The sequence below is a fragment of the Camponotus floridanus genome, unplaced genomic scaffold, assembly GCF_003227725.1.
Source record: "Camponotus floridanus strain SB8 unplaced genomic scaffold, Cflo_v7.5 scaffold56, whole genome shotgun sequence".
Classification (NCBI taxonomy): Eukaryota; Metazoa; Arthropoda; class Insecta; order Hymenoptera; family Formicidae; genus Camponotus; species Camponotus floridanus.
The window spans coordinates 806,741-1,043,134 of NW_020229725.1; the positions used below are offsets into that span (position 1 = coordinate 806,741).

General features: G+C 32.2%; 24 protein-coding genes and 1 long non-coding RNA gene across 54 annotated transcripts; 11 read left to right on the forward strand and 14 right to left on the reverse strand.

Moving 5' to 3' along the window:
• Window positions 1-1,145: 1,145 nt before the first annotated feature.
• LOC105251884 lies at window positions 1,146-10,044 on the forward strand. The gene is made up of 4 exons (XM_011258977.3): window positions 1,146-2,738; window positions 6,163-6,259; window positions 6,838-7,153; window positions 7,398-10,044. The coding sequence occupies exons 1-4, from the start codon at window positions 2,590-2,592 to the stop codon at window positions 7,850-7,852; spliced, it is 1,017 nt and encodes a 338-aa protein (XP_011257279.1). The 5' UTR covers window positions 1,146-2,589; the 3' UTR covers window positions 7,853-10,044.
• Window positions 10,045-20,718: 10,674 nt separating this feature from the next.
• LOC105251883 (integrator complex subunit 13) lies at window positions 20,719-25,125 on the reverse strand. Of its 2 annotated transcripts, XM_011258976.3 has the most exons (10): window positions 25,032-25,125; window positions 24,611-24,932; window positions 24,463-24,537; window positions 24,029-24,315; window positions 23,857-23,947; window positions 23,350-23,557; window positions 22,905-23,284; window positions 22,498-22,659; window positions 21,851-22,182; window positions 20,856-21,138 (listed from the first exon to the last, which is right to left on the reverse strand). In XM_011258976.3, exons 2-10 carry the CDS (start codon window positions 24,824-24,826, stop codon window positions 20,856-20,858), a joined length of 2,034 nt encoding a protein of 677 aa, XP_011257278.2. In that variant the 5' UTR covers window positions 24,827-24,932; window positions 25,032-25,125. The 2 variants fall into 2 exon arrangements, with proteins under 2 accessions (XP_011257277.2, XP_011257278.2); XM_011258975.3 differs by lacking the exon at window positions 25,032-25,125 and having other exon boundaries at window positions 20,719-21,138; window positions 24,611-24,826.
• A 176-nt stretch (window positions 25,126-25,301) lies between these two features.
• LOC105251882 (40S ribosomal protein SA) lies at window positions 25,302-27,877 on the forward strand. The gene is made up of 6 exons (XM_011258974.3): window positions 25,302-25,385; window positions 26,124-26,286; window positions 26,371-26,582; window positions 26,787-27,074; window positions 27,274-27,501; window positions 27,696-27,877. The coding sequence occupies exons 2-6, from the start codon at window positions 26,154-26,156 to the stop codon at window positions 27,771-27,773; spliced, it is 939 nt and encodes a 312-aa protein (XP_011257276.1). The 5' UTR covers window positions 25,302-25,385; window positions 26,124-26,153; the 3' UTR covers window positions 27,774-27,877.
• A 2,033-nt stretch (window positions 27,878-29,910) lies between these two features.
• LOC105251881 (piwi-like protein Siwi) lies at window positions 29,911-38,681 on the reverse strand. 2 transcript variants are annotated; one of them, XM_020027736.2, is made up of 12 exons: window positions 38,610-38,681; window positions 37,491-37,572; window positions 35,641-35,796; window positions 34,723-34,822; window positions 34,205-34,336; window positions 33,620-33,828; window positions 33,325-33,510; window positions 33,075-33,245; window positions 32,590-32,869; window positions 32,028-32,380; window positions 30,947-31,355; window positions 29,912-30,638 (listed from the first exon to the last, which is right to left on the reverse strand). In XM_020027736.2, the coding sequence occupies exons 3-12, from the start codon at window positions 35,788-35,790 to the stop codon at window positions 29,995-29,997; spliced, it is 2,634 nt and encodes an 877-aa protein (XP_019883295.1). In that variant the 5' UTR covers window positions 35,791-35,796; window positions 37,491-37,572; window positions 38,610-38,681; the 3' UTR covers window positions 29,912-29,994. The 2 variants fall into 2 exon arrangements, with proteins under 2 accessions (XP_025268522.1, XP_019883295.1); XM_025412737.1 differs by lacking the exons at window positions 37,491-37,572; window positions 38,610-38,681 and adding an exon at window positions 36,277-36,520 and having other exon boundaries at window positions 29,911-30,638.
• On the forward strand, window positions 38,649-42,314 carry LOC105251880 (ankyrin repeat and LEM domain-containing protein 2). Of its 2 annotated transcripts, none has more exons than XM_011258972.3 (11): window positions 38,649-38,840; window positions 39,050-39,187; window positions 39,354-39,679; window positions 39,870-40,184; window positions 40,265-40,417; window positions 40,498-40,712; window positions 41,002-41,152; window positions 41,235-41,385; window positions 41,516-41,621; window positions 41,703-41,831; window positions 41,941-42,314. In XM_011258972.3, the coding sequence occupies exons 2-11, from the start codon at window positions 39,067-39,069 to the stop codon at window positions 41,987-41,989; spliced, it is 1,716 nt and encodes a 571-aa protein (XP_011257274.1). In that variant the 5' UTR covers window positions 38,649-38,840; window positions 39,050-39,066; the 3' UTR covers window positions 41,990-42,314. The 2 variants fall into 2 exon arrangements, with proteins under 2 accessions (XP_011257274.1, XP_019883299.1); XM_020027740.2 differs by having other exon boundaries at window positions 38,656-38,840; window positions 39,053-39,187.
• A 195-nt stretch (window positions 42,315-42,509) lies between these two features.
• On the reverse strand, window positions 42,510-45,341 carry LOC105251879 (clathrin light chain). 4 transcript variants are annotated; one of them, XM_011258968.3, is made up of 7 exons: window positions 45,142-45,341; window positions 44,473-44,632; window positions 44,209-44,331; window positions 44,039-44,128; window positions 43,828-43,939; window positions 43,479-43,490; window positions 42,510-42,839 (listed from the first exon to the last, which is right to left on the reverse strand). In XM_011258968.3, exons 2-7 carry the CDS (start codon window positions 44,627-44,629, stop codon window positions 42,659-42,661), a joined length of 675 nt encoding a protein of 224 aa, XP_011257270.1. In that variant the 5' UTR covers window positions 44,630-44,632; window positions 45,142-45,341; the 3' UTR covers window positions 42,510-42,658. The 4 variants fall into 4 exon arrangements, with proteins under 4 accessions (XP_011257270.1, XP_011257271.1, XP_011257269.1 ...); XM_011258969.3 differs by having other exon boundaries at window positions 45,136-45,335; XM_011258967.3 differs by having other exon boundaries at window positions 42,511-42,839; window positions 45,091-45,331.
• A 641-nt stretch (window positions 45,342-45,982) lies between these two features.
• On the forward strand, window positions 45,983-53,565 carry LOC105251877 (N-acetylglucosamine-6-phosphate deacetylase). Of its 3 annotated transcripts, none has more exons than XM_011258956.2 (8): window positions 45,983-46,487; window positions 46,801-47,075; window positions 47,189-47,318; window positions 47,489-47,577; window positions 47,661-47,805; window positions 47,885-48,061; window positions 48,162-48,369; window positions 53,229-53,565. In XM_011258956.2, the coding sequence occupies exons 1-7, from the start codon at window positions 46,292-46,294 to the stop codon at window positions 48,365-48,367; spliced, it is 1,218 nt and encodes a 405-aa protein (XP_011257258.1). In that variant the 5' UTR covers window positions 45,983-46,291; the 3' UTR covers window positions 48,368-48,369; window positions 53,229-53,565. The 3 variants fall into 3 exon arrangements, with proteins under 3 accessions (XP_011257258.1, XP_011257257.1, XP_011257256.1); XM_011258955.3 differs by lacking the exon at window positions 53,229-53,565 and adding an exon at window positions 49,547-49,661; XM_011258954.3 differs by lacking the exon at window positions 53,229-53,565 and having other exon boundaries at window positions 48,162-48,378.
• On the reverse strand, window positions 49,335-61,837 carry LOC105251878 (nucleoporin NSP1). 9 transcript variants are annotated; one of them, XM_011258960.3, is made up of 26 exons: window positions 61,605-61,835; window positions 58,279-58,406; window positions 57,637-57,694; window positions 57,312-57,382; window positions 56,350-56,526; window positions 55,833-55,937; window positions 54,626-54,733; window positions 54,092-54,190; window positions 53,920-54,018; window positions 53,765-53,863; window positions 53,444-53,542; window positions 53,265-53,363; window positions 53,094-53,192; window positions 52,925-53,023; window positions 52,756-52,854; window positions 52,587-52,685; window positions 52,421-52,519; window positions 52,205-52,303; window positions 52,035-52,133; window positions 51,799-51,900; window positions 51,565-51,666; window positions 51,364-51,465; window positions 50,803-50,901; window positions 50,550-50,654; window positions 49,906-50,165; window positions 49,336-49,592 (listed from the first exon to the last, which is right to left on the reverse strand). In XM_011258960.3, exons 2-26 carry the CDS (start codon window positions 58,385-58,387, stop codon window positions 49,509-49,511), a joined length of 2,670 nt encoding a protein of 889 aa, XP_011257262.1. In that variant the 5' UTR covers window positions 58,388-58,406; window positions 61,605-61,835; the 3' UTR covers window positions 49,336-49,508. The 9 variants fall into 9 exon arrangements, with proteins under 9 accessions (XP_019883289.1, XP_011257262.1, XP_011257263.1 ...); XM_011258961.3 differs by having other exon boundaries at window positions 54,626-54,724; window positions 58,279-58,409; XM_011258958.3 differs by having other exon boundaries at window positions 58,279-58,409.
• Window positions 61,838-63,261: 1,424 nt separating this feature from the next.
• On the forward strand, window positions 63,262-68,405 carry LOC105251876 (transient receptor potential cation channel subfamily A member 1). Its single transcript, XM_011258953.3, has 3 exons — window positions 63,262-63,467; window positions 65,254-66,360; window positions 66,502-68,405. Exons 2-3 carry the CDS (start codon window positions 65,268-65,270, stop codon window positions 68,094-68,096), a joined length of 2,688 nt encoding a protein of 895 aa, XP_011257255.1. The 5' UTR covers window positions 63,262-63,467; window positions 65,254-65,267; the 3' UTR covers window positions 68,097-68,405.
• Window positions 68,406-68,473: 68 nt separating this feature from the next.
• On the reverse strand, window positions 68,474-74,929 carry LOC105251875 (gamma-tubulin complex component 2). 2 transcript variants are annotated; one of them, XM_011258951.3, is made up of 17 exons: window positions 74,782-74,834; window positions 74,469-74,633; window positions 74,244-74,385; window positions 73,922-74,093; window positions 73,697-73,840; window positions 73,455-73,609; window positions 73,226-73,354; window positions 72,912-73,091; window positions 72,663-72,837; window positions 72,334-72,527; window positions 72,008-72,218; window positions 71,755-71,923; window positions 71,506-71,680; window positions 71,266-71,409; window positions 70,781-70,858; window positions 69,407-69,567; window positions 68,474-68,793 (listed from the first exon to the last, which is right to left on the reverse strand). In XM_011258951.3, exons 1-17 carry the CDS (start codon window positions 74,832-74,834, stop codon window positions 68,709-68,711), a joined length of 2,532 nt encoding a protein of 843 aa, XP_011257253.1. In that variant the 3' UTR covers window positions 68,474-68,708. The 2 variants fall into 2 exon arrangements, with proteins under 2 accessions (XP_011257253.1, XP_011257254.1); XM_011258952.3 differs by lacking the exon at window positions 70,781-70,858 and having other exon boundaries at window positions 74,782-74,929.
• A 398-nt stretch (window positions 74,930-75,327) lies between these two features.
• Window positions 75,328-76,425, reverse strand: LOC112639299. The gene is made up of 4 exons (XM_025412734.1): window positions 76,168-76,425; window positions 75,947-76,085; window positions 75,586-75,867; window positions 75,328-75,496 (listed from the first exon to the last, which is right to left on the reverse strand). The coding sequence occupies exons 1-4, from the start codon at window positions 76,325-76,327 to the stop codon at window positions 75,328-75,330; spliced, it is 750 nt and encodes a 249-aa protein (XP_025268519.1). The 5' UTR covers window positions 76,328-76,425.
• Window positions 76,426-76,927: 502 nt separating this feature from the next.
• Window positions 76,928-81,731, forward strand: LOC105251874 (lon protease homolog, mitochondrial). Of its 3 annotated transcripts, none has more exons than XM_011258947.3 (10): window positions 76,928-77,347; window positions 77,651-77,878; window positions 78,013-78,185; window positions 78,367-78,668; window positions 78,943-79,134; window positions 79,207-79,511; window positions 79,640-79,779; window positions 79,851-80,133; window positions 80,284-81,187; window positions 81,406-81,731. In XM_011258947.3, the coding sequence occupies exons 1-10, from the start codon at window positions 77,085-77,087 to the stop codon at window positions 81,625-81,627; spliced, it is 3,012 nt and encodes a 1,003-aa protein (XP_011257249.1). In that variant the 5' UTR covers window positions 76,928-77,084; the 3' UTR covers window positions 81,628-81,731. The 3 variants fall into 3 exon arrangements, with proteins under 3 accessions (XP_011257249.1, XP_011257250.1, XP_011257251.1); XM_011258948.3 differs by having other exon boundaries at window positions 76,929-77,323; window positions 81,406-81,728; XM_011258949.3 differs by having other exon boundaries at window positions 76,931-77,347; window positions 78,418-78,668; window positions 81,406-81,725.
• Window positions 81,732-82,511: 780 nt separating this feature from the next.
• Window positions 82,512-83,339, reverse strand: LOC105251873 (gonadal protein gdl). The gene has a single exon (XM_011258946.3). It carries the CDS (start codon window positions 83,092-83,094, stop codon window positions 82,567-82,569), a length of 528 nt encoding a protein of 175 aa, XP_011257248.1. The 5' UTR covers window positions 83,095-83,339; the 3' UTR covers window positions 82,512-82,566.
• A 469-nt stretch (window positions 83,340-83,808) lies between these two features.
• On the forward strand, window positions 83,809-84,543 carry LOC105251872. Its single transcript, XR_889239.2, has 2 exons — window positions 83,809-84,005; window positions 84,299-84,543. It is a non-coding gene; the product is annotated as an uncharacterized LOC105251872 (long non-coding RNA).
• A 7,380-nt stretch (window positions 84,544-91,923) lies between these two features.
• On the reverse strand, window positions 91,924-134,855 carry LOC105251871 (ubiquitin-like protein 3). The gene is made up of 4 exons (XM_011258945.3): window positions 134,098-134,855; window positions 97,815-97,923; window positions 96,869-97,033; window positions 91,924-93,443 (listed from the first exon to the last, which is right to left on the reverse strand). The coding sequence occupies exons 1-4, from the start codon at window positions 134,128-134,130 to the stop codon at window positions 93,379-93,381; spliced, it is 372 nt and encodes a 123-aa protein (XP_011257247.1). The 5' UTR covers window positions 134,131-134,855; the 3' UTR covers window positions 91,924-93,378.
• Window positions 134,856-134,902: 47 nt separating this feature from the next.
• Window positions 134,903-153,066, forward strand: LOC105251870 (putative protein FAM10A4). 2 transcript variants are annotated; one of them, XM_011258944.3, is made up of 5 exons: window positions 134,903-135,075; window positions 135,741-136,004; window positions 136,093-136,505; window positions 151,778-151,990; window positions 152,231-153,066. In XM_011258944.3, exons 2-5 carry the CDS (start codon window positions 135,746-135,748, stop codon window positions 152,438-152,440), a joined length of 1,095 nt encoding a protein of 364 aa, XP_011257246.1. In that variant the 5' UTR covers window positions 134,903-135,075; window positions 135,741-135,745; the 3' UTR covers window positions 152,441-153,066. The 2 variants fall into 2 exon arrangements, with proteins under 2 accessions (XP_011257246.1, XP_011257245.1); XM_011258943.3 differs by lacking the exon at window positions 134,903-135,075 and adding an exon at window positions 135,299-135,473.
• Window positions 138,695-148,780, reverse strand: LOC105251868 (sarcalumenin). 2 transcript variants are annotated; one of them, XM_011258940.3, is made up of 11 exons: window positions 148,437-148,780; window positions 144,138-144,227; window positions 143,993-144,072; window positions 143,487-143,709; window positions 142,339-143,385; window positions 141,928-142,182; window positions 141,322-141,438; window positions 140,949-141,121; window positions 140,207-140,398; window positions 139,814-140,077; window positions 138,695-139,636 (listed from the first exon to the last, which is right to left on the reverse strand). In XM_011258940.3, the coding sequence occupies exons 1-11, from the start codon at window positions 148,507-148,509 to the stop codon at window positions 139,253-139,255; spliced, it is 2,898 nt and encodes a 965-aa protein (XP_011257242.1). In that variant the 5' UTR covers window positions 148,510-148,780; the 3' UTR covers window positions 138,695-139,252. The 2 variants fall into 2 exon arrangements, with proteins under 2 accessions (XP_011257242.1, XP_011257243.1); XM_011258941.3 differs by having other exon boundaries at window positions 139,253-139,636; window positions 142,339-143,370; window positions 148,437-148,776.
• Window positions 153,067-155,264: 2,198 nt separating the features above from the next.
• On the reverse strand, window positions 155,265-175,080 carry LOC105251866 (proton channel OtopLc). Its single transcript, XM_011258937.3, has 9 exons — window positions 173,883-175,080; window positions 160,105-160,333; window positions 159,331-159,445; window positions 158,144-158,369; window positions 157,509-157,666; window positions 156,995-157,211; window positions 156,762-156,924; window positions 155,713-156,576; window positions 155,265-155,455 (listed from the first exon to the last, which is right to left on the reverse strand). Exons 1-8 carry the CDS (start codon window positions 174,904-174,906, stop codon window positions 155,745-155,747), a joined length of 2,964 nt encoding a protein of 987 aa, XP_011257239.1. The 5' UTR covers window positions 174,907-175,080; the 3' UTR covers window positions 155,265-155,455; window positions 155,713-155,744.
• Window positions 175,081-177,698: 2,618 nt separating this feature from the next.
• Window positions 177,699-179,064, forward strand: LOC105251867. 2 transcript variants are annotated; one of them, XM_011258938.3, is made up of 2 exons: window positions 177,699-177,996; window positions 178,466-179,064. In XM_011258938.3, exons 1-2 carry the CDS (start codon window positions 177,926-177,928, stop codon window positions 178,920-178,922), a joined length of 528 nt encoding a protein of 175 aa, XP_011257240.1. In that variant the 5' UTR covers window positions 177,699-177,925; the 3' UTR covers window positions 178,923-179,064. The 2 variants fall into 2 exon arrangements, with proteins under 2 accessions (XP_011257240.1, XP_011257241.1); XM_011258939.3 differs by having other exon boundaries at window positions 177,707-177,996; window positions 178,496-179,064.
• Window positions 179,065-183,426: 4,362 nt separating this feature from the next.
• LOC105251865 (zinc finger matrin-type protein 2) lies at window positions 183,427-185,621 on the reverse strand. 3 transcript variants are annotated; one of them, XR_889237.3, is made up of 6 exons: window positions 185,452-185,621; window positions 184,898-185,118; window positions 184,651-184,724; window positions 184,421-184,566; window positions 184,130-184,345; window positions 183,427-184,017 (listed from the first exon to the last, which is right to left on the reverse strand). XR_889237.3 is itself a non-coding variant. In XM_011258936.3 (6 exons), exons 1-5 carry the CDS (start codon window positions 185,458-185,460, stop codon window positions 184,202-184,204), a joined length of 594 nt encoding a protein of 197 aa, XP_011257238.1. In that variant the 5' UTR covers window positions 185,461-185,621; the 3' UTR covers window positions 183,427-184,017; window positions 184,161-184,201. The 3 variants fall into 3 exon arrangements, 2 of the variants coding, with proteins under 2 accessions (XP_011257238.1, XP_011257237.1); XM_011258936.3 differs by having other exon boundaries at window positions 184,161-184,345; XM_011258935.3 differs by having other exon boundaries at window positions 183,427-184,345.
• Window positions 185,622-187,133: 1,512 nt separating this feature from the next.
• LOC105251863 (UDP-N-acetylglucosamine transporter) lies at window positions 187,134-190,350 on the forward strand. Of its 4 annotated transcripts, none has more exons than XM_011258930.3 (5): window positions 187,134-187,151; window positions 188,458-188,540; window positions 188,618-188,737; window positions 188,844-189,058; window positions 189,145-190,350. In XM_011258930.3, exons 2-5 carry the CDS (start codon window positions 188,522-188,524, stop codon window positions 189,790-189,792), a joined length of 1,002 nt encoding a protein of 333 aa, XP_011257232.1. In that variant the 5' UTR covers window positions 187,134-187,151; window positions 188,458-188,521; the 3' UTR covers window positions 189,793-190,350. The 4 variants fall into 4 exon arrangements, with proteins under 4 accessions (XP_011257232.1, XP_011257230.1, XP_011257231.1 ...); XM_011258928.3 differs by lacking the exon at window positions 187,134-187,151 and adding an exon at window positions 187,698-187,997; XM_011258929.3 differs by lacking the exon at window positions 187,134-187,151 and adding an exon at window positions 187,698-187,923.
• A 580-nt stretch (window positions 190,351-190,930) lies between these two features.
• On the forward strand, window positions 190,931-194,036 carry LOC105251864 (transaldolase). Of its 2 annotated transcripts, none has more exons than XM_011258932.3 (6): window positions 190,931-191,131; window positions 192,345-192,468; window positions 192,698-192,937; window positions 193,023-193,148; window positions 193,223-193,359; window positions 193,578-194,035. In XM_011258932.3, exons 1-6 carry the CDS (start codon window positions 191,035-191,037, stop codon window positions 193,850-193,852), a joined length of 999 nt encoding a protein of 332 aa, XP_011257234.1. In that variant the 5' UTR covers window positions 190,931-191,034; the 3' UTR covers window positions 193,853-194,035. The 2 variants fall into 2 exon arrangements, with proteins under 2 accessions (XP_011257234.1, XP_011257235.1); XM_011258933.3 differs by lacking the exon at window positions 190,931-191,131 and adding an exon at window positions 192,228-192,245 and having other exon boundaries at window positions 192,325-192,468; window positions 193,578-194,036.
• Window positions 194,037-196,508: 2,472 nt separating this feature from the next.
• On the reverse strand, window positions 196,509-197,832 carry LOC105251860 (PBAN-type neuropeptides-like). The gene is made up of 3 exons (XM_011258924.3): window positions 197,702-197,832; window positions 197,365-197,619; window positions 196,509-196,846 (listed from the first exon to the last, which is right to left on the reverse strand). Exons 1-3 carry the CDS (start codon window positions 197,775-197,777, stop codon window positions 196,644-196,646), a joined length of 534 nt encoding a protein of 177 aa, XP_011257226.1. The 5' UTR covers window positions 197,778-197,832; the 3' UTR covers window positions 196,509-196,643.
• A 5,952-nt stretch (window positions 197,833-203,784) lies between these two features.
• On the reverse strand, window positions 203,785-207,956 carry LOC105251861 (heart- and neural crest derivatives-expressed protein 1). The gene is made up of 3 exons (XM_011258925.3): window positions 207,620-207,956; window positions 205,535-206,202; window positions 203,785-204,327 (listed from the first exon to the last, which is right to left on the reverse strand). Exons 1-3 carry the CDS (start codon window positions 207,699-207,701, stop codon window positions 204,193-204,195), a joined length of 885 nt encoding a protein of 294 aa, XP_011257227.1. The 5' UTR covers window positions 207,702-207,956; the 3' UTR covers window positions 203,785-204,192.
• A 14,440-nt stretch (window positions 207,957-222,396) lies between these two features.
• On the reverse strand, window positions 222,397-233,787 carry LOC105251903 (nose resistant to fluoxetine protein 6-like). 2 transcript variants are annotated; one of them, XM_025412771.1, is made up of 13 exons: window positions 233,472-233,787; window positions 233,027-233,266; window positions 228,669-228,883; window positions 227,439-227,659; window positions 227,270-227,361; window positions 226,307-226,488; window positions 225,936-226,102; window positions 225,405-225,573; window positions 224,895-225,091; window positions 224,370-224,499; window positions 223,822-224,011; window positions 223,550-223,692; window positions 222,397-223,029 (listed from the first exon to the last, which is right to left on the reverse strand). In XM_025412771.1, exons 2-13 carry the CDS (start codon window positions 233,238-233,240, stop codon window positions 222,619-222,621), a joined length of 2,331 nt encoding a protein of 776 aa, XP_025268556.1. In that variant the 5' UTR covers window positions 233,241-233,266; window positions 233,472-233,787; the 3' UTR covers window positions 222,397-222,618. The 2 variants fall into 2 exon arrangements, with proteins under 2 accessions (XP_025268556.1, XP_025268557.1); XM_025412772.1 differs by having other exon boundaries at window positions 233,027-233,277.
• Between the last annotated feature and the right edge of the window lie 2,607 nt (window positions 233,788-236,394).

Genomic DNA, 236,394 nt, shown 5'->3' on the forward strand with positions numbered 1-236,394 from the left:
CAATAAAAAAAGAACCTACTATAAAGCTTGTGTGTATATGAATATATTCTATATATTTATATACTCGAAAACTTTACACGTACATATACATAATCTTTAAAAATAAACTCCCCAACGTCTTCCCTCTCCGTTCACGAATAACCACTTGGCTCGTTTACAATCTTACATCTTATAATATATCGCGTATTCGAACTTTGTCGAGTTAATTACGCCAATATTGTCGCAAATGAATGAATTAAAACGTATTAAATTCGTGTGTATTATCGGAGGGAAAGAGGGGCGTAAGGTCAATATCGTCAGAAAATTCCATGCGCTTTTTCATAAGCACAACAGCGGAACAACTCGGAGTTATTTTATCCATCCCTGGGCGCCGCGTCTCCACCGACGAGGCGCCGAGGAGGGGACGCAATGCGCAGCTGACGGTAGACGTGATGTCCGGACGCGCGCGGACGGCAAGGGGAGAATGCTCGTCCGCTCGCGCTCTCTCGCTCGCTCGCTCGTCGGGTGCGGGTCACCGGGAGTCGGGGGACTGGCGGGGTGCCAGCTGCGGCGAGCGAAGGCGCTGCCCTCGCGCGGCCGGCTACCGTACCACGATTACGCATACACTTTCGCGACCGGGCCAGCGATTGGCTGGCCGGTTGGCTACGTGCGTTCCTCCGTTCTCGTTTCCCAAGAGAAGGAGGGAGACGGTGGGAGGGGGAGAAGGAGCAGGGATGCCCTCGCGTGTGCGTGGATTTCTATACACACACGCGTTGCGTTATTACACGCGTGTTACACGCAGCTGAGCGTCTTTCCGCAACGCATAGAAGAGATACGCTCGCAAATGTATCGCGGATTCCCGGCCGCGATATTCCCGCGTAGAAAAAAGGAATATCGACTCGATAAACACGATCGCGAAACGGCATCGTGGGGGGAGTGGCGGGGAGGGTGAGCGAGAGAGACGGAGAGAGAGAGAGAGAAAGAGCGCCGCGCTCGACCAATCGCCGTGTCCCGTGGCTCCGTCGTCGATGAGACGGTCGAAGCGCGACGTAACCTCAGTCGCTTACGTGGAAACACGCCTGCCAGGCGACGCGAGTAAATCGAACGAGCGAAAATTGTAAGACGAAAAACGGACAGTTAAAATACATATATATACAATATATATATATATATATCTATATATTCATCTATCTATATATATCTATATATTCACGTTGCGTTAGAAACGCGCGATTTAAATTTACCATCGGGTGCGTACGTACTTTTGTATCGGTATCGTTTTTCAACGCGAAATCACGCTATACGCGCGAATATTCGCGACGGAGTCACGTTGATACGCTTATTGCCGAGCGAAGAGACAGGGAACGAGTGTTCCGTCGTGCGTGAGAACGAGAGAGAGGAGACGCGCCGCAACGCTTCGTAGAGAAAGGAGCCTCTCCGTGGAATCTCCTCACGCTCCCCTCCGACACACTCCGACACACTGCACAAGGTGTCGAAGGCACGTCGCCGCGTATTCGACCGAATTTCGCGACCCATAAGCGTGAGAGAGACAGACGCGATAGACAGACAGAGGGAGAGAGAGAGAGTAAGGGAAAGAGAGAGAGAGAAAAAGAAAGTGCGTATACGTGTGTTGTGCGAGAGAAAAAAAGGGAAGTAGACGCGATCAAAGGCAATAGAGAAGGACAAACGTGGAAGAGAGAGACGGAAGAAGCGATCGAGTGGGAGAGATACGGCTTCCTAAAGCGTGGGATAGAGCGAGAGGAGCGAGGAATCGGGTGGAGCGAGAGAAACGGATAGAGGGACTCGACGGAGAAAGCGTGACGGACGTATTCCGTGGCGAGATCGAGTGGTGAGAAGGGACAGAGAGAAAGAGAGAGTCGAGCACTCGGGGACGAGCGCGAGCGAGAGAGAGGGCGCGAGAGGAGAGGCACAGTCAAGTGGAGGGGGTAGAGGCGCAACCCGAGCGGTGCTGCCGCCTATTGGCAACGTCGCGTCGGCTCCCCACCCGGGCCAGTGTCGAGCGAGGTCCGATGGAGAGTGCTTTACAGTAGTGTGATTATCCCTCGAGACGTCGTCGTGGTGTCGAGAACGTTCGCTTGTACTCTACGCTCGCCGAGCGATATAGACGGGCGCCTGGCAACCGTAACTCTCCTAGTGCGCGCATTTTTCCTATTTATTCCCACTTTGATATATACATAATTCCGCTCGCGTATATACGTACATATACGCGTAACGCACATCTCGTAACGTCCTCTCGGATCTCTCTGTTGGCGAGAGTCGAGAGAGTCCGTAACGTCGCTCGGTACTCTCGTACTCTCCCACCACCGTGATCGATTTCCCACGCGACGCGCTTACTCGCGCCGCACTGGTGAGGGAGTCCGCGAGGGTGAAGTAGGATTCCTCGGCGAGGAGCAGACGAGACGCGACGCGGCAACGCCGCCCGTGGCAGCGACGGTGGCGGTGTTAGCGGCAGCGATAGAGGCGGCAGCGGCGACAGAGATAGAGGCAGCAGCAACGGGGACGGCGGACCTCGCGTTTTACGGAGCAACGGCAGCAGGCGGCGTTGGTGCTGCGCCCCGACGGCCGTCGATCGAAGCCCGCGTTATCGCAATGGCTTCCGTGAAAGACACCGCGACTTTCTTTGCGGAGGGCACCGCGACACAGTTCGAACACGTTTTCAAACTTTACCCACAGGCGTTGCGCCTCAAGGCCGATCACAAATCGAAAAAGCCCGAGGAGCTGATCAAGCTAGACAACTGGTAAGTTATTACATGTATCTCTGCCGCGACGGCGACGCTGTCATTGCTTTGTGTGTGTTGCGTGCGCGCACGCGGAGAAAGGGAATAAACGAGCGAGCGAGAGAAAGAAAGAAGGGGAAAGAGAGGTAGGTAGATAGATAAGAGGTAGACAGATGGGAAGAAGAAAGGAGACAACGGCGATGTATGGGGAATGAGTGAGTGAGAGAGAGAGAGAGAGAGAGAGAGAGGGGGAGCGAAGCGAGCTGCCGCCGCTGACGGGGCCGACATTGCGGCGCGGCCCAAGGGAGGAAACGGCGCTCTACCACGGGGCGCACGCGGGACAATGAACCCGCTTCGTGCTGTTCTCCGCGAGCGAACGAAGCGGGAGCGGCAACGTCGCGTGTGCGCGCCCGTATGTCACCCTCGCGACACTGTCGCGTTTCGTCGAGACATCGTCGAGATCACCCCCGTGGAATTATTAAATGCGACTCGCCAAAGATCCACGTCACGTCATGGATTTCCCCGAGTAACGAGTTTTAGGGGAGACGAAGGCGCGTGAAAACACAAGTGATAATGATATGAATACTGTCAAGATTTTTCTCCTTTGACATAAGTATTGCTCCGATATGACGAGATCGATATAGAGCGCGTCTTTTAGCTGTTAGTATTTTTTTTAACAAACTAGAAAGTCTAGAAGAGATGACAAAGAAAGAGGACAAATTTTATATATAATTCTATATAAATATAAAATACTCGTACATTTGTATATGTATTAATTAAAAGAACATTTTTTTTTATAAATATGTGTTTTATTGTTTTATATTTATAAAAGAAAAAAATTCAATTGTTATTTATACAAATTATTATTTATATATTACTATATGTATTATTTTTGTATAAAGTCATGATAGAGTAAAATGTAGATAGTTCCTCATTTTCTTTTTAATATGATTATGTATACTTTCTAATAAAAAATTTATATATGACAGTAATTACATTCGTGAAGGTTTCCAAAAAGTTTAATTGAAAAATTGCGTAATTTGAAGGTATTGGACAATATATTTAGATTAATATAGAGTTTTTTTAAGTTATTGCCTAATAAAAAAAAATTAAGATAAAATATTTGATCCAAACTTAAGATTTTTTGATCATGTATCTAAAATAATAATCTATTTGATTGTTTGAATATAATCATGCACTATTTCAAAGAAGGAATATATCAAAGATGCGAATCTGAAAATATAGATCTCAGAATTTTATGCTTAGAAGTTTTACGAAATTATAAATAAATAGTTATAGATTACATACAATTTCTAAAATAATCAAATATTAAATCTTACTATTTTCTTACATAATAATATTCTTAGATCACGGGACATTTAAAATTGTGGACCCTTTGGATCTAAGATTCGAAGATTTTCTAGGATATTTAATATATATAATATATATTTAAATTAACAGATTTGAGAATAAAATTATATCTCCAAGATATCGAAAATAATTTTAAATTAGATAATTAAATTAAATAAAATTTTGTAAATTTTACTCGTAGTTTAAGTACTTTATTACAACATAAAAAATAATTATTATTCTTAATTTCTATTTGAAAGAGAATTATTTCAATATTGTGACAAATATATATGAGTTAATTACGAAAAATTTATATATAATATCTCTGCAAAATCTAAACTTTTTAATCATGATTTAAAGTAATTTCTTTCGAGAATAGTAAAAATACATAATGGTTTGATAAAATACTAAAAGACACAGAATATTAACAATTATCTTAATAAACTATTTTTTAAAATTAAATAAAATTATAGCTAATTAATAAAATTATTAGAAACAATAGATAAAGCTGAGAGCATGTAAGAAACAAAAAGTTTTTTTTACTAACGTAAAATCTATATATATATATATATATTTCCCAATTTATCATTGATTCTCACGCGACTGATAAACTCGCATTGTTTGTCTCTATACGCACGCGATATAGATTGTTTTTATCGATTGTGACGTATATACATGCCTGCTGAGATGGGACAGAAAAAGATGGACAGGAATAGTGACAGAACGAACACGAACGTGTAAAAGGGTGTTGGGGGGGAAGGGGGAAGGGAAGGGAGAACAGACTTTACGCGCCAGTTTCTTCCGTGTTGCAGAAGCGAGGGTGAGGGCGACGAGGGGTCAGGGGAAGTGGAGTACCGTTGTTTTCATTCCCATTGAGGCCAGTTTGTGTCAAGGCTGCTTTTCCACGGTGCCAAGCCGTGTGCGGATATGCGGTATTACGAGGTGCAGCGCGCGTTTCAGCTTCGTGAAACATAACTATCGGCTCGAAAAGTCTTTCTAATGAGTGACACGTGGGAATTTATCGAGAAATAAAATTGCGAGACGCGTGAAAATGAAAAAAATTACTGTAAAAATGCCTCAAACGCGGAGAAAATGGAACAATTATTACATTTCTAAAACAGAGTCTTTATCTTGTATAAATTTAGCGACTTTTATATTTGTTTAACGTGTAAAAGAAATTTTATTTTAAATATTTAATACATTTTTTTAGATAATATTAAATAAATTATTAATACAATTTATCTTTTTAAACAATCTATTATATCTTGCGTCATGTATAATAACTAGCATTTAATTATGATTTTAATATATACATATTTATAAATATTTATATATGTATACAAAAATTATTAAGTCTAATTTATAATTTATTAAATCATAATAAATGCTGAACAGATTTCAAGGTTAAACAAATTATCAAAATTACAAATTTAATAGTATTCTCGTAACCATTTCATATGTAATATATTAAGTTATATAGTCTCGCTTATTTATATGTAAAAATTCGATTTAATATTTTATGATTTGTCTTAAAATAATTCGATTCATTGTAATAATTTATTAGCACAAAAGTAATTATTAAAAGCATCATTATGATCGTATAATCTCTCAGATTTCATATCAGGATTTTTAGACTCTTCGATTCTTTAATTCGGTCAATCAATTTTTTAATTTTTAATTCATTCGTTAAAAACTTTTATTATATTTAAAATTTCTTTGGTTTTTTAAATAGTCTTGAATTAATTTGCATTTTGCGAATGTAATGAATGTCAATAAAGACTCACAAAAAGTCACACCGCCGCATGGATCCACGTGTGATCCACGTGCGCGATAAAGATGGATATCCTCCAATCGTTGACGAGGGGCGTGTCGGGCTTCTTGCGGTAGCGTTTGTATTTTTAATCGAGCCTTTAACGAATTCCTGTATTCTACAGCAGTAACAGCGGCGGCGACGGCGCGATTACGTCACGCCCGCTCATGCGTACGCATACGCGTGCGGCTACATGCATGCGTGCGCGCGCGCGCGCGCACTCTGCATTTTCTGATGACGCTAGATCGATCTTGATCGCCCGGATCTTGTTGTTTGTATCGGCAGGTATCAGAATGAGCTTCCTAAGAAGATCAAATCACGCGGCAAGGACGCGCACCTCAATCACGAGGAGCTGGTGCAGACGATGAAATGGAAGCAAATAGTAAGTGGCTTTTTCCTCATTGGAATAACAGAAATAATCAGATTCTGTCAAATCCAAATAAAGTTGTTTATCTCCAACCAAATATTAAGTTAAAGTAAACGAATTTTAATAATTTATTTTATTTTATTTAACGAAATGTACGGGAGAGGATAAATGTTATTAGCAGTAAAATATGAATAGTATTTTTTAAGTATATATAGCTAAAAAAGTTATAGAAGTATATATATTATAGTTTATGAGACTTATAAATTATACATAATTATAATTTTTATGAAAAAAAATTGCGTTAATAGAAATCAAAAAAGCAATATTATTCCTGCAAATCATTTTTGAGAAAAAATATCATTTCCTATTTCATATTTCAAATCATTGGTTTTACTGTACAATATATTATATAAAATTTTATCGACTTGGAATTAGACAAAGTCTGATTTTTAAGTTACAATTTTTTCGTTCGTTTTTAAGTTACATATTCTTCGCGATGTAATTAACAAGTGTAAATCGAAAGATTTTTGCGAAAACAAGTAACTGACAAACCAAGCGATGTTTCACGAGACTGCCTGCCATTTTGTTTTCAGCGCGGCAAGTTTTATCCACAGCTGTCCTACCTGGTGAAGGTGAACACACCGCGCGCCGTGATGGCGGAAACGAAGAAAGCATTCAAAAAGCTTCCGAATCTCGAACAGGCGATTACGGCGTTATCGAATCTGAAGGGCGTCGGTACCACGATGGCGTCCGCCCTGCTTGCTGCAGCGTCGCCGGAAAACGCGCCCTTCATGGCTGACGAGTGCCTGATGGCGATACCGGAAATCGAGGGCATTGATTACACCACTAAGGAATACCTAAACTTCGTCCAGCACATTCAAAACACTGTCGAGAGGCTGAATAAGCAGAGTAAGCGATTATGAATCATTTTTGCGTGTATGCATTGGTCATATCCGAGTTGCGCATATTACTATATCGAGTTCTTGAAAACGGGATTCTTTGATTACGCGACTCTTAAATTTTTTTTTATGTTTCTACACATACATATATGTAGAGTTTTTAATTTTAAAATATTTAAAATACTCGGGGTTGCAACGAAAGATATAAAATATAACATCTTTGAATATTATGAAAGATTTTCTTTGTTTTTTAGCGTCAAATGGTAAGACATGGAGCCCACATCGAGTGGAACTGGCGCTGTGGACACACTACGTGGCATCCGAGCTGAAGCCAGAGTTGCTCGATGGCATCCCGGGCTCGACGGAGAATGGCAACTCGCACGGTGCCAGCAATGGTGAGGCAACGGAGCCATCGGATGATAGCAATCAGGAGACGGTAGCGAATGGCAAGGACACAGCACCGCTCGATCCGGCAGCGATCGACGAGAACAGCACGACAACATCTTTCACCGAAGATTCGATGGACAAGCCGGCGACACCGATCACTGCCGGCGATCATGCCGTCGTAGGCGCCAGCGAAGACACAAATGATTCCATCATTACCAACGACAGCAGCAACAACGCGACGCCACGACCTACCGACAGCGAGGACACCGAAGAGGACTCGCAAGATGCGCAGGAGCCGCCCACCAAGAAGAGCAAGAAGTGACCCGATCGGCTCGGTGACGCGACAAGCAACAACGTCAGCACTTTCGTGCCCGCCAGAAGTCTGTCGATCATTGCGGCACCGCGTCGTCGATTCTGAGTCATCAATCCGGATGATGGACCGACGGACGGACGTACGACGGATGGACAGACGAACGGATAGGTAGAATAGAAGATGGATGCACGGACAGACGGACGGACGCGGATGGATGGATGAATTATTCTATTTGCGCGATTGCTTGGACGGAGCATAGCCGCTCGCTTCATCCTCGGCTCTTATTGCGGCAGGGGGAGCGAGAAAAAAAAAGGGAAAGGATTCGTGGGATTCCAGAATATTGTGGAATTAATGTATTTTGAAATCCTCGAATCTTTTATCTCACTCTTTCTCTCCCTCTTCTGGTCTTTTCCGCATCTCGTCCATGATTATGTCTCGTTTTCTTACGGCTCCTCCTGTTCTGGTAAAGATTTTTACCGAGTGACCGACGAATATGCACTCTCGTTGATGCTAAATGTCAGCTGGTGATACAGCTAAATTCTCGTTGTTGTTCGGACAATCTCGTGCATTCGTGTAAATGTCAACAAGAGTTTTGCACCGTCTTTTGATTATGGATCTCCTGTACAAAGTATGTTGGAGCGGACAAGGAAACGTGAAAGTACATATACTCAATGTTGCTTAGAAATAAAAAATTTTCGCGAATATATACCTATAAGAGATAAGCCTTTATATCTCTATTAACGATATTTTGTTGATCTTTTGTAATATTAATTTCTTTGAGATTAATATATACATATCTCGAACTCCCTTGAAATGTCTTATATAATGTAGTTTAAGATCTTTAAATTTCTTTGGAGATTTACTGTGAAACTTTCCAAGTATCTTACGTTTGTTCAAATGCTAAAAAATGAAATGTGAAAATGTGAAAATTAACACAATTAAGATATGCTTAAATTTTCTCTTGCTGATATATGTTTCGAATCATTTACGTTGTTGGATCTTTAAATCCGCCCGAATGCCCTTTTCTTCCACGACTCCTTGATCGCCGCTCTTCAACGCAAACACAACTGCCGTTCTACAAACAAGAAGATGATGCAAAACTATCTTGAAATATACATTTCTCGTCCATTTTCTAATCCACCTTTTCACAGTGTCATGTCCTATAAATAACGAGACTCCTTCGTTCTATTTATTTTCAATCGTCGCAATATTTGAAATTTCCAATCGTGGAACTTATTTGTTGTATATTTTTTTCTTCCTTTTCTTCAAGATAATTCGAATAAATGATTAATTTAAAAAAAAATATAAAGCAGTGTTGCATCTTTACGTGCAAATAATCATAGATTTTACGAATAGAACCTGTAAATTTTGACTTCAATTATGAAATATGCACTTATAATACATATGAGAGTTGAATATAAGAGAAAAAATATAATGAGAATGAATAAAAACTAGATGCAATTTTTTATTTTTTGTCTATTATGAGAACCATCTAAAGCGAGATTCAAGAACGTAAATACAGCTCTACATGAGCGTAAATATCCATTCTAGTAACATAAAACTTTACAAGTCTCCCAATTGAAAAACTAGTTCTTGAATTAAAAAAGATAAAGATTCTTTGAAATAGTTTGCCACAAAGATTGTTTTAAAAATATTAAAACATTCAATTAAATATTTTTGCATCCTTAAAGTGTTCAATATTTCGATTTTTGAAAAGGATCTTCATAGAATCATAGATACTCTTTTCAAGACATAAATCGTTTCTAGTTATTTGATAATCAATGAAGTTTTAGTTTTGCGCGACTTTTGCGATTGAATTAACGTGCGGTGGAGTTCTCGAATTATTCCTTAGGAAGAGATGATCATTGTTACAAAAAAACGAGAGAAGAAAAAAGAAAGAGTGAGAGAAGGAGAGATGTATGTGAATGGAGAGAAGGGGAGAAGAGAGCAAACCACTCCGTGAGCAGTAAAAAAAAAACAAAAGCGAAAATACTGGACATAATGATAATATTAATATTAATAATAATGATAAATAATTATTATAATTATAATTATTATAATACCGAATCATTACCATAATTTATATACCTAATGAGAAAACTGCATGTCAGAGTGATGCATGGAGCAAACCAAATACCTTGTAAGTAAAAAAAAAAAAAAACTTTAGAAGGAAATAAAAGTAATGCTTTCAGTCCAAAAAACAACATCGAGCTCAGTAAAATAGCGTCCGGCCTGCAACACACATATAATTTTATGCGCGTTCTTAGTTTTAAGTATTTTTAAGTATACATAGAATGTATCTACTCGAGAGTTCTTTTGAAGAATATTAATTACTATTACTGAAGAACTTTCGTCTATAATCTTAGATTTCTAAATTTTGTTGTTATGAATTCTTTAATGAACGTTTTAAACTTCCTAAAAATTTCTCTAGCTCTTTAATTCTTAAAGTTTAACTTTTATATCAATAGATCTCTCCTTGCTGCCTTTTTCCTTCATTCCATATGTTGATGATTTATTTGGTAAACTTAAGTCTTTTGAAAATCCTTTTCATTTTACTTTTTCCAAATTTTTATAGAAATCGATTCCTTGAAGCAAGATAACTATAACTTTATTAATCATGTAAAGAAAAATAAAATCTGAATTATCTTCATATTTATGTTTTTGTGATAAAAGAATTTCTTTGTTAGAATTTCGATTCTTTTTTAATTTGCATTTGTAATAGCTTCCAATTAAAAAAACTTTATATATATATTATTTCTCTCATTTTTATAAGAAAATATGAATCATTTTCATAATGATTGTCGGGAAGAAAGTGTCGATCCCTCCTCAAAAGTAATAAGTATGAAAAACGTTACAGGTGAAAAGTTCTGTGACATGGAACTTTTCGAAACGTTGATTTGTCATTCTTTAGCTTCGAGGGAGCGTGACATGGTGGCATTGCGGATACATGCGAGAAGTGAAAGTAAAACATCTCTCGCATCTTTCCTACTTTCTCTCGATGTAGCGTCGTTTTAACTTCTCGCCGTTGTCGTCGTCGTTCGTTGGGAGCGAAGTGAAACCAAAGTTGCGACCGCAAAACCACGTCCGTTTTCGATCGCTACAAGGATGTGTCTTTATTCTTTCCCTTGTAATATTTTACATTTTATATCTTAATTTTTATTATAAATATTGATCATTTAATATTGACAATTATTTTCGACAATAACTTCATGCATAAAAATAACCTTGTGAAGAAGATTAATAATTTCTGTTCTTATGGATCGCGCAGAAATTTTTAAAACAGGATTTTATGCATGCAAAATATAAAATAGTAAAAGTGTGTGTACGTGAAAAAATATTAAAATTTGAGAGATGATTTCTGTTTTTTAAATCTATAACAATTCCAATATATCGCTTGAGAAAAATGAATCTTATAATCGTGATCATTTTTAATATATCGCTTGAAAAAAATGGATCTTACAATCGTGATAATTTTTAATAATGACGGGCACATATATAATCATTTGTTTTCCAATTCGTTAAATAATACATCTTTGATAAAGTAGAAATTTATCATTGATTGAAAATACTACTAAAAATTTATAGATTTTCAGAGTTTTATATTTACTCTTTTTTTTGAAATCTCAAAGTTTTCTTTTTAGATTTAGTCTCTAAAAATATTTTCTCTCAAAACTGTTCTTTTTCATGCTGATATGAGCATTTCTTTAAATCGGTCCTTTAAATCTACTGTTTATTTATAATAAGCTATATTTAAAGAACATAGAAAAATTGAACCAAGTTATACATAAAATTCAAAAAAGTTAGAAAACAAAATATAATAAAAGAGAATTAAAATGAATCAATAGAAATGACAAACTAAACAAACGTCGTAAAGTTATATATATCATTGACCTTCGTCAAAGTAATAATGACACTTGTTGACTCATATCGATACGGCAATTTTGTTTAGTCACTTGTGGTCGCATGTATACCATTAAATAAGAGAGATACTTTCTCTTTAGGATAAAAGTCATTATTGCTTGCCCACGCAGTCCTCTCTCTACACTAGCTGGTATAAAACACTCTAATACACGTTCGCGTGGTAGAATCAGACTTAAAGCAGAAAGAACAAGAGAAATATAATTTAATCTTAGATTTCTTTGTTAACCAGTATAGTTTGTATCGGATTAAGACTGACTCAGTGTGAAAGCAGATAGTTATGAATCTTGATAAATATTTGCAATCATACACGAAGAGTTCAGATCAAGAGTGAAAATAAATTTTTGCAAGATAAAGAATAAAATTTCCAATAGACTTAATTTCCTTTTTATAAAAGTAATTTTGTATTCTTTATAAAATAAAATAATGAAAAAAAAAACAATTATGAAATCCGAATTATAAGATTGAAATTATATTAATTTAAATTATCCAAACTCTTCATAAAATATTCCAGATTATACTTTATCCATCCTTAAACTTATAGATTGTATTTATTGTATTAATCAATTTGTCTTTTAGACTCGCATTTATTAAGTGTCTAAAACAAATATTCTGAATAATCGCATTTAGATAGATATGATCAAACGGGAAAATATATGCAATATTTAAATATTTATATTTCACAAAGGTTCTGTTTTGGACGCAAAATTGAGACCCTGATCGAATAGAGAAACAGAAGATAAGAACATTTATTAAGTTCATTATTTATGGTCCATTGTTAATTCTGACTATACGCGTTTTGAGACTATGCGATTTACATGCGCGCGTTCCTCCAGGGTCCGGTTTTTCAGCCGGTGCTGAAATCGTTGAAACCGGTTTGCAACGAAGCGCGAACGAAGAGCAAAGCGAGAACTCTGTAAGAACTCGCGCTGGACTCTTGACGGTACCCTTGTCGAAGAAAAAAACTCATTCCGATTTCGCAACGACGTCATCCAGCTTCTTAACGCGATTTGCAAAATTCGTTTCTGCTGATTAAAAAATTCCAAGATTAATACAAAGATTCGCGAACATATAATATACTGAATCAGCCAAGAATTTAACAATAAGAATTTGAAAAGCATGCAAGGAAGTCCGGAGACAGTGAAATTCAAGAGTAGAAATATAGGTGCGTTTCATATAACTCGTAACTTTAACTTTAATGAGAGACTCTCACATGTTTGCACTTACTTTTTTCCTTGGAGAAGTATTAATAGGAATTATGAATTGTAGAAAAGAATTTTTTACAAATCAAAACTCAAAAATATGAATAGAAAAAAGATCAAATTATGAAAATTTTTTAATAAAATTATAATTTCTAATTTAATTATTATATAAAGATATATAATGTATTGAAAATAGTAGTTTAATTGCAATTGATCTTGTTTAAGAGTAGAGCTAAGAAAATACTTAGAGAATCTTTTATTAAATTTATATATATATAGGACTGCGAATTGGTCAAAAAATCTATCATTAAACGATAACGCGATAAAAACGGAGCGCCTTATATAAACTTCTATACTGACCTATCTTAAGCAATACGGAGAATCTTGGACAAAAAAAAGATACGCTCACAGATATAAAATTCGAGGCGAATTAACTTTTGATAAAAATCACGTGATATCACAATATAAACATCCTATGCAGAAAAGACAAAAAACAGAGAGAGAAATTTCTCTCACATTTCCTTATCTATATACGTTCAATCCGCTCCTTCTGACCTCAGTCACAGATTCTAAACGAAGGTACAGCACCATCGAAGAAAGGACACCGGGAGAACCAGGCCAGGAGAGAGACAGAGTGCGGGTAGGGGGAGGAGGGGGCCGAGAGAGCGGGTGCAATGCATCGCGGTCACTCCAGTGACCTAGTAATGTCCGCCGCGACCTTAGTTGCGACGTGTTCACCCGTTTAAACCACCCTTCGTCCCCCTCTTTTCCTCGGCCTCTGTTTCCCCTCGCCATCATCATCCTCCTACTCCCCCTCTCGCTCCCTTTCTCCTATCCGCACCACACGTGACACCAGTGCGGCGCGAGGGGGCAAAGGGGGTCAGGCGAGGGATATTCTCGCAAGGTGCGGAAAGGGGGAACCAAGAGAGAGAGAAAGAGAATGAGAGAACAAGGAGGGCGAGCAGGGAGAGGATGATATATACAAAACACAAGGTCGCAAGAGAAGTGCGATTGTGTGGACAACCGTCGGTGAAGACGCGATGACGTAATACTCGGCGACGATGCGAACACGTGATTCGCACGGTGATAGCGTTATCATGGTGTTGACCATATGATACTGCCTCTATATTCATCGGCGTCTTTCATCATATCTCTGTATCGTTTAAGTTTAAAATCTGTGAAAAAAATCAGAAATCAGATGAATGAAATAGAACTTGTACAAATCGGTCGATTGACCGAGATAGATTTATGATGATACTCTAAATTAGGTGGCATTTATTTAGGAGAAAAGAAAACACATATTTATATCGTAGAAATAGAGAAAACAAAGTTTCATAAGATGTAGAATGTGTGATCATAATGCCAAGAATTTTGCCAAACTCCCAGGGATATAATAATTTATATATAATTTATACATGACAATTATTGTATATAAATTATTTATATAATTTATATATAAATTGTCAGATATGATAATTTATATATATGATATTAAAATGTATTACATATATTTAAATATAAAAAAATCAGAAATCTATATCGGTTTATAAATCGGTATATAAATAGGTTCAACTTGAAATTATTCATATTTATTTGTATACATTTCCGGAAAAAATTTAGATTTTTTGTGAATTGATATTTTACTCGAGAAATGTGAAAATTCGTCACATTTTAAACCATGTACAGAATTTCATATATACATATATCAATGTTGAAAATGTTGTCAAATTCTATAAAACGATGTTTTAAAAATTAGTGCTACGTAATAAATTCGTAATAATTTTGAAGCTGTATTTGATATTTGAGAAATTTCGAAACACCCGGTGCAAAGTAGAAATCTAATCGTTCCGACGTCGAGCGGATACTCTCTTACCTGGCGATATGCCATGCTCGGAAAATCCCTGAAGGTGAAAACGGAGCAGAGATAGAAGAGCTGGGGACTAAGGACGGAAAAGGGATGGAGCACGGAACATAATCTCCCAGCGGTATTCCCGGACCCTCGACCGGGCGAAAGCTCATTAGAAGTCGCCCTTTGAAAATCGTCCTGCTACAAAGCAGCTGCCCTACGGTGCAGTAACGGACGTTTTATGGCCCTATTTTTCAAGATATTCGATTCCGGCGATTCTATGTAGAAAATCAGGAGTTTTTTTTTTAACATTTCTTCTATAGTTCCTGATCGCAGTATATTTGAAGTCATATTTTACAAAGTTTGTAAAGTTCAAAAGATGTTACAAATCTGAAAGTTGTATAAAGATGTTATAAAGAAATAGAAAAGTTGTCAAAAAAGAGAGGTCTTTCATGTCAAAAAAGAGAGAAGAAAAAAATCTCGAAACATTTTTGCGCATCTATATATATATTTAAATTATCATTTAGATCATTTTTAACTTTTCCTAAATCCATTTTTCTATCAGAAAAATGTAAAGCATTTTCTGAATTGATTATTAAAAAATAGAAAAATATGTTTTCGAAAAATAAAGTGATTAACAAAACTTTGTTTAACTTTAAATTTTGATTTTATTAGATTTCTATTGGTTTAAAACTTAATTTAATAAATTAATTATAAAGTTTGAATTTTTAAAAAGTTTCAAGGAAATATTAATCAAAACTTTTAGTAACGTAGACCAAAGGAAATTTGCATTTTATTTTTATTTCCACGCGCAAGATTTTTCTTTTTACATATTAATTATAATTCTCTGAATTTTCTTGAATTTTACCTCTTTTGATAAAAAATTATCTTTGATTGCTTGGTACGTATATGTAATATTTTCACTTTTTATAGATATATAAAATTCTACATTTTTATTGAATTAAATATTTTAAATTATTTTTTTTGTTACCTTATATTCTTTATCATACAAATATATTGCTTTTATATTGGCATGAAATTTGTGTATATTTATTACAGCATGTCTTCTTAATGACTTTTTTTTTCGTATTGTTAATTTTGTACTTTAATGCAGTTCTCCTGGCGTTTGAAAAAACCTTAGGTACATATTGTATATTTCTCCATACAATACGTCCCTGTGCTTCGCTTTAGTGCTTCGTACATCCTGCAGGGACGTCGCTCAAAGGGACGACAAAGAGCCAGTCCGACCGTAAGCCTTGAAGGGCGGCAGCCCTACGAAGGGGAAACGGGTTCCATGCTGCCGCCAAGTCTTCAATGGGACTCTATGGAATACCCTGAAAAATTCAAGCCTGAGCTTCTACTTCCGTCGTCGAGTGTATATCGGATACAAAAGTTCGAACTAAAATTGCAAATTATATATATATATATATATATATATATATATATATATAATCGAAAAATAACTTTACATTTAAACATATTTTTGAATCTGAAACAAATAAGAATTAATATTTTGAGAAATATATTATCTATTCAGCAGCTTCATGTATAAAACAGATAAATTTTATATATAAAATAAAAATCAATATTTTAAGAAGTATATTAAATTATTAATATAACAACATTTTGTGCCTTTTTAAAATAAAATAAAATAAAATTACATATAAAAGGCATGTTTAAAGGGTAAGCTATTATTGATATTTTAATTTGCATTTAAATAATTAATTAATCTTATATCTGAAAGATATATGTATATGAAAATTATAAAAATCTTAATATTTTGAAATGTAGCAAATAAATATACATAACAGCTAAGACTAGAAAATAAAAAGTATGATAATAAATAATTAATACAAAATAAGTTAAATTAATAAGTATAAAAATTAATATATATTACAATATAAAATATTAAATAACTTAGCGTCACTTTTCAAAGCTAATTAATTTTTAGCTCAAACAATTTACGTTAATCTGCGTAATAATCTCACTTAATTAACTCTGAATTTACAATTTATCATTTCTGTCGAATATAGATATCGATAGATAGATAGATAGTATAATTGAATGAATAAAAAATAAGTGAATTCATAAAAATAGAAAAAATAGTTATGCATACAAAGTATATCTAGATCAGCGATAGTATGCGAAAAATTTTTTGTGCATTTTATAAATTTAATTCAATCGAAATTGTTTAATTGATAAATTCATCTTGTTGTCATAATCGACATTCATTGAGACTCTCGTCTTTAAAATTCCCGTCTATAATTATTTATTGGCGCAAAAGGACGCCGCTCTGCTCGCGCTGTACCCGGTTCGTTCCCTCGTTTCGTTCAGTGACCCTCGGAGGCCGCGATCGATATGTACCAGCTATACTCGCGAGTTTCAATTATATAAACGCTGCACACTCCCGTATCTCGTCGTGGCGTGATACAGTAGCTCTGCTATCAGAGCAACACAATTAATACATCTATTTAACATATTCAATATCGCCGCCGTTATGTACCACATGTAACATTTACGACATAAAATATTGACGACGCTATAAATAATTATCCGTATAGAAGCGCATATCATCGCACTTCATTGATATTGATTCGTTGTATATATACTTCGTGTAGCTCCCCCCTCCTCACTTTGCATAATATATGAATGTTCGATTATATAACAACGATCATTGATTCGGGCGAGGAGTTAAAACTAGAATTTCAGATTTCCACCGCAATTTTAGCAATATATTTGTGTCTGTCAAATATTTTTGTCTTATATCAGTGACAAGATAGATTATATGTAATCAATACTATCATCTCTCTAATGTTATTAATTATACAGCGATTATAATCACTATATTTGTTCTAGATAAAAATATGGATATCTCGAGACTTATATTTTTTTCAATAAAATCTGTTAGAGAGAGAGGAAGAAAGTTTCTCATATAATATGTACTAATGTCATTACACATGAAATACTAATATAATACTAATGTAATCATGAAAGATTATTATTGTTATTATTACAATTATTTGTATTATATTTTTTAATGTTTGTACATTTCTTTGACATATAATTAATAAAAAGCGTTTGTTATAATTAATAAAAAGCGTATATTACAAAATGCTATTTTGTAATATAAATAAAGAAAAAAACAAGATATGTTTCATGTTAAAGATGTATAAAACATATAAATGATCTTGTAAAGATATGCTAACTATTCTATATAAATATACGAAAATGTTTAAAAATATTATTTGAGAAACTCTCAGTAAGTTAATATATCTCTAAAACCTTTTGTATTTAATAGCGAAGTTTGAAATTGCACATATAATGAAGAATAATTGTGATACTCACGATAATTAATAGTTGTTACATATATGTCAATAAAAATTATTGCCAATTAAATTTGCAATTTACATATATGTCAATAAAAATTATTGCCAATTAAATTTGCAATTTTGCGTATTCAACCGTATTCCTTGTAAAAAATATTAACATTTTTATGATAAAATTCAAATTTTGCTGAAATCATTGAAACCGACCCCAACTTGTTTTGAATAAGATATCGAAATTATATACATATACAAAATATTTAAAAAGTAAAAATATATATAACATTACTTATTATATATAACATTTAATTATACTTCATAATATAGCAATATATAATGTAATTGAATTAGATATAAATTCATCGCGACAAGCATAAGACATTTAACTGAAACATGTGGAGAGATTTGATGATAGAAGAACGTATTTGCTGAATTGCAAAATTAAGAAATACAATAAACTCCCTAAATTGGGAAGAATACAAAAGTTGGAGAAACAAAAAACCCAAATGGACATTCTATCACGTGTTGCTTCACATCTCCGCACGCACGCATGCACGTGGTGCGTACGTCCGGGGAAAAAAAAAGAAATGAACAGCGCGACGGACATGTGCATGCTGCATACTCATACTTACGTACGTCATACGTGTGCGCGCGTTTACATGCATAAGTATACCATTGACCGGGATATCCTCTATCGCCTGTCTCGGGATGAATGAACCGTTACGTCATGCACTTGTACTCACTGGTCCCCTTCCGCAACCCTCCTCTTCTTCCTCGTCCTCTTCCTCCTCCTCCTCCTCTTTCTCGTCCTCCTCGTAATCCTCTCGCCTCCCTTGCCACCATCCCGTCTCTCTGTCTCTCTTTTAGCAGTTTGCATTATATAAGGTGCAGCATAAGTAATGGCCTCGCTCGAAATAGATCGATTTGATTGTCACATAATTTTCTTCTTCTAATTTTATACTTCTCCCTTTAGAGGAGCAAATTATGAATAAATTTAAATGGATCTTTAAAGAGTCTAGGACAATTGACTTTGTCGAGCAGTTAAACTTTAAAGAAGTTATCTCGGATCTTCAATTCGTAGTACCCAAGATTTTTCTTATCATTTAAAACTTTCACCTTTTTATTTCTCAATGTTTATTCCTTTGATGTCTTGTTCTGCTTCAAGTTCTTTAATCTTGAGTTTAGATGCTTCTATTGTTCTGTAAACTTGCAAATCCTCGAATAAATCGTTATATCTTTCCCCTACTCGGACAAGGGTTGCATCGAGTAGAACCATATATCTACAACTAGTCAGTTTAGTTTCAATACCTTCTCAATGGTCACCCTATACTACGGGCTTTCTTCCGTCTATGCGTCTATGTATATTTGTCTCTCCCTCTTATTGTCTACCTCTCTCAAATTGAGAGAGAGAGAGAAAGAGAACGCTGTGTTACACGCAATACACGCGATCGAGTTCTTCTCCTTGCTTCTCTCTCGTTTTGATGTTCTCCCACATTCATCGATTAGAACGGTGGGAGCCGCATGTCGAAGTGAACTATAGATTCGACAGAGGTCGATGTATCGCTTAGACGGCTCAGACACTCGGCAGACGTGTCGACTATAAAACAGTCGGAGAGGTAGAGGGATGCGGTCGGAAGAGCGGCGGAGGAAAAGGTGGGAGCTGGAATCGTGTTGTACCACTGATACACTTTTACTTGTCCCGCGTACTCTTGTAGGTAGATGAATCTTCACATGTGTCGAGCTACCCGATGGCAATTTCGGATAATTGTATCCTTGTATTCTAGTTTTGTCTCGTCGTTATACTTCCCGCATCTCAGCTGCATTCTTGAATTTTTCTTAGCTTATTACATATAGACGTTGTATTATAATGTCGCATATAAGACATTGTATTACAATGTTCTTTCGTAATTTGAGTCTATTCTTATAGTCACAGAGTTCCAGTTTGTAATAAATCCTATTTTTTTAAAATTCTTGTTATATATTTTTAACTGTGATTATCTGTCAATTCTTGCACGAATTTTAATTCCTGAATTTTCAATTTGTGATTCCATTTGTGATAGATAAAATCCTTGGCTGCAAATTTTAGAATTCTTGATTTTTAGATTTTTTTTTGTATTTCAAGTACATTTCTCCATTCTAACTTTTTAGGATTTTTTAACATCCTGCTCTATGAACTTCTAGAGAGTCTTTCGTTCTCACTTGCATAAACACTTCGTTTTTATAAAATTTACAAATTTTAAGAGATTAATTGTTTAATTTACAAAAATGTCAGTTTTAAATGGCTACATAATTTTATAGAATCAATTTGAAATATTTATATCTTTTATCACAATTATTATATATCTAAAAAAAATTGCTTTCCAATATTTCTATATCAACTCATAAAATTATAAATTTAAAGATAGAGAAAGAAATATATTTCAAAATTCTTTCTCTATCATATAATATATAATAAACCAACAAAATTAAAACCATGTACTATATATATATACTTGCTTTTAATGTAAGAAATATATAATTGCTTTTAATATTCTAACATGATCATAATATTTCTTCATACACGTGATCATAATATTTCTTCATAATTCCAGCTTATCAAATTTATTTTATCACGAATAATATTGTTCCATAAAATATATATTTAATACATTGGTTAAATTTACGTTATATATACAGCATCTTTGCAGGATGCACTCTGCTTTCTCTCCAAATCTTCCTTTACATTACCCCTCTAGAATGGTCTCTCTGGGTTCTCTTCCCGTATCTTTCAAATTTGGATATAATTTCGCTTTAAGACCATCACTGTTGATTCTACCATGAAAGTCTGGTTTTCTATCTTTTGGAGCACTGCGCTGTAGCCAAATATCCAGGAGACTCTTCGAGCCAACATTGGCTTTGTGTAATTGCTTGTTTAGAGGCATTGACACGTTCGCCGGCGGCGACATCGGCGAATCTGTCGTCGCTCTAATTACGCTAACTCGAGCAGTTCCATCTTCCTTACCAAAACTATGAAAAAATCAATCTTTAGACTTTTAGATCTTTAGAGATTCGTCAATCTTTAAATTTTTAGATTTCTTATAGGATTATCAAAGTATTTTTAAATACTTGTAGACTCTCCAATTACCCTTTTCTAACTAATCTCTAGATATTTGACCTTTAAATTTCTACTTTTTTTGCAAATGTCATTTGTTTTGCTATTTTATATCTAAATATCTTCTCATTTATTCATATATTATTCAATTCATTCATTTATTCAAGAACAATAAACCAAAATTTTCAAATTTTAATATAATAATATCATAGTAATAAATTAATATTTTTTTTCAAATTATTACTAATCTTTCTTAAACAGATAAAATTTAATTTTATAAATATGATAATTACAAATAAAAATATGTAATAAAAGTTAATTATTTATGATAAATATGATAATTAGAAATTAAGGGAATAACATCGATTATGATGTATTACATATGTGAAATTTAGTATCACAGAATATTTCTTCTTTTTAAAATAAATAAAATAATAATAAAATAATTGCAGTAAAATTGATATTCATATTATAATAATCATTAAATAAGAATAGAAAAATAAACACGTCAAGAATATAAAAAATATAAAAATAAAAAGCATTTTGTGATAAAAAGAAATTTATATCTTAAAATATTAATTTATAAGTCGCGTTTCTCTTATTTAATTTTCTCAATTATTCAATTACCTGTCTAATTCGCGTAGAGCTTGATCAAGCTCTACTTTGTCCTTGTCATCTTTATTTCTGATTTCCAATAGACAAGTCAGCACTTCGGTATGCGCAGCCGAGTTATTCGCGTGATGCTTGAGAAATGTTTCCATCTCATCCCATAATAAACGATAATGTTCTTCTCTACGTACTCCTCCCTTGCCGCCACGACCTCCACCAATATTCGGCAGCGGCAACGTTTCATGCTTTGCTTCCAATCCGAGTACACTGAAGATTACTTGTTTGCACTGTAATACTTCATCCGTGGTTAATTCCTCCTTCACCATTAGTTCTGCGAGCGGATCTATCACCTATGCAAATAGTTTAAGGATATTTAGTATTAAAAGTTTTTTAAAACTTAAGATTTTTCAGTATCCGAAATCTATATTTTCAAAATATTTTAATATCATAACATTCTAAAAATAATTTTCTATATTTATAAAGACAAATTAAAAATTATTGGAGGATATTTTAAGATTACATTGGAATGTATCAAAATCTGTTAATTTTGATAATTAATTTATTATCTAATAATTATATTATTAGGTAGTACTTATTAGATATGAAAATAAAAATTGTCTCTAATTCTCCTTGAAAATATGATTCATAATTTTTTTTATACAAACCTGTTTTAAGTTAAACATGAGAGTACTAGAAATAGTCATGGGCCAATATTTAGTATGACGTTCCAATCTTGATCTCATTTTTTCTATTGTACCATCATCATTAGAATTGGAAGTACGTTTAAGTGGTACTAGTATGTTATTTCGCATCAAGAAACCAAAATCCTGTAAAATATTCCCAAAAATATTTTCCAGTTAATAATACTTATTATTGTAAATTAAAAATGTTACATGTGATTTATAAAAAGGAAAAATTATTAGTTTCTTTCTATTGAAAACAAAAATAATTGACATTATTCTTGAAACAGAATATTTTATATAACATTGAATTAACTGATAATGTATGTCTTTATACAAAATTTTTAATAAAAGACAATTAAAAATAATTAATAATTATAAAAATACCCTACAGTTATTCTGTAATCCGTAACTCGTCCGCCACAGCCTTCGCTAATTGATGGTGGATCCTCAAGTACACTTCGAGCAGTGGATAGAGTATGAATAAAAATCTCTCCACCATGTGCTGCTAACAGATGAGAAATGGTCTTTCCGCCAGTTTTTCTGGCCATCTCCAACATCACCGATCGTCCGTTTAATAAGAAGTTGATCAAACAAGAGGACGGCCTACTGTTGACATCAACCGGCGTGATACGATGCATCGCCGTACAATATTGCATTTCCGATGCACTGCAACCACGCGGTGTACACCACTTCAGAGTAACTGTTTCATACTCCGATCCTTCTTCGAAACGTCTGAAGGTTTTTATTAATGCTGAATCTTGTGGATTTGCTACAAGAAAAATTCCATTATTTCTGAATTTGAAGATTACTTTTAAAGAAAAATGATTAAGATACCTTTTAAAATTGCAGTATGTGCAGCAGAAGAATGAAATATCTCCACATCATAATTAGCAGAAGAACTGGCATTTTGCTCCTCTTTCATTGGTATACCTGTCACTGTGGTACTGGCTAGATCATAATGAGACAAAATCAAATGCGATAATTTGGAGTGAAGTGCTGAGGCCTTGATTGAATGCACTTCTACTGTTAATAAAGGTGATATCTATAAAAAAAAATTAATTTAGACATTATTTTTCACATTATGTATAATAATACAGATTAAATAGCATTCAAACTGATAATACAGGAAATATTTTAAATTGTTTAAAACTAAAATTATACATAAAAGTATTTTTGTTTTTTATGAGTTTTTATATTTTTTAAAAAGTTATATATATACATATATATATATATATATATATATATATATATATATACATATATATATATATATATATATATACATATATATATATATATAAAATAAAAATGTAAAAATTTTATAAATTATTAAAAACATACCTCTCGTGGGCCTTGACTAGTGACTTGAGACTCTATATTATTGGGATATATATTCAATATAACCAGGTGACAATAATCAATGGGTATCAAGCTGCATAAACAAAAATATGACTGTTTAAAATATTGTTGTATAATGATTTAATGGAATATTAAAAAAAAAAAAATTACTAACTGATCTGAGGCTAGCGCAGTCTTGTTTTCCTGTGCTAATTCATTCAGAAATATATTCTCTAAACTCTTCATATTGCTGTTGTCACGTGCACTTGTGATACATATTACTCTACCCCTGTTTACCAACTTAGTAGTATTCTCATTCAGAGAAGTTCTTTTTTCATGCTGTATCTCAGAGCACTCATTTAGAGTTTCAATTGCCACACGTAGACCATGTATCACTGAATAATCTTCACCAGGATCTGGTGTCTTTGGTGGGACTCCCAAAATAGCTGTGCCATTCATTATCTGTAAATAAGTTACGTGTTTTTATTATTAAAAATATATATATTAATAAAGACACTTATGTTAGTAATTATATATAAAAGACAATACTATTATTCAATAAATATATAAATATAAAAATAATAAATGTATAAATTTGTAAGAACTTACATGATTCAAATTCTGTTGCAGAGGACTCCATGAATTCAATACATAAGCAGCACGATCAGTGACCACGAATCTAATCTAAAAAGAAGCGACATATGATAATAATATATTGTAACATATTTTGTAACAGATTCATTATTAAAAAGTATACCAATTTGCCTGTGGGAAAGAGGTCCCACACAATACGACAGTACTCCAGTGAGGCTTCAACACTGGTGGTCCACAAGGACTTACAGACCGGTGCTAGCGGAATCAGATTCTGTCCCCTACTCTTCAGAAAGTCAAACTCTAATGGACATTCGGTGGAGATGCCAAAGTACGGAGTGTGATCCAGGACGAATATAGTTTTGTGATTCGCGGGATACATTTTCTCGCATTTCTCGCTTACAAACTGTACACAATAAATTACGTTCTCTCACAGAGCGGATCTTCTCCTTCCTGACAGTCCACTTTTCAACATTTTGAGGTTAAATCTAATACGAAAATTGCGATATTTACAAAACCAACTTATTAAATTTATCCGATATTTCATCAGATTATTTACATATTCTAGATAGAATTATCTTTCTTACGTAAAAAAATGTTAGAAAAATATATAAATTGTACATAATGCATACGATACTCGCCGTACAATGATAACTCGTAAACTACTACGAACGTAAATACGCGTTTTGAATCTCGCACGCAATTTACATACAACGTGGCGCTGAAATCCAACGTAAGTATTATTTTCATATTCTGTCGTCTAAAAATTATTTCGTTTAAAATTAAATTTTTATAACTAATTTTTTTTAATAGTTTCTCTATTCATATTCATTCATCTCGTTTAAAAGTACAGCTATTTTGATCATGCAGTCGTTCGAATGTAAACGTATGGCGTATCTAACTTCCTTTCCAATTGTGGTCTCCTAGTGGCATCCTATAACGTAAGGATTGGTACATTTTTATCTAATTTTTTTACATTTTCCAGGTAGAAAGTTAGGCAAAATGGATTCGTTATAAATACGAGAATTTCTAAAAATTTATTTCAAATAAAATTTTGTTTAGGATGACTATTTTTAGCAACCGGTTTGTAAAATGTATGCTGGACTGCACGTGGCACGTTTCATAATTTTAAATTATGTTACATGTAATTCTATGGTTCATATTTTAAGCATATGTTTTCAAACAAGAGAAAGCAATTAATTATCAAACAATTTTTATATAAATATTTCTATAATTAAAATATAATGGATAATAATATATCGCTTGATTTTGAGGTTATGTACGCCATCTTCGGCGCATTTTCCAGATATAATAATCTTATTGTATTAACTTATATTGAATTTTATTTTTTTCGCATATAAAATTATAACATTACGAGTTTTAAAATTATTTTTTAATAGAAATTATTTTGTAAATTATTATAGACTTTTATATAGGTTTTTTTTAGATTAGAATATAAGAGAGTCGAGTTATTTCACTTATAAAAATTGTACTTAAACTTTTCAATAATTTTTTTTTTTTTTTCAAAATAAAAATAGTTTGATGTTAAAAATGTATGTCAATATATATAAAATATCAAAAATTTATGGCTTGAATGAATAGAAGAAGTTGCATAAACTTTTTTAGTTACTTTATATATTGATATATTATTATAAATTAAAAACAAATCTTTATTTCAGGTTGACTCGTAATTCAACCACAACGTTAAAATGTCAGGAGGTTTAGACGTATTAGCCCTCAAAGAGGACGATGTTACCAAGATGTTGGCTGCTGGTACCCACCTGGGTGCTGAAAATGTCAACTTCCAGATGGAACAGTACGTCTATAAGAAGAGAGTTGATGGTGAGTTATTCATGTATTTCAAACATTACTAAATTAAATTAATTTAAACACCTTATAATTATTAAATTATATATTTTTACATAGGTGCTGGTGTAAATGTTATCAATCTGCGCCACACCTGGGAGAAGCTGCTGCTTGCGGCTCGTGCCATCGTCGCCATCGAGCATCCTAGTGAAGTTTTCGTCATCAGTTGTCGTCATTCGGGCCAAAGAGCCGTGCTGAAGTTTGCAGCCCATACCGGTGCAACCCCTATCGCTGGACGGTTCACTCCTGGTGCATTTACCAATCAGATTCAGGTGAAGAAATGTAGCGGATGAGCGAAAATTTCATTTAATTTTACATTGCGTTAAAAGTAAATCAACAATGATGAAACATACTTTTCCAGAATCGACACTTGTTGGCTTTTTTTTGGCTTAATCTTTTCTGATTTTCTTTCAATGTCATCAGATATTTCAAACAGAAAAGTCAGTCGAATGTACAATGATCCGACTTTTTTTTAGGCTGCCTTCCGTGAACCGCGTCTGCTGATTGTTACGGATCCGTCTACCGATCATCAACCTATTACTGAAGCCAGCTATGTGAATATTCCTGTTATCGCTTTTTGCAACACCGATTCGCCGCTGCGTTTCGTGGATATCGCGATCCCGTGTAATACTAAGAGCTTGCATACCGTTGGTCTGATGTGGTGGTTGCTCGCTAGAGAAGTGCTTCGATTGAGAGGATCTATCCCGCGCGAGACCAAGTGGGATGTAGTTGTCGATCTCTTCTTCTATAGAGATCCCGAAGAGGTTCGTACAATTTTGCTACTGCTTCTTCTCTTATTTTTGAAATTTATTATAGTGATGATAGAAAATAAAAGATCCAGAAGCAAGTCTCTGTTGGTTTTTTGTGGCTTAATCTTTTCTGAGAGAAAGTAAAAAGAAAAAAAAATTTCTCGCTGTATTTATCGGATTACTAATCAAATGTGCGAAATTATCTTTTTTCCAGGCGGAGAAGGAGGAACAAGCTGCAAAAGAGATCGCGCCAGTGAAAGAATTCACGGGTCCGGTGGAGACTGCCCCTGCTGCGGAACCCGGCTGGGTGAACGAAGTCGAGTCGACCACCGTGGCCACCGAGAATTGGGCTGATGATGTAGCACCTCCAGCAGCTGCTGCTATTCCCGCGGCAGCTGGTGCGGCACAGCCATTCCAACCAAGCGGCGATTGGGCTGCACAGGTAAGATATATCTATTCCTCTTCGGCTATTATTCTGATTTATTCGAGTTATGCTCTCTTATAACATTTTTGCAATTTGTGATAAAATCGACATTTCTCTTGATATATATATTCTATAATTTCATTAGGTTTTATGTATATTTATAATAAATGTGTGACGTAATAATGATTATCAATTGATGTTTACTTGTTTAGCCTCCAGAGGAGTGGTCGACACCTGTGGCAGCACCCGCTACTCAAAGTTGGGGAGGTGCGACCAGCGAAAAATGGTAATTTTGCGCTTGCTAACATCTTGAGAACAATGCGAACTTTATACAATGTCTGTAACAGGACTCATTGAAACAAAATTATATATATATATATATATAATTATATATATCTTTTTTTCCATATTTAATCCTAAACCTGCATCCTGTATTTCTCCATTCGCAATTCTTATGAATACAAGATCATTGCAATTGTCTACGTTTCATTCTAAAATAACTGAAAGAATTTTATTTTATTAGAACTTAAAAATGAAATATTTTTAAAAATGTTTTAAGATTAAAATTTATTTAAGAAAGTATTATAAAAAGTTAATTACAAAAAAAGAGTGCGTATTATATTTCTTATAAATTTTAAACATGCATTGTACAGATATGTATATCATTTTTTTGAGTTATACATATTTTTAAAATTATACATATACATGTGAAATTATATATCAAATGTTAAAAAATTTAACTATTATAAATTGCAAATATCTTGATAGTATATCTAAATATGAAACATATTTTTTAATAATGAAGTTTTTTACGTCATAAATTAATACATGAACTGATTTGATCATTATGAGAAAGTTTATAACATTATAACAATTCAAAATAAGCATATAATTAAGGGATGACCTGTTGGCACCAATGAAAATTAAGATAAATTTTTCGAGATTGTTTTTCTGTAAAAAGTAGAATTACGAGAGCGAGAGAGAGAGAGAGAGAGAGAGAGAGCGAGCAAGGAGAGAAAATCTATAAATTATATCCAAATTAATGTATACACGATAACTTTTTCTTTTGAACAATATATTTTGTATATTTGATTTTACAATATTTTTTATCCAAACATATAATTAGATTTTTCATTGACGTCATCAAAAATATTTTTTATTAATATATTAGAAAATAAAAATATATATTTTAATTATCAAATTACTTTGCAATCAGAAGTGTATTTTATAAACATAATTTTGCAAGTATAATAAAGTATATAACTTGCATGTAAGCAAAATAATTATAAATATATATTTATTTTTAAAATTGATGATTACAGTAGTACTTAAGAAATAAGAAATAACATTCTTGGAAATAGTATTATTATCACATTAAGTTTCAAAAGTCTTATCAATGACTGACAAATATTAAAATCTTAAAGTGTAATTCTTAATTCCTTACTAAATTTTGTAAAATTTCTTTTTTTCAAATATTTCTATTATTCGTTTTCGATAGTACAATCAAGGTAAAATGTCTCAAATATTATTGTATATTATATGATATATAATATTGTATATCATATAATAAAATAAATTATACTATATTGTATATTATATAATACAATATTGTATTGTTGTAATACAATATTGTATGTTGTAGTACAATATTGTATATTATATTGTATAATACAATATTTGTTAATTGTATATTATATAATACATTATATTATATAATATAATACATTGTATATTATATAATATAATACAAAATTGTATGTTATATAGTATAATATTGTATATTACATAATATACAATATTATACTGTATATTATATAATATACAATATAATATTATTTAATACAACTATTTTACTTTCATCCATTTTACTTTCAACTTATTTTACTTTCATTATATTAAATATTTCGTTTTCAGATTTATGTATTAATGATTTAACAAAATTAAGATTAGGAATGTAAGGTAAAGACACACATGTTTTTTATAAGATAAAAAAAAAGTTCAATATTAACAAATATTTTACATGTGTAATTTTACTAATTTATACTATCGCTATGTGAAGATTAATTGAATTTCTTATTCAAAGGAATTAGGAAAGTCTAGGATCATTTGAAAAATTAGGATAGCAGTGCTAATCGAAAATGATAAGTTGTCTATATATTATATGTGTATATTTATTTATCTTTTCTTCTTTTTCTAATTATTATTTTTTTATAAATCTTCATTTATAATGTAAAAAAATTTTTATAAACGTAATTGATATCTGAATTCTCTTTTTCTGGTGTCTTTTGAGATAACTTAAAATTTTTTTTCTGCTGTTTTTTGAAGTTATAAGATAATCATAAATTTAAAAAATACTGATATTTGTAATTTGTGAGAAACAATAAAAAAAAAAGATAGTATCTATAATATAGGTACTTATAAAATTAAAAAAAAAATGAAATATGATAGTGATAGTAATAGAAATAATAATAATAATAATAATAAGAATAATGTTGGAATATAAGAGAGCTATTACAAAAAGTATAAAGTATTTTGCAATTGCGAATCTGGCGCTCGGTGAATGAATCTACTTACAAGAAACGCCAATTTGTGAGCATAATGACAGGGCGCTGGTACTCTAACAGTATTCGAACAATTGAAATACATATGGGTCAATTTGTATGACATACGTTGTATCTTGTCCGCGTCTAAATTGAGATTGTCAAAGATTACGCTATACGAGGTGGGTGTTATTGTGCCTTGTCGCACCTTTTGCGACACGATGAAGAAATCATATTTAATGGGACTCGTGATGACATCGTCGACCACCGTCCCTGCAGGTGGATTGTCGTTACGATGGAAAAATCGCGTGTTCAATCGCTTCGTCACGATTATAAACGCCATTTTGTATTTATCTGGGGCTCCATACAACGTATCCAGAGACTTTCTTATCTGCACAACTTCACGTTCCATCACCTGTGGTATTTGACCCTCGCCAACACCGTCACGATAGATCACAATGGACGACGGCAAAACTCTGTTTGTCATATAGTATGCCTGTGCAGCTTTACAAATATTTTGAGAAAGATCATTTGATAATTCGTCACCGTTTCCATGTGCATTCACCGCACTGAAATATCTCGTCATACGTTTGTCAAGGCTCGCTACCATAGCACCTGTAATGACAAAAATCAATGTTTAGAGAGATCAGCAAATTCAATATACATACTATATACTAAGATTGCCTTCACATTTTTCCACACCATTAAGAAATCGAAAAATTATATGTGGCAAAGTACCTAAACATGACATATGCAAAATTTCAACAAGGTAATTTTTGCAAAATTAATTAAGAATTTAATTTAAGCTAAGAAATCGTAACAAATAGCGAATAAATAAATCAAGATTTAATTTTGAAAATTAAGTACTGTTGTAATTTGCAATCTTCTACGAAAAATTCTAAAGCTCGAGAATTCTCACTTACCAAAATCTTTGGTTTTAACAGTTGTATCATGACAAACATCGAATCCAACTATCATCAACCCATCCAGTGGAATATCTACGCTCCATGGTGCTCCGCCTAATTTACAGTTCATCTGTATTGCTATTTTTGTAGCAATAGACATGACATTCTTATGTGTCATAGTTTTAAACAAGCAAACTTGCGATGGCACAGGTCGATCTACACAACACTTCTTTTTAATTGCTGAGTAGCGATCACTGCGATTGTTCGACACCACACAAAATACCAATTGCGGTATATTTTTGCTTAAAATGCGCTCTAACGTTTCACTATATGTGCCTGGTCTATCGTCGCGAATAGTTTGTACTTTCGGGGGTTCCACTCGAAACGATACTCCTTTAGATACTTTTATTAATGTATCTATAAATTTCTGAAACAAAATATTAAGACAAGGATTCGATTTTTATTATATTATGTTATGTTGTTATGTTAATGTAATATGTTTTAATCTAAATTCGCAATATTGTACTTAATATTCAGTTGTGCTTGTTTGGAAGACATCAATAATTTTTTGAAGTTTTTTGTTTTAAATTACATATAAGCAGCAATAATAATGGTGATAATAATATTAGTAATAATAATAATTTATACTATGAGAAAGAAATAAAGAAAGAATAGAGATAATAAATATATTAAAAAATAGATAGGATAATTAGATAAGATAGATATAGGATAGATGTACAAGTGTGTGATAGGGAGTGAATGAAGAAAAGAAGTATGCAGGAAAGCTTAAGGAAACAATGTAAACCAAGTGCCGCTTCTTGACTGTATGTTGAAGTGAATAAAGTTTATATGTAATATACTAAAAAATAAAAACAATAAATTTATAATGATTTCAAATAAATGAAAGGATGAGGAAATATTAATATAAGAACAAATAATTTTGTGGTTATTTTTCAAAAATGAAGATAATTATACATGCGCACGTACACGTACACGCACACGCACACATATAAATTAACGAAAAGTAGAGGGATACAGCATAACATAATATAATACACGTTAATGTAAACATATATTGCAAATAAATATATAGAATTACCTGAAGAGCATGTTGATCTCTTTCTGTAATTATTAAAACCCATTCCCGCAATTGCTGAGCAATTAAACATCTTTTATTTTGCATTTCTCTCGTCCAGTCGCCATTTACACTTTTGATATATGCTTCTCCACCAAATCGAAGTTGTTCAGGGACTAGCACACGAGCGGGTATAGTAAGTAATTCCTTATCTAATTCTAAGTTCCACTCGGAAAATTCTTGTACAATCTTTGGTGTATTGAGAAGTCTTTTATTAAAGCTTATTAACTTCCCAATACGCGAACTTGGATTGAGACGGGTGTGTGTAGCCAAGCTTGACATAAGCTTATAATTATCTCTCATGGAATCAGTCAAACCTGCAAGTTATAATACAAAAGAATTTAAAAAAAATTATATACAAATCGACAAATATATATAAACAGATTTTCATAAACATTTATAATAAAAAGCCATCATCTTCGAACTTAATATCATTGATTTTAAGTTCCAAGATGCAATGGCAACGAATAATATAAATAAACTTTGGAAAAGTTGTCTGTAATAAGTAATTGTAGTAATAACATACCTGTCGCCCGACATAGTTCGGGTACCAAATAAACTCGTTCCGCTTCCGCAGCTTGTCGATCTCTTGTTTTAGATTTAGTTACAAGCATGGGTTGTTTTGGATTTTTTATTACTATAGCATATTTTTTTTTATAATATTCTAGATAAGTTATTTTATCGCCGTTTCTTAAGGCAAATGAACTGGAAGGAGTCGTAGAAAAGTCTACATCTTCGATACGGTATGTATTATTGTTATAATGAGTAAGAACTACTGTACCAATTACAGTGTTGGCGAAATTTTCCTACACACATACATAAATAAATTTATTTTTGCTATAAAATAAAAAAATATAAAAACACACTTATGCACACAATTTAAATAAAATTAAAAGCAACAATAAAAAATATAATTTTAACAAATACTTAAATATAATTTTTTACTAAACCTTCCTTAAAAATAAAAGAAAAAATATAATTTATTCTGTATCATTTATAAGCCTAACTTACTCTGTATCTTTCTCTATCTTCTTGATAACAAGCGTTCAGGATATCTACTAAGGTATCTAATCGCATAACTTTGTTTGTTATCTCAGCACACATTAATACATCGTGTTCGTGTTGACGAATAGATGTCACATATCCTGGCCATAATTCCAGTTTATGTTCCGGCAAGAGAATCTGCATTTAAGCCATTATTATTATAAATATTGAATATTTCTAAGCATAAAATATTAATTGCATCTGAAATTATACTCACTTTATTTGCAGGATCAAAATAATTGCGACCGATCAATTTTAATTCCAGAAATTCGTAACATTTTCTCATAATAATATTAAAAAATTGGATATAATGGATATCTCCCACCAGCATATCACCAACGAGACGAACAGTAATCGTTATATGTTGTTCATCCGATTGTCGAGTTGATGTAAATGTCATTTGCTGAATAATGTAGCAATTATTATTATGTACTTGAAAAAATGTTGAAGAGAAATCCAACTCAAAAGTTCCAAAAGATGCATACTAAGCATACATATATGTATACACTTACATCAGGCAATCGACGACTCGTATACATTACAGTGCCATCAAAGATATATGCGCCAATATTTTTATGATGCAGTTTGAGTAAACCTTTACGCACAGCTGTGCGATCTTCTTCAGGCGCGAAATCGACACGATACTGATGAATAGCCCAATCGGTTGACTTAAGTAACTTAAAATAATTGGTTTGCAACTCTATTCTATTACCGGAATTTCCTAAAAATTGCATTGAAATAAAAAAAAAATAACAATAAGAAAATAATTTTTGAGACAAAAAAAATAATATTAATATCAAGTGTAGAATACTACAAAAAATTGATGTACTTGAAAAAAACATAATGTTGAAAAATTTACTCATGAAAATTTATAAGAAAATTAATGTATTATAATATAATAAAAAATGAGAAAAAAAAATACACACACATAAAAAGAATTTTAAAAAATTAATTTTCTAGAGAAAAAAAAGGAAGATTGTATATATAAATATTAAATTTAAGAATAGCAAGAAAGAAATGCAAAGAATCACAAAGTACATATTTTACTTTGTATTTTTATAAATTAAGTTAATTTATTAGTAGTTATTATTGCTCACCCTTCTTGTTTTCTATATGGCTCGGTTTTGTAACAAAAATATCCGCAGGCAAAATTCTTTTGCCACGAGTTGCCCCTCTTCCGCTTAGTGTAACAGGTGGACCTCCCACTGCACCAGCATCTCCACTGCAACCTATAAAGATATTAATTTCGATATCATTTAATATCGAAAAAGATGAATGTTTAAATATAAATCTTCAAATAACAACACAAACTTTTAGAACATTTTGATCATACTTATAAAATATCTGAAGCTGTAAATTTAAAAAAAATAATGTACGGAAAGCCATATATGTGTACTTTTTGTATTTGTCAAAATGTACATATCAATTTTATACTTATGCAATTCTTACACATGATAATATATTTGTCGTCCAAAAAGAATCATGTTAGAATATCTGAGAATTTATTATACGATTAATGCAAATTGTACTATTTGTTATATTATTAATGCAATTATATATCACACACATTTATATATCATTTATAAATCTGAAACAATAATATAATAAAACGAACCAGGTTGAATGCCCATTTTTTCCAGGCCTCTGCCTATCTGTCCAACTGCACTGTCGCCTTTCTCGCCAACGCGTTGAATTTGGCCGCGTCCACCAGTGACCTGCCATAAGATTTACTTCCATTACCAATTGCAATAAATAGAATGTCATTCCTAGTCAATAAATCAGCATATTAATGTTTGTTAAGTAGAATACCAAATTTGAAGACAAGTTTACAGTAAAGTACTGTCAAAATTTTAATTAAAATAATAATTAGTAAAGTACTAATATGAGCGATATATTTTTAAAAGCAAATGATATAAATAATTTTCAACAAAAAGCATAGTTGACCGCAAATGAATTTTATACCACTACTAACCTTGATCAAACCATTTTAAATGTCCTGCTTTATAAAAAGAGCAAAAAGAAGAAAAAACAATACATTAAATATTACAGAACATAATTCTTTCTAAATTAATTGTATTAATATTTTTATATTAGCAAATGTATGGATCAAATCTATAAAATAAAATAATATTACCAATTATAACAATTATTACAAATAAAAAGAAATAGAATGAAAATATAAGACAAATAAAATATATCAATGAAAGGAAAATATATACAAAGATACATAAAGGTTTTATATTAATTATAAATAGCCAAATATTTCTATTATTATTACATATTTGAACCATCAACAGCACTTTATACAAGAACTGAATATGAAACAATTATTTATGTATAATTATTTATGCACAATTTACTCATACAATTTATACATAACATATTCCTACAATCTTAGGAGTTGTATCATAATTTGACAAAAGAAAAATATATATTGCATATCTTCAATATAAATCTCTTCATTGTTATAACTTAATAAAAAAATTTATTCTTGTACAAATGTAATTAAACAGTAGCATATATTACTACTTACTGCAGAAGCTTGCGCAGCAGAATGTCCTGGTCTACGAATAGCTCCACCACTTGTCGATGGTTGAGCATGCGGAAGCTGTTGTTCCTGCGAAGTTCCTGCACGCTGCTGCTGTATGGCTCGCCCACGGCTCGCTCTTCCCCTTTGAGACATTTTTGTCTAAACATAAAACATATTGAAATATTAATAAGTAATATCAACAAAACAAAAGATATGTAATAAACTTATCAAAGAAAAATTGTGTTTATATAATTACATACTATAGATAAATATATAAAAAAATATATATATTTATATATTTATTATATATATATAATAATTATAATAATGATAATATTTATTTTAACAATACACATGTCCAAAAGACGTCCATAGAATATCTAGAGAACAGCCAAAGGATATTTTATGTCCTCTGGACATCTTTTGGACATGTATGAGTTAGGGTATAAATCAATAAAAAAGACCTATTAAATATTTAACATATTGCAGTCTCTTTTGTAAAGTCAACTTGTAATGTACATTTAACATTCATTTCACAGAAATGATATAAAATTCTCTTTCTTTCTCTAAATACACATTACATATTATTATTACGAAATACACATTACATATTATTATTATGATACGCTAAATTCTTACCGAATATATGTATTTATTTTTAATTCTGTCATTATAACGCAATTGAGGTTACAATAAAAAAGAACGTGTTCAGACTCGTTCGAACTCGGAAACAAATCGCGGTAAAGAGTAGTAGGATAAAGGAGGAAAGAAAAGAAAGGAAAAAAATGGCAGAAAGGAAATCTCGTTATGTGACGAGAAAAATCGTCGCATACAAAGGGACAAAGTTTCAAAGCGTTGAATACTTAAAATGGAGGGGCAATCATAAAAAAATACATTGCATCTGGAAGATATTGTACCCAAGGAAAACTGTTTACGACTTTCAGCAAGTTTACTACCTGCGTCTTGGAGTATCTTTTTTTTTATTTTTTACCTCAGAATTGAATAGCCACACGACAAAATATAAACAAGAAATCGACGATGTCGTTTCAAAAACACCCGAAAATTTAATAAAAAAAGTAAAGATTTGGAGTTAAAAACGTGAGATCTTTATCTTATAGTTTCTTTACAATTCCGATTGTTTTCGGGGAATGTTAGGTTTGAATATATCCATAAAACAAGATAATAGTTCTTTATCCAAATAGTATCGTAATATCTTTCAATTTTATTGTTTATATTTTATTTTTGTTTTAAAAAAAATTAAAAATTCAGATAATAGTTGCAAAGAATATATTTTTCCTCGATGCTTCTTTCAATTATTGGATATATAATTGTTCTATTTTTCATGAAAAAAAATTCAGAAATGGTAAAAACTATATCTATGTATATCGAAATTCGATCAATAAATTTGTAATAATTAATTAATAATTAATTTAGTATAAGGTTATTTCCAAAGAATACCTCTTCTCTAGAGATTATTATTCTTTCTTTTCCATTAGTCGTGCTCTTTCAAATACAGTTTATTCTCTCGGAAGTAATATGATCCGTTTATATCTGCATCTCATTCAAAGATCCTTCCAGATGCTAACACTAAAGCGCTGATCTCAGATTTTCTGGCAAGCTTGCACAGCATTTCATTGTTATTCATCACTTAAATTAATTAAAGAATAATGCTACCAACTGAAGAATTGTGAAATACATGTACTTACATTGTTTTAACATCATATCTCATATTTGTTTACTTAGGAAACATACTCCGCATCGTTAGAAATTAAATACTAAATTATATATAATAAGTGTACACGAATAGTTTTGTGACAAAAAAAAGAAAACACAAAGAATAGAATATATCTTACCTTTTTTTAATCCTTCTGATATTCTTCTTTTCGTACACACACTCCTTTGTCTCTGCCGAATCTTCTTACGATCTGCAACAAACTAATCCGTCTCTACAATTTAACCGGCAAGCATCAGCTAGTCTCTAGGGTAGGGATACGTTTTGATAAGGACTTCGCTCTGATTGGTCGAGCCTTTGCAGTCACATGACCAACAGCTAATGAGATACGCAACGCTGGATAACACGTGGTTCTTCAAATGCACGGGCTCAGCCACGATAATTATTGAAAACGTAATGTCGGGCTGATTTTTCTCAAAATACGGGACACGATAATCATAAAATAATAAATATGAATCGATCGAATATAATATGCGATAAGAAAAGAATATGAAAGACGATAGGAACGCAATATTTAATAAAGCGTAGTATCTCAAGCGACCAATAAGAGCGTTCGGCTCGAATTACATTGACACGTGAAACGATACTCTTTTTTTTTTCTTTTTTTTTTTTACTAGCTATTAGAGCGCTAACACGTGGCACATTAAGAGAGGAGTTTTATTGCCTTTTTATATGTATCTTTTCTTTTTGTCACGTTTTTATTAAATTCTCATGTGCTACTAACTTTAGTAAACAACATCGTGTATAAATCGATTGATACTTGGTAAATATTCGTAAATATATAAAATAAATTCGATGTACCATGCTTATACTTCTAATATATCGGGTAAGCTAAACATGAAAATTATCGTCCATCCAGAAGCAGAATTGAATTGAAAATAGTCAAGCATTTAAAAAATTCAAGCATTTAAAAATTTTTTTTAATGTCAAGTTTAATATTTAAATCAATTCTTTCTCTAAACTTTTAAAAATAATAAAAGAGGCAAAAAAATTTGCTTTGCTTGGACTATGTAATTTTTCCCTAGCAAAACATCACACGTGATCGCTGCTCTGATTGGTAAATCAGCTCGAAGTTCGTAAGCCAAGTGAAATGTGGGTCAGTTAGGTTAATTGATACTCGTCTTATTGTTATTTATTATCTATGGCGTAAAATGATGCGCGTTATTGTCATTTACGGTTATAATGTAATTCTGCATGTATTTCTCACATTTGATTTTGTATATAGAGCAATATTATTTACCTCGTAGTATCTCTTTTCCTATAAATTGCGGAAATTATTATCTTGAAAGATTGTCCCTGGGATATTCTCAAGCTTCGTGAAGTAATCACGAAAAACTCAAACTTCGTGAAGTAATCACGAAAATTCGTCGAATTGATACGAGATGAAAAACGATCGCAGACTGCGCCGGTTGACACTTTGTTTTGCGACAACTGTCATTCTCCGATAAACATACGCAAGGAAACATCAAAGGTGGTATCTAATTTATATCAGATATAAACAGCATTTGTTTACTCGTCGTTACATCAAAGAAAATTCTTGCGGATTAAAACACGAATAATTTATATATAGATATAATTTCTAATTTTTATATAGATATATATAGATATAGATTTTATATAGATATGTAAATATATATAGTATTATTTAAGGTATAATTTATATAAACGAGAATTTTATAGAAGACAAGATATCCGCGATGAACGAGAACGAAAATATGGAGAAGCAACCTAGATGTAATACACGTTCCAATCTTTCAAATGAGATGTTATTCTATGCTGTATATATACCACCGGAATATAGAGAGTCAGATGAGGAAGGTAATTGATACAGCATTGGTCTACTAATTATAATTTTATAGAGCAAAACTTTTTTTGTGTGAATCTAGATATTAATTTTTTCAAAAAACAATGTTAATTTGCATTATACAATTTTAATAATTATTATTATTATATTGTTAAATGTTATTCTTTCTCTCCTTTGCAGAAGTCTTTCATATTTATTTAGATATACAGACTGCTTTAAAAGTGATACAAAATAACAAGAAGGGCCGTTTGAAAATTTTCAAAAATCATTCTGATGCTGTGGCATATGTAAGGGCTGGACACGAACAACTTTCTAGCAATTATTCCACAGTTATACCCACTGTTGTGACACAAGAAAAATCTAGTAATTTTAAAGCACCAGAAGTACAGGAGCTTCAAGCTTTTAAAAGATTAATTGAAAATGGAGATTTGGAATGTGTTAAGAAAACTGTATGGAAAAATCCCAGATATCTAATTAGTAGTGCGGATACACCTGCAATTTTACAAGCAAGTATATTTTGCAATGTTTAAATATTGTATAATCAAATATGTATGTTGAAGTCAATTTATAATTATAAAATAACTAAAAATTTATAATTATGTAATTTTACATTAAAATTATTACTTAGTAATTATTACTTAGTTATTTGTAAATCTTATATATTGTCTTATAGAAAACAACTTTGTTATATTTTAGATGGGTTCCCGCTATAATGCTTTGCATATTGCAGCAAACAAGAATAAGCCAGAAATGTGTGAATTTATATTAAATACTGTTGGAGATCCTAAGTTTATGCAATGGCATTATGGGGAAGAAGAGTGTAAAAAAATGTATTTTAACCCTGCACAGATTATGCAGGATTTATACTTAAATACACCTGACAAAGGACTCAATGAGACTCCGCTACATTTTGCTGTTAAATATGGTCATAAAGATGTAGTCCGGGTTCTCGTCTCTTATTCTCAATGTATTAAAACTTTGCCAAACAAGTATAACCAGCTGCCTGTGGATGTATGTTTTTAATTTATTTTTTTATTATTTTTTACTTTTATATATATATATATATATATGCAGTAATAATTTAATTTTAGATAATATGTAGCAGGAAGCAAAATGAAGATGAAAATCTGAAGCGTGAGATATGTATGCTAATAGAAGATCAATTTTATGTACCTGTATTAAGAGCAGAAGGCAATGCATGTCCACCTATCATTGGAGAACCATTTTCACCAACTAGTCCACTTGTAAAAATTTTGTATTAGTAAAAATTTCATATTAAAAAAAAAGAAAATAAATTTTTTACCATCTTTTTTATTATTTTCAGAATTTGAATATAGATCCTATTAGTCCACGAGTAGAAGTAAGGGCATTTGCAGGTCCAATGACTAAATCACAGGCAGTAGAATTTCGGAAAAAATGGAAAACACCACCACGCGTTACTCCTAAGAAAGGACAAGGTGATGCATTCAATATTAGAAACAGTCCTAATTTAGTTTTGAGACTGCAAGATACAGAAAAAGGATTAGAACGTGTTGGAAGGTATATGTATAAATAAACTTAAATTATTAATTGTTACTATATTTGTTTTTAATATTGATATTACTTGCAATGTATGTATCTGTGAAAAATATCTTTTAAAAAACTTCACACATTATACTTAGAATTTATAATTATTTTAATTAATGTAATTTTTTTCATCATTTAATGATATTATATGCATTTGAATAGAATCTGTTTTTTTTTCTGAATCTTATTTATTTTAATAGATAAATTGTTTGTCTAATATTTTTAGTATTTCTATATATCTAATGTATCTTTTTTTGTTTAGAGATCTTGCTGAGGAATGTCAAGTGCCTTGGAAGGAATACTGGCCGTTCTTGAAGGATTTCGTCGATTTCCGGAGTGACGAAGGATTGGTAAAACTCGAAAAGTTTTTGGAGCAGAGATTTAAGAATACGGACCCAACATTTTCTTCTATGGTATAAAAAAAATATCAAATAACTTTTGTTTATATTTTAAATGCTTATAAAATTAATTTTTTTAACATTTTTGTTTCTTCAGAATAATCAGACTAATAATATGAATACACATGTGCCAGCAAATTGCCAACAAATGCCAGAAAAAACAATTGTTAATGAAGTAGAAAATTTATGTGATAAATTACGCTTATGCTCATTAGTTACTAAAATTAATGAAATTAAAGATGATACAGGTATTGTTTATTTCATAATTTTTGTGGTGTATATATGAAATATTATACTACATGGAATATTTCATCTTATTAATCATGATTTTATTATATAATAAAGATTAATACTGACCATGTATTTTCCATTTCATAGATAGCTTAGAATTTTTCACACCTCCATCTTCGCCAGAACCCATCAAGGATGATTCTGATGATGATATGCAGACTGCTGAAGAAGGTTCTGTGATATTTATTGAAGGGTAAACAACTATTTTTTTCATTCTTAATGCAAAAATATATTTCACTTAAATATTTTTTGCATGATTAATAATATTTTTTAGATCTTCACCAACAAAATTAGATCATGCTGTCTATAATGCGCTTTTGTCTACGATTTATCCTGATAAATATCCTTATATTTATCGTTGGCGGCACGATATGCAGCTAGCTATGAAACGTGATCCATATAGGTATATTAGACATCTTTAAATTTTAATTGCATTATTTTAATTTTAAATTTATTAATAATAATGATAAAATAGCGCGCATTTTAATTTTTAATTCTCTTTTAACTTACAGATTTAGTAATATAAAATCGCTCAGGAAAAAATTGTTTGTAAACAATTAAACAAAAAAAAAAAAAAGGAATTACATTGACAATCTGGATTGCTGAACTTTGAATTAGCAGCATTGGCTTCTTCTTAGATTACAATCCTGCATAATATAAGAAAACAAAATTAATTTACCTCGAGTTAGAGTTAATTAATGTAATTGACTATAGAAACTCTTAATTATGTTAAGGACGCTCATAAAGCTTTTTTTATATATATTTAATGTTGTTGCAACAAACTCTACATTGTAGATAAAATAAGAGAAAATGGATATATATTTTGAGATGTTTTTACAGAAGACTTGTAACTTGAAAACTTTCGCGATAAAATTTTTAAAACTCTTAACGTATACTTTTAATAATATTGTTCTTCGTAGTTAATAAATATTCATTATACTGATAAGTATATTTACTGATTTCCATATCAATTTCTCCCTTTGTTATATCTTACCAGAAATATATTGTTCATATTTTTCATTATTACTTGTATTTGTTATCAATAATCTTTATTATACATAATATAATATTACATACTTTATTTTTAACAGAACATTAATCAATTTTCCTTTTCGTTATAATATCGCACCGTGATCACACGATGCATTTATTATTTCATTTTTTTAATCATATTTTTTTATTTATCATATCAATTCATATCTTTAATGTCTAATAGCTTCTTCAATTTAATTAAGCATTAATAGGAGTGGGCGGTGTCTGCTTTAATTGCAAAATAATCGAGCGCATCCGAGAGACGTCTTTGGAAGTGCGAGATGATTTTGGGTTAAATTCACAAAGCTTGGCAATGCGTTCCCACTCGGTGCCTGGTTCAACTTCATCTGCCTCTGCAACGAATTGCTTCTCCGCATTCCTATTCGTGAAAGAATGTGCATCAAATCAATGCCAAATCATGTATTACATCAGTTAGTAATATAATGAAACGAAAAATTAAGTGATATGTTTTATTTATATATCTCGATTTATTTGGAAACAAAGGGGGAAAATAAATATTTTATATTGTACTTGAGCAATGTACTTAAATAATGTGGTAAATGTAATATATATTTAGATACTGGATCAATCCAAATTATTTATCACAATTCTTTTATAATATTCCTAATGGTCCATTGACTCAATTATTCATTTTTTTCTTGTTCAGTTTATATGAAAATATAGTTCTTAGTGATTGTGAGATGATTGACAAACATTCAAGGATTAACAAGTACATTTAGATGTATATCAATATATGCATATTCAAGTATTGTAAAGCAAAGATATTCTTGAGAATAATTTCATCAAGCAATGTTGTTTAGTGCAATTTTATAACAATGTATTAAGAAGCGATATTGTGACAATTGAAAAGGAAAAAATGAGAGATAATTGTGCTTTTATGTTCACATTCTGAACAATCAGTGTTGGAGTTTTCAAAGTTGTGAAAGCAAATTGTGTTACAATGCATAAATCATGATGCAATGCATGTTTTCATGCGAATAAAGATATTTTAACTTACTTGGCTGACTCCCTAAGAAGCGAAATGAAAATAATACAATTATATATATATTCAAAAAACTTTAAAAATTATTTATAAATATTGAATTATTTATATTAATTGCATTGATTATCATAATATTTACTATTCTTTTTGTTAATAAAACATTACATTTTTATTGCTTTCTATGTTTTTTAATAAAAATATTATTATAGAGATTTTCCTACTATATAGTTTGTTGATAAGCACTAACAAATACCAATAATTAACAACCACATTTGATGTTCAGTTTAGTTTGTCAATTTTTTGAAGATAGATGTATATATACAAGGAAATAGAAGACAAAATAATAGAAAATTAGTAAAATTACCTGTTAGTAGTTTTCGTTTTATTAATAGCTTCTGCATGATGTTTATACCATTCTTCTAACTCTTTCTTTGCAGCTTCTCTCCATTCTTCTTTTTTCTTCTCCTCTTCCGCATCTGAAAAATTTCCATGCGATATTATTCATCATCCTCATAAAATAATCATAACATAATTATTTTAAGATATTATTTAAGATTATATTTTGATTTTAATACCTTTCTCCTCAAGACGTGCTTTCTGTTCTTCCCTCCATTTTTTGATTTTTTCGGGTTCTTCTTTGACTGGTGCAATTACAGGTGCTGATTCTATATATATATGAAAATACAACTTGTTAATTAATTCTTATTAAGGTGCAATTAAAACAAGATTTAAAAATATTTTATACCTGTCATTGTCAGTGGTGTTTGTGCTTCCGTTGACTGACCAATAGTATCTACAATTTCAAAACTGCCTTCAGCATCTCCACCTGGGCCAACTTTCAAATTCCCAAATTTCCCAGACAGATCATCTATAAGATATTATTTATAATATACAAAAAACAATATGTTCTGACATATTTAATCAAATTTTGTATATACATATTTTCTATTTATAAATGGATAAAACAAATTTCTTGCCCAGCATTCTTTGTATATCAAATCCTATTTACCATCACTTTGACCTGCTGCTGCTGCTGCAGCCAAAGTCACAGCCATCGGTGTAATCTCATCCTCTAACCCAGCCAATTGATCCTGCTCTCTTGCTAGAAACTCTGCCGCTGGATCTACTTCCGGCTCAATGACAAAATTGTCGCCAAACGCATCCATTACCTGATAGAGATCAAACAAGATTGATTGTTATTTAAATAGAAATTTGAAAATATTTTTATCAATATATTAAGGATATAGATAGATACCAATATATTAAGGATATAGATAGACCTCATGATTTCTTAGCAGAGGTGCTGTAGTATTACATGTTATTTCTTTCTTTTCATAAATTATATATATTTTGTATCGTGAATGAATAAACATTCTATATGACAGATGTATGTCTAATATAAGTTACATTTTACAGATTTCTTAGAATTGTTAGGAATGATTAATATTTATAATAATAAGTAATATATATATATATATATATATATATATATATATAATATAAATGTAATATTATATATAGAGAGATGAAATATATATCATGTATCTCAGAAAGTCAAACGTCAGCGGCAGTTTGACGTTTGAGGTTAACTGAATCTTGCGTTAATGTTTAACCAAGTTTAATGTACCGTTTATTCGTCTGAAAAAGCGTGTTCTACTTGCAGGACACTCACTCGCACCTCGTAAAAGAGTTCGAGTCTCGTCTAGAAGATACTAATGGAATGTATCTACGACTCGTTATCAAGTGAAGGGAATGAGACACCTCCTCCGATTTACTTCAGCTTTTCTCTCTTTCTCTCTCGCTCTCGCTCTTTCTGGTAAATGTCAATCGTAGATCATACACAAGTCAATAATGGTATCGATAAGCGTATGACGTACGCACACGTATGTTATGTATGTGACACATTTAACAGAGAGGTCGCTACGAATGCGTGACCAACTTCATGGTAGATTGAAGAATGAGTGATTTGTCAAGTAAGAAAGATATTTTTATACATTTTTTTATATATTTTATTTTATTTTTATATCATTTCTTTGTATAGTTAAATTTTTTTACTCCATATATATATATATTTCTTTATTCTTAAATACATGTATAATTCGAGGTATTTTAATACACAAAATTTTAATTTAAGACAGAGCTTTTCTTATAATAGATTATATAGTTTTTAAATCAGACATGATAATAATTGCATTATAAAAATATTATATCACAGAATAATGACAAATCATTCTGAAAATAAACAAGATATCTCTTCTTTAAATAAGATATCCGGATCTTCTTTATTTTTGAAAGAGAAAAGAATGAAATAAATATGAATAAATCTAGAATATATATCATAATTATAGAGGAGAAAGATATATATTTATTAAGGGAATTTCCCTTTTTTGTGAAGGGAATTAAAGACAATGCGAATAAAGATAAATTTGGCTCATTTGCATATGGCGCCAATGTTCTAATCTCGAATTAGATCACGATGACATTCTATTCTGTCGGTTTCGTATCTAGGTTAATCATAGTCGAAGATATAGATCATATCTCGCAGGCCGGCATTTATGTTTACACAGTACAGCTGATCGAGCCTTCTATTATTTATCCGTTAATCTTCCATTCATTTATCGGGATGAATTTGTTGTTAAAGACGTGGCAAGTCATCGCGATCTCGTTTCCACCAATCGCCATTTTAATCGGCTCCAATGTTAGATAGCAACCGCAACGTTGACAGTTGACACGCCTAATTGATAATGTACGCACGCAGATAAGGACCTTATTTATAAGATTACGTTGATTCGCGAATTCATTGTCACACGAATATTCTGCGACGCGACATGGGAGTCCTCAAGCAATTCTGCAATTGCAGAATCCTGCGCGATAGCAGGATCCAGACGGAGGATTTATGGGTTCGCGATGGAAGGATTATCAATCCGGAGAGGATTTTCTACGATGAGAAAATCAAGCCAGATGTTAAGATAGACTGCGGCGGCGCCCTGATTTCACCGGGATACATAGATGTGCAGATCAATGGTATTTAATTCTTATGTCATTTTTTCTTGTCAAATAAAAAATAACAAATTTATCACACATAAATTAGACTTTTAAAATAAAATAAATTTTATAAATTAGGCTTGTAAAATTTTTTTATCTACAAAATGTAAATTATGAATCACAGAAACAGAAAACAATTGTGAATGAAAAACAATAAATTTCATGAATTGATACAAAAATAGAAAATTTGTCTTTTCCCTTTTATTATTAAAATTAGCACACTAAATCTATTATCTAATGAAAATTCCTTTTATGTTAAATATCTTTATAAATAAATTAATATTTATGTTAGGAGGATTTGGCATAGATTTCTCATTCAATGTCAACAATGTAGAAGAGGGTATTGATAGAGTAGCGAAAGGATTGCTAACACATGGAGTAACATCATTTTGTCCTACTTTGGTAACATCCCCCAGTGAAATATATCACAAAATATTACCAAGAATAAAAAAACGAAATGGTGGTAGTCATGGTGCTTGTGTACTGGGTGTTCATACAGAAGGACCATTTATTAGTCCAAATAAGAAAGGCGCTCATCCAGAACATTATATTAAAAAATTTGATCAGGTAATAGAAAGATAATAATCAAATCTGTTCCACTTTATATTCAGACTACATCTGTAAAATATTATTCAATGTGTTAATTCACATATTTTTTAAATAACTATATTGCATTTCAGGGATTTAAATCAGTTATTGATATGTATGGAGATCTGGACAATATATGTATGTTCACGTTAGCACCTGAAATTCCAAATGCTATATCTGTTATTGAAGAATTATGTAAAAGAAATATCAAAGTATCTCTTGGTAAGATATCTCTAATATCTCAGCAATAAATAAAAGTACTTATCGTATATTGTATTTAAATATATAAAATATCTTACAGAGATATATTCAATATAAAAGTTATAAAAAATTATGAAAGTTGAGAGACTTTTGCAAAGTTTCCTCTTATCACAGTTTATCACATATTCTAGGACATTCCATAGCGAATTTAAATGAAGGAGAAGAGGCAGTTAAACATGGAGCATCATTTATTACTCATTTGTTCAATGCTATGTTACCTGTAAGCTGTAAAATATGAAGTTTTATATAATTGACTTTTTTATTTTAAAAGTATCTTACACATAGAATTTTTTAAATTTTCAGTTTCATCATAGAGATCCAGGATTAGTTGGTCTTTTAACATCTGATAAAATTCCATTTGGAAGAATTGTTCATTTTGGCATAATCTCTGATGGGATTCATACTCATCCAGCGGCATTGCGAATCGCTCATAGAACGCATCCTGAAGGTTCATATTATATATGTATATGCATACTTGCCTTATAATACAGTTTTCATAACATTAAAGTCAAACTGTTTTTCTAAAGGTTTAGTACTTGTAACAGACGCAATATCAGCGTTGGGTTTGGAAGAAGGAATCCATCAATTAGGACAATTCAAAATAGAGAAACGTAAAGGATGCGCCTACATCGCTGGAACGGATACTTTGTGTGGTAGCATAACTGAAATGTCCAAGTGTGTAAGATATTTTAAAGATGCTACAGGTAAATTAAAGACATTATAACAATCAAATAATAATAAAACAGATATATTAATAATGCAGTGCGCACGGTGTGTACTCGATGATATAATTGTTTCATATAGGTTGCACAGTAGTCGAAGCTTTGGAAGCGGCGACTTTGCATCCAGCGAGGAGCCTCGGTATTGATTCTTACAAAGGTATTCTTAATTTTGGAGCCGATGCCGATTTTATATTACTGGATGAGAAGTTAGAGCTTCTGTCGACATGGATTTCGGGAGAATGCGTTTATGAGAAGATTCCTGGCAGCACAAAACAACTGGAAGTGTAAACGTAAGTAAATCCAGATATAAATCAGAAATCAGTTGTGCGAAACAACTGATCCTATTATGCGATCTATTCATAAATTGACAGTGACAAGCCTATAATAATATTACAATGAAAAAGCCTTAAACTTAGCACAGATAATAACTTTTTTACATTGCACTGTGAGATTTTATACATTTATACTTATAGTTTTATGCTTGAGAATAGATTATTTTATATATAAAAAAATAAAATATATATTACGTAATATATATAATTTGGAAATTTAATTTCTTTGATCTTTCATAGTATTGCTTCATATGAAATCTATAAAGATTATATCATAATTATGAGTGTGAATGTACTTTGCTAAATGAAAGATATTAGAAAAATGTACAGTATTTTCATTTTTTTTCTATTAAGATGTAAATATGTAACAATAAATATATTGTTTATTAATTTGGAAACTTATACAGAGCTTCTATGCTCTTTTTCATTTGTATTTTTGACAAAATTTTCTTTAATCATATTTATCTTTAATCATAGGTTTTATTTTGTTTTGCTTATGCTCTATAAAGCATAAAGATGTCAAATAATATTTAATGGTTTAATTTGCGAAAATTTTTTTTATGCAACTAAAGAAAGATTAGGTAATGTTGGGCTATATTAAATTATTCTTACAATCTCATTATGTGTACTTACAAATTTTATATTAATATACATAAGGCTTCTTTTATACGAGTTGAAATACGATAAAATAAACGTTACTTAAAAAGAAAGAAAAATATTAGAGTGTCTGAATAATATTGAAATTTTCACATTTGTATATATATATATATATATATATATATATATATATATATATATTTATATATATATTTACATGCTACATTGCATTTAATATTTGCTTACAATAATTTTAATTTTGTGTTTAAACTGTATCAGTATACTGGATTTTTTGAAATATAATAACTTTTAATTTTATTCTCTGCTGATATTTTTAATATATAGAATTAGTAATAGCTAATAAAATAATCAAATAGAAACATAAAAGAAGAACAGAACAGGACCTGACTAAATACTGTAAGGCAATTAAAAAAAAAGCAAGAGAGCATGTCTTAGTCAATAAATCATTATGCATGTATAGTTGTCACTCATTGATGAAATTAATAAACTGCATCCTTTAAATTACAAATATATGCAGAGTGTCTGATGCCAAATGTGTGCGCAGGGGGAATGTCAAGAAGCACCTAGAACAATGATTAATTATGTTAATCGCCATTACATTCCACATATTACATTTTATCGTTATATTTATGTAACATATATATAATTGTTTGATATTAGATATATAATTTCTATATTTTTTATATATTTCTTATAGATGCTATGTTTTTTTACATGTATTCTGTTTCATATATATATATATGACATATACATATAATTATATAACACACTTTATATAAAATTAAATATATTTACATTATATTAATATAATATATATTAAATATATATTAAATAATATTTATATAAATATAATGTGCGTTTTAACTACGGTGATACCTTTTCCGGGCAATGTGCTCCAGGTCCTGGGATCTGTGAATGATCATCGGGCAACTGAAAACGAGCGCTCATACTGTATGCCGGACTTTTCACTCTAATCGCGTCCGGTTTGACGGCCTCGTACGCACCCGGTCCGGGTACGAAAACGCGATCATCCGTAAAGACTTTTTGCCTACCGGATATCGAATAGGCGGGCGCTGCTTTCTTGTTACCTTCCTTGGTTCCGCCGAGGGTGGAGGGGATGTTATATATATTAGGCGCTGAAATATTCAATTAATCTATTTCTTTAGAAATTCCGTGCTCGCGCGGATAATTACATTATTTCTCATAAACCGTTTCATCCACCATTTACGCCGTATTTCTTTTTTTGTATTTTTTTTTATACAACCGTAACATATTGATATTTTCCCATAAAATTGTCTGATAATTGCATCTCATCAAGTGACATATGAAGTCAGGAAGCAATAAAAAAAGATCAAACTAAAGCTAATTACAGTGATAAACTAATACAGTGTATAACATTCCATGCACGTTAATATATATACGAATATGAAATTGCTACGATGTGACATGCTGCTATATAACATGCATCATCGGCACCTGCATCTTTCGGGCTGAAATTAATACATTGATTGATTATTTACCTGGAACGCCGTCTGGCCTGCTCATGGGTGGTCTGAGGCCGAAAGTAAATCGCAATGCTTTCTCTAACAAAAGCATTGCTTTTTCCGGGCTGTATTCGCCGGGACCTAGAATGTTTTACGAAAAATGAATTATTAAAAGATAAATTAAAAATTGTAAATTAGATTTTTGCAGATCAATGAGATAAAAATAAGATACAGAAAATATTGATTAAAAAGATTATTCAAAGAACAATGATAAAATAACAAAATGCACCTGGTATAGCGTCCTTTTCATGGATCTCAGTTTTAACGCCAAAACTATATTGCGGCGATTTAGATATGTTTACTTTCTCGGGACTGTACGTACCGGGAGCTGCAAATGAGTTATAAAATGTCTTTGTATTCTTGAAAGATTATATTTACCATGTTTTTACACCGTGTACTAGTACTAAAACACATATTTGCAGAGAACATGGCACACACATAATTACACATGTTTTATCACAATAATATCTCATAGGAATCGTAGGAATTAAGATATTAGAAGTACATAGAATTTTACACACAAGGCTCAAAATTCTAAAAATCCACAATTTATTTCAATATTTCTCATTTTTTTTCTCGTCTTTTCACACATAGGTATACATATATTATTAGTATTGATATTATTATATACAATTGTTTTTTTCGTAGACGATTAGTAGGGATAAAGCATTTAATCTATGACATGCCTACTTTAGACTCGCACATAGATAAACAATAGAGTATAGATAAACAATAAAGTGTCAGCAAGACAATAGACAATATTAATATTCTTTCAATTCACACCGTTTACCTGGTGTATCGCTAGACTTATGCAAAGGCTTTCTATTACCGAAACTGAAATAAGGTTTATGTTCCAAATGTTGAGCTTTTTCTGGATTGTAACTACCAGGGCCTACCGAAGCAATCAGATTAAATTAATATTGTTCATTCTCATTTAAATGATTAGAAAAAACGATCTAACGATTTTCTTCGTTAGATTTTGCACCATTACCTGGTGTATCGCGAGTCTTATGGAGGGGTTTTCTATTACTAAAACTGAAATAGTGTTTATGTTCCAGATTTAGAGCTTTCTCCGGAGTATAATCGGCAGGGCCTACCAAAAGCAATCAAAAAGTGGTGACTTATTATTCGATTATCTTTTTTTCTACTATCATATATCGTATATCGCGTTAGAAAACGATTGCTAAAGACGAAATGTTAATGTCGGATTAATTCACACCGTTACCTGGTGTATCTCTAGGTTTATCCAAAGGTTTTCTAATACCAAAACTGTAATAAGGTTTATGTTCCAGATTTAGAGCTTTCTCTGGTTTGTAATCAGCGGGGCCTATAGAGGCGGGGTAATCAAAAAATTAATGTTGTCCTATTTACTATTCATATTAATTAAATTCTCTCTTCGCGTGTTAACAGTATATCCAAGTATGCGTCTCGGAAAAAGAGATTTATCCAGATGACTCTCACCTGGGTTGTCGCTCAATTTTTCCGGTGTTCCTCTCCCGGTCAAACTGTATTGCGGTCCCTTGTCCAAGTTTACTTTCTCGGGACTGTACGTACCAGGCGCTGCAACAATACATATCAAAAATTAGTAATTATCAAATATATCGCAATCGCGAGAAAAGATCAAAATGTACCGGGAACGTCGTTAGGCTTCGGTGTGAATCCTTTGCCAGTCAAACTGTATTGCGGCCCTTTATCCAAATTTACCTTCTCTGGACTATAAGCACCAGGCGCTGCATGAAAAACATACACATAGTAAGCTCATAAAATGATTTAAAAAAATAATGTGATCTTAATATTAAATTTTGCTATATGAATTAAGTGCAACGTGTATGTGTATTTAATAATACCTGGCGTATCGCTGGGTTTATCGAGAGACGTTCTAAGTCCAAAACTGTATTTTGGCGTGATATCCAATTTCACTTTTTCAGGTGAATACGCGCCAGGCGCTGAAAATTTCATTTTGTTACGCTCATCATCTAAGAAATTACATATTTTACATGCATTTTTACACACCTGGTGTATCGGCAGGTTTCTCAACAAATCGTTTCCCGGTTAAGCTGTATTGCGGTCCTTTATCCAAATTCACTTTTTCTGGGCTGTAAGTTCCAGGTGCTGCACAAAAAAAAATTAAGTATATAATAATAGCTGAACTCGTGATGAAGTAAAACATATTTTAAAATACCTGGCGTATCACTAGACTTGTCCAAGAGGGGTCTCAGACCAAAACTGTATTGCGGCGTATTATCCAATCTTACTTTCTCGGGCGAGTACGTACCAGGTGCTATAAAAATCGCATTGTTGTATTACTTGCTAAAAAAAATACGCGATTTGATGCGTGTTCTTATAGATACCTGGTGTATCTGCGAGTTTTTCGGCGGGTCCCTTGCCAGTTAAACTGTATTGTGGACCTTTATCTAAATTTACCTTCTCTGGACTATAAGTACCAGGCGCTACAAAATAAAAGCGAGATGAGGATATGCGATAGGGTCTTATATTAAATGCAATATATTACTTAAATACCTGGTGTATCGCTGGTTTTCTCTGGGGCGTGTCTAATCCCGAAACTGTATCGCGGTGTATTATCCAATCTGACTTTTTCTGGGGAATATGCGCCAGGCGCTAAAAATCACGGTGTTATATAATTTATATTTACAGATCACATATCTCTTCACACGCACGATTTTTATATACCTGGTGTATCCGCGGGCTTCTCGGCGGATCCCTTGCCAGTCAAACTGTACTGTGGCCCTTTATCCAAATTTACCTTCTCTGGACTGTAAGTACCTGGTGCTGCGAGATAAAAACAAACGCATGCAATAATTAGTATGAAATAGTGATACAATTGTGTTTAACAATAATATATTATTTACCCGGAGTATCACTGGATTTCTCCAGAGGTGGCCTAATTCCGAAACTGTATTGCGGTGTGCTATCCAATTTAACTTTCTCAGGACTATATGTTCCAGGCGCTGAAAATTGCATTATCAAATTATATTACATTTCATTATACGCGATTCATATTCTTAAATTTATTTAACTAAATGTAATTGTGTGTGTGTGTGTGTTATCTTTATATTTATTTCATTCTCTATATTTAACAATTACATTTCCCCAACAATCTATATATACTAAAAAATATTATATAAATTATAATTTGCAAATATTGATTTATGATCATAATTTTATCATACCTGGTGTATCGGTGGGTTTCTCGGTAGATCCCTTACCGCTTAAGCTGTACTGAGGTCCTTTATTTAGATTCACCTTTTCGGGACTATAAGTACCAGGCGCTAAAATAGAGAAAAAAATACAATATTGCTCAGTATTCTGATAACAAGATACGTACCTGGTGTATCATTCTGTTTCTCCACAGCGGGTCTTAATCCGAAACTGAACTGTGGTGATGGGTCCAGCCTCACCTTTTCGGGACAATACGTGCCTGGCGCTATTCAATAGAAAAAATTATGTTATTTTATTATAATTTTTTTTGCAAAATATATACGACTATTTCAGTGTACCTGGTGTTCCATTACATTTTTCAACCCGAGCTTTGCCGGTCAAACTATACTGCGGACCTTTTTCCAGGTTTACTTTCTCTGGGCTGTACGTCCCAGGTGCTACAGCGAAATGACAAAAAATATGTTGTTAAACGATAAAACAATAAATGCAAAACACATAAAATAAACAAAAGTAAATCCACTAATGATGAAAATAGAAAATAAAACATCTAGATAAGTAGTTCTCTCTTAGACTTAAGAAATATGAGAAGAGATATATCATAGATCTCCAATTATTTGTAATTAATATTTTTTAATCTTATAATTTTATAAAATGCTTTATTTTCGAAAGAAATTTTTCTTGATAATTATCTATTGATACATATTTTTGCTAATGATACATATTTTTATAAAATAGAATAAAGAAAATTTATATACTTGTATAACATCGGATAAAATTAAATTTATTGAGCAATTTCAGAAAATATGCACGTTTTTTTATTTACAGTGATTTTAATTTACAATTTTAAGTCTCTACTCTCTCTTTCATATTACCTGGTGTGTCGCTCGGTTTATCGAGCGATGTTCTAAGTCCGAACGTGAACTGCGGTGTACTGTCCAGTCTCGTTTTCTCGGGATGATAAGTACCTGGAGCTAGACACACTTGCCGATAAATTTTACAAGTTTTCAATTTCCGCGAGCAGCAATTTTCTACTTGCATTTACCATCAAGTCTCTCTAGATTAATAAACTCGGAGAGGAATAAAGGTATATAAAGGGAGACATTCAACACATCGCGACACATGCAGCAACAATTTACTTTACGGCGATAAGCGACACTACTCTGTCAATATTTTACGTATGCAGCTAGCAATTTTAATTACGCTCTATCGATTTAATTGCATTTAATTGCATTTCTAAATATCGAATACTATGAGAGAATAACGTTTTGTTACCTACTTTTTTATGTTTATCACTATATTAATCAATCCTATACTATATATTAATTACAATTATTCTACATCAGATATCACACGTGCACAATTAATTACTGTGAAGAGGGAGTAGAAGACTCGAAGATTATTGCTACTAATTTTATGAGAGATTTACGGTGTGCCTTGATAAGTTTATTACGCGTTCAAATCGCTAAATTACGTGAGTATCCTAATATTTATACATTAAAAGAAACCACTAGTCTATACCTAAGCAGCGATTCTTCGGTGATAATAGTTTCGTTTATCGATTTATGAGGTGATACTCCTCAAACGAAGTCCCATGGCTAACCGCGATTAGTTGCGGTGTGGCATCGATTATCCTAAACACTACACATACACACATGGTGTCCATATAATAATGTAATGTAGCAAACATAATTTTTTATGCTTTATATCTATCTTTCTTTCACACAGAGTTTGTTATTAATAATTTTTATAATATATTATTGGATAATTTTGTAAAACTTTCACTAATGAGAATAAATCACTTTTTGTGGAATAAAAATAAGAAAGTTATTTTAAATAGATGAAATTAAATAACATTCAGTAATTATTGCAATATTAATACATTATTTTAAATAATGTGACTTTATGTGATTTTTATTGTTATAATACATTGATGAATTTCATTAATGTACGGAGTTTCAATCAACATGCTAAATTTAACGTTGCATTTAGTGTTTTATCATATTCTTTTACGAACTTATGCATTTTTTTAGTATTGAAGATTAGCTACAAAAATCACGATTATTTAAGTTGCATAATTACCGGGAATATCACTTGGTCTTTTCAATGCAGCTTTTACGCCAAAAGTGAACGCTGCTGCTGCTTTATAGTAGAGATTCACGATTTCAGCGCGATAGTCGCTCGGTGCTACGATCGAGATGCAATATTTCATGTTTCGATATTGTTGTAGTGTGATACGACGTAAGTGGTGTCTCGATTATATGTGTACTCATAACAAATTTCTTAATTATAAAAAGTGAAATATTTTTATTGATAACATTTATTGCAGTAAATGTGATATATATATATATATATATATATATATATATATATATATATATATGAAATTATATATTTTGAATATATAAAAAAAACAACATAAGTACTTTTTAATAAATTGACTTGTGTAAATTCTATATTTAATAAAATAGATATGATTGAATGAAAATGAATATATTTTTCGCGAACTTTTACAATCTCACGTCAAACGAATTTCAGAGTTTTTCACAATTCTGTTGGAAAATTTTTGAAATTTCATATTATTTAAATTTTGACTTACCGGGTGTACAACTGATTTTCTCGAGTTGCGTTTTAACACCAAAGGAATATTTAGGCGAGCTATCTAGAATTACTTTTTGCGCTTTTTGTGGATTGTAATCGCCTGGTGCCGGTGTAATTTCCGGTTTCGTCGATTTCGTTCGGCCGTGCAGCGACAAGGCGGGTGCAGCATCCTTTCCTAAAAAGTTTTGAAGCCACCATGTATTATGTTATTTATAATTTGTATATATTTAAAATATATAATTAATAGTAGTTAGATTAATTAGATTTTTATTAAGATTTTTACTACAAATATTGCAATTTTTAAAAATATTTTTTATATTTATTTTTTATACTATTTTTAATAATTTTTTTGTATGCAAAAAAGAAAGCGCTCAAGATATCTCAATATAAAATATCCCAATCATCAATTTCAAAACTTAGAAATTTTTTATACAAATATAATAATACAAAACTTACGTAGACATACGAATTAAAAATTAATGTAATGAATTGAAATATTTATTATATCTAAATCAGGTCAATCTTTTAAAGTTGTATGCATATCGATCGCGTGTGCTTGTTCTATTCAAGCATAAAGTGAAGGAATTTCGTGAACGTTAGCTATTAAAATGTATCATTCTTGTGGAATATTGAGTTTGGAGTTTGGTCGATACTTTGGCCGACGCATAGCGGAACTTGCAAGTTTGCGAAGCAATGGCGCATTTAAACACGTATTATAATTTATCTCGCTCAACATCTTAATATTATTATCGTATTCTGTTTCGTATTTTATTATAATAAAATAATAGCAGTCGTTCAAATATCACTTATTTTAAGTTAAAATATTTTGGTTAAATGTTTTAATTGAATCTATTCTATGATTTTTTGTCTACTTGCAATTTTTATATCTAATTGCTCATGTTTTAAATGTTATTAAAATTTTGTAAACATGCAAATGTTTTATTTATGTGACATATTTACCTTTTGCACTAAGTCCGGAAACATTGTATTGTCCAGGGCCTGGTCCAGGGCTATTATTCTTCATCGTATGTCTGAAAAATTGTTAGTCATATTAATAACTTGTACGTAAAATTACGATAGATTTGCTTATAAAATTTGAACGCGGAAGAATCGCATTCATTAAATAATAATAATGATTTTAGATTTGCAATATAAAATATGACAAACAGTTTTATTCTTTCAAATATAATACATTATAATAATTTATAAAATCTGTACAAAAAATTACATATAAAAAATAATTAAAAAATCTGTCAAAAGATTAAACTGAAATTATCAGCTCTACCTGCTACCAAAGGAAAATGCTGGTGCTCTTTCTCGTTTAGAATCTGGAACTGTTTTTCCTGCAAACACGTTACATATATTTTCATATTGTATAACCAAGTACCATGATGATCTACATATTATCGAAGAATGTGAAAAAATACTTGCGTAACTAATTTAAACGAGAGAGACATTGCAAGGCAATATTATTATTATAGGGAAACACGGCTGTCTCTTTAATTATAAAGTTCCGCATACAGTTCGTATATCATAAATATGTAATAATCGAAATACAAGTGTGTGAATCATGGCTATATGATAAGTTAATAAATATGTAAGTTCTTCTTGCGCGACCGCGAAAGTTGACAAATCAATTCCCATGAATGATTAGATCTCTATTATCCATTGCGTTAACAAACGAGGCTTAATGAATTGCCATCGAAAATTACTTGCAAAGATAATGAACGTAATTATCGGATTTTAATATCCTTATGATATAGCGATGCTCTATTTTCTTTTGGGAAATTAATTCTAATGAATTAATTTTAATGAATAAAATTACAAGAGAAATGTAAAGAATTATTAAACTAATATAAAATAATTATTAAAATAATTCTTAATGATGATCATTATTTATTGATGTAAATTTTTGTGTAATTCTTACCGATTAACGGTGGTAGAGTTACACAGGCTGGCCCTGGGCTGCTATATTCGGCGGCAATCGGGCCTCGTCTTTTCGTGGGTGTCCAAGGTTTCTGTGTCATTCCAACCATGTCGCTCAAAGGGTGTTGCCTGCTTTTTACAAAATTTATAATATAATGACAGGCATTTGTTCTACTATATATTGTAAATTTGTAAATCTTATAAAATATAATTTTTTGTATTAATATATAATAATGTAATTATATAATTACATGTAGTACATTATAAAATATATTAATTTTATAGAAATCTCTATAGAATTGCACTCGGCCCTTTAGAACTAAGTCACATATTTAAATCATATATAAGTTTACAAAGGAATATATTCGAATAATTTAAATGTTTATGCTCAATTTCTTCAAAAAACCATTCTTGAAAAATGCATAACTTGTAGAGTTTCACAGTGCAGAATATTTAAATTATTCAGATATATCCCAATGTTAAAACGCGCATTTCTATGGTTTTCTCGTGAAACTTCGCGGACAATTACGAGATTCTTTCTAGTAAACAACGAAACGCGTGTTAAATGCGACGTCCATGAATTATGCAATGGAGGTCGACCTCGGGGGCACGATACAGAAACGATTCATGGCGAACCATATAAGAGCATGTCCATGATGGGCATACGCAGCGATCGCCCACTGTCCGAGTTCAGGCCCATCTCAACGATTTTCAAAAGTGCTCAAATGCACGGTAGTCGATGATGATGATGATGGTGATGATAATGATGACTCATGACCCACTTGCCATGCGGAGCAGCGCATTATGCGTTGATCACCCATGCATAAAGTACACTGTTTTCTAGAATCCGGGATGTTCCGGACTATTTACAATTTTACGATAATTTCTCTCAAAGTTTCTAAAATTTGCAATAACTTTCTCCTTATTTTCAGATATATGCCTCTTCTTTACTTTTTTTGTCTGCACCTTGATGTAATTTTTCATGCAATTTAGGTTTAAGTGATTTAGATCCTGTATTTTCTGAGAACTTTAGAATTCTTTTTCTGTATAGAAAATTATTACTTATTAATATTACTTATTTTAAAATAAAAAAATGATTTTTTATTTTGCGAAAAATAATATATCGAATGTTTAAAACAAAAAAAAAAATATTATTTTCAGATGTACTGTAATAACAGCGTTATTATTAGTATTAGATCATATTCCGGTTTTACGCACATGAAAAAATCCGAGAAACACGGAATTTAATAAACGGCACCCACACGATGTATAAAATGTTTTATAATGACTGATTTCCAATGATTACCGTGTATGGCAGAGATGATCAAATGTATTACTCACTTATGCCAAATTTCTTACATCATCGTTCATTACGGTATTCTGATAAAATGAAAAAGAACGTAGAGAGCGAAAAAGAACCCGGACATAAACACGTAAAATGTGAAACAGAAAAAATACTGAAAAATTAATGAAATATTTATATTAATTACAAATTAATTTACTATATTTTTTCTACAAAATTCGTCGAGATCACTCGTTTTGAAAAATCTTTAAAAATGTGAATTTTTTTAGCAATAATTGCTATCATTAATCATTAATCGAAATGTTGACACGTGATGACGCAGAAATATTTATAGGTAGTATTAATATTATTGTGAGCGACATTATTCGCCTGTCTTTCATTCGCGCATCATACACTATATATATCTAAATGACATCACGTTGTATGGACATACTTACGGCAAAAAATGCGCCTGTGTATCGAATACGTTTGCCGTATATCCATATTAAGGTGACACGCGATATATGTATATCGATACACACGCAGCATTTCATTAGCCAAATACGGGAATGAAAGTGGAGTGGCAAATCGGATACATAAGAGTACACGAGAATACAGACAGTACTGTGACGTCGCCAAAATTGGAGGGAGAGATTGAGAAACACCCGCGACAAAAAATACGAATCTCTTACAAAATAAGCGACTCTTTTAAAGAAGAAACTTATTTTTCTTATCGTGTAATTTTTTTGAAGAAAGAAAGTATTTTTTTTAACAAACTTTCTTTCATTTTAATAGTAAATTTTATGTCAAAAATTTATTATGAATTGATGTATTTAAGAAACAGTTTATAATTCATATAGTCAACAGATCAGTGTTTTCATAGACATTGTCTGTTGTTTACATTAATATATGTACATTCATGTTGACATTAATATATATTCATGAAATTTCAAGGATACTTTATTACGTTTTACTAAAAAGAAATTTTACTATTCAAAATATTATGTCAAGTGACAGAAAGATGTGCGAGACAAGTAATAAATATAAAATAATGGATAATACATTATAATATAAATCAAGATTCTCTCTAAATTATTTCAATTATAATGAATAAGATTTATCAATATTGTTTTTTGTAAAAAAGAATGTAAAAATCTATTTACATCTCGATATATTTGTCGAAATAATGTACGGGAAAGATTAGCATTGCAAATTGATGTTATTATCCTCATTATAATTCTCATATTCCTATTGCTCCAGAAAAGTGAAAATAGTAATAATGCATTGCTACATATTTATTACTTGTATTACATTATATCACATTACATCAATAATGACATGTAATAAAAATGATATATTTTTATTATCTTTCTCCCTTTCTCAGTAACATAGTAAAATATCCTTCAGATTTCCTAAATATTATGTTATGTCAATATCACGGAGCAATATCAAGAAGAACATGTATTATCTATAAATTCTATAGATAATTTTTTTTCTATTTTTTAAAAAATATGTAAATTCTTGAAATTCATTAAAAATTAATACAATATATGTATTCTATAAATTATGTGGCACTAACGATATATTAACGATTATCATTCTGATATGGTTTAAAAGGTTTATTATCGAAGTGAAAAATTTCTGGAATGTGTGGCTTTATAAAAATCTATGATTTTCAAATATCTTGATCAATAAATAATCAGCGTTTAAATAGTAATTAAAAAATTCACTGAAACAACGAATGCTTCTATAATGATATTCTTACAAGTCTAAAACACCATTTCCTAATACTCTTAATATAAGACGTTAATTAACAATTACAAATAATGTCATTATTATTTTTACTTATTCGAAGTATATATGTACGATATCTGATTTTGCATTCCGATATCTTTTATCAACGATGTTATCGATCATGCCTTAACATTAATCTCTCGCAATCTTCGCAAGATATATTTGTGTCATTCCGCGAGCTTATGCATAAAATTGTAATGTATATTCATTCATTATTACCTTCAATCATTACAAGAAGTGAATTTACTTACTCAATATCAATAAAAAGTCCGTAAATAAGATGGGATATGTCAGTCGAGAACAGAGATTATCTTATCAGCGAGATGATTTTGCTGGCTCGATCGCCGCCGATTGGATGAGACCTGTCTTTGACACCTGAGTAAAACACGTGGATGTATACCTGCGACGCGTCGATTTGCGACTGAGTAAGTAAACGTCAAGGTATCGCAACATGTTTCCCGGAATTCGCATTCCCCACCTTTCGCGATCCGCAGACTGGGAGAATCTGAAACGCAAGCGCCTGAGAATAGCTTGCCTCACATGCAGAGATGAAGCATATCATTCGCGTAGAATTCGGTGCACGAAAGAGATGAAATTGAATTATTCATGTAATAAAAATTTGTAATAAATATTAATAAAGAATGTTTGCGCTTTTTTTAAATATTATAAATTTAATTCGAATTTAATGCCAAACTTTTTTCTATACTTTTAATATTTTCAGATAATCATGAATGAAATAACATAGTAACTTCATATTATGTATCATCGAAGCATAAATCAAATTTAAAGTAATGAAAACTTTCAATTTTGATTCATTTTGATTCGCTGTCACTTCAGTTTATCCTAATTAAATTTAAAATTTATTTTTTTTTCTCTCAATCGATTAAAATTAAAATTTCCCAGAAATTCTATAGATATAAATTTTATTAATAATTTTTTTATCACCAAGAAGTAATTACTCTTATCTTTGATATAAGAATGTAATTTTCTTAAGGAACAAAGTTTCAACTAATTTTCTTTTTGTTACTTATATCATTTATCATCATGGTCCAGTCAGCATATACTCGTCAGAAAAAAAATAGCTGATCAGCAGTCAGCAGATAGCAAAGAATGAGCAATTTATCTTATCGTAATTTATGTCTATATAACTTACGGAATTTTAACTGTATTGTGTTCGTTATGGCGTGAGTTCCTAATTTTAGCTGATCTTTTTTTTCCCGATGGCTAGGATATGGTAAGGTTGATAGAGCCGAAGATGGAAATCGAGAATATCAGGGAGTACGTGGGTTGTGAAATCCGTGTATGGCCGGTAATGGAAGTAAGAGGACAATATCATCACATATTTAAACAGCCAAATCTGACGTCATGTGCCATTACTCTGTAAATGATAAATAAAAGCTAAATTTCGAGTTATTCTCTTCAGCACAAATCAGAATACGAAATATCTTTTGTTTATAAAAGAATTCAAAACGAGCTATTTTCTTCATTTTGCAACAATAAAATAATGTTTAAAATATTAAGAAAATAAAGTTAAAAAATTGTCATTCGTTATTCAATTTTTATTCACTTGTAATTGAATAATTATCATTGTTTCAAGGTGAAGAAAATATCGATTATTGATCAAATAAACTGTTATTAAATTTAAAATACGAAATTCTGAGACATAATTATTTCAGTATAAGTCGCATAATTATTTCAGTATTTTTCAGTATACTAACCGAACATGGAAAAAATTATAAATTAGCTAAATGTATTTCTCATTGACAGTCTATAATGATAATGATATTTGTCATGATTATGCGAAATTTTCATTTTCCATCACGGTTCGCAGTTGCGTTTTAATGACATTTTTTTTCGATATATGATCCACAAGACCGAAGGATATTCCATTCCTAAGAAAACCGGTTGAACCATTATACTTGTGTGCCGGCGTGAAAAGAGACACTGTTGCAAGCTATGAGAGCGTGTTGGACATTTGATCGCTCTTCTCCCTCTTCCTCCTCGTCGTCGACGTCGCGAAGCGAGCGGGTCTGGTCAGTAGAGTCGGAGCTCGACGGGTCTGGCTAGATGTTGAAGCACGAAGGATGTCCATTTATACGCATTATTAATCGCAGGTGCGTCAGTTTATTAATCCATTACGTGTGTGATGTGTTTGCGTTGATATGTTGCGAGGTATAAGCTCATGCGATGCAGCCGCGAGTGTAGGGTGTTCTCTTCCCGAGAGGATCCAAAAATCTCCTTCTTGTGGGAGGAGAATGCCAGATTGTTCTCTTTCATCTTGATCGTGCAGCCTCCCGATGTGCGACGTTTGAGTACGCTTTTTCTGCATTAAATATGTATATAACGAATCGAGAGGAAGAGAAAGCTTTAAAAAAAGATTCGTGGAGTCATTTGTGCAAAATAATGGATACTGCATAAATTATTCTGATCGATCAATTTTTAATCGACCCACACAAATATCGTTCGAAGTTACATATTAATAATATTACAAAAAATATCTCGTATGGAAATTAAAGGTAAATTCTATAGAAGTATGCCAAAGATATCAGTCCATTAGTCATCGATCTTACTAATCACTTTCCACCTGTTGCATTCCTAAACTTTACAGCAGTTGTTCAATTAAAATGAGATTTAATAAATTATATTTACAAAGAGAAAAATACTTTAAATATTAACTTTAAATATTTTATGATATTGACAAATAAATACGTAGATGAATAAAAATATTTGAACAATTCTGAAGTTAATCTCTCTCCGGGTATCTTATAAATAAAGTTTGTTTGCATTTTTCTGAATTGTTTCTCTGCTGTTTTTTTTTTTCAAACATTGACCGAGTAAAGCGAAAATTATTCTATTGACGATTCTACGCGCATATTTCAAATCTAAATTAATTCTAAATGACAGGAAGTGCTCATCCGGACAGTACCTTTATCGCGAGGCTAAACAAGCGATCAATTAATGAAAACTTGATCGAGTCCATTATTAACCGATAAATAAAAATCTTGGTGGAACAAGAACTTTTGTGTTCTTGCTATTGAAATAATACGCGTGAAACGCTTAATTGGCACTCTAATAAAGGCTGATGGTGAGATCATGATCGGGGCCATCATACAACGGCAGTCCTACGCATGAAACTAGACTACACATTGCAAGTGTAATGCAACACACACGCACACATATCACACACATGTGCATACAGACGACAATGCGTCATTTTTTGTCCTTATCCATCTGATGTTTTATACACATGCTTCCACGAGAAGCTTCTCACGCACAAACGAAAAGCGGAAGCTCATCGAACGAAAAAGGCAATGATATATATCCATATTTTTCGAATAGACCAACGTTATCAAATAAATAATTATAACAATTATTTTCTTATTTCACTTACACTTAGTTAATTGGAATTTAATATAATTATACGAATTTCGCATAAATAATTTTTTAAAAATATTTCTTCGTTTGTGCTAATAATTAAAAAAATATGCATTGATTTCAAATTAACAAAACTTTAATGTAGTTCCTAAAAAATGATTAACTGAAAAAATGCAATTTAGTTCTAATTATTTCTTATAGAAATTATTCGAAATGAGTTACATTTTATACTAGATATTCTTGATTTTAAAGATTTTTATCTGAAAATGCTTGCTATTATATTATTATAAATTTCTCTTTCTTATTTTCAAATTGTTAAAATTAAAGAAAAAACCTATTTTTTAATTATAAATAAGTTATAAATATGTATAAATATAATGAACACCATTCAATGTTAAATCTGTACAATATCTCTTTTTAAGAAAAAATAATTAATTTTCCGATTTATTCATAAAAAATTATTTTTCATTTCTTTCATAAAATAATCATATCAACAGCAATATTATAAGTTAATTATATCACCAGATACCTTCAGTAAAATGGATTTGGAAGAGGATTCACAGCAGGAGCATCTGCTGAACATCTATGATTCTTCTCCGACCAATACTCAAATTCTTTACAAGCTTCTGCTGGACGCTTTACGATCCAAGGATTTTCGTTCCTTCAGAAATACTGTGGAACATAGTTTGAAAAAACAGCCGCCTGCTTTAAACGTCAACTATATCTATCCTAATCATTCAGAAGAGACATGCCTTGACATAGCCAGTACAAATGGCTTAACGGAGTTTGTAGAGTTTTTATTACATAAAGGAGCGAATCCTAACAGAGTGAATGAGGCGCACAATCGCGCTCCTATTCATTTCGCCACAGAAGGCGGACATGTGGATACGTTAGCAGCTCTATTAGCAGAGCCGACGATAAATCCAAATCTCGAGGCAGGACAACAGACCGCTCTACACATTGCGGTAAGAAAGAAGGATCTCAAATGTGCTGATCTACTGCTAGAAAGAGGCGCCAGCGCCAGCATTCCTAATAGCAAAGGTCTAACAGCCCTCCACTTGGCAGCGATGAAAGGACAACGCGATATGGCAGAGTTGATACTAAGCAAGTGTCGACAATGTCCGGATATAGATAGTTACAAGGACTACAACCGTCAGACGACGCGAGAGGTGATTCATCAGAAATTGCCGGGATTGTTATTACCACCTAGGTCCGAAAATCGAGAGACAAATGTGCATGATCTCAAGTATTACCTGATTGCCAATGACGAGATGAATTTTCTGAAGAGTTTGGAGCTCGTCAAAGTGGAGGTTCTTCACAATGTAGTCGAGGACTTACTAGAAATGGCCGCCCAACGTAATTTTTACGAGGTCGTGGTGGGAATTCTGGAAAAACTCAAGGGAAGTCTCTTCAGCGTAAAGAAAGCCGCGCACGTGGCTGTTGAGCGAGGTAATCACGTTATTCTTCAAGAATTGCTGAACGTGGAGCCTGAAGTAGCCAACGATCTGATTCTGAATGCCTGCCTGGAATTGGGAATGCCAGGAAAACAAGGAGTCAACAATATGTCCGATCGGTTGCAGTGTCTGAAATTAATCCTGGAACAAGAAAACGTAGATGTTCGCTGTACTGACAGTGAGTATATTACAATGATACCATATAAATAGCATTTTCTAGATGTAATACAGATAACTTGAATATTTTTAAGCAATATTTCATGACTTTTTGAAAATCTTATATAAATAAATTCTCATTATAAATTTTTCTTACTTACAGATAAAGGCAATACACCGCTACATTACGCGGCTAGAGCAGGTTGCCGCGAAGCGGTGACTCTGCTTCTCGAACAAGGCAGTTACATTGGTCACATGAATAATTTTAACGTACCGCCTCTTGCCGATATTCCAATATGTACGTTGTCGCGTTACTTGGATGACTGTCTACAAACACGAAAAGAGCGGACAAACGAATACACTATCGAATTCAATTATCGCTGCCTAATGCCGCACGACAATCTCGCAAAACACGACAAGAATCATCGAACAACTTCTGAAATGGATGTGTTTAGATACATCGCTTGTAATGGCGCTCTCAAACACTTACTAAAGCACCCGTTGCTCTCGTCCTTCCTTTTTCTCAAATGGCATAAAATACGGCGTATTTTATACGCGAATTTTGCCTTCTATGTGATCTTCTACTTCTTGCTGAACGCTTATATTCTGGGCATGACTTATGATAATTCCACGAGTAAAAATGAAAAGCAGATGGTCAACAACAACTCGAATAATACGACTCTGGAAAGTACCTTGCAAATTGCCTGGTATCAAAACAATCTCTTATGGGCTTTCACTACCGTACTGTTGTTGCTTTTTATCTTCCGGGAAATCCTTCAGTTCATCTCCTGCCCTTGGCGTTATTTAGAAAACTTAGGCAATTGGCTAGAAATTGCGTTGATCGTGCTGTCTTTCGCCGTACTATGCGGTGCAGGACCTCAGGTTGGCGCTATAGTGATCCTCTTGTCCGCGTGGAAATTGGTGATCCTAATCAGCCAGCATCCACGTATGACTACCGGCATCGAGATGTTCCGAACAGTATCCTTTAATTTCGCGCGCTTCCTCTTCCCGTACGCATTCCTCATTCTCGCATTCGCTCTGGCTTTTTACACGCTCTTTAAGGATGGCGACGACACAAGCTTTTCCGATCCTGGTCATTCGTTTTTCAAGACTGTCATCATGCTTACCGGCGAGTTCGACGCCAATGATATCCCATTCGTCTCGCATCCTGTTTGGAGTCACATTGTTTTTGTATTGTTCGTCTTCCTCATCGCCATCGTGTTGTTCAATCTGCTCAATGGTTTGGCGGTCAGTGATACTGCCGAGATCCTGTGCAAGGCTGAACTGGTCGGACTCATTTCACGGATTCATTTGATTTCGTACATCGAGGATGTGGCAATCGGTAAATCATGCAGGCGTTCTTTGTGCTGCGAAAATTTATGCTCGCCATGGAATCCATTCGATTCTTTTGCCAGAAGAATTCTTTTGTTTCCACATTATCTGAGAAACGGTACAATCAGGATCAAGCCAGACGACTACCTAGACGTATGCAACAACGATACGTATTGTGAGAAATATGTTCGCAGCGAATCCGTGAATCGCGACAAACATTGGGTCTCTTTGAAGATGGATCCTAATATAATCAAACAGACTAAACAAATTATCTACAAGAAAAATCAATTATCGGACAATGAGAAGATAATATTCGCGTTGAATAAATTGCAGGAGAAACTGACAGGGATGGAACTCGTTTTAAATACCGTCAAGCTCGCCGTTGAGAATAATAATGTCGATAATACGGTAAAATCTCAGGGATAGTTACAATAAGCGAATGTGTATGAATCTATTCTTCTTTAAGTTTTGTATCCTCTAAAAAAGAAAAAAGAAAACTTAATTTATAAAATAACACTCGCTCTGAGTGGTTTATTTTATTTTATATACCAACGTTAAATACACTGTTAAATATATGTTAAATTTTATTATTAAATTTTAATAGACATTGACTTACCCTAAGTTGCGTGTAAATGTGCCATTAATATAATCGTAATCGAGCGCTTATACGCTAAATATTACACAATGCGCAAATATATAAATATATTGTTGCATGTTTTATAACAAACGTTTATCAATAAATTAGAATTGTTCCAAGAGATGAATATTTTTTTACAATTTATATTCTTGTAAACAAATTTTTAGCAATATTTATAAGATGATTATCATTTTATCATTTTTAAATATAACTCTGATAAAAAGATACATTGTAGCTTTCTGTGAAAATTTATATCATCCATTCTGTGCACGTGTGGGCGCATATATATGTGTAAATAAGCACGTTGGAAAATAAACAAAATTTTTTTCAAAATTTAATATTAAATTATTGTCGTAGATCTTTACGTGTTTTCGAATAAATCGTGGACGAAATTATGTTTATTAACCGGATACATCCTGCTGTGCGACAGTTTTCTCTCTTCTCCGACGTACCAGGATGTCGGTATAAAACATGTTGAAGTCAAGCCTAATATAAACATCCTTATTAAAAGATGAAGATATATAAAAATTACATATGTTTAGTAAAAATATTTTATGAAATAAGAATGCTTTAATAAAAAATATTTATGTATAAATATAATATCTGGATGTGTCAAAAACATGTCAAAAATAATGAAAAGTGATAAAAGGCCAATATGACAAGTTAATTACCTACATACAATATTGTCGATTTTTTTTCTATTCTAGGAATCTCAATATTAGATCTTTTTATATTTTGAATCAATATTTTTCTCTAAATTAGATTTCTTCTCGTTCACATAAATTATATTCAAATCGTTTTTAAATTATATTAATTATAATTTCAAATTTTTTAAAACAGAATTTTCTCGTTTCACGTGACGAAATTCTTATTAATTTATATTAGACACGGCAGAAATTTTTATTAAGTTATATTAGTTGAATTAAAAGAATCTTTACTATTTGAATTTTAAGCAATGTCTTATATAAAAATGATTTCAGTTTTTATAGTACGTGCAATGTGCTATAAAAATTTGTATCCTTGCTAAAAATAAATAAAATTCTTCCTGATTTATTCTAAAGGAATGATTTTTAATTAAAACTTATAATAGAAGACTTACCGACATAACACATTATGTAGTTTTTCATTGTTGTTTTCACAACCCAAATCGCAGATTCGGTCTAAAAGGCATGTCAATACTTTAGTGAATCTTTCATCTAGTGATGCAATTGTTTCCTCAAAACTCCCTGTTCCATCTTTCGCAGTAGAAACATTCTCGATCTGGTACAAAGAATGTAATTCATTAGTACACTATAAATATGAACATGTACATATTGCATAAACAAAATTAAGAAGCAATTTCTGAAATATAACAAAAATATATGACATATATTTTTACTTATAATTAATGATAATATGATAAGTAATAATATGCTAATAAAGACTATCAACTGGTCGTGCTTTTTATGAAAAATATTATAAAAATATAATTATATTTTTACCAATTTTTCCTTATAAAAAAATAAATATAAAATATAAATTATTAGGGAACAAACTTTAACTACTTACTAAATTTCAAAAATTGTATATGTCAAAATCATAAGTAAAAATACACATAAATAAAATTTGAGATTTCTACATAATTTATATATATATATATATATATATATATATATATATATATATATATGTGTACACTTTTTCTATTCCCTCTACATTTCTAAATACTCTAAAAAAGATCCAAAGTATAAAGAAATTATCATATCCATAAAATTGAGAAAGAACAGAATTATTATTAATTTATTTTGCCAAATTATATTCTTACTAGAAAAAAATAATAAATATATTTATATGTAGGTTCATTAAATATCAATTCTCTTTTTATATCTACAAGAGTCTACAAAAACACTTCTTAACACAGTCTTTAAGATACCAATTCAGTTTATTAAGTCAAAATAGTAAATATATGTAAATATATAATGCATAGCATATATATAATAACACTGCTCTACATATTCTCTTTTTATACTTACTTCATCTTCTTCAAATATCTTTCCAGGATGCATATATAATTTATTAGCAAAGATTTTCTTTTATAATTTATCTTTTCTTGACTAGTGAGGATTTTAAAAATATGATGTTGTTACATAACATTTAATATACTTTAGCTTTATATAGAAATGTATAAAAATGTTTTAATTTTTTGTATATGTATTTTTCATTTCATTTTACACGCAAAATAATGCAAAGTAAAAAGAATGCTCGCTAGACATTATTCATCAAAACATCTCTATATATTTCGGAGATATGTATTCATATTAGAATATTAATCATATTTCATGCAAATTAAGGGAAATGTACGACAGTCGCATGTTCTTAACAATATAATAAATATATAATGATCTCTAAAAGATGCCTTATTTGCAAAGAAATGCTTCATGATTCTAGGGCTACAGAGATGCATGAGAACGAGCTTAAAGCTTTGAAAGTATACCTCATATTCATAGGCATCTTCCTGACAGGCACCAATCATGGATGTCAATTCAGCATCAATGTAGTAGCGGCTCATACGCTTAACATTAGCAAAATATAATTTAATAGATCAAAGTCTCTTTTATATATCATTATTTTCTTTCCCGTTACGTTTTCTATCGTCATTTCATCTCACTGAATGTTAATTTGATTTTTAAGGGTAATTTTGTAAAACAAGTATCATGATTTAAAGATTTAGTAAAAAATTTCTGATTGAAAAAATATATATTAATCACTATAACATATATTTCGACACGAGGGAAAGAACATGAGACCTATCTTTATTAGTGTATGGAATATAAATATATTATATGTAATACAAAATAAAATGCTATAACAGATTTAACTGAAATAATGATTGCAACTTAGAGGAAGAGATCATTAAATGTAAATTTGTACATGCGAATTGTTAGAGAGGAACGCACAAATTCGCGATAGTAGACTTACCTGCATAAAATTGCAGAATTCTACGCAGATTGCACAAATACCGGTGATGCAACCGAGAAGATCGGGATCCGTTAACATACATTCCTTCAGATAACTGTCTTGTAAATCCTGATGTACATTCAATACGTCGTCGACATTACTGACCTAGTTTTAATTATTTAACAAATTATATAAAGACATTTAACAATATTAATATATATACATATATTTTTTAGATAATAATAAAGTAAAAATCAATACCTTGTTCATCTTATTTATAAATTTCAACCAGTTTGGTTCTACGACTTCCACCATCATGTAATACTCTAAGTGCTGAATACAATCAAGCATTCTTTGCCGTAATGAAAATGCCTGTCTGTAAGCTATGGCCACCTCGTGCGTGAAAGTCTTTGCTATTTTATTGCTAATCCATACTCTATAAGATAATAAATTGTTAAATTTTGCTACACAAATATAAAATCCACATACTATAATTAAAGTAAAAGTTACCTGCACAATAGTCTTTCAACATATTTACAATAAAATAGATGTCTAAACAACATTTGATAACAAGCTATGGCCTTCCTATTAATAATCAGGGAAACTGGCCATTTAACATCATAATTGAAAACGAACGCTTCCAAACCAGTCAAAATTTTACCTGCTTGAAAACAATATTCTACAAAAAAATTAATTCAGTGTTACTCATTTTCAGCCCATTTTTAATTTTATAATTAAATGACCAAGATTTTTAATAAATTACCTTTCTCATCTCTGGTTTGAATGGAGAGTATTCTAAACATTTGATACTGTAGATCATATGGAAGTAATTCCGGTTTCAAATCGTCTTTATAAGGATCTGAATCTGCAGTTGACATTCGCAAAGCAACCTCGAGAAGAGATGCTAAACGATGCAGAACGATATCATACATACTTTTGTTTAATTCAGTTTCACACAAGTTCATAAATTGAACCTATAATATAAAATTTCATAAATATTTTTGTACATATAAAAATATATAGAAATAATAAAAGCTATTCAAATAAATTCAAATTTATATTCATTTGATATTTAAAAGCTAAACTCACCACAAAATCTCCTTGAGCAAGAAGAAAGTAACTTTTCACACTGCGTAGCCTACCCATTAAATCGTTCTCTTTCATGAGTACTTCTAATAATTTCCTGGCAGCTTCTGAATATGCCCTATCAATGGCAGCTATATATTTCTGCCCTTGATATTGATAGCTTAAGGGTTCTTGTTTTCCCCATTGTACTGTTTTACCTGTATAAATACATCTTTTTATTAGTTTATAGGATAATTGCTTAAAAATAATTAATTCTTATTATATAAAGCTTTATTATTTTATTTAACATAAAATAAATATATTTAAATAAGAAACATTATTAAGAAACATACCACATTGCCTGATCACATTAAAATATTTTCCAGTTCTAAGTATGGTTTGTGCATGTTCACTTAGAAATACAGGTATCCTTTCTGGTCGCATGGTATATCTTTTCTCCCAGTAATCCGCAGAATAATCCACGGGAAGCTCTTCCTTATGAACCAAGTCATTATCCTCTACAAAAAACTGAAAAAGACAATATTATAAATTTTCAACTTACAATACATAATATGACATAAGAATAAATTTATAATACTAACTTCTTGATATGGATCACATATCACTCCTTTGTAAACCCACTTTTCTAATATTTGCATATATGGCATGCTCGCTGCTTGCATCAAGTATAAACATAGTTCTTTAGACTTTGCTTCACCACTGATACTGTTTAATGTTTGTTCATGAAGAAGGCTCAATACTTTTCCTCCTCTGGCATTTGCCTAGAATCAACATTATATGTCATAATCTTTAATATTCCAACTATAAAAAAAATAATATATATTCTTCATGCATATATTTAAAGAATCAAGTATAATCAAAATTATTTAATTAATATTCTAATATTATTACTAACCTTACATATTGTTGATGTAATCTGAGAAAGTATAGACATCGTAAGCATAGTAGGTTGAATGTAAAACCATAGTTTTTGCAAGCTTAATTTACCATGAATGTGTTCTGTCTCAAGTTGCACAACAAAAAGCTAAAATAAAGTACGAAATATATATTAAATTAAAGAAATATAAATGTATTATATTAGACATATATTTATTTCATCTGTAAAAGTAATCTAATTTGGTTACCAAATAATCTTTTAACAAAGATCGAATAGCTCCTCTCAAAGCATGATTGACTTGTCCGTCATCTGGTGAGACTTTCTCTTCAACAAATCTCACTGTCATGGAGTAATAGGATGCTAAAGGTAATATCTGTTGTGCTAACTGCTTAAACGATATACCTGAAAATAAAATATAAATTTTTTTTATTATATATTTAATTTTCTCTAATTAAAGCTTGAGATTAACATTTTTAATGTACTCCTTACCAACATCGGGTGATATACTAAAAGTTTTGACACCATAAGGACTTGTTAAAGGTTCTGAAATTATGTATGATCCATCTATTCCTTTCAAGCAATATAAAATATCCCATAGAAGTATAGACTCCTGAGATATAATTGGTACAACCTCTGTAATTATTTATTTCAGACATATATATTTATTATCTCTTATAACCTTTTGTATTTTGTAAAAGAAAATAATTTACATACTTTGATAAAGTGTTACAGCAGCATCACTATGAAAATCCCATGTGATACGTGGACGTTCTGCCACCCAATTATATTTTGCTACAACACTGTCATTTTTCCAATTGACTGTACATACTTGCTGGTTTAATTTCTTTCCTCCTTCCACAGCAGCTTTGATTACAGTTTTGCAAATCTATCAAATATTTAAATTATATTTACTATATAGCATATATTATGTAGAGAAAAATATAACAAACTTTAGCATATTTAATTAAAATCTATTAAAATATAATTTTAATCATCTCACACATATATTAAAAATATAGCATTAATATATCATTACCTTTGGCAAATCTTCTTGTGTAATGGTTGGATCTTTTAAGGAAGCTGTTGATCTTGGTGCAGATTTTGATAGATATCTTTTCAATTCTTCATCTTGAGATATTAACTCCAAAGTCTGTACAAACAGGCCTAACAGATCTACTCTGAAAAGATATATCTTTCATTATCTTTCTGCACCTAAATGAAAAAATCTATGTGACAACTTGATTTTATATTATCCACTAACTTTTTGGACTTTAGCTCGTCATATTTTTGTACAAATAACTCTGGTTGGAGTGAAATTTTTGTTAGATGCTGAATGCAACTGTGAGGAGCAACAGTGTTTAATGCATTTGCTGTTATGCATTCTTTCTGTAGCTTTTCTAAATGTTCCTCAGGAGCAGACTCCGAGCTAGAAAGAATAATATTTACACGTAAAAATATTTGTACACCATTATTCTCTATGCAAAAATATGTACATTTAAATCTATTTCTAAATCTATGAGTAATGTTACAAATTGATTTTACAAATTATAAAACATTCATCTTTTATCACTTACCCTAATAAATCAATCAGTTGCACGATCAAATGATGTAATTTAAATTCACTCATTGTTTCTTAGAATACATAATTTTTATCTGTATTTTGGAAAAGCGAGGGCCAGTTTTAGCGCCGCTTGTCCTTGAGATGGCATGAATTAAAATCAGTCACGTGACAAAGAACGGAAACGTTATATTAAAACTATGCGCACGCGTATGCCCTCTGGCCCACATTTAGCAGAAGATATAGCGGGATATTTGAATATGTATATTTAACCGTATATTAAAAATTACATCACAAAATTTTAATTAAATTATATTAATACAGTATACATACTAAATTATAATTAAACAGAGAATTATAACCAGATATTTAATTCTGTAAACATAATTTCTTTTACAATATCTTATTTTTATCAGATAAAATCAGAACTTTGATATATCAAACAACATATAACTTATGTACATAATAAATGTTAAAATTATTTAACAAAATTAATTTTAATGTAATTTTAAAATTTTGTTATAATAAATTATCAATAAACGTTATAAACTATGATAATAAGTTATTTATCTGTTTGGGGTGGTGTCAAGAAGTAGAACATGTCACAATCAAGGAATTGTTTGATTTCTGTTTCAATAATTTCAGTTTGTGTAACAATCTCTGTATTTCTGGGAATCAATTGAGCATTTTTCTGTGAAATTATGTGGAGAAGCGATTGATTTGTATCATTTCTGAAAATAATGATCAACTATAATCGCAAACATAATTTACTGCAGTTATTCATTAACATATATATTTGTGCAATATATTTAAACCATACCTATTGAAATCTGTATTAATATTACTCAATGTAATAACTGAAGCAGTTTCTGGAGTGCTAGTTATTATCGAACATTTAGAATTGCTAATGGAAGCAACATTTTCAGGCTGTTGTAGAAGTTCAGACTTTTGTGAAGTTGTATGTAAATCTTTGCTCTCATTCACAGACTCTTTAAACCGCTTTATTAAATTCTGATCTTCATCACTAAATACACATTTCTTTTTCTTTGATAAATATGATTTGCTTTGCAAATTTCTTACACTATGATTTTCTTTGTTTTGCCTATTTGTAACAAGATATTAATATATATTTGAATAAAATACAAAGTATAATAATACTTATATATATTAATTAGTTTTACATTTTATAATTCTTGTCAATAATTTTTTTCATATTTGAAATGAACTGTTCATCATCATCTTCTGCATCCTCCACAAGCATAACATTAGGCTGCTTCTGTGTTAAATTATCTCTATGTATACAGGATGAACTTAGTTCTCCTGCATATAACATTCAAATATTAAAAAATATTAATATAATCAATGCATATAAAAAATGATGTTGTGATAATCTAATGCATACCTGTTAAAGTAAGAGAAATATTTCTATAATCAATAATATTATCTTCATTACTTTTTGTTGTAGATTGAAGCGTTTCATATTGTGAATGGTCATTATTTGTTAGGAGTTTTGGAATCAATAGTTTTTTATTTAGTGCTTTGTTGTAGATTCTTTTATCCATTATTGAACTAATTATACTTAGAAATTAATTAATAACTTCTTGTTTTTGCATACACTTCTTTTGTATTTAGAAGCTTAATCTTCTTTTGCATTTAGAAGCTTAATTCTTCTTTTATATTAAAATTAACATACAATATTATGCAACATATAAAATTAATATTTTTGTGTATTTTTATATAGAAAAAAAATTATTTTATCAATCGTTAAATTTAAAGTTTTTATATGATGTACATATATGTTTTATACTATAAATATTTATACTATATTATACTATATTTATACAATATTTATATTATTTTATACTCTAAATATTTATTTTATATTGCATATAAAATTATTCAATTTAAAAAATTTCAAATATAATTACTGTAAAAACTGTAGAGTTGGAACTGGGAATAACATTTATTTATTCCAAGACAATAGGAAAAACTTATGCTTAAGGCAGAGTTATTTCAATATCAGCGTATTACATTAAGATAACTTTAATTTTAAAAAAAGAGAAACTGAGGAAAATTAAGTAAAGCACGTGAAATAATCATCGAGGAACATGATCTCACAAGTGTAGCCAAATGTAACCAAAAGTGCAGCTAAAAAGAACAAATATTTCAGTATGTTTTAGCATTCTCAGCTCATGTTAGGTCACGAATCATACGAAATCGTGTGTATGATTTCGTAAGATTACGTTATAACCTCTATTTACTTTTTTATTTTAACGTCAAACAAAATCGAATAGGATTTATGAGAATCTGCGGAGAATCATGCGACTCGTGACAGCGGTGAATGTAAAATTGCTGCCGATTCTACGACAGAACAACACGATTGCGCGCACTTTTTGCAAAAACCGCTCCTCCTCGGATCACCGCCTACCTTTGCCGGCCTGTGTCAGGCCGCAATTAGTACGAACGGAATATTTAGGTGGAAGATTATTGAGGAATACACGCGGACACTCGCGGATTCATCCTGCCGTGGTGTCTGTGAGATTTTTCGCCACGAAAAGGTACTCTGATCGAGTTCCTCCGAGGTAAAATAATTTTGTTCATTTTTAATAATTTCCTTCCTATCCTATTTTTCCACTGTACTTAATCTTCCTTAATCTGAGTAATTTTATTTTAAATCGATTTCCCTTTTTTTAATTTCTTTGATTCAGTAACGATTATTTCCTTATCTTTTATTAATTTTTTCCTTTTTAATATTATATATTATATATTGAAATTTTCATTATATTTCTATATCATTGTAAGTATATATTGTGTAACACAATATGCTAAAATAGTTACATTTGTATATTAGTTTTATTAAACTTTATTTTATATATGTTGTTCAGCGATGGTAATGGAGAACAACCAGGAGATTATGCTGCTTCTTTGCCTGCAACTGTGGTGGTACCTGAAGTATGGCCTTATGTACCAGTCATCGCTATCAACAGAAACCCAGTGTTTCCTAGGTTTATCAAGCTAATCGAGATTAGTAATCCAATTTTGATAGATTTAATACGGAGAAAAATAAAGCTCAATCAACCTTATGTAGGAGTTTTCTTAAAGAAGAATGAAGAGTAAGTTCTTTCAAATGTATTTTTGATTTATTTTATGAGTTTAAAGTGGAATAACATAATAAAGCAATAATAATACATAAATGCCATAAAAGAATTAGTAATGTATCTTTTTAATTTTATATTTGTATATACAGAAATGAAGCTGAAATTGTTCAAAACTTAGATGACATTTATCCAATTGGAACATTTGCACAAGTACATGAAATCCAAGATTTAGGAAATCGATTAAGATTAGTGATTATGGCACATAGAAGAATCAAGATTGTTAATCAGATTTTTGATGATCCAAATCCAAAGTCAGAACATAGTAAGAGAATTATTTAAATAATGTACTTTTTTTATAGTTACAGTGGAAAAGGTCATATTTTATAGAAATTTATGTCTATTATTAATATATTGATAAAAACGAGTCTCTTTGTGACTGGTGGTATGGTCATACTTTGCCTTTTGATAATCTGTTAAAATATTGCCATACCTACTTTATACAGAGATGAAACTGACGTTCCCACTATTAAATACTACAATTACCGTCCCTGTAGACGACACAGTAAATAGCAGCAAGATAAGTCGGAGATCGTTGCGCAAGAAGGCAGAGAATAAAGTTTTAGAGAAGATAGAAAAACTCGATGAAGTGGACTCTACAGAAGTAAAACCGCCGGTAGATTCTTCCTCTGAAAAAACAGAAAAACCATCAAATTCGTCAGCACCTCAATCTGGTAGTCAACCTATATTAATGGTGGAAGTTGTGAATGTCACACATGAAAAATTTAAACAAACTGAAGAAATTAAGGTAACATAAATATTGAAAACATTGAAAGTAATAATTCTCGAATTTTTTTGTTTTTTTTTGTTTATCTTTTGTTTATCTTTTGTTTATCTTTTGTTTATCCTTGCACCAATAAATTTTTTTTGTTTATCTTTTGTTTATCCACCATTGTTTATGCACCAATAAATCTAAGTTTAGTTGCATTATTTTGAAATCAGTCGCGCGATATTAAGTGTACTTTATTTGATGATATTACATCCGTATACACATGTCAGAAATAAAAATATTTTTTAAATAGGCTTTGACACAAGAACTCATTAAGACAATTCGCGATATAATTAGTATGAATCCTTTGTATCGTGAAGCATTACAACAAATGCTGCATCAAGGGCAAAAAGTTGTGGACAATCCAGTTTACCTCAGTGATTTGGGTGCTGCCTTAACAGGAGCAGATGCACAAGAATTGCAGCAAGTCTTGGAAGAAATGGATGTAAGCATTGCTGCTATTATTATATGGTGTGTGAGACTTTGATGGAATGTATTGAAATATTTTTATTCATAGATTTTAAAAAGATTGAGACTATCTCTTGCACTTCTGAAAAAAGAATATGAATTAAGTAAGCTACAGCAAAAAATCGGCAGAGAGGTCGAGGAGAAAGTAAAACAGCAACACAGAAAATATATTCTTCATGAACAATTAAAAGTTATCAAGAAAGAATTGGGGCTCGAAAAGGATGACAAAGATGCAATAGAAGAGAAGTACAGGGAAAGAATAAGACAAAAGACAGTTCCTAAACCAGTGATGGACGTATTGGAAGAAGAATTGAATAAATTATCTTTCTTAGAAAGTCATAGTAGTGAATTCAAGTATGTATTAAAAATCAGTATTTTTATTATAGAATAAAATAGTGTAATATACATACACACATATATATATATATATATATATATATATATATATATATATATATATATATAATTTTTATATCTTTTAGCGTTACGAGAAATTATCTAGACTGGCTTACATCCATGCCATGGGGTGTAACAAGTACAGAAAATTTAAATCTTCAGGATGCCATCAAAATTTTGGATGAAGACCATTATGGAATGGAAGATATAAAAAAAAGAATTCTTGGTATAAAAATACTAATATAAAAATAGATTTTAACAATCTTACACACTACAAATACCATGCTTTCATTGCAGAATTTATTGCTGTTAGTCAACTAAAAGGCAGTACACAAGGAAAGATATTATGTTTCTATGGGCCTCCTGGAGTAGGCAAAACCTCTATTGCTAAATCGATCTCTCGCGCTTTGAACAGAGAGTACTTTAGATTTAGCGTCGGCGGAATGACAGATGTAGCGGAGATCAAAGGTCACAGGAGAACATATGTAGGAGCAATGCCAGGCAAAGTCATTCAGTGCTTGAAAAAGACTAAGACTGAAAATCCATTAATTTTAATAGATGAAGTCGACAAGATTGGCAAGTATGTAATTTATATGTAATCTAGATTTATATACACATATATAAAATATATTTAATATATAACAAAATGTGAAAAAATGTTTAGAAAGTAAAAACATTTTGTGGTATCTTTGTATATTTTTAAAATTTTTATCATCACGATATTTCTTAGGGGACATCAAGGAGATCCAGCATCTGCGCTTCTCGAGATGCTCGATCCTGAGCAAAATGCGAATTTCTTGGACCATTATTTAGACGTTCCAGTAGATTTATCAAAAGTCCTATTCATCTGCACGGCAAACGTAATAGATACCATTCCGGAACCTCTGAGAGATCGTATGGAGATGATAGATATGTCGGGTTACGTTGCCGAAGAGAAACTCGCCATCGCGAAACAGTACTTAGTTCCACAGGCTAGAACCGAATGTGGTCTCACGAATGATCAAATCAATATACAGGACAATGCACTTACAACGCTAATTAAATCTTATTGTCGAGAATCGGGAGTAAGAAACCTGCAGAAACACATAGAAAAAGTACACAGGAAAGTGGCGTTTAAGGTCGTCAGAAAAGAGGCCAATAAAATTGACGTCTCTGCGAACAATCTGCAAGAATTTGTCGGAAAACCTGTATTCACGCACGACAGGATGTATGAAGTCACGCCTCCTGGAGTTGTAATGGGATTAGCGTGGACTGCCATGGGCGGATCCACTCTGTTCATTGAGACTACTGTCAGAAAACCGACAGGCGGTAAAAAGTCTGAGGGTACTTTCGAGGTCACCGGTCATCTCGGTGATGTAATGAAAGAATCTATACATATCGCGATGACTGTGGCGAGGAATCATCTGAAACATGAGGAGCCTTCTAATACGTTTCTCTACGATTCCCATTTACATATACATGTACCTGAGGGTGCTACTCCTAAGGATGGACCTAGTGCGGGTGTAACGATCGCTACGGCATTGCTTTCTCTCGCTAAAAATCAAGCTATCAGGCAGGACGTGGCCATGACGGGTGAAGTGAGTCTCATGGGCAAGGTACTTCCTGTTGGTGGCATCAAGGAAAAAACTATTGCAGTAAGTAAAAATATAACTTTCCATTTATTTCAACCAATTCTTATTCGATTTAATTATTCTTATTCGATTTAATTTCAAACCATTATTTTATAAAGATATTAATTTAGTACATCATTATATAATTTTCTTGATTCTATATGTGTATCATTTTACTATCATACTATATATATCATACTATAATTTAGGGTACAAAACTAATAAAATACACTTTTATTTAGGCAAAACGCGTCAATGTCAAATGTATAATTTTACCTGAAGAGAACAAGAAAGATTTCAATGATTTGCCTAAGTATATCACAGATGGTTTAGAAGTGCATTTTGCTTCAACGTTCAACGATGTTTATCGTATATGTTTTGCACAAACGGATGAAACCAACTCTTTTCAATCTGCAAAACCAATTAGTACTCACATTTCATCCACACAATCAATATTCAATTAAATCTAAATAGCATATTCCAGAATATACTGCTGACAAAATTTCGACTTTATATTTTATTTTTTATATAATACATTGCAGAAAAAATAATTCATATATTATCTAAAGAAAAGAAAGGAATAGATCACCTACATGAAAAGTATAATCTTTTGAATTAATTGAATATATTTCATAAAAATGTAAAAAAATATTTTATTATTAATAATTCTTTTATAGGAGTATGGATATGATTAGATACATTTTCAAAGTGTTTTCTATTTGTAAATAACACAAATGCTATTCTTTGAATAAGAAGCAATTATTTTAGAGATATAATTACTTATATTTCTTTAATATATGTGTATATAATTAATTATATAATATAAATTAATATTAATAATAATTTAAAAAAATTTAATATATCTGAAAAATTTTTTTTATTACATTACTTTTGTAAAAATCTTATAAACTTATTTTTAATATTATTTATTATAATAATTTAATACACATATGAATAAAGAAAATATAAGAATATTATATCTTTTCAGCATACAACTTGTGTTTTCATTAAAAATTTATTTTTCCTTATTATATATATATAATATCTATAATTATTAGGAATAATCTTTTATTCTAAAAAAAAGTATTGTATCATAAGTGATTCATTATATTAAGTTGATGGCTATAAATTTTAATATATTAATATATTAATATATTAATACTTATTAACTTATAACAAAATATATAGAACACTGCATACAGAAAAGATTGATTTAAACAAAATACCATAAAGTTTTTATTTAAGTTTTTTTTTTATGTATTATAAAATAAATCTTTTAGAATTTAATATCAAATAATGATCAGTATAAGTAATGATAAAAAAAATAATGATAAGTGCTTACCATGGGATAAATGATAAATAAGCAGATGTTATATAAAAAGAAAAGTGATTTTATATTCATATTAAGTGGGTATATCCATCTTGCTGAGTCTAATTATAAAGTCGCACAATCTCATTTGCACTTGAATCTCCATTGGATTATTAGTCACATAGAATCCAGGTACTCCAGCCTTTTCCAATATGCTCTGCTGGTCCACCACCTTTTGATCTAATTGCAACACTAATTTCATATCCAATTGCTTCAACTCTTCCTTGTGTTTCTTGTGCAGAGCTGCTTTTATCGCCATTAACTCTTCTTCTGTTGTTGGTGCGGACAACAATGTCTCTTGAGACTCGATTTTCTGTTGATTCAGAAGCTGAAGCCGTTGTTGGAAGAGATGCTTCTCAGTGACATGTTGTATTTCCATCAGTCCCTTCACTATCTCAAAAATGGTGTCGTTTAACAAAGAGTTTGCCAAACCAGATAGCAATTCGTATGGCAGACGCATCTGATACTTTGGTGGAAGCTCTCCAGCCATGTGCTGCAACTGTTCCACCAAGAAATAAAGTTTCCTCTGTAGATCTTGAGGAGTAGGACTAACAGCATCCATTTTTCAATTTAAATAAGATATGATATAAGCTATATCTTATGACACAAGTTTCTGTTATAATAATTATTAAATTCTCTTGATAATTTTTATTTTTTTTTGACAGATTTTTTATTGATCTAAATATTAAGTTCCAAGCTTTCTTAAATATCAATATACAGTTGATTTAATCAGGTTCTCACACGTATTTTTCACGTAATTGTAATTAATCTCCGATTCTTCAATGATACTTAAATTAAGTTTTATAATTAAATTATATTAATTTTCATTTCTTTTTTTTCACAGTGATAAATATATAATGAATTTATAATAAAACTGAGTATTGAGTATTGCTTTTTAAAAACATGCACACCACATGTTTGGACAAGTTGAATTGTCAAACTACGTCAATTCGAATATTCGTTTCAAGGTTGCGTTCGGAAATCTACTCGTCGGAGTAGCATTGAGTCGACCAATCAGAATAAAGGAATCTTTTCTTCCTCTGTCCAATCAAACGCTACTTTAACGAGTAGATTTGGGAGCGTCCCGTTTGACCACGTTGCGATTGACCACAGCCAATTATATCGACCTGTGCCTAGGGTAACCAGCAACGATTAACCAATCAGAGAGTCCTATTTTGAATTGGCCAATTGACGACGTGGTCAATCGGGTGCCACCCGTAGATTTTTAAACGTAACGTTGCAAACTCGCTTGAAACTTCAACGACATATCAATGACATATCTTGAGAATCCATATTCCTAGATGTTTCGACCATTCTTGTGATATAGCCCGGAAAGTTTAGCGAGCAACGAAAGTAAAGATGTTCGCGATTCGCAGCAGCTTAACAAACACGTCCCGCTTGTCGGGCGTTGTTGCCAGGTCGTATCACAGTTTAATTCTTAGCACGCCGCCAAGGGTGAAAATTTCTAACGCTGTGAGTATAGTTTCTCTCGTAGATGAAATTACATAAGAGGAAGGGAGATGCGCTGTTAATCTGCTTTGTAAAAGGATGATATTTTTATGTGTTAATACAAGAACATTTCTGCGACCAATCCTTATAGAAAAATGTACAATATGCGCAAGCAATATAAAATTTTACATAATAGCTTATATATCTTGTAATATAAAATTTTTTATTTATATACATGTAAAGATCATTGTCACATATATTGAATTAGATGAATTTTCAAACAAATTCTATATTAACGATGATGATTTATGTTGCAGGAAAAGCTAGTTTCATTCTTGTGTCTCGCTGGATCAGTACTAATATCACCCATGTATTTTGTGCCTAATTTTAAGAACTATTATGCCAAGAAAAGTTCTTAAGGAGATTAGATCGAAGTTTCAAATGTCATCTTAGCTTGAAAATTAATGGTATCAAAGTTATTATTTATGACCCTACAATGACACATATTTATGGATCCATTGGAGGTACAGCTAGATTGTTAATAAATACATAAAAATAAAAATTTGTGCTATTTGTCATCCCAAGATAGATCATCATTTATACAATTTTTCTATAATAACAAATCTTTAATGATATTAATTTGAAAATATTGATTAATAAAATAATACGTACTTGAAATAAAAAATATTTTATTTTTTTGAAGCTTAATTAAATTGATAATTATTCAAAACATTAAACGATTTTCATTGAGGAAAAATAGATCAAATTTATAAGAAAAAAATCTAATTTCATGTGATAAAGAGAAAAACTATATATGTATATTTTAAATCTAAATATCTTCGATATAACTTCTTGAAATAAATGACAATATATGAAGCAATTTTCTAGATTAATTTGTTATTATAGAAGGTAATCATCTGAATAGGTTTTTACATACCTTCTTTTGTAAGAAATTGGATAGTTGCAGCTTCATAGCTGCTTCTTTTTGCTGAAAATAGTATACTTGTATCAATTTATTTCTAATTAAAATTTAATCTGGGGAATTGTGCAATTTTTATATCTCCATTTACAAGTATCAAATGCTTTATGAAAAAAGCTAATGATTCTATACTGAATAATTAGCTTCATTTATCTACATCTTTTAATTATCAATTACTTTTTGACAATGACAGAATTCGATAAATATAGACACATTAATACAATAACTAAACTTGTAAAAGAAAAAATATCGTATTTTCTGATAAAAATTAATAAATATCACAATTTTGATAATATAAAACTATACAACGCTGCTTTTCATTAAAAATATTCGATAAGAAATTACATTTTTCAGATATTTTTTTCATAGTTATAGAATATTAAGTTTTTATCTTGTCCCATATTTTCGTTGATTGCGTGTAAGATTTTTATTTGATATATTCCGTGTCGCACATTATCATAAATAATTACTGTCTGCAAAAAATATCTAAATGTCACACATGTTGAACCTATTTTATTTCTCAATCTTGTGAGATCATCTTGCAAGAATAAAAAAAGAAGGCATGACTATGTCAGGTGAATATTTCGATGTCCATGAAAAGTAGTACAGGAATATAAATCATACATACTCGTTTTTTTTTTATAATACTACATAGCTTTATACATTTCTTTCAATCTTCGTATGTGAACATTGAGTAGGGACATATTGCGTGAATTCTGGCTGGTGTTTACGTTTACATTACAATTACACAAAGAATGTCGATTACATTCCTGACGCGGCGCGTATCGCAGTATATAAATTTCTTATTATTTCTTTTTTTTTTCTTTTTCTTTCTCTCTTTCAAATCAAACGGTCACTCTGTTACCTTTGTACCTCGCGTTCCTTAATCATAAGGTATACAAACTACCAGTAAGAAGAAAAAAATAAAGCGGATCCGTTTTTTTATAGGCGAAAGGTAGTATTCAAAATAGTAATTGTGTGAGATTTTTTTTATCGTAGAGTTCCTTCCTATATGTATATATATAAATGTGGATTAGTAAACGGCTTTCGTTATATAACGGTATAATCGTTACGATATTACATGAACCGCGTATAAGCTGCAATTTTCTGCTCGTTGATATATCACGAATATGACGTGGCTTATGCGTCCTTATTATAGCCAACGAGTAGCGAAATATTTAAATATGCACAACATTCGACAATTAGATATTTATAATGAGAGCTATTTCTTGTTGAAGACTCAAACGGTCATTCCTTAATAAAACTAATGAGATTACATTATAAAGCAATATATAATAATATAATAATATCTGAATAGTTAGCAAGAAAGGATATGTAATATGAATAAAATTTTCAATTAATTTTTAGATGAATTTTAAAATTTATCGTGCCTAGAAATATTTAAAGGAAGAATCTCACATCTGTTTCTCACAAGAAATATCGTTCTGTTTTCATTAAATACGTCTATCATCGAATGTTTCGCGTATTATTCATAATATAGCATTATGCTGCGTTTATGCTCCATATTTGATATAATCTGCTTGTATTTGCAAGCAAAATTTGATATTCCTCAAGTCCTTAAATATCGAAATAAATCCTCTCTTTCTCTTCGTCGATATCGAGCGAAAAGTAACAAATTGATCCAATAATCTCGCGTGAGACACGATAAAGAATATCTGCGAGCGATAACTGGATTATACGAATATCGAAATTCCTGTTTATAATTTTAGACACGCAACAATTATCAAATTGAGAAATTGCGATATTCTCGAAAGTTAAACAGTGAAAAAAGTTGATGTATTTTTCAGTATATGTACAGGTATTTTTACCTGCTCGCGTAAATCAAATTTTGAATCGCTATATATTTAATTCAATATATGATTTTATCTTCGGTGAATATGTAATTTCCTTATTTTACTGTTTACATGGGAATTTTGCCAATTTGATGAACAATCCTGAAATGCGATTGAGAACTATGAAAAGAAATGGATTCACATGATATCATTATTGGTCTGCGATACTCTTTCGATTTTACAACAATGAGGAGATTTGTTTATTGAGAAGAAAACGCGGAATCAGTAGAGTTAAATTTTTGCTCGCAATTCCATGCTTAATGAATTCTTATAGGCTAAAATTTTGATATGATGTACATAGAAGTATAATTCTTTGCAGATTATGCACGCGATATTATATCATTTTTTATTATTTGTAGACTTTCTATATCTCTCGTTTGAACAACAGAGAGAGAGACTCGGCTGTATATTCTATATATGCCACAGCAGAGCATGTATTATGAAATGATCTCCATATTTATCATTTATCACGGCACGGCGAGTCAATTGATCGTCCGTTTAAATTATTAACTGCAAAAGAGAGAGTATAACATAATTATTGGCTATTTGAGATCATATATATATATATATTTGTAAGATATATCTCTCTACGGAACGTATTAGTAATTTAATACGAGGCTAACAATACGTATATATATATATATGTTTTTCAAATCAACGACCACATGATGTATTTGTATTTTAACTCACTTTTATATGTATTTTAACGCTCTTACACGAGAAACATCGCCAATCTTCATCATTACGCGTGTTTCTCACACCTTTATCCGGACTCTCTCAAGGAAATAATCTTAATTTCGAGTAGTTCTTTATATTTAAAAAGAAAGTTTTTAATCTCGTGGTTGATGATGGGGTCTTTTCAGAAACTATATTTGCGATCTTCTCTTTATGTTCAATATGTGAAAGTGACATTGCAGTGAAAAGAGTTACAAGATAAATTTATTACAGAGCCTTCTTTTATGTTTGTAACAATAATTCAAAATCAAGTTCAGTAAAATGGATGGTAAACGCGAAAGTCCACAAATTCCGGGGGAAAAAAGTGGTCTTTCCTTTTCCTTTTTCTCTTTCGATCTCCTTACAGAGACGCTCATTTTCATCTTGTGTGTGAATTCGACACGCAACACTATTTTACGATCTCGGACGCGTCTTAATTGCACGTGAAATGAATACAATGCAACTGATCTTTAAGAATACTTTTTAACTCTTCATTACATCTTTTTTTTTTTTAATAGTACATTCACGATAGGACTAATAGAGTCTTCTTCATATTCTCCGCACATCCCTCCCACAAGCTCACAACATACCGGATGTAATGTGCAGCTTTTGCTCTCTTTTTTTTTTCTCTCGCTCTCGCTTTCACTCTCTCTCTTTCACTCTCCCTTTCGCAAATCTTAAAATCTAAACAATTTGTTTCCCTATATAAACAGCATTTTATAGATAATCTACAACTTACAATCTTACAATAAAAAATATGAATCATGGGGAGCGGGGCGGGAGCAAAAAAAAAATGACTTTTTTTTTTCCTTTTAAGATATTCGCTTATTAAGATAACGCTTTATATATGCGGATCCTTTCTCTAAAAAAAACAACCGATGATATTACTAGAAGACGAAGTAAAGAACAATGAGTAAGTTAATGAGTGCATCGTGCGAGCCATTCCCATAAACCTACAGTATATACAATGTACTCGTCGTTAGACTTTCACCGTACAGGATCGCTTCGATAGGAGTAGATAGGAATAACATTATTCTCTGCCGCGGTACGCGTATACTTTGATATTTTCATTTCGCTTTGAAATAGGACGCGAAGAAACGTTCATATTGTATAGAAGTAGTGGCCAAATTAAAGAGAGCTTCCCGAGGAGAATCTTTACAGAAATATAGCTTAATCATAGCACGACATAACTGTTCTTTTCTTTCATTTCTTTTTATATTTTTTATTTAGTTTATTTGATTTTACGATTTCTATGTCTCTTAAAAGAATTATAGCTATTTATCAAAATGCATAGACTATCGTCTTCGAGAGAACATGGAACAAATATGGTTGTGGAGAGATTTGGCCACCATTACTTCTGATATAATTTTTAAAATTGTAAAATGTGTATGTGTTCAAATTCGGAAAGGTAAAAACATCTTCGCAGCTATTCTGTCTACAATATCGTTGTCCTTACTTTATCTTTTTCATTCGGATGGTTAATAAATCTTATCGCAAACAAAAACATTGATAATTCGCATTATAATTTAATGATTGTAAAAAAGAATCAATCGTTGCAAAAAAGGTTTATATCTTAAAACAAGGAAATTATTCAAAGTAACAGGAAACTATTATTCTTTCGCGTTTGCAATTATATTTCTTGTAAAATAAATGGTAAGATGTCATTCTCGCGAATATTTATGACCATTGCATATTTTTAAATTTGATAAAGTAGTTTTACTATATCAAAAAAATCTTCAATCTTTTTCATTATAATCGCACAAATTTGACGAAAATTTTTCCAGTTTTTTTCGTTTGTATAAAAGATCGATTCACGCTCTTTCTGCAGCGGTTGATTCATTCGGCCTGATTGATTCTACCTCAGTGACAATTTATCAACAATGTTAAGCTCGATTGCGGCGACATCGACGTCAGCACTAATCCCGGTCACGATTAAATTTTCCCTCTGCGTTCAAATTATAGATAGAACTTCAATCCGTATAGAAAGGGACAGCCCAAAGGGTAGACTGAGATTAGTTAAATTTTCATTTAGACTGCTGTCGACGCAATTTGACCTTAATATTGACATGTTCCGATTGACAGAACATTTTCCTTCTCATTTACACCATGCCATCGCTGAATTTTAATCGTTTAATCGTCTTTCGCACAATCTCGTTCCATGAGAAAAAAAATACAAGCAAAAATACTTTGCGCGTTAAAAGCCGATCGCAGCAGGGAAGAAGTATCGTGGCAGAAAAGGAGGAGGAGGAGGAGGAGGAGGAGGAAAGAGTGAGAAGTAGAGGATAAAAGAATTGCGGTATGGCACAGGTTTATGAGTCAGGCAGGTACTAATAACGATTTCGAAATATACAAACATGGTCGCTTCGCGTTTCACTTCGCGAATATATATATAATGTGTACGTGTGTGTATGTACGTGTATACAAGAGAAATAAATTAAACATAGCTCGCGCTGTTGATCGCACAAATTTCTGGCTTTTCCCCTTCTTCTCTTCTCGCAAATTTAACTACAGTAAGAACATTGCATTATATATATATACACAGGGTTATGCATTTCGTAAGAATTACAGTACGATTACTGATAGTATGTTTAGAGAGAGTATGTTAGATAGTATGTTAGAGAGAGTTACTCTTTACGCGTGTGTATGTGTGTGTGTGTGTGTGTATGTATGTGTGTATTAATATGTAGAGAATCGCCTACAACGTATTCGTCGTAACGGTTTGATTGGATCTAACTACGATTGATACTCGAAATGGGCACGTAAATTCATAGCGTGGAATTACTTCTCTGGGTCTAACGAGAGCGACGTTCTAGGCCCGACAGATTCGCATGGACGGGTAACACGAAGAGGGTGGAGGAACGGGGAGGGGAGGGGAGACAAGAGAAGATGGAATAATAGAGAGAGGATCAAGGGGGATTGGCGGGGACGAGGGGGAATTATATATAACAGGAAATATATTTGAGTTTTCATTTAATCATAACTACTCATTATAGAGATCCAATGTTTTCTCTCGCTCTCGCTCTCGCTCTTTTTTTCTCTTTCTCTCTCTCTCTCTCTCTTTCTTCCGATAATTTTTTTTTATATTCCGGAATACTAAACTCTCAAAGTGGCGTCATATAATATTACTTCCTCTTTAAATTCATAATAATAAAAGTCCTCTATTCGTATGAGAGCGTCAACGTGTCTCATACCGTCGCGCGTACACACTAAAATGCACACACGACTTCGATAATAATACGTATATACGAGTTGTCAAGAGAAGAGGATGCAAAACTACGCCAACGAACGTTTTTCGTTCGACTTAAAAATGATTTTTTTTTAAATATCATGACGTGATTCATCTTTGACGAACGAACTTTGAACGCCAAGTAAAGTTCTGCCGCAAAATAGATTGATAAGAAGGATACAAGTAGATATATTAAACTCATGATAACAATCTATTTGAGATCACTTCATTTATATCTTTATCGAAAAATATATTATAATAAGTAGTTTTCATAATTTTTTCCCCCAAAATTTATATAAAATTAAAGTATTATATGTTTTATTATATTTTGCAATATTATATTTTACTTATACATGTACACACATATATGTATTGTACATATATATATATATAATTTCAATACAATTTATATGCACGCTTAAATTCAAGTAAATTCAAATTGTGTGATGGCTTGATAGCCATCGATAACCAGAATTGTCAAGACATGAAAGACAACAACTAGAAAAAAGACGTTATAAAAAAAAATTTCCAAAAAATAGAATATTTGCATTCTCTTCTTTCAACATTCTATATACGCAGAGAATCTCTGGCCAACCGCAGTTTCTGTTGGAGACGAAAAACACCGCGTAAATAGTTAATACGGAATGAGTCTAAGAAAATATATGATCGTAAATCCGTATCAGTCTTCGCATATTTATCGTCCTCTTACCGTGACTAATAAAACTTACTGTAAAGTGACTTATCCTTTTCTCGCATCGAAAACGGCCAAACTTTCTCACGCAAAAATTCTCTTCAACTATTAACGCAGTACCTCTCTACCATCGGCAGAAAGCGCGATTAGCTAGGAACACTCTGTATATACATATATATATATATATATATAATATATATATATTCGCTACCTGCATATCACAACATAAATTTTATTCTTTCTTCGATCTTTCTCTCGTCTCTTTCGCTCTCTTACTCACTCACTCCATCTCTTTCTTCCTCATTTGGACGCGATACACTCATATTTACGCAAGCACGCATACAATCCCGTCTCTACGTAATTATTATAACGCTGCAGAGTACTGTGATAGTGGTTGAGTTTCTAAGCATTGTAGCGCCATTCCAGGGTGTGTCTCGAATGTATCGTTCAGAACCGTTGTAGCTCTTTTGCTACTCGACTTCTCCCCCTGGAAAATCTATTCGTCTTATCGTGCACGCAGTTTCCTATATCTGGGCGAATAAAAATGATATCACGTCCACGCAATTGTGCGCCTTTCCGTTGTCCCCTTTTCTTGATCTTCGAGGCCGGTTGTACCGACACCGAATGGTGTTAAGTGTAAAGTATATGATTAACTTGAATGATATTTATAAAATATTCAAGTGACGCTTCATCTTAAAATCTAATTTTGCTTCTTTAAAAAAAAATATGTATAGAGATGAAGAAAGAAATTAATTAAATTAATTTAGGTCAAGAGGACGTGCAATCGAAACTAAAGTTAACTGTATGTGTGACAGAGAGAGAAAGTGTGCTAATTAAAAGCTTATGATTAATAAAACCATTTTTTTTCTCTCTGTCTCCTTTTCGCTATATTATAACTGCAAGCATAATCTAAGAAAAAGGATCGATCGTTCGCCAAAAAAATCTAGATAAGTCTATTAACTAAATTTTTTCGTTTTGTCAATATTACAGCTACTGCTATAATCTATATAGAAAAGAACAATAACATAATCCCTAACCAAAATTTAATCAATATTGCTAACTACATTTACGATTATTTCATCTACATTATAGCAATGTAAATTAGCAATGTAATGCATGAAGAAATATCATCATGCAAAATTAGTTAACCAGCGCGGTTAAATTAAATTTATTTAGTTAATCAAAATTCAGTTAAGTCAATTAGCTAACTTTACGAGAATAACAATTATATATACCTTCTCTCTCTTTCTCTGTCTCTTCCGATGTTACAATCATCGCAAGCTAGACACTAGGGAGAGGGGGAGGAGGGAAAAAAGTCAATCGAAACTTAATTTAAGCCGTTAACAAAATCGATTGTCGTTAATCAAATCCTTTTCACGTCCGTCTGTATATCACAACAAGAGCCATAACGTCCAAAGTGACGTCGTTAGCCGAAGTTAGTAAACCGTCTACCATCGCTATCGGCGCAACTCGGCGACCCGGAGACCTCATCTCGGCAAACTCTAACTCGTCGTGCCAGCAACGATCCGTTCGCTCGGCAACGCTACCCTATTCGCCCTTCTTTCTCTTCTTTCCGAGCGGAGTTTTCCCCGCGAGCGGGTATCGATCGAGCACGCATTATCGCCTACTAAACGAACCGAAATCCCCGACGATGACATGCCATCCGCGCCGTTGGGGAACCGCACCGTTGCTGCCCGCATCGTTTGCTCCTCATCATCGCTCCGTTCAACGGGTACCGGAGCGACATAATCTTTCTTTCCCTCTTTCTCTCGTGCTACACTGCTCACGAGCTCAGCCACTAACGATTATACATCAGCATGAAATCTTAGAAACCATGGCTCAGCGCTCGGGTGAGCCCGCGCTCGTCTGTGCCGCGCGCCCATCCGCGCGAAATCCACCACCGGGTCCACGTCGGCGACGACCACCGGGGCGATCTAGAGTATACAGCAGGAAGCCGAGCAGCAACTACTTCCGCCGCCTTTACTTTTTTGTCTCTGATCTGGAACAGAAGCACACGTACGTGTCAGTCGTTATGTCCTCGCGTCTCCTGTTGATTCAGCACCGCGAAAAAAAACATGTCGAAGAATGTGCACATGTAATATTATACAGATAAAAAATAAAATCTAAATATCTGAAGAGTAAATATAAATATTATATATATATATATATATATATATATATATATATATATATAAAATATTATATTAAATGTTTTCGCAAAATAACGATTGATTAAAAAGTGAGGAATATATTTACGGGCTTTTGATGGGATCTTGAGAAATCGCGCGTATCATTTTTTCCGAGGAAATTTAATAATATTTACATGTATATATACATATTTTTTTTGATGAAATAAAATTGGCAATAAAATCAGTAGCATTCCTCGATATTTTTTCATTTTAGTTATTTTTTTATTTCCTTTTAGATTTAAACTTTTATATTTTGTTTTTTTTTTTTTTAATTTTTCGATGCAAAACACGCGATATTATATTTTATATCTAAATTGATTTAATTATATTAGAGAAATACCATAAAGAAAACATCTGTTTTCTACTTTTTTCTGTAATATAATTATAGCGTATAATATGATTAAGTGTAAGATATCGCGAAATCTTTTGCGGGAAAAGAATACCGTAGATCCGTTTGGATCCCACTTAATCATAAATGATACCTTTCTGTCGGATCCCACTTAGCTGTCATGTCATGCGATGTTATTAAATCATTTTTCCGAGCGATAGGGTGTACGCTATTTTTCTCATTATATTTATTCACTGTTATGGAAACGTATGTAATAGGTTGGAACTTGCGGGAGTAAGCGGTAAGGATTAGGAAGACTCACACGTTGGATTAAGGATTAGAACGGTATCATATGGTTGAAGTCATAGTTTTCAGGATCATCGGACAGGATATACATAAACTCACCGTTAGGCAGAATACCTAAAAAAAGAGATTAAACAAGAATAAAAATCATCGATACTTGATTATTAATCGATGTAATTAAATATGCATTTAATAAGTACCGATATCTTAAATCGAGAATAATCAACATCAAAATATAAATATAATAAAATTTAGATTTAAAAGAATGTTCAGATATAAGATAATTGGAAATACACAATCGTTAAATTGAAGATAATAAATTCGATATTAATAGAAAACAACGAGTTATCTTAATCAATATATGTGTATAAATACAAATATATATTATAATATATATTATAACGTACATAAATATAAATATTATTTAAAATATTTGTTAAATTATTATATTTCGATGTTATTTAATCAAGTAATAACAACTTAATTAATCGACAAATATTTGAGAAAAAAATTTAATTTTTTACTCGTCCTCTTAATCATTTTTTTGTTTACAACAGAAATGCGGATATAAACATGCATTTTTTTTCAAATTTTACAATTTATATTGCTGATGCACAAGTGAAAAAGTCAATTTAGAAAGGAGGAAACCTTCGTGTTGCGAAGTAGCAACGTGTTGTTGGGAAGTTGCACAATGCGTCGCTCCTCAACGATTATCTTCTCCGTCGATCAAAGCTGATTATTAACTACCTGCCCGTGTTTTATCCGTCGCACTTAGCGTCACATCGATTAATAATTATTAGTAAGCGAGTCGCATGCGATAAAGTTGATATCGCGACATAAAAAAGGACAGAAAGAAAAAACAAACTGTTGGGCATATCTATCAATTTAATTGCCATTATTAAATTGATCGTCACTAAATTAGATTCCCCGGGAAGGCTCGCGAAAACGGAAGTGCGTGTGCAACGGAAATGACAGAGAAGCTGCAAAGGGGAACGCAAAGAGTTGCGAAATGTGCATTTTGCGCAAGATTATATAGAATGCACGAATGATAATGACAATGTTGCGCAATGGCAAATTGTGTGACGATCATTTTAACGCGACGAATGATTCTGCGAGTAGAATCTGAACTTTCACTGATAACCGATTGCACAGTGACCTGTGCAAAATCGATAACGATGCATACGCGAACCGTGTCGCCTAACTTATCAGTGCATTTGGGCCAAATAAATAACAAAATGCCTCAGAACGCGTGAATGATATTTGGAGATAAATTTCATTGAAGTAAATTTTATTTTAGCGAAAATATCAAAAGTCACGTTTTAATTAAAAATCTTTTAATTATAAATCGAGAAACCTTTTCCAAATTAAGTTGTAGAAATGCGAAAATATTTATATATATAATATGGAATTAACTATTTAATACAATTTTTATAAAAAATAAATTTAAAATTTATATTAATGTAATTTTTTTTTATTTTAAGATATAGAATTTTCTCCAATTTACTTTTTAATTCTGTTTTAACATAATATTTGAAACGCTTTTATATTGTAATTTGTGTCATTTTTAACTAAAACCTTGAAATTTGCAAAATTGAAAAAAAAATAATGATATATCTTTCAATATTTCTGCTAAAAAAAGATTTCTATTCAAAAACTCTTACGTTCTTAAAATATTCGTGCGTTCTTCAGTGTCTTGCATAAACTATTGTCAAATAGCAGCTAAATACAGCTAATCGATATAATTCCGTTATAATGAATACCGATGGAACGCGACATTTTCGTTGTAACGAAGTGTGATTGAATCTCCGCATCTAATACGCGGCTTGATATAACGAACTTTCGGTATAACAAATTCAATTTCGAGATCCACGGCGGCAGCTCGTTGTAACGAGATTTTACCGTAATAATTACGCAAGCGCATCACGTACCGATATGTGATAGATTCAGTTTAGACCGACGAGTAAACAAATTTAAAGAACGATAACGAGTACAGATTTGACATGATATTAATAAAAGTATGGTAAAGTGTGCCCAATGTATTTTTATATAAGTTGCAAGGAATTAACCCTTGGCCAGGGGTAAATTCTTTTTCTTTAGAAAAGATATATTAAAAATATGTATATATTTTTTTCACACACACACACACACACACATATATATATATATATATATATATATATATATATATACACTTTTTATATAATAAAAAATATAATAATTAAAAAAAGATGTATGAAGACATGAATTTATTTTAAGAAACAATGTGTTAATTACTTTCTTCGCACTAGTTTTTTTATTGATCCAATTTAAAAAAATAATTTCTTTATCAAATAATCAAACTTTATAAGTGATTTAATAAACATTCAAATTGCAGGCATAAAAATTAATAACATATATAAAAAAAAGATTTTTGTGAGTCAGATGATAGTTTTGTAATTAATTTAGTGATTATGATTTTGCGATAAAGTTTATTGCGAGGAGCTAAAAAAAGAAAACGATGTACATATGTTTTTGCGACGAGATCTTTGAGGAGAAGCGCGGGGGAGAAAAAAGCTCGCGATATAAAAAGTTTTGCAACAGTCTTTATGCATCTCGCGAACTCACCTTGAGAATTAGGCTCCGGAAGATTTTCCCGCGGCACCAGATGCATCACCGTGGTTTTTCCGAAGGGAAGCCCAAGAGCACCGAGCGTGACATTGCTGTGCAGAAAACGACCCTGGTAGATTAACCGCAGGATCTCCGCCTTAGCGACCGCTTCCTCTGCCCAGTCTGCAACACGAAGATAACATTTGCAGGATGTTGAGAGCTCTCTCTTCTGCTCGATTCAACTGTTCGCGAAAAGTTTTCGAGTATCCGAAACTCCCGAACCTTCAAAAAGTAACGTAACAGACGTATTTTGATGTCGGTATAAAATACGAGACAAATATTTCTATTGAAAATCGAGCGAAATTTTCTACTTACTCTGTTTGTGTTCATAACTTTATAATTCCATAAATTTGTAATTTTTATGTATCAATTTATTAAAATGAAAAACTACTCTCTACATATTACGCAAATTTTTAGTATTTTAACGGAGATAAAATATTTTTAAAAAGTTTTTACATATATATTATATATAGTTATACATATATATTATATATACATAAACTTGTTTCGATATTTTCAATACTCTTAATAAAATTCCGGGATGCAATTTTATTAAGAATAATGAAAATATCGAAACAAGTTTCTTAATTTTTCGCTTATTAATTACATTAATAATATTTTTAATGTTCAACACGTTAAATTTTCTGAATTTTTTATTTTTCTTCTGAGATATCTAAATTCTCTCATTCAAAAATTCTTGAATCTAGAAAAATTCTAATGGATTTCTTGAATACGTTTCATAAATAATTGTGCAACTATATTCTCATAACATAATGGCATCTCGGTAATTAATGATAATAATTGCGAGTAGATCACGGGAGATCCCGTTACTATAGCAATTATAACAATGATAATGAAATGGATTGGCGCAAGCAAAGTTTCGAAACGATATTGACTAACTCACCATCCGGCCAATTTTCAAACACATGGTGCGCTATATCGCCCGCAGAATCGCTCGGACTGAATAGGAACTCTTTTGTCTTGCCACTGACGAGGATGAGGCGTAAATTTATCTGTAATGCATACAAACATCTTGATTAAAAAGATATCAATTATGTGTAAATAAAAATCATTGTTTTCTTTACAAATTAAAAAGAATTAAAAAAAATCTCAAATTAAGATTGATCATGTAAATTTTTTATAAAAATTAATTTGCATGTGCTAATTAAATCATTCTACATATATAAGTCTTATTAAAGCATCAGAAGCATTTGTAAATTATATATGGCAATGCAAATATATTTCTCATCTGTTCAGAAAAAAAATAATTATCAGCAATATTTATGATTTATATTATTTTCTCGCATTATTTTATTATTATAGACTATATTATTTATATATTTTTGTTATCACATTAATTACTTTTAATATATATTATATTTTTTATTACAATATAATTTATTTATAATTTATTTAAATTTATATTTATTTATAATTTATTTTTATTACAATATAATTTATTTATATAATAATGTACATGTGATGTATCCTTTCTTTTGCCATTATGTAAGCATTACTCTTCTTCTTTGAAAATATATCGCAAATTGCAGTAAATTTGAGGATCATTACGGTGAACAGCAGGAGCTCAAACGAGCGTTCATCGACAGTACAATCAGCGTGCACCTCGTGCATCGGGAAATTACCGGGGACAGTCGACCCCTCCCACGGACGAACGCGAATTCAATTAACGTAGGGTGCGAAGATCGGGCAACATAAATAATTAGCAGCTTGGTGGCGACGACTACGACGTAGCTGGACCGGAGGGCCCCGAGCGACCGACCGCTCGTGACCCTTTGCGGTCTTCGCGGTCGCGACAATCTGCTGTTAAAGCGTTAAATCATCGTCCCCGCGCGACTCGCATTATCGCCTGGTGTACCACACTCCCCCTTGGCATTGCGGGAATTTTCGCGCCACGAGAGGAGGAGAGAAGCCGGAGGGCACGTTTTGTAAAGTGTACGACGCGGGAATAATAGTGGATGAGCGCGATATAATTAAGGTATAACGAGCATACTACGAGGAATCGCAAGACATATTCCCGTTGTCTAAATTAATAAACAATTTTTCCGTAGGCACTTTATAGATTTGCGAACAACGGGCAAAAGTTGATCGTAGGTTTCGACAAGAATAGAATTACGACACGGTGATACGTTTTATTTTATTTTTCGTCGCGTTCTGCAATAGAGATCGAACGAAGTTGTGGATGGAAATTTGAGAAATTTCGATTTTTTTTTTTCTGAGAAGGTATCCTTCAATAAAACTCCTGCGGTTTGAACGAATTCTCTTTCTCGAATATAAGTTCTTAGTTTTTTTTACCTGAAATATATCTGCGACAACATTATTATTACAAAGTTTTTCATGATTCTTTGATCATCGAAGTTTGCCTCGTTTGTGGTTTGTTTTAGATCACGTTTTAATAAACATGATCTCTCACTTTTCTCTCTCGTTCAAGAAATTATTTTTTGGAAAATTATCTCATGCCTGTGAATAGAGAATGACTCGACATAAAAAAGCTGTAAAGTCTACACTTTCAGAGGATTATTCTTTGTTGAAAGAGTTCTACATGCCAAGGGCAACACCGTTGTAAAATTCTACACGTGTCATTTATGAGAACGTTTACGAGATACATGCTAAAAACGTAAGAAATATTTTTTCCATGTCCATTTTTGTCAAATAAATTATTGTTTATAATAGTAAAATAATAGTAAAATATAATAGTAAAATAAATATACAGGGTATTTCTTAATAAGTGCGAAAAATTTTAGATGATTCTTTGTCGAAAATTAAGGGGGGTTTTTCATATAAACATATATTCCTACATCCCTTCCTGTGGAATTACACTCCTTCAAAAATGGGAATAAAAATTAGGTTTTTATTTTTTTCTTAAATTTGAAACAAGTTAAAAAAATAAAATTAGGTGGATATTTCCTACTAGTAAAAAGGTTACTTATTAATATTTTTTTTCAGTGTATCCTCCTGTGTATTGTTATAAGAGAATGAAACTAGCAACTTCTATTCAATTTTTTTATCAGAATTTTTCAATATTTATATGAAAAACTCCCCTTAATTTTCGACAAAAAATCATCTCCTAAAATTTTTCGCACTTATTAAGAAATACCCTGTATCCTGCTATATATTTTTCAAATGAATCGTAGATTATTAAAAAACAATTAAATAGAAATAAAAGTGACAAGCGAAAAAAGCAAGGCGCGTACAATATTCTTTATAATGCACGCCTCAAAACTTAATCTCGCCCCGTCATCTTATAATATGTCGATAACGAGATATCGGTTTTCTGGAGCAACGGCGACTGAGGTGACTAGTTCTGAGCTCCATTCAAGTGCAAATTGCCGCAAGTTTATTCGCACGCGAAATCACGCTTTCTATCGATGGATCGATCGAAAGGGCGCGACCGACCTGACAATTCGTTCATTAGTGTCCGAAGAAAGGAAAAGAGAGCGAGAGAAAGAGAGAGGGGTGTGTTTTAATCTTGCTCTGTGCTTGATTTAGAATTTTAGGCTCACAGAGCAAGCACAGCAAGCACAGAGGGGAAGAGGTTCTCTCACTGATGCGTATAACAAGCTCCAAATCCCTCAAATTCACGTGTGTGAATTCACGAAAGTCGCGAAAGCAGTTTCCATCGATATACGTTTGAACTTTAAAACAACTTATTCATGTAGTGGTACCAGCCAATTATTTAATTCATATTTTTAGATCCATTCTTTTTTTGATCCTTTGTCCAAAGCTTCGTTTCTTTTGACTTATATCATGTTTTGTCCCATATCATGTTTTGTTTCATCGGCTTTTCCGTGCGATATAAATATATCGCGAGGATATTTATTTTTCATTATTAGCTCCATTCGTTTGCTTTGAAATATGATTTTTTCAAAAAAAACATCAAACTAGGTAGATATGAAAGTTAATGAATAATTAATTACGAGTAAAAGTCTCGTAGAGGACAGAGGATGATTCTGAAATATCATGAAAGTAAAGTCGTAGTTAAATATATTCTTAATGGGTCACTCTGAATAACGGTTTCTAGCTCATCCATCGTGCAGGTACCATCACCTGAATATCTAGCGATGTGGATCTAACGATGTCATCACTCTGCCCATGTCGAATATTTCGTTTTATTCGTCACGCGCGGCCTGATCGAACTTTCGCTGCTTTCACCGCGGAAAAAGCGCAACGGGCAGATCTCATTTGTAAAAAAAAAAAGAAAGGAAGACCACAAGTTGTCCCTACTTTGTGCAAATAGTCTGACATAGGTGTTGCTTGAAAAAGTGCTGGTATTTTAATTAAAAGATCGAGGGAAACGTTGTTCGTTTCACACGTAACTGTGTACATTAAAATTTTACAATAATTAATATATGAATTAATTAAGATACATCTTGTCGCTTTCTGTTTCATTTTAACATAATACGTTTTACAAATCATATAATATTAATGAAAAACGATTCCATTCTAAATATATATATATATATATATATATATATATATATATATATATATATATATGTGTATTCAACATTTTCGAAAAGTTTCATACTTGTAACGTGAAAAATTAATGAACAATCAACGAGTTAATTAATTGTCAATCAACGAAGAATAGCGAATTCTTGATTATTGTTAGCGTTTGCATGAATATTCGTAGAGATTATTCCTGATATTATTATTATTATTATTCAATGTTTTCGAAAAGTTTCATACTTATAACTACAAAAATTAATGAACAATCAATGAGTTAATTGTCAATCAATGAAGAATAGCGTTCTTGATTACTGTTAGCGTTTGTATGTGAATATTTGTAGAGATTATTTTCCCGACATTATTATTATTATTATTATTATTATTATTATTATGTTTTGATGTTATTATATTATTTTTTTCTATATTATGAATTAGAATAATTATGAATTACGAATTTTTATAGATAGTAAATGAATCGAACTTTACTCAAGTCTACGAGATAAGAAACGAGAAGAGTCAAGTGTGTTTACCATAAAAAAAAAAAAAGGCGGGATAAATCTTTGAACTAATGTCGGTTAGCGGATAATTGTTTTAAGATCTACGCGTTTTAAAAGTCTAACATGCAACTTTGCGCGATGAGTTTCATTAACTTATAATCTTAAAAGAGTGGAATCGCTTTAAATTAACCCGGATAATAGACGAAGCTCTATCGGCCACCAAGTTGCACGTGGACTTGGAAAGTATAATGAACGTCTCACTGCCTTTCTAATGAAACGGATAAATGGATTAAAGAGCTAACGCGATTTAAAACAGAATGGTAGGCCTCGACGCGATCTTTTTTTCGCCGTTTAAGTCGCAAATTGGTTCCCAGCCTTGAAATTAAATAACACCTTACAGGAATTTCTTGTTTTTAAAATTTTATATATATATATATAATATGACATAAATTAAAATTCGTTTTAAAAAAATAATATATACCTACAAATTTTTAAAATTCCTTTTAAAAATAATATACACATATATATATATATATATATATATATATATATATATATATATATATATATTTAAATAAACTTTCATTCTTTATTTCTTCTAAAGTTCGATCCTCAATAAGAGGGGATTTTTTATAATAATTGAGCGATCGTTGGCCATAATTTCCGTCGAAAAGGGATGAAATTTGTCAAAGATACATTCGCGGAGTTTGACGACTCATCGTGCAACATCATTCGGCATTATACGTATACAATTTTCGCAGGCTTGATAACGCGTTAATGGAGACGAGGCTCGGTAAACGTCGAGTAATACGATACCGCTGCGGAAGCTTTATGGGCATTATGGGACGTATAATGAAAAGGGAAGACAGCGCGAGGGCGGAGAGAAAGGGAGGGAGAGGGGAGGGGAGGGAGGAGAAGAAAAAGAGCGGAATTGGGCTAATCGCGAATGTGTGTTCGTGCGATGGGTTTACCTTGATTTTGCGAGCGCAAACGCGAGCGCTCCGAGGCTCGCGTCACGAGGCGAGGTCATGCCGAAACCGGATAACCAGGTCATTGGGGCATTCGGATACCGAGGACCGCGACTGGAACTATGCGCATACGTATGTAGAGTGACCCACATCTCTACGCGCCCGCGTCCTTCGCCCGCAGCACGTATCGAAGGACTTTAAGTTTTGACGCAAACACGTAATAACGAGAGCGTGCACGCGGGCGCGCGCGCAGATCTTGATCCAGATACAGCAGGGTGCACGAGCCATTTTTTCTCCTCAAGGTCCCTTCCGCGAAGAAACACTTCGTCGTTTATCGGGAGCCGAATTTACACAGAGAAAAATGTATACTACATTCGAGTAAATAATTATCGATTTCAAGTATATCATAAGTTTATCACATTAAATTTGATTGGATATATTCTGAATTTTAGCAAGTGCAGTATTTTAGTCAAGAATATGAAAATATAGGAGAAATATGAAAATATACAAGATTAAGAAAAATTTCGTTTGCTTACTACAAGAGTTGACGTAAAGTAAGTTTGATTTTTCTTCGACACGACTTTACAATATTCTTGAGGAGAAAATAAATTCTTTTGAGTACATGATAATGAGATTTTCTAACACTTGTGATGTCTATATTTTAAGATTGTTATCAAGAATATATTCTTTGTTGAAGAAAACTATTACTTAAAAAAAGAAAAATAAATTGAGTAATCGCTTTTCCTGTGGCAGTAGAATGATATTTTTCTCTGTGTATCAAGTTAGATTTAAAGGCGGCCCAATCTTTTTACGGCCCAAGAATTTTACATGAAAAAGGAAATATTTTAGTTTTAAATGAATATATAACTTTGTAACACATTTCTCCGTCCTTTAAATTATTTCCAATGAATGAGATATGTAGATTGTTCTCTTCCCTTTACTTGAAATTTATTTTAAATGAATATCTGGCCATAAGATGATAATATGTGTAACATATTAAAATTAAAGGATGATAATTTAATAAAATAAAAATACCTAAGAATATGTCTAATTAATTAATTAAGATAATGTATAATATTAAATTAATTAAATTTTTTTTTCTATAACGTTATCTGAAAGATTAAATAAACCTTCTTATATTGATAAAAACAAAGTGTTTATTTCTGAAAAGGATAAGATACCGAGACAGAGAACCGCGTTCGATCTGCATTGTATTTTTCTCCCTCGGAAAAGGAGAGGAAAGAGATGAAGGGAGGAGGAGTAACGTCTGGCTCCGACCTCGCATTTCTCATCGCGTGGAGGCGCCGTGTCGACGAAGCTACCCACCATTTTATCTGTATTCATATACGAGGTATCATGCTGTTATCACCATTCTTGGTGGCGACAAATCGCCTCCATGAACTTTGGATGCTTTTCCTCAACGAAAACTCGATGGGAGGCATTATATAATTACAGAGTCGTTTGATTTGTCTATTATTGTTAGCAATAATAAGTTGTTTCCAATGAAGAAACGTCGAAGGATTTTGGCGAATTGTCTGCGATAAGTTCCATTCGATATTTTGTGATTCTGCGTGAGTGAGAGAAAAAACAGAGAGAGAAATGTCATTGAAATACCATTGGAAAACCAATATATGATTATGTATCGAAGTACGCAACTTTTGGGTAAAATTCCGTGTTTTTTGCGGTCTAGACACTGCACGTTTCACGTGCGCGCATGCGAGAGTCACTTCATACATATTTTTCGAGATAGGTCAACGAGATACCGGAAATTATTCAGACGAAGCATAGGTCGTATACCTATACGCGAAGATATCTCCTCTTTCCGTCCCGACATCACTCGATAAATATCTCTTCGTTTATTTTTCGTTACGTTCATGACGGGTTTTCTTTGTCGGGAGAACGAAAAACAGAGTATCTTAATCACAAAAAATATCGGGTATGACACAGTTCCGAGTCCATTTCCAGCGATTTCAAATTCCGACAACAGTCTTGACGAGTCACATCTTTTCGATTTCGTCAAAAATAAAATCGTCGATATGTTAATAATATTAATTTGATCGTTAACTAACGAAGGAGGAAACTGGGACAAAAGGAACGAAGATAATGCATATATTTTTAACGATAATGGACTGATTAACACGTCCGACGTCTCGTTATTTAATATTACAATTATCGCAAATGACAGACAATCACGCAACCGTAATATTACATACTATAAAATTCACAGCTCGCGGGTTGATTCGAAATCAATATGGATAAGGATAAGGAATAGACAAAACGCCGATATGTATTGATGCGTAAATAATTCCTTTATTCGCACACAATTAAATTATCGGACCGTACTATATTTTTTAAAGTGAATTGCAAATTTTATTCTAAAAAAAGTAGTTTTTTTTAATCTGTTCTCTTTTTATACTCCGTTCCCTTTAATCGATCAATACTGTGCGACAAAATTTGGAAAATCTGAGAGAGGTAAAAGTATTCTCCATACGATGCAGCTCTGTACACAGAGAAAAATATATACTGTATTCAAGTAAATATTATTTATTTTAAGTATAGTCATAAGTTTGTATATTTGCAAATATATCATAGATTTACCACAAGCATTAAATTTAATTGAATATATTCTGAATTTTAGTAAGTGCAGTATTTTAGTCAAGAAATTAAATTAAATATTAAATTAAAACAAATTAAATTAAAACAAAAATTTCGTTTGCTTACTACAAAAGTTGACGTAAAGTAAGTTTGATTTTTCTTTGATACAGCTTTACAATATGCTTGAAGAGAAAATAAATTCTTCTTTTGAGTACATGATAATGAGATCTTCTAACACTTGTGATATTTGAAGATTATTATCAAGAATATATTCATTGTTGAAGAAAACTATTACTTAAAAAAAGAAAAATAAACCGAGTAATCGCTTTTCTTGGCAATAGAATGATATTTTTCTCTGTGTAGCTCACAATAACCGTGCATCCTGCTGCATCCCATATCGCGTGTCGAGAGGAAGCCTTGGAAACGTGCACTAACCCCGTGCACCGAAGTGCGGTATCTTTCGATCGCCTTTCTCTCAATCTGCCGGCGTGTTGCATCTACGTTTCCTAGGTTAAACAGCAACGATGACAATCTCTGTCTGGAACGAGATCCTTGTGCTCGACAAGCCGTGTTATCCGCTCTCTGCGCAACGCGACTTCTTCCACTTTTAATTATATAACACGGCAAATTATGTAATTATATTATAATATAATAAATGTATGACGAGTTTCATAAATCATAATCAACGCGCGCGCATTAATAAGAAATAATTAAGTGACTTACGTACATCATACGTTAAATATACTGGTCAACCCTCAAATTTTTTCCTGACATTTAACATGTATTATAAGTTATATCTAGGGCACTGATTACGAAAAAAATACTAGTTTAGTTGTATCAGCTCTACTTTTTTTATTTATAAGATATTAATTCTGAAATAGATTTTCGATATTTTTGAAAGATGTATTCGCCACAAATATAACAAAAACTATCTGGATTATGTAAACAACGTCTCTGAGTCGAAGACATATCGAAAGTTAAAAAAATAATAATTTTGAGTCGAGTAAAACTAAAAAAAACTGCACGTGATGTCTAAAGGGAGTAGTCTAAAAATATTAAAAAACAAGAGCTGTTAAAAAAAAACTACTGTCGTACTCGAAATCAGCACACTTAAATAAGCCCAAAACTGCAAAATTATAAGAGGAAAAAGTTAAAATTATTTTTTTTGTTGACCAGTGTAATGTATTGAATCAGAGTTGCGCGGTAACACATAATTTTATCGTGATATTCTAGTCGATTGTTCCACAGGCGCGGCGTATGTCGCAATTGTACGGTATATGGGAACTTCCTAGATTATTTATTAATAATCTCGCACAATCGGGTCGCCCTCGAGGCACGTACGCTTGTAGAGAGTCATTTTCACAGTCTTCGCGGAATACCTCGAGCCGGCAATTACGTCAATTACAGGGTGACTTTAGGTTAATAAATACTAATGCCTCGCAATGCGGTGCGAACGTGTAATGGAGCGTCGGAGTCGAATCGTTCTTAATAGCTTGACTAATACATAAAATTAACGAGCTCATCGGGAAATACGCTCGCAAATGCTCAGTAATTAGAACACGTAAAAATAATGAAAAACGTATTTCTGCATAATTTCCTTCTTTTTCATAGCTTTTTATTTTATTTTGTTTTATTAATTACTTTGCTAATATAATATAATTAATATAATGTATTAATATATTACATTAATTATATTATATTAGCAAAATATAATATATTAATTATTATATGTATTATTATTATATATTTATTATATATATTTATTATTATAATATATATAATTATTATTATAATATATTAATTATTTTATTAATATAATATTTTATGCTTCATTAATTTATTTTATCAATATAAAATTTTATGTACTAATATAAAATTATATCTCTTGGATCTTATTATATGATTTTTTTCTCTTATCAGCATTTATATATCTTTAAGAAGATACACGGTTTTAAGTATTTAATGATCGAGTAGAAATTCTTATTGTATATAATCTTGAAGCTATTTTACATCGCATCAAAGAAGACAAGAAAGTTTGTTCAAGATGTAGCTTTATCGGGAATGCGCTCAGGGTATTCTCGATCTTGAGAAACGCACGATAGATTCAAGACGTTGAATGATACTTGTAAAGTGGCTTATCATACCGGGAAAAAATAAGAGTAGCGTAAAGTTCGTCGTGGTAGAAAAGAAAAGAGAGAGAAAGAGATATCGCATTAACTTTACCGTCAAGTTTTCTGATGTATGATATTTATTATCGGCAAAATAAACATAATTCTATTTCTTATCGCAATAATCATCGCAAATGCCAGCTTGGGCGGGCATTATTGTGTTTGCTGATATTGTCAATGTCGGCACCATTGCCATTTTATTGAGGTTAATTGAATTAAGAACTCATTTCGCTTCAAACACTGCGGCATTTATAAGCGTTATGCATACAGGGTATTAATAAATGATATTTATTAATTTTATTTATGAATGCTTTTAGATTGATTCAAAGTTGATTTTTTCGTACACATATTATACCAAATTATCGAATCGATCAAATATTTAAATAGCTTCTTTCAATTAATTTCAAAGAAATATTTTATTGTAACAGTTCGTTAAATTAAGATATAATCATCTCAACGCCAAAAAAAGTTATAAACTTTTGACAAAATAATTCCTACAAATATAATGAAAAATATAATAAAAAATATAATAAAAATTTTATCTAAAAAGATACTTATTAATTTATATAATTTTAATTAATTAATATATAGCTATAATTATACGCTATAAAATTATTTCTTAATAATAATTAAATTATTTCTTAATAATAATTAAAATTATTTCTTAATAATAATTTTTTCAAAACATATGTCAGATCTTTGCTCGAGCAGTTCCATTTTTCTCACGCTCATCGTACACATGGCATTATTTCCTCTACAACTGACAATTGTTCGAATAGCGTCGATATGGTGATGCTCGCTTAGACCGAATTCAGTCGGTCGATGAACGATGCACTCTGCTCGCATGCGAGTGCAAGCGCATACGGGCCAACGAGAAGTCTCGCCAATAAAGCAAGCGCAATGACAAAAACGCCATCGGGATCAATCGGGGTTAACGAACGTAATTCCTCGGTATTCCGTGGTGGCTCGTGACGAGCCCGTAAAAAGGTAGAGTCATACAAAGCCGGGTGAGGGGAGGAGTCGGTGATAGTTCCGAAACCGTAGAAACTCGCCTGTGAATCGCATTAACGGGTCGAGCAGCCGAGAGATCGCTTTAAATGGATTGGCCGATATACACAAGACCGGGTTAAAATACTATGTTTTAACACGCAGCGTTTCATGCGATGATAAATCACGCATTCGGCCCTAGACATTTCTCTTTCTCTATATATATATATATAGACATGAGTAGAATATACAGGGTGTTTCTTAATAAGTGGGAAAAATTTTAGATGATTCTTTGTCGAAAATTAAGGGGAGTTTTTCATATAAACATTAAAAATTCTAATAAAAAATTGAGTAGAGATTGCTAATTTCATCCCCTTATAACAATACAGGAGACTGAACAAAATATTAATAAATTACCTTTTTACTGGTAGAAAATATCCATCTAATTTCATTTCTTTAACTTGTTGCAAATTTGAGAAAAAAATAAAATTTAATTTTTACCCCCATGTTTGGAGTGCAACTTCACAAGGAGAGATGTAGTATATGTTTATATGAATTAATTTTCGACAAAAGAATCATCTCTTAACATTTTTCGCACTTATTAAGAAACACCCTGTATATAAGCATAATCAATATTATATATTATTAATGATTATTTATCATTTTTCTCATATTTTGATATTTAATTATTTGGCTAAAATAGTGACTTAATTTAATTATAGCTAAATTTGTCATTAAAGTTATAAATTTGTTATTAAAGTACAAAGCATAAATTGTTGAGAATATTTTTTTGTTGGAGGCTCGAATATTTCAGAGATAAACTTTGTATGCGCAATTTTCATATTGCACTGTTCTAACAAAAGTTTGCCAGGAGATGTAAAAAATTCAAGCGTTAAATCTCGACACTTTTGACTCGCTAGTGATCCATTTTCTCTATTGTGGTGCAAACTTAATCCTAAATGTAACCGTGTCTTACGATAAGTCCATTGTCCAAAATATGATGAATTTCAGTTCGAGCATAGATACGAACCGATGCGGATTATCGATTTTAACAGGTTTGTTGAAACTCGAAAGGCAAACTAGGGCAACTAGACCGAGAGTCGTCAAGGAAAAAAAAGGAATTTTTTACCATTATCCATTATAGAGAATAAAAGAGAAAGGAAAAGACTTCAAGAGGAAAATAAACTTATTACCGTAAAGAAAAAACCTCTCCCCTGATGTCTTTTACTCCTCTTTTCTGTATACACAACTTATGTAACGATATGACCAAAAGTATGAAAAGCACAAACTTCATTTTACTTAGATTACATTCTTACATAAAAGTTACGTCATTATTGCATTAACGTATAATGGTTACATTTCCATCAGTTTGGAATTATTTTCTCTATCAACAAGAATATCAAAACAGGTGTTTATTTACTACCGCAATTTCTCACACACATTCTTTTTTAATATCACATTTTCAAATAAATAAAATTAAAGTTAAAATTCTTTTAAAATATGAAATATTGATTAAAGTATGTATACGCACTGAGAAAAAAATATGATTACATTAAGAAATCTGATTATTCAATCTGATAATTCAATCAGTATGTTTGCTGGGAAATGGACGAGAATTCCTTTAGGAATTACCAAATAAGTATGATTAATTTCTTCTTGTTAAATTTACCAAATTCTCTTGATAATAATACTAAATTTACGAAATAATGACATCATTCTGTCAATGTTTAGTTAATATAACAAGAAGTTATAGATCCAACTAGAAAATACTAATCAAATCCTTGTAGTAAAGTCTATTAAACGTTCTTTATAAAAAATCGAGTCTTATTATGATAATTAAAAATTTTGCTTGGTTTAACCAAAATGTTTTTTTATCAGATATCTTGTTGATACAATCAAACGATTTTTCTCGATCGTTTATATTCATTCACGAAGCGTCGATAGCATGTCAACCGAGGAATTTGGGCACGCCCCCATATATACGCGTGACAATGCATCATTTATTAGTAAATCAAATAACCGGATAATAATGGCGTGGCGAAACATCTCGGTTATCTCGGCTTATGTCGCTTTCGGAATAAACGAGTCGAACAACTATGTCGGCCGCAAAGTGTCGTCGCAGCCTGCACTTGCAAATTTATCGATCGACGTGGGGCGTCGTCGTGGCATTTCGTTAACGCGCGTTGAAACCCGTTCGCGGGGGAGGAGGCGAACCCAGCGGTACGCGACCTAGACCCGACCTTCCCCAAGGTGTGCGCGCGAGGCGAGCGGGGTGGAAGAAGAGAGAAACGGGGGGGGGGAACGAGGCTGGGGTGTTCTTGGGACGGGGCGGGGGTGGAAGAAGAGAGTGTCTTCGGAGGAGAGGGAATTTCGTGAGTCTGGGATGCGCGGTTCGAACAGCATCGAATAATAAGTGCGAAGGAGTTCTACAAGTTCCGGAGATATTAGAAAGAAGGAGAGGGGAAAGGAGATTGAGAGAATAAGATGAATGTGTTTCATAGTAGAACTTTTGTACCGAGAAATTCATTTTTGTTGAATTTAATTGCAAATCGTTTAAACGCGTTCAAATACTTTATCACGTGAATGTTTTGTACGATATAATATTGTATAATAAATTTTTTGTAATATTTTTTTCATTTTCTGCCAAGTGATCATTTTTATACATACAATTATGTATACAGAAATCATGCAGATATTAATTTGTGATGCACTTGAAAATGCATTAGAATGATTTTGTATGCTTTTATAATTTTTCTTATCGCAGAGACATAAATTTTTCGGGAAATTAATTTATTTATGCCATCGTAATTAATAGTTACTTGAAATTTTATTTAACACGCCCAAATTTTTACTTTTTCGATATGAAAAATAGGTATATCTTTATCTTAAAGTATGAAAATTTTTAAACATTTGAAGAACATCAGCTGTAAAGGTATATGCAATAGCAATTAATTTCTAATATTATCTATATTAATATATTTCTCTCTGTCTCTAATATGTTTCTCTTTTAGGAAAATTGGAGCGGATTCTCGCGAAGTTAATCCTTAGATAATTTCTCCTAGATAGACTAAGATATACGTTCGTATCAGGCAAACTGACAGATCATGTCGAGCGCAATAGTTATGTCGGCCTACGCAAACAATTAGCGTGTTCGTGCATTTTGAAACCTGTTCACGACTAACCGTTGTTATTCGCAAGATGAGTGACAGCAAAATTCTACACCAAGACAAAGCAGAAAATCGCAGCGAGAAAAAAACAAGGAGGACAAAACGCAGAGTACAAAAATATTAGAATTAAAATAAAAGAATAAAATTTATTGTTACTCTGCATTGTATTTTCTAAATTTAAAATCACAAATTAACTTAATAACTAATAATGTAATAATAATAACAAGCTTTAAAACTACGCAAAAATAATGAAATCGCGACAATTATTACAGAATCAAAGGCGGAATTAAAAATAAAATAGAAGAGAAGAAAAAAGAAAGTGATTAAAGAATAATATTTAAAATATTTAACACGATCGAAGAATGTGCTACATAACAAGTATAAAACAAATGACAAAAAAATAAAAATAGAAAAATTGCAGATATCGAGAACATCGAACAAAGAAAGAATTCGAAGGGGTGTCGATGTAAGAGCGCGGAGAGAGAGACGAGCCCTTCTCCCTCTCTTTTTATCTACACGAGAATTTCGCCAGTGGTTTAGTAAAAGACCGATCGATCGCCGCGTTCGCTCATCCTCGGGACTCGCCCCCCCCCCTCTCGCCCTCCGATCAGTCACTCTCTGCACCACCACGTCTCTCACCTTCGCATTCTTTCTTTCTCGCTCGCTCTGCGACAAATGTCGATCTTGCCCGCTCATTAAAGCTACATCACGTCACGTATTGGGAGACTGATCGTGAGAGATGCGTCGCGATGCACATTGCAGTTTGGGCACCGCCTGATAGTCCGGGTTAACCGACTCTGCGGTTAATTAACAATTCGGTGTCCCTTTCCGGATTATAGTCTTGCGTATATGTATGTAGCTATGGTGAACTATCAGTGAATCGAATCTGTAATTTGCAGGGTCACTTTGGTTGTGAAATTACGTTCAACTCCTTTGTAATATGCGATATCCCTCGATATCTCTCGATTAAAATTCTTTTTGTGTAATATATATGCAATGTAAAAAATATTGTCAATATTATTGTCCCAGTTTATTATCGTGATTTAAATCAATTGTGAAAACCTGGAAACTGTTTAATAATAAAATAAAAATCGAAAAAGTCAAGAGATATCTTTTATTATTTGTAATGTAAGTCTTTGATATTTAGATACGTATCACAGTTTGCAAATGGAAAAATGTCAAAAAATATTATTGTATTTTTTTTTTAGAAATATCTTGCAAAATTTTGAAAAGTCATTTCGTAATTATTAAAAAAGAATAATAGAAAAACATTTCTTTGTATTTTTTAGCCATTCAATATTTTTCGTATAGTAATAAAATTCAAGTCTCAGAATTAATTTAACTATAATTTAATTTAAATAATACACTACGAATAACAAAATTATTTTGACAATTTCGAAAATTGTAGCATTCCAGCACTTGCAACGGTTCATCGAAAAAGGAACTTATCTAGTCATGTAAAAACGATCACATATAAAAAAATATCTCGAAACATCTTTCTCTTTTAATAAATAAATAAATTATTAATTCGATGCATAATTTAATTACAAGAGATTCGGCAAAAGGGTAAATGAGATTCTAATTGTATTTTATCTCAAATGTTCAGCCAGGCAAAATTGTCTAAACTTATTAAAGAGCATCTCTTTTTATGCATAGCTCTTACGAAATATCCTGTAGAATGTTGTCGAACGTCTGGAGAAACTCTTTATGGCGAAGAATGTCTGACCGCCACGACCGGTCTAGCATCGTCCGAGACGATCGTTCGCGTTATTATAGATACGATATCCCGAAAGAAAATAACGGAGAAGCGGGAAAGACCGTTAATAATAGAGAACTAGATACACGCCGACACAGTAATTTCGATTTAAATGGGATGACGTTAAATATACTTCGAGCTTCTCGTAAATTGCACAATACACATTTATTGTGAAATTGTTTTTCATGCAATTTTAATAGAAAGTGTGCAATTGATAGAAGAGTTCAGGATAAAAAATGCAGTGATACTCAATAATTTAGACGATGAGAATCAAATGAGCAGACAATACTGGCCTATTTTTATTTTTATATACGCGATCGATATGTTACTGATGATTATCAGAGTTAAAACTGAATTTAATGAATGAAATATCTTTTTTTACATCGCATTTTTTTCTTATTATAAATTCCATAATTTTCAGTGCACATGTTGCGACTGCGGGTTATATCGGCTACTTCGATCTCAGTGTGTCCTTAAATTCTCCTCTCTTTTCCACGTCGCCTGGAGTCAAGAAGGAGAGTTTTGAAATGAAATTTCTCACCCGTGTAACACTAGACCTACCTCGAAGATTTCTAAATTGAGCCTTTTCTCTGACTAAATCGCATCAAGAAAGAGCCTCGATCGCGCATATGTGAGCAAAAAATGAAGCTTAATTCCACCGAGAAGCGAGCTCCGAAATCGCGAATCGAATGCAGGTTCGATCTATTTTCGTCCTCATACGAGATTAAATATGCACAGATTATGGACCATGCAGTGAATTAATGCGCAAATTATTTTCCGCGTGTAATGTAATGAGGCCGCACAAAAGAAGGCCATCACTATTTCATGAACGTTAATACCGCAATATTAATAATTAACTGCGAGAGAACGTGCATGTGTGTGTGTGTGAGGCATTATAAATTTCGATATGCTCGTTGGCGATTTATCGCTATAAAAAGAGATTCGTGCTTTAATAATTTGAATTTTCGTACGTATCAATTTGATATAAAATTTGTATTTTTATTTCATTTTTATTTTTCGAAAGCGAGCCAAAACTTTTTTGCGAGCTACTGTACAGAATATGCCTTTCGAGACTGACTCCTCGGGGACCGTTTCATACATTCCGACCTTTTCGCCCGGGCGAATAGGGTGTACGCTACCTGGTCCTTCTAAATCGTGGCGGCAGAAAATACACAGAATAGAGTACGTGGAATACGGTTAGAGCTCTCGCGACCGAGTCGCATATGTCGGGTCGCCTATATTTAACATAGGAAAAACGACGTATTCTGGAACGTGAGGATCGGGATAGATCACGATGCCAAGCAGCGTTATCGAGACCCGGCCCTCGATCTTATCTCGCCCGCGCGCGAAATTGTCATCACGATTTCAACGTCATTTCCTGCTGTCATATTTTGATAATCGTGTTATGTGACATAGATTGATACGATATTTGTTCCTACGATATCACAAAATTATTTTACTCGCAGTACTTATATAATTTTATCTTAATCATTTTAATTTAGATTGCGCTAAATGTGTCACTAGTTTATCTTGCTTTATTTTTGACTCGTTTATTTTCCTGTAGTTATTTCGATTGCGATTCATCCGTACGTAAATATTTACAAAAAAATTAAATTCTTTGTAGAAGAAAATATAATATTTTATATAAATAATAATGTTTTTATTAATTATATAAAATATATACATGTGCGTGCAAGAAAATCGATATATATTTCTAATTGAAAATGTTATTTAGCATATATATAGAGAGAGAAACCAAATGTGTGATGTATTTTATGTTACTTCATGTTAAATTCTTTCCTAATTCCAACCATTGCCAATTCTTGGTTGGCACGACGAAAAAGATATTTATCCAAAATTTTGTCACTTATATTCACGATAAATTATTTCCGTGAATTAAAGATTAGTATTCTAAGTAAATTAAAAATAGCTCGGAATAGTAAGTATATAAAAGATTAAAATAATATAAAAGATTTATATTTGGGAAATTCAATACATGTTTTAAGGGAACTTTAAATTTAGAAAAATTAAGTATTTTCTTCAGAAGATTTGACCGTATTAATATAATGGATGCGTTAAAATTAAGGAGCAAGATTGAGAAAAAATAATGAAGAAAAAAAAGAAAGTAAAAGCCGGAGATGGATGGGAAAGGATGAAAGCAACAGAGGCCACGGCAACGAGTTATAAGAGTTAAGGAAAGCGAAGAGGAGACGAGATAAAAGAAGTTAATATGAGAGAGGGCTACGTCGGATGTGACTCACTCTCGTCGCCGCCATAACGTACAGGGTGACCATAAATTCGCGCACATATTCCACGTACCAGAATGGTTTGACCACTAATGGATACTAAAGGGCACACAGTACATAAGTATGTGAAAAATGCGGTGGTATTAAAATCAACCAACAATAACGTGTCGCTTTGCGATGACGTGTCGCTTTGCGATGACGTACATAAATGTGTTGCATTATACCGTACATAGTTCAAATAGCAAGAAAATACAATAGCCTCACGCTCCCAAGTGCGTCAAAATAATATATTGGATTTTATTAAATTTTATTTCCCTCCAATCAAAATGTTCTTAATTCATGTGTATATCATATAAATATAAAATGTATTTATTTATTTATTTATACAACATCGATTTGAGCCGGAAATGTTTTTATTTGAATCAAACACATCAATCCAAAAGAAATTTACTTTTCATAAATATTTATCCTTGAATCAGTTTGATGTAAATAGAATTATCAGCAACGGAAGAAATAATATTTTTTGTGAGATTATTCGATTTTTCTTTGCCGATAAAATTAATTAAATAAATTTATTTTCAATCCAATCGCAATTTTTTATCGATCAAGGTGTATCGCATGTCGTGAGAGAAGCGGCGAACTAAACACTCCTTGTGCCGGTATCGATTTACACTACGCGCGTCACAAATGCACCGATCCATCAGGAAATCTGTACGTCATCGCGCATTGCCGCGAGTTACGAGCGCTTACGTCATCGCAACGAGGTGCCAAAACTACAAACTCTTCGCCGAAAAGGACGGAATGCCTCCCCAAAAATACAGCCGAATGAGAGATACGAGAAAATAGGCGGAAATCGAGGTCGAGAAATTCTACGCAATACGATGATGCGTGAATTTATCAAGAAATTTACAATTAATAGAGTTTTAAATCTAATTTTAATTTTAAGTAATTGAAGGAAAAAATTATTGCAACTATTTAGTTTCTTAAGTTATTTAAATATAAAAAAAAATATTACTTAAAAAATTGTACATATTAGAACCTTTTCTTAAAATATAGTTTATTTAACTCAGCATTTTTCAGTCTGCCATAGAATTAATTATAAGGAATAATTAGTATTTCTAATTGTAGATACAATAAATAATTTGTAACTAAAAAAATTAAATTTTTTTTCTCGAAATGCTAATGTTTCTAACAAATATAATCTTTGAATATTGTTATATTTAAGGCATTGAAGGTTTTTAAATCCGCTATTGGCGCAATCATCAGGATAATAAAAATAGATTTCAATCGAAGTAATCCTAGAGAAGGTGATCGGTAGGTTAACCTCGACCCCCGGCCTTGTTGGCGAAGAGAACAGAAGGGGATACGCGAGACTGATCGATGAAGAAAAGTATGCTATTTCAAGAAGACTAGAGTAGATAAGATGTGGGTGAATTCGATATATGATGACAACTTATAAACGGGAAAGGAGGAGGAGGAAGGAGTCATTTCCGACAGTGACGAATTTTTTTCCTGTTCCGCTTCGCTTCCATTAGGTATGACGTGATAAGGTTTATCTTCCAAAAAAAATTCAAGGAAAGTTACAATAATATTTTGCGATAACGGATTTAATAAAAATGCATCAAATTTTTTTCAAAGATCCAAGAGAGTGCATAGAAAATGGAATGGTATTAAATATTGATTAATATTCACACACAGATTTATATTTAGTACTTATATTCATTATATTCAATATATATAATATTTAATATTTATATATTTAATATTAATTATACAATTATTCTTCCATTGACAGCTTTATAATTGATTCTTTTTGGAAAAAAAATTGATTTTACTTGAAGATTATATTAATAAAGAATATAAAGAACATATTAATAGCAGTTATAACATATGAAAGCTCGCAGCAAAACTGGATCAAGCATAATTTCGTTTATGAAAAATGAATTTAAGAAAAATCGCGAGCCTGTCTATTTTTGCTCTTGTATACATCTCACATTGCTTCACTTATTTTCAGAATCCATGAAATTTTTATTATTTTTATATCACTTTTAGTGACACATATTAAATAATATACGTATTATCTGAACTAATTAATTGTATTTTTTCATAGCGATATACATGTCAATTTATAATACTAAGTTTATAATATTTTCATAGCGATATACATATCAGTTTATAATATTAAATGGATATCATATTTATATCATATTCAAGCGTTATATCATATTTACGAGATGCACGCGTGCAAACGCCACTTTATTAAATTTTGTTGTATAAAATAATTTTATTAATATTTGCAAGTATTTCTCATAAATAGCGCTCGCAATATTTTTCAGAAAACATTGAAAAAGAAAGGTTTCAAATCCTTCGGACGCTACTATACATCACATTATCGCATATTTCTTTTCATACATGAGAACTTTGAATTTGATGATTAATGCGATCTCGTGCGAACGACCGGTAATTATTGCGCACTGATGCGAGCAGATGCATTCGAACATGGGGAAGGATTGTTTTCATACGCTGTAATTTATATGATAAGACATCGCGCGGGTGAGAAAAGTGAAAGAACTTCCTTATTCCCACCGCGTGTGCAACGAATGCGAGATAATTTATGGCGGATGCAAGTCGAATGCAGTTCCACTGAATGCGATTGTCTGGAGTCATCGATGTTGTTATAACTTAGCGTCACTTTCACTCGCCGCTGAAAGTATCTTGTGATTTTTGCGATCCGCCAATTATCACGTAACAGGAGCTTTGAATATATTTTTTTCAATTTGTTGAAATAAATTTTCGATATATTCAAAATTAAATTCTCTTGATTAGAAAAAAAAAAGATTTGATGAATAACTAAATCGCTTGTTATAAATTCACATTTTCAATTTTCTTCAAGTATATTTAAAAGCAAAATAGGAAATATATAAATATTATTAAAAATTATGGATTATATCTACCTGTGATCCTTCAAGTTATTCGACAATAATGTCGACTTTTATTATTTTTTAAGAACAAGAATTTAATGAACAACTGCAACAATGTAATTTTCTATGTATATCCTTCTCTTGCCTATCTAAGTATTTAAATAATTCGTTTCGCTCTCAAAGTAACGTCCAAGAGCCCTTGGAGATTATAATCAAACACATTCCGGGCGTTTTTTTTCTCTAAATTCCACTGCACGCGCTTAATCGAGGCTCGTCTTCGTGCTTTTCTTCGTGCTCTATTGGACCTTTACAGTCATCGGACATGCACAAAACCCGACCGTAGCGTTAACATTGATGTCACCGTATGACTGTATCTCGAGCGATTCGCTTTCCACGTGACGGGGCAACGGCCGAAAAATCGATCGACGAGCGAGTGAGAGATTCAGTGAAAATCTGTGCCACCCGTAGGGTGCAGTTTAGCATCCAACTTTTTGGCACGGGTTTCCGTGCCAACCGACGTATAGCTCGGGGGAACTGACAGAGGTTGTCTAACGGACAAAACGATTATCTTCACGCTCGGCTTGGCGTGATCCCTATTTTGCAGGAGGCCGATCGCGGGAAAATCCATCCAGATTGTTGTTTCACGCTGCAAAATAAGCTTAGATCATCGGATTCGCGCCTCTTGATAATCGCAAATGCGCTTGTTTTTGGCATCGCACGTCGACACACACGGTTTCAATTAAACTTATTTATACAACGCGTGTGATACGTTGTTCCTGCCACTGTTAATAATGCGGAAGCGCCAGACTTTTCCTGATACTTTGCACAGCTATCGGTGTTTTTTAAATAATATTATGTTATTAATAATTCTCTTTTGTAAGTGCGATATAAATAAGTTATTTTTATTTTTTTTTTTCAAATTTTGCAATCGCGCGTAAAGTTTATCGATGCACATTGTCTACCGCAACTTTGTCATTTCCTTCATTAAATATTTTGATAAGTTTATTTTGTGCCAAGATAAATGTAATTCAGATGAATTGCAAAGCAATTCATTATCTTTCGCTAGGATACTCCGTTATTTGCTTTATTCGCGAAAACATATGTTAATTCCAATATTATTCTAACAAACATACATTCGCATAAATTAAAATTTTTCTTCCGATATTAAATATTTTCTGAGATCTCAAAAGTGTTAAATTTCAATGTGTGTATTAATACATATTTTAAAATAAAAATAAATATTAATACATATTTCGAAATAAAATTTTTTTAAAAATCAAAAATAATCAAAATATTATAAAATAATCCAAATAAATGAAAAATAAAAATTTTTATATTTCGATTTATCTTAACTTTGCATCATTCGTCGATGCCGCGACAATAAAACGGTCCCCGTTTTTCTTCAAAGTAACCTCTAGTGTGCCTGGCTGAAAGGACATCCGGTAACGGTCCGGGGACATCGTGTATAAATCCAACAACGTCACCGACCGTTTCGCCAGCTGGTTCGAGAGTTAACGATCTTTAAAAATGGATCCCGCGGCGCGAGACATTCCACGCTCTTCTTCTTCCTCCTTCTTTTTTTTGAGAATTATGCGCGCTATCGACGGATCGTGTCCGCTAGTTTTCGATTCGCAGGTGACGACAGATTTGCGACTTCCGCTGAGCTGCTTTTCCCTCCCTCTTTTCCTTTCTCTCTGTCTTTTTCCCCCGGAATAGAGGGCTTTCGAATTGATTTCCTCCTTTCGCTACGTGGCTACTGCTTTACGTCGGCAATTCGGCGAGACCATAAATTCCACCTAACTCTTAACCATCCGCTCGGAAAGCTTTCTTCGTTAATGCCTCGCGAGCGGCTTTTTACCCCCTTCCCTTCTTCCCACCCACCGCATCCTCTGACCTCTGTTTTTACTTCCGTTTTTTCTATTTCTTCTTGATTACGTGCCGCAACATGCGACGTGATCTTTGAATTTTCTTCGGAATTTCTGCGATAACCTTTGTACGGTACTTTACTTTAATCTTTTCAATTTAGAAGCAGTAAATATATTTTTTACTGGCTCTTAATCCTCTCTCTCTCTCTCTCTCTCTCTCTCTCTCTCTCTCTCTCTCTCTCTTTCAATCTTAAAATTATTAAGATAAAATTATACGAGATGAGTCTTCAATCAACTAGAAGCAATTATCTCTTTTTTGAAGAAGTATAGAAAAAAAAATTATTTAAAATTATATATATTTTGCAGTTTTAATTAAATTAAATAAAATTAAACAAAATAATTGTTAATTAAATTAATTTTCAACTATTTACAAAAAATAAGTTTATCGATATGCTGATTTAAAAAAAAAAATTTGAATATTTTAGTATTACATTTCGTTATTGTTCCATTTTCTCGATAAATGTGGCTTCTGCATTATGTATCTTAATTAAGAGCATCATTTGTTCTATTAACAGTGAGCTATCGGAATATCAGTATATCTTGATTCGTAAACACTCAATGTATAAAGCCCCTTTTTTAAGCGGATATTTGCGTTGATAAAGTAATCAAAGGTTTCGCAAACACTCAATGTTGGTGAGAAAATCAATTATGATCTTTCTATCCTATCATGCTATAATTAATTAGGAGAGATTTGTATTACTTAAGCGAGATAAAATATCATTTTATTCGTTAATTTCTCTGAAATTTATTCGTAATAAATTATTGCATTATTTAATTGTGCATTAAAAAAATCAAAACTTTTACAAAATTACTTGAAACAATAATAAATCTTTTTTTTTTGTATAACACATATTACATTTCGTACATACTGCTTGAAAAAAAAGCAAAATGGGTTATATAATTAAACTTAATATATAAATAGATTAATAAAACTTATATATAAATAAAGATTCACTAATATAAAATGAATAGTCTTATGAATTAAACTTATATAATGCAACTACTTTCTTCAATTATCAAAAAATATTATTATTTTATATTTATATTTGCTTGAATGCAGAAAGCAAATATATATTGTACCTTTATAAAAACTAATTCCATTTTGTAACATCTATGTTTAATGTAACATCTATGTTTGTATGAATAAATATGAAACACGTAAACAACATAAATGTTGAAAAAAGTGCGATATTTTAGGGGATTTATTCTACTATTTCGACTTATAAACCGGCACTCTCAATATCCATCGCGATTGAATATCGTTCGGAAAGACAGGATATGCATACGCCGTAGGCAAATACAACTACTGTATTCACGTCCGATATATTTTCGGATATTCATATTTGTCACAGATACCGAAAAATGTAGCGAAATGTATTTTCAACTATCGTATGACTCCGAACGTAAGTCTGCGCATCATTACATTGATGTAATACACCTTCGGAATTCCGTTAAGAAATTAATGCAAATTACACGATACTTTATATAACGCTTCGATGTTCTATATCGGATTCCATGTATATGCATTACGTGCCGCATTAGAAGTCTTATAAGTGCTTTAGCCTTGCTTTTTGCGATTCTTTTTCTCTTTAAAATTATTGCAAACTCGGATAATAAATCCGGATAATAAAATTCTCCGATTGAAAAAAACAACAATCTACTCATCTGCTTAAATATTTGTCAGCATTTCTTTTATCGAGACAGTTTCGATGATAAAAGTTTTGTCTTTGAGATTTTTTATTGTCTTGGATTATAAATGATAAGGCTTATGCTATTTGAAATTGCTCATCATTATAATTTGCAAGTCGTTTTTAGTCATTTGTCATTTGCGTACATCTATCCTGTATATCATCTATATCATTAAAAATACTGATTTAAATGTTACAAAAATATTACAATAAAGCTCTATTTTCAATTTAAATTTGTATGAAAAGCTGATTTTGCAAATTAGCTAGATCCACGAATTCTTGACTCTAGAAAGGCGAAACTAAATTGTAACAAAAATATGTGCTCATAACATCATGAATATCTCGTTGCTCTTTCACAAGTACAACATATTAATATTGATTTCGATCGGTAGATTTGCGGTAGATAATAACAAAACAGAAACAACTGTGAATTCACTTGGCTCGCCTTACAAAATTATGAAAGATTGATATGATAAATAAATCAATAAACAACCGCAGTAATTAATTTAACAATTTGTTCTCTTCTCATAATTAATGCACGATTTTATAATCATATAATCGATAAGTACATTAATTTTAATTACATGTAAATAATTAATAATTCATATTGAACGTACAGTTACAGTAATATAATTACGAATTTTATACTGTTCACATTTTACGTTTATATAATATTTCATATTATTCAACCAATGTTATGTTATGTTAAATAAATAAATTTATGGAGAATCATTACGATTAAATTATTGATGACGAATTTTTTCATAATTTTTAATATAGCGATCGTGATTTAAAAATTAGAATTGTATGATGTTTCTCAACAAAGAGATAAGTTCTTACCAGCAGCTTGCTGTGTAACCAATTAGACTCATTCTTACGGCGCCAACCCGATATCGAAAGTCTTAGTCCGCCTTTATTCCTTTCTCCATCTTGCTCTTTTTCTCACGCGCGTCTCCGTTAACGTTACCGTTTCTTCCCGGATCAACGATAAGATAGTAAGACATTGTTCGAGATCTCATCCTAGATTCGCGTTATCGCACGATGTTATCGCGTTACATTCTTGAGTGAATCGAACACCAATTTGCAGTCATATCCTTGCGATAAGCAATCACGTTTAATTCATCATCTGTGACAATCAACTGATTTAGATTTGAATGCAGAAAAAATTGTACATTTTTTCATTGTGTAAAGAGTTAAAATTTGACGGAACATCTCGACTATGATTAATTTTTGATATTTGTTAAGTTAGGAATCTATATTTTAATTAATCGAGGCTATAAAATCCTTCTCCCCTTCGAAATTCTCTGTTGTACAATAAAATTTACATAAGAAGATTCTATTAAGCAATATTGATCAAGTTTTGATAATAAAATTAGAGAGGACGTAGTCATGTATAATGTAAACAAACGAACACGAATCTGCCAAGTTGCGAGGCTCAAGCAACACAAGCGAGACATAAATCAATTATTTATAGAGCTTATTTTAAATGCCCGACATTTTATGACTCGAAATATAATCTCTCTTTTATCAGTCACATTTTTCTTTATTTTCATACTCGGAATGTTTCAATTAACTTGACACTTTATACGACAATTTTCAGCAGAAAAATCTCAAGAAATCTCATGTATACGCTACATCTTGTTTTAATATTATTTTACATTTGACCTTTTTTCAAAGATGAGCGATCTTCATACTTTATCAAAAGAGTTCCATTTTATAGTTGGAAAATCGAGATATATCGTAATTACCGAATTCAACGATAAATCCGAGAGACGCGGCACAAATTATTTGCGGACAGATCGTCGGTAGCCGGCACCTGCTCATCGCGTGTAAAGTATGTAGATCGCAATGGGATGACCAATCGGACACGCGCAATTGCGATAGCTGTAGTGATCCCAATGCAATCGCTTGCATGTAACTCTACGTCGGTGTTTATTTAACGCAGTTACCATCAAATACACAGAATCTCATAGCATTCTCTCTCTCTCTCTCTCTCTCTCTCTCTCTCTCTCCCTCTCCCTCTCTCTCTCTCCCTCTCTCTCTCACTCTCTCGCACTCTTTCGTTCTCATCACTGCGTTTATAATATATTTATATATGTCTCAACATACATCACACACTATGACACACACACACACATGCACTCACACCCACATACATGCACTCACACCCACACAAATAGACGCATACACGTGTTTATTCGATACAAAAATAGTTTTTAGTTATTTATCGCAAGTCCGCGAGATTTATGCTGAACATACCCAAAATGTCGGGAACGCGAGCCATTGAGATTTCATACTAAGTTGCAAAAATTCCTCGCGTCACGAAACGGAAAACTACTACAGGCCACAGCTGCACTGTTCCAAAATCGAGCGCACGTGTTTGATCGGCAATCTATGAAATTCGAACGTGGGTACCGTGAAAAATATTGGGGTCTGCATTTTACGGTGAAATGAACGTTACAGATAAATGCACGGAAAATTTTTAAACGCGAATTTGCTTCATTCCAAACATAATTAACTAATTTTTAATAATGGGTTACATGATATGGAATAAATAAATAAATAAATAAATAAGTATATATGTATGTATGTATGTATATATATATATATATATATATATATATATATGTACATATGTTGTATTTCAAATTAGATATAAAAGATATTAAAAGCAATTTATAAAAATAAATATTGCAAAAAACTAAACTGCCGTATCGTTTTTGAAGTTATTTTTAGTTTATTTTAGATATAAATTTATAAGTATATTTTTAATAAAAATTTTAAGTTTTCATAAGTACTCTAAAAAATTGTATAAATCTTAAAAAAAAAAATGCCAAAACGTTTTATAAATACACATAAAATTATTAATTATAACTATTTAATTAAAAAAATATTTCGAATATATTTTTCAGAATATATAACTTAGAACATTTTATATGCATTGTATTACACAATGCTGTAAAAATAAATTGCTACTACGGAGATAAGCAAACAATTAGTTTTACAAATTACAAAAAATAAATTAACATATAACAAATGAATTGCTCACCTCATGGTTGCCCCGCCATCGCCCGACTCCTCCTCGGATCTCCTTGTTCTCTCTTGTTTGTTTTTTGTTGCTCCTTCATGGCACTCACTCACGAAAGCACAGTTAATTACAATCGCACATGTATTAATCAGAACAACTAATTAGAATACGACAACCGCGCGACACTTTATAGCACTCCTGACATTAATCGTACATATGTACGATATGTAGACTTTATCTCTTACCTGAAAGGAAGGAAAACGCGGAAAACACGAAGCTGCAATTTGCTCGACACTAGAAAGTCGTGCGACCGAATTCGCATAATATTATCTTTGCCAACGAATAATGTACGCGCGCATTTTAAGTAATAATTTTTTCATCTTGTTATAACATTGGCTAATAAATATGTATAAGAGTTAAAGTTAAAGTTATACATATCTGTAGAATGTAATATTCAAGAATATACCATCGTTTTATCGAGATTAATTATATTTCGTTATATTTTGATCGAATATTTTTATATACATGTTTCCACAAATTATATAATACAAAACACCGAATTTTTATAATACACACGATATATAAATATTAAAAGACGTAGTTAAGTACAATTATTAGTTAAACATTGAAATGTCATTTGATTTGAGGTCGATCTGTTTTATATCCGCGACGTTCTGTCTTAATGATAGGAAAATTAAAATCAACTTTACTTTGATAGTGCGCAATATTATGCGAATTGATGATTAATTTAAAACACGTAATCGTAAGAATTAATTATTCGTTGATAATCTTTAATTATTAAGAAATAATCATTTGGCATCTTTTAATACTTTTCACGATCTTCGAGAGATAATATAATGATCGGAACGTCTTACGACGATACTTTCTCGCTCGAATGTCAACGCGCGAATGACGAAGTAACCTTGTGTATAACAACAGAGAGCTATATACCGCAAGAAAAGAAAGGCAAACAACACGTGATAGTCGATTTGTTGTGGCCTTGATTGAAATATTTAATATAATATACGAAAGATTTTTTTATTCTTTAAAACACGATCGATGTGCTTTTCATTACTTGTGAATTATTTGATTCTGCAATTACGCTTTTTCAATTTGTAAATAATTGGCAAATTATATCTATTAAGTCGAATTATTTTTTAAATGTTTTAATTTTAATTTTTCGAACGATTTAAATGCAATTTAAATGTCAATTATCTTCGAATTGAGAAAGTAATGTACACGAATAATTCAAGCAATAAAAAATCATGATATATGTTCCAATCATTTAATAATTAATTTGAAATTAAAAAACAGAATATTCTACAAATATTTATTATTTATACATTCTGCGGATATATATCTTTCAATTTGTATATTTATTTACTAAAATTACCATAAAATATGAGCGTACATTATTCATTAACAGAAACAGCGTTCGATCCTGCGATTTAACAACGCCGAGCAAATCGCAGTTTCATGATTTTCACATTTCTCCTTGCGATATAAAATCGCATTGTGCGCGATCAATATCGGGAATGCTATGTAAAATGTTGTACGATTATTTTATTCTGATGATTAGTACATGCGCGATTAATTGCGATAATTAACTGTATTGTCGAATAAGTGTGTCAAAAACGAGTAAAAAACAAATAAAATAGAAGAAAGAGATTCAATGAAGCATCGAGCAATTGCGAAATAATTATGAAGTAATTTCTAATTTTATTAATTTATTATTTTTATTTATCAATTTAATTACGTGATTTTCTTCACAAGTGTTTTATTTTATCTTACAGTATAATACAATGCATACAAAATACTCTAGGTTTTATTTTTTGAAATAGAATATTTAATAGAAGAATTTCTATTAAATATTCTATTTCAAATATTAAATTTCTATTAAATATTTAATAGAACATTTATAATTAAATATTTTAGATATATATTTCAAAAAATAAAATCTAGAATATTTTATATGCATTGTGTATTGTGCTGAAATATATATGTTTATTACTGAGTTATATGTATATATATATAAAATTCATTATTGTATTTAAGAGATTTATATATGCATATATGCATATATATATATATATATATATATATATATATATATATGTAAAGATTCATATATATTTCTTTAAATTACTTATAAAAAAATTAATTTTCTATATTGATAATTTTTTAGAACCTTATATCTAAATAATTTTTTTCTCGAAAATTTTATAATTTTTTTATTCAATATTTATTTAAAGAAATTTAAAACTTCTGCGCAATAATTATTTTTAAAATATTAATTGTACTTCGGATATTGCTTTATATAATTTATAAGTTGCATATATTTATATTTTATAGATCAACGTTATGTACGTTTCTACAACTTCACTATTGCGTATCATGTTATTAGTAAATTATTTTTTATCTTAATTTTTATGTCTGGAGATTGATCTGTGATGAATTCGCAAATATATCATAGATATCAGTACATAAAAATGTAAATTTATCATTATGTAACATTTAAATTTTTTGTATAATATTTAAATTTATTTTTTTGAAAAATATATATACATTATTTATTCTCAAAATCATAAACACAAATATTAATAAGAGGATCCTCGAAAAATTATATAATACAAATATTTTATTTTAAGTAATTCTACGTAAGTCGAAAGAATGTCTAGATACTAGATTTGATAATGTCCAGATACTAGATTAAAAAAAAATATTAAAAGTTAAATATTATACAATTTTTTTTACTTTTTAATAGTTTACTAAAAAACGACCAATATTTATCAAATTCTATATTTCACAAATTACTATCGAAGATTTTAATCCGATTAGTGTATAACTTTTAATGATGATTGATCGAAAATATCGAAAAGCTTTTGCAAGAACTGTAAAATAAAATTTGCGTATAAACTCGCGTGTTTTCTAGTTTTTAGTCGCGCCCAGAATGATATCTAGGATACTCAGGAAATAGAGTGTAAATCATATAATGACGAATGTTTTGTACGGTATTCGAATACCGTAATTACGGTAAATACGACGAGAGTGTATGCCAAAGTCAATGTAAAAATAGAGATTTTGATATCCATGCCTTTTTTTCTCTATGCATGATCGTATCAACCAATATTAGCCTTGGCCGCGAACAAAAGGCATGAACGTACGTTATGCACGCATTCGCCTTGAATAATAAAATTTGTGCGAAAAAATCTCCGAGCGGATATGATTCACGTGTTCGCCTTATTCTCTTCCGGATAAAAAGCGCAGAGTCGAAGAGTCGGGATCACAGATGTTATAAAGAATCCGGTTTCATTTCACTATCGGATACAATATTATTGCAATGATATATTCTTTTAAAAGTAGGTTAAGTCTCTTTATTTTATATAATCTATCTTTATCTATGTTTCTCGTAACTTAAACACGACTTTATCGATCATATTTATAATTTATACACAGCGAATATTGCAGATATTAATAAATATTTTGATTCAGATTCAGATTCTTCGATATGAATTTAATAAAAAAAAAATATATATATATATATAATTCTATATAAATTCTATATAATTCTATAATTCTATAATTCTATAATTCTATATAATTCTATATATAATATATATATAAATATATATATATATATAATTATATTATATATATATATATATATATATATATATATATAAAATTCATCGACAGAAAATGATTTACTTGATGTTTTTATAATTAAATATTTTAATAATTAAAACTAGAAATAAAGACAAGAATTCTGCATAAGTCGAAAGAATAAACGCAACTTCTCTTCCACTTTCTATACTTTCTGTAATTTTTCCGTCCTCTATCTGAGCGTCAAATTATTATTACAACAAAGTATAATTACATTCAATGCAAATATGCATTATGCTATTTTTAATATAGGAGACATAAATGTAAAAAAGAGCAGGTATGTGCATGCATATGTGAACATTTGTGTGTGCGTATCTATGTATAAAGAGATCTCGTTATTTATTTATACATTCTCCAAACTTAAGCTCCTCGAGTCCTTTAATTTGCAATGTTAAGTGTCCTCCCGAGAGGAATAATGCTTCGTCATTGCGCCAACTTCCCACGAAAGTAATAATAACGCACGATATACTCGGGCGGGAAAACACAGGCCGAAGAAATTGTGCATCCGCAAGATGCAGGGTCGATTCTACCTCATGTCAGCAAAGGGAGCGCATATTTGCGGTAACATATTACAAGAGAAGAGTGGCATTTTATTGAACTTATTCTCGCAGAAATTATATTTTTTATTAAAATCAGAATAAATTGTACATTTTCTCATCTTCTCGAGAGAGATAATACAACTAATACAAGCAATTTCACGTAAAATACGCTTTATCATAACGTTTTATATAATTTTATGGAAAAGAAAATATAAGAATCTTTTTCTCATCATGCTAAGATGATTATGCAGGATAACTGTTGCATATATAAAAAAAAATGTACCGCGCACGAGTATTTATTCAAAATGCAAGCTTGGTCTCTTAAAAAGAACAAAATCTCCCGGATCCTTGACAAAGATGGTTTGTGAGGTAAATACATTTTTGTTTGCGCAACTATCAAAGAAATTTTCATATCCAGAAGACTTTCATATCTCGCTGCACGCATCCGTACAATTTATACGTCTCGCGAAATATAGAGAAATGGAGAGCAATTTTGCCAGAGGACTGTACATCGTTTTTAATTAAACACTTTCGACGTTGCTCCGGTTTAAGAATTAAACGGAGCGCATGGAGGCTACGCGCACTCTCTACGTCCCTTTGTTGCATGCGAGGTGTATAATCGCGCACGATGATATGAGCGATGCGATGCAACGATACAACCCGGTAGACGCACAAAATCCTACACCTGGAATGTTAAAGGGAAGGAAACGATCCCTCGCGATCGTCGCGAGAAGACGCCCGAAGCCATTCGATCCAGCGAGAACGAATTATTTCTAATACAACATAGTGCGTGACTAATAAATTCCGTTGTTGTTGTCGGCCCATTGACGCCTCGGAATAACGGTTGCAAGCTACTATATGTTACGAGCAAACATTTGCGTCGCAGCGCGTTACGATACGGATGAGAACGTTATTCCGAGGACTTTAGCACCGGAATCTTGATATATACGAAGGATCTCGAAGAGGACGATCGGTGGCAATAGATTTGAATGTCGTATAAATCTTATTGTTAGTTCGCGCGCGCACGATTTTATTCTTCACTTACAAGTACTTGGCGTATTTCGTTCTTTCTTCGTGGAATTTTGAGAGATTTTACCGGGAAGATATTTTACACAATATTATAATAAAAATATTATTAATTCTCGCACTCCTCAAAAAATGTCAAGTATTTTAACAAGTTGTACGTTATCGAAATATTGGTCAAAATACGAAATTAGCATTTTTTTATAATCCATCATAGGATGCACATTTTTATTAGGATATTTAGCCGCGCGTTTAATTTTCATTCTAAAACTATAATTAATATTGTAAGAAATATATACATATGATGTAAGAGATATTCTTTTTAGAAAAATTAAGTATTAGAAAAATATTTGAAAAATTAAATATACAACTGTACGGGGAAAAAACGACGTATGATTTCTATTAAAGTAACATAAAAAAATTTTCAGAGTTATTAATATCTAATATTTTTTAATTTTTTAATTTTTATTAAATACATAACATTTAACATCTTAATTCCGATAAAATATTAATTGGACATTTAGATTTATAAGCTTGACGATATAAATGCGTAATGTTATTACGAAGTCACTCAAGACGGACTTTAAAGCCTTATGAAAGATTCATCTGACACTTTAATTACATCCAGATATCTAACGTGAAGAAGAGTAAAGCCTTTAATTCCTGAATATTACATTAAGGAGTCGTCGACCAACATGCGAGCACGATGAGAAACGATGTTGATGCGCGAACGAGCATTGTTATCCGTCGCGGATCGAGCCCGTAATCAGAAGGTTAGCGCGCGAGAGGTGGAAATATTAATTTCTGAAAGTATGATAATGTGCGAAGTGAAATCTTTGGTGGCTGACTTTCCATTTGATGCGGCCGCGTCGTTACCTCGCAATCTTCGGCGAAAAATTCGCGGACAAACGAAGAGAAAGATAAGTGACGACCGATCGAACCGATCAAACTTGATTACGAAACACGCAATACATCGGAAACTGCTCCGAAAAATAATAATTTATTCCCAAAAGAAATATTTTTGAAATACCAAACAATAATTTCGACGATATCACATTTTCAACTTTAAATAATTTTGTCAATTTTATATTTTTTTTATGCAATAAAGAATAATCTAATAAAAGTTTGAAATAATATTATATTTTATTTACGTTACATATTTTTTAGATTCAACTAAAACAGACAGATTTTTATGGAACAATTTAATCCGCGCGTTTCAGAATTGAATGTATCAAATATACAGATTAATGTTGGATAAAACTATCAACGTTATTTACGTTCAAAGATTACGCTTATGTGTGTAATTAACTTTTTTGATTAATATGACACTAAATAATAAAAAATATGAATATTATAATAAGTTATATTAGAAGAATTTAAGAATTATTAGAATTTAATTAATTAAAAATTATTCCCAAAATCAAAATTGTTATTATTCTTCGCGCGAAGTAATAGCTCTTTCTCATCATCTCATTATCGACATTCAATGATAATTATAATAACTCATTCTTCGTTATTGAGATGCAAAGATTAAATTCAAAGATCTTGACCTTTGATGCGAGGAAATATCTGCTGGTTTTTTCCTACCGTTCCTTTTTTGCAAGAAATATCGCGAACTCGTTCAATACGCAAATTATTGTTTTTTTACCCTTGAAGCAATTTCTATTTACAAACGATAATGTAAATTTTCCAGGAGATGACTCCGATATCGCGAAAATAATTGATAAAAATTATAGACGGTCCTGAGCGATAGAAACGAATAAGTGCGCTACTAAAACGCCTAAATTCGTAAGATCTATTCAATTGTATTATATTCATTTCATCATTCAGTAATCATTTTCTTCGAATTTCGATTCATCGTCGAGAAGAAACACGGTTCTCGATTAAGGGACGCTCCCCACGTTCGAGAAAAATTTAAATTAAAATTCGCATTCACGTCCGTGCGTACTTTATCGCTGCAAATGCGATACCCCAGCGTATTTTCGTATCTCACGTCGAGCGCTAAATGCGACCGTGTAATCGCTCATTATACATGATAACAGCGAATGCGAATTGCACGACGGAAAAAAAAAAATAAGATACTCGGAGTTGCACTTAATCATCCGCGTTAAGTGTACGATGATACCGCGAATACGTAACAAAGACGCGGCGAGAAAGGGAGGACGGGGGGGGGGGGGGGAATGTAATGACAGTCGAGGCATAGGACGTGGGCGCGTGTTTCGTTATTACGAAACGGAACGTACGCCAAAGACACCAAGGTCTACGGTACTCTACGTTTAATGTCACGTTTAACGCGTTAAAACGATGCCGCCGATTCAGAGTTTCATCCGTTTAATGGAGATCAATGTCAAACGGCGAATTGAAGAACAGAGAATCTCTCTCTCCCTCCCTCTCTCTCTCTCTCTCTCCCTCTCTCTGTTTTTCTCCTTGATTATAATACGCGTTAAATGATAAATTTTTGAAAAAAAGAACGGAAATTCAATGTCTCGCGAAGAAAAATATATAATATATTTTTTCCTACACAGTTGCGATAACATCCCGACAGCTTGTCAAAACAGTCTGTAGGACAATAACGATAAACAAACACAAGAGGAGCATTCGATACCTCCAAGTTTTGATGCAAACAGTGTCGTCTAACTTGGAAATAAATCGAGCGCGACATTTCGTATTTTCATACTTTATCTCATTTCCTTTCCCGGTCTTTTTCTTATCTTTCATCCGCGCGTAACGACATTGGTCATTCAAGTGTCAAGGCGACGAACCGCAACCATTAATATACAAATGCGAGAGAAGTATTTAAATTAGAAATCTTGTTTGCGAAGCACTAACGATAGTTTGAGAAAAACAATTATGAGCGAAAAATTAATAATTTTTAATAAATAAATTTAAATAACAAAAACACATACGTAACGAATGTCAAATATTCAATAAAATTTTAAGATTGCCCTAATTTTTTTAAAATAAAGGAATGCAAGTTTCGTATACAATATAAGGCGTGATATAAATTTTATCCTGGTAATTTTGTTTGCTCCACCCTCTTGAGACGCAAAATGACACGGAATTGTGTTGTCGAGCACGCACAAATATCACGAGAAAATGTACTGTTTACTTGAAAAAAGCGACGCTGCTCCGAAACGTTTGTCGCACAATTTTCGCGCGATGACAGATATACGCTCGATGTCACGCTCGATGTATCTCGCAGGTTCCCATCGACGTCATAGCGCAAAAGGTCTCGCTCGACGAGGAAGGACGCGAAGGAAGGAGGAAGTAAGCGGGAGAAAATGCAGAAGCAGGAAGAAGAAGAGAAGACTGCGGGGGAGGATAGAAGGAGGCAGGGAAGAAGGAGGATTCGCGAGGACGACGCAGGACGTCGCGGGAGGGAAGGGAGAGAGCGCCGAGAGGGTGCGGTAGATACGAGACGAGCCGATGACAGGAGACGCGTAGTGACGAAGGATGAGCAAAAGAGACAAGCAGAACCAACTTCACGGACGGATAAATGTGATAGAAAGAGGAATACGCGCATTAAAAAATATTGACGGAGAAACTGACCTTGTCCGAGGGTATGGTGCGCACCGTAGTCATCGTAGCTGAGGGCCAGGAGGCGTCGTGTCGCGAGTAATCCAGGGTAATCGGCGGAGTCCGTGGCGATGTCGACAGCGATGTCGAGCGTCCCGCGACGTCCGCCGACGACGACGACGATGGCACAGTGATCGCCGAGGCGATTGTTGACGACAGATTGTTAACGATGATGAGAAAGAGAGAGAGAAAGAGGGGAGAGAAAGAAAGAGAGAAGAAAGGCGGGAGATGAGTCGCGTATTCGCAGATGCACTTTATCACTCCCGACTAGAAGGACGACGACGACGACGACGACGACAACGACGACGACGAAAGCACACTCTTGCTCTCACGCAGGGGCCCACCTCGCGCGCGCGTTACACTACACCATCTCGATGGGCCGCGTCGTGTCGTGCGTGCCTCGCACCGCGACCGACACCCCGCTCGAATCGAGCGCTTCGCCGATGGCCGATGGCCGCCGTCGCCGTTACTTGTACGCGTCCGGGCCGGGCCGTTGTCCGGCCAACATGTTGAGACGCTGAATCGCACACAACTGTCAAACGCCGAACCAGACGGACGCGGGGACTCTTGGCCCTGGTGTGCTAGACGCCACCCGCACCGCACCGCACCGCACCGCACCGCACCGCACCGCACGCACGCACGCACCCGTGTCACCCGTCCCGTGACAGCGCCAAACACATAAAATGGCGATCTCGCGGATGCAAGATCTGCGGAGCGAACGAGCGTCGCGGAGAGTGCGCGATCGACTAGACGGGTGGACTCGGTGACGGAGCGGTGACAGCGCCAGCGCCAGCGCCTCTACCGCGCATGCGCGCGCGCACCGCGCGCAAGTTCACGGTGCTCGACTCCGCAGTCGAGTCCACTCGTCTAGTCGATCGCGTGGCCTCCCCGTGCTGCTGGTTCGCTCTGCGCTTCTCACGTTTTACGACGAGTTTTCATCCATTTTTGAAGGTAAAGATTTTAAGCTACGGTAAGATTGCCCGATCGAAGCGACTTCGGAGCTTTTAGCACGTGAGTTATTTGGCGCGATATAAGAATATCGAATTTTGAGTTTACACTTGGAGCTTTTGCGTCTGAATATCTCGACCAATGAAATTGCGCGCAATACGTTATTTCACTGAAAATCCGTTCCTTGGCCAATCAGTGACTTTGATTAGTGAAACGAATATACCAGATGTCGTTAGTGCTTTCCTCTTCCGGTGCCGAATGAGATCGTGAAATCGCAGTTGCTGTGCGCAATTTATTATAAATTTCGATAACGTGATTCGGTGTCGAAACGTAAATAATATAGATATACACAATCTTCGAATAAAACTGCTCCAAAAGTTTTAACTCATTCATAATCATTGGTGAGTTTGTTTAGAATTTGCGCCGAAATTCTTAATTATTATTTTTAAAGAGATTAGATGTGTAGATTACTTCTTACGCCGTGTGTATTGTGGCCTTCAAATTAGAATACGATCGATATGCGTCTTTAAATTAAAGAAAATGTATATATTTTACTTTTTTGCATCGCAACGTATAGATTTTATTATGCGAAATTTATAGTTGGTTGATTGATTCATTCAAATCTATTTTTAGAATTATATCTGACACATTACAAAATCTGTTTACAGACAACATGGAGTTCACTGAAGAAATTACGAATCAGCTCGAAGAGCTCGCGCGACAGTGCATCAAAGATCCATCTCTTTTATATAATCCGAAATTACTCTTTATCAAGCAATTGATAGAACATTACGGTGGCAAGGTACCACAAGCTAAAGAAGCCAATAGTTCATCGGATGCAAAATGTGAATTTCAAAGCAAGCCTGCGGAACCACAGCCTGATTCTGAGAGTGAAGAAAGTGATTTGGAGCTGGATATGACTGGTGTAATTGGTTTGTACATTTATCTATTTTGACTATATATCTATATATTTCTTTCATTATTCTGATAAATATATAACAATGCGATGGATATTTTCAGAACCAGATAGCGAGTCTCCTCAAAAAATGGGAAATCTAACTTTGCAACCCACAGAGGAGGAAATTGCAGAGTCGCAGACAAAGAGATCCGAAGCAGTCTCTGCATTTATGGAAAAAGATTACGAGAAAGCTATACAATTTTATACGGAAGCTATCGTATTGAATCCACATGTAGCCTTGCTATATGCTAAACGAGGTCAAATCTTTCTGCTATTGAAAAAGCCAAATGCCTGCATTCGTGACTGCGATCGTGCTATAGAGTTAAACCCGGACAATGCAGCAGCTCACAAATTCAGAGGAAGAGCTTATCATCTGCTTGGAAAGTTCGAAGAGGCAGCGAATGATCTGAGACTAGCCTGCAAGCTCGATTTCGATGAACAAGCGGACGAATGGCTGCGCGAAACTACTCCGAACGTAAGTACTACTTTTTTTGCATGGAAAATTGCATTTTGCATGAAAGAAATACATCCTGCTTTGCATAGAATGCAATATTTGCATCCAATGTGTGTATATATTTGTGCTATTATCTTAAAACATAGAACATTGATTAATTGAATCGATTTTTAAACATTGCTATTGAATTTTAAATTATATCAAATTTCTTTTAAATATTTTTTTGTGAGCTGTAAAGACTACTGACCAAAGTAATAATATTTTTGCATAATTGTTGCATAGAAAATAATATATGTTTTAATGCTCATAGACAAAAACGGGCATCTAAGTTAAATTTCATTTATAACTTATTTTGCATATTGAAAAAGAATTATTCTTTAATAGATATTTAGATGAGAGTTCTCATACAAATCTCGTTGTTTCTATTAAACACGAATTGATATATATATTTATTTAACGACTTATATGAATAAATGAATAATCGCGCGATTGTGTTATTCAGGTGCGAAATAATGTCGCATATGTACACAACTAGCCACTATAACACACATTCTTATTTAAAACGTACACATTTGTCTAGAGATATATAATAAATTATAATAAATTTCATATAATTATATCTACTTAACTTAGGTACACTGTATGTATCGATATGTTAAACCTTATTCTAACTAAAATAGATGCCTTGATATATAACACATATCTTTGTAACAATATTAAATTTACTCGCCGTAATCCTCATTTAGGATAACAATGATGACAGCAACAACAATGATAATAACAATGATTTCAACAATATACATATTTAGATGCTACATGAATTGCGCATTTATATGATTATTTTAAATGATGTAAATGATAAAGCTCGCTCTGTTATTCGCGATTTAATTGCACCATCTCTAACGCGTTCGCGCTTTCATTGAAAAATGTAATATGCATATAACAGACTAACAACACATTATATTATATTATACTTTCCTTCATTTAGGATCTTCAATTAAGATTGTCAATTCAATGTGATTCAGTTACGTTGAATAGTTGTCTAAAATTAGTGAAATTTTAATAAATAGTTCCCCTAAAATTAGTGAAATTTCAAAATAGGACACAAACACATTCTACAGACAGAATAAAAGGATTTGTATCTGAGGATATAAAAATCCAAGAATAAAAATTAAGATTCAGTGATTTAAATTGAAGGAATTTATAGGAATTATATGTATATATAAAAATTTAAAAATTTAACAATCTAAAGCTAAATAAATATAAGGACAAAAAATTTGAAAAGTTATAAATTTAAATATCTACAATATAATTATTTGAAAGGATTTGGCGTGTGTCTAAAGTATAGGAAACATATAATTTCCAACGCGAACTCGAAAAGAAAATTTAAATTTTTAATCAGGAAAGCACCTGCCCTGCCTCACACACAATCCGTCTCACACGTTAACAGAGTAACGCGTGAGAGATCAGTATATTTTAAATTATTTAATTACACTTTTTTTAATAAGAACACAAATCAGCTTATACAAGGTATTTCACAAAAGCCTCGAGAAGAGATCACTTTATCTCTTTCGCAATGGAAATATTTCGATACGATTAATTTAATATATATCCTCAATACGGAGGCAGACGAAACCGTTGCAGTTATTCAACATTAAGTCTATTTTGGAGAGTCTGTTTTCTTTCGAAATAAAAGCTATCAACAGGCACCGATTCATCGTGAGACAAACGAATTTAAGGACTCGATGCAATAGTGATTGAATCTTTTTTAAAAGTTTGAGAAAATAAAATTTAAATCGAAATTTTTATTTTTAACTTTTGTTCTATAAAGTTAGTTTCAACTATATTAATCCTTCAAATAAAATTTCTTGAAATTTACATTAGATGAACAAATGTTAAATTCTAAAGTTGAATTTCTTGAAAAGAGAAACGAAAATTAAACTCAATCTAAATATCAAAATTAGAGATTCAGAAATTAAAATTGGATAAGATTGAGAAATCTCGAAAATACTTTATCTAAAATTAAATTTAGACAAATATTATTATCGAATACTTAAAAAAAAAGAGTCAGATCACATCTTGTACCGAATCCTAAAATTTTCGCCGAGAGGAACCGATATCTGAACACACATATATATATATATATATATATATATATATATATATATGTATATATATATATATATATATATATATATATATATATATATATATATAGATTCATAGGGAACTCTCACTGTCCGTTTTTGGATCGGAATGGTAACACTCGCATTGTTTTACCAGACACAAACAACTACACATTTGCTCTTCTGCAAACGAGGAGGTGTACCGACCATCGAATCCGTGATATCACACTTCAAGTTTTGCTCACATTTTGCCCTGTCGAGAGGGACGAAGTTAAACTATTTGGATCTAGAGATACGTGATGTTGCTTTTTCACGCTTTCCCTGTCCTTCCGCTTCTCTCTTTCTCTCTTTTTCTCTCGTGACTGTCGGCTTTTTTAGCGAACCGACCTCTTGTCATCGGAGCACCTCGAATACGATAGGGTACGCGAGAGTGCGATCCAGCTGCTTGAATTTCAGAAAGAGAGTCCTCGGTACCATCTCAAATATCGGACTGCGTTCTTCGATTTGCCATCAAGCGTTTTTGATTTTCGTCTCATCAAGTTAATTATTTCTTCTCGATATAACGAAGATTAATGTCGCTCTATCGCCAGCTCCATACTCCACATGGTATCAAGAACTCTTTTCCAGAATGCGGACTCGCACTCAACTCGGCGGGCTATTACCCTCGCTTTCGTGCAACACCGCTTCCACCGACTTCCTGTACTTGCCCACCAGCTCGGGTAGATCGTAGGCGATTGCCACGTCGAGTCTATTAATCGGGCAACCGCGGAAATACGTGCAGGTGGAACTCAGCAGCGGGAAGTCATAGAGCGCATTCAGCCGGAAAAAGTCGCGATAGACGTCCGGATCAGGCAGATCGTAGCGCGATATGTTGGTCAGGGTACTGAGGCCCTCGTAGATGTGATAGTCTTGTGGACTCTCGATGATCTTGTCGCTGATCTCCCGCTTGTTGCCGAAGAATGTCTTGTGGTTGTAATACGTTGTCAGGTAACAGTCCACCATCTTTGCGTGGTTGCGCACTCGTACCTAAAATAGATGATGAATCAAGTCGACTTCTACTCTGGTACAGTTTTTTTTTTTATGTAAAACTTAGTGAATAATTTTTATCAGGTATTTGCATGATTTTTTCGCGATAATTCTTCGCTCGAAATTCGTAAAAACAGCTCGATTACTCGTCACTTTGAAAAATTGGAATAAACTTACGGCAAATCTTCTGGCGCTCGCTATCTTGTGCTCGACCCTCTTGTTTATCGCGGAACGTAGATCGCGAAGGAATGCACGTTCTTGAGCATACAACAATCTAGTGGGCGCACCAGCTTCGTAAGGTATGGACCATAACGACGTAGAGTACATTATTGGTGGTTCCGCACTTGACATCAGCGGCGATATATTCCAGATTAGAGCGCCTTGCACCCTCATAAGTTCCTCGGGCTTCACCTGATCAGCTTTATTGAGAATAATGCGCGTCTGTGTTTGAAGAAATTATATGTTTATTAGTTACATGTATTAGATAATGTATCTCGAAACACGTTCTTTTTCTTTTAAAGATGCCGAAGAATATTAACAATTTCTATAAATATTCTCATCACTTTTTACCTGATATTCTCTTCCTTTTAACTGATCAAGGATCGCCTCCGTTTCGGGTCCAACGTCTAATTTTGCGGGATCGTAAACCAAAAATATTATGTCCGCTCGGTCGATGAACCATTGACACGCATCGTTAAAAGGGAATAAGCGTTGGACTTGTTTGCGAATTTCCAAAATACCCGGTATCTCGACGATGTTCACCTGACATAATTGTAGCAAATAGTTAAAGCATTTTAGACGATCTATAATTCGTGGTAAAGTTCGATATAGAATTCTACTTATAACTTTATATCATATAAAACATTTGAAAAAGGAAAATACGCATATGAAATTATTAATTAATAATTAGATTTTTGCCTTGAATTTTATCACGAATTATTAACTATCTAAAATGGACTTTTTATATATGAGACTTTATAATAACTTATATGTTGCATAGATTGTTTTCTTGTTAATGCTTATGTGGTAATTTTTCTTTTTAATTTTTCTATCCTATGCTCGATAGAAAATTTTAAAATATTAATAAAATAAAATGATTATCTTTTTTTAAATTTTATTTTGCAATTAAAATTTAATTTAACGAAGAAATAAATGTTTATAAACTGTAAATATTCAATTTTTATTGAAAAGAAGTTCCGGATTGTCTATCGTAATATATATACTTCCGATATATATATATATATATATATATATATATATATATATGTAATATATATTTGTAGATAGATAATTGTTGATCGTGGTCGCTTACCTTTTCTAACAACTTGTTGTTAAGTCGCAAGCCCCTGAGACGATCCAACATACCCTGGCCGAATTTCTGCAGTCCCGAAAAAGTCCAATCGGCGGCCAGTTGAGTGCCATCGAGAACCTCTTCCTCCTCGCCATGCATTATTATGTTGAAGTACGCCGGTGATGGTTCGGCTCCTATGTCATTTTTTCCATTTTGGCGATTTGTAATGCTCTTCTAAGCACTCTCTCAAACCATCTAAACACTATCTATATATTCATGCTCCTAGCGCGCGCTTTCTACCGTTATGTCCTGACCATTTTGCAAGCACAAAGCCAAAAAATACAATACAAAAGGTATAAAAAGAAAATATATTTTTAAAATCATTATTACGTACCTGTCCTTAGGGACGTCGGTTTGTATTCAATATCGAGCAAATAATTAATAATGGATGATTTTCCGCCGCTCCATGGACCCATAAAGAGTACTAATGGCTTGGAAAATATTTCGGGATCTGAGTACAGAGTAATATAATAAAATAAGTAATAGAATAGAAAGTAAAGTTTGGAATAGAGCAATATAATAAGTAATAATTATATATAGGATAATATTAATTAAAAAGATTATTACTATTTATAGAGAAAATTATACACTATTGTGATTTTATTTTTGTTGATTATATCTTATCACAATGTAATTGACCTGAATTATATATCTTACATTTTACTTTTTTTTAATATCTTTTTTAACATTTTTAATATTTTTATTAAATTTATTAATTTTATTTTAATCTTATTATTTTATGTATTATTTTAATTTAATATATTATTTAATTTAATATATTATTAATTTTATGTTATTTTAGTTTAATTATTAATTTATTTAATTATTAATTAATGTTATTATTTGTTTTATTTATTTTATTTTATAATATTGAAAATAATTGATTAAACAATGAAAATATTATTAAGTTTATATATTATACTATTCATAGATTGCTCACCTCCGAAATGCCTGTTACTCAAGTCTCTGTATTTGTACATGGTTTCTAACGGCTTTATAGCGTTATCATAAAGTCTCTTCAGATCCCTGAGGATAATATCAGCCTCTTTTTGTATAGCTCGCTCTCTTTCTGCATTCTCCTCATCCAATTTTAGCAACTGATTAATATGATCTCTCGGTCGAAGATTTTCAGGGATTTCGATTTCTTGAATTAAATCTTCCTCTGGAGTAGGTTCTTGCTCCTGTTCGCTAACGGCTGTCGTAATAATAAAAAGTTTATTATATAAATAATTATATTAATTATTCTGTGTCACATATAATAAATAAAATCATGTAATTAATATAATTATACATATATGAGATTAAAAGCAAAGGTTTTAAGTTTTGACAATTAGCTTAAGGTTTTTTTTACCTTCTTCCGCAGATTCATCTGTTCCTTCCTCGCCGATTTCTCGTTTGTCACGCAATTTCACATCTTCATGTTCTTCTCCTTCGGATTTTGTATCCTCCTCTGCCGATTTTTCGTCATCTTTTTCTGCGGACGTCGCTTCCTTACATTCTGCATCACCTTCCTCACATTTTGTTTCTATTTCCTCGGATTTCTCTTCTTCTTTTTCTTCCTTAGAAGTCGCCTCTTCTTCCGTAGATTCCGTCTCTTCCGTAGGTTTTGTCTCTTCTTCAGATTTCACTTCTTCTTCTTCTTCTGCAGATTTTTTTTCTTCTTCTTCTTCTTCTGCAGATTTCTTTTCTTCTTCTTCAGCAGATTTCACCTCCGCTTCTTCTTCTTCTGATTTTGTTTCCTCTTCTACATCCTCTTTAGAGCCTGCTGCTTCAGCATCTTCTGCACTATCCTTTTCTTTTTCTTCGTCGTGAGTTTCGGCGCTTTCATCCTGCTCTTCTTCCTCGCCTTTTTCAGTTTCACCGCTCACCGTCTGATCTTCAGTCGAATCGGCGCTTTCTTCTACTTTGCTGTCAGCTTCTTCCTCTTTCTCGTCCTCTTTTTCAGCACTAGTTTCCGCAGATGTTTGCTGAGTTTCCGTCTCTTCTTCTGATTCGATTCCTACTTCTTCAGTGACTTCTTTGGATTCTTCTTGCTCCTCTTCTTCAGTTTTCGTTTCTTCAGCTTCATCCTTTTCTTCCTCGGATTTCGCTTCGTCGTCTACTTTTTCTTCTTCGGATTTCGCTTCGTCGGCTATTTTTTCCTCCTCGGATTTCGCTTCGTCGTCTACTTTATCTTCTTCGGATTTTTCGTCTTCTACTTTTTCTTCTTCGGATTTTTCATCTTCTACTTTTGTTTCTTCATCGGATTTTTCTTCGTCGGGCGTCTCATCTTCTTCTTCGGTTGTCACTTCTTCGCCTTCAGTCACCTTTTCGGAGGAATCGACCTGTTCTTCATCGCCTTCAGTTACCTCGGTGGACGCCGCCTCTGTTTCTTCTGCTTCTCCTGTAAGAATTTTTCCTATATTTAATGCTTTAATATATGTTTTTATATTTCTATGTAATTTGACTAGATTTAAATCAATTATTGCTATTTAAATCGTTAACGGCTGTTAATTTTACCTTCTTGAGCGATGCTAACTTCACCACTTTCAGCTGATGCAGCTTTCTCGCTTTCATCTTTTTCTTCTTCTGATTCTCCTTCTGTCTTTTCTTCGCTTACGTCGGCTTGTTCTTCAGTTGCTTCCTCACTCTTGTCGACAGCCGCTTCAGCATCTTCCTCTACCGATCCTTCCTCGTCCTTGGCCTCACTCTCTTCTTTCGAAACGTCTGCTGCCTCACCAGCCTATAAATATATCTCTGATAAATATATCTATATTCATTTTTAGAATAGATTGTTATTGTACATTATACATTGTAAATAAATGTTTATTGTGTGAAGAATTACATATAATGTGCTCTAAAATATATTAAGAATTATATTTGAAAAATATTTATTAGAAAAATATTTATTTTATATAAAAGAAAATGCTCTCGCATTTTCCTTAAATTTAAAAGATTAACAAATAATTTTTGCGAGATTAGTTAAGTTTTAAATCTCGCTATGAGAAATATTTGGAAGATCTTACTTCCTCGCTCGCAGGTGTAGCTTCCTCATGACTTTCCTGATCAACTTCGGTTTCTTCTGCAGTGGTCTGCTCCAAAGGTCCTTCAAACAAAATATTCTAGAAATCGCTGTGTTCCAGTTGAATATTCATCATCATCTAATATTACCTGTGCCGATGTCTTTGAGCGCCTTCTCGATGTATGGCCGACATAAATCCTCAGATGGTACCTGTTCTAGCTCATCTTCACTTTGCACTCCTGAAACGTTATCCCAACATTTAACATTCTTCTCAAGTTCTTAAAAAATCTACATCTTATATTTTACGTGTTTATCTATTATTAAATTTTTTTTATTATTACTTATCATTAAATTATTTATCATTAAATACGTTTGTTATCAAAGATTTTTCCACGATTTTTCCAATACATAATTTTTTAAATATTTTTATATAAGATTTGATATATTTATAGAACATTTTTCCTCTAAAAAAATTGATACAAATTAGATGAGAAGTAAAAAATAATCTTTATCAATAGACATACACACATAACTACTAATATATCTACTAAAATTAAATAAACATGTTGATTTAATTCGATATAGTTGAGCTTTGAGTCTTCAATTTATCATGTCTGATTAATTGACAATATCAAGTAACAAATCTAGTCATGATACTTCAGAAACTCGCATACATCGAGATATTTACATTGTTTGCGTTTCATCGAGTGTGCCTGGCTGCCAGAAATTTTCGACCCAGAGAAAATTTTCATTGCGTGTGTTAACGCGTGCCAGAAGGAATCGCGCGCGGTATTAGATAACCGATTGCGCGCAGCGATGAAGCTTCGGCGACAGTGAGTTTAACGCCACGCGACCACCAACCCGAAATATCTGACCCATGTGACGCAAGAATCTGTCAAAGTCATTACGCACTCCCGGCGGTGCGGGCCGTGCGCGTGTTCGCATGCTATGACAGGTGTTCAGGAACACCTAACGTGACTTGTCATCCGATGAAAGTTCGTATTAATCCGATATAAGTTCTGCATCGATGCGCTGAAAGTAGATATTATACGATTTTATTATTATTTCAATTCATCTATTCTTCCTTTTTCACTTCTTTTTTCTTTCTCTCTTTCTGTTGAATGATTTGATTAAAATTTTGAATTTGATTGAGAGTTGAACAAAGTGAAAATTGATGTTTCAATAACGAGGAAAACAAGATTTTCTCAGAATTTATATCATTAATACTCAATTATATCATAAATTAATGTTTCCAAAAAGAGATCATGGATTATATCGAATTGAAAAATATATAGAATATTTATATTTAGCAGCAGCATTTTTTTAATTACTTCAATCTTAAAATCTTTTTTTTTTATAATTTTAGAAATTATAGCGATAATTATGTGAGTGATATATGGAAGGGAAATCATTAAAAAATTATTTTTTTTTTATGATTGCCTTCCACATATCACTCACACAATTTTTTGTGCAATTATAAAATTTATATATATTTTATGATATATTTGCAGAACATAGGTATTATATTTTATCCTTTTAACATATAATGCAATATTTTAGTCTTGGCTAATGTTATTCACATGAGTGATTTCACATTCTTACTTGAAACTTGCATCTCAAATTTCAGTAAAATATGTTTACGAGAAAATCTTGACTTAATTTTTTCTTAATTCATATATACGATATCGATAGCAGTTTGCTCATGACGAGACCTAATTTAATAGGCGCATAAATGCAGCTGCGAAACGCGAAGACGGCGGAATTTCCACCGAAGAAAATGTCGATATCATCTTTCTAGGCGGTACCTGGGACGTGGCCGGCTTCTAAGTTTAGCGGCGGGTAGGCGGCTTTGAGTCGAGCAACACTCGGAAATATTTATATATTAGGCGAGCGAATCGTATTTTTATCGTCTCTTCCTACGAGGAAAAACTGTGAATCGAAGCTGTGTCGGTTGATCGAAATTTATTCAATTATCAATAATATATTGTATTATCCTTATGTGGCTATTCATCCCCTCGCAGTAACTTTGTCTTCGTACCTCGAAGAAAAAAAGGAGAAGAAAATTTAAATAAATATTGAAGTTTTCTATTACATGCAGAATTTATCAAGTGTTTAATTAAATACTGTTATAATTTTTTATATGAACAAAATTTTAAAAAGGAATTGAACTTTTCTCTCTCTCTCTCTCTCTCTTTTTCTCTCTCTCTCTCTCTTTCTCTCTCTCTCTCTCTCTCTCTCTCTCTCTCGACATATGACATAATTCGACAAGATACTGTGAAAATGATAATTGAATTAGTATCGGTGAAATCGAAGAAGATCCAACAGTGCTTGCTAGTTTGATGGTTGCTCAAGCTTGAATGTCACCGGCGGTTACCTAAACGTCAGATAGCGAAAATCATTGTAGTTTACGAGCTCACGTGATCATCGTAAACACGAAAAGTTCCATTTCGTGCGGCATTTCTTGTTATATCACGTACAATAATTTCTGGCATAAAGCTTCATTTCTGTCATTCTTTTAACTTCCCTGAGAAAAGAAATAGCTTCCTACTTTTAAACGATCCATTTTATTAACTCTCTCTATTGTTACATCGTTAAACTGTTCGGGGTTTCTCTATTTATTATTATTTATAAAAAGAAATGAAACTTTTTTTCTTCCTGACATATGCAATATTGAAATCGAATAATATCGATTTATTTAATACTTGATTGATTCAAATGTTATTGTGTGATTTGAAAACACAAAGCGACAAATATGAATGATCTTATATTGTGTTTAGATAAAGATTTAAATTAGATTCTTACAGAGTTAATATCGAGCATACGTGAATTACATTTCTTCGTCTGCTCTCAGTCACAGGACTTATATTTCTTGTCGGTTTACGAGGTAATGCGATTATACGAGCAAATTTTGAGTTACGAGTGATAGGAGGAGACGCACACAGGCAGCTGTCGTTTGGCAAGCACAGCTGCGCCGGATAAAGATAGAACCTCCGCGAGTCTTGTTCCATAGTCTATGATATGTATAGCTTTTTGCATTTGCAAAGAATTTTTGCGATTATCATCCCGAAACTGAATTTAAAATTTCACGTGGATAATTCGTTTCTTCAAGCGGTTTGTCGATTTTTTACATCTTTACGTCTTTTATAAAAATTAATAACTGTGTTATATAATAAATTTATAACTTATTTTTTTTATCGACGCGATGTGACGCTACTCGGAAAATGAGCATTTAATTTGTTTCCGAAAGAAATCGCAATATTGAGTTAAATTTAAATGCACATTTCGGTTAAAAAGGAAATCAAGATATGGAATTTTCATAATAGTTTGGATCATAATTAGAACAATTCGCATATCTCGAGAGTTAGAACGAGGCTGGCACGGATTTTATGCGGTTTCTTATGTAATTATCGCGCAGGTTGATGACAGCCAACTCCCATCGATTCCCAAAATAACAAATCCTTGAATCAACATTCGAGACTTTTATCTAAGCTACGAAACGACATGTCGGGATGCTTCTTCAGTCATCAGCTAAGCTCAGCATTTAAATCTCATTCGGAAAGAAAAATATTTTTATTATAAAGTAGAAAATATATATATATTCGAAATTTATTATGTAATAATTGTCAATTATTTTATTAATTGGAAATAATTTTATATCATAAGAAACACATTATAAGATTTATTTCATCAAAGTTTATTGTATTTATAATGAATTTTATTTCTTTAAATTATCGATCAAATATAAAAAATTACTAAAATTAGTGACTCGAAGAAGTTATAAAAGTAAGTTATAAAAAATACACGTGAATATAATTTTGTCTCTTAGATAAAATAAAAAAAAATGAATTAATTAGGATCGTTAGTGATATTCTTGGTAGATTCCTAGAATGTATGATAGTTGAAGCATCAGCGCATTTATAGGGATGAGAAGATCATAGACTATAGGAATCTATGACGTATACCGGCGATTTTACGTAACATTGACCTTCGTCAGTCAATCGTCATAGCTTCGTCAATGTTTCAATTTCATTGTCGTCAGCGATTGATGTTAATTGCACATCTCGAAATAATCACTTTTACTACATTTTTTCTTGATACACTATTTCGTTTAGCTTTGACTAAATCTTGATTTTATACCTAATTAATTCAAAATCTAATTTTCGCGTTCAAATTACAGAAATCTAGCTACGGCAATAAAGGTAATTTCTAGGTGGTGAATATTGATGAAGAAATTCATTCGTGCCGATAAAGCAAGCTCCAAAGTATAGTGCGGATCTAACGAGAAACGAACCGAGGGCCTCGAGTTTATCACTTATTATGAAACCAACCGATGAATTCGATCGACGTCACTAATCTCGCGCGAAACCCGATTCGACGTACGTCCAGTCTGCGAAGGGATGCTAAGTCTCATTCGCGCGGGCCGATCACCATTCGAGGATTTTACTGACCTTGTAAGGCGACAGCTAGGATGCCCACGAGGAGGCCCACGACGAGCGCGGGTCTCATCCGCGCGCCCGTCATCTCGTCACACTAGACACTACGCGATCGGCCGGGCCAGGGCTGGCACACAGCTTGTCCTCTCTCACTTCTCGATCCAGTCGTCGCCCTCGACTCCAACTAGCCCGCGAGATACTGGCATTGTCACTACCGCCAAACCCCGAAGACGCCCCTCTCTTTTTCTTCCTCTTCTTCTGCTTCCTACCCCACGAACAGCGACAGGGATAGCGCGCGATGACGACGACGATCGTTGTTTTTTTCCACCGTCTCGTCTCCGGATCACCTCGCGGTCATCGGCCACGGGACGATGTGAAAAACTTGCGACTCGATGCGGAAGTGCTCACCTTAGTGTAGCACGCGCAACGCTATAGAGCAGGACCGAATGCGTCATTATAGCGCCACGATCAGAGCCAGGCTCAATCGACAGTTGAGGACTGTCCATCTATTCTACGAGTCTGTATTCGCATTGACGTTTATTCGACATTTGGCTCCGAGCATCGGAGACGCATCAGCAACGGTGTATCAATTCGATGACCCAGAACCCCGATGACGAATCTCGCGCCTCGATATCGCCTATCTTCTCTACTTAGTTATGACGTATAGGAAAGTGCGTAATGTTAAGGGAACGGGAAGTGGAGGAGGGTTATAGAACGCAGCTTTTATTTTTACGATGATTACGGAGGCACGACGTAGATCAAGGTCGGCCATTCGACGCAGGTACACGAGATTCGCGATCGAAATAGTTTCGTATGTAACATTTATAATGCGAGCCTGTGATTTCTACTCAAATCGGGCGTCATTGGGCAAGCCTTGTCGCTTATTAATTACACGGTCATTTCAAGAAGAAGGAATGTATTTTCCGCCAATTTTGTCTTAATATATATTTAAAAGTTTAGATTTATTTGTTGTTTTCAGATTACTATAATACTTGTCTCTTCAATTGATTTCTGAACATTCAACATTATGTTGAAATTTTTTTATAATAATAATATTAATTAAAATAGTAACTTAATAATATTTTAAATTATCCAATATTTCTTTTTAAAGGCTTATATTTTTGTTATCAATTAACTGACATTTAATATATTTTATTTATTAACTGTTCTAATTATAATTAGTATAATTATAATTATTATTAATATAATTATAATTATCTGAATTTTTATCTAAATTTCTTTTTAATATTTGTGGGAATAATGCTAAACTTTTTTTCTATAATTTCATATTTTGCAATTCTAACGATGACTCCTCTCGAATACTAACACGAATGTGAATATTACAGCATCTATCCTTTACAGCTGATGTCGTATGGCTAGAAATTTTGGGCTATATCATCCCGCATTTAAAAATATCCCTCGGTAGTCCCGGCGCTTGTCGAGGGTTTTATCTGAACCGAAAACCAGGTAGGCAAGATAGCCGATGTAAACCTTGATCCTGCGTGTCGCGAGTATCCCGCAAGTTGAACATCACCTCGCGAATCTCATCCGTGCCGCGTATTTTCTGCCATCACCTACTTATTTATCTACTTTTTTTATTTATAATGAAAGCATGTCATCGTTTATTTTCTCCTGTCGCGCTTTCAATAGCCTGCTAAACAATGTCGTTCGCAAGAAAGCGCGCATTGAAACGTTAAAGCTGCTGTTCACATCTAGCGCCGATTGCGATATTCGCGATGAAAAAATAAAATGCAAAATGGGATGGTAACATTTTTAGATATTTTCATGTTCTGAAATTCTTTCGAATTTTTCGAACTTTTATCGGTGCCGAGGTTACGATGATGAGAATTTTGATTCTCATCGTGTCTTCGTTTCGAGGATATATAATCACGATTTGCATTAAGAAGTATGATCTCTTCTGAGAACTAAGTTACTTAATAATCTAATAATCCCTTCACGGGGTAGAAATATTCCTAAAATTTTATTTATTACAAGTAGGAAGAAAATTTCGCCGCTTCATCGGTGAATCCGACTAACTGAAGCGTAGCACAACGGGACGAGATTTGCCGCAAAATACACACGTACAGACGCGGAGGAGCGTCAGAACCGCGGGCGCCTTTATATTTAGAAGCCCGGGTCGCACCCGTATAAGGTGGGCTGCCGTGCAAAAGTCCTCTCTTTCTCCTCTTCTTCTTCTCTTTCTCTCTCTATCTTTTCGTCTTTCTCTCTTTTTTTTATTCAAATTTGAAGAGGCATATATATATATATATATATATATATATATATATATATATATACAGAATATTTAATTGATAGATTTGTACTTGAAAGGAATGATCACACAATTATCTTTATCGATATTTACTCTGATAAAGAGGAACTTTTATAAAGCAATATTTTGCGCATTCACACAATGTTAATTATATCTTTTTATTTTATTTTATATATTCAATGACATGAATTGTATAATTTAATCTTTCAACATGTGAGATATTTTTTTCGATATATAATTTTAATATTTTCGTGCATTTCGCATGCGTTTTCCTATTTAAAAAACGTTTTGCAGACTAATAAACTAATTATTTGAAAAGGCTTTTTTATTATGTGTTTACAAAATTAATTCATTATTCTGTGCTATCTCTGGCTCTGTCGGGCTTTTAGAATTATTCATAATTCGATATCCTTGATATTTGCGCTATTCTGATTTAAATAGTTCACAGATTGAATTTACATTTGTACAAGCTTGATGCACAGCTCACGAAATAGCTCGAAGTATCCTTTTAATTAGAACAAAATTATCAGAAATTCATTAGCGGTTAGATGAACCGTAATCTATTATAAGCTTCGTCATTATATATGTAAATTTAATTACATACCGTCACAGTATGCATATGTATACTTCGACTAGAGGTATGTTGCATGTCATTATAATTTAAGATTTGGACATGTTCCTAAAGATCCACGATGGGTCATCTCTTTTCCGTAAAAGATCGCGAGGATGCCCCATTTACTTATACCTATGTTTAGATCGAACCTTGCGCACTCACCATCAAGTTCACAGTTTCATTTTGCAGTGTACCATTGCACCTCACGCTTAATTCAGGCGATCATTTCTAATTGCTATTTTTAAATCACGTATCTAATATTTTTATATTTATTTTGTCATTTGTCACATGCATGCGTGTGTATTTTGCGAGACTTTTGTAAACAAAATATGAGTTCTAAATCCCTTAGTTTCGCATACCTAACTATTTTAGTTTTGTAAAAAAAGAACTTTTCTCCTGAGTAATTTTAAATAATTCTAATTTTGGGACAATGATGAAATATATTGGACAATATAATTAATGGTACACTAGGCACGAAAGATAGAAGAGCACAAGAGAAAGAAGGAACGAAAGGCTCAGGAAAAATTGGAGCACGAGAAGCAGGAAAGATTACGAAAAGCACGAGAGGCCGCCAAAGCTCGCGAGGAAAATACGCGAACCTCTCAGACGGATGCTGGCAATTCGGGTATTCCCGGGGATTTCTATCAATTCCTTAAAGATCCTGAAGTACTTCAAGCTTTTCAGGTAAGTGACGGGAGAAAGTTATAGTCTTTAATAAGTCTTTAGTAAGTCAAAAAGACTTAATCATGTTCGTGTACTCTCTATTAGAAAGTATCTGACGCATTATCGGATAAAAAATACAAAGATACATCACACGAAAGTGTCAAATTTGAGAATTTGAGAATTCAACATCATTATCAATAATTGTAATTTTTATATTTTTTTGCGATGAGAGACTCAAAAGTTTGACGAATGTATCTACAGGATCCGGAAGTGGCCGAGGCCTTCATGGATATCTCCAAAAATCCGGCAAATATTTTGAAATATCAAAACAATCCAAAGATAATGGCTCTTATCAATACGATGGCCTCGAAATTTGGCGGTATGCCCGGTGGTATGCCCGGTGGTATGCCCACGGGAGCAGGAGGATGTCGCCCGAAACCGACCCCTGAAGATGACGTTGGCCTTGATTAATCGCGATCCTTTCAATCGCTTTTATTCTTACGAATGCATCTTGGTCAATTGACTCATTAAAGGCTGATTTGCGTTTAGCTATTCTTTTTTTAAGTTGCCATGAATTGCGCTAAAAAAGATTTATCTTGAGAAAATTGATAATTTAAGAGATCAATTATATAAATACAGGATTAATTCTAGCATCAACGTATTGAAAACTTTTACATTTTATTCTTGTTAGTGTTCGTTTCGTATCGTAGATGAAATCTTGGATTATTCGCAATTTGATTTATATATCTTTTATTTAAATTTATTATTTTGATCTTACATTTCCTTTACATTTTTTGCATTTTTTATTAATTAACTGGAAAATCTATTACGGTTAACGTAAGAATTTATGTTAAAAAATTGCGAGGGTGAAATATGAAACGAATGCTTTTAATGGGTTAAGCGCTATTGTTCGTTTATATCTCTCGCTCTGTATACAGAAAAGTATATATATTATATGTATATGTAAAATCAGATATACAAACAATAAGTACATCAGTGATATATCTTCGAAAGAGCTTTTATTATGGATCAATATAGTTTGTTATACATTATAAAGCGCCTTTCGCGCATTTTTTAAGAAGACAAATTTCTTTGTGTGTGTGCGTTGTATTTCATTACCTAATGTCCCCATTGATCTTATTCTGTTACATCGTTATTAAAAGCTTCTCAGGTATGCTCTCGAAATAGCGTCAAGTATTTGTCTAATTCACTAGATTGATGTAAAAAATTTAATTAAATAATTATTTAATAATTTAATTTAATAATTATTTAAAATTGATTACATATATAATCGTTGACATTTTATTCTCAACGTTTATCTTGTTTATATGTCTCAGTGCCATATACTAAGATTTGTAATTAATTACAAATGATATCGAGTTTTGATATCGAGTTTGATATCGAGTTCGATAATTCAAAATAATCTCGCAATAATGGTTTACAAAATGAAAAATAACGAAATATTAGATATTAAATTTATTGCTATTATATCATCAATATCCTTATATTGCTTGCAATTTAATAAGGGGACTAAATCGGCACTGCCCTATTATTTTTTCGTCCAAGAGATATGATTATATATTGATAAGATAAAGCATTGCGTACGAAAATAAAATACAACTTCATATGCGAGATAGATATAAACCGTCACGATGAGTACTTATAAAATATTCAAATAATATGACCTAATATTCTACAAGAAAGCTCAGCAGCAGAACTCCATTCACCAATATCGTATTTTAAAAAGAGATTCCACAGATCGAGCTTTCACCGAAAGTCTTGTATAAAATACAGATTGGCAGCTTTTTTTTTCATTTACACTATCATAATTGATAAACAGTATAAGAAAACATAGTCATTGTTTTGCGAATAATTCCTTAGAATTAATCCTTAGAATTAATCTGTAGGATCGTGAAAATGATAATGATGATGATGAATTAATAGAATATTATTCGATTAATAAATATTGATGGCGTATTTACTAAACACAATTATTTTTGCAAACTATTAACAGTTCGAATAGATATTAATCTTCTCTCCACGAAATTAGTTAGATATATCTAAGATGTTGATTGGTTGAAATAAAATTATTTTGCACAATATTTAACTCTGATTATGTATTAATACGATATATTATTTGAAATAATGTGTAATGAAAAAAATGGGAAAAAGGGGAATATTTTTAACAAAAGATTTTGTTTTTTAGATTATTAAAAGTTATATCTTCAGATTATTCCAATAAACAGAGTTCTACCGAGGATTCTATTGCATGTATTATCCTCTGTCAGATTTATATATATATATATATATAAATGTTTGCAATAAATATATACAAAAATATAGTTCGCGAGTAATAATTACAACTCTTTCTTTTTGCATTAATTATGAAGGGTTGCATTGCATCGCTTATCGTTCTCACGAATGTGATGCAAACCCGATGGCTCTCGCGACAAAGACGATCGTTGTCGTCTATGGCGCTCGTTTACAGCGATTATTTGTACACTATAGCGTGAACTTAGAAACTAGAAATATTGCACGTGAAAAATCGAATGGTATATCGCGCTTGTCGGAGACAGGGAACGAGCGTTTTGCTTCAGATACGGAAAAATCGGGTGGAATCGTCTCGATCGTTGAAGCGACGTGATCTACAGCATAAATCCAGACTTTATGTGAAATCTTTTTTTCATCACAACAATCTTTCATTATTACAGAAGTAACTAAATAACGCAGCCGCGTCAAACAAATGGAATTTGTATAACAAATAATTGCATTATCTTAGAAATTTAAAATCAGTTTACTTGGAGTTTAATTAAAAAAAGAGAAAAGAAAAGCTTTGCGGTATATCATCAACGTGCATGGTTCACCTTATTCTTTATAACAATTCAGTCCCAAGTGACATAAAACTCCAAAGAAGATCAGAACTTTAAAAATCTCTTTACAATCTTTCATTCTTATTCATTTCCATCGTATAAATAACGCTATGTTCTCCTAATCTTGAGCATATGCAAATTGGGGTGCCATGGCACTTTCCTGAAGGTCGACGCTCTTGCCTCCTCCTCGGGCGACAGATTATCTTCATTGGCCTCGTCTATCGACGCTCGTATAAGATCGGCGCCGGCGCTGCTAAGTACTCGCCGATGTCGCGTCGTATCCAACCGAGTACCGGCGTTCCATCCTCCGGGATCGCTCAGTACTCGACGGTGTTTTCTTTGCCGGTGACGGTGATGATGATGATGACGATGAGGGTGATAATGATGATGGTGGTGATGATGCTGTTCGCACTCCAGACTCGATAGGCGATAGGGAAAAACAGGATTTGGGTCCAAGTACAGCCAGCTCGCGCTATCCACGTAAGGTAGAAGGTGTATCGCGTCCAATGACAGCGAATTCGGATACAGCGGCCGCTTGTAAACGTATCCGCTGTCCATCGACGGTTTCAGTAATCTTTCGGGATAATGAGAACCCTTCAAGCCAGGATGATGCAGCCTGTCAACAAGACGTGTTTCATACATAAATCAATATGTAAATTACTATTATTTTATTAACGATATCATTATTATTATATTATTATTGATAGCGAAATAATTAAGAGGCATAAAAAATTTCCAAAGAATATTAAACGTTCATCGAGACATATAACAATATTTTTAGAAAGAATTGTAATATAGTATAATGATAAGAAAATTAAAGGAACATTAAAATTGTCCGGATATTGTAAGGTATAATTTGTGCTGCTGACGAACCTGCACGAAAGTCGACGTGAGATTCCGCGTTGTCAGTTGAGAGGATGTTCTCCTCGCGGCGTTCTGTAGCACTTGTTCCACGCCTCGAGCAACAACACGCAACTGTGAAATCTATAGAAGATCAGGAGAGGCAGACCGATTCTTGACAACACGCCCCAGGCGAGCACGCCGAAGAATCGAAGCTGCAGCTCCTGCGAGAGCCAGTTCTGCGTGATGACGGTATCAAAGGCCCACAGAACGGCATTGCTGAAGAGCAGGAAGGTGATCACCTGGCGGCCGGGTTTAGCTAACATCTGGAAACGCGTGATGCACGAACGTCGTGACGTCTCGGCGATCAACGTGCTCTGCGCAAAGCACTGCACCAACTGTAAAATCGACGTTGACAGCAGCATAATGTGTCTGGCCCGCGTGTCTTCGGTTTCGTGATCCAACATAGCCAGCGAACAGGCGCATACGACGATGGTGAAGACAGAATAGAGCTGCACCCCGAAGAGCGATACATTCGACAGAAGACTATCCAGGGCAGCTGGTGCACGCGACACTACCGAAATCTGTCGCACCTGAACGAGACCGCTGGCTGTCATCAAGCTGCTCAGCGCCAATATACCGATCAGAGTGCCACAAGTGAGCCAGGATAACGTGGCGGACGGGAAGTTTTCGTCCTCTCGCACAACGAGGAAGATGAGTATCACCACGATGCCGGCAACCATACAAAGGATGCCCAGAAAAAGACCTTTGCTGGAACCGTCGCAACCTACCCTAGTGTGGCCGCTTAAATCTTTACTGCCGTGGAACTTTTGTTTAGTCAATCGACTTCGGCCGACGTTCTGACCCATCACGAAGGTCACTGCGGCGGCGATCAGGCTAAAAGATAATTAAATAAATTATAAGAGTTATCAGTAATGAAAAAATAATATTTTTACAAATTAAAAACGTAATAAGAAATATTTCTCTCTGATATGATATTATTTGTGTCAGCTTGATTTAATAAATTAAAATTTTAAAAATTTAACCGAGAGCTCATAAAGAGCTGAAAATACAATATGTACCTAAATTGTACGATAAAGGGATACAGGAAGGGCATGCTTGACGTCCACAATTGTCCTAGAGTATTAGTATTCAGGCATTCTTGCAGCGCGATTACTTGTGAGATTTGCTCGTTCGAGACAGGCTGATAGGGCTTGAAGGTGCTTTCTCTCGTCGATAAATCGTCTAAAATAAACAGTTTGAAATATTTACTCTCGAGAAACTTATTCGTCCAGTGAAAATATTGAATATATACCTATGAGATCCCGCGATTGTCTGGTCAAGGATCCGGGAAATCCTCGAAGACTCAAAGGAGATACGGACGTTTCCTGTTCGTGTTGCGCCAGGTGCACAAAATAAGTCCATTCTTGCGCGGAATCCCAAATCACCAGACGTGCCCAGACTGCGACATTCGTGGCTGCGAGATGAGTAAAGCCGAATCGAGCTGCCAGACCGAAACGTTCTACGAGGACCTACACGGATGTAGACAGAAATAGAAATTGGGGGATTTATTCTCTTTCAAATATAAATAAAATTGTGAGCTCTTGGAGGATATAGAATCTCTGAAAGGAAATATATATTTCGGTGAGAAAATTAGTTTGAAATTTTCATAAAAAGTTCGAAGAAGCCTTTGTTTCACACATCTAACATACACAATAATACACAGTCGTCAATGCATCGAAGCGTAACAAAGAAACGCGTTTACGCATTGTCCGACTGTGCACGTTCAGCATCCTGTTTAATGCAATTAACGTAAGACCGACGCTTGCCTGCGAATTTACGAAGAGAAAGTGCATCTGCAAGAAGGTGAACAGGCCGTGCATCACCGGATGCACAAAGACAACATCGGTCAAGCACTCGGCGCCCTGCATCATCGTGTGCATCGCCATCTCCAGACCGTTGAACACCAACGTCGCCAGACCGAACACTGAAAAAACCACGTAAATTTAATAATGAAAATTACATTTAAATTACCTTACATTTAAATTAATGAAATTTACGAGTAAACTAATTAAATGAAATTTAGCCACATTATTAGAATTTCAATAAAATATTAAATTTTACGTGCACGGATATTTCAAGCAAAACATGAAATAAAAAAATGAATAAAAAAATGAATAAAAAAATTCATATTGAATTTTAATTAAATATCTAATATCTAATATAATATATTAATAATATTAAATATCTAATCTTTTTATTATATATTTTATTATATTTATATATTATATATTTATTATATTTTATATATTTTATTATATTTTAATTGTAATGTAAAAGTGTAATTTTTAAATTTTATTATTTTAATATCAGTATTTAAATGAAATTTTAGCTTTATTATCGTACTGGGAGGAAACACCATCCTTTTTTCGTCGATTGGCGGGGATTAACATGTATCACTTACAGAGCGCGCCGACTCGTATGTAAAAACTGGTCGGTGCGGTCCTGGCCCTGGAGATGTGCGCTCGTTTTAATGATCCGAACCTGGTAAGCGATGCGCCGCCAAGTTCCGCGTCACCGAGTCCGTTACCGCCGCGGCTCAAGCTGCCGCAGCTGTCAATCAATACCCATATGTAGATAGCGATGATAACAGCGATGCTGCCTACGTAGAGGTACATGAGGAAGATGCCCTGAAAGAGAATCACGGAATTATCTCGTGGTGGATTCGCTCCTTATGCAAAAATCCAGGTACCAGGGATGCTCCTGAACAAGAATCGCGCGCGGGAATGATCGTTATACCGATCCGGTTCTTAAAGCTCGTCAACCGACCACGTGCCGTTTCATCTATGTGGCTGCTCCGTAATTTTATGCGAATGAGACCTCTCCTGTAAACTCCAATTCGATTGCATGCAATCACGAACGTCGTTACAATATTTAACATACCTCTGTCTTTATATCGAACCCCTACCGCTTTTAATTCTTATTACTTCTTATGGAATTTCGGCGATATGATGAGTCCTCCTCTTTTTCATTAAACATGATTTTTAAGATATTAAAATAAAGATGCAATTCTCGAAAGATTATAATTGCAGATTGAAAATTATTATTTTCGTAAAGTTTATTAATTGATATAGAATATAATTAACTATGTTATGGCAAATTATTAATTAAACTAATTATAATCAAATTAATTATTAATTAATTAAAAATCAATTTTTCTTAAATTATAAAAACTAATGAAGTAACTAAAATATTTTCAAAATAATGCATATACGTTTTTAAAAGATATTTTTAATGTAACGAAAGAAAAAAAGTTTCTGTGAAATGTGAGTGCTGTTACATCCTAGAAAATTAAACAAATCGCCATCTCGCAATATAATCTAAGGATGTAATATTTTCAGGAAGACCCAAACCTCGAGTTTCTAGCTCAAGGTCGCCCGATCTCGACACGTATACTCCATGGACTTTCCCCCGATTGTATGAAGTAACGGTACGATAATCCCAAGTCCGACAGCGCGAACGTTACTTTCGAGACCTCGGACGCGTGCACGTTATCCTAGAATGAACTCGCTTTCCTGATAGATCCGGCGTAACAGGGATAATCCATGGCAATTAATCTATGAGGCCAGACGGCAAGGTTGAATTACTTACTTGCAAACTGAGCAGAGGCACAGGCGTGTCCATGACCTCGGCCAAACATACCGCGAATGTTAGAACGACGATCAGCTCGCCGTACACGTTCGAAAGAACCACCCATAATTGCGAGCTATAATAAAACAATATAGACAAGAGGGAGATGAACATTAATTATTATTTTTTTAATATTTGAAAATAATATGATACGATTTATATACAGGATGTCAGGGCAATCTCTCGCCTAAAAACAGCTCTTGTAGCTTACCTAATTTCTTAATTTATAAACCATAAAATATCTAGTAAAATATTCATTTTTCGATTATCTTATCTTAATACTTTTATACAAAATAATGAGAGGAATCAATTAATGTAAAGAAAACACATAATTATTTTGAAGAAAAAATATTAAATAATACAATTAACAATTATATATTTTTTTCGAGATAATCGAAAGATAATCAAAAAAATGAATATTTTACTAGATATTTTATGGTTTATGTAAAAATTAAGAAATTACTTCAAGCCTCATAACTCGATAAAAAAAATACTTTATCATAGTGTTTTGAAAAGTTCTCCAGGTAAACTACAAGAGCTTTTTTTGGCGAGAGATTTCTCTGACATTCTGTATATCACTCTTTGAAAAACTTGCACCTCGAGTAAGATAATAAAAAAATTAAAAAATTGATTAAACGTAAAATTAAGATAAAAAAGGAAAATGTTAAAAACATTTTGATATGAAAACGCTCTTTAGATGCGTGACATGGCAGCAGTGATAGTTTGCGATCTTACTAAGGTTCCGAATGATCTAAAAGATCCTCGGGGGACCGCGCCCTCGCCAGGATCCTGGAGACCAAGGACCTCGCCGGTGGCGACGAGGTGGATGGTTGCGCGGGTGGCGGGTCGCTCTTGTCCTTGGTCCTGCACCCCGAGGGGCCGCCGCTCGGAGCACCCTCCACGGTGCCACCCGTTGTACTTCCGGTCTCGTTTAGACTGTCCTTGTCGTGCTGCTCATTGCTCGCTACGAAAAAAAAAGGGAGCAGATTAATGAGAAACGCGCGTTCCTATCATTCGACTCGTACGCAGCGACCGGAAAAGTGGAACCTCGCTTATTCTTGCCACTTTCTTTCTTTAGCCTGCCGGGTCGTCGGAGAAATGTGTGTAACTTTCGCTGGAAGAATTTATACGTTTATTTCTGCGGCGATAGCGCCCGCGGCGTTAAGAGAATTCACGGATTTATAGATCTCTCTGCTGTCTTGTAAACCGTCTATATCGAAGAATCGCCGCGTTCAACATGTGCTACCTCATTTGTGCACTGATTTCGAACGTGAAACGAGAGAGAGTCCTATTTTATATGGATTTAATATCTGCATAATATAGTATTGATATTTACATTAATCTCCAATTAAGATTTTCTCGATCGTTCACTGCAGTATTGGATGATAATGATGGATGCACGAGAAATCGGGTGAATTTTTTTGTCGCGAGAAATATATTTTGAAATAAATCAACTCTCTCGTACGTCGCGTTCAACAATATATATTAATCAAATAAATCGAAGACTCTCTCTTTTGGAGATTCGTGGATTAATAAATATTCGCGAGAAAAAAACATTTATATGGTTTTTTTGCTTTCGACGTCATAATTCAATAGCTCCAAGTAAAGGAATAAGAGCGTTAATCCACTAACACAATGTTGGAATAGAAATTCGAGACAGCATATTTTTCCTTTCTTTATTGCATAAATTTTGAGCAATTGGATTAAATCACGAGTCGAAAAGCGCCATAACTTTGTAGCAGTTTTAATTATCATAAATTGAGATTAATCAGCAAAGAAAGGACTTAATTTTCGACTTTTTTATATCGTGATATAAACTATGTAACTCGATTTCTTTTTCTTTTCGGATTGTCGGTCATGGTAGACTGTTATAATATATGATGGAATTGAATTTTATTAGCAATAAAAAATTTATTTGCACCCCTGTTAAATAAATTAAATTCGTTCGTTTAATTTATTGCCGCTCGTTTTGTTATACGTAAAAATATTATTCTTTGCACGAGCTGTTTTTCTCATAACAGCTGATTAATTGTCATATATATTAGTCGCCACACAATCGAGCAATGATGACAGACGCGCAGAGAAAAACCTCTTGTGCATCAAAATAATTAAGACAGCTGGCGTGAGTTTGCTTAATAGCAGTTTTTGCTATAATACTACGTCTTTTAATAAAGTATCACGGTGTGCATTCGCGATGCTCATTGCATAGCTGGGTGCTACACAATGATAGTTGTTCCGCTATTGCGGCCGTCAGAAAACGTGCGCAGTCTTCTTCTAGTAAAAGTTCGGCTCTTCGGCGCGTTAAATAGCTGGCAATTACCGCGAGTGTAATGCCGTGTAATTAATGACGGCGAAACCAGTAGATTTTTTATCGCACTTGGATTTTATCTCATCGTCAGTCGCGTTAACGCAATTTTTTTCTACGCATTGAATTCATCTCACTGCAAAACATCCATCACCGCGATAGATTTTACTCATCGATGTAATGAATTATGAAGTTTATTTATTTCAAGTTTTATAATGAATTATTTAAAATTCTATAAAAATTCTCTAAAATCTATATTTTGAATTTTATCTATTAAAATATTAGACTCATAAGGGGAAGAGATTAATGAAAATTTTTTGGATTTTAGGGCAAATTAAGCGAAAAGTCATCAATGATTTTTATAATTTGATCTTAATTATTAAGTCGAGATATATGACTTTTTAACGAATTTATAACATGTATAACTATTAATTATATAATTAAATAATTCGATTTTTAATTAAATGATTTCAATATCACTCTTGATATAATTACTTACTCAGTATTTAATATTTAAAAACTGATACTTGTACAAGATTTCTATATAATGCAATATTTTCTGATAATTCTTTTTAACGCTACTGACGAATAATGATTAAATTTCATTCGTTATGAACCATAACACCTGTGTATTGCAGTTTATTAATATTTCAGATGCCGAATAATGATATTTCAAAATAGCTCTTAAGCTGAATTCTGTCATTAGCCTCAATTTTTCCTCTGTTTTCCAAGTCGAGTGGAAGACGAATGTACTTTGCGAATATACTGCTCATTCTCGAGATAGATACTTTACTATTCTTAATGAAGCACAGAGAATTACGATATCCTTTCAGCGGCAATTTTAGAGGGATCGCTTTTACACGAACAATAATGAATTGCTTAAGAAAGCAGTCGAGTATCGAGGCTAAGTTGTAAGCGAACAACGCTTTTGACGACCTACATGAACATGGCGATCGACATGGACACGACGATCCGTAACGAACTGGACAATAAAACTCGTAAGTGATGGTTGTACTCTCGAGATCGATAATAAGCGTCTCTTTTCGATCCCGTTCCGTTACTTCGGCGGAACGTGGATCCGCGATCCTCGAGATGCGACTAAGCTTCCATGATAAAGTTGACTCTACGTCCTCTTACGCGCGCGGAATTTTCTCCGTATTGTACGTAATACAAATTGCATGAGAGCGAGAAGTACGAGAAGTCACGCGAGTCAAGAGTCAACACGCGCGACAGCTGGCAGTGCGTGTCGCTCGTCGGCGCGATTAACGAACTTGAAAGATCATCGCGTATCTCAGGCTGGAGACATGTGCTTGATTCGCGGATGACGCGATGATGGAGCGCCAGCGAATGCCACTACAAAGGACGTTGAGGAAATTGAAGAGGTGAAAGGCCCTTGGACTTGGAGGCGAGTACTCGACAAGATCTTACTTAAACGTGTACTTGTACTTGATAAGATCTTACTGCGGGCGCGAAGGAAAAGGGATGGAGAAAAAGATTCCTTATGAAAGCTCCGTCTGTTCGACGACGATGATATATGATGTATAGGTATGGGAAAATATTTTCAAATAGTCCCGTATAGGTATGGAAAAATATTTTCAAATAGTTTATTTACAAGTTTATTCAATAAATTGTTATTATTAGAAAATAAGCAAAATGTGCACAAAATAATTGATATTTTTTTTTATAAATTCATATAATTTAATTTATTATTATTTACATGTATTATTATTATTATTTACATGTAGCATGCATTTTTGAAGCTAGAAGAGTTGTCTTTTCTAAGAGAAAGCAACGTAAATGTAAAAATTATGTACAAGTGTTGTATTAAGTCAATTTATCGACAGTCTTAAACCACATAAAATTACGCGATAAATTTTAATTTAATAAAAAATATAATAAAAATAATATATATAAATAAATATATATATATATATATATATATGCCTCAAATTTAATAGATGAAATATAAATATGGAATATGATATAAATATGGGATACGAATTTAATTTCATGGAATCGGTGAACTTATATCATCATGTGGCAAACTACTATTTGCTATGCACTTGTGATAAATTACGAGTCAGTTGCAAAAATTTTTCTTCGTCGGTTAGTCAATAGTGAAGAGTTCACGTTTTTCGCTTACAAACTTCCTCGAGATACATATCGGATCGATAGATATGGCCATATGGCATTCGAGAATTATTTGATTGCGTTTTGATTTGCTGTGTATTCTAATAAAGATAAGAGATCGTATCTTAACTTCACACTTATTTTAATTTGAGTGTAATTTAGGACTTCAATAGATGTTATATGTATGTTACGAAATGATAAAGTTATAACGAAGTTATAACTGGCATAGACATTTAAAATTGATCGGAAATATATAATAAAAAAATAAAACTTGAACGTATCAAAAGGAACAGTTAGATACGATGTTTGCGGATCTACCTTACGGTACATCCGTGTCAAATCTAAGCCTTGGTATTTGAAGTACGAACCAAGAAATAGTACTTCACAGTGATAAATACCTTAGTTCATCATGTTCATGTTTATTCTATAAATAATTTAGGAAAGGAGAAGGAGAATCTGTCAGTCCTAAATCAATTATATTTTAAAGAAAACACACTTCTATTTTTATGAATTTCAAAAGTCACGATCGATCACAGTTGTGAAAAGGAGAACAAGGTTTTTATTTTAATTTAATTTAGATAATTATTTTTTGAAAGAAATGATTGATTTTTTGCTCATTCAACTTGACACAAGAAGCTTAGAAATCAAGTAATAAATTAATGTGGAAATAAGACTGATAAAAATGTAATATCACGTAATTAAAATAAAAGAAAAGGGGAGAATGCAAAAATAAAATTTATATAAATATTAAATTTAAAAAAAAATAAAATTTATATAAATATTAAATTTAATATTCTAAACTATAAACATCTAAAATCTATAAATAATAATATTCGAAAGAAACTATCGATATACAGGGTGTTTCTAAAACTATGTCGGAGAATTTAAGGGCGCATTCTAGGGATTAAAATAAGAAAAAAAGCTTATATAAACATGAGTCCGAAAATGCATTTCCTCCGAATTATAGCCCTCTAAAGTTGAGGGAAAAAAATCGAAAAATGTATTGTAACTCTCGGAGGCTTTTTCATAGAACGTTAAAGTTTTGCACAGCGTAATAATTAATAATGAGCTTCATTTTTATGTGGTTTTGACTATTTTTTCCCTCAACTTTAGAAGGCTATAACTGGGAGGAAAAGCATTTTTGGAGCCATGTTATATGAACTTTTTCTTATTTTAACCCCTAGAATACGCTCTTAAAATCTACGACATAGTTTTAGAAGCATCCTGTGTATTCGAAAATTATCTTTTTTTTTTATAAGAAATTTGGCAGATCTTGTCCGAATCCGAAGGCGTTTATACAAGATTTACCTGACGTCCATATATTTGTCACCGGGAGACTATCGTCGCGACGGGTCGTCGGCGACGTCACCGTCCATCACTTGGATCTCGCGAAAACGCTGCACCCGAATGACAGATGACGAGAAGTGCACGTGCCGATAACGCGACACCAAGTGGTACTTCGCAGGTAACTCGGCCGAGCTCTCGAAGGAGCATCGACTCTTTCGGGGATATCGAACGGTGGCAGGTGGTGGTGGTTGGATGATGACCGTGATGATGCGATTTTCTCGTAGCCTCGTTTCCCAACATCCGTCAATATGCTCGGCCATACAAGCTCTTTTGCTCTTATCTTACGAGCAAGGATGCCTACGAGCGGACGCTTCGGGGGAGCTACACGTCGCCCTCGAAATCGAACGATTGTAGAAGAAGGATTCCGCTATTCTCATGACTCACTTACGATTATCCTCGCGATTCGATGCGTTTGATGGAAACGATTTGATGCGGGTATTTTAGGTAAAATATTGCGAGCGAAGTGAGAAAGACCGGTGCGAGAGCAAGAACTTGACACGGACATGTTGTACCAGTTTTCTTGTTGAATATATTAGAATATATCAAGGAAGAAAAAGAGAAAAGGGATCTATTTTTTAAGAGTCGTACTCTAAAGTTATGTTAAAACCTGTTTAATTGCAGCTGTTTATCGGTATTATTCTTTTTCCTTCTAAAGTATGAATAATTAAGTCAAAGTTAATCAATCAAAGAATGGCATTGAGTTAAAAAAAATATAATATTATATAATAACATATAATAACATATAATAACATATAATTCATTAAAAGGGAAAATTTCTGTTATATTTTACATAAAATAGTCTTATAACAATAAAAAATATAAATGTTTAATTTTTTTAATTAAATAAATTTTGATTTAAAAGTAACTTTAATTAATGCACGCTACAGTTCAGTATTTATTATATGTAAGGTACATAACAAATAATAAAATATGTGATAACCGGATAATTAATTAAAGTATAAATATTATTAATAATTCATATATAGATTGTAATGCGATATATACACAATATAGGCTATTAATCTAATCTCGGGTGAAACTAAAGGATCGTGTCTATATCATTACAAATTAATAATCGGATATTCAACAAATTCCTCTCGAAATTCTCATGTTTCATTTTCCTTGTGGAAACGTTAATTACGGTTAGTATGCGCCGATAACATCGTTTCGAGGGCGGAGGTTAATTGTTGACCTCTGATGCACTGGAACGACCCGTTCGAAAGGTTAAACGGTTTGTTCGTGCACGAGAAATATTATCTGAACGACGATTATCTACGATGAGTGTTAGACGATGCGCCCCCGATGCGCAGCAGTCCAGGCAAATCGTCGGAATTAATTTGTCGCTACCATAATGATCCGTTTAATCGGCGCCGCCGCCACTACCGCGATTAATAGGTAATAGTAATAGGTAATAGGCTAGCTTGTTATGCTACGAGGAGAAGAAGTACCACACTAGCAACTATCATCACCTGACATCTGCGAATCATCGATATTGGATAATGATAATGCGCGATAGTGTCGGTCCATTAGCGATACATAACGCTCGTCGGTTCTTTGACGTTTAACAGCGATTCCGCGTATAATGTCTGCTCATTATCTGTCAATTCAGGCTGACAGTAGCCAGGGTAAAGAAGAAGGATGCTGATATTTGCATTTTTCTCGCGCGACACGGCAAGGATCGATGCATTTCCGAGTAATCGATCGGTCTTGGATTGATGTGATAATAATGATGCGCTATTGTTGCCATGCGGTGTCTTTTTTCCTCGAAAAGTTGAAATTATTAAGTTATAGATCTTGAAATGATGAAGAAGAATTATACTTTGCCGATCCCGAGATTTCTTATGATGCCTCGGAGCATATTTTAATAATTAAAACTTAATTTTTTTTGTTAACGAAAATTTAATTGTTTAATTTAAAAGTTTCTTTTTATTTTAATTAATTAAATGTTAATCTTTTTAATATATTAATATTTTTATATTATATTGACATTCCTTAGATATTAAGTATCTTGAAATAATTATAAATTAGAAATATTATGATTACTTTGATTTTACTGAGCAAATGTGTTTCGTATATCAAAAAATGAGATGTGAAATGAGAGATATATAAAAAGAGAGAGAAACTGTTTCTTTAAACCAAATTTCATAAATTTTCTTTTGCCGTTCTACTTTCGTGTGTCCTACATTCACATGTGCGACACTATTTATGAAAATGCGCTTTTTTTTTGCACATTTGCGCGAGTCATTATAGGTAATGTCTAATTAGCGCGCATTGTACCATTTTTAGTATACAATTGGAATTCACGATTGATGTGCTTGTATTCTTTTTTTTTTTCTTTACCACCACCCATTAGCGTCTCTAATTACTTTGTTTTACGCCACATGTTTTACATCACAGGAAACATTTGGCGTCTTTTATCGTTTTTTTTTTCTTCTAAAAGCTTATCGCGAAATGAATGGAATTCATTATTGAATAACCTAGTTGAAAGGAGGGTTTGAAATAATATCAAATTACTATAATCATGAATCATTAATGCAGAAGGAAGCCATTAATCAAATATGCGAATATCATGAAAAAGATTGGCAAGCCAGAAATTAAGATATGTATGTGGTCACAATTAAATTTTGCATGAGATTGAATATCTTTCATGTAGAAACGTGAAATTGAATGGAGAGTGGGAAATTTGATGAAAGTTTCAATAAAACGACGTCACTTGATGTCGAACTACTTTGAATGGTTGGTACCTGCTTTCACGCTATTCATATGTATTTTATATGTAAATATGCTTACTACCGTTTTTAATTTATATAAATCAAATATTTGTAATTTATTATAAATTTTAATTCATAATAATTTTAATTATTATACTAATTAATATATTAATAATCATTTTAATTAATATATTAAATAATATAACTCTTATATTATTTGTCTTAACTGCTTGATTGATACAATAATTAATAATATTATTATTATTATTTTGTTATCATTATTGTTTTATCATTTTTTTTCTTATAATTATTCATTTTATAAGAAGATAATTAATATTTTTTTTGTTTATTATTACTTTGTTGAGAAAAAATTGAATAACTTTTTTTTTAAAACAAGCAAAAAATGAAAAACTCTTTTGTTTAATAGAATAGAATAGAATAGTTATGTTTATACATTTGCGTGCTTTTTTTATTTAAAACAATATGAACATAAATTTCGAATGTGGTTCGTATAATGATACATGTGATCCTCACATCCTGTAGTATTTAATCCTTGATTTATTTAATATAATCTATAATTACGAAAGGTAGTACTCGAAAAAATCGCAGAGATAAGAAGAATGTGCGTGTTGTATGATTAGGTTATACATACCTTTATTATTTATTATGGAATGTCTATAAAGCTTAAACGGCGTATATCAACGATCATTCGCCGATTGATAAATTATCATTCCGCATGTGTATTCTAATGCAAGCAGGTGCGTGATGGCCAGCCAATAAATTGGTATTTATCTTTTTTTAAGAATGCAACATTTGCAAATCCAAACTGTCTATGCAGACTGCGCACACGCGCGCATTTCTTCTTGTAATAATAAATTCTCCTCAAGAAATAATATTGTGAAATATGGGCAGATATTATAATATAAATCGATGAAAATATATATTTTATTTGCTCGATAATCAACTAGCAATAAGATGTAAAAATCGAAATATTATTATTTTATTAGTGAAATAACTATAAAATCTATTTGGAAGATGAGATTTATGAAAGACTATATAAATAAATAATATTTATCATTCACATATAAAAATTGCAGCAAGTTTTCAACATATCATACCATATATATCGTCGATCTGATATATTCAGGTAACAGATGTGCAATGGCAATGTGATACGTAAATACCAGTTGCTAATAAATAAAACATACAGCTAGCTTATATGAAATGCGAAAATATGAAGATAGGGATCGCGAAAAATTATGTGATTAAATCACATGTCACATCTAGGAAATGGCTTATATGTAGATTTTAACGACGAACAGTGCGTAAGATCTCTACGTGCGACGAAAATTTTATTAGCGTAGTAAAATAATCGTAATAAGAAACATACATGGAGACAGCACAGCAGAGATCACGTTCCATTACTTTTTTTAATTTTTACCTAGATTATTACGGCAGGACTGGCCGCTTCGCACGAGCTGTGCGAAAGACACATCAATGAGAGTTGTAGCTTGTAAAAACGAACACGTGCGACAGCTTGATTATGTTCTAACGGGATTGTTTACAAGTCGAAGATTTAAACTTGAATTCCTAAAACGGAAGTTACGTTTAATCGAAGAATTTTAATAACGTAAAAACTGCGAAACACATTACAGAAGAATATGATATTATCTGAAACGTTATTCCGTTTTATAAAATATAAAAAAGACCATATAAGTTTGCTGAATCATTGCGTAAACAAAGTAAAACGTGATAAAAAATATTTCGGGCATACCTTGCATGCTTCACAAGTTAATGGAAATATTATGAATTAAATAATTATTACTTTTATTTTATAATAATTATTTTATAATATTTTATTAATTATTTTATTAATTAATATTTCATTAATTATTTTCTAATAATATTTTATAACCATATATTTATTATATGATTATATTATACTTTTTAAAATTATATATTATGCTTCGCATCTATGTGTTATATCTAATATATAAATTTTATTCAATTTAATAGAGATAAAGATAGAAATCGTTATACATATCCACGATACAACAAAAATAAAATTGAATTTTTCTCAAATTTCCCTAAAACTTGATTCCAATTTTTTCTTTTATATCGTAGGATTTTTTGTTGTGACGGCTTTGTCCTGCCCAAATCAATTTGTTCGAGCAAATGTATCTGCGTACATCGTTATTCCTCACGGCAGCACTTTCATAATGATCCACGCACAGATAAATTCCCAAGTAAGTTGTTCGACGAAAGAACATCTGCGTCGAAAAGTCGAAACCGTATGGTTATCCGGGAGAGAAGACCGCGCGTTGTAAAACGCACTCTCGCGCGAGTGTGCGTGCGTATTTTCGCACAGATGCGATTGTAAGTCTTGTTCCATGCACCACCACCGCGTGTCGAGAAAAGTGGTTAACTGTACTGATCGGCGGTGGTGTTTCGCGATGCAGCTGCATCATCTAACTGCAGAGAATCGGTTATGTGTAACAGTGACTGAGGCCTGTCAGGAGGCTTTCAGTAACGGTGGCGTCATATGTCTGACAGATTGATGTTGCACGACGATTAATGAAGTCAGGGCACGGTGTTGCTTGGAGTAGAACACGAAAGTAAGTTACGGCGATTTGAGAGGAAGTACTCGCATCATTTTCTTCTGTAAATACGTTTAATTTTGTGGCAATTAATCAATTTGTCCGTCAAAGATTTCTTGTATTTTTCCCCTTATTATTTTTCATTCCGACTATACCTGCTGCTAATGAAGGAATGGTAATGTAAATCCTTCTTCAATGTGCTTCTAATTAATGAATGAAGAGTTGAGTGCCTAGTAAATGTGTGTCTAATCAGTTATCCCTAACATTCGAGCAAAGTCTAATAATTAAATTCATATTTTCATCGCTCGTAGAAAATAATTGGCGGACTTATTCAATTTCACAAAATTTCACATTTATATAACTATCAAATTTAATTCTCTCTTTTTGTCCCTTTCTTTTTTATTAGAATTTTAAGTATGCATCTTATTGTTAGACAAAAGTCGAAATGAAATACTTGATATTATTACGTGATGTAATCTACGCATTTACGTTTTCGACATTGCGATTAAATATCGGAAATTTCTTAGTCCTCTTTTTATAAATAGTTTATTTTCTGAATTAGCTCTCTTTAATTCTTTCCTAAATTAGTTGTCTTTAGTTCGCTCTAAATTAGGTCTTTTTAATTCTCTTTATAAATAATTCATTTTCTAAATCCTTATATAATACTGCATATTGTTTAAAATTATCTCATCCCTTCGCTCGCTTTCGTGCTCGCGCCGATCGTATCTTTTCCCAAAGCAAAGTTTTTTTTTTCTTTCTGCGGAGGAGAAAACGATTCGCGGCGTGGTGGAGTGGCCTCAAAAGTTATGTGCAAGAATAATAGAGGTCTTTTCTCCCGCTCGCTCGATTTTTACGCTTCTCAGAGTCGTAAAAGAATTACGGAGATTTGCGGCCAAGAGAGACAATGGCATTGAGTTTTGAAATCGTTATATCACGCTCGTGTATTCTAATTCTGATGGAATAACTTATAGCTGTATGCATGCTTTCTAATTTCCGCTACGTAAATTCGCATCCGCTCGGACGCAACGCATCGCTCGCTGAAGAACGCTCGGTCAGTCAACCAGGAAACAAACGGCGAGACGCGAGCACGAAAAAAAGTAAGAGTCATAATATTAACAATTAATGATGACACACGATCGTAAAATATCGATGTAGCATGGACGGTAAAAGATGTGTAAAAATGGTGAAAGTCGCTCGCGATTCGTGTGATATACACCATGGCGATTCTACGGCGGCCATGTCGAAGAGTGCACCATATCGGACAAAGATATAATGAAAGGTCTCTCGAAAGAAAGCAAGAACGAACTGGACTTGACTAGAAAGCTGCTTTTATGCGCGCTGCCTCGTTTTAACTGAACAATCAAATAATGGCATAGGGAGAACGTCAAAAACCGTTAATGCCGTTGATTTTTTTAACGATGCTAAAGATTGAATCGTAAAGAATATACTGCTATTTATTAAGCAAAAAAGGAATATAATAATGCCGATATATATTTTTTAGTATATCGAAAAAAATAAATTCCATTATTAATTTATTAACAATTTTGACAGATATATTATTAATATAACGTTATCAATAAATTAACAATCGAGTTTATTTTTTGACGCACTGAATATAATATTCTCGTTATTTTATTCCCTGAAATTCCACAAAAACTCTGATCTATGATTCATCGTTAAAATTTTACTCGTTAAAATTCTTTTTCAGAAACCTCATCAAAATTCAATGTTTCGATATATTTCTGAAACCATTTTAGTTTATTCTTTCTTCATAGACGTTCTAGATAGATTCTATGAAATCTAATTTTTAGGTCCGTTTTTTATTCTTGCATTAGACTGAATCAGTGCAAGCGAATTGAGAGTATAGACAGGAATATAAAAAAGGCCTCAAGTGCAAGAGTAACATGGCGTCCAATGTTAAATAAAATAAAATAAATAAATAAAATAACATCAATAATATTATAAATTATGAAAATGTTTGTATTATAAATTTGGAAAAATTTTAATTTTTATAATTTTTTCATAATTACACTTTTTGAATTAGTTCAGTCAGTGCAGGAATAAAAAACAGACCTTAGACTCGAGACAATTCATTGTTTGTGAACAATGTGGACGGGATAGACAAACAGATGCATAGAAATGCAACCACTGAACGAACGAATATTGACCTATCAATAGTCGGCTCATGAACTATACTCCGCACGTATCAGGACGTCGTATGCGTATGCATACCCGGTGTACTATCTACCGCTATTCGGGTCCTTTTTGTCAGACAATACCGTAAGATGCGCGTGTTGCCTTGCATACCGAATACAAACGACATACTTTATCAAATTTATACGTCGCTATCATTTACGCCATGATACCTATAATCTCCCGCGCCTGATTATGATGCGCAAGTACATCCATTGGTGAAGTAGATATCGCCCGCAAACGACAAGAATGGCCGTATCGAATCACGGGAATTATTATGGCAATTTACTAATTAAACTTTAGCTAATTTTAATTCGTGAGAACATTCTTTCATTAAAAGTGAATCGTCTCTCTCTTGTTATAAACGTTATTTTAATACCAGTTAACTTTTATTATTCATGGAAATTATCTTAATTATAAACTTATAATAAAGATATTTCTTATTTAAAGATATATAACATATATCTCTTTATTTATATCGATTTATATCGATTTATATTCATGAATGTAATTTTAAATCTAATTAAATCAGAATTTTATAAAAGAAAAAAGAGAGAAATATATAGAAGTAAATTGTTATAGCCTTGTGCTTTTAAAAAATAATACGTTTCTAAATAAGTTCCTTTGTAGTGTTTTTGAAATATTTAATTAATTGTGTTATCATATACAAGGTGTCAGGGCAATCTCTTCTCCCAAAAAAGCTCTTGTAGTTTACTTCGAGAACTTTTCAAAACACTCTAATAAAGTATTTTTTCATTGAGTATTTTTCGAGTTATAAAGCTTGAAACAATCTCTTAATTTTACATAAACCATAAAATATCATAAGTATTAAGATAAGATAATCGAAAAATGAATATTTTACTAGATAGTTTATGGTTTATGTAAAAATTAAGAAATTATTTCAAGCGTCATAACTTGAAAAGTATAAATAAAAAAATACTTTATTATAGTATTTTAAAAAACTTTCGAGGTAAGCTACAAGAGCTTCTTTTTGGGAAGAGATTGTTCTGACACCCTATATATATGTGTGTGCACAATGTTCATAAATGCATTCCAATTATGATTCATAGATTAGTTTCCAGACTGGTAGAAGTTGTTTAAAGAATAAAATTATTTTATTGTGAGATACATTACTAATTGCTAAACAGCAAGCTTATTCATTTCTAAAAGACTCCATCAATCATCGTAATCAATGATCTCACTCAATCATCGTAAGATAGATTTTCTCACCCCATTTCTGCTTCATCGATGTCATCGAGACCGCGGATATCGTATCTGGTACATCCATCGCGCGTTCCTCTTTACCGGACAGAATCTTTTCTACACATTCCATTTTCTCCATCTTCATCACCGATTCTTGTTCGTCTCTCCAATCATCACCCTCCCTCTTATCGTCCTTCATTTCTATAAAATCTCCTAGATTCGGTAGATCTCGGATATCCGGTACTAAAGTTTCCTCATCATCCTCCCTGATTTTCCATTTCGCCCTCTGTCGATGCTCGTTTTTATTCTCTTCTTCCTGCACTTTTTCGCTCGTAGAATCCAATACCTCTTCGACAAGTTCCTCCTCTTGAAGCATGTATTCTCTGTTCTCGTTAGGATTTTTGTAAATCCTGTAGGGCCCGACGAGGCCCACCACCCCTCGGGGCAGCGCCACCGAGTTCTCCTGATCGGACCAGCGGTTTTCGTACTCGGATCGATCGGAAAACATCCTCGGTGAATCTGATAGAGGCTGTCTGGGTGTGTCGCGGAAGAGCCACTTTCTTACCTCGACTCGCTTGGATACGTCTTCGGGATCCAGCTGTCGCTTCTCGCTGGAAACGGTGTCCTCGATCCGAGTCGAATCGCGACGCGGGTCGACGGGTCGAATCGTCTCCTCGTCAGAGGATGATGTCTCCGGCAGTCGTACTTTCTTCGGTTTTCTCACCACGCTGTAGAGAGTGTTCTCGTCCTCGACCTCGAGAATCGGCGACGTTCTATTCCGAGATGATGGCCAGACGTATGGCGATTTATTTTCCGCGTTGACTTTGCGACTCGGTTCGTTCTTGACTGCGCTGATTATCACAACCCTGCCGTAGACATCCGGAGGGAGACTCTTTGCGCTATCGTCACTGTCTAAGACGCTGTAGATCGGTTCACGCGTCGCCGTCTGAATCCATTTAGGTCGTTTGCGCTGTTTCGAGATGCCACCAGCATGCAGAGATGCTTTTCCACCGACCGTCGTCGTGGAAATGTCAGTTAGCTCGGCCACCATCCTGATGAATTTTTGCCCAACAGCCCCGCGCCGGATGTCACGCACTAACCGATCGTGCTTAATAAATCGAGAATGGAATATTGTATTAAGACCGACGCGATAATCGACGACTTGAGTCGTGTAAATAGCAACGAGTCCAACGATGAATTCTCGGCGAGTACCGAGATAAACGTGCCTTGAAAATGTTAAACGTAAGGAAAGATTAATTTAGAGATTATTACTCACTTGAAATTTATATTAAAAATTGGAGAAAAAAGAGATTAAAATTAATTAATTGTATCTTTTTAAAAAATTGTTCAAATTTGCGATATGGACTACAATATGAAATCAGGAAAATACATTTTTAATTGTAAGAATTATGTTTTAATCTTCATTTTTTTTTCGAATCGTGTCTCTTCAAAACGTATTTTTAGATTCTTGCTGTTGCACTTTGAGAATATCGAAAATTTTTTTACGACGTAAAATTTTGCAGATCATTGCTCATTTTCAATTTGTCCCATCAATTATAAAATTTAATTAATCAGTAATCGTCTCTTAACGGGGAATCTCAGTTTATAAACTTTGTACACTAATTCGCGATCACGTTAATTATTAGGCTCACTTTTTCAAACTTTCAATTTTTTATTTTAATTTAATTTTATATAAAATTTCGAATTTATATAGAGTTTCGAATTCTTGTTTATTCTGTTGACTGTTCAAGTACACTGGTTCGCTCGTAAAAGGTAAATGGCACTCGGTCACTTTAGTTTTAGCCAAGAACAATATCGTGGTATCGTCGCAGTGGTGGCCGGAGGTCATTGAGATGGATGTAGCTCTCGTTCGTGATCAGATTTAGGAAAAAGAAGATTTCACATTCTTTGCGGCGACCTCGTCGATTTAACATTTTCGCTCAATGCGATAAATTCCGATAGACATTGCGAAATTAGAGAAATCCTTAAAAATCTAGATTTGCATAATCATCTCTTAAAGAACAAAATTTTGGCCAATTTTATTACAAAAAAAAAACTCAATATTTTTAAATAATTTTCCTAAAATTTCAAGATAAACCAGCATTTAAATAAAACTTGTATATCGCAAATTTGCTGCAATCTATTACAAAATTTTTCTTATTTATAGTGATGCTTTCAGAAGTATCTTATTAACATATATATCATATTCAACATGTTGTAATTCATTTCCGACAATTATTTTATGATATATGGATAAGTTCCTTGTATGTATTCAGAATGATTGCGCAATTTCCCGATTATTATCTTTTTCTGTTTGCTAACATTTCATGTATGAAAATCAGATAGAATAATTCAAATTGTCCAAATCCAAAGATTTGTACGATTATCGTATATGTTCGAAAAGAAAAGAAAAACATATGATTGAAATCTAAGATCATATAATGATAAATAAATCTATAATAATCATATATAATTATATCATTGAAAAATACACGTCAAAACGTTTCGATTCAAAAAATTTCTTTTTTTACTGTTAATATTATATCAGAATATAAAAAAGGAATATTTGCAGATACATACTACATTTTAGTTTTGCAAATTCTCTCGAAGAGTATCAAATCGATTTAATCTCTACTGATAAACCGAGCGTAAAACGCCGACAAAGATTTAAGATCGACATCATCGCCAGCTGTTGAATACTCTTTCCTAATCGTTTTTCCCCTTCAAGGCATTGCTTTACCCGCATGCAGATAGTAATTGGTCCACAAGATAATCGATCAGCTGTCGTTACCGCGAAATTGCTGATAATGTGTGACCGTTAAACTTCGACCGGTCTAGCTATCCTCTACGCTGTAATTTTTTTCTGACATAAATGCATCGACGACACAGCACGTTGACATTTTTCCACGGGAAAATAGACACGAGGCTCATTTGGCGACGTTTATCGAGGGGGTCGAGGCGTTCACCAGCTGATGATTATCGCGGTTTATCGTGAAATAGCCGTACTTCCGTGCGGGATCATGCAAGATCCGCTACAAGGGCAAATGCACAATCTTACAAGATGCGAAAGAAACTCAAAATACATACATTAAGGTGCTAAATGTGCACGCGCGCATGGAAAATTACAAGTGCCGTGTTGCGTGAAGAATGGCGATTGAAGCATTATGATTAACTTAATAACCGAGCGGTGTTTACGGAGTTATTATACATCTTCGCCTTTACACTCAAATCTATCTCTTAGAATATCTCTTCTATATTGGAATAAATTGTTTCATAAATCTCTTCTATTTTTAATGAAATGATTGTAAATGCTCCCCATAGCTTCTCCTTTAAGATTTTTCTAAAATAAATTCAAAAGTAAATAGAGCTGTAGATTTTTAACATTGCATTTTAATTAAGGACTTAAAGTTCGAACTACTTAACTGCAAAAATGTTTTTCTAATGTTTGAGAAGACAGCTACAATAATTTGAGAAATGCATTTTTATTTGAAAGATTTCTTGTCGGAAGGAAGAAAAGAAAACGAGAAAATTTAAATTCTTTTAAAAGAAGAGGCAAAAAAAAGTTAAAAGCCAAATATCAAATTCTTTCTTTTTCTGACAAATTCATAATTTTATTATATTCATCTAATATGAAATTTAGATCTCTAATTAAATAATATAATCAATTGAAAATATGAATTTGGCTTGGAAGTATAAAATTGTTTCAAGATCAAAACTTGCACAAATAACGCGTTCGAGTACAAGATATTTGTGAATTGGCAAACGTTCTTATAATGAGGAAAATGAGAGGAAGATAATGAATATATTTGCTCGCAAACGACGCATTAGAAGAAGAGGAGGAGGGATCGTCACAACATCAGTCCACGTCAGAGTCTACCACTGCTCTCTTCGTTAATTTTAGTATACGTTCCACTACCGTCTAGCTCACAAAGACGATAGTTTGCTCACGAGATAATGAGATCGGGCCAAGAACATCGAATGTCACAACATTGAAGAGGCAACCCGCATGCTAAGATAATATCAGCTGACAGCTGACACTTCAAGATTTTATCTCGTGCATCAGCAGTTCGATGATGACGCGAATCTATCTTCTTGTAGCTCTAGTCTTCTATTGCGTTTCGAATTCTGCACTAAGCGAGCCGTAAGTACGATATTTGTATCAAGCAAAAAAATTTTCTATCAATAGATTACGTAAAATATTAAAAATTGAAATTTATGGAAAAGTAGTAGCCTTTGCAACACTTGTATGTACGTTTTACATTAGATATTTGCATCTGATATTATAATAGATTTTGCCGAAAAAAATAAAACCTTATTTAAAGGTATATTAGAAATATTTAAAAATATAAAGAAATCTCGAGAATTATGAAAAAGGAGACTTCAATGTCTCATCTCTGTTGAAATCATCAATTTTCTCAATCTGATCAGAACTCCCTTCTTTGCGAAACATCTTGACCTATTCCGTAGTCCGCGATTTCACGTTAACGCGGGAGAAATCTAGATGATGCAAAATTCTCTCCGATATCTTCTTGCTCCGAAGAGAGGAAGTCTCTCTTGCCTCATAACGGTTTTTTGCGAAACTCGGCCGCAATCGTTCGCGCATCTATCAGATCTTTACAGACGCGAGCTTCTCTCCGTAGAACGACTTGGCTGATGCAGGGCGACACATTCACCGACGAGGAGGCGACGTCCAGGCTCATCCAGCTGGACAGCCACAAGTCGTATTTTCCGGTGAGCACCAGAGCGGAAATATACTACGCGGCACAACCGGGCAAGCTCATCAGCTGCGTGATCGCCGCGTCCGTTCATCAGAACGGTCATGTGAGCGTCGTGGAGGGTGGCTACGGAACCAAGAAGGTCCGGATACGTTACATGACGGAGAACGGCAGGCCGGATGTCTTCTTCGTCCTCGTGCAAGCCGCGAAGAGAGAGTCGGTACACGTCGAAGAGGACGTCGCGTGGAGTACGAGATTGGGCATCGCCTACGAACCCATGAAGAACTGGACTCTTGCAGAAATACAAGATGCTTTGCGCAATGTCTCTTCTTCTCAGTTTCCTCCTTCGTAACATGTCGATTTGTATCTTTTTTTTTATAGAATAATAATTTTATGTTTTCTTTATAGAATAATCATTGTAAAAATAGCCGAAGAAAATTTAATTTTGCAAATTTAATAAATAAATTCAGTATCCTAATTCTTAAAATGCGGGCTTAAATACAAAAATGAATCGAAAATTTGCGAAAGAATTCTTTGAAATTTTAAGAAAATACCTTGGATATTTTCTTAAAATTTCAAAGAATTCTTCCGCAAATTTTCGATTCATTTTTGTATTTAAGCCCGCATTTTAAGAATTAGGATACTGAATTTATTTATTAAATTTGCAAAATTAAATTTTCTTCGGCTTTTCTTAATTAAAGAAACACCAAATAATTTTTCGCAATTATCTGTTAAAAATATTCTGTCAAAAATATTCTCAAGTAACATATAAAAGTTTAGTTTATATAAATAATTAATATGTCATTCAAGTGTTTCTACGAGATCTTTTAGATGGATTAGCTTAAGGAGCTTCTTAAACATCGGCGGTTCAAACAGTTAAATCTTCTCGTATAATTATTGCCAACGAGATACTCATTTGTAATGGATAGCATATCATCTTGTCTCCTTATATTTCTAGCAGAACCATGTAATTGCGCACGTCTTTCTAATGTAATTACGCACAGGGTAAGATATGCATTTTAAACACAAAATAAGACATCTAAGCGTGATTTTAAGATGTATGTTTAATGTAAAATAATAGTTTATGAGCAAAAATCCCTCTTTTAGAAGTCTCCTGCATATATAGAAAGAAAGACTCTATTTCACTTTATTTTCTCTAACAAATGAAATATAATATAAATGTAATTAATGTATTAATATAAATAATGATATAATTTAATAATATAATTTATATACTAATAATTTTTATCTCTGTATAAACTTCTCTATCCAGTCATATGTTTTCAGAATAAATAAAAGGTGAGTTTGTCATATATATTAGCAATGTTATTTTTTAATATGTAAGCATAGAAAAGTCTGTCATGCTTTGACACGTGGTAACGGATAATTGACGCAAATGGATCATCCATTCAATCTTTCGAACAGCCGTTTATTTTCACATTCCATCTGTTATGACAGCAGTACTTCATGGAATGCGAATTCGTATGTCTAGCGGATTTTAATTGTGAAAGTAGATCACAATTCGTAACTAATAGCTACCAGAAAATGTTACATTTTGCTGAGCAAAGATTGAATGATTAATCGCTTCATATCGTGAACATACAGTCTCTCGGAATATTGCTTCATTTAATTATTGTACCAACGTTTGCCACGCTACGCTGTGACATTAATTATTTATATATATGAAAGCGATGAAAAAAAGCAATGTCATCTAGAAATATTTGGTACTTCGATTGAAGCTTAAACATATGGTCAATATAAAAAAAATGTGAAATTGCGGTCACAGTAATACTTTGTAGATTCAATTAATTTACGGTAAAATAATTCTAATAATTTTTAATAAACAAAATGTGAGAGAGAAACAGAGAGAGAGGAATAAATAATAATATAATCTATATATCTATCTCTCCTTATAATATAATAAATTATATAATTACATTTTTATTACTCTGTTATGTGTCATATGATCATACAATCTCATAATTAATTTTTTCTATTGTGTGTGTTAATCTCATATAAAATTTAATTTTATCTAACAGCTTCTGACGATTTATAATTTATTCTCTTTAAAATTAACAAATAAGAGATCCAATTTTCTCTCTTTCTCTCTCTCTCTTTCTTTCTTTAATTTAAATAATTAATTCCTAAAATTTCCATACTGATTTATACGAAATTACATCGACAGAAGTCGGTCTATCAATCAGAAGATGGGTTTATAACTTGATTAAGCTTCATCTGTATCAAATTATGCGTATGCAAATTTCAATTTGTACTTTTCCTCGACGATTCACGCGGATCTTCGTCGAATGTGGGTGTCGTGAAGCGGAAATTTCTATCGACCGATTTGTTTCATTTCGGATCCACTTAAGCGATCCATTCGATCACGCACGAGCGATCGCGGACTGTTTCGAAAACAAGAGTTAGAAACAAGAGCTGTGGGCAGACTCCGTATAACGGACAACAACACGGTGCGTGTCCGATCCTTTTCACTTCCGTGGAAAAGAAAAGGGAAAGCGGCTTTTGTATTTTAAAATAAGAAAATATATCACAAAATTTTAATGTAATACGTTTGAAAAATGGAAGAAATATATCAGAGAGAGATATTTTAAATGTTGAGACATATTCCTCAAAGAAAAAAAATTTGAATTTTTTTTAAATTTATAATCTACATTTTCTATTAATCTATATTTTCGAGATCAAAACTTCATCTTTATTATAATATCTATTTTATTAATAGATAAGTCTAATTTTTTTGTATCTTGAGAAAAAATTAATATATTTTTAATAAATTTATAAGATTTAATAATTCAATTTCTCTTTTTTATTAATAGATAATGTTTCATAAATAGACGTAATTTAATTTATTAATAATCACATTTTTTTAAATTTCCTAATAAGATATTATAATTAATTCTTTTCGAATGTGTTGCTCGGGCAGGTACTTTCTAACGGATTAATTGAGAGGATCATTGAAATCGTCATTGAAAAGTGAATGAGATCTTACCTGATGATTTGCCGGGATTGGATTCCTCGATCGGCTGTAGAGTTCGCGACATCGTTGTCTCTCGAGAGTAACGTTTCGCTCTTCAATTTGAAACGGATACCGCGCTACGGTAATCGAGACGCTCGTAAAATCACCGCCGATGTCCATCAATCCGATGAGTTCCGTGTCAAGACCGATGGATTCGCCTTAGCTGTCTGTTGCATTTTCCGCGAACGTACATTAGTCGGCACTGTTAATTGATTATAATTAGAAGAATAAATGAGAGTCGTTGCAGTACAATAGTAAAATCCAGATAGAAAGAAGAGCGTTTTATCGGTAGATTCTTCTTCAGGATTGCTTATTCGAGATTTCTTTTCACGAAATAATTGCAATGATGATTGTAATTAATAGAAATTTTCCAATTAAAATATTTGCACAGGAAAATGTCGAGAATATTAATTTCTTCCTCGTATGATGAATGAAAATTTGTCTTTTAATTATTTTTATTACGAAGAGTAAAAATGTAAATTTTTATTTGAAATATTTCCTTCCTTTTTATGAGCAATATTTTCGAAAAGTTGACTCGTTCTTCTGCTGAATAATTCAATTTTTGTTTCTCATTTCAAACAGATGATGTTTTATTCACGAATTATCCCGTCCACAGTCATAATTCTTGATATACAAAGGCGTTCTTTAATGACACATTTAATTTTTTGTACAGATAGAAAACATCCTCCAACAATAAATTTGCTCTTTCTCCCAAAAATTGTCAACTCTTCTCAGGACATATTTATCTTTAATATGTTTAAGTAAACGATATATTACTCGTTAACAATCATTGCAAAGATCCTCTCATGCAACAAATTCTTTTCTCTTCTTCGATCTGAATATCTTTTCTCTTGGAAAACAGCACTCGCGTTCTATTTCCCCCAAAAAAAGTAAATAAGAAAAAGAATGAAATTTTGTCACTGAATTTGTTTCGTCTCTTCTGAAAATATTCCTTCGTATCCGAATCGTGTTCGATTTATAGGAAAGGATTTTCGGCTATCGGAGCCGAAAACGCACGGGGTGTAGACGACACCCCGGTGGCACGTGCGACGACTTGCGCATCCACGTCACGTGCGAGCGACTGAAACACAGTGCGCGCTGAATCGAAGCGCACGCGACTCCGATACGCGCGACTTCCACGGACTTTCGAATGGCTGACGGCTGTGCTGGCTGTTACTGCTGCAAGAGAGCACGTCGCATGAGCTACGTCGAGATATACGTCGATACCGGCACTGCTCTAGCCGTTGCTCCGGCCCCGGAGTCTGGCCCCCAGAACGCGGGCCCCGCGCTGTAGGAGGAGGTTCCTCTTGATCCTTCGCGAGGTGGGAGAGAAAATCTCGCGCATATCAGTTCTTATCCCTTCTTCATCGTTTGAATCTCTTGAGAGAAAAAAGAAAGAAGAAATCCGCGGAAGAGAAAGAACAGAGAATTTTACATTTCATTCTGTTGAATTTAGATTCGCGTAGATATGTTTCGTGTAAGACTAATGGCATCGCAATACGTATATTATAATTTTCATTATAATTACAATTAATACAATCTTAACTTTTATATCGAGGATTTATGCTGTTAACAGAAGTATAATATGTGAAAAAAACAATTTGATTATATGACTAAATTGATAGAAACTCTCAATTGTATCCTTTTTTTGTTGTTTCTATACAATTATATTATTGAAATTCAAAATTAAAATACGAATATGTATAAACTAGAAGAAAGCATGCTGCAGTATTAATAGGATTGAAATAGGAGAATAGGATATGCAAGTTGCAGAAAATAAATTAATAATAAATCTTAAATAAAATAAAGCTTGACATATTTTTCTTAAAAAAATTTTTTTAAATGACGAGATTCAGGCTAATACAAATCTTCAAATACTGTATACAATAATATTACATTCTCGATAATTGTAAAGTATATTCTCCATATGAAATTGGAGTTTTTCAACTATTGTTCATAAGCCAATAATCAATTTTTGACTAAAAAAGAATCTAAAAATTGAAATTAGCTAAAACTATTTATTATGAAGATTACAAATTTGCCAATTATTGAAAATATATTAAATATCGCACAAATACCGATACTTGAAAAGAATTGTATTGTTTCAAATACTATTTCTGTCTATTTTACTTAACTTTTCATAAATTTTATTTCTACAAGATGACATACACATTCTCCTTTGGACAATGATGCACAAGATTTTGTATTCTTGCAATAAAAGAGATATAGTTCAGCAGAGATATAGTCATTTCGAGAATGTACTTAAATTATTCACATCATAAATTTGTGCCCAAATAATCTTAATTAATTTTAATTAATCTTAAATTACAGTTTAAGCTCATTTGATTTGTTACATTTACATTGGTCGGATTTATAATTGATAGCTGTTTCTCTCGTCTCGAATAAACACGAAACTCTAGAACAAATAAAAAAAATACATCACAAACTCACATTTATGGATTGCATCCTTAAATTCCAATGACGGGAATTAAGACTGTGTGTTATTTTTCCAAATCCTCAAATCATACCAGCAACATTCTTTCTCAAAAAACCAACAACCTCTTTCTCAAAAGTAGTAAACTGTTTAGGCGGAGAGTTTATCATTTCTTTTTTGAACCAAAACCAGAGAATCCCATAATTGCGGCCATTTCATCAGAAGGTCCAGCATCATCCTCTGCCAGCTCTTCAATTTTCCTTTTTTTGTCTTTTCGCTTCTCTTTCCTGTATTCTTTGATTTTTTCTTCCTGTGGATAATAGAAATATTATTAACATAATAAATGAGGTAATTACCTTAAACACGATTTTGTGTAGAAACAAACCTCTTCTTTTAATTCCTTCACTCTCTGTTCCAAATCATAATCTTTCTTTTTCTCTTCAAGCTTCTTTTTATTTTGTGCAAATCTAGCTTTAACCTGTTCCAATGTGGATCGCTCTATCTTCATGGACATACCCAGATTCCGTTGATCTGTAGAAATTAAAAATTATAAAGTTGAATTAAAAGTTCTAAATTTTAATTCTATATCATTAATTTATAGATATTTTAACTTACGTTTTGTACCATTGATATGATCCAAGAAATTAATGGAATCTTTGACAACACAATCGCAGACATTACAATAGTATCTAGAACAAATACAATAATGGTTATAGTAATGTTTCATTCATTGAGAATCATTATCAATAATTGAGAATAACTTTATAAAAAGAGAATAGTATTTTGCATATTTATTTATTTATTTTAATGTATTCAACTGTGTAATTAAATCTTTGTAAGATATTGAAAAATTGAATTATACCCTCCAGTTTGTGACGATGGTGTATTTTTATTGATGACGACACTTTTTCCTAGTTTTGATTCAAGGTCAACTTTGTAATCTCTCTGTTTTAGCAATTCTCTTTTAACTGCTGGTTGTTTGGGAAGTCCTAATTCTTCCTCCGCGATCTCTTCTTGGAGTCTTTGAAGCGCAATCCTTTCATATTCTTCCCGGTTCCATTTCCTCCGGTGATCATCAGGTCGCTATAAAAAAAATATGTTTTATTAGTAAAATAGATAGAGATAGAGATAAAAAGATGTATTTCTTTTAATAGTATAATTATTTAGATCATTTTGCAAAGTTATACTATTTCTACCATTTGTAATATCTAATAAAATATCTTTACAACTCAGGGTCATAAAATTTAATTAAATATTAATAATAATGGAGATTAGAACTAATTACACACAATATCAATTATTTAATGATTCATTTACACAAATTAAAACTAATTTGTGTAAATGGAATCATTAAATAATTGATATTTAATGTCATCTGCGATTATCACAACAAATTTCAAAAATGTATATAATTACCATAGACATGATCGCAATATCTTTCTTTCCACAATCATAAATTATTTATTCTCACAAAATTCGTAAATATTATGGCTCTCGTTCCTTTCTGTTTTCTATTCTCACTGTTCGTTGCTCGTGCTTTCAACCCTTTCAACTTTCATGTTATATTTCATAGTCATTGACTATCAATGTACTTAGATGTGCGTGTGAAAATCAAGTGACATTTGATGGGGAATTCCATTGAACCAATTTGCAAATGACCACTCGACTGGTATCTAAGTAACCAGCAATGATTGACCAATCAGAAAGACTCATTTTAAATTGACCAATTGGCGACGTGGACAATTAAATTCCATGTAAATAAGAGATAACGTAGATTTTCGCAATTTATCTAACAATAAGTATTATCATATACATTATGTATTTATGAATAGATAAATAATTACATCTTTAAAAATATCTTTTTATATTCTTATACTATTATTGCAATATGTAATTAAATATATATGCCATGTCTACGCAGAGTGGTGATATTTTTAAAGCGGCCTTTTCATTGACGCTACTTTTTAGCGTCAATGAAATTACACCTTAACAGTTGGCAGCCCTACGAGATAGGCTGTGCAGCACTGCGCGTATATAAAATAAATTTGAAATCGCTTCTAGCCTAACCATCTTCACGCGATCGACTTTATTTGAATTGCACGGCATCGCATCGAATTATGATGCGGCGCCGATTTGTTCGAACGTAATTCGGGACATCGCGATGCTGTATAAGCGTCGAATGAGCACGAATTGTCACGCAAATATGATAAATCACATCTACTCACCGTTCACCGGCTGTTCCACAGACCGCTCCACTCGCTCGCCTCGGGACGTCCCATTCCGATCTTGATGCACACGATATCATCAACGCGAACGCGCGACACTTTATTCGGCACTCCCGATATTCGCTCGTATCCGATAATCATCATCAAGGGCGCAAATAACACGACGCGACTTCGCTCCATCTTCGCGATCGCGCTATCACTGAACTGTGAAAAATAGCTGTCGCGCACTTTCACCGACATATTATGAAAGTCGCGCGATCATCCTTGGACACTTTCGATGCTCTTTCACTCGCGATATTCGTTTAAAAACGGTTAAAAGACGCGAAAAATGCGGACGTACGACGATCCGCGTAACTGCGTATGACTCCGATTCACGTATGACGCGTATGACGTAGTAGCACGCGCTAACATGGCGGCCGAACCAGTGCGCATTCATTTCTGCGCACTGGTTCGGCCGCCATGTTAGCGCGTGATCGCTACGTCATACGCGTCACTGCTACGTCATACGCGTCATACGTGAATCGGAGTCATACGCAGTTACACGGATCGTCGTACGTCCGCATTTTTCGCGTCTTTTAACCGTTTTTAAACGAATATCGCGAGTGAAAGAGCGTCGAAAGTGTCCAAGGATGATCGCGCGACTTTCATAATATGTCGGTGAAAGTGCACGACAGCTATTTTTCACAGTTCAGTGATAGCGCGATCGCGAAGATGGAGCGAAGTCGCGTCGCGTTATTTGCGCCCTTGATGATGATTATCGGATGCGAGCGAATATCGGGAGTGTCGAATAAAGTGTCGCGCGTTCGCGTTGATGATATCGTGTGCATCAAGATCGGAATTGGACGTCCCGAGGCGAGCGAGTGGAGCGGCCTGTGGAACAGCCGGTGAACGGTGAGTAGATTTATCATATTTGCGTGACAATTCGTGCTCATTCGACGCTTATACAGCATCGCGATGTCCCGAATTACGTTCGAACAAATCGGCGCCGCATCATAATTCGATGCGATGCCGTGCAATTCAAATAAAGTCGATCGCGTGAAGATGGTTAGGCTAGAAGCGATTTCAAATTTATTTTATATACGCGCAGTGCTGCACAGCCTATCTCGTAGGGCTGCCAACTGTTAAGGTGCAATTTCATTGACGCTAAAAAGTAGCGTCAATGAAAAGGCCGCTTTACACACTGAAAAAGTTGAAGCTGTTTGAACTTTATTTTATTGACGCCATATCTAGAGAAAGTCTAGTGATTTTAATTTGCCGCTGGTTTCTAGCGTCAATGAAATTGCACCTTAAGGCTTTTCTCATAGCATTTCATAAAATAGATGGTATATATGTGATTGGTTCATTCTTTCAAATCCAATGAATGAGTTTAGATAACCATTCAAGATATATTATTGTTATCTTTAGTTATCTCAAGTTATCTCTTTAATTTATTGTACATACATACACATTAATATGAAGTTAGCATGTGACCTATCGTAGTAAAAATATGAAATTTATTCCGTTATATTTTGTCACTTAAATTTAATTAGGTCTAAATAGAAAATAACGAGGAAGGCCAATCGAGGCCAATCAAAAATGATATCGATAAGAAAATAACTAGGCATTCTTGAGAAGCACGAATATTCAACGTGTCAGGTCAACGTGTACAAAAATTTCACAAATGGTGCGCATCCCCTTAGCAAATGTCAATTGGGTTTTTTTATCTGACGCTTTATTTCCTTTCCTAGAGCTTCGGATGTAAGCGTTCTTTCATTTTTTAACTTGTTTATCAAGAATTGTTTTGGCTGATTGTCAAAAAAAAATATTAATATGTCAAAATAAACAATATATATTGAAAAATAATTTTTTCTCTTAATAATTTTTATTTTAATTATTTCTTCACACTAATGTATATGATGTTTTGAAAATGACATCCTGTAAGTGAACTTTATGGAGGATTAACTATTTGTTATCGCATTGCTATACTTCTATAAACATATTTGTGTACGATGTATTTAATTCTTTCATTATACTAATTTATATTATCAATTAGTTTTATCTCTTGAGGACAAACAGTAAAATAATATTTCATTTACAGACAAATGATACTTTTTTGCTTTTTATTTATGATAGAATAAAATTGATTATTTATGATTTCAAGACACTCAAATACTTCTTTCGAAAAACTCACATTTATTTCTTATATTTTTTCTTTTAGTAAAAAATGTAGTGGAAAAATATCTGTGTTACTTCATCAGAATTAAAATTAATCTATCATCAACATGAATAAGACTTCGAAAAGTAAGTATATCATTTATATATAGAAAAGATAGATAATTCTGATATAAGTAGGAATATCTCAAATATTTGTGTTATAGAAACTGGACAAACATTGAAGTATGTGAGTTTAATTACTCTCACGCTTCAAAATGCTATGGTTGGCCTCAGCATGCGATATTCGCGTACTAGAATAGGAGATATGTTTCTATCTTCCACTGGTAAATATCTATAATAGAATTAATTTTATACAATAGAATTATCCTTCTTTCTGTCTATAAATAAAAAATTCTTACTATATTTGGAATAATATTTCTTTTTTTTTAGCTGTTGTGATGGCAGAAGTAGTTAAATTATTTACTTGTCTAATACTCGTATACATCGAAGAAGGAAGCTTTGAGAAATTTTACAAAGCATTACATATGACAATCGTGAAACAGCCTATTGATACTTTGAAAGTTTGTGTGCCATCTCTCTTGTATATTATACAAAACAATTTACTTTATGTGTCTGCATCTAATCTGGATGCAGCTACGTATCAGGTAGGGTATATGTTTAAACTAAAACATTTCTATAAAAAAAATTCTATATAAATAATAAAATATTTAAAATGAATAACATTTTACAGGTTACATATCAATTAAAAATTTTAACAACAGCTTTCTTCGCAATAGCGATATTACGTAAAACTCTACGTATCACCCAGTGGAGTGCTCTGGTGTTATTAGTTATTGGAGTAGTTCTTGTACAACTGGCTCAAAGCGTAAAAACGCCTTTACTCTCGGGCATCGAACAAAATCACTGGCTAGGTTTCTCCGCTGCTCTGAGCGCGTGTTTCCTATCTGGCTTCGCGGGAATCTACTTCGAGAAAATTCTCAAAGGCTCTGACATCTCTGTGTGGATGCGAAATGTACAGTTAAGCGTGCTATCTATACCGTTTGGCTTGGGCACATGTTTTCTACAGGATGGTGATGTCATATACAAACAGGGTTTCTTCTTTGGTTACGATTTGTTTATCTTTTACCTGGTTATCTTGCAAGCGGGCGGTGGATTGATTGTAGCCATGGTAGTTAAATATGCTGACAACATATTGAAGGGCTTTGCTACATCATTAGCCATTATCATTTCTTGCATAGCTTCCATTTATCTGTTCAACTTTCAACTATCACTTCAATTCACTTTAGGTGCATTTCTCGTAATATGCTCGATTTTCCTTTATGGTCACCAGCCGAAAATTGTATCTCTCGATAAACATACATCTGCTGAAAAAGTCTGACAGTAGTGAAAATACTGGATATCTCAGTATAATATGAATAATTGATTTTACAAATTTTCACAAGATTTTATAAATTTTCTCATTATTTAACATTAATTTGTGGGATATAGAGAATTCTAATGATTTAGTGAAAAATAGAATCAATTTAAAAGAAGAATCAGTTTAAAGAACTAGTGTTGATAAATAAAAATCAATGAAAAAGATAAAAGATTTGACAAATATTCACATTGTTATATTGATACTATGTGTATCGAGAAAAATCAGTATCAATATCTTTGGTAATATTTTCTATTGTAAAACACAATGATATAATTGATACAATGTATATATGAAAAAAAATCAATTAGTGCAATCATATTTTATATTTGATTCCAGTATTTATCTCTCTTGTGACAGAATGGAGATTTTACACAAACGATGATATAGAGAAAAGTGAGATTATATTTGTAATAAATTCGAATTATTGTAGATACAGAACATTGACACTATTAACTATTCATTCATGATGATGATGATTTTATTTTTTTATAGCGATAGTTTTAAATACATTCGTATACATTTGATTAGAATATATTATTAAATCAGTAAAATATATTTATACTTATATGTACTTAAGTAGATTTTAATAAATGCAATTTTTATGAGGATTTTTCTTTAAGATTTCAAGTTAGCAATTTTTAGAATACAACGAGACAATATTAAACAAAAATTTATTTTGAATCTTGCACATAATATTCAATTGATATAATGATAAATTGAATAATTATGAAGTAAACAAAAATGTATTTTTGGAATGCAATGCTTCAATGGAACAAGAAATATCTAAATGTATTTAAAATAAAATCAAGTTATGAGAGGGACTTCGTGTTAGGTTCAAAATGTAATTATATATATATATTTTTATTCATATTGGAAATTGACTCAAATTTTTACTTAAACTGATATGTTTAATTTGTAAACCTAGTTATGTATTAACGTGAAGAATGCAATTATAGATATTTTTTATTCTCATTTATTTATATAAATCAATTATCTTAATTGTAGTCGATTAATCGATTATGGTTTTATATCCGTTTCAAGAGTCATATCGCGGCCATCGAAAATTCGCGCCATATCACGTGCTCATAAATTTTGACTTTACTACAGCTGACAGTTGGCGAGCCTGAACGTCGAAATACACGCATTCGGGCGAGAGTGAGACGCGAAATTTTTCGTGTTCCTGCATAAATACATACGACGATTATGAGCGAGTCCCAGTCGAAGAAAACGAGGATCATGAGTTCGTTGAGTCAATTGAAGGACCTGACCACGGTGGTCGCCGACACCGGCGATTTTCATGGTAAGATCACGTCGAAATTCGAATTCGTTCAAAGGTGAAGGTAGGTTATTTATGTGATGCTTATGCGATTTAAAGGGGCAAGGAGGGAGGGAAATACTTGCAACGCTTGCACTCCCCCCCCGAATGTGTCTCACGTGATAATTCTTCGAATGATACGTGATTATGAAATTTATTTTGTGATCGAAATTGTCTCAACGAGAAAGATATGTCGAAATCTATTTGTTTTCGTGTGTATTCCGATATCGCTCGTCCGATATCGACGGTGAACAAAAAGCTATTAAAAAGCGTGAACGAATAATAATATGTATCGGATTATAAATTTTAATTGGAGATACGCTTTCTTGAAGAAACTAATCAATTCAAATATAATTTGATGACTAAACGAGATTTGTTACGCAAATAAATTAATAAATACTTTTGCCTACAAAATATTTAAAAAAAAATTCGTATATCGTTTATCCATAATCATAACAAGCTGTCGGTATATTATATGTATATATTATATACTTATTTTATTATATATTCTTATAATACATAATATAATCCTTTGAAATTTTCTGCTTTCTTTATAAAAAATAATTATTTTTATATTAATACTATCGTTAATTTTTACAATTAAAATCCTTTTCACGATTTTCATGATTTTATGAAAAACGTGTTAATATATGAATGAATTTTGAAATCACACGCGTACATCAATGACCTTGTATAAAAGCTTTTTTCTTGCAACTAAGTTTATGCCTTATAATGAATAATGCGTGTTTCATTATGTTGATCGCACTAACGTTACTCGTCTGATTCACCTGGACGCGTGAGCTTAATTTACTCGTGTTCCCGTCAATTTAGAATTGTTATTTAGACTTTATGAAGGTTTATATGAGGGATCATGGTCAAAAATCGAATGATGTCGCATAGATTTATCTGTGCGACTGATAAAACGCGTATCAATACATAAACGAAATATTGTGACCTTTGCTGAGAAACGACCTTTCATAGTATATTCATTATTCTTATCACTAATAGAAATTAAATGGAAATGGATAAGCTATTAAATGAATAAGTGATAATGAATAAAGATAAATATGGATAATAATACAAGAATAATGAAGAAAAAGTAATTATAAATATAATAAATAACAAATAATAGTACATAGATTAACATTGCAGAAACAATATTATATTATTATAAATAGTATTATATTATTCGCTGTAGCTATGGAGCAATTTAAGCCTACAGATGCAACGACAAATCCATCATTGATTCTTGCTGCTGCTAATCAAAAGAAATATGCTCATTTAATTGAAAAGGCTGCTGAATATGGCAAAAAGTCTGGATCGTAAGTATACATATTTATTATGTGACAAATTCATTTAAATTTCTTAGTTCTTTCATATTATGTCGTTAAAAATTATATTTAAATAGTTTTAACATTAATTTATGATATTAAATAGTTATTATTTAAATAGTTTTAACATTAATTTATAATTTATGATATTTAAATAGTCTCAACATTAATTTATAATTTATGATATTTTAACATTATTTAACATAGAGATTTTTTGCAGTACTTTGGCTGAGCAAGTTGAAGCAGCTCTTGATGTCACATGTGTTTTATTTGGCAAGGAAATCTTAAGTATAATACCCGGGAGAGTTTCAACAGAAGTAGACGCTAGATTATCTTTCAATAAAGAAGCCAGCATTGAGAAGGCGAAAAGATTGATTGCTCTGTACGAGGGACTTGGAGTGAGCAAGGAACGCGTCTTGATCAAGCTTGCGTCAACTTGGGAAGGCATTCAAGCTGCAAAGTAAGCAAGAAACAAAATTAAAAGATATACACATTTTATGTTTAATTAATAAATGTTCTAGTAATAAATAATAATTTTTTTTTAGAGAATTGGAAGAAAAATATGGGATCCATTGCAATTTGACATTATTGTTTTCTTTTGCACAAGCTGTCGCTTGCGCAGAGGCTGGAGTCACTCTCATTTCACCATTTGTTGGTAGAATTCTGGATTGGTAAATGTTTCAATCTCATATATCAGTTTATATATTGATACAAATGGAAAGTAAAACTAAACATTTTTATTTAGGTATGTGGCGAATACAGATAAAAAGACATATGAAGCAAAGGAAGATCCAGGTGTTATTTCTGTAACGAAAATTTATAATTATTATAAGAAATTCGGTTACAAGACAGTTGTGATGGGTGCTTCATTTAGAAACGCTGGCAAGTATTTAAATCTATGTAATTTTTTTATATACATAAATTATTTTTTTATATTCTTTTGTATATGTATGTGTGCAAGCGGGCGCATTATATATATATATATATATATATATATATATATATATATATATATATTACACACAGATATAATATAAAATATGTACAATAATACTGTTATTTTTAAGTAATTTTTTAAATTTAACCATCTTGATATTTAGGTGAGATTAAAGAACTCGCGGGCTGTGATTTTCTTACTATAAGTCCCAAATTATTGGAAGAATTAGAGGAAAGTAAAGATCCTATTCGCAAAGTTTTGAACGTGGAATCAGCGAAAAAATGTGATCTTCAAAAGATTAGCTTAGATGAGGCTGAATTTAGATGGCTCCTGAACGAAGATCAAATGGCGACCGACAAATTAAGCGAAGGCATTCGCAAATTTGCCGCTGACGTGCGCAAACTCGAAAAATTATTGCAAGAAACAATTCAGAGTTAAAACAATGAAGAATAACAGAAAGTAAACTTAACTGTACAACAATATAATAATGTGGGCATAATCGAATGTACAAATACATTCCTATTGTTTATATTTGTAAAATAATTAGTTTATATACTTGAGTACAAAAAAGTGGAAAAAAGGAATAAGGTGGAATAAATGAGATATATATTTTTAGAAATATATTATGGACTATATAGATGTATGTAAACTTTTAAAAAAATATATTTATAACGTCTAAAATTTATCACTTGTTATTTTTCTCTACACATAATTGTATAATATTTTTGTTGTTTATCAATTTTAAAAAGTGTATTCATTGATGTATTATTTCTGTATGATTTCTATATGATATCTATATGATTAAATATTAACAGGTAATTCTATGATTATTTACGTAATTGAAAATAATATTTGAAATTCGTCGTTTGTTCTTGACACGCTGTGCGCGCATGTAATCATGCGCATGCGCGGCCGCCATGTTTATTTATGTTGCGTCGTTTATAATTCGTAGTATCTGAAATCCGTGTGTGAATTGTTCGCATTTTTATTCGGGAAAAACAAATTGTACGTGTTAATAATTGTCGGAAATATCGAGAGTGATGATATAACTTGTTAATCAGTAACTAATTTATAGTGATATTATCCTCCTTTCGTTATTAGGACGAGAATACTTGATGTGATCCGATGGAGTTAACCTGCGCAGTTTCCATCACAAATTGGCGCGAATGGAGGAGTTTGAAAAGATCACGACATCGAGGTAGCTCGTGAGTAAAATCATTTATCTTTCCTCTGAAAATTGCGAAAACGATATATATTCGATGAGTTGAAAGTATAAGCAAAAGAGTCATCGTTGTGTTAATTTGATATAAAGTTTTTTGTTTATTCTGCATAAAAATGTACATTCTCTATAATATTTGTGTAAAACACAATATAGAATGCGTGGTTGTAATTATATGAATTTTTCAATCTCCGATTTAACATTATATACATACGTGATGTGTATGATTTTTACGAGCAATTGTTGTTTGTTTATCTACGATGATTTAGTATTACTTTGTTTACATGCGTGCAACCATCAGAGTCCTTTCTTTGAATTTTACTTTGTTACACAGACGTTACCTCACATAAATCACATCCACGATGTCTAGAATGCTATTTTGAAAAGTTAAACATTTATATATATATATATATTGTGGAATAAATTTTATATACACAGTAATTTTATTTTTTACGGTACTCGTTTTACATATTTAATAAAAAGAAACAGTTATTTTAGAAAATCAACTGATCGAATATATATAAAATTTATTAGAATAAATGTATTTGATATTTAGCAATTAATAGTTTTTTGATCAATCTTTTTTCTTATCGAAAATTTTATATCTCACGTCTTCTTAATTTGTAACGATCAAAAATTTAATTGAAATTCTATTATAATTGTTCATTTAAATATTATAAAAAAACAAATATTATTATACATTTATATAATTTTTATCATTTACATTTATATAATTTTTATCGTATATTTATATAATAGTTTTTATATTCATGTGTAAGAACATGCATATTTTTATCATATTCAATAAGAATATCCCTTTCGAAAGAAATCACCTTTAAAAATATTTAAAAAAATTTCTACGTAAAGATATTTTTTTTACATTATCCATAAACTTATGTAATGTGTCATCACGATCATCGTTAATATTCTGAAGTTCCTATTGAAAACATTTTTTGTCATGTTTTTACGAGCGATCCTCGATATACAGTACTGTTGTAAAAGCGAGGATTAGAAGCTAACTAACTTGTATCTGCTTCGCCGTCGTTTTCAAGTTTTACGATTATGACTGTCTTCCATGTTACCACATGGCTCACCGGTAGTTCCGGTCGAGGAATTACTCGCTGTAGCCCGGCACCCTTCCTCTTCTTTCTTCCACCGTCTTACTTCCTCTTAAGAGAGATATCTCAACCCCCTTCTTTTAGACGCTGAAAATAGCATCTAAGATCTTCCCGTAGAAGCTTGCAATGAATATTCTATTCCATTCCTAGACTTGACATAAATTTTCTCTTGCTGGAAAAATTGATCGCAATAAGAATAAATTATTTTCATATATTCATTAGTGTTTTTATTATTTTTATTAATTTTAATTGATAATTATGGTATTATTATATAGTATTTTTATTTATTATTATTTTTATTTATAATTTATAATTATTTTTTTAATTTTATTTATAAATTATTTTAGTTTAGTTTTATAAAAATATATTTTTAATATAATGTTCGGATCATTTTTTGTTTATATTATATTTAGCACAATTAAGCGTTTTAAATTTATAAATATTTTTATTACAATATCTTTAATTATAATTTTTTTCTATGATATTTATCATTTTTATCTCTGAATTTTTATCTCTGAAATTGAATTCCAAATTAAAGGTAAAAATATCTTTATGATGTAAAAGATATGTATTATATAGTAGATAATTATGATAAATAATTATCTTTTTATTATCTATACTTATTTGTATTATTGTCATAATTTAATTAAAATGATAAATGAAAATATTGAACAACAGAAAATTTAAGTTATAATTCTTGGGATGCAAGGATAATAAAGGAACAGCAGCCATTTCTAAATACAAATAAACGTCAGTATTTTATTTCTTTATATCTTAATAGCGCTATAATTTTGTTTATCGCTCCATCAAAATCCTCACAATTGCGTAGGTTTATTAAGAAATCATCCTTTGCTCGCAATCTTTCATAATTTGGCATTCGTCACAATGTTACCTATATCTTTCGCGATACGCTGCGCGATTGACGTCCGAGTCTCGGCGACGGTATCCAGGGAACCCGACGCCCTAAACGCGGCGTGAACAGAGGATCATCCTCATCGATCTCATTCCTATCTGTCGCATCGCTGTAAATGAATTTCTCCTCCGATCCTCGTCCCAAGCGCGGTGTAAATTGCGTCGGTTGTCTCTTTTCGTTAGCTAGAATTTATTCTTGATAATTATAATTGTGAGAAAAAAAGATTTAAAAGTGATGGGATGACATAGAATTTTGATTTCTTTAGATTAATGAATTAATATAATTCGATAAAGCATTGAAAATAAATAAATTATTTTTTTTAGAAGTATTACTTTTTTGAAATTATTTCTTTGAAATTATTTATTTGTTATTAAAATAACTTAATCTTTTTAACGAAATTACACATACGTAGAATTCTAAAACTAAAAATTTAAAGTAGAAAGAAAAAGCTTAATAAAAACGAAGTATTATATACGAGAAATGTTGAATCTTAATATTAATATCATGCAATCTAAAAACTTTGTTCGTAAAATAAATTATGGCTTGAATGAATCCAACTATTATTTTTAGTTTTATCATAATAATAAGAAAATTTCTGGAATCTCAAAAAATAATATCAAAATGTTAATAACAATTACAAAGCGATAAATAAGTTTAACGAGAGTTCAATTTCGTTTCGAGAAGGAATCTCGAGATTTACCTGGAATCGTGATGACGGTCCAACGCATTCCAGGTTGGTCCAGGGCATTCACTAACATTTCGATCTCGGGATTAATCTGCTGCTTTTCGTTAGACTTGTGCCGTTTTCCCAATCGCGGACCGAACCACATGCCGCTCGATATGCCGCTTTCCTGCGTGGTGGTGGTGCGTTTGGTGCACTTTCCATCGGTGCACGAGCCGAAATCGTTGCTCGGCGATCTTCCATCGTTCGACCCACCGCTCGACATCTCCAATTCTACAAGGGCACGATCAACAGGACAATCGAGAGAGGCAATCGCGTGCAATCGATTAAATTATCGTAAGGGGGTCGCTATTACCGTATTCGCCGGAAGCGCGAAACACCAAGCAGAGTAGCAACGCTATGGCGCAGACGGGGTTGCCAGTGACGATCATCTTGGATCAATCGGCGTTCCACGAGACTACTTGCCGAGTAATGTCGGGACCGGTAGTCGGACCGGGTTTTATAGGGCTGGCGAACGATAGGGACGCCGGCTTTGTTTTTCCATTTTATTGTCTCTCGCTTCTTTTTCACACCCCCGAGACCAATCACGATCGCTCGGCGAGAAGCGATTCGTCTCCATTTGAAGCAGGACTGACTGTCCTACATACACAATGAAGTTCCTGGATACAGAACACGTAACGCGAGTCCTAGAATAACGCGCCCACGTTTATACGGGGTGATTTCTGTCCTCGTCTTCGAAGGAAAATTACTGGCGATTTTCATTAATTTCTTTCAATGAATGGAGAAAGAAACTTTGTATCCAAAATAGAAATTTCTTTCTACGAAAATAGAAAAGGGATTTTATTCTATCTCACGAATAAATTTAATTATTGCACAAATAATTGTAATTTTTCCAAATTTATATCTCTGTCCCTCTTTTGATACATGAAACGAATTTTTTAAATATTTTATTAATAAGAGAAAGAAAAGAGGGCTAGATTATTTTTTCTTATTTTATTATATATCTATTTTTATTTCGTTAAATTATATGAAATTTTTTAAATTTCCATTTCTATTATTTTAATAATATAATGAAAATAAGTTAATGAAAATAGCTTCCGATAGTTTATGTGCAATATTATATATAATTACATTATTGTGCAAATTTGAGAACTATAGAATTAATAATTTACAATAATTATCATATATACTTCTTGTATATACATTGCAAATTCTATACCTAAATCCATGTATTCTGAAAAACATATATAGTGTTCACATATGTGTGTATTATCTTCTCTGATCAAAATAATTTTGTTCGAGGGTAAAATTAAAAATTCATTATAGTTACGTAATAATCGAAATATCTCGCGCATTTATTTATTTCTGTGATTTACGATAATGAATCGATTGTAAACACCATATTTTCCTTTAACAAATCCTGTTTTTCTCGCGCGTATTTTTTATACCCCACGCTGTGTAACAAATGATTGCGGCCGCCTGGCATCCGATTGAACGAACGATTAGTCTTGGATTTAACTTGTCGATCGCCGGTTTAATTCAGGGATCAATGAGTTCACATTCTTCGCACTCTCTCCCTTGTATAAAAGCATTGGATTGACCGGGCAAAGACGGCATTACTGTACGATCGCGTTGTGCCTTCGGAAAGAAGATATGAAAATCTGCGCAAATGTGCACGGATATCTATATTTATTAGTATATTATTAACTTTAATGAATTATTATTTACACAGCTTGTGCTTGTTATAAAAAAAAAAGAACGCGCGCGAGTAAAAAAGTGAAACTCGAGAAGCTTGGTAATTATGTGCTATCTTACGTAATTACGGATTAATTCTTTAATTCTTTATAATCCAAATGTGTTTTTAATTGATTTCATTACTATATTTTTGCAATTTTTATTAATATGATTAGTATTATCATCATTACTAATTATTTGTTTTTTTTAATACTAGTCATACTATTAATCTGATAAAATGTACAAAAATTTTCTTCGAATAATTTTAATTGAATAATTTAAATAAACTATATAATAAGAATTTATCTATAATTACAAATTATTAATTAATATAATTTATTAATTTATATATTTTAGGATTATCAAAATAAAACGGGCAAAATAAAAATTTATCATTACAATTGTAATGTGAAATATCCCTCAATTTTTTAAGTTTTCATATCTTCGATATTCAAATCTTTATTTATATTATGATACTTTTATAATATTTTTCATATATTTATTATAAATATTATATTTCATAATAATCATCAAGATATGATAAAGAATATCGTGTGTACATAGTACATCGTAAGATATCGATACTTTGTAAGTTATCTAATCAAATGCAAAATAATTAAAGACTTAAAATCTTGCTACTATATGTATGTTTTTTTGGAATACATGCATACACGTACACACATACGTACAATGAGTACATCTTACTTGAGACGTGCAATTAGGGGACGACTTCACACATGGACGTCGTGGTTTTTCAGTGAGATCTAAGTGGGCGAGTCGCGCATTCGTTCTGTACGCTATGGACTACGTGCGCTCCGCTACTTTCGATACTTGTCAAAGCAAACAAACGTCCGTTTCATACTTTTTTGTCTCAATGCGTATTTGGTAGACACACGACGTAAGAGCACTTGCATCTGCCGAACTGAATACGCGCCACGAAAATCTTCCCACATGACGACATTTTTCGACTCAATTCCTTCGTTCGTATCGCAAGATTCATCCGCGTGTTCGATAATAATTTAACCCAATTGTATCAATTAATTAGCATTAGTCAGAAAATAAATACGATGATTTGATATGATATATTTGATATAGGTGATATTTTAAATATGTTTTTGATATTAAACTAAAATTTAACTGAATGGAAAACAAATCAAATTATAATAAATGAGATTGCTCGAGTTATTACTATTGAGATCTATTGGGAAATATTAATTATCAATTGTCTTTATAAAATGGGATTTTGAACAGATTGCCATGGATGATCATGAGGGATGATAAGTTGATTTGACCGAAACGTACGCAAACGTAAGATAAATCTTCATATGATGTATCGCCAGGGGTGTGTTTCGCATCTGGTAATTTAATTACTGCACATTCTGTGGTGGTTTACGGTGATCATTGTTTCGGTCTTATCTGCTCGTGCGAACCATTACTTTGAATTAACGATCCATCATTCGCATGCACAAGCGTCTGCTTAGAATTTTCTCGATTAACAAAGATTAATGCTCTTGTTAAGTTTCAGGTAAAATTTTAGGGATTTCTGTCTTAATATTTCTTAATTTTTCAATCTCTTATTTTTTAAAGATTTCTGTCTTAATATTTCTTAATTATCGTTTCGTTTTTTAATAAAAAATATTTAATATATTTGTTTCATAACATATTTCGTGATTATTTTGAATAAATTTATTTTATTTATCTCCAAATCAATTAAAATTAATCAACTTTATACTCTTATTAAATGGAAGCATCCTGTATTTATTCATTCTTCCTACGGTGACTAAAGACGCGCTTCTATTGTACTTTTTGCGAGCGAAAAAAAATCGAAAATAGGCACGCGCTATGGATAGGTGCGAAAGAGGGCGGGGAAGGTGAATCCGCATCACTTTGTAAACTCTTGCCCTGACGAAGCCCAGAACACCTCCCGCGGCCGACGGTGCACGATATAAACACTCCCGCGGTACCGCAAGAACTTGGCTATTCTCGGTAGTCGAGAGAGAAGAGATTGTTCCTTCGCACGTGAAAACGAAGCCGGCTTGAAACACCCGTTGCATTGCGATCAAAAAATTGCGCGCGATTTGTTTTTAATAAATTAAATAATTACAAAGCATTTTTGATGGGAATCCATTTTATATTCCATTTCTCTGGAGTAGACTTTTACATAATTTATATATCAATAATTTCGAAATTATAAATACATGTCGAGAGAGTTGTGGTTGGTTTTAGCCAATAAAATTGTTGGCAATTAATTTTAATTAAATAGCAAAGTTTTATGTTTACTGTTTGTTCAAGAGAGTTGTTTCAAGATTATACTTTGTCGATATTTTAATTCGAAATATGATTAAATATTATATATATTATATATATTATATATTACATAATTATATTAATATTACATATATAATTATATAATATTAATAATAATATTACATACATAAATATTTAACGATGAGCTTGCACTGTTGTATGTTGCTTTGAAGTCGGGCATGCAGTAATTTAGAAGTAACAATTGCAGACAATTCCGACCGTGAAATCGAGCGTAGGATTTACGAAGGATTGTTTTGGAGTAGAATGCATGACACGGAACGTCGACATTGGAAAACGAAGGGTTAACATTCTGGCATGCTAAGTGCGCGAAAGAGATACTTGGAATATTTACTGCGATGTATTTTCTTGTAATAGACGAGGCTCTCTCTTTCTCTTACAATCCTGTTCTCTCTTCAAATTCGTATCATTCGATTTTATCAAATTTTAATTTAGCTAATTAAAAATCTTGTACGACGTGAAACGACAATGAAACGCGATGATTTTTGTTTTATTCTTTCAGCTTAAAACGCTGTTTAAAAGAGATTCATAATTTATTCCATAATTTATTCAAAAAATTCTCGAGAAGCGATTGGATATTTTTCCCTAATCTTTATAATTAAATTAATAAAAATTATAATTAAAATAAAATTGTTTAATTTGATCCAGTGCATAAAATGCACGATCGTGATAATGTGGACCGCTGTGGACGCTGCCGATAAAATAATTAGACGTAGAAAGAGTTGTAGGCTCGAATAACAAAATATGAGGTCTCGTCAGTGTCAGAGGAGCCGGTTGAAATGTTTATGTCGAAGCAACAGCGAGGCTCAACTATTAACATTCTCAAAGTCCCACGGACGTGCACGCTCGTAATATAGTGCCACTCATTGCGATAAACAAACGGCTCGTCAATCGGCTCGATAATATCGATCCCGACTTCGCGATCACTCGCGTACAATACACAAGACCGACAATGTCGTCTTCGGTTGATCCATTGGATCGTTGTTTGGGTGCGATGGACATTGATGAACCGACATCATCGAAGACAATCGCAAATATTTAGTCTCGCGTGAATCGAAGTTCCTGGTAACAAAAGTAAAAATTATAATTATGTTAATTGAATAATTTTTTTAAAGATTGGTTGAACAAATGACCGTAAATATTCTGCCTCGCGACGAAGTTTCTAGTAGCAAGATTAAAGCTTAATTACATTAATTGATCAATCGAATCGATCGAATGATGCAATCGATCGAAGGTTGCAATTATTTAGCGGAAGTTGGAGAAAATTATTGATTACTTTTCCTCGTAAAGAAAAATTTCAATGACTAATAGATATTTGAAAATCTAATTTGTAGATTTTAAAGTCGAAAAAGAAGTCACATAACTTTAGAATAATTTTTCTAAAATAATTTTTTAATTATAAAATATCACGCAAAATAAGAACGGTAACAGATTTGAAGACTGACGAAAACGAGAAGCGAGATAGAAGTTGATTAAGTAGATTCTGAGACTATTCACCAATGTGCAGGAATTTGTTTCCTAATATATTGCCTACAAGTAGAATATCAGACACACTACTATGGGATCAAGTACTGGCGCCAGGGTATCCACGAGAAATCCGAAACCAACCGCTCTACACAATGAGTTCTCCGTCTATAATAAGTCACCAAAATAGAAGGAAAAGATAGAGAAAGAGAATTTCTCACGGTTTTCTTTTTTGAATAAAATTTTATGTACATGTAAATATATATAAACTAAGAAAAAAATATACAAGATATATAAAAATAGTTGAAGAATAACTCTAATTAAATTGAGAAGAAATATTGTATATTACAAATATTAATAATATTGCGAATAATAAAATATTTAATTTTCTCATTAAAATAATACGACACAAAGAATATAAAAATATGAATAATATTTTTCTAAAATTCATATTATCTGAAAATTTCTCTTCTTTCATATTATAATATAATTTATATTAAAAATGTAATGATAATATATGAAATATAAAAATATTGCACAGAAAGTGATTATATTTATATTATTAACATGTTATCGTTTATTTATTATATCGTTTATTTTTTTTAATTAGTAATTTCTTTAAGCATAATTATTTATCTCAATATGCAATTAAACAAAAAATTAACCATGTTTAGTTTTTTGGACATAAAAATTCGAAATATGCGAAAAATGTAAATCTTAAAATAATTTGTGAAAAAGATTAAAAAAAATAAGGCATCATGCTTCACTATAATACATTGTTTATTGCTAGCGACACTTTATACATTTTAAATGATATTTTATATACAAAACTTTACAGAGATTCTTAAATCTAATCAACGCGCATTTTTGCACCAAAATTATGAACTTATTAATTATAACTCAATCACGTTTGGAGCTTATATATAAAATAATATTCTTTGGTTCAAAATATAGACATCAATCACTACAGAAGGAACAAAATTCTATGTACATACATAATGATTATGAACGCGTTATATACAAACGATTCTATCCAATAATTATACATTTCGTTAAATCGCAATTATTTAACATTTTTTTTAATTTGAAGTTTTATAAATGCTTCGTTTATAAAACATTGTTTCATCCAGGATGTTATAAATCAATATAATCGTAAATTTTCGAGAGATGTCCAAAGATATCTGAAAGACGCATCAGTCGTTAAATCGCAACTCATATTTTTTTTTACGGTAAAAAGCGTCAAGCGCAAAAAGTAATGCTCATTTTAAACGATATTTCGCGAATATCGCAGATATGTTTTGACAGGAGTGTCTTCGACGTATTTTATTGCATCTGGCTGGTCGGTGATTCTTGCTTTAATTCGAGGGCCCACATATGTTGCGGCCAACCCGTTCGTCCTTTGCTCTTGGTCGGTTCTTCATGGCCGAGATTTGGGACAGATTGCAAACACGATTCGTTCTATAAAGAAATAAAAATATTCGATGACAAATTTATCTTTATCAAAAATTAATCTTGCCTCTACAATTACTGTAATTTATATCCCGCCTAAAATGTTTTTTCTATTTCGTTTTTAATGTTTGACCCAAGACTAAAATAGAAATAGAATTTTAATGATTGTCGGACAAATTGTTCTAAGAAGTAAAAGACACGTCGATTATCGACCATGAAAATTATAGTGACCTTTATTGAGAGAAGAAAAGTCTATGTGGGCGGTAAACGGTCGCAGAAAATTAAGAAAACCACAAAATATAGGTTTGAAGAAATCAAATTGTTTCTGAAGTTTAGAATTAGAAAAAAACGATCGTTGGAAAATCAATGGATGTCCCTTTAGAATTTCCTTTGTTTTCTTTTACACTTTTTCAAACTTCCCGAAGGCAATGATCTTTCGATGGAAATTCGAAAATCTATTATCTCAATAAAACTAGATAATTATTTCATTCTCTATTTCATTCTCTTTAATTAACATTAAATTAATATTAAAATTAAAATTAATTATATTATTGTTATATTAATTAAAGTATTGAAGACAAATTGCAATTTTTAATTGCAGCATTTTTATGATTTAATTAGAGATTTTTTTTCTTATTATGTTACATCATTAATTGTATTTTAATCAAATTGATTTAAATACTAACAAAATTATTTTTCTATTTTTACTTTTGTCAGACTTTAATAATAACCGTGTGAAAATTGGACACATTTCATTTGTAACAAATCCCGAAGCATGTTGATGGTTTTAAGGTCGAGTTCTCAGGCTGACATACGTTGGCTAATTAAAGAGGCGAATGTTTACGTTAAGACGATGCTCACAAAGGCGTTTTGAGAGATTTAGGAAAGTCCATCCACAGAGGATAGAATAATTCATCTCGAAAAACTTTCATTCCGCGACCGAAGATGGTCTCCACGCTCTTTCGAGTAGCTCTCGAAGTGTTCTTCAGAATTTTTTTAGAAAGAAAAATCTCACGAGTTCTAAAAATGAAGAAAAAGTTACAAAGACAAGAGTAAAGTAGATAGAAAAAATGTTATCTCGATGTATATATCATTTAATAGAACTATTAATACTTCTTATTAGTTACAAATTATGTGTATAAATTTGACACTTCGAAGATGATATTGCTGTCGTTTTATACAGCATCAATAGATATTACAAAACTGTAATCATTACCTGATTGGATTGAGTTTTATTCCTCCTGCCATTCGAGAGAATCTCTGCGCGGAAGGTCTGCGGTTCCTCTCCTTCGTCGCTTTCTAAGACCGCCATCAGATATCCGATGTAAGACGCTGCTAGCCTCAAGGTTTTTATTTTGGACAATTTTGTGTCAGCTGGCACATTAGGTATGCAGTCCCTTAGGTCGGAAAAGGCATTGTTTATGCTCTGTGTGCGACGACGCTCTTTTTTGTTCGCCGTGTTCCGTCTTTTCGGTCTGGGAGGTGCCACGCCGCCCTCGTGAACGCCTTGATGAAGGTGTTGCTGAAGAGTACCGACTACCCCACTAACAACTTGCTGACCGATCTGGGCGCTCGCGAAGTCGTGCTCCCGTCGATGACCGGGTTGATGATGATGATGATGATGCAGGTGATGGTGATGATGATGGGACGACGTTTCTTGTTGTCCCTGGGGGTACGGTAGAGTAGCGTAATGCTGGCTGGCAGTCGGATGCATGTATTGCTGCAGCGGCGAGTAGCTCGTCTCCTGGACGCCGATCTCCTCGATCAGAGGTGGCGTCGACGCGGTAGAGCTACCTGCGCCCGAGCTATTCCCCGAAGTGCCAGAATCTACGCCTCCCCAATACGTTGATTGACTGTCAGCGTCGGGAACTGAGCTGAGAGGTCCTGTGTAAAAATTACGTTTCGCGTTTTCATGTGTTAGATGCATTAGTAGGATTAATCTTTAGATGATTTTTTCATAAAATACGAAAATTATTCGATTATAATCAGATGATTTTTCATGGAAACTTCTCTTCCGTCAGTTTTATAATTTTCGAGGTAGAGATAGTAATTTTCTTACTAAAATTCATAATTATAATTAATAATTTTCGGAAACTTAACATAGAGGATAAGCAAGCGTGAAGATTTAAAAAAAACATGATGTTTTTTAATCTATTTAAATTTCTGTTTAATCTAAAAAATTGGTAAATATTTCTGAGTTCTTCACAAGTAGTAAAGTTCCTTTTAAATTTCAGTTTTCTTCGAGATTATTAGTAAAATTCATATTAATAAAATTTAATGCAATATATGATATAATATCGCACATAATGTAGATCGATTATTAAAAAAATAATAATTTGCATGGAATATTACGAAGATTTACCGCAAAAAGCACATTGCGCTTACATGAAAGAATTTTATATATAATGTATATATTCATAAAAACTTCTTTCAAATAATTATATTTTATTATCATTCTTTATCTCTTCATTAAAAGCTAATTCGATCTGTTATGTGCGTTTTTCATTATTAAAAATCTATAACATCGCTGTTATGCAAATTAATAAAGAAAATCATGAAAGAAACGACAATAAAACTTACGAAATTTTTCCATCCTTGATCTTACATAAAATAGATCATTTCATTAAACGCGTATAAAAATTAATCTTTTTAAATACATGTACACATTATGGTAATATAAATTCATATATTGCAGCGGATATACAATAATATTCTAAATAATATGAAAGAATAATGTTTATTTAGAAACTTGTAAATGCAAAAAATGCAGAAAAATTTGTAATGTGAAATACACAGGGGCTATAATCTAACAATAAGATCTAAAATAACGTATCAAAGTAACGTAATTAATATAACAATCTTTTATTTAATATTTATATAGTAATATAGTAATGTGCACATCATTTTATTCATATATATTATATATATAATATAAATTATATTTTTTTAATAATAATCTCTTATAATAACTCTTAACGGAGAGAGAGAGCTATATTCTGAACATAATTTGAAAACTAATAACTCTCAACAGAGAGAGCTATATTCTGAACATAATTTGAAAATTAAATACAACATTGTACAACTTATACAAAGATTTCATACAAACATTTCATACAAACATTTTAATTAGTGAAATTGCGATATATATATCAATTCGAAATCACACTTAAATTTGAATATCCATAAACTCTCGCGAATTAATGATATTCTTGAAAAAATCGTGAGAGGAAATACTTTGTTATATATTTAGATTAATTTTAAAAATAATTAATTTTGTTGATATTAAAATATATGCGCTTACCATAAGGAAGCTGAGTGACATAATTATATGGCTGATGCCATTGCGGATAATATTCTGTCTGTGCCTCGTATCCACCAAGCATGGTGCCTGCTATTATCACTGTCAGGTCTTTTCAATTCACTAATTTCACAAAATGTGTTCACTATTTTTAATTTATAAACCTATTATTATATATCTTGTATTGTTTTTCTCGACGAAAGTATCTTCAATTTTTATCAAACAAATTGGACGAAAATTATCGCCCAATTATTATTTTGATTATTATATGTGTTTTTATTCTACTTTATATTTCCCGAATACCTCTAATTTATATTTAAATATCGTTTTACGCGGAATAAAATTTACTGCCGGTCGATTATTATATTTTACGATATATTTTATCACACTAATATTTTTTTTATTCTCTCACGATTATTATATTTTACAATATTTCTCTCGCAATGTTTATGGCTTTCACTGGGACCCGAATTTTATCGATTAATATGTATTTTTTTATGTATTATCTTTAATCGTCAAAAACTTTTTTGCTATACTTCCCGATCGCGAACGTCTCTTCATCAACTTTCATCTAAATGTCGCCTCGCGAGTCTCCAGCGCAAACTGTCACCCTCGGACAATTCTGGCGCTCGCCCGATGGAGTCGCTATATTCTCGGTCGGCCTCGAAATGCGGTTTCGGACGTGCAGCCAAAATGACACTGAGAAAACGGGATTTGGTGCGGTACCGATCCTGTTTTTCGGTGCGGAATCCCCGGCTGCGTTCGCCGCTTCGTCGTCGGTGGTAGTAGACGCGAGTTACGAATGGATGTACCAGGACAAGTCTGTCGTGACCCGACCTCGTAAACGGGCGGAGCCCGGTTTGGTCTACGCCTCTGAGGGGACCCCGGGGATTCAATTAGTAAATTGAGGGAGTTCGCCGTCGACGGACAGGGCGAAGTGGGGTATGATTTAGGGTATGACGTACCTCCGCATTCTCCCTCCGACGCCGACCGCTGACTTGATTCGCGACGTATCGCCATCGCCGTTGTGCTCATCTTTTTGCCAATCGATTCGAGCGAGATGCTTCAGACGCTGTTCCACGGTATAATAATATTAGTCGCGAGATATCGGCGCGATATAACATGAGGCTGCGACGCAAATTGGATGAAATGCACACGGAATGCACGAGAAGGATTCTCCGCATCGTAAATTCGTTCGAAAGAGAAGGAAAAATTTCGTTGAATATTTTCTAATTTGATTTTAAATATATTTTTTTTTTCAGTTTAAATATTTTCGAAATTAAATATTCTCCTTTTCTCTATTTTTCTCTCTTGCATTCTTCTTTGTCGTATTGAAAATTATAATTTTTCTTCTAGATTTTAATAAACTCTATTAGTATAAACTAGGTTTTTTAGATATATTTATTATTATAAATTATTAGATAATTTAATATAATATATATTGACTCTGTCTCTTTAAAATGTTTGATCGAAATTACAAAATAAATTTTAATACTTTTAATTAAATATTCTCGAAATTAAATATTCTCGTTCTTTCTATTTTTCTCTCTTGTTTCTATTCTTCTTTGTGATGTTGAAGATTAGTTTTTTCTAGATTTTAATAAATTCTATTGGTGTAGGTTTCTTCAGATATATTTATTAGTTATATTTATTATTATAAGTTATTAGATAATTTAATATATTGACTCTCTCTCTTTAAAATGTCTGACCGAAATTAATAAAATAAATTTTAATGTTTAGAAAATAAATATTAATTATAAATGCTGAAAAATATGAGAACTAATTCAATTGTTAATTTTTAATCATAAGAAAAATTGTTTCGATTCCTCTCTTTATTTTCATTCTTACAAAAAAATTTGGAGTAGTATATTATCTCGTATTCATTTATTGCTGACGATATTTCAATTTTGACAACGTTAAACTCCATTTAATAATGACATTGGATTGTCATGTAATACGCGAAAAAAGTAATGGAACAACCTACTTTTATGCTGATATGCTCCTTTTAGACGATGACATGCAAACGAGCTTATAATATCCGCTGTTATATGTATCGACCCTTTGAGAAAAAAAAGCTTCCTCTCACATTTTCTCGGGTTAAAACAACCGGGAGCGTACGATACCAGAGTGAAAAAGACCACGGGAAATCGGTAGCGCAAGATAGTCCCGCGGGACTTTACCCCTAACAACCTGTTCGTATAAATAAGTCGGCACCTGTTTCCTTCTTGTTCTATCTCTTAATAAGGCAATTTGTGCCTAATTACGATAATTATTCAATTAAGAAACAACATCCGATCCTCGCGTACAGGGCTGAAATGATTTTTGACGAATTCTAATTCTCTTAAATCTCTTAATTAAATCAATCATTATCTGAATTAAAAATACGTAAAAAATTTTAACACAGTATAATTCTTTTTTTCAAAATTTAAAAAACACTATTTTTTTTATTCCTGAAAATTTACAGAACATATATTTTATATAATTATTTATATGCGACATACAAGATCGAAGCAATTTATGGCAAGCGAATAAAAAAAATGTGAATACATTATCCGCGATAAGGACAGGCGTCTGGCTTTATTTCCGAAAGAAACCAGATGCCAATAGTGTAATAGCCGAATAATTATTTCTTATTATCTAATCATACAAACTCGATTTGTCAAACACTTACTATTAAATAGAGAATTAAGTAGGAAAAAACAAATATTAATTAATATGTAAATTCACGCTTAAAAAGTTTCATTACGATCGCGTTAAATTTACAATTTTCTAAAAAAGAAAGAATAAAATAAAGATATGAAAAAAATGATTATATGATATATCTTCAGCACATATTTATACTAAATGAAAAACAATTTTATACTAAAGGTTTATAATTCTCATTTAGAATTTTATCTGCTTGACATAAAAATTGTGTTAATATTTAATGATGACTAAGAAATATATCGATGTACATATTCAGTAATAATATATAATAATAGCGAGAACACAAAGCAATTGTTGTCTCTCATATAACAATCGTTGATTAAAAAAAGGTTGTTACTGTATTTCGAAAAATTTCGCCCTCCTTCCAACTTTTCTCTATGATCAATAACCTTTCGAAAAAAAGAGTAGTATTTTTTTCCTTCGACTTTTCGTGGCAGATACTAGAGAAAATGATTGGTTGAGTGGCCGGCTGCCAATTCACCGACAAACGCCGCAGGAATTTCTTAACACAGTCACTAGTAGTGATACTCTGTCAAAAGGAAATGCCGCGATTAAAAGAAGCACTTATAGGATAACTAATTTTTCTCTTTGATGCCAGGCGACCGTGATTACCACGCTTTCCTCGTGAACCTCTCTTAACGAGAGATAGGCACTTTCGAAGAGCGAGGATCTACGTATTCGAATCGGCAAAGTTCTCGAGTTCGGAAGCCCAAAAAGTCCATTTTTGTTTTTTTATTTGTTTCGATTCTGTTTTCGAATAAACTCAGATCGAAATTCTAAAATCTGAACGTTAATCGACATATATGTCGATTAATATCTCATATATATAACATAAAAAATTAAAATTAAATGAAAAATGAAATTTTGATAATCATTTGCGTCTTTGAAGCTTGATTTACCTTCATTTGTTTATTGTCTATATTAAATAAACTATTAATATTAGAATCTGATTTTTAAGTTTTTCTCTAGAAGAGGGAGCAATTTTCGAAAACTCTTGAAATCCAATTATTATTAACGCAATCGGCAAAATCGAACAAAAAGATAGATAATTATCGGCGTATCCCAAACTTTCTCCCCTCTCGCGGCTTTCTTTTAACCAACAGACAGCCCTTTTCCAAGGGCTGGGCGGGTAGAAACCAACCGGGGATCCTGGTGTTGCCATTCGACGCAGAGGTGCGCAGGACACGATACGATGAAAGGAAGGAAGGAAGGGGCAAGTACCGGAATATAACTCGCGATGATAAGGGTCTCCCTTGTGGCCTGGCGATATCTATTAAGTAATAATCATGATAGTCCGGAGATGAGAAGTGCGTGGGGATCTGGCGTGTAGGAAGAATTGCCTATGCGAGACCCCTGATTTCCTGCATAGCCTCTCTCCTACCCCTGTGTTATTTTGGCATCTGCAGTAGCAGATCAAGGCATTTTGAAGAGAGCTCTAACAATGCAGTATAATAATTAATTAAATTTGTTTATTGGCATCAACAAATATTACTACATATAAGAAAATTTGCATATGTAATGTATAATGTATAATAATGTTAAAAATAATTTTTTTTATTTAATTGAGGAATATCTAAATTTAAAAAATAAATGCCTCAAGTTTGAAATTAAAATTTTATTAAACTTTATTTGAAATTAATTAAAAATTAAAGTTTTATTATTTGTATCAAAACTTGATTTTATTTATATTTTTTAATTTAAATTACTTATCTCAAAATTGTTGCATGTTTACAAATTAGCATTAGAGACTTTATTAACTCTGACTTATTTGAATAAAAATTTTGCTATTAAATTTTAAAATTATTGTTAATATATTTATTACATACTTTACTTTGCTTTTGTATGCAAAATACTTGTTAACTTGTACACTGTTGTGTACTGTGTTGTTAACTGTTAGCAAATCTTTGTTAACTTTTTTATTCCAATATCATAATTAATTATTATATGCATTAATTTCTAATCAGAAAGCTGGAGAGGAACTAAAGACATAGGTAATGATGCGTGATATAATAATAATATATTATAATAGAAACTTTGTAAAGTTACAACTTACATATAACAAGAAGCGTAAAAATATATGTTTAAAGTATGCTGTCAACGACGTTTCGACCCTGTTCTGGGACTTTTCCAAAGTCAAATAAGAAAATACATAATATTATTTTTCTTGATTCCTAGCCTTCTTTTACTTCTTATTGGATCATTTGAATCATTTTTACATATTAAAATTTTTACTTATTTGGTATTAATTTCTGTTATAATTACGTAATTGATTTTGACACTCTTTTGTATGCGAGGCTTCAGGCGCAAAACCAAGAGTGATCCACCCTTGGGTATCTCTCGACTCAACAGGGATGACGTAAAGGCAGCTGACGACGGGGTGCAAGAATACAGCGACCGTCGTCGGTCGCTTTTGCGGTGGTGGGACGCAATCCAGAACACCTTCTAATCGCCTCTAATCACTTCTACTCCGCGCTGTGGGAAACCGCAGAACACCCGGTATAACTCGTGAGTGCACTCAAGCCCTTTTTGGCCGACACTCGACATCTCATTTTGGAAGATGCGACCAGATCGAATACCGCTCGGATCCTTTCAATGATCCTTGGAAAAATACTTTTAATACTTTATCTTTGAGACGAGCATATCTCTTGCATTCTTGATTCTTGACAAAAATAGCATAATTAAATTATGATTGAATTATAATTCTACAATCTTTATCAAAATAAAAAAATACGTGAGTAGTTTATAAAGTCTCTAATTCTAATTTTTATACATATCATGCGTGCAATAATTTATCAATTACATGTAATCGAAAATAAAAGCTAAGAATACATCTTTTAACAATAAAATTAATGCAAATTATGCATTTTAATGTTTTAATTTATTAATTAAATTCCCTTAATGAGATTTGCATTTTTAATATACATAAGATTATAATTTAAGATATAAGAAACATATTTACAGTATTAATTTTGTCTTATGGTTATTATTATTAAAATGCATATATTAATTAAGAATAATTATATGTATTTATATGAATTATATAAATAATTGATTATTACTTTAATGCAAAATCGCACCTATTAAAAAATTTCAACATTATCGAAATGTCATCAACAGCATCTTTTACAAATTATTATAAAAAGAAAATTTTAAAGAGAATCGCATGTTTTAAATATCTTTTAATTTTATTTTTACATAGACTATACGCGTATATATGTATGTATGTGTCTATGTGTAACATGGCGAGGTAGATATCGGGAGAATAGAATGTTGTTTAGGAGAAGGATATACAAAGGACGCGTGCCAGTCTCGTGGCCCAGGGATTTCCGGACCGCGCATTGAACGTCGACACGTTCACTAATTATTATTTCCGTCGTTAAGTAGGCCATTTCTTTTAGGAAAAGAGCGGTGAGACGTAAACAAGGAGGTAGGCTATGGTGTTCTGCATTTTATCGTTGCACAGCCAGCGAAATTTATTTATTTTCCCATCGATGACACGTGGTTCCTCTTTCCGTTTATCTTCCTCTTTCTTTCTTAGCCTCGCACCTCACATCGAATCATCGAAATTCCCCGAAATTTCAGAAAAAAATGCGAAAACCTAAAAATAAATTTATTTATAAATAATAATTTTAATATGTGCTATATATGTAACATATTTATTACATCTTTTTACTAAGTAAATTTGTTTTTAAAAATATACTAGACTATTCCGGAAATTAAGAATTCTAAGCTGTATAATCTACATAGTAATTACAAATAAAATTAATTGATATCGTATTTTTTAAATAATTCTTTAGACTTTATAATAAAATTTGATAAAACTTTACATAAAATTTACTCGTAAAATTTTCACAACTGCATAGATAGAGATATCAGTTCTCGCTTAGACAAGGACGAGATCCATAATGAGTTTAGTTGGTTTCAACAGAAATTAATTATATGTCATAGACTTCATTTCACTAGACACGCGTAACGTGATGCTTGTCATGAGCTCGATTCAAGCTCCTTCAGATCTCGATTGCAAAAAGATTGAGATTAGAGAATTAATCTCTCAGTGACGGCGAAGAAAAGTTAAATGGCAAACGGTGGAAAAGGGAGAGACGAAAAGGAAAAGATGCGGTGAAGCGGGGGCGAATGAAAAACGAGAGAGATAGAGAGAGAACGAGAGGAAGAGAGAAATTCAGAGGGGCCATGTGGCGTTTCACGAGATATCAAATCATACTACGTGTACGCCATACCGCCCCCTAAATATAGTTTATTGCGTTACCGAGTATTAATGGAGCTTCTATAGAAACGACAAAGACGGCCCCACGAACGCGAACGTAACTCTTTCGATTCGGAAAAGCGAAAATACTGATCTCCGAGCAATTTAAACCTAAAGATGAATTGCCTCGTGAAAATTTGTAGAAGCGTAAGATGATATTTACATCGTAATTATTACATCGTGCAACGAAATTAATATGATATTTATATCGATATCCGAAATTTAGACCACTACATTTTATTACATTCGACAGTCTTTAGCTTTTTCGTAGAAATCTTCTAGAGGAGAAGGACGAGGCACGTCTGTCAAAACGAGCAATTTATCATTCAGCAAAATTGATAACCGACCATCTAGTTTACAAGCCTAGATGTGTCATCTGCGAAATCGCGTGCCATAAGTAGAACGCTCGTGTGTGGTCCGCCATCAGCGGTCTACCCACCTAATTTTCCCCTAACGAAACCTCCGATGTAAACAGCGATCTCTACCTGGGTGCTTTTTTCCCGGTCTTTTTTAACCTTTTCCCCCCGAAAAATAGGATGGCGCGCGACTTCGTCCCAGAATATTATAATTAAATGATGATTGCGGCTGTCTGTCGACCACGGATGCTATTAGCGGGATTCCTCCGAAGTCCTGCGACGGAAGCTTTATTAACGGGAAGGAAGCAGTTAGGTAGCCGCGCCCAGAATGTGGGTGGCTGCTGCAGCCAGCGCACCTTGCGCATTGCCAGAATGTTAGAGTCTTCGACAAGGTTTCCTCAAATTCAGGGAGTTTCAAAGACGCAGAGAAATTATTGGGTATTTGAAGAAGCGACTATAAATTCAAGAAATTAGAGGAATTTTTTTAGTTACAAAAATTATCCATAAATAACATGTTAGACTAATATAATTTATATAAAATATATCTTAAGAAAGATATACAGATATTGTATTTTAATGATAGACGCGTTCGCGAAAATTTCGAGATTCGATACTTTTAGCCGGGAAATTTTCATTAAAAATGTAATGTCCTGTAAAAAATTTCGGATCTTCGTATTCCGGCGATGCTACTGCCGGAAAGTATAAACACACCCGCTTCGTACACGTGTCCTCTGTATATCATAAGCCTCCGCTTAGACTCGTTAAGACGAGCTAGTTCCTCCACGAATTTGCTTACTATATCCTGTCACGAGATTCATTCATGCCTAGGCAACGCTAGGCATCAAAAGATGCTGAGCGCGCCTTTTAAAATTTTATCGCGTACTTTGGTTATTTTGACATGTGTGATTGCTGACATCGGACCGCAAACTACAGCATGTCGAGCTTGTGATTAAGCGTAGAAGCATAGAAATTCGATTAAAAAGAAAATCCTTTTTTTAACAATCTTCTATGGATGTTTTTAATAATATAATTATTATAACAATAATGTATCATTAAAAATAATTGTTTAAATATACTTTATATTAAAAATATATAACAGGGTCCACACCGTATAATGTCCAGTATTATCGAACAAAGTTAGAGAAAGATAATCTCAGAAAAATATATATATAATATAAAAAATATAAAATATAATATAAATTGCATACGTCTCTAATCAGAATCATGATTAATTTGTAAGAGATACGATACAACGAAGGATCGTTGTTGATATCGAGAATCAATAAAATCTGTCTTCGTGACGTAAAACGTCAGATTCTAATTTTACCATCACGAATCGAGCAAGATTGCCGTTTCGATCAAAATGGGTCGGCGAACGACCATGATTCATCACGAATGTTTTTCTTGAAATGCAGCGAACAGATTCTTTAGCGATAGAATTCGTTGAATTTTTACGAGTGCGAGTCTAATTTCGAAATCTAATATTCATCATCTTGGACCTGAAGTGCCGAAACTTATTCCTCTCGAGGATCGCGCGAAAAAAGTTCATTCCACGAGCATCGTAATTAGCGTCAAAATGGACTAAAAATAAGGCCGGTCACTGCCTCGAAGTAAAGTCAAGTTAAAACTCTGCTTAAGTGGCTTTATCTGTCCTTTTCCCAGGCTGGTGCTACTTGCACTCGCAAAAAGCCAATTTCTGTCACGGCCCGTTACCATTGATGCATCATCGGGGGAACCGAATTAAAGTTTCAGCACAATAAAAAAATCTTGTGCTGTCAACAGCTCTCTCTATATTCGATAATTGGAGTATGAAACTAGATTATTTTTTTATTAGAATAATAATAAATGCTTTTTAATTAATTTCATTAACTTGAATAAAATTCAATGGATCAGTCTTTGTAATAATAATAATCATTTTACGAAAAATTATTAATTTTATTCTTTGGAAAACAATTGCAGTTTCAAATCGACGTATTAATTAAATTTTACATATACGACATAATTAAATTTTTAATCATCAAATTATATTATAACAATTATTTATCACGTTAAAAATAACAAAGACTATAATTAAAAAAGAAGACACGGTGAATTTGACATGAAGAAATACCCAGTTACGCCCTCGTTTCGTATTACCCGAGATTATTGTATCGGTAGGCGTCGATCATTCGGATCCCTTACATGTAACTCTATACTACTGACCAATATACGAAATCTTTTTCGGTTAAAATTTTATTCGTTTTTGTATTTCACGATCTTTATTTTTGAAATATAAGTTTTTATATTCATTCTGTATTAACCAATTATAATGAGTCCTCTTCTTAATGATTTCATCTGGAGGCATTTTTGATCAAGTAAACTGGAATTTTCAACAGTGTGTGATCTATCGATCGTTACATTTATTGAACTATATATTTTATAATATATTTATATATTATTTTATTTTCAAATTGTGATATATTATAGAAAATTACATATAGATGACAGAATAATATCATTTTTTTCGATACTATTTTATTATATTCTTAAGATTTTAAGCATAGAACTTTCTTATTAAAAAATTAATATTTCATGCTAAAAAATTAATATTTCATAAAAAAATTAATATTACCATATCTGGATACGTGAATGGAAAATAAAGTTAACCGAGAGAAGTTAAAAATTCTTATATAAAAATTAGAAATTCTCTTACTTAATCCTTACTTTGAAAATTTCTTTGATGCTATTCAAAATATTAAATATATACACATATTGCATATAATAACATATATCTCTCTCTCTTTTTTTTTTTAAATTGTTATTATAGCAAACATGCAAATTGCACATCGAGGCGTCGACATAAAGGCGGGAAAATAAGTGAGAAAAGATAGTGAGAAAAGTGAGAGATATCGATGATAAAACCGCGGTCTTCCTGGCGCCGGCAACATGTCGGCTCATTGCCGAATCTCTCGCTCTTCCTTTCTCCGCGTTTACGATTTACGAGTTTCTTCGACATTCATCGGACGACGGCGAAGAAGAAACGAGGACAATCGTTGACGTAGGTAGCCGAAAAGTCGTCCTCATATGCAACCACTTGAGTGTCTTTTTATAGACCTCTTCGTATTTCACACTTGCACCAAGCGCCGATTTGTCCCTTCCCCCTTCTTCCTAATTTCTTTTTGTAAGCCAATCCTGCTAATCTAGAGGTCTTTGCACTTTGCATGTACAAAAAAGAAATGAAAGTAAATAAACATCGTGATTTTTTAAAAATGTTTTTGCCTGGAATTCAATTAAGAAATTATTAATTGCTTGAGAGACAAATAATAATCTTTAACATTATTATAATTGCTGCGAAGACTAAGATGATATGAAAAATGAATAATGTTAGAAGTACTCATAACATAATAAAAGAAATACAATTTCAGAATAAAAAAATAGTTTCACAAAAAAAATGTTCTCATCGAGATAAATTCCAGTTAAAAATGCAGATTTTTAAAGATTCCAAACACATTGAAAAACAACTGCAAGTATAATAATTTATGATAAAAAAGTGAAAAAACTTGATTATGCAAAGAACAGCTAGAGATTTTTTCCTTCTTTCAAAATAGACAGAATTATCTTTCTGTTAGCCCCCAAAAAAATCTCACAGCTTTATTATTTACTCTAAACGTACTGATCACTCGCAGAATAATTATTCTCTCGATCAAGAATCGTTTTTCTTGTCTGATATGTAAAAAAAATCTCGCGCGAGGAGATCTTGGGGCGGAAAAGCTCCTCCACGTGCGCGCCAGATATCCCTCTTCAGGATTCTTCCTCTTTGCATCTTGCGCCGCGTGCCGAGGAAGCATTTCGGAATCAGGGGCTTCTTTTGACTCCATTGTCCTAGCGCCTCCGGTTACATTTTATTGCAGGGTGCGATGGCGACGCGTGCTGGTCCCGCTTGACATCGTCGAAGAGAAACATTCTTCGGCAACATCTTCTCTCAGAGGTCACTGAAACATCCGGATCGTCCGGGAAGGTTGGCGCCAAGTCGCCGAACTGTTCCGTTCTGATCGATTCGGGATCGTTTTGCACAAGTTTCGAACAGTCAGTCTGTCATCGACAGAACAGTCTCGTGTTGTCGAAATTGGAGAACACGCGACGGAAGCGAGTCGCGACGTTATAATCTCTTCCGCTTTTGGTGCCTTCGACAACATAATTTTCAGATAAATTGATCGAGATTCTTGTAAGTTTGATTAATTCAGAAAAAGGACTTTCGAATCGGTACTATAATTTTATTACAAAAACTTAAATTTACCATATTTCTGATTAATTTATGTATTTAAAATTTTTGTAATACATAAATATAAAATTTTCCACATAATTTCTGTCTATTTATCAAAAAATAAGTATCATAGAATAAAGAGAAACAGATCGGACTGAATCGAGAATCAGATTCCATCTCACTTTAGCTTAATTATAATAAATCAGCGGCACACATACGCGTCTATAATATTATAAATATAAACACTATCTGTCGTGGAGAAATATAATGCTTATGCCGAATCATTTACGCATTTCATTGTGCATGCTAATAGCGCGTGAAAAAAAAAGAAACGAACGAGGGAAAAAGAGCGCGGGAGAAAGAATAGGCAAATATCTCCAACTCCCAGCAGTCGTTTCATTACGTTTTCATTGCGGAAAACGAACGGCCACGCAGATGTCGACCACTTGCCACCTCGAGGATGACGACCCGAGTGAAATCTATTCTCTCTGTCGCTACAGGGTGCCACTATCGGGCAACGCGTCTCTATGCCACTGTACCCCGTGCACCCGTATCGCTCCACATTCGGCACAATTTCCTCCCCATGCTTCCCCTAATTCACGTAACGACCCAACATGCCACCGATTCTTTTGCAATTATGAAATGCATTGAGATGTAGACGCGCCCCCGCCGTCAAATGTGCAATCGGCCAATTACGTTAACCCTTTGACGAGAAGTAAAAGATGTAATACTGTCATAGAAAAATATTCTTAGACATTAATTTAATTAGATTAAATGAACGAAAATTTGCACGTAAATTTCCTTGATAAATGAATTAATTGATAATCAAATTAAATAAATAGATGAAAATATTTTAAATAAATATGCATATGCGATAATTTCATAAATAAATATGCAAATATGTATTTAGATAATTTAATAAATAATAATTTAATACAATAATTTAATAAAATTTAATTTAATATAATTTAATAAAATAATAATAATTTACTAAAATTTTATATAATAAAGAAAATAATTTAATAAGAAATAATGAATAGAATTGAGTGAGATTAATCTTTATTTTAGCAAAATACAAATTTTAACATTCTCTTTCTCTCTCTCATCATTACAAAATATTTTAAAATACTTTATATTATCAAAATCTTTTAAATTATTTGATTTTAGGAACGAAAAAAATAAATTTATATCTTTCTAAATATGTGTGATATAATATAATGAAGAAAATTTTAAACTCATGATTTTTGGAGTTTAATATGATAAAATAAATCTGTGAGCAAAATTGTATCAAATGTTATATCAACACGAGAAACTTTTGCAAATTGAATCGAATTTAATAGCATATATTAAATGTTTCCTGAAAATTCGCACTTCTTTTTCCCACGGCAGCGAATGTGTCTCCGGGGTGTCTTTCACACGTGTTACGATTGCTCTCGCATCAACCCTTCGCCTGTTAATGATGCCATTAAATTCCCACATATATTCATACTTAGTTTTAGATATTCATGCTTAGTTTTCTCTTCTTTTCACTTAAGCATTTGATCGATATTTCGACTATCGCTTTCTGAAGTATTTTTTTTCTTTAGATAGCAATGATCTTTTTCGAAAAGCGAATAAAGGACAAATTTTCCTCCGACCGTCACGGTATCGAGTCAGGGTATCGATTACTTCTCCATAGACTTCGCACAGACTCGGCATTGTTGTTTTTTCTCGACTTACTTTTGGGCCGCTAAGCGCTCGAATCTGTTCAGAGAGAAACTAGCCGCTTCTCTCTTAAAGGGTACAATACATATGTCCGCATTGCGCGTGTGAAAGAAGGGAAATGTGAGAGGTAAAGAGCCTAAATAAACAATACAACAACGATATGGGTTATTGGTAATGAACTTTACTCCGGAATTATAACGGGTTGATTTTTCAAATCAATTCGAAATGATGCACATAAACAGGTTTCATCAAAACATTCATACTGTTATTCATGCGAATAACTTACAATATTTTTGACTTAAATAAAACGAAAAAATGCTTTCATAGTCTAAATGAAAATGTTAAACATTAAAAAGTATTTACGTCACACTTTGTCAAAATAATTCAATGATAAAAATAAAAAGTTAGATAGAGTATGAGATAATGTTTCTTATACTCTTTACTTCCTTTTAGTACATTATTATTATTTAGAGTATAAGCTATAATATACTTACAATTTTGTAAGAGAAGCTTCTTTAAGTAATTTCTAAGTTTTATTTTTATATAGTGTAAATTTAAATGCATCCTTTGATTATAACTGTCTTAATTTAATACTGCAAGTAACATCGATAAATCGGTGCTGGCGCTTTCACTCTTGTTACATTAAAATTACAGTCTCTTTGCGCGAAAATCTTACAATATATAATCTAGCATATTTTCTTAATTGATTAAAAATAATCGTATATCGCTTTATCACAATAATCATATTATAGCCATAAAACATTAATATTATTATAAATTGATAAAATAGAAAAATAATATTCTCTCTTATATAATTATCCATTAAAAATGTATTTATATATATATATATATATATATATATATATATATATATATATAGTATTAACTAAAAATGTTTCATAAACTAAGGAAATCAAGTCATATATTTCATAGTCTATATATATATGACTTGATTTCCTTAATTTATGAAACATTTTTAGCTAATACTATATATTTATCGATATAATATATTTTACCGATATATATTCTAAACAAACTCTATAATAGTTCTCTCTTTAAAGTTCTTTCTTATTATATATTATTATTACATATATACTTATATACAGGGTGTCAGGACTAGAAATAATTTCTTAATTTTTACATAAATCATAAAATATGTAGTGTAAAATATTTATTTTTCAATTATCTTACCTTAATACTTTTATGTACAAAATAATGAGAGAAATCAATTGGTAAAAGAAAACACATAATTGTTTCGACGAAAAAATATATTGTTAATTGCAAACTACATGCAAATTATTTTTTCGTCGAAACAATTATGTGTTTTCTTTACATCAATTGATTCCTCTCGTTATTTTATACATAAAAGTATTGAGATAAGATAATCGAAAAATGAATATTTTATTAGATATTTTATGATTTATGTAAAAATTAAGAAATTATTTCAAGCCTCATAACTCGAAAAATACTCGATGAAAAAATATTTTATTATAGTGTTTTTAAAAACTCTCGAAGTAAATTACAAGAACTTTTTTTGTCAACATAGCCCTGACATCCTATATATGTTTTTATACTTTATTTCTCTTGTTATATAATATATCTTGTTATATATTAGATATTTCTGATTTATAGCTTTTATCACACACAAACCATGTCATATAATAATTTTTATTTTTTAAATAATGACTTAGTTTATGCCATCAGCAAGGTCGATGTTAACTAACAATAATTATTTTTCACTCGAATTTGAATCTTTATCTTGAATACAGTAAAAATCAATGTTGATATGATCGGATTTTTTCTTGTCAATATCCACATTCTGTGCGTCGTCGCATTTAGTGTTACTGTGATTTGTCTCTGCTTCTTCATGTACTACACTAACTACACTATTCTCACGATTTTCATCAGCGATTTTTGTAAGATTTTTGTTAACAATATCGTTCTCTAAACCATGATTAATATATGAAGGCTCGCTCGATTCACAGATTTTCTTATCGGATTCCGTCTTGTATTTGTAATTCTGATGTTTTCGGCCAGAGTAAAGGATACGATCCATGTTCATAAAAGGTATTTCGAAACAGAGGCTCCATAATACTGATAGTATCATCGTGAGCATGAAATTGGTGAAAAATGTGCGTAGCTAACAAAATAAATGAGAAAACTTATTACTGTTCCTTTTTTATTATTACGTTTGATTTAATTATATTTTATAATATCATATCTAAGATAAGGAAATAATATAATTAATATTGCCTTCATATATAAATTAAAAACTTCAAATTAAATCAAATGCAACAATAAAAATTTTACAAGAAAAATCGTTAATTATATACGTTAATCATAAACGATGATAAAATTTAATATGCATCAAAATTTAAGCTATTTTGAAGTTAATTTTTTTATTTTTATTTTATTATATTATATTTAGAAAAATTAAATTATGTGATTTAATTATTATTGATTATTATTAATTATCATTAACTATTAGATATTGTATCTTGTGCGAATAAAAATAAATATGTTATGAAATTCTTATCTCAGAAATAATCTAACTAACCAACAATAAATAATTTATTATATACATCTATCTTTCTCATATACTATATGTATATATTTCTATGAAAATATTTTTAAAAAATGTTTTGATTTCTCTTACTCACCACATTTTTTGTTGTTAAATTGTCGTCGGTACGAGTGATTCCGTTATCGTATATTAGGAAAATATAATGACACAAATAAGCGCAGTAAGTCAATTTGCTGAGCGGTATCCATCCGCGCCAAGAGAGGAAATGATTCACGGGACCTTGAAAAAATGAACAGCATAAGCAAAGAGAAGTTTCGGTAAATGCTAAAATGTTGACGTAATCCGTAATCCGGTGACGTAATCCGGTTTAGTAATTATCTATCTCATGAGCGCGCATATTTTGATTACCTGCATAACCGTGCACACAGCAAAAAATAATCCAAGCGACTGATAACGCGAAGCTCTGTCGATGGAAACCTGCATAAAAACTTGCTTCCAATTTATTGTAGATATGATCGTCAAAATACATGCCACGCGGTCCGAAAATGACTGCAAAACCGATCAGAATGGCAATCAGCCAACCAGAAATCACGTACTTCTGTGCATAAAAAACGTATAACATACGATAATAATATATTTATTTTATTTTTTCTTAAAATTTAAAGTATATATAAATATATAAATATATATAAATATATATGTCTATAAATAAGAAAAATATATATATACATATATATATATATATATACATATATATACATATATATATATATATATATATATATATATATATACACAAATAAACATATATATAATATGAATTATTAAGAAAATGATTGTAATCTATTCTTAAATTTTGTCAATTTCATTTTTTCAAATATTGAGTAAGAAAATAGATAAATATAGAAAAGCATAAATATATTAAAATTAATTATATATGTATAAATAATACTTACAACAGGTATCTTGACTTTGGATCGTGTCTTGTATAAGATATATCCAAGGCCTAATCCAACGATATAAGACCCAAATCTAGTATATATTTTTGTATAAATTTCTAAGTATACTTGAGCTACGTCCATTGGGCTACAAAATATAACATTTTAGAGATTATTAAATTAAATAATTAAATGCGGCATAAAATGTCATACGATTTTTGTCAATAAAATATAATTTAAAATAATGATCACGTAAGATAATATAAAATTTTATGATTATTTGATAACCATCTAAACTCATGAAGATTTTTTCAATTATAGAAAAAAAATTACACAATATACATCTAAGTTACATATTATGATAATAAAATTTAAATATTTTATGTGTATTTAATACTAAATACACATAAAATATTTAAGTTAAATTAAAAATAAATAATTTGGAGGATTGATCATATTTATATTTTGAAAAATATTCTCGAATAAAAATGTTTTAGTAAAATAATTTTTAAACAAAAAATTGAATTGAAATTTTACACTCACTTCTTGTAGTAAAGCATTGTACCCGTTAGCTGATGTGCAAATGTTATAGCAAACGGCACTAAGATCGAGAGAAGAAAGCAAAAAATGAAAATAATGTTGCGGTAGAGGCTCCTGAACTTCAGTATAGGATAAAGTACAAGCGGCGATAGCCAAACAAGCTGCATATCAACCGAAAGATACCAAGATTGAGACATGCACTAGAAATAAACGTAAAAAAGTAAGAAAAGGATTGCATCTTCACAATATGGAAAAGATTTAATAAATTTATACTAAAAAGAATAATAAATAGCTAAAAAATAATAAGAATATATTACACAGACAACGAAAAGATAAATAGCACTTATATAAATTGTGCCATGTCACACATCTACAATTCTTCGACTATATGGAAAATAATCATTAATTATAGTTCAACATACACAATCAATATTTGATACGATGATTAATAACGAAAAGATATATGGTAAAGAACATGCATTTAAAAAAGCCTTAATCAAAGAAATAATTTACCATGTCTGCCACGTTGACGAAATTGTTAATGTAAAAAAGATTTAGATACCAATTCTTGCGGCAAAAATTGGTATCGTTACTAACACATTTGTCCCAAATCGGTCCCGTTCCGATTTTATATAACAATGTGGCATAGAAGCCTATCATCATCGCATAGGCTGGTGTCAATCTAAAAGATATATCGAAAGAAAAACAAGATATACGCAAAAATTTGAAAAATATATAAAAGAAAAAATAGAAATATCTAATAATACGATAATAAAAAAAATAAAATCATATAATTTACTTGTTTAGATTAGTATTATACATATAATATCGGTGAATATAATTTTAAAATATAGAGTAAGATGTATTTATTGGATAATATATAGGCATACATATTACATTTTTTACGAATTGGCAACGAAAATTATGTATCTATTCAATTTCTATTATCAATAAAGAATTTAAATTGAAACTTTTGAAGATTTGAAACTTAAATTGTCGAGGATTATGCGAAAAAGGTTATAGTTTATTTATACATTCACGTACCTTATATAACGATGAATATAAAGTCCTATCCAATCGAAACGCCATTTTGAGGCTCGTTCCTTCTTCAATAATTCAGTGTAGGAAAGCAGAGTGCCACTCAGAAGAAAGAAAGTATCTGTGACGATGTTTCCGTTGAGTACCAGCATGTTGTTCCAATAGTGATGCATCTTTTTTGTGATAACAAAAATAATGTCAAAAATTAAAGGATGCAGATTTTTATAATTATACGTGAACGGATAAGGCGATTTTTTTAAATTATATATTTAACAAATGTAAAAAATAAATTCTTTGTTGATAATAGAAATTGGATAATAGATAAATAATTTTCGCTGCTAATTTGTAAAAAAGCTATAAAACTATTCGGCACTTACTTGTCGAATCTGCGTAAGGTTCATTTTGATACCAATTGCCGCCATGTAATATGTATGCCCAAACATTATCCAACAAATGGAGATAAAACGTATACCATCTAGACAGCTAATAGACTCTCGGTTTCTATCTGTCCGTAACAAATTCTTTCCATTTGTATACAAAGAAAATGACGTAAAGATAGCTACAAAGAGTCATATCACTATTAGTTTTCAGGAAACAAGACGTAAAGATAGCTACAAAGAGTCATATCACTATTAATTTTCCTTTATTTTATCTTAATTTTTACTCTTGATCTTTTTTCTTTTTTCTTATGTTTATCTTTTATCTTTTTCCTTATGTTTAGATTTATCTTCTTTCAAAACTTCTTTTCCTTATGTTTATCTTTTATCTTCTTTCAAAATTTCTTTTCCTTAATGTTTATCTTTTCTCTTCTTTCAAAATATCTTTTCCTTAATGAGATTTGAAAACATGACGAAAAAAGTAGGAAGACCTCATCTCATGAAGCAATAAATAAATCAAAATATTTAACGTCAGCAAAAAAAAAAGTACAGAATTTTATAGAACGATATAAGAACGGGTAAGAGAGCAGAAAGGCGAATATTGAATCATATTGAAGTTTAGAATGAACATGACAAAAATTATTCAGATAAGACAAAGTAACAAAATAAAAAATGTTATAGATTGATAGCATCCAAATTATGAATGTTAATAAATTTTTAATTAATTAAAACATGATATTACACATACACAGGCATAATATAAGATTGATTATCAATGTAATCATGATTTCTGAATACTATGAAAAATTCGAAGACATAATTTTTAAATATATTAAAGATAATTGAGCAAATTATAGATTGTCTTATACACTGTATATTATATAGTGTATAAAAAGCACATATATTTTTATTATATATATATATATATATATATATATATATATATATATGCTATTATATTACCTTTTGAATCCGATGTAATGTCCCAATACGATTTCACAATGTCATATGTCGTACTGGCTATAACCAGAATTAAGATAAATGCAACGACTAGTCTAAAATTTCAGAAATTTTCGTTATTTATAAATTTTATAAAAAATTGATACTTGAATAATCGAATAGTTGTATTTACATAAAACTGAAATCAGTATAATCCCACGTTGAATTAACGCTCTCTAAGGTTTGACATGATTCTTTAGAAACTCTAACAATCATGTCTACACGCTCTTCTACTTTCAGTGAATCAAGTGCGAACTCCACAGCATTCTGAATTTCTGTATGATTACACGTGGATGGAACGCACCACATCCATGTGTAATCGACCGTCATACCAGACCTCCATTTTGTCGCATTCTATGTCATAAGATATATCAAAATATTTTACTGGACCATTATTTTATTTATTTTATTTACTTTTTTTATTTGTTTTTATTTATGGTTTTTATTCTTTTTTTTTGTTTATTGAATAAATAGAATTATATTTTTTGCTCAGATTTAGAATAAATGTTCTTGCAAACAAAGAAAATTTAACTAAATAAAATTAATTAATATTAAATAAAAATTAAATATTGCATCTCATATATTTAGAAATTAAATTTGATTTATCCCTAATTATTATATCTAAATTTATATAATTATAAAATTTAGTATTTCTAAATGTAAATTATTTTTTAGTAGTTTTTTATTTATAGAAGAAATTATGCATCTCTCTTATATTATTAGGTAAACTATTTTATATCGTCCTTTTAAGATTTAAAGTGTTCATATTTCCTTGAAAATTAAAAATATTTTTGGACATATTCAAGTTATTTATATCAAATTATTTTTGGGCATATTCAAGTTATTTCCAAAAAAGATAGGGATGTATGTGGAGGTCAGACGTGTTTATACGCCCATTTGATCAACGAACGACAGAATCCGTGGCAACGGCATTGACGTATATCCTGTGGAGAGAACACTCACACATTTTTCAGCCTAACGAATAATTGCTAGAAAACAATATTCGCAGACTAGAAAAATATGTGAGGCGCAAGTGGCTGGATCGAGAATCGAACTCGAGTCTTTTGCGGAGAACTGCTCTAAACCACTATCCAGACCTCACAGTGATACGACTCCAGAGCGATGTTGGTATCACTCGATGGATGCAATGCCAATTGCCACGGAGGATCTTTGAAAGTTCGCTCGCTGACCAAATAAGTGCCGGTGGAGGTATTCGCGTGCATGTTGGCTTCCGACCGGCCTTCCGTATGAAACGGCACCGACGAGCACAAATTATTTATGCCAGTGGATACATATAGAGAAACTTATAAATTTTGACATATAGATTTTTGTACGATAATCTACAGCATTAATACAAACTTACTGATGCGATCGCGACATTCACGAGTAAATCTCCTAAGTCCAACTCTTGTCTTGGCGCACCGTCATCCGCGGCTATCTCGAATGTCACCGCCACGTTGCAAGCTTGCCCGACGAAGCCATGTTCATTCTTCACGAGTAAGCATTCGTCGAAATTGCCCAGCTGTATATAATTGCCAGTGATTATGCCGGATGGTATTTTAGCCGAAGCGTCGTACACTGCAACAAAGAGCATCGAATCTCTGTTCTTCACAAAGAAAACAAAGAGAGAGAAAGAGAGAGAGAGAACTATAGTATCATTAATAATCAGATAGAGATTTTAACGAGCGAGAGCGAGCTCTCTTTTCAGCTTTGCAATGGAAGATCGGAGCTGTCGTTGCGATTTTTGAGAAAAGCCTAATAAGTATTTAATGTTTATCTCATACAAAATTTTTAACGAATATTTCGTCTCAGCTACGATAAAAGTGACGCGGAAAAAAGATGCTACAAGAAACGTGAAAGAAGATTTGATGGAGAGAAAGAATCTTGAGAGTAATCTTCAGTTCGCATTAATTCCATTTTGCAAAGCTTGCTACTACCAATCTACTATCGATGCGTTGATCATTGTAGCGTTTTTCCGGCTATTACGATATTCAGACATTCCGGCTTTGACATTTAACAAATATAATAAACACACAGTTTAAAACCGGTTGAAACAGGCGCAGGTGTAGTCAAGGCGTTCTTCTGTCCTCAATCCACGCCACAATCGGCTAGCATCATTTTTTCTCACGTTCGAATATCCGGAATTATTATTATACAAACTCAATTAAAGAGGATAATCGCTAAAGATGTTGATCTAATATGGATTCCCTCACAAAGGTTAGTCGCTTATTAAATTCTCTGTCATCGTTACAGAATATATAAATGCCCCTGTTGTACATCGAACATAATACACACATTACCATAATATGTATTTTTAAACAAAAAATACAATTGAAATCATTAAAGAATGTATCAACTTTGTCGCTGTAATTTTCGACTTTCTATCAATTTATCTTGTATGCTTTCTATGGACGTTGATCTAGTGGTGTTTTGAAATCTATCTCGCTTTCTACGATTTTACAGTTAATACATGATTAAGATTTATTCAAATCTGAAGCCTTCCACTTATATATCCTCTTATTTTTCTCATGATAAGCAAATTAGTTTGAGGAAAGGTCTCTTAATGTACGATCGATTAAATTCAATTGCGGCAGGAGATATGAGAAGCAGATATTTGCGTTGATCAAAGTTGCGTTCAATTCTCTAAGAATAACGATAAATTATTAAACCGTACTGGGAGAACTGCGTCATGCTCTATGATTTATATTATTACTCATCTCCCGCAATGTATACACGGACGAACGTGATTTCAAGGCGATCCTTTGGTACTGCTTCTATGATCGCGCTATGCAACGTCAATGTCACGAGTGCATTAGCTGCGGAAGTGCATCGCGCGATACGCTGATACAGTAACGATCCGCGGAATCGTGCGCTGCGAAACGATTGATTAAATCGAAGAAAGAATAAAACTTTGTACCGAAAAATTAAATTAGTTCGTGCTCTTTCGGATTTTAATTAATCCCGAATGTGCGATAGCAAGCATTTTTTTATATATAAATTACACGATAGGCGATGTCAATGTCCTCGGTAAACTTTAACTCCTGATAAGAAACTTAACGAATAAAAAATAGCTAAAAGATAAAATGTAAGATATTTTTTATTTCTAAAATGTGAACGTTTGCAGAAAAGGGGCTTGATGAACGTTTCTGAATCATTGACGCTCGAAATCCACTATTGACTACACATGTTTCTTGTGAAACAATGGTCGAAGAAACGCGCAAACTAGTTGGACCAGTAATTAAGCGATTTACAGGCCAGGAAAAGATCGACCGATCAATCACAGGCGATCCCTGATACACAAGGACGGTCATCGGCCTCATGGATGCATCTTGCTGACCCAGTTTGGTCTCGCGCGTACGACGCACATACCAATTACATCGGTCAATATTATTGTTTCTACGCGCGACGAATCGTTAATTGTTTTTTTCTTCAACAGCGCTCTTTAATGCTAATAATCCTCGTCCAAGCATCGCGAGAGATTGCTGCGCCGGTCCTTGAAGAGTCTTTTTAGTATTTTTCATTCAATATTGTTTTTCGTAATTTTAAATTAGACGTAAAAATATAAAAAAAAATATATTTTAGGATACAATGTATTTTAGAATACAACTATAGAAGCTATTAATTTCACAATAAATTTATAATTAAGAAGTAGGAGGAATTCTGAGAAACAGTGATAATTAATTTTCTTTCTCTAAATATTTATCTTCTGCTCTAAATATTTATCTAATTTCTAAAATATTCAGTAAACTGATAAATCTATTTTTTCTGCTATTAAATACTTCTTGAGATACACATATTTAATTAAGTAATTTAATATATTTAATTAAGTAATTTAATTAAGTAATTTAATTAAGTAATTTACTATTGATTTAATTGATAATTATTAATCAATCAAAAATTTCATTAATATATATCATTAATATCTATTCTTTCTAAATTTCATTAATATATTTCATTAATATCTATTCTTTGCTATTAAACAGTCCAAATTTTTTTGTCATTAAATATATATATATTTATATGTAGCAATCGGCATACATATGTACATATTTTTAATGAAATAAAAATATATTTTATATATTTTTATCGAGAATGATAAAATTTTTGGCACTAGTGTCAAAAGGAATAAAAGTACATTAGTGTTTATATGGATATTATTTAAATACAATTTGCGCATTGACGTATGAACAATGGTAAACATATCCGCTAAATAATTATCCCCGACGAGATAAGAGATGTCATAGAACACAAAACAACAATGATCTATTCAGCGATGATCCATAATAGCGGGATCCATACGCGTCAACAACGACGCGTGGGTTAACCATTTTGTAACAGCCGATGTTGTCACCGATTGACATTTACTCTATTAATATCAATCAGATCAATGTCATTCGTTAATCTGTGCTAGTCCAAGTGTCATGGAAACGATAATTCGCGTTCGCAAAAATGGATACAAGGTTCTTTCGATCATACATTCAACTTCATATCGATATCATCTTCCTCGAGTGTATCTATATTTGATATCGATCTGGACGTATCTGTCTCGAAATCACGCAATTAAAATGTCGACGATCGAAATTTATTCGGGACCTTCTGCAAATCTAAAAAGATGACATAAAATTTTACGACATCTCATTTTTGCACAACCCATCCTCGCAGAGTGCATTGAACTAACGGGAAGAAATATAATTTCCATAGTTATCGATCGCGATCTCCCTTTTTTTTATCGAAAGAGATCGATATCTGTTAATTAGAGATACGTATTTCACATGTTCCGCGATATCTCCTGATAATTTCTCACAAAAGAAAGAGATAATTGTGCGTGCAATGTCCGATAATTACATTGAACGATTAAACATGGTGGCATAATCGGAATCATTTCGTGACAGTATAACAATACGTAAAGATTATATAACGTTTTTCTTCTCGCGTTAACCTTCCTCCGTTCAAGAACTCCAGTTATTTTCACATACACAGAGAAAAAAAATCACAGTCAATACGAAATATGCATAGAACACTATTACATGAAAGATAATTATTAAATTAGATTTTTATTTTAAATTTTTAGGTAAGGAACACGCTCTTTAAAAAATTAAATAGAATATTATGTAGTTTAATATATATATTATATTTATTTTATTATTCGGAAAATAAGTCGGTTGCTTTTTCCCCTTTGTTTTAAATATAAGAGGATAACACTCTTAATCTATTTATTGCGATATACTCTCCGAATAATAAAATAAATATAACATTAATATTAATGGAATCTCAATTTAGATATATAATTATCAATATAATAATTATCAATATAACGAAAAATATATTCGAAATAGTGTTCTTATATGAGTAGAATATATAAATTCTGAAATATTCCAATATATATAAAAATTATATATAAAAATTATATATGTTAAGTTTTTCGAAGTTTTCTTAAGTAAGAGCCAGAAATAGCTTAAGAAATGCCAGACAAGTATATACATTTTAATAAAAACGCTAAATAAATTGATTATTATTCGAGAAAAATTAAAATTATTTTAATTTATCAAAATTACAAAATATAAAGATAAGAAATATATAATAAATATAATCAATATGAAGAATCTAATCTTAAAATTAATAATTATTCAAATTTAGATTGTATATGGTAGAATTCGAAAGGCTGTGTATATACTTAATTAATATGTTGATTAATGTATCGATTTTTAATTTTTTACTCACTTTGAAGTGCCCATGGTGTATATTTTTCAAGTGCATTGAGATAAATTTGGCTATCGTGGATGCATTTCGGTGAGGCGGAATCTGCGGGTACGAAAGATTTCACGAGGACTTCCCCAAGGATAATATCCGGTCTCTTTCCGCAGACTTCCATCACTGTTATCAGACTCAAAAAGAGAATCATACATATTCCCCATCTTGAATGCATTAATTCCATCTTTTCTTTTCGTTTTTTTCTTCCTCCTATTTGAATACTAGTTATATTAAAGCTTCTTCTATTTGTCTTCCTTCTTATATATTCGAAAAAAATTAATCAGAGATAGGCAGGCTCGAATAAAAATTGATTCATACAATGACATATGACATATGACATATCTTATTTCTTTCAAGATAAACTTTCTAGTCTTTATTATATTTCACAAGTCAACAACAATTAATTCTCTCATACCTTTTTTATTATTAACAGAATTATCTCAGCGTTATTAGACGACGTTTGACAATTCTTCTAGCGATTCGGAAAACAAGGGGGTTGTGTCTTGCACAATAAAGTTTTACTCGAACGAAAGATGAAGAGAGACAAATATTGGCCTGATATCGTCTCGTTGCATGGCAGGCGCTCGAAAGGGGTGCGCAGCGTCCTGTCGTCGTCGTCGTCGTCGCGGAAGCGCGTGTTTTGTGCGGAAGCGTGCGTCCTTGCGATGCCACGTGCGAACGAATGTCGCGCATCCGCGACTGTTAAAAAGAAACAAAACTCAAAACTGCGACTGTGACTGTGGATTACGTTCTGTCAGCGCGTCGGTTCACTTATATATACGAAGCGCTCGCATGTTGGGAGTAAGGGAAGCATTCCGAACTCCTCCGACACTGGCCATCTCGGATCTCCTCTTCTTATCGACGGTAGTGAGGATTACGCATACGCGAAGAGAAATGCCGTCAGAAAGTGGGAAGAAGCTCGATACGATAGCCGCAGCCAGGAATTCAATAACGGTGAGCGAAACTGGGAACGAAATCTGCGGAAGGAAGTTGGTGGATGGACGGTCCAAGACATAGTTGATGGAAAAGACATATCTCCGTTGCTCCATTATATCTGATATCATTCATACAATATCAATGGGAAGTCTCATATATATACATATACTTCTGGACAAAATTAACGCATAATTTTCTTTCACTTTTTCTTTAAAAGCTAATATTTAAATTTTAACGAAAAATTTAAAAAAAAGAAGTGAAAAAAATTATATATATATATATATATATATATATATATATATATCTCAAATTTTTATTTTAAACTGGAAATTAAGTTTTATAAAATAGGATTTTATTAATCTTGATATATTTTGATATATGTCTTGATAATTTTGATAACTCTTTTATTTAGTTAATTATATATACAAAGTCTCTCAACATGAAGGTGTACAGTCATTTTTCTTATCTTTTAAATTGAAAGTGACAGATCGCGACAAAAATGAAGGTCAGCTTTAATAATTTAAACTTTTATAATGTGCATAAAAAAAGTAGCCTGTGAAATATATTTATATTGAAGATTAAACAAGCAAATTTATTTTTTTATTACTAATATGATAATGTTCTAATTCTCATGCTTTTTATGGATTAAAAGTTAAGGTGTGATTTAATCAGGATCTATTCAAGAATCACTTTTATCAATTATCGATATTTTATCTATTAAGAACGATAAATAGCTATTTTATACACGATCCTAGAATATGACGATGATACTTTTTTTTGACTGAAAATTTATTTTTCAGATTCTAGCATTACTAATGGAATAAAATTAATAGAATATCATTACAAGTGAAATAAAAATGATACTGAAATCATCCAATTGGTTCATTAAACTCTAATCGTTTTTAATGCATTTTGTACCTTCGCTTACTAAGAACAGGGCATCTAATAATTTAAAATTTTTCGTTAGTCATTCGTTGGAACAGGAACAAGAAGGAACTCGAGAATGACAAGGTCAACTGTGATATATTGAATTTTGAATGTTGTGATATTTCTTTGTGTCTTATATTTGAACATGTATTGCTTTTGTATTTGAGGGTCGTGAGCAAATAAGATTTTAAAAATAACTGTCGGTTGTGTCGAGATTTGTGAAAGCGAAAGTAATTTAAGTTATTTGTTCTCTTCGTTAGAGACTTCTAGACTATTATCAATTTAATTTAAAAAATTTCTTTCGTTAAAATAATTTTTGTTTGCTGCCTTATGAAGAGGCTATCATAGTAATTAATAGAAGAATCATTGAAATTAACGAAGTCGACATCTTGACTTTTCTTTTGGAATAATATCGAACCTTTTAAAGATTTATTTCATGTAATCTAATTTTTACAGAATTTTATTAAATTTTTTAATTACTAAATATTTAAATTAATATCTTTTCTTTTATTATTGTAATTAGAAGTCTAGCTTTGTCTTAGTGTTTCTTTATGATTTATATCAGCCCTAATTAAAAATAACGGTCACAAATTGGCGGTAATGTCAATCACCTACTGAATAATATTATCGCTAAAAGAATTTAAAAAGTGTTTTACTTGACTATGGTCAAAATCATATCATAAAAAGCCTAAAATTCATAAGAAACTTATGCCAAGAAAGAAGTCAAATTTCAAAAATTCGATAATCGTCAAGAAATCAAACTCAAGAAGATAATATATGATTTTAAAAGTCGATTCAACGTCTAGCCTTAGAAAATAGAAATTCTTTTAGAAAACTTGACCAATGTCGAGAATTACGAAACGTAAGAAACCGCCAAGGACAATCTCAGAGATTTCGCATGAAGGATCCGCTGCTCTTTGCATGCCTGCCGTTTTCACCGGAATTATAACGCGAGATTATAATCGCAGCTTTAAATCGACTACGATTCATTCATTCCATCAGTCACTGTTAGATCATAGATCTGAAACGAGCGCGTCAAAGATATACAGAGAAGGCAACTGTTGTATATTCAGCTCTAAGCGCGACTAAGGATTCTTTAATCTCATTCATTTATAACTAACAGTACACATGTTTAGGTCAAGGCTAGCATTAGATATGATAATCGATAGAAATAAAGAGACCGGTGCATATCACTGACAGTTGCATAAGTAACATTTTGAAGGTCATCTAGTATAAATCATGCGCTGTTTTTTTTCAATTCGCTTCTTCTTGCTTCTCTTATAATACCTTATTTATTAAAAATCATATACTATGTGCTGTGTAATATAAAATCTGATAAATTTTAGCGTATAATTGAAATTTTATTTAAATTTTTATTAGGATGATATAATAGTTATAATAATAATTTATATTATCGAGATATATTTTAAAGATATATTAAAAAAGAGAAGTTAATTATTTCTTTTAATTAAAAA

Bases quoted from the DNA above. Each gene is read 5' to 3' on its own strand.
- LOC105251884 (XM_011258977.3), top strand. From the start codon at position 2,590: ATGGCTTCCGTGAAAGACACCGCGACTTTCTTTGCGGAGGGCACCGCG. The intron at 2,739-6,162 runs GTAAGTTATTAC...TTGTATCGGCAG, and splicing joins CTGATCAAGCTAGACAACTG to GTATCAGAATGAGCTTCCTA. The intron at 7,154-7,397 runs GTAAGCGATTAT...TTTGTTTTTTAG, and splicing joins CGAGAGGCTGAATAAGCAGA to CGTCAAATGGTAAGACATGG.
- LOC105251883 (XM_011258975.3), bottom strand. From the start codon at position 24,826: ATGTATCCCGCGAATCACAAAACTATATTCGTCCTGGATCACACTCCG. The intron at 24,538-24,610 runs GTATACTTTTTA...GCTTCTTTTTAG, and splicing joins TCTTTCCCACAGGCAAATTG to ATTAGATTCGTGGTCACTGA. The intron at 23,558-23,856 runs GTATGTTTTTAA...TTTTTTTTATAG, and splicing joins CTAGTCAAGGCCCACGAGAG to ATATCACCTTTATTAACAGT.
- LOC105251882 (XM_011258974.3), top strand. From the start codon at position 26,154: ATGTCAGGAGGTTTAGACGTATTAGCCCTCAAAGAGGACGATGTTACC. The intron at 26,287-26,370 runs GTGAGTTATTCA...ATTTTTACATAG, and splicing joins CTATAAGAAGAGAGTTGATG to GTGCTGGTGTAAATGTTATC. The intron at 27,075-27,273 runs GTTCGTACAATT...TCTTTTTTCCAG, and splicing joins TCTATAGAGATCCCGAAGAG to GCGGAGAAGGAGGAACAAGC.
- LOC105251881 (XM_025412737.1), bottom strand. From the start codon at position 35,790: ATGTCTCAAAGGGGAAGAGCGAGCCGTGGGCGAGCCATACAGCAGCAG. The intron at 31,356-32,027 runs GTAATTCTATAT...ATTTTGTTTCAG, and splicing joins GAGATCAACATGCTCTTCAG to AAATTTATAGATACATTAAT. The intron at 30,639-30,946 runs GTAAGTGAGAAT...TTGTCATTACAG, and splicing joins TGTTAAAACCAAAGATTTTG to GTGCTATGGTAGCGAGCCTT.
- LOC105251880 (XM_011258972.3), top strand. From the start codon at position 39,067: ATGAACGAGAACGAAAATATGGAGAAGCAACCTAGATGTAATACACGT. The intron at 40,713-41,001 runs GTATATGTATAA...TTTTTTGTTTAG, and splicing joins GGATTAGAACGTGTTGGAAG to AGATCTTGCTGAGGAATGTC. The intron at 41,622-41,702 runs GTAAACAACTAT...AATATTTTTTAG, and splicing joins TCTGTGATATTTATTGAAGG to ATCTTCACCAACAAAATTAG.
- LOC105251879 (XM_011258968.3), bottom strand. From the start codon at position 44,629: ATGGATGCGTTTGGCGACAATTTTGTCATTGAGCCGGAAGTAGATCCA. The intron at 44,332-44,472 runs GTAAATAGGATT...AATATCTTATAG, and splicing joins AGCAGCAGGTCAAAGTGATG to ATGATCTGTCTGGGAAATTT. The intron at 43,940-44,038 runs GTATTAAAATCA...GAAATTTTTCAG, and splicing joins AGCACGTCTTGAGGAGAAAG to ATGCGGAAGAGGAGAAGAAA.
- LOC105251877 (XM_011258956.2), top strand. From the start codon at position 46,292: ATGGGAGTCCTCAAGCAATTCTGCAATTGCAGAATCCTGCGCGATAGC. The intron at 46,488-46,800 runs GTATTTAATTCT...TATTTATGTTAG, and splicing joins CATAGATGTGCAGATCAATG to GAGGATTTGGCATAGATTTC. The intron at 47,319-47,488 runs GTAAGATATCTC...CACATATTCTAG, and splicing joins AAATATCAAAGTATCTCTTG to GACATTCCATAGCGAATTTA.
- LOC105251878 (XM_011258960.3), bottom strand. From the start codon at position 58,387: ATGGTTGGAATGACACAGAAACCTTGGACACCCACGAAAAGACGAGGC. The intron at 56,527-57,311 runs GTAAATATGTCA...AAAACTTTTTAG, and splicing joins TTCCGGACTTAGTGCAAAAG to GAAAGGATGCTGCACCCGCC. The intron at 53,864-53,919 runs GTACGTATCTTG...TCTCTATTTTAG, and splicing joins GAAACAGAATGATACACCAG to CGCCTGGTACTTATAGTCCC.
- LOC105251876 (XM_011258953.3), top strand. From the start codon at position 65,268: ATGGATTTGGAAGAGGATTCACAGCAGGAGCATCTGCTGAACATCTAT. The intron at 66,361-66,501 runs GTGAGTATATTA...TCTTACTTACAG, and splicing joins AGATGTTCGCTGTACTGACA to ATAAAGGCAATACACCGCTA.
- LOC105251875 (XM_011258951.3), bottom strand. From the start codon at position 74,834: ATGAGTGAATTTAAATTACATCATTTGATCGTGCAACTGATTGATTTA. The intron at 73,355-73,454 runs GTAACCAAATTA...ACTTTATTTTAG, and splicing joins CTTTGTTAAAAGATTATTTG to CTTTTTGTTGTGCAACTTGA. The intron at 71,410-71,505 runs GTATTGATTTTT...AATTAAAACTAG, and splicing joins TTATAAATAAGATGAACAAG to GTCAGTAATGTCGACGACGT.
- LOC112639299 (XM_025412734.1), bottom strand. From the start codon at position 76,327: ATGGATAAAAGAATCTACAACAAAGCACTAAATAAAAAACTATTGATT. The intron at 75,868-75,946 runs GTAAAACTAATT...TGTTACAAATAG, and splicing joins ATTGACAAGAATTATAAAAT to GCAAAACAAAGAAAATCATA. The intron at 75,497-75,585 runs GTATGGTTTAAA...CATTATTTTCAG, and splicing joins ATTAATACAGATTTCAATAG to AAATGATACAAATCAATCGC.
- LOC105251874 (XM_011258947.3), top strand. From the start codon at position 77,085: ATGCGACTCGTGACAGCGGTGAATGTAAAATTGCTGCCGATTCTACGA. The intron at 78,186-78,366 runs GTAAGAGAATTA...TACTTTATACAG, and splicing joins AAATCCAAAGTCAGAACATA to AGATGAAACTGACGTTCCCA. The intron at 79,780-79,850 runs GTATAAAAATAC...CTTTCATTGCAG, and splicing joins TATAAAAAAAAGAATTCTTG to AATTTATTGCTGTTAGTCAA.
- LOC105251873 (XM_011258946.3), bottom strand. From the start codon at position 83,094: ATGGATGCTGTTAGTCCTACTCCTCAAGATCTACAGAGGAAACTTTAT.
- LOC105251871 (XM_011258945.3), bottom strand. From the start codon at position 134,130: ATGACTACGGTGCGCACCATACCCTCGGACAAG. The intron at 97,034-97,814 runs GTGAGTTAGTCA...TTCGTGTTGCAG, and splicing joins GTTTGAAAATTGGCCGGATG to ACTGGGCAGAGGAAGCGGTC. The intron at 93,444-96,868 runs GTGAGTTCGCGA...CTTCTGTTCCAG, and splicing joins TCCGGAGCCTAATTCTCAAG to ATCAGAGACAAAAAAGTAAA.
- LOC105251870 (XM_011258944.3), top strand. From the start codon at position 135,746: ATGGAGTTCACTGAAGAAATTACGAATCAGCTCGAAGAGCTCGCGCGA. The intron at 136,005-136,092 runs GTTTGTACATTT...GGATATTTTCAG, and splicing joins GGATATGACTGGTGTAATTG to AACCAGATAGCGAGTCTCCT. The intron at 136,506-151,777 runs GTAAGTACTACT...ATGGTACACTAG, and splicing joins TGCGCGAAACTACTCCGAAC to GCACGAAAGATAGAAGAGCA.
- LOC105251868 (XM_011258940.3), bottom strand. From the start codon at position 148,509: ATGACGGGCGCGCGGATGAGACCCGCGCTCGTCGTGGGCCTCCTCGTG. The intron at 143,386-143,486 runs GTAAAATTAACA...CATTAAATATAG, and splicing joins AGTTAGCATCGCTCAAGAAG to GAAAAATTCTTACAGGAGAA. The intron at 141,439-141,927 runs GTGAGCAATCTA...CTCTGTACTCAG, and splicing joins GAGTAACAGGCATTTCGGAG to ATCCCGAAATATTTTCCAAG.
- LOC105251866 (XM_011258937.3), bottom strand. From the start codon at position 174,906: ATGGTGGCCGAGCTAACTGACATTTCCACGACGACGGTCGGTGGAAAA. The intron at 160,334-173,882 runs GTGAGAAAATCT...TTTTTTTCGTAG, and splicing joins ATCGATGAAGCAGAAATGGG to CGAGCAATGAGCAGCACGAC. The intron at 156,925-156,994 runs GTATATATTCAA...TGTTTATTTTAG, and splicing joins ACAATCGCGGGATCTCATAG to ACGATTTATCGACGAGAGAA.
- LOC105251867 (XM_011258938.3), top strand. From the start codon at position 177,926: ATGATGACGCGAATCTATCTTCTTGTAGCTCTAGTCTTCTATTGCGTT. The intron at 177,997-178,465 runs GTAAGTACGATA...CGCATCTATCAG, and splicing joins AATTCTGCACTAAGCGAGCC to ATCTTTACAGACGCGAGCTT.
- LOC105251865 (XM_011258936.3), bottom strand. The intron at 184,567-184,650 runs GTAAGTTAAAAT...TAATTTCTACAG, and splicing joins TCATATCAATGGTACAAAAC to ATCAACGGAATCTGGGTATG. The intron at 184,346-184,420 runs GTTTGTTTCTAC...TATTATCCACAG, and splicing joins TGAAGGAATTAAAAGAAGAG to GAAGAAAAAATCAAAGAATA.
- LOC105251863 (XM_011258930.3), top strand. The intron at 188,738-188,843 runs GTAAATATCTAT...CTTTTTTTTTAG, and splicing joins TATGTTTCTATCTTCCACTG to CTGTTGTGATGGCAGAAGTA. The intron at 189,059-189,144 runs GTAGGGTATATG...AACATTTTACAG, and splicing joins TGGATGCAGCTACGTATCAG to GTTACATATCAATTAAAAAT.
- LOC105251864 (XM_011258932.3), top strand. From the start codon at position 191,035: ATGAGCGAGTCCCAGTCGAAGAAAACGAGGATCATGAGTTCGTTGAGT. The intron at 191,132-192,344 runs GTAAGATCACGT...TATTCGCTGTAG, and splicing joins CGACACCGGCGATTTTCATG to CTATGGAGCAATTTAAGCCT. The intron at 193,360-193,577 runs GCAAGTATTTAA...CTTGATATTTAG, and splicing joins TGCTTCATTTAGAAACGCTG to GTGAGATTAAAGAACTCGCG.
- LOC105251860 (XM_011258924.3), bottom strand. From the start codon at position 197,777: ATGATCGTCACTGGCAACCCCGTCTGCGCCATAGCGTTGCTACTCTGC. The intron at 197,620-197,701 runs GTAATAGCGACC...GTGCCCTTGTAG, and splicing joins TCGCGCTTCCGGCGAATACG to AATTGGAGATGTCGAGCGGT. The intron at 196,847-197,364 runs GTAAATCTCGAG...AATAAATTCTAG, and splicing joins GACCGTCATCACGATTCCAG to CTAACGAAAAGAGACAACCG.
- LOC105251861 (XM_011258925.3), bottom strand. From the start codon at position 207,701: ATGCTTGGTGGATACGAGGCACAGACAGAATATTATCCGCAATGGCAT. The intron at 206,203-207,619 runs GTAAGCGCATAT...ATTTTTACACAG, and splicing joins TGTCACTCAGCTTCCTTATG to GACCTCTCAGCTCAGTTCCC. The intron at 204,328-205,534 runs GTAATGATTACA...ATTTCTTTATAG, and splicing joins ATAAAACTCAATCCAATCAG to AACGAATCGTGTTTGCAATC.
- LOC105251903 (XM_025412771.1), bottom strand. From the start codon at position 233,240: ATGGAATTAATGCATTCAAGATGGGGAATATGTATGATTCTCTTTTTG. The intron at 227,660-228,668 runs GTAAGTTTGTAT...CTTATGACATAG, and splicing joins TGAATGTCGCGATCGCATCA to AATGCGACAAAATGGAGGTC. The intron at 226,103-226,306 runs GTAAGTGCCGAA...ATCACAAAAAAG, and splicing joins ACCTTACGCAGATTCGACAA to ATGCATCACTATTGGAACAA.